The sequence below is a fragment of the Poecilia reticulata genome, chromosome 1, assembly GCF_904066995.2.
Source record: "Poecilia reticulata chromosome 1, P_reticulata-male-v2, whole genome shotgun sequence".
NCBI lineage: Eukaryota > Metazoa > Chordata > Actinopteri > Cyprinodontiformes > Poeciliidae > Poecilia > Poecilia reticulata.
This window is the reverse complement of record NC_088830.1, coordinates 12,467,062-12,748,958: the sequence shown is the minus strand read 5'-3', so window position 1 is coordinate 12,748,958 and position 281,897 is coordinate 12,467,062. Positions and strand designations below refer to the sequence as shown.

The 281,897-nt window shown below is 40.4% G+C and overlaps 21 protein-coding genes and 1 long non-coding RNA gene across 38 annotated transcripts; 9 read left to right on the top strand and 13 right to left on the bottom strand.

Moving 5' to 3' along the window:
• Positions 1–12,423: 12,423 nt before the first annotated feature.
• LOC103465191 (keratin, type I cytoskeletal 19-like) lies at positions 12,424–15,281 on the bottom strand. Its single transcript, XM_008409813.2, has 7 exons — positions 14,775–15,281; positions 14,426–14,508; positions 14,176–14,332; positions 13,931–14,092; positions 13,699–13,824; positions 12,845–13,075; positions 12,424–12,671 (listed from the first exon to the last, which is right to left on the bottom strand). Exons 1-6 carry the CDS (start codon positions 15,183–15,185, stop codon positions 12,851–12,853), a joined length of 1,164 nt encoding a protein of 387 aa, XP_008408035.1. The 5' UTR covers positions 15,186–15,281; the 3' UTR covers positions 12,424–12,671; positions 12,845–12,850.
• A 6,473-nt stretch (positions 15,282–21,754) lies between these two features.
• Positions 21,755–29,607, top strand: LOC145551482 (uncharacterized). Of its 2 annotated transcripts, XM_081606487.1 has the most exons (4): positions 21,778–28,145; positions 28,230–28,274; positions 28,374–28,490; positions 29,226–29,607. In XM_081606487.1, the coding sequence occupies exons 1-4, from the start codon at positions 28,118–28,120 to the stop codon at positions 29,336–29,338; spliced, it is 303 nt and encodes a 100-aa protein (XP_081462613.1). In that variant the 5' UTR covers positions 21,778–28,117; the 3' UTR covers positions 29,339–29,607. The 2 variants fall into 2 exon arrangements, with proteins under 2 accessions (XP_081462608.1, XP_081462613.1); XM_081606482.1 differs by having other exon boundaries at positions 21,755–28,274.
• A 2,464-nt stretch (positions 29,608–32,071) lies between these two features.
• Positions 32,072–34,440, bottom strand: LOC103465206 (keratin, type I cytoskeletal 50 kDa-like). 3 transcript variants are annotated; one of them, XM_008409844.3, is made up of 8 exons: positions 34,022–34,440; positions 33,808–33,890; positions 33,500–33,656; positions 32,986–33,147; positions 32,781–32,906; positions 32,426–32,667; positions 32,313–32,329; positions 32,072–32,212 (listed from the first exon to the last, which is right to left on the bottom strand). In XM_008409844.3, the coding sequence occupies exons 1-6, from the start codon at positions 34,370–34,372 to the stop codon at positions 32,443–32,445; spliced, it is 1,104 nt and encodes a 367-aa protein (XP_008408066.2). In that variant the 5' UTR covers positions 34,373–34,440; the 3' UTR covers positions 32,072–32,212; positions 32,313–32,329; positions 32,426–32,442. The 3 variants fall into 3 exon arrangements, with proteins under 3 accessions (XP_008408066.2, XP_008408074.2, XP_008408058.2); XM_008409852.3 differs by having other exon boundaries at positions 32,430–32,667; XM_008409836.3 differs by having other exon boundaries at positions 32,447–32,667.
• A 3,441-nt stretch (positions 34,441–37,881) lies between these two features.
• LOC103465225 (keratin, type I cytoskeletal 50 kDa-like) lies at positions 37,882–43,187 on the bottom strand. 2 transcript variants are annotated; one of them, XM_008409870.3, is made up of 9 exons: positions 42,966–43,187; positions 42,064–42,388; positions 41,851–41,933; positions 41,564–41,720; positions 40,835–40,996; positions 40,609–40,731; positions 39,756–39,976; positions 39,638–39,651; positions 37,882–39,548 (listed from the first exon to the last, which is right to left on the bottom strand). In XM_008409870.3, the coding sequence occupies exons 2-8, from the start codon at positions 42,373–42,375 to the stop codon at positions 39,639–39,641; spliced, it is 1,071 nt and encodes a 356-aa protein (XP_008408092.1). In that variant the 5' UTR covers positions 42,376–42,388; positions 42,966–43,187; the 3' UTR covers positions 37,882–39,548; position 39,638. The 2 variants fall into 2 exon arrangements, with proteins under 2 accessions (XP_008408092.1, XP_008408086.1); XM_008409864.2 differs by lacking the exon at positions 42,966–43,187 and having other exon boundaries at positions 42,064–42,840.
• Positions 43,188–48,717: 5,530 nt separating this feature from the next.
• Positions 48,718–51,359, top strand: LOC103465253 (keratin, type I cytoskeletal 50 kDa-like). Of its 2 annotated transcripts, none has more exons than XM_008409907.3 (8): positions 48,718–49,131; positions 49,585–49,667; positions 49,784–49,940; positions 50,335–50,496; positions 50,576–50,701; positions 50,814–51,034; positions 51,125–51,138; positions 51,230–51,359. In XM_008409907.3, the coding sequence occupies exons 1-8, from the start codon at positions 48,781–48,783 to the stop codon at positions 51,304–51,306; spliced, it is 1,191 nt and encodes a 396-aa protein (XP_008408129.2). In that variant the 5' UTR covers positions 48,718–48,780; the 3' UTR covers positions 51,307–51,359. The 2 variants fall into 2 exon arrangements, with proteins under 2 accessions (XP_008408129.2, XP_008408121.2); XM_008409899.3 differs by having other exon boundaries at positions 51,122–51,138.
• Positions 51,360–54,298: 2,939 nt separating this feature from the next.
• LOC103465267 (keratin, type I cytoskeletal 50 kDa) lies at positions 54,299–56,391 on the bottom strand. Its single transcript, XM_008409919.3, has 7 exons — positions 55,883–56,391; positions 55,702–55,784; positions 55,457–55,613; positions 55,203–55,364; positions 54,913–55,038; positions 54,604–54,821; positions 54,299–54,506 (listed from the first exon to the last, which is right to left on the bottom strand). The coding sequence occupies exons 1-7, from the start codon at positions 56,318–56,320 to the stop codon at positions 54,413–54,415; spliced, it is 1,278 nt and encodes a 425-aa protein (XP_008408141.1). The 5' UTR covers positions 56,321–56,391; the 3' UTR covers positions 54,299–54,412.
• Positions 56,392–64,287: 7,896 nt separating this feature from the next.
• On the bottom strand, positions 64,288–70,112 carry LOC103465276 (keratin, type I cytoskeletal 47 kDa-like). The gene is made up of 9 exons (XM_008409932.2): positions 69,861–70,112; positions 68,742–68,867; positions 67,216–67,298; positions 66,950–67,106; positions 66,704–66,865; positions 66,481–66,606; positions 64,879–65,105; positions 64,751–64,788; positions 64,288–64,643 (listed from the first exon to the last, which is right to left on the bottom strand). Exons 1-9 carry the CDS (start codon positions 70,110–70,112, stop codon positions 64,537–64,539), a joined length of 1,278 nt encoding a protein of 425 aa, XP_008408154.1. The 3' UTR covers positions 64,288–64,536.
• Positions 70,113–73,681: 3,569 nt separating this feature from the next.
• LOC103465279 (uncharacterized) lies at positions 73,682–74,478 on the top strand. The gene is made up of 3 exons (XM_008409945.3): positions 73,682–73,823; positions 73,928–74,167; positions 74,303–74,478. The coding sequence occupies exons 2-3, from the start codon at positions 73,930–73,932 to the stop codon at positions 74,380–74,382; spliced, it is 318 nt and encodes a 105-aa protein (XP_008408167.1). The 5' UTR covers positions 73,682–73,823; positions 73,928–73,929; the 3' UTR covers positions 74,383–74,478.
• Positions 74,479–74,524: 46 nt separating this feature from the next.
• Positions 74,525–89,727, bottom strand: hap1 (huntingtin associated protein 1). 2 transcript variants are annotated; one of them, XM_081606456.1, is made up of 15 exons: positions 89,301–89,727; positions 85,082–85,158; positions 84,820–84,936; positions 84,639–84,733; positions 83,038–83,146; positions 82,846–82,924; positions 82,627–82,757; positions 82,386–82,460; positions 81,650–81,861; positions 80,875–81,084; positions 80,453–80,790; positions 78,824–79,012; positions 78,590–78,692; positions 78,353–78,405; positions 75,706–75,831 (listed from the first exon to the last, which is right to left on the bottom strand). In XM_081606456.1, exons 1-14 carry the CDS (start codon positions 89,464–89,466, stop codon positions 78,372–78,374), a joined length of 1,935 nt encoding a protein of 644 aa, XP_081462582.1. In that variant the 5' UTR covers positions 89,467–89,727; the 3' UTR covers positions 75,706–75,831; positions 78,353–78,371. The 2 variants fall into 2 exon arrangements, with proteins under 2 accessions (XP_081462580.1, XP_081462582.1); XM_081606454.1 differs by lacking the exon at positions 78,353–78,405 and having other exon boundaries at positions 74,525–75,831.
• An 8,173-nt stretch (positions 89,728–97,900) lies between these two features.
• Positions 97,901–110,872, bottom strand: LOC145551479 (uncharacterized). The gene is made up of 3 exons (XR_014087324.1): positions 110,325–110,872; positions 105,935–106,076; positions 97,901–98,095 (listed from the first exon to the last, which is right to left on the bottom strand). It is a non-coding gene; the product is annotated as an uncharacterized LOC145551479 (long non-coding RNA).
• Positions 110,873–124,156: 13,284 nt separating this feature from the next.
• On the top strand, positions 124,157–147,770 carry jupa (junction plakoglobin a). The gene is given in 16 exon segments (XM_008410041.3): positions 124,157–124,249; positions 124,251–124,380; positions 136,960–137,127; positions 137,214–137,467; positions 137,624–137,862; positions 140,166–140,367; positions 140,683–140,827; positions 140,991–141,094; positions 141,821–142,159; positions 142,494–142,646; positions 142,745–142,864; positions 143,277–143,427; positions 144,666–144,787; positions 144,930–144,966; positions 145,102–145,222; positions 146,703–147,770. Coding segments are annotated over 15 exon segments (2,361 nt in total). The 5' UTR covers positions 124,157–124,171; the 3' UTR covers positions 145,221–145,222; positions 146,703–147,770.
• Positions 147,771–149,139: 1,369 nt separating this feature from the next.
• Positions 149,140–153,228, bottom strand: LOC103465336 (uncharacterized). The gene is made up of 2 exons (XM_081606432.1): positions 152,963–153,228; positions 149,140–151,035 (listed from the first exon to the last, which is right to left on the bottom strand). Exons 1-2 carry the CDS (start codon positions 153,039–153,041, stop codon positions 149,672–149,674), a joined length of 1,443 nt encoding a protein of 480 aa, XP_081462558.1. The 5' UTR covers positions 153,042–153,228; the 3' UTR covers positions 149,140–149,671.
• Positions 153,229–154,787: 1,559 nt separating this feature from the next.
• Positions 154,788–157,972, top strand: LOC103465355 (uncharacterized). Its single transcript, XM_008410106.3, has 2 exons — positions 154,788–155,013; positions 155,992–157,972. Exons 1-2 carry the CDS (start codon positions 154,971–154,973, stop codon positions 157,251–157,253), a joined length of 1,305 nt encoding a protein of 434 aa, XP_008408328.2. The 5' UTR covers positions 154,788–154,970; the 3' UTR covers positions 157,254–157,972.
• Positions 157,973–158,866: 894 nt separating this feature from the next.
• On the bottom strand, positions 158,867–172,896 carry LOC103465346 (A-type potassium channel modulatory protein KCNIP2). 2 transcript variants are annotated; one of them, XM_081606446.1, is made up of 9 exons: positions 172,069–172,896; positions 161,677–161,779; positions 161,430–161,550; positions 161,145–161,214; positions 160,596–160,666; positions 160,251–160,358; positions 160,067–160,171; positions 159,535–159,597; positions 158,867–159,450 (listed from the first exon to the last, which is right to left on the bottom strand). In XM_081606446.1, exons 1-9 carry the CDS (start codon positions 172,139–172,141, stop codon positions 159,403–159,405), a joined length of 762 nt encoding a protein of 253 aa, XP_081462572.1. In that variant the 5' UTR covers positions 172,142–172,896; the 3' UTR covers positions 158,867–159,402. The 2 variants fall into 2 exon arrangements, with proteins under 2 accessions (XP_081462572.1, XP_081462574.1); XM_081606448.1 differs by having other exon boundaries at positions 161,454–161,550.
• On the top strand, positions 162,400–166,360 carry LOC103465340 (uncharacterized). Its single transcript, XM_017306104.2, has 2 exons — positions 162,400–162,630; positions 164,994–166,360. The coding sequence occupies exons 1-2, from the start codon at positions 162,426–162,428 to the stop codon at positions 166,211–166,213; spliced, it is 1,425 nt and encodes a 474-aa protein (XP_017161593.1). The 5' UTR covers positions 162,400–162,425; the 3' UTR covers positions 166,214–166,360.
• A 3,175-nt stretch (positions 172,897–176,071) lies between the features above and the next one.
• Positions 176,072–197,197, bottom strand: armh3 (armadillo like helical domain containing 3). The gene is made up of 26 exons (XM_008410119.3): positions 196,946–197,197; positions 195,255–195,364; positions 195,100–195,156; positions 194,559–194,705; positions 193,563–193,670; positions 193,343–193,435; positions 193,129–193,203; positions 192,943–193,029; positions 192,023–192,079; positions 191,865–191,908; positions 191,347–191,407; positions 191,213–191,259; positions 190,675–190,750; positions 190,396–190,489; positions 189,128–189,229; positions 187,670–187,728; positions 187,511–187,576; positions 187,268–187,337; positions 186,853–186,913; positions 186,670–186,758; positions 185,653–185,735; positions 184,733–184,859; positions 184,463–184,538; positions 182,336–182,414; positions 178,113–178,229; positions 176,072–177,017 (listed from the first exon to the last, which is right to left on the bottom strand). The coding sequence occupies exons 2-26, from the start codon at positions 195,354–195,356 to the stop codon at positions 176,925–176,927; spliced, it is 2,070 nt and encodes a 689-aa protein (XP_008408341.1). The 5' UTR covers positions 195,357–195,364; positions 196,946–197,197; the 3' UTR covers positions 176,072–176,924.
• Positions 197,198–199,724: 2,527 nt separating this feature from the next.
• ldb1b (LIM-domain binding 1b) lies at positions 199,725–231,439 on the bottom strand. 4 transcript variants are annotated; one of them, XM_008410145.3, is made up of 11 exons: positions 219,744–219,862; positions 210,543–210,645; positions 209,587–209,631; positions 209,327–209,402; positions 209,123–209,225; positions 206,027–206,199; positions 205,822–205,944; positions 205,658–205,741; positions 202,918–203,041; positions 202,691–202,839; positions 199,725–201,898 (listed from the first exon to the last, which is right to left on the bottom strand). In XM_008410145.3, exons 1-11 carry the CDS (start codon positions 219,775–219,777, stop codon positions 201,668–201,670), a joined length of 1,245 nt encoding a protein of 414 aa, XP_008408367.1. In that variant the 5' UTR covers positions 219,778–219,862; the 3' UTR covers positions 199,725–201,667. The 4 variants fall into 4 exon arrangements, with proteins under 4 accessions (XP_008408367.1, XP_008408361.1, XP_008408353.1 ...); XM_008410139.3 differs by lacking the exon at positions 219,744–219,862 and adding an exon at positions 230,987–231,439 and having other exon boundaries at positions 202,691–203,041; XM_008410131.3 differs by having other exon boundaries at positions 202,691–203,041; positions 219,744–219,867.
• Positions 231,440–238,754: 7,315 nt separating this feature from the next.
• On the top strand, positions 238,755–247,611 carry LOC103465396 (uncharacterized). Of its 3 annotated transcripts, none has more exons than XM_008410175.3 (11): positions 238,755–239,073; positions 239,917–239,991; positions 240,654–240,827; positions 242,206–243,598; positions 243,812–243,865; positions 244,798–245,545; positions 245,627–245,803; positions 246,087–246,150; positions 246,229–246,350; positions 246,429–246,580; positions 247,171–247,611. In XM_008410175.3, exons 1-11 carry the CDS (start codon positions 238,978–238,980, stop codon positions 247,269–247,271), a joined length of 3,156 nt encoding a protein of 1,051 aa, XP_008408397.1. In that variant the 5' UTR covers positions 238,755–238,977; the 3' UTR covers positions 247,272–247,611. The 3 variants fall into 3 exon arrangements, with proteins under 3 accessions (XP_008408397.1, XP_017161106.1, XP_008408386.1); XM_017305617.2 differs by having other exon boundaries at positions 244,792–245,545; positions 246,090–246,150; XM_008410164.3 differs by having other exon boundaries at positions 238,756–239,073; positions 244,792–245,545.
• Positions 247,612–247,921: 310 nt separating this feature from the next.
• ogal (O-GlcNAcase like) lies at positions 247,922–256,484 on the top strand. Its single transcript, XM_008410189.3, has 17 exons — positions 247,922–248,301; positions 248,470–248,521; positions 248,994–249,091; positions 250,134–250,264; positions 251,222–251,393; positions 251,474–251,572; positions 251,667–251,806; positions 251,887–252,031; positions 252,739–252,816; positions 252,902–253,164; positions 253,260–253,425; positions 254,152–254,237; positions 254,358–254,450; positions 254,525–254,595; positions 255,165–255,285; positions 255,378–255,507; positions 256,202–256,484. The coding sequence occupies exons 1-17, from the start codon at positions 248,250–248,252 to the stop codon at positions 256,342–256,344; spliced, it is 2,040 nt and encodes a 679-aa protein (XP_008408411.1). The 5' UTR covers positions 247,922–248,249; the 3' UTR covers positions 256,345–256,484.
• Positions 256,485–256,543: 59 nt separating this feature from the next.
• cant1b (calcium activated nucleotidase 1b) lies at positions 256,544–264,526 on the bottom strand. 3 transcript variants are annotated; one of them, XM_008410201.3, is made up of 5 exons: positions 264,374–264,526; positions 261,404–261,952; positions 261,185–261,325; positions 260,034–260,237; positions 256,544–258,871 (listed from the first exon to the last, which is right to left on the bottom strand). In XM_008410201.3, the coding sequence occupies exons 2-5, from the start codon at positions 261,891–261,893 to the stop codon at positions 258,501–258,503; spliced, it is 1,206 nt and encodes a 401-aa protein (XP_008408423.1). In that variant the 5' UTR covers positions 261,894–261,952; positions 264,374–264,526; the 3' UTR covers positions 256,544–258,500. The 3 variants fall into 3 exon arrangements, with proteins under 3 accessions (XP_008408423.1, XP_008408433.1, XP_017162387.1); XM_008410211.3 differs by lacking the exon at positions 264,374–264,526 and adding an exon at positions 262,728–262,897; XM_017306898.2 differs by lacking the exon at positions 264,374–264,526 and adding an exon at positions 262,045–262,144.
• A 2,361-nt stretch (positions 264,527–266,887) lies between these two features.
• afmid (arylformamidase) lies at positions 266,888–274,651 on the bottom strand. 3 transcript variants are annotated; one of them, XM_008410231.3, is made up of 11 exons: positions 274,498–274,651; positions 272,259–272,349; positions 271,015–271,119; positions 270,888–270,936; positions 270,726–270,811; positions 270,563–270,635; positions 270,350–270,447; positions 270,164–270,242; positions 268,720–268,855; positions 268,409–268,513; positions 266,888–267,697 (listed from the first exon to the last, which is right to left on the bottom strand). In XM_008410231.3, the coding sequence occupies exons 1-11, from the start codon at positions 274,522–274,524 to the stop codon at positions 267,668–267,670; spliced, it is 879 nt and encodes a 292-aa protein (XP_008408453.1). In that variant the 5' UTR covers positions 274,525–274,651; the 3' UTR covers positions 266,888–267,667. The 3 variants fall into 3 exon arrangements, with proteins under 3 accessions (XP_008408453.1, XP_008408445.1, XP_017162903.1); XM_008410223.3 differs by lacking the exon at positions 274,498–274,651 and having other exon boundaries at positions 272,259–272,435; XM_017307414.2 differs by lacking the exons at positions 266,888–267,697; positions 274,498–274,651 and having other exon boundaries at positions 268,413–268,513; positions 268,674–268,855; positions 272,259–272,438.
• Positions 274,652–275,410: 759 nt separating this feature from the next.
• Positions 275,411–280,153, top strand: tk1 (thymidine kinase 1, soluble). Its single transcript, XM_008410243.3, has 7 exons — positions 275,411–275,624; positions 275,748–275,779; positions 276,304–276,417; positions 277,427–277,520; positions 278,558–278,647; positions 279,329–279,448; positions 279,563–280,153. The coding sequence occupies exons 1-7, from the start codon at positions 275,550–275,552 to the stop codon at positions 279,740–279,742; spliced, it is 705 nt and encodes a 234-aa protein (XP_008408465.1). The 5' UTR covers positions 275,411–275,549; the 3' UTR covers positions 279,743–280,153.
• The last annotated feature ends 1,744 nt before the right edge of the window (positions 280,154–281,897 follow it).

Below are 281,897 nucleotides of genomic sequence, written 5' to 3'. Positions count from 1 at the left end.
TTTGTTTGATCGGAAACATGTAAGTGTGTCAAAAAAAAAAAAAAAGATAAATGCTTTTTCACAGAGGTGTAACGTAAGACTTTGACACATAATTTCTTTAACTTAAGCCATGCGGTAAATGTTAGTTATAAGGTTATATATCAGGAATATACTTTAGAGTTATCAGACTCTGTCTTAGGCATACATGGATCAATTCTGTCTGTGAGGTTTCCAGCATCATCTACTAAACTCACCCTGAAGTCACTGCTTTACAGGAGCACTGTTTCACTGAAGAAATCTGCACTGGATTTAGCATCTCTCAGCGAAACTGTTTGGCATCGTCATCCGTCATAAGCGAAAGGATTTGAGACGCTTTGTGGGTTCTTCCGAATGCGTGGGATGCAGAACTTCTCATGTTATCCAAGGACTGAAAACTGAGCTAGAAGCATCTGAGGAGCAAAGATTACTTCATATGTTTCTCTATTTGGGGGGGGGAAGCGATGCTCTGCTGCAGTTAGGAAAAAAAGACGAAAAAAAATCATTGAATTTGTGTTTCTTAACTTTTCAGGGTATAGAATGTGGAAAGTAGGCTGCAGCTTTGTCTGATGAATCACTTCATTTGAATTACTCTTTGGACTCTTTTGTTGCTTAATATGGAACAGCCTTTTCACAATGTACACCGTTGGAAGAACCCAGGATGTTTTCATGTTTAAACATTGTTATGGTTGCGAAGCCAAATATACCCCAGCATAGAAACAGTATCCACTACAGGGAGGGAGCTTTTCCATGAAACAATGTGCCCTGTACCGATACAAAGATGGTTCAAGGAGACCAACAATGACTTTGACACGTTGGCAAACCCTGCAACTTCCCAGGTCAACCTACCGTCTGTGGGAAGTAACAGAGAAGTTCCTTTCCATCCCATCAATAACGTACACATGAAAAGTGTCTGGTACTGACTGTTTCTAACAATCTGCAACCGACTAATTTGGTAGCAGGATTCTTCAGATAACGGTTGGCTTGTGTAAAACTGATTTATTGTATCTTTTGGAGAGTCAACAGAAAAGATCAGTGTTCTCCAGAACATTTCCCATCTCTGGAATGAGGAGCTTTAGGACCTGATGGTATTTGTTTGAGGGGAAAAGGTCAGTGGGAAGAAAGCACATGACATGTTTATCCAGGAAATGATTCAGCCAAGATGTTTTTGTCTGTCAGAGATGTTGAACCCCCCGGCAGGCAGTACACGCTATCGACTTTGATGTCAAGCACTTAAAACTGCACAGTGATTTTAATTCACGGAAAAATCCTTTAATCCTTTTTCAGATTATCATTCTACATCATAGAGCTACAGTAAGTAACTTTTACAAAAAAATTTATTTTACATATTTGTTAAATAATGACTATCTTGTGACAGTAGAATAAGAGACGATCAAACATCTAACTCTTTTGCCTTCTTTATCTGAACAAATGCACCGCTCCGTTAGAAACAACCAATCAGAGTCATGGGGAGGGTCTTGGCGCAATTAATCACCCTTGTGTACCAGCCGCTCTGTGCTACGCTACAACTTCTCCCCTACCATGAATGCTCAGGCTAGTTAGCATGGTCCCCATTGACGGCGGATAGATGGTTATCCTGGAACGGTAAGCTCTTTCTCAGCCATTTGCATATTAAGCAGCGTGTACATGAAGTTGATTGACAGCACTAAGACCATACTCCTGACTCGGCTTGCTTTTCACTGGGAGGAGGAGGAGATGTTTTTTCTGTCTCTTATTGTCGGGACGTCGTGACATATGCAAACAAATCTCCTCACATAAACTGGAACGTTTGCATATTAAATTGAGCAATAATTTCTCCTCATTGACAAAATGTGCTTGCTCAAATTAATACTTTTCCGTTTTACTTGTGTTTGATTTAGTGAGCTTAGAATAAAGTGAAATGATGTCTGAGCAAGTTCAAAATGACGGACATTTCAGCTACTGGCCTCCAGATGGCAGTGTTGTGATGTCGGAAACATTCAGCTGGGTTTGTTCTGGAAATAGATCCAGACTGCAAACCCCACAGCGCTCAGTAAACAGTACAGATAATTATCATGCACACTGAATGTTTACACATTCAGTGTGCATTTTGTGTGTTGGGGATTTCCTGCTGCACACCATCCAGTTAAAATCCCAGATTGCGGTCACCTTACATTGGTTTCTTGGTCATTTAGCAGGACTTGCAGTGCCAAAACATTCTCAATTCATTACGTTGGTTTATCTTAAAGACTTTATTGTGAAAGTGACACATTGATCAAGTAAAAACTATTTTTAAAAATCCCCAGAAGCTGTGCTGACTATGCATGCTGCTCTTAGCAGGTCCACAGTTTCCAACAAGGAAAAAGATGACACCGGAAGCAACATCTGCCTCTTTGAGGGTTTGAATGTGGTTCAAATGTGGCTCCAGTCTTGCAAATGTGGATTTCTATCTCCTGCAAGAGTCAGCCTCTGCTCTGTGTTTACGCCAACTATCAGCTGGGGGCGCTGTTGTTGCCGTGGCGGGAAATAATTTCTCTGTTAGGCGTTGAGGTAAAACATCCAAAAAACTACGGAAACATACTTGGAGAACATGAAACTTGTTTTATGTAACTGCTGCAGTGAATGCCATTATGTCAACGTTTAGGCTACTCTCGGAAAATTAGGAAAAACAAAGTTATACCACGTGTTTACAGTCAGAGTCATTTCTGTGAGGGAAAGTTTGCCTCACCGGGCCTCACAGAGGGTTTTGATTATGTACTTAGACGGAGTAGTTAATACCACTCTGGGTTTTTTGAGGCTCAGGAGAGATTTAAGCAGATGCACTAAAAAAAAAAAAAAGAATAGAAAACACACAAGCAGTTTATGCTGTGCCCAGGTAAACATCAGCTCAGGTGATTGGTGAAGTTTTAGTGTCACTCTGCTGCACTATAATTTGCATTGTGCAAAGCTGCTGTCTCAGACTTGCGACAGCAGTAGGCGTTTACTGCAGTTAAGTGTAGTCTTATTAAGGGCGTGTTTCTTTAAACCAGCTCTACCAGTTAACCTCCTGTCTCTCTCTTTCTTACGCCCTGTGATGCCAACAACAACGACTGGCAATAAAGAGAACTGACCGTGGAAGACAATGCGCTGAATGAAAAGTGTATTTTTACGGTTTGAATACTCTGTTGGGAGGATCAGTGGGCATGAAAACGTATGAAAGGCCATAACTGTTTTATGCCTGGCATCGGCTGAAAAGCCCTGACTGTGGGTTTGCTCCAGTCTCTACCTCTCATTTGTTCCTACTCTTTGCTGCAGCGGGGAGTTTCGCATCGAGGTCTGATGCCATACGGTGCCGGACGCCTTTTAGCAAAGAGGCTAGGCATTCCTCCCAGCATGTGAGTTAACCTAACACTTCTCCAGAATAGAAACCCCCCCACTCTCCCTCACTCCCTCAACTCCAATCCAAGTGAATACTGCTTCTTCTTTTTTCCAGCTGTTTAATCTCCTTCTTGACCCGGTGACATCAACATTCCTGGGGATGAGCATGCTGTCAGCCGCCTGCTTAACTCTTGCAGACATGACTAGCTTAAGCAAACCATTTCACTGATACGACAGGTTAATGTGACCTGGTTATATTCCACGCTGACAAATAGGTTACCATGTCTGCTAAGGGAATATTTTCAAGAAAACTCCTTTCTTCTGTCTTCTGGTACTTTAAAGTTACTAACATTCATGTAAGTGACTGACTGACTAACTTAGAGGGTGTGAAATGTTTTTTTTTTTTTAAAGTCAGATACAGAAAGATATAAAAGTTCAAACATGATATTCAGTTAAAGCTCAACTCATGTTCGTGTTCCAGCTTTTTGTCCTGCTGTAGAGTCAAACCTTTGCTAAGCGGAGCAGCAATTAGCCTTAAGCTATGTATTATTATGGAGTCTATTTAATCTTATTTAGGCTGTTGCAGCATACAGAAACGTACTGTAGTCACAAAAGTACAAATCCTTATAATTAACTCCACCAACCGTAGATGTCTATCAATTCCTTTCCATTTGAAAACTTTGCGAAGTAGCTCAGTTGTTGCTAGCGCTAATTTGATTTAGCACCAGTTAGCTGATGGGTTCTGTTAAAGCAGCGTTAATTGTGTTGATAGGGAACAGAAGTGTAATGTTTGGGGCTGTAGCTCCAACAACAGTGGTGATTTTTGCATGAGTGTCTCTCTTAGTGAGCAGAGCACCTTCGTAGTTCCCTGATAATTCACAATATTAGGCTTAAAAGAAATTAAAAGAGGGTAGAAAAAGACCAGGAGAGATTGAGTCTCAATCATTTCAACTCATTGTCTCCATTTAAGATCGTCTTCATGAAAAAGAGGGGAAAGAACTTAGACAATGAACTATTTGGTGTAATTTTACAAACTGAACGAAGAGGCTTAGCAACAGCCACCTCCACCTTGTGACATTATGCAGTCTAGGACGATGAGTCATAATGCTCACATCAAAAACAAACCCTGTCATCTACATCAACGTTCATGATAATTAGCATTAAAGCTGTTTAGATTGGAAACGTAACTTCGCTATCGTCCTCAAATACTGCTGCTTCTGTTCTGAAGTTTGCTAAATCAAGTTTTTTAAGGGTTTGTTGAGCAACTCTTTTCCTTCCTGTGCCTTTGCAGACAAGATTTTTGTTTATTTAAATTCTCGGAGAACTGATTTATGGCAACGTGAAAGGGTAACACACAATACAACATTTTTCAACAGTAAACAGAAATTGCATGTAGGAACTGTGGCTGAACTTTGGTTATGTGTCAAATATTTCTCTTCATGATTTTATCTTGTGGCCCCGGGGCGAGCCGCAAAAAGCAGGAAGCTTCCCGGGGAGAAGATAGAGCTGCGAGTGTTCGAAACATGCCGGTGCTTTTTGTTGCACTGCCAAACTGGGCCATGTCCAACCGGTTATTTTACTATTCATCAGTCAATTGACATGACGGGTCATTAATCCAAATGAATGAACCACAAATTGAATTAAATCCCAGTACACGAGAGCTGTGGTTTTTGGCTTGTCGGAGGTTAAAGTAAATGTGGCCCCGAGTCGGAGGTTCAGGAATCGCTAGCTACGCAAAGGCATGAGGTCATTTAAGTGCAATATTAAAGTAATTTTAACTTGAGACACTTAGGGAAGAAGACATTTTATTTAAATTGTTGTTATTTTAAACCATAATACATAATTCCAGTTTGCATTACATTTTATTTTCTTCAGTCACAAACTGAAACAGAATTTTAGATAACTTGTATCATTTTAATAAATTTTTTGCCATCAATGTTGGCGCTCACAGGGATAAATGGAAGTGAATGCATCAGTGTATGTGCCATTTCCTGCGTGTTTTTAATGAATTCATTATCGAACTGTGTTCCATTAGCGTACCTAACCTGAAAAAAGTTTGGTGATTGATGCTGAATATTACGTGTGAAAGCTCAAACATACCTGTAGTGGCACGAGGCGTCCTGGTGAGAGACGTAATCGCATCGTGACAACCTGCATGTCAGCTGGGTTTTTAATTACTCAAAGTTTTCTTTTGGTTTGCCACATCTTTTATTAAACCGCTGCACAGTGTCCTTAACTCGCTGTAGATTTAGGTATTAACTATCCATTTTGTCCCTGGTCCTGGGTGAAGTTGGCTAAATGTTTGCAATTACCTTTTTTTTTTTTTCTTATGTGGCAGTTGAGAAAATCAATAAAACAAACAAAAAAATGAAATAAAAAAATAATTTGCATGCTCCCAGTGATTATTTCTCAAAATACAATAATAAGGGTCACTCCAGCTTGATCCTAAATACAAATAAACCAAAAATATTACCTGTCTATTGAACTGCACTCTGAAACGAGCATCATCTGGCTGCGTTTAAAGAGCCTTAAATCTTTTCTCTACTATTCAGGCAGCGACATGTGAATGTTGGAGTTACGTCCCTGCGGCACCGAGTACGACTTTAAAAGGCAGATAAAAGCATTAGTAATGGCTCCAAGTGGTTTTGTGGTTCATTTTAGTGGCTCTTCAGAAATGAACCTTTGCACTCCTCTCATCTGCACCTTCAAGCTTTTCTACTTAAGTCAATGATCTGAGTGATGCAACATCAAATGACAGTACAGATAAACAAAAAAAAAAAGTTGCAGCTCATAACTATTCGGTGTATTCATAACAACATTGTTGCCAAGTGTGAAACTGAAGTTTGGCATTCCTTGGTGAAACTGAATGTCCTAAAAGGCAGCAGAAACTGTCGTTTACATACCCGGCATACTTACCAGCAGATGTCAAAAATAGTTACTCATTACAATAGTCAATCGCAGTGTTTACGCCTCTCAAACTTTTTCACATTTCATCGCAGTGCGAGCGCAGACTTTTAATGTGTTTTATCAGGACAGACCAACACAATGCAGCGCCATGGTGGTTAAGTGGGAGGAACACTGATGTTGTCAGAGGGTTGTTAGAGAAAATTCATGAACACAGCAGACAGGACAAGGACGAAGACGCGGAACCGTCCAGTCCATCATCTGAAAATGCAGAGCATGGCGCACCAAAACACGACTGTCCACCTAAACAGGCAGGACAAAATTAATAAGGGACGTCAAGAGGCTTGTGGTTAATCTGGAGGAGTTGCAGAGATCCATGGGTTATGTGTATGGGAAAATATTTTGACTGAATAACTATACGGAACAAAAGTATAAACATCTCACGTCAAATATTGTTGCCATGTGGAGTTAGCAACATTTTCTGATGTTTTATTGTACAAAAGTAATATTTCTCTTCATTTGTGTATAATTTTTAATCCCACTTGCTGTCAGTGAGCTCTACTCAGTGAGTTGTTTTTCTACTCAGTGCATGGGTGGGGCATGTCCAGTGGGTGATCAGACTCAGACAAAATGAGCAACAATCGTTGGACTGGGGAGAATAAAAGGTCATCCCAAAATGTCAAATTTTGTCACAAGTCATAAAGCCTCAGATGTAGCAAGTTATGCAGGAGTGTATGGAGGGATGTCCACCAGAGCAGTAGCTGCACGGCTCAGGGTCCGTTATCGGACTACAGGCTGTTTAAGAGTTCGTTTCCAACAGACTGGCACCACTGCAAATCGACTCCATCCTCGTCGGCCACGTGTGACCACTCCAGCACAAGATCCCCACATCCGGCTCGTCTATCTGCGGGATCGGCTAAGACCAGCGACACACACAGCTGATGAGACTGTTGGTCTGCACACACACCTCAGACTGTCTGTAACCGCCTACGAGAAGCCAACTTGTCAATCCGCTATAATGGCCATGACCACAATGTTACCAATGCTGTAATTACTGAAAATATATTTAGTGTTTCTCTATATATTGCATAACCCAAATGTTCATAAAACTCTTACATTTGACATGGGGCGTTTATACTTTTGTTCAGTGTATTATCTTTGCATTCCTTAGCATTTGCAAGTTTTTCATGAATACGCGATCAGAATCAGTTGGAGAGGAGATGTGGAAAAATAAACTTAGAACAACAGCACAAAATACAACAAACGAGATTTTCTTTTAGTTGAGAGTAGCATCATGAGACTGGACATAAAAATTAATTTATTTCAAGGACTTGAATAATCTTTCTTTGCTCCTCCTCTGGAATGCTCAACATTAAAGCCTGAGATGTGCAGAAACTGTTGAAGACATTATTGATTACCGTCACTTTCCATAAAGGCTCAATAATACTTTATCATTTCACTTCTGTCATGTCTGAATGTCTGTTTCTATGGTTACCTGTTAAGCACTTTGAAGTACCCTGTAAATGAATTATGTTGGACAAACAAACTTGCCAAGCCTTGCCCAGCCTTAGAAAATAATTACTTTATTACAAATTTAGAGATAATATGTAGTAATGTTGAGAATGGGAAGGAATGCAAGATGAGTAAAGCTTGACCCACACGCCTTGTTCTGGTTTACTAAAGCACTGCCTCGTCATCGGGCCGCACGGTAACCCGCCCTGACTTGTTAAATGACTGAGTCAATCTCTGGTCAATGAAAATAACCAAATCCTTAAGATAATATTCTTCAGGACGTGACAGGGGGCTGAACGAGACGCATGTACGCCTTACGAAATGTTCACCTTCACAAACTAAAAGGATAGACTTTTTCAAACTTTCAGCAGCTCAGATAGATCACTCAGGAAGGAGAAGTGGGTGTGATCTGTATTACGCCACCACTCAGCCTCTGTGGATTAGACCACACCTGCCCTCCTGTGAACACCTGGCGCTCAAAGCTGCCTTTGTTCCTGACACGTTGGGTGTTTCCGTTTCCTACTTTCCCTCGATGACACATGAAAACTTGCGACATAAATGTAGTCACAACAGCATTATTGTGTTATATGGTGGAAAAATGACAATTACATTTAATTTTTTTATTCTTTTGATTAAACCCGTTTGAATATTTGATTCCCATTACTTGTTAAATGCCTCTGAACTCCAATCACAGCTTCCGTAGGCATGCTTTGACTAAATCAGATAATTTGAAGTTAGCTGATTTCAAAAATTATGCTAAACTGATTGCAACCAAGAGCTTTCTGAATACCAGGACCATGCACCTAAAACAGTGAAAGTTTTGTATAAACCAATAGATTGAAAAGCTGTGGCCAAACGTTATCCACATAAAGAAAGTAAAGAGCAGAAGAAGAAAGGCGTGTAATGATGCCCAGTTAAAGAAATACAGCATCAGAGATGTTTTTGTGACATTATTCTAAGTAACACCCATGTTCTTTTTTCAGTACTTTTCCATTTTCCTGTTCAATAGACCTTACAGACATCTGAGTCTACAGTGAAAGCTGTATCTGCAGAACACCACCCTCTTCCAAAAAGGATGCATCATAGTCCTTAGAGTGTACATTAAACTTTGTCAGAATATTAAATTAAATATCTCTGTCTTCAGGACGGGAGCGTCAAAGAATCTGCAACTCAGATGAATTTTGGTCCGTGGCTGGCAGGAGGTGTTTGTCGCTTCCTGTTGAGGATTGTGGTGTGAAGTTCTTGAAATATTTTGAAGATTTCACACTTGTCAATAATGTGGCCCAGATGTTGAAGAGGTTCGGTTCTAGCACATACATAACAATGTTGAGTACAAATTATTTCTCTTTATATATGTATTCTTAGTAGAAACAATCACATACCGCTTCATGGTTAACCAGTGTTGTCTAGTAACTCTTTGCATAGTGGAGCTCACATGTTTGAGTGTTTTTAAATAAATATCCTGATGACATTAATGAATGATTCACTAAGGAGCTTCAGGTGCAAAATGTGTATATTTCACCCCGAGGTGGGTTCTGAGTGACTGCTGGGTGTGAACAGCTTTTACCGTCTTTTATGAACCAATTCTGGTAATGCAGGCTACGTCTGTCCTTACTTTAAACCTGACTCTGCCTTTGACTCTGTTTTACATAAAAACATTGTAACTGTAAACTCCAGCCAAAACCTTTAATGGAAACAAATTAAACTGAGTTTCTTTTGCACTCAGAGTGTCAGGAGGAGCTGTTACGATGCTAAGTTTTGCCTTTCCGTTTATGTGATTAAAGATGAGAAATAAATTAACTCGTGTCACATTCTATCTTCCACCAACTTGATGGTAAACAGAGGGTTAAAAGTGATGGCAGATTCAGAAATAGACTAAAAGGAAGGATTTCCAGATGTGTTTTGCTTTCTGACAACGAAAGCTTGAGAATTTATCAATGAGAGCAACTGCTTTGGGAATGCAGCCTTTATAAAATAAAGTTTTTGTGATTAAAGACACAAGGAGGGTGTAAAATGGATGTTAGGAAATTTGGTTATGGTTCCACCAACCTTCACCCACTTGGCAATCCTCGCACCATAAATTCCAGGAAAAGAATACAACCCACCTAAAGACTTCAACCCCGTCGCCCAATCAGTCAAATCACAGATTTACTGTTTGCTGGCACATGCAAAAAGCCCCAAGCGCAACACCAGACAACCCCTCCACCAAACGCACCCGTCGTGCCGCCAAGCGGAGCCACAAGATGGCGCCCCACAGAATGTGCTATTGGTTTTTGGGGACATGCTGTCCCCAAAAATGTTGTATTACCAGCATTCAAACCTTCACTGTTTGAATGTTGCTAATACAACGGAGTGGGTTTAGCGTTAAACTAATGTAAAAAGGAAACACGGCACATTTCAGCAAGCGGCTTGGCCTGATGAACAGCATTTCAGGAAAAATGGACTCATCTGGATTTACCTACAAAATTAGAAAGATAAGCTAAAGTACTTTGCATTTAGCGTGAAAGAGGCTCTGATCTGCTCCAAACACGACGACATGAAGCACCTCTTAGAGAGTTAGAAACTGAAGTGAGATCTTCTGTTATTGTCTATTATTACTCCATCAGCTGAGAATTTCAAACCCCTCAAAGGATTTCTCTGTAATTTCAGGCAAGGCTTGCACAAGGGAAACATAGTCCATCAGCGTCAGACCAGGCTGTCCGCCCAGAACGGTTCTCTGGTGTTTTGGCATCAATCTAAGTTAATAAAAGAGGTCCGAATCCTGCATTGATAACACCTGTTTCCACAATGACTCTCTTGTTTAGTTAGTCACTGTTTGCATTGTTTCATCCTGCGGGTTTCTGACCTCAGCTGTGTGTGTGTGTGTGTGTGTGTTTGTGTGCATGTGTGTGTGTGTTCTTGTTTCTAGGTGACAGGAGTTACAAAGACTCGATGTTACGGTGCTGAGAAGCTGCTGGGGCAAAGATTAGTCAACCATTTGGGTGTGTCTTTCTTTAAAAAAAAAAAAAACACTCAGGGCAAACTGTGTGGTCATTTTTTATTTTATTTTAGCCATCTACAGTGTCTTGCAAAAGTTCTCAGCTCCCTAAAGATTTCCACAGGTTAAAACATTACAACTACAGATGTAACTAAATTTGAAGGGATTTTACAGACTGGTATATAAAGTTTGTGTCCCCTACAAATGTATCAGATCATCTGGCCTTCATGGAAGAAGGCCTGAGGAAAACATTCAGAACAAAGTTAAAAGCAGTTTATAAAGAAGTTTCCCAAATCAACCTAACCAACATCAAAAACTAACTACCCCTAAGCCTGTTACCCCTTGTCGACCAGGGCAGTTCTTTGATTACTGGTTATCAATCTGCATCACTGTGGAGAAATTCTGACTTGCTCTTCTTTGTAGGATTGTAAAGTGGACGTGTTAGAGCCTTTATTCTGCCTAGCAGAGTTTGTGGGTACATTAAGTCCTCTGGACCCTGAAGCAGCAAAGCTGGGCCAGACCGTCACACCACTACCATGTTTGACTGCGACCTTGATGTCTCTTTTTCTGAAATGCTGCAATGGTTTTATTCAGCAGGTTATGAGACACACATCCTAAAAATCTCCACCTTCGTCAGCCCACAAAATATTGCTCCAAAAGTATGAAAGAGGATCATTAAGATGTGGTTTTTGGCAAATACGACACAAGGTTTTGTTCTGTTTTTGTTCAGTAGTGGCTTTAGCCTTGAAGCTCTTCCATGAAGGCCAGTCTTTTTCTTTTTGTTAACACATGAACTCTGACCTCAGCTAAAGCATGTGAGGCCAGCAGTGCTTCAGATCTGGCTCTGGGTTGTTTTGTGACCCTCCGGATGAGTCATGGATGCATTCTTGGACTGAGATTCACCACTTTTCCATGTGTTCGCCCTTTGTGGATAATGACTCTAACTGTGGTTTACTGATTTGGGACATCATAAGAAATGTCCTAATAGATCTTTTTCATAGAGACAGACATCAATGATTTTGTTTCTTATCTGCTCTTTGGATTGGTGAATGATAAACTGCTTTTTGAGATCCTTTATGAGAATTCCTGTTATCAGAAAGGTTTTAATTAAGAGATAAATAAATTCTACTGTTCATGATTGCATGTTGCTGGTAACACTTTGCCTAACTTTTCAATAAATGCAATTAATGACATTTAAATGATCATTTATCTTGGTAGTATTACTTCACCACATGGGGTGAAGTTGTTGTGGATAGTTTTTTCTAACTTAAAAAATGAAACAGTGGCTTTACAAGACATTATGACCAAGTTTCCATTTGTCTACAGCATAAAAATCCAAAACAACATGTTGAAATATCTTGTTCTAATATGATTACATATGACATAATTTGGAGAGAGTGAATATTTGTAAAGCCATGTAACTTTTTTTACTAAAACTTGAAGCAGCTGAGTGGCCTTTCCTCCAGATCCTAATACTTTCCAGACTCCAACTCTTGACTATTGTTCACCCTTTTCCTGACAGCAGCCTGATTACGTAAGGCAGATTTCCTCAAAAAAAAGAAAAAACCCCACATCCCACCTCCCAAAAAGCACAGCTGCTGCCATGGAGACTGCATAAACACAAAACTGTGTCATGGAAAAACAACGTCGAAGCAAAGTCAAAGAAAATAAACCAACTCTTATCTCAACCAGCAGATTTTATTTGGCGAACAAGAATTACATGATATACACACACACAGCACTGTACACCGAGTCTTCTTCACCAAGGTTTTCTTTTCGGGAATCTTTTGTACAGTTTCTTCATCTCATTGTAACAGCTTTTACTAAACGGATAGTGTGTGTTTGTGTGTGTGTGTGAGTCTGAGAATAGCTTGTCCTGCCAGTCGGGCCATCTAACGCACAGCTGTAGTTGTGGACACTGAGCCTCCTGCAACAAAGAAAGAGAGAAGAGTTACTACAGAATTTGTTCAAGGCTTTCGTCAAGGCCAATTGGTCTGAAATGATGACAAGACGAGAGAGAAGTTTAAGAAAACATCCAATGAGGATACATTAAACGTTTCTTTATCTGTTGTAAAATGGCAGAAAAAAAAGTCAATGCACCTTGGTTTACTTGTGCTCCTCTGAATCCAGCAGGCTCCTGTAGGTGGCGATCTCCTGCTCCAGCCTGCTCTTGATGTCCAGCAGCATCCTGTAGTCCTGGCCCTGCTGTTCGATGCTAGCGCGCACGTTGGAGAGCTCTGCCTCCAGCATGTTGATGGTGTTCTGGAAGCCGCAGAGCATGGCGCTGTAGCGGGCCTCTGTTTCTGCTACCGTGCTTTCCAGAGCCCCTTTCTGTTGCAAGACGGAAGAAAAAAAAGGAAAAGAAGAGAAGAAAGGTATTCGTTATTGTTTCTTCTTGCGATGAAGTCTCGGGGTATTAAAGTCTTTTCATTGGGGATTCTGGCTGTTTGGAGTTATCTTCTGCTGTAGCCACACCCTGGATGCAGCAGGTTCCTGCACAAAAGCACGGCTGTTTGCTTTGCAGCTCCTCTGTCTTTATGAGAGGATAAAGAGCAGCTGGGTTTAAATGGGATTCTGCATGTATTTATGTGTTTGCAGCAGCGAGGTTTGTTTCAGGGAGTGGCGAGTTGACTAACACCATCTGGGCACAGATAACCCACAGGATTACAATTTTTTTCAGCATTCCTTTGGCTTTCCTCAAACTTTCTTTTTTTTTTCTTCTTTAACGACTTTCAAAATTTGAACAGATGTCTGTAAAATGTCTTCCTGTGCAGGAACTCCTCCCTTCCCGACTGCTAGCTTCATTCCTCCAGGAAAGCCTCCGCTCTAGCTTATCCTCACTTCATTATCTTCTGTCTCTTCCCTCATTTTGCCCTGACCAGGCTTGGATCTGAGAATTTTTTGCTTAGATAAGGCTGTGGTTTGGGGGCCTTTGGGGGCTGGTTTTTGCTCACCATGCTGAGTTGGGACTGTAGCTCGATCTCCAGACCCTGGAGTGTGCGCCGCAGGTCACTGATCTCTGTCTTGGACGTCTGGATGGTTTCTGTGCTTATGGCCACCTCCTTGTTCAGGGCTGCCGACTGAATAAAAAAAGAACACACACATTGTTAAGTCTCTATGATTGCAGAGGGAACTGGCCTCCGAACATTTGCGTTAACTCGTTTGTTTGTGGGAACTTCTCCTCACCTTCTCATTAAACCAGGCCTCCTGGTCGCGACGGTGTTTCTCTGTGATGGCTTCATACTGGGCGCGGATCTCCTCCATGACTTTGTTCAGGTCTTGCTGAGGTGCGGCGTCCACCTCTACGTTGACTGTGCCGGTGAGCTGAGAGCGCATTGCTGCGAGTTCCTGAAAGAGTTGGGGAAGGCACGAATTAGATCTGTTCTGCTTCCCCGTGTAGGGCTGAGGAAGGGATGTTCGGTGTTAGCCACCTCTGCGTGGTTCTTCTTCAGGTAGGCGAGCTCGTCCTGCAGGCCTTCGATCTGCATCTCCAGGTCGGCCTTGGTCAGGGTGGTCTGGTCCAGCAGGCGGCGGAGGTTGGCGATGTCAGCCTCGACGGACTGGCGCATCATCAGCTCGTGTTCGAATCTAATCAGGTCGTAGAAATCCAGATCATCAACATGGAGCAGTTGGTACCAGTAAAGAGTGCTTGTTGGACCTCATTTGAAAGCTTTGTCTTACTTGGTTTTGAAGTCATCTGCTGCCAGTTTGGAGTTATCAATCTGAAGCAGGATGTTGGCATTGTCAATGGTGGCAGCGTGGATCTGAAGAGAAACCAGCAGATGAAGGCTTAGGATTCTTTGAGCTGTTCATTAAAAGTCACATGCCTTAGATTGGTTTTGATTTTGATCTGCAGGTGAAACTGCAGAGTTAAACAGATATTTCATCAACTCTGACTTCTTATGTACTGCAAGAACCTTTGAAGACCCAGAAAATGTATATCATGTCTTTAAGGCTCCTAAAACCTCCACCTCATAATCATTAACAACCATGCAAATATTTGACTTGCAAAGGCTGCAACACTCCATACCTTGTCTTTCAGCTGGTTGATGATGGCCCAGTAGTTGCTGTAGTCCTTCACCGCTGCTGGGCCCTTCTTCTCGTAGTATTCTCTGATCTGCTTCTCCAGCTTGGCGTTGGCCGCCTCCAGGGAGCGCACCTTCTCCAGGTAGTTGGCCAGACGGTCGTTCAGGTTCTGCATGGTGGCCTTCTCATTCAGGTGGATGGTGCTCTGGTCCAGGGCATTGGACAGGTCGAAGCCCCCTCCCTTGCTGCCGAACCCAGAGGAGACGAACCGGGCGCTGGAGGAGGAGATGCGGGGGCCGCTCCTGAAGCTGAGGCCGGACACGCTGTGGGCCTTCTGGGGGGCAGCGCTGGATGTGTAGCTGCGGGTCTGTTTGGTGACGACCGAGGGGCTGCCATAGCTCTGCTGGTAAAACATGATGGCTGGGTATCTGCTGGTCAGGAGACGACGCGAGGAGAGAGGACCGTTAGGCAGCTGTGGACTGAGCGGCTCTGTGGAGTCTGATAGTGGGAGGCAGGCTGTTGATATAGTGCAGGCTGGAGGCGGGACCGGACTGGAGCAGGGAGGTGGGAAGGGAGGGGAGGAGGGAGGTTTCCTCACTACTTTATCCCTGGGCTTGGCAGAACCACCATTTGTTTTCTTTTAAAGGCCAGGGTTTGGTTTCTTTCCACTCCTGTGAGGAAACCGTTGTGGAATGTGTGAGAGGGTTCTGCCGGTTTGGATCTCAGCTAGGACTTCTGCATGTGCTGCTGTCGCTGTGCATGTATGAGGCGTTCCTAAATACCTGCAGGCTTCGACTTGATCATGCCAGCCATTTGGCATCTCTGTGCAAATAGAGGAGGTGTAGATTTACTGTCTTAGTGGCCCGCCGTTAGTCAACATTAACGCTAAGCAGAATGCGAAATGTCTCTTTGGCTGTTAGGAAGCCAATCATGATGATGATGATGAACTCCAGAGGCAGCTCAGGAAATCTAAAGTTAAACATCGAGTCTCACTGCAAGACATAAAATTTTGATGAATCTCTTGTGTGCGTCTATGATTTATGAAAGCGATACAAACATGCCAGCAATATACTGTAAAGTTTCTGTCACCCAGAGACGAAAGACATGTGAACGGGCGTGGAGCATAGCGTTACGAACCATTGATGTTTGATTAGTTGCTTGTTTTATCTTAGTCCGACCACAGTGTGTCTGATAAAGGGAGCAGGAAGTTAATGAGCTTTTGATTGATTGTGGCCTGAATGAAGTTTTTCCAGCCTTGAACCACTGGCCTACATTGTTTTTTTTGTGTGCCTTCAGTCAGGGCAGCTCTTCAGCTCCTCATTGTTCGCTGTATGATACACAACATCCACCTCTCAGCCCAGTTCGTTCTATGAGCAGATTTTCATAAAGTCACCTTCCATTTTCAATGGTTTTGGCTTGAGTTGTGAGCCTCTGCAGTTCTGTTTGTGTTTGTGTGTGTGAGAAAGAAAGAGAAAGAGAGAGAGAGATATCTTTATCTCCATGTTGGGCTCCGGCCAGTTTCTGTTGCGGAGAAACATCTGGCGTCAGGCGGGGGGGTGATGCAGGCAAACAGGGGTCAACCCGGAGTCATGAGGAGAACCGACATTATTTTTCTCCTCTACAGTCAGCAAAGTCTCATCGATCTTTGTTAACTTGCTTTATCTAGTCCACCTAAAGACCCGCTGATAGTTTGGGACAAAGGTTTGTTTCTGGAATGTGTTGGAAGTAACTTTTTAAGACAGAGTTCACGCTTTAAAAAAATGATCTGCTGTGCTTTAGAGAGCAGCAGCTTTTGCATGTGGGTTTTAAAGCTAAGCTCCTGTAATGATAATGTTTGCATTTACACCAAATAAATGAGACATTTAGCTCTAAACTGTACAGAGCCCTGTACAGGATTCATAACCCTCAAACCTTTTGTCATTTCCCTGTACCCACCTTCTCATCTCCTCTGACCTGCTTGCTCGTCTCTGCAAAAGAAAGAAATCCCTTCAGTACAACGCTGCCACAGCCATGTTTTGTGATGTGGACGGTGCGTTCAGAGTGATTGGCGCTGTTAGTTTTTTGACACGTGCCACGCTCAAGTCAAAAGTTTTGATTTGTTCACATCTGATAAGCACATATTCTTCTTTGTTTCCTTCATACCTTATGGCAGACTTCATACCAAACCTTTTTTTAAATAATAAATATTTTTCTTCCCTTTCTCTGAAAAATGTCAGATTTGTGTTGTGCAAAGCTGATAGTTGTCTTGTAAACAGAGTTTTCCACTTGCGTTGTAGATCTCTGCACTGGATTTGATTTAGGAGTATGAAAGCAAATTGAACAAGACATGTTTCCAGTTGTATTTTTTACATCAATTAGAAAACTGTCAATTTCCCATCCACTTTACAATTATGAACCACTTTCTGCTGGCCTATTGCACAAAGTCCAAGTAAATGACAGTAATGTCTGTGTTTGCTATGTGACAAATTCAGCAAAACGTTTGGTGGGTGTGAATCCTTTCACCAAGCACTTAAGCCACTTAAGCCTTAAGCAGGTCCACCCAATTTTACGGGTGATGTGGCCAACACACCTGCTTGCTCCACTTTCTTCCAACACTTTATGGGAACAGCTTTATCATCCATAAAAAATCATTTGATTTGTTGATTTATCCATAATTTTATGGTTGTCGGTTGTATCAGGTTAACCTAACAAAACAAGCAGGTGTCTATTTGCTGTGCTGCAGACCTAATATCTGAATTATTTACGGTTCGCTGACTGATCAATAGTAAGGACAACTAAAAAGCATAAACTTACTCTCCATATGATGGATGACAAACTAGAAAGGTGGCTTGCTGTTTCCACAGTAGCAATGAAAGTTGACTTTAGTAGAAAAACCGAACTAAACAGCAGCTTGTTGCCGCAGTGACGCTCACTAAACTGTGTGGCCAGATAACAAGTCAGCAGAGTCAGAGGTGACTGTGGCAGAGAGGGCAGACAGTTCTCACATGCAGCTCTGTCTGATTATGTTAGTCAAATTTTGAGGCTGCATGGAAATGCAAAGTGTGGCACATGCTGCAGATCATTGAGCTTTAGGTGATATGAACGGTGCAGTTCATTCTGCATTGCTTAATGCTAAATGAGTAAACAATTCTCCTACTGTAGGATCTACATTTTAGATGCATACAAAGGTTGTTTAACTCACATGAGGCCAATAAAATCTCTTTTTTAATGGGATGTTTACGTGTCAGGAGCAAACTGAGCCAAAAACTACACTTTAAATTAGAGAAGAAACTAAAAACCAAACATTAAAAAAAAAAAAAAGATATGCATCTTTCTGTGCAAAAATATCAAATCCATTGATCTTTTTGCTCTATGAAATTATTGTCTTTTCAATTTTGTCATCTACATCAATTTACTTAGACTCTGTTACAGGATTTAGTGGTAAAGCAGAGTTGGGCTTTCTCTTTTTAAAAAGGTCGTACTTCAGGTCACAGTCATGATTTTAACTCTTAACATTTCAGCAAGCATCAAACAGAGAGAAGAGCTTCACAGCTGAAAGTTGCTGCTGCTTTGTTGAAGGTCGCACTGATGGATAGGCTCAAAGTATTTGGATCCTTCTTTACATTGTTTACCTAGCTGGCTCTAATCGAGCTCATCTAGTTATCAGTTCACCCGTCCATCCATTTTCTGTTTTCATTTTCAGGGTCAGGACAGGCGTCAGTCGCGTACATTGGGTGACCTGCCAGTTTAATGCAGGGAAGCCCAGAAACACAGAGGACAGACAACCATGAACATTATATTTCTAAAGGTTCAAAGAGAACAATGCAAGAAAAAATGTCCATCAGATCACAGGAACCTGCTTTTAAGTAAAAAAGTGAGCAAACTCTGAGGATTAAGTCTGAGATCACGACTCTGCTACTTCTTATGCACATATGTATGAAGGGGTTTGTCAAAATGTCATTATTTAATCTTATAAATGCTGCAAAATCATGAAGAGTTCTAACTCAAGCGGTTCCAGAAACATCAGCACTGCCAAAAAATTTAGAGTTTAAAATTCTTCAGGTCATCAGAACATACTGGGCCGGTATCCTCTGCACTGGCATCCTGCCACGTTTAGATTTAATGTTAAAATCTTTTTTCTTACACTGAAAGCTTTGGTCTAAGACTAACTCGGATCACTTTCTCTTTCTTTCTTTCCCAGGTCATCCAGATACTTCACTGTCAAAAACCTTCTGTTTGATGATGATGAAATATGAAATATGAACAATGATGTTAATGATATCGTGCTGTGTTTTTGTAACTAACTGTTTTAACTGTATGGCTGTCAGTATACTCTTGTAAAAATGACCTTTGACCTGATGGAGTTTTATCCTAGTTTTATAAAGGTCAAAGTGTTTTTTAAGTTAATCTAGAAACGTCTTGCTGCCAGTAGTGGTTCTTCTGGAGGATTCTGCAACAGATTTTTTTTTTGTGAAAACTCTGTAAAGATGGCAGGATTTCCAAGACTTACTGAAAGTCAGACCAATATTCAGGTACGTAAACTCCACCATCAATGTGTTCTGTGTTTCTGAAGAGCATTTTTCTTGAACCACTTTCACTGACACTGGATTTCATGTTTAACTCTATGAAGACTGAGCCTCAACCATTACTTTACTGTTGCTAGGATGATTGTATCTCTGTGAACACTCACTGGATGTACAAAGAACGCTGCTCTGAAATGAATCCCATTTTGTTTATAAACATTTTACAGCCATAATCAGACCTTTGTTTCGGCTCTGATGTCCTTGATCTTTGTGCTTTTAACCGCACTCTGCAGCAAACACACTGGACTTTAATTACACAATTTCTTTTCTGCAGTGTCATCGACTGGGTGCAGACGTTTTGGGTAAAAAAAAACCCCCAAAAAAACTCCTTGAATTTTTTCACAATTTCTCAATTCAGTGGGATTTTATTGGGATTCAATCCTAAGTAATGCCTGAATGTGACGTAAGAGAAAAAGGACACATGTTTTTTTTAAAGAACAGCCCTCCTGTGTTGAACAATCGCATGCTGAGGTTTTCTGTGATTGTTCAACCTGCTTTGAACTTTTGGGATTTATATTATTCTTCTTTGCCAAAAGGATTTAGTGCAGTCAGATTGGATTGATTGCACTTATGAACAGCCTGGTCACAGATTCTCAATTGTACTTAGGACTGAACTTTGACTGGACCATTGTAGCAGCTCTGGTTGCATGTTGGGTCATTTTCCTTCTGCCTTTCTGGCTGATTATTTGATTAATGCTATAGTAATGTAAGAAGTGAGAAAGATATACTCTCAGGCAGCTGCGTCATTTTGTGTTGTATAAAAGGGATTGAAAACTATTCCATTTCAGTAAGAGCCACACGTCTCATCATGTCTTATTATTCCAAGCCGTTCCTTTCAGTGTTTCGTTTCCTTTGTTTAAGCCCCTCTCTTTAAACAAAGTGAAATATTGTTGTTTGTGGTTTGAGGAGTTGAAACCTTTCATAATTTACAAACCAAAATGTTCAGTATGAAAGTCTCTGGACGCCCTTGACTAGACAAGAGAGAGAGAGAAAAAAAAAACGGTTTATTTGCGTAGCTCTTAATCACCGTTGATACATATAATCTCGACTGGCCTGTCAGAACTCACATTATGGAAAGCAGGACTCGTCTAAGATCCCTGCGAAGCACAAAAGACATTCCCACCTCAGAGGTAAACAGAAATACACAAACGAAGGGAGGTGCAGTTGTGTCTACTGGGTGTTGTTGAGGCAGAGAAGACTTTTTCTGGCTTCGTCAGAGTCTGCAGATAATGTTCTGTCTATTACACCAAAGCTGTAACTGAGTCACTGTGAGAACCGGCGTTGACACCAGTGATGAGAAACCGGCAGGTAGAGGCACAGTCCTCTAATGTAAAAAAAAAAACAAACAAAAAAAAAACACATGACGACTGATCTTAATGAAGTGGAGAAGCTCATGGCCAGTCGGTGTAGATGGGCGTTTTCACCTGAAACAACCTCATGAGTCACTGTGGAGTCAAATCTCAGCCACAGAAGACACCCACACCGACTCTCCACTATCACTGCAAACATTTTCAGAGATTTGGACTCTTTCCTTGTCTATCTCAGCAGAAATGCCTGTGGATTATGGCTCTGACTTTAAATAAGCAGTGGTGACAGTTTAATAAATCATATTAAGCTTTTGCTCCATCCTGAATAAAATCTTATTCAGGATGTTGAATAAAATGTTGTCATGTTTCAACATTTGCCCTCTGTAAGATTGATGTCCTGCTCTAGAGATGCAACAGATGAGATGTATTTTATAAAAGATTATTTAATCTGAAAAGATGGAGAAAGTTAAACCAGGAGGACCTATTTTCAGTGCAAGGTTTATCATGTGAATGACATAATGGTGTAAATTAACCTTAATTGCTGTTCACGGTGCTGTAATTATTATTGTGTGGAGAAAGAAAAACTTTCTTTTATGCACGAACAGTTGAAAAGGAAGTAAATTGTGATTAATGACTGAGTGCAGGAGGGTGATACTATGAAGCAGACTTTTGATTGTATTACAGAGATTACTGAGGACAATGAGCGTTAACTCTTCCATTCACGCTGTCCAGGTCTGAATCTCCTGCTCTCAGCTTTAAGGTGTGTAGGGAACATTTCTGTTAACTTGTAAGACTCAGGAGGACTTGTTCAGGAGTCTAAAACTTTTCCAGTTAAAAGAGCCATTTTATGCCTTTTGTTCTAAATAAAACTCGTTTAGAGTCTGATCAATTTACGTAAACGTTTGAGAAAAAACAACTTATATTTCTGATAACTAAGGAACTACCACTTTACTTCTGTTTTGAGATTTTAAATAATTAAAAAAGAAAAGCAAAAAACCTTTGCAAAAAGATGGATGCACTTTTTGTTAAGGATGTTAATATTGTGAGGAAAAATGTCTGTAGTTTCCAGATTCAAAAAAAGAAATTAACATCTGAAAAAAAAGTTAATGGTTTTTTAGCATCATTGTGAAAATTCAACCCAGTTATTCAATGTACAAAAAGCAATCTATAAATAAACTGGCATTTGTTTAATTACTTATGTTTAAAAGCATTAATTTCATCAACACTTTAATTCAAAGTTAACAAGAACCATTGTAGAAGGTCCAAAGAGCCACTGGCGGCTCCAGAGCCACATATTGCATATCCCTTTGCAAGTTAACCTCCTTAAACTAAAGTAATCTACGCTTCCTGGGCAGCTTATTTGGTCCATCTTGCAATTACCGTCCCTGGTCAAACTCCCTTCAGCCTTCAGAGCTACATTAAATTATTGTGGCATAGTTTCAACACTGTTCTGGTGACTGTGGAGACCAGTAGCTGCCAGTGGGAACCAGTGAACTCATTGTCATGTTCAGGAAACCAGTTGAAGATGAATTCAGCTTTGTGGCCTGGTTCTTTGTCCTGCAGGAAGTAGACATAGGAAAACAGCCATACTGTAGACATATCAGCTCATACGGTGCAGAGACCCCCCTCCCTGACCCCAACCTCCACATCCCAGAACAACATCTAAAGTTCTGCAGGCCTCACTTCCCACGGCTTCAGCCATGTCTCTGGCTTCAGTGGTAAGCTGTACATTGAAACAGGATGTGAGAGGGATTTCTATTTATAAAATAAATAAGGGTGAAAATACCCTCAGGTTAAATCATTAAGGAATACAAATCAAAGCAGAACAGTCAACTGACGACATCTCATAGGAAAAAATAAATAAATACAGGCAATCAGACTAGAGTTAGACTTTAAAAGAGTAAATTAGAGCATCTAAACTGGCTTCACTGGGATTTAACAATGACTCCATCCCAGTCTGTAGTGGTACAGTGGTCTCCAGGCTACAAAAATCAATAGTTCCCATGGATACATCACAATATTCCTGTATTTGTTTACAGTACTGAGTAGTATTACATGTGTCACTACTTCTGAATGAATCTCTTCTATTGTCTTTGACTTCCTGACAGTCTGGATTCTTGCACCTGAGCATAAACGTAGCCCAAATGCACATGGTGTCAAACTGCCATCAGTTTCATCCTCTTGCGGTGGGAAAAAAAAAAGTGGACTGTCTTTCACAATCGAGTTGTTGTGTCAGAGCTCTTTGTTCTGGCTTTGATGTCTGTCACGGCTTCTTGCACACATGTTGCCAACTAAAAACAGCTGTAGGTCTCATTGTTGGTGGCACGATTCCCATTAGTTTTGTTATCATAGATCAACTAACATTTACATTTTTTTTTGTTCTCTTCATTGGTTATGGCTACTTGCTATTTTATCCATGTTGAGTGAATGTTAAACAGTTACTGCCCCGTTTTCCTGACCTAGCTCTTTTTCTGCAGTTAGCTTTGATTTCACTAACTTTCCAGGTAAACTCAATCCAAAGGGCTCAAATTTCTCAAATCTTATATTAAATATAACTAATAGCTTGTCATAAAAGCAAAAGAAAAGAAGCTTAAATGAACATCGACCCAGTTTTGAACTGATTTTCCACAGTCAGCTGCCACTTGTGCTGGTTTACAGTCAGAACAACTTAACCACATAGTTAGTTTACACGAGGAGCAGCAGATTTTTGTTCATTAGCCATTTTAATAACTAATTGTCTTCTGTTAACCATTAGATATAAAATATTTCAACTGAAGTCTGGTTTACACTTCTTTTTGACTGGTTTTTGTTCAAGCTAGTGTTAGCACTGCAGTATAGCTAGCTGAAGGAAAGCTAAAAACTTATGACCTGCTGCTTCAAAGTTGTGGGGTTGATTGGGTTTATATTTACCATTTGGCAAACATTTAGGGAGATAAACATTGTTGTGTGTGGATTTAATAGGTTTCAAAACTGGCTTTGCTGAATATGTTGCTTTAATAGTAGCGGTCGTAGCCACCTTAATAAAGTTCCTCTAGCTAATGATTTATATTGCTCATCCAGTGTTTGAAAATATATTTCTGAAGGAACTGTCTGAATTGGAGATACATCAAAAGAGTCAAAGGGAGTCAAGAACAACCAGACAGTCAAAACAGTGAGTGAAGGTCACCATGCACAGAGAAAATATCTTAGAAGAATTTACATTCAGATAAGAAGGAACATTTGTTGCTTTTATCGGACAGATGAGAAGATTATGAGTAGAGTGCACAAAGTCAGACTAATGATGAGTCTTTGGGACACTTCTGAAACAACCAGGAGACACCAGGCTTTTATTGAGGAACTGTTTAATGGAGCAGCCAAACTCCAACAAGTTAAAGTTTCAGCTGCCTTATAGCGACTGACCTTGCACACAGTGAAGAATATGTGTGTACCTGTGTGTGTTGACCAATGTGTAGTCACTGACAAACAGCTAAAGAATGCCAAAAACTTGAGACTCTATAGTTTATTAAGGGTAGTATTACTTTTTAAGCTTCTTAAGCTAACTGCTTCCAGATCTCACCTCTTTTGTTTAAATCACAACATGGGTTTAATCTTGTGCCCAAAGCTCTAGCTACTGGCATTGCTAGCTTCTCATCTGTTGGTCTTTGTGGGTTCCCACTGGGTTGTTTCTGACACCACAAACCATGCACCCAACTCATAATCATAATTTTTAATTGAGCTCAACATGTTTGATGGGGCAAATCAAACCCAACGGCTTGACCTGCAGATGTTGGAAGTTGCAGTGGCCTCATGTTGGAAATGTGGGTATTTCTGGGCAGATCTAGTTATTCTGTGAGTCAGGCATTACAAAACCCCAAGAAATCTCTGGCTGCCATAAAGATCTTACTTTACACATTTTAATCAAGGTGTCTTAACAACCAACTACAGCTGGATTACCTGTTCACTGTAACAATGCAGACTGTCAATAACAAAGGAGGAAGTGTGTTTGTAGTGATGCAGTAACTTGAAAGCATTGAAGAGGCATCACTGGAAGATAAATCCTACCAATGTTTTGATCAGTCAGAGCATATAATTTTAGATGCTGCTGGCTGTTTTGTGTCCAGGTCATTAACTGCCTCTGTCTCTTTTAGGTCAAGTTTCTTTAAGGAGATGCATGCAGATATTCACATCATTCCCCCAATTAAATCTAGAGATAGGAAGTCAAATCCGATCAAGTGGTGGTCAGCTTGCTGTCATTTACGAAAGATCTGAGCTGCACAAAAAGATACAATGACCATACGAGTCGGACGAGGAATCTCTGCCTGTGGATGCCACACCCTACTCACATCCTCAGTGAACTCATTCTGCCAACTCAGTGCAGTTTTATGCTAAACTTTACTGTAAAATGTTCTCGTGAATCTGGATAGATTGTCTTTGTATTTTATCAGTTAACGGGATGTTATCAGAATGCAGCTACAGATACAATCACATTTAGTTTTGCCCTCAACACACCAGGTAAGTAAAATTAGTTTAATGTTTTTTACGTCTTGCATTTCTAGTTTTTGAGTCGTATTTACTGAACAGCTCTTTGTAACTTGTGCTTTGAGCATTTTTTGAGGAACCCTCTTGCATCACCTTCAGTAAGAAGCAGCAAACCAGGCCTGTCCTCTGTCACCTTGGGTATTTGACCCCACCTGCGGTGTGGAAGGAGTTTCCTGTCAATCAGTTTCAGTGTTTGACTTTTAGCTAAGCACCATATTCATCCTGTGGGGCCATTTGAGCAGATTTCTGTTTAATGGCCTTCCTTCATGAAAAAAAAAGCACCAAAAATCATGCCAACGGATGGACAAACACACCAAAGTAGAAACTCTGACTCACAGATGTGAACCTATTTGTAGCAACACGATCCTTTAGAGCCTCCTGTGAATGCACCACACCCCTCCACAGACATTATCACGTCCTGCTCAACTCTGCGCTGAGCGGCACTTTCCCAGTGTGCAACATTTCAAACAAATATCCTGCACTGAATTACCTACTCGACACACACACTAAAATGTGCTGCGACCTGGGAGGGTAAGAGGTTATTATGAGCTTGAAGGATAGTTTGATCCCACTTGTGTGCTCCCTCCATGCGGAGCCAATTTCGGTAAAGTTAAACATTCACTCTCAACGAATTACCGCCTTTGCATATTGACTCAGTTTATATTCTTTCACGCACGAGTAAATAAAACCATGTTGACATATGTCGGTCCATTCCCAAACTTCAGTTGGTCAAGACAGATTGCAAAAGAAATCTTTATGCCTCTGAGGCTTTTTACCAAATTGTCTCTTTTTGGGTAGTCTGACCATAGCATCCACAGAAAGGCTGCCTTCTGTGTTTAAATATTTTCATTTCTTCAAGAATCGCGTTTGTTGGAGCTCAGCATCTATTGCACAAGTTTGTCTTAGATGTACAAATAACTTGTGTGCAAAACTAAAAAAGGGCGTTTATAGAACTACGGCATTAAAAGTGCTCAGATCTCTACAAATGCAGCAGGCTCTCATATAGCCTCAACCCTACTTACAGAGTCCTGGAGGGTTTTTTTAGCTAAAGTACGCCATCTAGTGATAGATTAGCTGATCACGATAATTCACAATGTTGATCAGTATGTATTCGAGTTTCTACCTGCTGCCCTTGTCTCCATGGTTACGATCAGGCCGACTTTGACCCTCCGCATACAGCCTGTAAAAACTCTTCTTCCCCTCATAACTTTGGCGAGCAACCGTTTCCAAATCCTCAGTGGTTATGTGTGATAGCATGTTTGAGCCACCAAAAATTAGCAACTAGAAATTTATTTTATCCAGTAATAATCTGTCATTAACAGTAGAACAGTATTTCCTAAAAGCCTTCACTCTAATCTTTTCAGGAAGTCTAATCGAGCCCGGTTATCAGCCAGCTTTCCTCTTCTTATATTAGCAATGAAAAATTATGAATACACACAATGTGTTTGAAAACTGTCTTTGGTTACTGTCTCCTTAAGTAACAGAAGTAGGAAAAAGACAGATTTTCTTATTCATTATAAACAACACAAAACAGTGTAAGAAGACCTCCACACAAGACCTTGTTTGTTTATTTATTTTACAATTCTGTTCTTGCTTAAAAAAAAAAAAAACAAAAAAAACAGGCCATTAATTGAAATGGGAGAAATGGGAGAAGCCATTTCTCCCATTTCTGGTCAAGTATTAGCTAAATCAAACGCAGTCCAAAGGAGTTTTGGTGGAAAGGAGAAGAAAACATCTTCTCTGAAAAACCCATAAGGAAAACACTTGATCAGAAACTTTCATTATCAGTTCATTCTTTCCAGTAAATAAGCCAAAGCTTTATTTTCCAAGACAGTAATCTGAATTGTTGTCCGACGCATAAGCACAGTCAGAACCCAAGTGAACATGTTTAGCTTTTTATTCTTCTCTGCAATCTGTACCATCCCCAAAGGGTAGTCTAATCAGTTTCAGTCTGTTTACCTTTGACTGCCAGCAGTCACACATAAACATGGTTATGTAAGCTCCAGCTTGTGCGTGTAAGCAGATAAAAGAGGCTAAAAGAGAAGGAGGAAAACATAGAATCCATAACAACCCCAACTCAAAGGCACCAAGATGGGGGGGAGCAAGTATGGCCACTCCTGCCCGGCGCCTTTCACCATGAGCAACTCCAGAGTGGAAAAACGGCCAACCCCTCACAAAGAGACGGGTTTCAGAACCAGAGCTACGCGTCGAGGTGAGACCGACTATTTGTAGCTGAAACCTCTCAACCTCACACCACCAGAGAGGTGACATTCCACGTCCCCATAGGCAGTTTCTGCAACCCCTTCTGCCCCTCCCGCAGTTGGTGAGCCCATGGGAAGGGGGACCCATGTCGCCTCTTCGGGCTGAGCCCAGCCATGCTCCATGGGTAAAAGCCTGGCCACCAGGTCCTTGCCAACGTGCCCCACCTCCAGGCCTGGCTCCAGAGTGGGCCCCCGGTGACCCATGTCTGGGCGAGGGAATACTGAATCCAACAATCTTGCTCATCATAAGAGGTCTTTGGGATGTGATTTCTCTGGTTCCTCACCTAGGATACCAGGCAGACCTTACCATGCCCCTGATAAGGTCTGCATTGGGTGACCTTACCAGGGGCATGAAGCCCCCGACAGCATAGCTCCTAGGATTACTGGGACAGCCAAACCCCTCCACCACGATAAGGTGGCAGGCCATGGAGAGGATTATTATCACAGATCAAGTCATTAACTAGAGAAGTGTTTGAGAGATCTGATGATGAATAAACCACTTTTCGTGTTTTATTTTTTTGTTCAATTAGTCACATTTATGTTTATGAGAACTGAAGACGTTTGAACAGACAATAAAATGTCTGAATGATTATAAAAAACTTTGTTTTCACACCTTCATATAAGCAACTTCCTGCTGCAGTCTGATTCTGGTTCTGGTCAAGGGGAAGTGGTGAAGCTCAGACTGATCTGGGTTCAGATATGATGAAGCTCGACTCTGTGCTGCTCAGTGAGTCCTGCACTCCTCCAACGTTTTACGATCTGCTGGTTCTGGTTCTACCTGATGTAACAACCCTACCTCCTCCTGTTTCAGGTCTGGGAGTTCTGCTGATTCTGATCCTTGGACTTGGGTTCACAGGTCAGTCTTTGGAGGTAAAGCTTCCTCTGGTTCTTCAGCGACTCGGCTGAAACCTTCACTTGTTCTGATCTAGTTTGTCACTGTTTGTTTCTGATCCAGTGGGTCACTGCGTCACTCCGTTTTCTCTGAGCCGGACTCTGGTCCAGCTGCTGATCCTCATCCCGTTCTTCCTTTCCACCATCAGGATGTTGGTTCTCCTCGAAAACATGATGCCAGGTGAGAAGGGGACTGAACTCAGGTTAGCAGTAGAACCTCAACATGCAGGCAGGGAGCAGCCCAAAACATGATCCAGTTCTGATCCAATAGCTTCAGCTCAGGCAGTTAAAATCTCGTCTCATTCAGAGATAAATCAGCTGCCAGCAGCAGCTAACGTCGGCTCTGTCAGGATCCTGGGTTTTTCTGGGTTTGTTGTTCTGTTCACTTGTTATGAGTTCGAGTTATTTTGATTCAAACTGCTTTTTTTGATCCGAGTTGGTCTAGGTCCATTATGTCCATTATGTATTCCTCCTGTCATTCTCTATTTGTTAGATTTATTGTCCCAGTTGCTCGTTTGCTCTCCCTCGCCCCCGGTGCCATTCTCTCTCACTCTCTCTCCTCACATGTGGATTTAGGAGGGTGTAGGCTGGGCTTGAGCCAAGGTGCGGGCCCTACTTAATCTTGGTTATACAGTTGCACATTAACATGCACGCACACACACACACACACACATATAAAAAAAAATTCCCTTCTCACCCTCCGCGGGTGGTCTGTTTCATCCTCTGAGCTCGAGTCTTCTACCAGAGGCCTGGGAGCTTGAGGGTTCTGCGCAGATATATATATATATATATATATATATAAGTCCATCAGGCTTTCCAAAAGCTTGATGGACTGCTTAGCTTAGTTTTGAGCTAAGCTAAGCTAAGCTAAGACAAGCTAAGCTAAACTAATTCTAAGGTAAACTGATACCTGCAGGTTTTTATCTGACCGGCGCCGTGACCGCCTCCCTGCCTGCTGACCCAGATCAGAGATCTGATGAGGACTATGAGAACATCATTGATGATGTCACCACAGTGCATAACCTCTGACCTTTATGGGCCGATGACCCCTCCAGATCGCAGGAGCAGCACTGCTGATGTCTTCACATCCTGGCATTTTATTACCCAGAATCCCTCAGCAGTGACAGAACAAGTTTCTGCTGCTTTATTCTGTAACGACGGTCCAGGTTCTGTAACGGCTCGGTCCATTGGATCGGAACCAGAACTCCAAATTAACCCGTCAATAACTCACTGTCTCATCGCCACAATAAAGTACTTCCTGTTGAACCAGAACTGTTTCCTGTCTTAATTTCCAGCAGGTTTGAAATGACGATGATGATGATGATGATGATGATGATGATGATGATGATGATGATGAGACTTCTGGTCAAAGTGAGAAACAGGAAGTGAGGCGGTCTGATATGGATTCTCCTCTCAGACTGAAGCAGAACCAGCAGATTCTGATGCTGCTTCAGTTTTTCTTTTTTTAAAGGAAACAAGACAAACCAAAAGCGTCCCCAATGTGAGAGTCAGTCACAGACACTGTCCATGTTAACTTTGGGAGATGTCAATGTTAGGATTTCACCTAAGTCCTGAAACAGCAGAACCTGCTGGAACAGAATCAGGACTGGACCCAGCTGGGTTCTTTTGAGGTTCTAACCCACAGGAAGTAGGCGGTACACTGACAGCAGCGGGTGTGAAGCGTTCTGCTCAACAGAGAGTGGTGAGGCTAAAGCTGTCGCTCTGAAACCATGAGGCCAGATTGAAACCATGAGGTCGCCGTCTGACTCAGCGCTGCTCGGTGAGCCCAGAACCTGCAGAACCTCCTCCCTTTATGATGACCTGCAGCCAGAACATCAAACCTGAGCACTTTCTGTAGGGTGACCCAACAGGAAGTGCTCAGAGTTATCTGTGGACCTAAAGAGGAACGATCTAAAGTTATAGATCTAGATTTTTAGATCTAGAGTTATAGATCTATAGTCAGCTTCCACTTAGAGTCAGCTTCAGTTCTTCCAGTTGTAAACCAGAGATCATACTGACCTCTGACCTGAACCTCCAGAGCCACATAAAGACGGTTCCAAAGTCGGCCTTCTATCAGCTGACGAATATCTCCAGGATCAGAGGTTTATCTTTAGTGGCATTGTTTACTGCAGCAGCATCTTCACAGGTCTGACTAATAAATCAATGATCCGGCTGCTGCTCACATTCTGACTAAAACCAGTAAAGTAATCCCTCTCTCTGCAGCTTGTCCATCAGGACACTTTAAGGTGGGGCCAGGAAGTGGAGGCTGCTCTTCCTGTCCAGATAACAGCAACACCAGGATCCCAGACTCCACCTACTTCTACTACTACTACTATAATAATAATAATAATAATAATAATTAATGATGTTTATATCAGCATCATAACAACAGATCAGTATTAAAGTTAGGGTTGAATTTTAAAGCAGAGTTGAGGTACAAAGCAATATCCCAAAATGTAAATTTCTTACAGTACAGCATCCCTAAGGTGAAACCTGGTGCTGGTAGGATCATACTTAAGGGGTGCACCTATCTCAGGAGGAAAGGGGAAGCTGGTTGGAACTGACAAGGAGATAGATGGAGCTAAAAAGAGCACAAAAAAAAAACTTGCTAGAGGTTCCAAATGTCTTGAGGCGGAGGCAGCAGTTCACCCTCCAGCAGGATAGCAACCGTAAACATGCAGGTGTTAAATCCATGCTGGAATGGCCGAGTCAAGGTCTAGAGCTAAACCAAACTGAGAATGTGCTGCAAGACATACATGTAAAAAATATGCAGCTGAGAAAGCTTGCATTGACAGCTGGTTCTGCAAGGCTGGATGTGAACGTTTCTCAAAACTCTGTAAATACGTGACTGTTTTAGAGTTTTAGGGGAAGTCAAAGAGGTTGGGTTGCTTCAGTATCCTGCTGATTGAGGGTGAAGTCAGTCAAACTACGTAAGATCATATTTCAGAGAGAAGCATTGTGGGATCTTGTTACAGCCGTATAAAAGCCTTCATGTGCAATAAGCAAAAGTTCATCTGGAGGCAACATGTCTCATTTTACAAGCAACATCCCATCATATGGCTGAAGAATGATGTCACTTTAACAAACCATGATATGATGAAAGAGCTTGTGAGATCTTATGGATGGATATGCAAATGTAACAGTAGACTCAAAACTCAACTGACTGTCATAGTTTTGTTTCATCGGATGCTGAGAAAAAGGGATGTAAGAAACAACTTCAAGTTTTGCTGGTGACCATGCAGGAGTTAAAAATTCTTGTTTGAACCACATCTGTGGGCGGTGGCGGTTTGACCTCACAGAACTACCCACTAAGTGTGTGGCTGAGTTTTGACGATGAGAGGGTCGTCTTTTGAACAGAGCTCTGATGCTTGCTGTAAGTTAGAGCAACTCACAATCCATGATAACTGAGCTTAAAAAAGCAACATTTAGAAAACGTGTTAAATCAACTTGATGAACTTTAATTTATGGGTTAAAGCAAAAACTAGTTTCTGGTTGACTTTACTTCTACTCTCAAGGCAGCAGATGAGTTTCCTTTTTCAAGTTTAAATGTTTTGCAGAGTTGGGCACAATTGGATCAAAACACTAAGGGAAGTCATGGGGTTTTTCTCAGTTGCTTTGGTGCATTTCTCTAAGAGTTCGTAAAATTCTTATAACTGTGGGCACCACACAACACCCCTGAAATTCTGCAGGGAATACAGAGTACAAGGGGGTACAGAGGACGGATGCATATATAGGTAGATAACAAATGACAGAAAACTTCAGTTTCACTGCTGAATCTTTATTTTATTTTTGCTGATTTGTTTCTTTGAATTCAATTCTTTTGATTCCTTTTTACTTTTTACTTGGTCTCAAACTTGACTCCATTCACATATGTCTCCTCCACAACGGTGGTCTTTGTAATCACTGAAAAAAAATGGAGAAATAAGATTAGTTTTTACTTTTTTTTTTTTTTTACAAAACCCTCATATTTTATTTATGTTGAAATATAATAGATGTTTCTCACCTTTTCTTGAGCTTGAACTGGAGATGAAAAAAAATGGAAAGACAACAATTAATAATTAAAATTTACATTTACTCACTCTTTTTATTTTATTATTATCTGTAATATTTGTGTACATGCATCTTCCTAGCTCTCACGTGCAGCCTTCCCCATCAAGCAGCCTCCTGTACTCTGAAATCTCCATCTCCAGACGGGTCTTGATGTCCAGAAGAGTGCCGTACTTCTGTTCGTTTTCTTTGATGTTTTCGGTCAGACTTAACAACTGGGCCTCCAGGCCTGTGACAACTTCCTGGAGACCTGATAGCTGGTTAGCGTAGCGTTGCTGAGTCTCCAGCAGAGATGCCTCCAGAGATGATTTCTGTTGTGGAGGAAGAAAAGGTTTTTGTTTTGTTTTTTTCATAGTTTGGTTCAACTGCATGGGAAGGAAAACTGAATGGAGTGAAAATGTGAAAAGGAAAAGGTGAGGCCTACCATACTCAGAAGTGACTGCAGTTCAATCTGATATTTCTGCAGGATGTTCTTCTGCTCTTTAATTTCATTGCGGGATGTCTGAAGATTGGTTGTTTGTTCTACTACATTCTTCTCCACCACTAAAGTCTGAACAGAAACAAATCAAATGTTGTTGGAGTCCAGTGAAGCTCTGTTGGACTGTAAGGACTGCAGCTTTGTGTCTCACCTTGTTCTGGTACCACAGCTCAAGATCCTTGCGGTTCTTGCCGATAAGAGCCTCGTAGTGCTCCCTGATCTCCGTCATGATCTGGTTCAGGTCAACTTGAGAACCAGCGTCCACCTCCACGTTAACCTGGCCGCTCATCTGCTTCCTCAGCTGAGCCAAGTCCTGCAGGGGGATAAGCATGGTGTTTATCACCTACACTGTTGGACAAATAGCAGACATTTGCTAATAGGAGACGACAGCAATGCACAGAAATTTAAAGAGAGAAGGATGCAGCAGTGGAAAAACCAAAGGGTTACTTAGCTGTTGATTTACTACCAAAGATAAGATTTCTTCATTTGTTAGATGCAACTAGAGAAGGGATTACACTTCATCTATCTCTTGTAAATTTCTGCTACTAATAGTTGATGTGAAACAGTTTTATCAATCACAGAAGAGTAGCTTATTGTTCTGTGTAGAATTGGTAAAGACAATTTTGGTTTTTTCCTACAGCTCTCGGTTTCCTCTCCAGCTTTACCTCCTCGTGGTTCTTCTTCAGCATAATGAGCTCCTCCTTCAGAGTCTCCAGCTGAGTCTCCAGATCCATTTTGCACAAAGTGAGATCATCCATGACTCTCTTCAGTCCAGCGATGTCGGCCTCTACAGCCTGCTTCATGCTCAGCTCGTTCTCATATCTGAGAAAAGTTCAGAAGGAAGGACAGAACAGGTCAGAGAGGCTTCACGGAATAGATACGACTTTTATGTAAGGCCTGAGTTCACGTTATGATGCATGAGTGAAATATTACAAGAGTTGCTAGGGAGCAAACACTCAAAAAAAACACTCACTTTACTTTAAAGTCGTCAGTGGCCAGTTTTGAATTGTCAATCTCCAAGTAGATCCTTGCGTTGACCATGACGGCTTCTCGGATCTGAGAATGAAAAGGAGAAACATCAGGGTAAAATACACCTTTCTTTTAGTTTTTACAATTTGACATTGAGTTTTACTCCAAAACTTGTAAACTTCTAAAAGCAATCACACTTCTGGGTGTTTTCTTCTTACCTTGTTCTGCAGATCTTCGATGGTGGCCATGTAGGCACTGTAATCATGGCTGATCACAGTTTTGCTTGAGTACCACTCTGCGATCTGCTTTTCCAGCCGTTCGTTCTCCTTCTCCAGCTTGTGCACCTTCTCCAGGTAGGAGGCCAGACGGTCGTTCAGGTTCTGAAGCGTGGCCTTCTCGTTGGCATCAACGTGCAGATCGAGATCCTTCATGTTGATGGCTCCTAAACGGGACAAGTAGTCAATCTGGCCTATTGAGATGCGGGTGCCAGAACCCCCTGCTCCGCCGTAGACGCTCATGGTCTTCTGACCGACGGATTTCTGGCCGAAGGATCTGTTGGAGAGAGACATCTTGGAGAGTTTGGATCTGAACCAGCAAAAACAACTGGAGATGATCTGCAGTGCAAAACACCACTGGGACGCCCGGTTATATAGCAAAGTGGGAAGGGCCTGGAGCTTCAGGTGAAAGGAGGAATGCTGCTCACAGACACCGTACACTTTGCTATGCAAAGTTTTCATCACCTTGGGTGTGGAGACTATTGCTTAGGGGACTGATTCTTATCTTTTTGAGTCAAACTTGTGAATCCACATTGTTGTCTTTATCACCAAAGGACTGTCATTAGATGAAACCCTTTATCATTTCCATGTGTGCATATGACAATAGATAAAGATTGGATTAATTTATGCAACACTGCAGGAGCCACTTATCATAATGTTGAAAATGCCTGTAATTTGGTGACTTATTGCCATAAAACAGATGCCAGTCGCTCCTCTGACCGCCACCACCAAGCAAGGTTTGGTGACTTATTGCACCAAATTGAATGGACAGAAGGTAGGTATAGCCATGTATAATTTTAACATAAAGAAAGTTGCTCAAGAGAAGTTTTGCTCAGAGCTGAGGAGGTACTTTTTGTGATGTCAACATGCTGCTGTTCACTGAACACCATGGATATTGTCAGATGTGGAACACGATCACTTTGGAGTAAATCAGGGCAAGGCTGGGTAGAATAGACCTGACCCGCCAAAATATAGTCAGAGGAAACGGGGCAATGCTCACATGCTGAAGATGGTAAGCTACATTGTAGCCACATCTGTCCTGGGGCAGACAGATAGAAGGGAGGTTGCCATAAAACAGATGCCAGTCGCTCCTCTGACCACCACCACCAGGTAAGCTGGGTGAAGTGCTTTGCCCATGGACACAATAACTGAGATGGACAGAGAGGGGGTTCGAACCATCAAATCACTGTTTTACAGGACAAACTCGTACCTCCTTGAGTCCCTGAGCCACCAAGTAGGTGTGCAGAGGCTGTCCAAGCAGATGTTGAGGTAGAAACCTCAACAACAGGTTTCTACCTCAACCCCCTGAATGTTGGGGTTCACCTCAGTGAACAAGAGGGTAGTCTCTCTCCGCCTATGTGTGGAGAGGACAGGTTCTGACTGTTGTCTGTGCTTATGAGCCCAATGGTAGGTCAGAGTATTCACCCTTTTTGGAGTCAGTAGAGTTTCTGCTGGAGGGGGCTCCACCTGGGGACGTTCTTGTCCTGTTGGGGGATTTCAACGGTCAAGTGGGCAACGAAAAGATGAGATCTGGATGGGTGTGGTTACCCTCACTCTGAACCCGCGGGGAGTTTTGTTATTCCAAACGTTTGTGGCAAGAAGGGTTCACATGTGCATTTTCTTTAACTCGGTTCACAATGCACTTTGTTTGAGGTTATTATAATAATGCATGATTGCTATAGATATTTATCAATGTAGACTAAGTCCTTTGGAAGAACCAATCATATTTGTGTTGAGGCACAACCAGAGGCAGACCAGGGAGGAAAAGTTGGCCCAGCAGTTCTTGACAAACTGTCCCACCTTCAACTGCTCAGCATGAATTTATTATACACATAGAAATACATATTTACATTGAACGTTTAAACCAAGCAGTCTGTAAGGAACTCCTGGGCCAACTTTTCTCCCCAGTTTGGCGCTACCCCTGAACACAACATGTCAAGGATGCTTTGCTGTTTTTTTTTTTTCTGTAATCGTTTCAGATTGAACAAGTGGCTGAGGAGAGAGAAGTCTGGGCCTCCTTTCTTCAGCTGCTACCCCCGTGACCCAACCCCGGATAAGCGGAAGAAAATGGATCAATCATTTCACAACTTCAGACCGCTGTCAAACTGATGAACAGGGTGAGGCCAAAAACAGCAGCTCCAAGAATGCGTCTTTTCATTCCAGAAATGTTCAGCTCCTTCCACTCAGCAGAGGACACCTGTCATCGCAGCTTGTCAACAGTTTCTAGTGAGTTAATACAACGAGCCGAGCATTTTGATTAAATTAAGATAATACTGAAATAAAAGGCAGTTAGTCCCTCCAAACCAGCCTTTTTATGCTAAATTTACACCATTTAGATTTTATTTACATTTCAATTAAAGCTGAGTTTCACAAACACACTCGCCTTGAGGCCCCTTCAATCATCAAATTTTATTACCAGGACAAGCTTGCAACACAACTATCTACCATTCATTTTTTTGTTGATCTCTTTTTGTAACTGTGTGATGTCATAAAATGTTGCTCAACCTGAATCCTCCAAAGTAAAAAAACAAAAATACCGTCAGGGATCACTGCAGCTCCTCTAGGGGGCATATAAACACATCTTATGCGTTCCAGTGAGGCTTGTTGTTTCACATAAAAGGAACCTTTAGAGAACAACAATCTTTATTGCCCCTGGGCACATCAACGTGCCCCTGGGCAAGGCACTTAAACCCAACTTCTCTATCAATCTATCTACCAGTATATAAACATGTATGCATTTTTGAGTGCTGCATAAGTTCAGTCCATTTACCGTTTTAAAGTAATTCATGAAAACACAAAAAGCATTGATTGAATTTAGAAAGGTATCAGCTTGTAAAGTCATATCACATAGTCTGTACAAATGTGCAATTATATCATCAGAGAGAACTATTATTAGTAAAGGGCTGATTTTATCTTTTGCTTTGCCGACTGCACTTGATTGCAACATTCACCTTTCTTCTCCCTGCTTTACAAACCATTGACACTCCTCTCACCTTTAGTGCTACACTCTAGAGAGGCAGAGATTCCTCAGTGTGCCTCACCCACATTGTGCAATGAGAATGCATTTTTTTACTCTATTAGCTTCTGCATGTTAAACAACTTGTGTTGGAACAGTCTGCAGTCTAAATTTTAAAAATCACATTCATTTATTGAAAGTCAGTCGCGAGAATATCCAGCTTCTCAAACATCATATTTTTCTAACACAACCTGCATGACAGAAGATGTATCTATGACTACAGTTGTCTGTGGTTATATGAACCTACAATAAAAAAATACTGGTTGATCCAAGGAATCTGTGCTTCTCGTTTCATTTTTACCCAGGAAGCACATTTGCTAATCCGTTAGTGAAACAGTCACTGATACTGACTACTATATATTCCATTAAGGAACAGTCATTTTAACATTACATACACCTTTCTGAACAGGCGAGGGCGCACTTTCTCCGTCTATAATCAGACATTAAAGCGACTTGAAACCATTCCTCCCTCCCTGGCAACCCCAGACCCGGGCCCCCATCCAACACGGGCCCCATAGCTCCGCACCTGGACCCAAGAGAGGAGAACCGTGGAGTCCATGTAGCTGGTTAGCCATCTGGAGACAAGCTGGGGACTGATCATCATTGCTGGCTGGGTCACCAAGGAGAGAGTGTGATGCTGAAAGATCCGAAACACCCAATGACTCCAGGAACATCACTGTCGATTTGTCCAGATGTATCAGTGGATGGAATTACACATATATCTAGGCCTGTCACGATAATCAATAAATCAATTTATCACACAATAAATTAAAACCAACTATCTCAACTATCCCTTTTTTGAAAAACAATTTTGTTTACAAAGAGTTCAAAATTATTTTTTTGTTTTGTTTATTTATTTTGGATATTTAAAGTGTCTTCCAGTTCCAGTGTTAAATGTTCATTAGAATTTAAAGTTTATTGGTCTAAGAATGTTTTCTTGTATTATTATGCAATTACCATTATATTTTTTAAAAATGTTCTCAAAAAACAATGTTATTGTTTATCGCAATAACTTTTTGAACAATTTATCATCCAGCAGAATTTGTTATCATGGCAGGCCAACATATATCACTTTATTAGGACACTAAGATGACATCAGTCATTCCCATTCACACACTGATTCACACACTGCTGGAAAACTACTGGACTGTAGCCAAAGCTGCCCTGGGCCTGTCTGACGGAAGCGAGGCTGCTGTACCGCGCCCTCGGCCTCTGAGCACCACCGGCAGGCGTCTTGTTCAAGAACACAACAACAGAGACGGACGGTGCACGGTTGAAAACTAAAGAATATTGCAGAAGAAAACTTCCAGCAGGGCCCAAGTCCTCCAAGAACCTTTCAGGAATTGTAACGTCACAAGAGAGCTGACAGACTGGTGGAGCTCTGGGACCCTCTGCTGGAAGAGAATGGGTTTGGTTGGCCTGGAGGATTTGCTATCTGAGGCGAGTCACACTGACGATTGACCATGTGTCAGATGGAGATGGAAATCACCTGTGGTCTGGGTCAGAGCTGGAAACATGGAAGAGTGGACCGGTCACACACCGGCAATATGACAGAGGAGAGTGGTCGCTGTCATCGGGTGAAATAAGTGCAGCTCAATCTGACAGAGATTATGTGGCGAAACCTGAAAAGGGCTGTTCACAGCCGATCCCCAAGAAACCTGACAGAGTTTGAAGAGTTTTGGAAGGAAGCCCGACTGAGACCTGTCCACACAGACCACAGTGACTTGAAGGAGGTAAGTATTCATGCAGTTACTTTTATTGAACATTTTAATTTGTAGAAAAATCAGTTTTCAGTTTGACAGTTTTTTTTTTGTTTGTTTTAGTCGAAAACATTCAATTTTGTTGATTATGATTGATTTGTAGAAGCAACAGAGGGATAAAACGCCCAAGAGAGAGAATATTTTTTACAGACACTGTAGATGAAGGCAGAGGAGCAAATACTTTTGTCATGAATGCATGAATTCGTAAACTAATGAATATGATGAAATGTCTGCCTGACTGCAGGTTACATTGAGAAACCTGCATCTTTTTATTTGATGTAGACGGCATCAAATAAAAAGATGTGAATACATATTTCAACAGAACTCTGCAGACTATAATTATATTTTATATACATTTAAATGATCCCTCTCTACTTATTCCATCCTTAATGTTTGAGTCCATTAATTTCAATGAGTGCATATTAATATGAACAAACAATACTGGACTGGTTCACCGCGCTCAGTCTGGTTCAGATTAGTTGTGGTACTGTGAGATAGATTTTTATTTGTAAAGACAGAGACGTGAATGAGCATAATAGGGGAAACAATCCTGTTTTGTGTTTGACAAATACACATGAATTTGTGAGCTGCAGCATCTTTGTTGCATTTTGCGGTTTTTCCATTTCTTTTTACTTTATCTGATCCGCATCAGCGCTCTTGGAGGAGTCAACCTCTTTTCTATCCACCGTTTTCACTGCAAAAAAGTGACGAAACGAGATTTATTGATACTTTATATTCTGCAAAACGATCATTTAAAAATAGTGAAAGGAAAAAATCTCTTACCTTATTTAGAGCCGCTGTTGGAGAATAAAAAGAAAACATTAGCTTACGTTTTGTAAAATGTTTTACTTTATGTTCATTATTTGTAATATTAGTGTACATGCATCTTCCTAGCTCTCACCTGTCGTCCTCCCCATCGAGTAGCCTCCTGTACTCTACAATCTCTGCCTCCAGACGGGTTGTGAGGTCCAGAAGAGTGTCGTACATCTGTCTCTTCTCCTCTATCGCAGCATTAACTTCTGAAATTTGAGCTTCCAGGTCCGTGACCACAACCTGCAAACCTGCCAGCTGGGCAGCGTAGCCTTGCTGAGTCTCTTGCAGAGATTCTTCCAGAGATAATTTCTGATGGAAAGGATGGATAATGAACAGATACGTTAAGTTGTGTCTTGGTAAATGATTTATCATCTTCTGGTAACAGTGAAACACAACATTCCCTCACAAAAACTTGCATCAGCTTGGTTTGTCAAAAGAACTGTGCAAGTTTTATTTATTGTGTAAAGATGTTGGATTCTGTATGTCCTGTTTAGAATGAGTTGACATTACTGCATGCAAACGTTTCCAAATGTAGCTGCTAAAAACAACATCAAACAGCATGTACCAGCCAACAACTGCATCACTATGTGGCAAAATGTACAATTCTCAAACTGTACTGATTAGGTTTTTGTAAAATAAAAAAAATAGTAAATAAAATAAATAGAGCAAATGTATCTATTACATTTTTCAGCTGAAAAGCAGATTATCTCTACTTTGTATTCAAAGTTAAATCTCCTAGTAGGATTTTAGAACAAAAAGTTGGCATTTTTCTTGGAAAATTAAATGCATTAACTTCAGTTACATGTAAAAGTAATTTGTGACGTAAAGGGGACAAACTTGGTCATATAAAGGAAACCATAAAATGATGCTGGATGTCAGTTTTTCTACCTCCATGGACCAATATGGGACACGTAAATGTCTCGGTTAGCAGTAGGACGTACCACACGGAAACTGGACTGCAGGTCAATCTGAAGCCTCTGCACGATGGCCTTCAGGTCTTTCATCTCCAAGCGGAATCCCTCCAGGCTGGTTGGTTGTTCTACAACCTTCCCCTCCAATGTCATCTGGGCAGAAAGACAACATTAACTATTATTACCACTCCAGACGCCTCTCGATTAGTTCTTGCTGTGTTGAATATGTGATTTTTTTTTTTTTTTTATGTCTCGCCTTGTTCTGGTACCACATCTCAACGTCTTTGCTGTTCTTGGCGATGAGAGCCTCGTAGTGCTCCCTGAGCTCCGTCATGGTCTGGCTCAGATCTGCTGGAGAAGGAACGTCGACCTCCACGTTAACCTGGTCGCCTATCTGCTCCCCCAGCAGAGAGATTTCCTGCAGGTGTTCAACAAATAACGGGGTTGAGTAAATGGAAGAAGACAAGAATTAAATGTGAGGAGAGGGGTGAAGCCAAATGCAGCAGAGCGGCTGATTTAAACTGAAATCTAAGAAAATGTTTCCTCTCTTTTATCAGGGGTATAAATTATGTACGATTGGGTTGGCACACCATGAAGAGAGAACTTAGAGTGAAACAACATTTTCCTTCAGTAAATAGCTGCTGCTGAGATGATGGATAATTGAGAACTCAAGTAATTTAACACAAATGAACTAAAATACTTCTCAGTTTTTTTTTTCTGTTGTCTTTAAACATGGTGTAGACCAGAAGTCCAAAACTCTCCTTCAGAGTCTAAATCATGTAACTTCTAGATGAAGAACACCCAAATCAAAAGGTTCAATGACCTCATCAATAAATCAAGCCATCGGGTTTCGCAGAGGCCTGGAAATGAGCCATCCTACTGATTTTATGGGTGTCGGACACAAACATGGACACAATGACACGCTGACACATCAGTAAACCTTAAAGCTGCTCTGCAAGGGATGTCATTTTCACTGCAGCCTTACCTCCTCATGGTCCCTCTTCAACATGATGAGCTCCTCCTTCAGAGACTCGCACAGAGTCTCCAGATGCAATTTCTCCAGAGTGAGATCATCCATGACTCTCTTCAGTCCAGTGATGTCGCCCTCTACAGCCTGCCTCATGCTCAGCTCGGTCTCAGATCTGATAAGGAAGGGCAGAACAGGTCAGAGAGGTTTCGGGACATACTTACGAGCAGAGGTTTTCTGATTGTGATGCATGAGCAAAATGTTACAACAGAAGATGAAAGTAAACACTTAGAGAAAACACTCACTTCATTTTAAAGTTGTCAGCAGCCAGTTTTGAATTATTAATTTCCAAGTCGATCTCAGTGCTGAGTGTGGTGGCATCTCGGATCTGAGGATGAAAAAGAAACATCAGGGTAAAATACACCTCTTTTTCTTTTACAATTTGACAGAGTTATACTCCGAAGCTTGTAAATTTCAGACTAACAGGGGTTGCAACGTTCTGGGTGTTTTCTTCTTACCTTGTTCTGCAGATCTTCGATGGTGGCCATGTAGGCACTGTAATCATGGCTGATCACAGTGTTGCTTGAGTACCACTCTGCGATCTGCTTTTCCAGCCGTTCGTTCTCCTTCTCCAGCTTGTGCACCTTCTCCAGGTAGGAGGCCAGACGATCGTTCAGGTTCTGAAGCGTGGCCTTCTCGTTGGCATCAACGTGGGGATCGAGATTATTGGCTCCTGAACCGGTCAAGTAGTCAATCTGGCCTACGGAGATGCGGGTGCCAGAACCCCCTGCTCCGCCGTAGACGCTCATGGTCTTCCGACCAGTGGACATCTGGCCAAAGGATCTGGAGGAGAGAGACATCTTGGAGAGTTTGGATCTGAACCAGCAAAAACAACTGGAGATGATCTGCAGTGCAAAACACCACCGGGACGCCCTGGTTATATGGCAAAGTGGGAAGGGCCTGGACATTCAGGTGAAACGAGGAATGCTGCTCACAGATCATACTGTACACTTTGCTATGCAAAGTTTTCATCAACAATAGTAGGGGAGCTGATTCCTATCTTTTCAAGTCAAACTTGTGGATCCACATTTTGTCTGGTTTCTTAATGAAAAGGTGGAAAGACATCATGCTTTGTGTATTTGGCTCGGCTCTATTTCGAAGTGACCTCGTTTCCACCGGCTCGACTCGGCTCTGTAGCACGGTGCCGCCACCTGGCGGTGGGCGGTGGGTATATGCTCAGCCTCCAGGCGCCATGTGCTTCATCACTTATGCTGCCTAACTAGCTGCTGTTTTTCTGAGACAAAAGATTCAGAGAGAGCTGAGCTATTGTATTGTTTTATAGCCTGTGATTGTAATTCAGGCATTTTAGGCAACCTTAAATATAGTAAAAAGGAGACAGATATATCTCCAAACTGCTCACCTGGCTGGAGAGAAGCAGCGGGATAGCTGTGTCTGAGTCGGTGTTCACCGTGGGGCTGCGTCGGGCTAACGAGGCTTTCCATTCTGTCCGCTAGGTTGACAAAAATTACTCATTCCTCACGGCTCCATCGAGCTGCCGCTGAATATCGAAATCGGAAGCAAAGAAAAGCCGGCATCTTTTAGTTCACCGCTTGTTTGTATCTTCCATCACTTCCATATTGCAGCGAGTTTGAAGCCTGTTTTTCTTGGTGCTGCTTCTGACCACGCCCACAGCCAATCAGTCACCTGTTCTTATTATCAGTGCTACCATAGCTGCTCCGAAGCAGGGTACTAAGCAGGGCCAGTCCCGAAAAACAGCCGGTGGAAAAGCTGGTAAAGCGAGTCGAGTAGAGCCGAGCCGAGTCGGTGGAAAAGGGGAGACTTGGGTCAAATCTGAGATGACCATTAATTTTATGTCTGTCAAACCATTTCTGTGTGGAATTGACCATCTTTAGGCTCACTGTCCTGCTGAATTATCGCAAATTTTCATATTTTTGTCCAAGTTTGTTTTCAATCTAAAATGTCATAGCATTCCAAAAAATCATGACTTTTCACCAAAGTTTCACAGGAGGAAGAAATGGCCCACATGTAGCTACACAACTCCTACACTATGCTTAGAGTAACAGTGCATATTCACTTTCTGCTACACACCAGACGCACCAGGGGAGTTTGTTGATGAAAATCAAATTATCGTTCTCATCTGACCGAAGTAAATGGTTCTACAGTTGTAGTAGCATTTTTTGATGGGAGAACAGAATGAGGCTGATCACTTTTAAGCCCCACAAACAGGTTATTGGGTTGATTTCATGTACTGATTTTTACAGATTTTTACAGTGGCTCTTTGCTGCACCGCATGTGAGCTTTGGAGATTTTTTTTTTACTTGTTTCCTGTTCACTGTTTGCAGTGAGAAGACAAATTCAACATCCTTCTGACTGTTCAAATCAGCTAATTTAAGCAGAGCTATTTCCTGACGTGTGAAGATCGCACAATAATCCACAAAGAAACAACTTTGTTAGGTTTTAAAAATTAATGTTTAACAAGGATATTGAAGACTAAGGACGTTAAATTGGCCAGTCACACTTCAGATCTGCATTTCAAACTGTTGACCACATTGCTCTTTTACACACGGTAGGTATCAAATGGGCATTTTAGGCTGTTTTAGATTATTTTATTTCAGGTCGTTCATGTTAATAATAAATCTTTAATGTAAATCAAGTAGGGTGTACCGCAGGGCTCAGCGCTGGGTCCATTGCTATTAACTTTTCATAAATGTAAATGTAAAATAATGTGAAAATACTCTACACCAAAAGATAGGGTTTGATTTTTTTTAATTATTATTATGATTGGCTATACCAACTCACAGATTGTGAAAAATAATTTATTGCTGTAGGTCACAAGTTCATCCTAGCTGCTCAGGAGGAGAGCGGCAGATGTCATGGTCAGACAGTGGAGCAGCGGGGGGTGGGTTGTGTCGTCAGACCGTCAGTTCCTGAAACTGCACAAAAAACCTTCTTGTAAAAGCGCATGCAGGGTCATTGTCCTTGTCCCCATGAATTTCTTCAGCTAACCAAATGCTGCAGCATTTGTTTCTCTCCCCAGCTTCCTTTTAACTACTGAATTGAAATTCTTCTTCACACAAAATAAATTACAAAGGGGCCACTTTGCTCTGAAGCCGGAGATTTACTTGTGGTTTTTCCGTTTCTAAAACTGCTTTTCCACAGCATAGCCAGGATATTTGGCTGTGTTGCTTTTGCCAGCAACCAAACTGAACAGGCTGAAGCCACAAATAACAGCTTGAAGAATGTTTGATCTCCACTTATAAATTGGTGTCTGATCATTAGAGACTGTTTAAGCTATTTTCATTGTGGCTACATTTTTTCTTTTCCAAATGTCACATAATTCATCTGATTTTTTTTATTTTTTATAAATATGGGTTTTATAATCTGTTTCGCCCACCAGCTCCCAAAAATGATGGAACATCACGTTGCTGAAGTTCTCGTTTCAGCAATATGGTAAAGGAATATTCATTAGAAAAAAAAACTTGATTAAAAATTTTAACTGGATTATCCAAGTTGTGATCACCGATACTGGGTCCAGTTTTAAAAACAAAAGTGAGAAGATTAAAAGACCAAAACCTGTAAAATTGTCCTTTATGATTTTTTAAGAGTTTATATATCTGATAGTAACTAAAAAACCAGAAGGAGTTAGATAAAAACACGTGTTAGGCTGCCAACGAGTAAAAGTTGTCATGCAAATATGCTCAGGCTTTTGTCTTTTATATAACAGAATACTGGCAAGGAAACTTAGATTTTCTACATTTTTAACTTTAATTGTCCCACGATTATCCAGATATGGAAAATGATGAAATCAGTTTTCACATTCATAGGTTTTACAGAGATACGCTGTTACACGATGAAAATCTAAACCTAGGAATGATATCAGAAATCCTTATTTGTGAACAAAGATTTGTGAGAATCTGTTGGAGAAACAAACGTGATCCCTTTCCTCTCTGACTCAAATTGGTTTGGATTTGTCTTATATTTCTCCATTCATTCTCTAAGAGTTTATTGAACCTAAATGAATAATAAATAAGAAAATATCAACATTATCTAACAGCCAGCAAAGAGTTTTCCTGACTGATGTTGAAAGCACCTCAGAAACTCGTTCTCTTTAGTAAACATTGGCACTGAAACCGGGTTTTGCAGTCACTCCCTCCTCTTTCTAAAGTCTCGGGGTCACTTCAGTTAGTTGACCTGATCACCTTGACAAGCTCGTCTCATAGCAACCGTATTTTCTTTCAACTTGTTTGTTTAAAAAATTCTCCTGGCTTCTAAGTTACAAAATGCTGCGGCACTTAAATGCTCAAAAAAATACCAACAGCCTCGGGAGCCACAGAGGATTGTGCTGCAAATATGCAACATATAAAACCTGTTTACAGGTGGAGTTATCAGATACCTCTCCTTGATGTTATGAATGAATTATGCTATTCTCCCTCTAGAGACTGGTAGAATGAGGAAAAACAGTTTATTGCATGGATTGTGTTGACTTTTTTTTATCTTATTTATGGCATATTTATAAAATAAAGATTAAAGCAACTCAAGCCTATTTTTCTTTAATTGTGCTTCTAAATCACAAATACAGTTAAAAATAAAAAGTAAAAAAATCTGATTTTTTTTCAGAGCAATGTGTATTCAGATAAATCCAAAAGGATGAAATTGATGTCTTTCTGTTGCCCTTTTGGCCTTTTTCTGCTTGGAGAGATCATCTCATTGTTTTGGATTCTGCCATCGCCACTAATGCCCCTTTTCCACCGGCTCTACTTCAACAACCCAGCCCGGCCCGGCCCGGCTCTGTTTCAGAGTAGTCACTATAGAGAGAAGTGCTTACATGAAAGGTTTGTGCAACACCTAACAAGTCCCTTAGTGCAAATATGAATTTTACTTATCTGGTGGGGAATCTGCAGTAGCACTCCAGGGTGTCAGGGTACTTTAACGAACTACATTCTTACTTATCTGTGCAAAAATAACAGCCTTAGCTAAGTTGAGCGTGGAATACAATACGTTTAAAATAACGGATAAAAAGGAGAAAGTTGTGCTACGAGTCCCTCCTGCTGATCAAATTTCCACATCACTTGGATTATTGAGAAGCGCTCATGGAGAGGTGAGTGTGAGAATGCATACCTTATCAGTTCAAAAACAAAACCAAACATGAATTCATAGGTTGTAAGGTGTTATCAGTTTAAATCCATATTTAGATGGTATAATTCAATCATGAGGAATCAGCTCCACTTATAACAACAGTCATTTGGGAGATTAATGGCACATCTCCTGTTTTGATCATCATCTTTTTATGTAAAAGGAAAGTCAAAGAAAATTTGCAATCCTTTAATTTAAACTTAATCCCAGATCTTAAAAACTACAGAAACACAGAAGGTAATTATTATTATTTTTTTATGTTTTGAGTTTGATACATTTTGTATCACAGTTACACAAGAAGAAACTACCTGACCAGCATTCCTTAAGCCCAAATAAAGCCTTCACTCATCACCGTATCTGGCCTCACCCTGCTTATCAGTTTGACGGCTGAACAAACAGCTTCTGACATGTGTACAGTGAAAGGCAACTAAGCATTGTAACGATATGCTGAGCAAAAAAAGAAAAAAAAACATCACAGGCATCGCAAAAATAGCAGCTACAATGAGAATAAGCTCATAAAAACATATAAATAAAATACACTGTTGGTTTAGAGGCTTTTTAAATCTGGTGGTGAAAAGTTGAATACTGTAGATACAGAGAGGAAACGACAATAAAACCGAGCGATTCATGGATCTGGATCGTTTTATGTCAGCACGTGAATGCGGAGATGGATTTCCTGACTGTTTCGACGACTTCACTAAGTTCTTACAATTTAAAAATGTTCAGAACTCAAATGATTTACCAAGAGAGTTTAAAGCCTCTTCTCCTAATGATTACATCTTTAAATGATTAACGGAATAAATAATAACTTCACCTCATCAAGGAGTTTTTGTAAGCGCCCATTGGCTGTGTGGATTGACCTACAGCTTTAAATTAATCTAAATCGTACATTTATCCCAACTAAAAACAGATTGTTATTTTGATAAGTGAAAATACTTTCACAAACCCTTTTACCGTTTGCGAACACAAACAGGACGTACTGACGAAAATACTTTCACACAAAGAGGATGCGCTGAGAGAAATACCTCCACTTTGCTTATGAAGAAATATTTTGCAGCCAACAATAATTACTGCAAAGATCACAGGCACATATTGCCCTGAAGAAAACTTTTTGAAATTCTTGAGCAAATGTCACTTAACAACAGCAAACTAACACACTGACGATAGCGAGTGCAGCAGTTGTTGCAGTGAAAACTGGTTTTCAGCCAGGTGTAGGTGAGTAAGAGCTGCTGGATATTTGTACTTCTTTTTCAAAAACCAGTATTTTTTATCAGTATTAAAAGATTTCCATTTTCGAAAGGTTTCATTTCGTCCGTTTAGTCAAAAATGTTGCTATACTTTAAGTCTATAACTGTGTCACCTCAAAATGTGTTAATAGTCTCTACAATCACCTTTCATATAAATGTGAACATCTGCAGTCTAAGCTGTTCACACACACACAATGAAATTTATGTTGAACTTTTTTATTGCTAAAGCTTGTGTGTTATCTTTCGATAACAAGTAGTGGAAGCAAAAAGTGGTGGCTGGTGAGAATATTACTGCTGATGAGCAACTTGAAAGCGGCGTTTTATTCTGTTGTCACCAGATTAGATTTTGGTTTAGTTCTAAACATTTTCTTAAAGATGTTTCTCAAAGCCTGTGTGTCCAAAATAACCGCAGCTGCCACGTCCTCCACCTCTGGGTCCACTTTGCACAGAGGTGAAACTGTCGCTGGCATCTGTCAATTCTGTCACTATCCGAGCAGCTGTACGACCGAAATAAGTTTAATATATTTATTGTAAAGCAGTGACTCGAGTTTGCCATTGATGCAAAAAGCAAACATGCCCTTAGGAACAAGAACAAGTGGATTTACGAGTTTGACTTGATGGCGGACAAATGAACCCCTACCCTGTGATCGCCACACCCATGGCAAAGAAGGGATTAGACAGAAGAGTGTGGGGTAATCTGCCAAATGCATTCCTCCTTTCATCTGAAGCTCCAGGCCCTTCCCACTTTGCTATATAACCAGGGCGTCCCGGTGGTGTTTTGCACTGCAGATCATCTCCAGTTGTTCTTGCTGGTTCAGATCCAAACTTTCCAAGATGGCTCTCTCCACCAGATCCTTCGGCCAGATGTCCACCGGTCAGAAGACCATGAGCGTCTACGGCGGAGCAGGGGGTTCTGGCACCCGCATCTCCGTAGGCCAGATTGACTACTTGTCCCGTTCAGGAGCCATCAACATGAAGGATCTCGATCTCCACGTTGATGCCAACGAGAAGGCCACGCTTCAGAACCTGAACGACCGTCTGGCCTCCTACCTGGAGAAGGTGCACAAGCTGGAGAAGGAGAACGAACGGCTGGAAAAGCAGATCGCAGAGTGGTACTCAAGCAAAACTGTGATCAGCCATGATTACAGTGCCTACATGGCCACCATCGAAGATCTGCAGAACAAGGTAAGAAGAAAACACCCAGAAGGCTGCAACCCTTTTTGGTCCGACGTAACCAACGTAATGTTATGTGTCTGATGAGGAATCTTTCCACATGCTGTGTCTGTGAAGGCGCCATATTTTGACATTGTTAGATGTTTTTCAAAGTGTTCGGTTGAGAAATTTTAACTACTATCGTAACAAATTCAGGCCTCACTGGAGGATTGATTTTCACAGTGACTCATTTGTCAATCCTTGTTTAACGGCTAATTTTAATCATTAATTAAGTCCTAAAATTTAATGAACTTCATTTTAAAAGTTAAGTCAATATAATCAAACTATATTTGTGGATGAAGCATAGTATTCTTTCTACTCTTTGTCATCAGGTAACACTAACAAAAAAATAAAATAAAATGAGATACGCTCACTTTTATTGAACAGCAGGCCTGATTTATTTTTTTATTTTTTTTTCATCCTCAGATCCGAGAAGCCACCATGGTCAACGCAAGGATCTACTTGGAGATCGACAATTCAAAACTGGCTACTGACGACTTTAAAATGAAGTGAGTGTTTTCTCTAAGCGTTTACTCTCATCTGCTGCTGTGACATTTCACTCATGCCCTACAGAGAACCTCTACTGCCCGAAGCCTCTCTGACCTGTTCTGCCCTTCCTTATCAGATATGAGACCGAGCTGAGCATGAGGCAGGCTGTAGAGGGCGACATCACTGGACTGAAGAGAGTCATGGATGATCTCACTTTGTGCAAAACGGACCTGGAATCTCAGCTAGAGTGTATGAAGGAGGAGCTCATCATGCTGAAGAGGAACCACGAGGAGGTAAAGCTGCAGAGAAAACCGACAGCCTGTGACAAGGAAACAAGTTCGACAACTTTGGGGGGCCTGATAAGTCAACATGTCTGTCCACACCAGGCCTGAACAGAAGCTGGACTGATCCGACTTTGATTAATTAACGCTGGTTGTAAATCATCTATCCGCAGCTATTTGCTTTACTAGTAACCTTACTTTGACTCATATTTCTGTTGTGTGCTAAAGATAAAACACATTACTTTTTCCTCGCCCCAGATAAAACAAATGAAATATTACTTTAGGTTGCATTTAAAGGAAAGACCTGGCGGCATTTTTACTTTTCCTGCGTCTGCCCTTTGCTCTCTTCACATTCCCATATGTTGTTCTTTTCCTGTAAGATTATTTAACTCGTAATATCCTGCAGGACTTGGCTCAGCTGAGGAAGCAGATGAGCGGCCAGGTTAACGTGGAGGTGGACGCTGGTTCTCAAGTTGACCTGAACCAGATCATGACGGAGATCAGGGAGCACTATGAGGCTCTTATCGGCAAGAACCGCAAGGATCTTGAGCTGTGGTACCAGAACAAGGTGAGACACAAAGCTGCAGTCCTTACAGTCCAACAGAGCTTCACTGGACTCCAACAACATTTGATTTGTTTCTGTTCAGACTTTAGTGGTGGAGAAGGATGTAGTAGAACAAACAACCAATCTTCAGACATCCCGCAATGAAATTAAAGAGCAGAAGAACATCCTGCAGAAATATCAGATTGAACTGCAGTCACTTCTGAGTATGGTAGGCCTCACCTTTTCCTTTTCACATTTTCACTCCATTCAGTTTTCCTTCCCATGCAGTTGAACCAAACTATGAAAAAGTAAAACAAAAACTTTTTCTTCCTCCACAACAGAAATCATCTCTGGAGGCATCTCTGCTGGAGACTCAGCGACGCTACGCTAACCAGCTATCAGGTCTCCAGGAAGTTGTCACAGGCCTGGAGGCCCAGTTGTTAAGTCTGACCGAAAACATCAAAGAAAACGAACAGAAGTACGGCACTCTTCTGGACATCAAGACCCGTCTGGAGATGGAGATTTCAGAGTACAGGAGGCTGCTTGATGGGGAGGACATCAGGTGAGAGCCGGGCAAGATAAAGAGAACTTTATGAGTGAGATTAGATAAACATGAAGTAATCATTTCATTTTTTTTCCCCTTTTCAAGTAGCAGCTCCAGACGAGGTAAGATGAATTTCCTTCTACACTTGCCTTTTAAGAATTCTAATCTTTAAGAATGTCAATTTGTTCATAAATCCTGCTTGTCTTTTTGCAGTGGTCACAAAGACCATCGTTGTGGAGGAGACACTTGTGGATGGAAAGGTGGTCTCTTCTTCTAAAACTATGGAATAAAAATACGAAAAAGCACAAGCAAAATTCAATAAAGATCTTGCAGTCAAATTACATTTTTCTTGTGTGTTTTCGTGATATATATTTATGTGCAATTTAAACAGCAGTTAAGTTTTCTTTTTATACAAAATGGGACAAAATATCAGAGTTATTTTAGAAAAGGCTATTTAGATCTGGTTCCTTTTCCACACCTACCCAGTGAGCTTGCCTTGGTATTTAGCTTTTCATGATCAAAACCATAAACATTCAGTAAAGACACATGCTACTACAGACAGTAGTTTTTTTTTCTTGAACATTATTATTGTTATATTACAATGTTTTATGATCGCTAAACCACTCAAATTAAAACTGTCCCACATTTAGTAAAACCTAACAGCTAATTAGCAAAACAACAGCCCACACTTGCACAAATATTACCACATTAAAAACTTCACATTTCTATAGTAAAACCCCCAAAACACGTCAACAACTTTTAAATTAAAATTGATCATTTGAATGTATTTATTTATTATAGGGACAGTGGATATTAATAACATTTCTGTCAAAATGCCAGTTAACTTAAAGGCAATTTTTCACCTGCAGTTCTCAGACACCCTAAACAATTAGAAGTAGAACTATAAATTTACAATATTCTTTCCATTTTATTTTATTCATTTAATTATGGACAATTATACACTAGTTGCAATGTTTTTTGTGTTATAGCGGCCTTGCTAATTTTCAACACCTGACTATAGGAGGTTTCTGAAGAATAAGAAAAGAGAGGGGGATAAAATAAAGACAATAAAAGAAGAATTGCCAGTGCTAAAAGGACATTCATTACGTTTTCCCGTGAAAGCAGCTTTGCCCAGACTTAACCTTTTGCTTTTGGGCGCTAATACAGATGCTAATGTGTGTCTTTAGCTTTAGCTCAGTGGCAAAAGAGTTAGAGAGTTTGGGAGCCTAACAGACTGCATCTGTTAGCCAAACATCAGACAGAAACAATTAGCACAACCTGGCGACAGCAGAGGGCAGCAAAAGCAAGTCTAATAATAATAGGTTAGGTTGACAACTGGGATTATCAATTAGAAATTTCTTTAAGAGAATCTTTACAGCGTTATGTTTGTTTAAATCTGATAATCATGGGACTGGGACTCCACAGCGGCTCGAACAAGAAAAGCAGTTTTACGAAAAGCACTTTTTCTAGAAGGAATAAAACCATCGCGTGCGTGCGAGCGTGCGCGCGCGCGCGGTCGCGCATGTCTTATAGAAATGTTTTGGCTGCTGAGTGTTTCTGGCAGCTCGGCGATGCGCCAAAAGCTGATCGGGACAAATCGGACGCAATCCCAAGGAGTGAACCCAGCGTGCTTGTGTCTTGATGAATTGTCTCAAATGTCGTTTTTGGCTGTTTAGTTCTTGTAGATAAACTATACAGCAATAAAACACAGCTGGTTACATGGCCACGGTTACAACAAAGGTTTGTCTCGTTTACCATTTTCTCTCCTATTGGATATTCTCCGCGGGAGAGTGTCAGATTTACGTGTTTTGTCATTTGTCATAAATATCTCCTTCCTAACGAGAATATAGCAGTTAAAGTTGTATTGTATTTTTTTGTCTATAGGCTAAATTAGATTTAGAGCAACTGTGATTCTGTGTGTGACTTAAATAATTAAAAAAATATATTTTAGAATTTTTTTCTTCAGCTTTCGCTGTGGGGTTCTATTAATTTGATTAAATTCAGAAAAGTCATGTTTGAAAAACTAAAGCACAGGTAGCCTTATGCACTATGTCTGAATGCCAAAAGCTACAGTATGTAACTTATTTTAAAAAATATATGGTTTTATTGTTAGAACTGTCACTGTTACAGTATTATATGAGTCAAATAATCTGTGAAAAGATTGAGCTCTTCTGACCTCCCCTGAGAAATACACCGTCACTGTCAAAAACAACCAAGCAGAGCCAGGAGGAATCAATACGACTCTTTTATGAGATGCTCATTCTGTTAATAGTGGAGAAACAACATTTTATCTGCTATCTTTGGTGGCTATGTAAACTAGCTTCAGCGTTCACAGCAGGCTTCATTGTAGAGTAGCAGAGAGCAAGGAGGAGGTTGGGAGCAGCGCATACACATGGATGATCTGAGCAGGAGCGGTGTATTTCTGCAGATGGCAGCATATCCACAGAGAGAAGGCATGTCTCATGTTATAGAGTCATGACAGTGACAGTTTCAATAAAAATGTGAAAAACATTTTTCATAAAAATCTCATACTGCAGCTTTAAAGCACAAGTACTGCCTACAATCAATCTACAGCTGGGCGGCTAACATTCCTGCATCCTCTGCAGAAGGTCAGAACATTACAAGCAAATTAATTGGTACCGAATCTTAGCAAGAACAAAGAGAGAGACTGAACTCAATATGTATCGACAGAAATTGACAGAGACATATTTTCCTATAATTTTCTGTCAGTTTTAAAATATTCAAAGGATAAAGTCGCTGACAAAGCAACAAAGAAAACTGGTGTTTTCTATCACCTTGTTGATTTTAAACTCATCCCTGACTGGTGTTTTTATACAGATTCCTCATCATCTTGAGAAGAGGGATAAATGTGTTTAAAGACCCAATAACTTTCTTTTTAAATGTGTTAATATTTTAGGATTATAGGCTTTATTTTTCTTCCAACATACGATTCAATTGAGCCTGGAAGCTTTGCGGTGAGCCATTGTGATTATGCTGGTGTACTGCAAAAAAACAAATATTTCACTTCAGGGCACAGAACAGATCAACTCATAATAAATTGGTACTCAAGAAGGAGGTTTTTGTAAACTAACACCTTTGTTTTCAAGCAGATAAATTTCAAGTTGATCTACTTTTTTTGCATTAGAGGCTGATCCTTTAAACCTGAAGATGTGACAAAATACAAGGCACAATTTCCTTTTTAAAGTACTAGCGGTCTGTTGATATGTTCATGAAAACATATTTTCGTTGGCATTATCAAGAATTACAAAGACACAGAGAGAATAGAGTGATAGAGGCTTTTATTGCATTGGTGTTATATGAAGGAAGCAGTTCTGATCCAGATGGTGTCGCGTCCTTCAGCTGCAGCTCCTCGTGTTTTCTGCGTGTCTCAGGTCATCAGGAGGTGGTTGAGGAAACCACCTTGCCATTCTTAATCTCCTCTGTGACCACGATGACCTTCTTCATGGTGCTGGTTTCTGTACTGCCAATGCTACAAGGACACAGAGACAATCAGGTCAATGTGAGGCTTTTGTTTGATTTTTGATTAAACATCAAATTGTCTGTTTGTTTGTTTTTTTTCTACTAACCTGCCCTCTCCATCCAGCAGCCTTCTGTATTCTGCGATCTCCATCTCCAGTCTCGTCTTCACGTCGAGCAGCATCTTGTACTCCTGGCTTTGTCGTTCAATGTCGGCACGCAGCTGCGTCAGCTGTGCCTCCAGAGATGTCACCTGCATCTGGAGCCCTTGGAGCTTCATAGAGTACCGGGTCTCTGTTTCAGCTAACGTGCCCTCCAGACCCGCTTTCTGATGAGGAGAGCAGAAGATACATACATTTAATGAAAGCAGAACATTTGCTTCATGGGAACAGAAGCAAAGCCAGGTCAGGGTAACTTACCATGCTGTATTGTGACTGTAGCTCAATTTCCAGGCCTTGTAATGTGCGCCTGAGCTCAGAGATCTCCGTCTTGCTCGTCTGCAGAGTTTCTGTGCTCACCACCATCTCTTTGTTGAGCGTCTCTGTCTGCAGATATGGGAAAATATCAGTCACGAATCAAATCAAACTTACAAACTTCTGTTGACCATTGGGTTCAGTGACCATCACCACCTTGAAGTCAAGAATCTGCACATACCGAACCGCAAATAGACTGGTGTCTGCTGAACTTCTCACAGAGAGCCAAGTCTCACCTTTGAGTCGAACCAGGACTGGAGTTCCCTCTGGTTCTTGGCGGCCACACCTTCATACTGCTCACGGATGTCAGCCATGATCTTGGTCAGGTCTACCTGCGGCTTTGCATCCACCTCCACATTGATCTGGCCACTCATCTGCTTCCTCAGAGCCTCCATTTCCTGTATAATCACAAAGCACGTTCTGTTGAGTCGGGTTTCTGTGGATTTTGACACAGCATGCGGATGCAGACTTGCTCATGTTCTGGACGCACCTCCAAATGGTTCTTTTTGAGGAAGACCAGTTCTTCCCTGAGACTCTCTATCTGCATCTCCAGGTCGGATCTGGCTAATGTGAGCTGATCCAGCACTCTCTTCAACTCAGCAATGTCTGCCTCCACTGATGTACGCATGCTTAGCTCGTTTTCATACCTGTGGGGCAGTAAAAAAAACACACATCATCTTCCAGAGACTTCTTCCAATTGTACGAACACACCAAGGCTTAAGCTTCTGTTCTTACTTGGTTCTGAAGTCGTCTGCTGCCAACTTTGCATTCTCGTGGGCCAAGAAGACGCTTCCATTGTCACGAATAGCATTCTGGATCTGCAGGATGAAGAAGCAACTCTCAGTATTGACTGCCAATGATCTATTCAGGATGGAAAATTGGGTTTTAATTAGATCTAGAAAGTCATGCATCGTACCTTTCCCTGCAGCTCAGCGATGGTGGCCTCGTAAGCAGAGTAGTCCCGGGAAGCGGGGCCGGTCTTGTTGTCCATGTACTGTCGGATCTTCAGCTCCAGCTCGGCGTTGGCGCTCTCTAGTTTGCGCACCTTCTCCAGGTAAGAGGCCAGACGGTCATTCAGGTTCTGCATGGTGGCTTTCTCGTTGGCTCCAACGTTGACGTCCATTCCTCCGCCGGCCCCGAAGCCCGCACCACCGCCGAAGCCTGAACTCCCTCCCATCCCATAGTTTCCACCCCCGAACCCGCCAGAGGAGATGGAGATCTTCGCTCCACTTCCACCTGCGCCACCATAAACACTGGAAGCATACTGCCTCTGCATCTGGGCTCCACCCAAGCTTCCACCAAAGTTGCGTCCGGAGTAACCGCTGGACATGCTGATTCTTGATAGGTTGCTCATTGTTGAAGCTGCTCAGGAGGTCTGCCTGCTTGAGAGGGAAGGAGATGGCTGAGATGCACAACTCTACTGCTGCCCCCTTTTTATGCTGTACGGCCCTACTGCGAACATGGGCGGAGCCCACAGGATGACTGATGGCAAGAACATGATCTAAAATGGGTGTAGAGTCCCACCCTTCACGCACCAACTTCAGACTTTTTTTTTTTTTTTTTTTATATACACCACCATACAAAACTGGATATTTTTAAAGAATATTTACAAGCTGAACATTAGTTTTATAAACTAATTCAAGACACACTAATTTCATAAGACTGTGTTTGATTTTATTAAAACAATGCTTATATGTTAACCTTTTTGTGTCTGCAACAGGCTGAGTAAAAGAGCCACACCCTTTATTGTGTGTTTGCTCTCAGCTCGGACAGGCTGGAAGCCCTGCTAAGACCCTGTCAGGTAAAAGCAATTTCCTTTGATTTTCTGCAATAGCTAACACGCAGGACAAACACACATAGCGCTGCCCAAACCAGTTTTGTTGCCAAGACGGTGATTAGAACAAACACAAGAAAATGGATGAGCTTGACTTATGTCAGATACATTTTCACGTTGCATTCAGAAAAACTTTCTTTTGAAATCGTCTAAGATAAGGTGCACATCTTACATTTCAGTCTCCTTTTGTTCTGCAGCAGCCTGAAGGGTTTTCTCCTCCTGCAACTCTCTCTGGCTTTATTCAATGCTTGGCTCACCATGGATTTAACTGCTTGTTATTTTCTTGGACTGAAGTCCTGGCATGCCTGTCATAACCCGAACGAGAACAAGCTCTCGCTTGTTTGCTTCTTTACATCCTGAAGGCTTTCATAATATCCCCCCAACGATTTAGCCAAACTGTGTCACAGAAAACCTTTGGAAATAATTACATAGTTGTAACTGTTTGAATCCAGATCTGGAGTCATGTTGGTAACACAAACAGTTTTAGCAACAGCGCATTTTTTTCTGTGTGCGTCTGTGATTTATGGTTTTTATTACCTCCAGCCGATGGATGCCTGTTGCTGACGGTGCATGCACACAGCACAGGAAAACACAAACCAGAGCTTTCCTCAAGCTGCAACTTATCACTTTGAGGGTCCAAACTCGACTCCTCAGAGCTAAACAAGAAACAGATGTCAGGGACTCTGGGCAGTTTCAGACTGAAGTTATACAGTTAGTGAAGACAAAACAGCATAATAAGTTGCTCTTCGTCACATTATATCTTGATTACTACGCCACTTAACAAAAGGACATTTTCATCCCTGGGAAGGATTGGCAGAACTAGATGTAAAAGGAGCTTGAACAGACACCAGAGGGGAAAACTAGTGACATCACCACATGTGCTTCAAAGACCAACTAAACAGCATGTTCCAGAACTTCACAGAGTTCACTGATGTATGTTCACGCCTAAGGTCCAGTTTAATTGCCTGTGGGAGAGGTAAATGTCAGAGAGACCTGAATCTGGAAGCAGTGGGTTGATGATCGGAATATTCCTTCTGGGGAAAGTTTGGTCAGAGTGTTTGGTTGATTGGTTTACTACCTTTAAAACAGAAATGACGTGATAGATTCAAAAGCATCAAGTCTGCATGTACTCCCTATGCATTCACGGAGGGCTCAGCTTTCCCACACAGTCCAAAAACACACGTTAATTAGTCTCTCTGAATTGTTCTGAGGCATGAGTGTGTGCATTGCACGCATGACTCCTGTGTTAGCCTGTGATGGACTGACAATCTGTCCCTCTACCCCTCTTAACATGTACAGACTAGAGATGAATATTTCCTGATAAGGTCCTGACTTCAATCTGATTGTGATGTCGAATTTGCAATTAAATAAATAAAAAAACTGCAAAAGTGCTGATGTCACACATATCCGACAACTTTGCGACCAAATCTTCAGCAGTTGTGTCGATCTTGGAGCAGAGAAGCATTAGGATTTAAATTTGTTTCCATGGCGACAGCTTTCCTCAACATGTCTCCGTATTTCCATCGGCTGCATGACTTCACAGCACAGCGCACATCGATGTGGCACAGAGGTGGAAGAGAAGCAGAACGAGCTGCTGCTGCGCGCTCATTATATTGAACATATCTCAGAGCTCTGTGCAGCAGGTTCTGGGTCCGATGAGGGGGAAACCAAACTGGTCCTGATCACATGAATACAGTCAAAGCTCCTGTAACCTGTAACAGGTTGATGGATTTCAGCTATGGAGATTATTCAGGGCAGAACAATAGAGAGACAAAAAGAAACAGGAACTCCTCTAAGAAAGCTTAGATTAATAATAATATATATATTAATGTGCACTAATTTGTGTTACCCTCTCACTTTAACCCTTCAGTGAATCTTAATTTAGTTGGTCACATTCAAAATATTTAGAGGTTATCAGTGATTATTAACATTTACATCTATATTAAATGCTTCCTTCAGACTGCTGAGCAGAGGCATATCCAACAAGTTTTTAAAGAGGAATGAAGGGGGGCACAGTTGAGGTGGGGCATCACCAAAATAACCCCCCCAGCAGCATTGGGGGGGCATTGCCCAAACACAGAGTCAGCCATGCTGCCCTGGACTGGTTTTGTTTTGTTTTTCTGTTTGTTACTTTTACCTCAGAATGGCCAACTTTCTATCATTCCTATGTTGATTTGATACAGTAGGGGATCCCGCAGTGCCCCTTTTTCAGCTGTTACACTTATTCAATCCGATAACATGTCATAACGGGTATTTCTATACGCATCATGAGCGTTAAGATGCCGGTTTTACACCTGCGACAGAGAGCTGCTGCTGTGCAGAGCGACACGCCCAGGTGTGCAGGAATCATGGAAGCGAGACAGCAAAAGGCCAAGAACTTTGCACAGATTTTTTCAAACAAGCTGAATACGCTGAGTGACGCTAATAATGTAAGCTAGTTAATCTACGTCCAGATATCTTGTTCATAACAAGAGGCAACTGATTTTGTCGTTAGGTTCAGAGGTTTGGCCTCCTTTCTACATTTACTTCAGAAACGTTTTGGTAACAAAAGTACTTGTGGGAGTTTTACTGCACTGCACTTTTTCCTTTTACTTGACTAATATTATGAACTATTGCTGCTCTTATTTGAGTAGATCGATTTTGCATTTAAAGAAACAGACTTCATAGATTGGAGACATTAGATTCTTTCCGCAATGTCTGAGCAAATGTTCATGTGAATCTGAACGTAATTACTCAGCATTTTCTGTGTGTCACTGTTTGCATCATTGTTTATTGTGTATTAATAAACATGGTTTATTGTGCATACGTGCAACATGGTTATTTCATTTGAAAGATCACATAAGTGCTTGTATTTGTATTTATGTTACATTAAAAGCCTGCTTGCTGTTGCCCTAGCAGATGGAGGGGCAATCAGTTCCACAACTTGAAGATCAAAATTGACATGAATATAATTTTAATTAAAGCTATTTATCTTCTTTTTTTTGTGTATTATTCATCAAAACATAGTATCCAGGTAAGACTTTGCCATCAGGGGATTCAGTAGCTCAGACCTAATCTGAGCTGGTTTAGTATATTTGTCTAATCAGAGTGACTGTCCAAACAGAAAATGCTTAGCAATAAAAAAAATGTAAAAAAAAAACCCACATTGATGTCTTTTATTTCCTTCAAATAATTCCAACAAATCATTTGTAGTGATACTTATCAGCCATATCACTGTTTTCTTCAAAAGCCATAATCACAACATCAGCAGCTGCGATTTATTGTATGTATGAAATTCTTATCTACCATTTCAAGTTCACTGAAAACACATGCTAGATGTCACCAACACCCTCAATCAAACAGATTCGAATCGGAGACATGCAGGTGAATAGTTTTATGAGTTTCAAAAATGTCCGATGTGAGACTCTTCCTTGTCTAACATCTTGGCAGACTCAGCTCAAACACTTTTCAGACTCTGGTTGCTTTGTTTTACCATCAAAAGATTAACTGGTGAGCCGTCACAATTGGAAAAATGATCAATTTGTCAAAGATTGACTGCATTTAGCTTCCACGATCTCTCACATTCTGAGACAAAAAAGCTTATGTCTAAGGACAATAAGTTTGCATGTTGTCTCCATATTTTGCTGGTAACATTGTGAGTGTAGATCAGGCAGAGGAATTGTAAATGTGTTGCTACAGGACAGCTCTGTCTGAGAAAGCGCTGGCATTTTGGCATGATGTGACCTGCACAAACTATCCAAACAGAACAGCTCACATCACTGCCGCGGGGCAAAACGACGATCCGGAAATGTTTGCAGCTTGTGGTTGCGTTGTTGCCCTGGGTAAGTAATCATAACAAGGTAACGTGAGAGGATCTCTGTGTCCCGTAATTAAACATGAGCATCAGCAGCCAGAAGGAAAGACAAAGCACTAAAGAGAACATTCGGGACGCCGTGTACAGAAATTAGTTTCTGTGCTTTCATTGGCCAGAGATCAACAGAGCTGCGACCAACCTGGATGTGTTTCACTTTGCACCCAATGACAGCTCAAGACAGATACCCGCTCCCCCTGCAAGCATGTGCCTGTGTAGACAATGGATGACCAAACCTGAATTGTTGGCAAGGATATTTATAACGGGGACAAATTATGATTTACATGCTTTGTTTATATCAATAGCATTGTATTGCATTCCTATGTCGTATTTTCTCAAGTTACAACCACAAACCGCAATGTTTTCACTAAAATTTTAAATCCAAAAGCATAACAAAAACTTTGTAGAGCCACCTTTTGCTGCAACCTCTGCCAAAGACGAAAAGCAAAAACATTAAAACCAACTCAAGAAACAAGAATGCATGCCGTTTTTATTAAATTTGTTGTATTGTATTTCTTCTGCACGAACAAAACAACCTCCCAAGTCCCAGAAGTACAGACCTTTCCCACCGCGCAACGTGAACCCTTTAAGGTCTGGATAATCCCTGAGATTTATGGAGCTACACGCCAGCAAACAGAGGAAAATGCACGTGTAAATAAGGATTAATAACACCGTATTCACCTGCTCTCTGTTTGTCTTGTTCTTTGTTTTATCTTAAAACGTCCAACTCATTTTTAACGCTGTTCATTCCTGCACACGCTCACCTTTCGTCCAGTCACAGTGAAGCCATTGTTTCGACTCTCGCCGAGTGATTGATGGCGTCGGTATGTGCGGGGATAAGCCAAGGTGTGGTTGTGGTTTTTGTGTGAACAGTTTGGAAGCTTTGTATTTGCTCGCTCCGTTTTGCTGAATGAAGCAATCAGCTTTTCGCTTGCTGGAACAATCCAAACCTCACCGCAGATTCAACCTAATTTATGGCTCCTTAAGTGGGTTATTATTGCGCATAAGTTGGAGATCAGTTTGCGGTTGAGGCAAGAAGATCATGCGTAATTCCTTGTCACACATTTGCCTTGCGCTGCACGCTCCGGTGACTTCTCATGATGCAAAAAAGCAGATTCAAGTCTGAGTAGAAAGTGCGGATAGAGCCTTCCCCCCTGCTTGTCATGAAACTTTGTTTAACATAATGTTATGTTGTGTGTAATGTGCAGAAGCATGATAGATAAGCCCACCGGCCTTTACCTGGGCGTGGATCCCTTCTGTGTGGGCCAATATAAAACAGTATCTCTCTACTTATTGTGAAGGTGAGAGTCAGTGCCAAGATGACTCACAGCCCAGTCAGGTATTTTTTTTGGCAGTAATCTGGTGTCTTTGTGTTTTGTTGCACGCTCTGCTTCCTGCATGAGTGTCTTCTGGTGCCCTGCAGGGAGTGACCACACCTCCCTTTAAGTTTTCATGCGAAGGCTGCAGAGATTTCACAATCTGGAAAGTTACAGCTCCCATCTTTGAAAATTAAAGTTGATTATTTCCAATTAAAAAAAAAAAAAAAAAGAATAATTGTAAAAGCCATAAAAAGCGGGCTTGTGCGGTGTCGTGGTAATGATAGAGGTAGCTGCGGGTAAACTGACGTGACGGAGAGATTTTATTTCCTGAGGACCTGAACACAAATGTGAAATACCTCGTTCTGGTTAGCTTGATTGTAAATCCTCTATAGCAAAAAAAAAAAAAAAAAAAAAACATGTCTTCAGGCAGCCAGTTGTTTTTACAGTTTTCACACCAGGAGGAAACACTTTGAAATTAGAGATGCTCCAACCATAGTTTTGTGTTTGAGGGTGTTTTTTATTTTATTTTTTGCATCAGTTTTGTGTGGCTTGCTTGTGTCGATGAGAAGCAGCAAACAACTAAAATGGAGACCAGAGTAACGGTGCAGAGGCTGTCCGGAGGAGGTAGTCTCAGATGGATTCAATGTGGTAAAAAAATAAATAAAAAATCAAAGAGGACATCAAAAATATCCCAATTAGTTTCAGCGAATTTAAGCTGCTTTTTGCTGCTTGTATACGTTAAAGAAGCTTGAGAGGCAGATTGTTGAGCTGAGGGATCTAGAGATTTAATGTAGCATGCAGGTTTGCTTTAGATGTTTTTCACTGACCTGCACATTTATAATTAGTAAGTGGATTAAACAGGACTGCATGCAATTATACAGGATTTAAATCTGACTGCACTTGAATTGAATAAATCTGGATTTATTCAATTCAAGTGCAAGTCTGAGTAGACTTGCACTTGAATTGTGCAAGTGCACAATTCAAAACCACATGTGGTTTTAAAACATGTGTGTTAAAACCACATGTTTTAACACATGCGGTAAAAACAGCAAAGGAAGTACACCCCGTTTGAATACTTTTAGGGTTTGGTGTCTACTTAGTATTTCTCTACTTTTTCCCAGTTTTCATGACATGGTGAAGTGGGCACGTGTGCACAATTCTTGCACACGTGAAGTTGAATCACTTTAGAAACAGAGAACATCTTATCATGCAGGGTGTTCTTTCTGATTGCATACTTGAAATGGTGTTTATTCTGGATTTGCCCTTAACAAATAAAGGTGAAGTGCTGTTCAAACTTCTCATGCTACTAACTCTGGGTTGTGGTTAATTTAAACAAGTTACAATGTGGGTTCTGCAATCTTCCTGCAACTTAATTGATTTGATGGTATCTGTTTTCTTAAATAATGTTATGTTTTGTGTAAAGTGCTTAGTAGTTTAGCTCCCCTAAAGGGCTCCAGCACCACCAGCCCACCCCTACTTGCGCCAGTGACCGCCGTAGTCAACCTAACGCTTTAAAACATCTTTTTTTTTCTTTTTTTTTTTTTTTTTGCAGGTAAAATAAGGATGAGTTCCTCTGCTTCAGCACAGGTTGGTTAACAACTAACTGAACAATCGATGTGAACGAGTTTCACCTTTATTGTTACGTAAACTTGACGTTTTGACAGAGGATTATGGATGACAGCGCTGATTCCAAACAGATTCAGCAAAGAAAGCAGCCGCACAAAAGCAGCGAAGGGGAGGCGGACCTCAAACCACTGAGTCACTTTTACCAGTGAATTACTGCACTAATCCCAGCGCTCTGCCTCATTCAACTCCACTCTGACAAGAAATCTTTGATGTCTCCAGAATGACCCATAATTTCAGCTCTTAGAGTACTGTAAGCTTCTTTGTATGATCCATTTACTAAAGCAAAAAAAAAAAAAAAATGTTCCCCCTGCGTGATTCTGTCAAATCATTTCCAGCGTTGGCTTCGTTTCCTCCGGGACTTTTGAAATGCCACCGGTAATAAAGCTTCAGTTTTACGAATCCAACAGATAATTAACTTACTGCCAGTAAATCAAGCTAATCATATTTGGGAAGAGAAAAAAAAAAATCTGTTTCCATTTTAGCAAATTCAGGTTATGCAACGTGAAGCTGTGCCAGACCGTCTTCTCGGAGACAACAGAGACACCTGGTGGTCATAACTTGCATTACATCAAAGCGAAATTTATGTTCTCTGAAGATATCATCTACTTTGGGTTTATAAAACTTTTGCAGTATTATTATATGTTTTATCTTTAGTTACTATGATTAACTGACAGAGGGGCATGAGTCTGAACTATGATCAAAATGATGGACATTTATTTGATCCCAGATTCACATTCTGTTTGTTCACAACTGGATTTTTGAAGTCGCTTATTATTTTTAGGTTCCCATTTTTCCAAAAGCAGAGCATAAAGACCAGCACATACATCAAGTTTGCTGCATATATCATGACAAATCCAAAACACCAAAAAGAACCTGTGGCCAGCAAAAAATCACAGGTAAATCACTAAGTCAGCAGGTTTTAGAGGAGGCAGGCAGGCGTACTACTCAACATCATGCACTTGAATGTCAACAGAGGAGGACACAACTTGGCCATCAACAAGTTCCTCCACGATGATCTTCACTCTCTTCTCGATGTGGGGTTTTTGCTCTGCAAAAGGGAGTAAAAAGTCAATCAGATGTAAGAAGATGAGAAAATGTCAGCCATTTCAATACAAAAGCATCAGGACTAAAAGGGTGAAGGGTTGAGATTCTTACCTGCAACTTCCTCTGTCACTTGCTTGATGACCAGAGCCCTGTGAAAGAAGTTAAATAAGTTATGATAAAGCATATAAATACTCCTGTGAACAGGTTCTCTGATCAAGTTTTGGGTAAACATGTCTCACTTATGTTCACATCCCTCTCCTTCCAGCAGCCTCCTGTACTCGGCGATCTCGCCCTCCAGCCTGGTCTTTAGCTCCAGCACCGTGTCGTGCTTGATCCGGTGCTCGGTTATACACGCCTTCATCTGCTGCAGCTTCGTCTCCAGAGCGGTGATGACCGACTGATGGCAGCTGAGCTGAGCAGAAGTCTGCTTGTTCACCGCACAGATGTTCTGCTGCCAGCACTCAATCTGCAGGACCAGGCAGGAGGGGATGTGAGAAAGGGTTTCGATCCAGGCTGGAGACTTGTGATGCTTTCTGGATTTTAACAGACTGTTATTTTCCTTTTTGGCTGATTATTGTTGCTGAAACACTGGAGATAAATCTGATGGAGTATTTGCCTCAGGCTAGTTCTTCCCAAGCCAAAGCAACTTTTAGTACACGTGTAGTTTTAGTCAACATGCTGTTTGGTAGTTTGCAAAATACTCTTGCCATCACAATTTGGTTTAGATCTTTGACCAAAACTGAAGTTGACATCGACCCATCGTGAGCAAGACTGTTGTGTAGATTTGAGGCTTTTTTTTTTTTTTTAACTGTATTTCTTCCAGTGTGGAATAATTTCACACCATGACCATTAAAAACAAGAATAAGGAGCACATGTTTGAACATATATTGATCCACACGCAGTCAAAATGACACAAACAAGCTCCCAAACCCAAAGGTTATTCTCTTGGTAAAACCCCAGCTGGATTTATGGCAGCAGAAACAGATCTCCTTTAAACTGTTTGATGTTTTTGGCACAGATTTTGCTTTACATCACAACAGATGATGGGGGTTTTAGGAGGATTACTCCAGAAGCTTAATGATGGTTTGTTTTGTTTGTTGCAAACCAGTTTTGGTGGTTTTGGGATCATTGTCCTGTTGGGACATGCGGTTCTCCTCTGGTACCCAAACCTTCACTCTCAGGTAAAATGAAATCGTTTGGGATCAACACGGGAACCACCGGGCTGAAGTCTACCAGTGAAGCAATTCATTACCTGAAATAAGCGAGTGCTGAGGAAGAAAGAAGCCCGCGCTCCAAATCAGACCCCTTTACGGTCAATCTTAACCTCACATGTCGAAAAGTGTTTTAGTCAGAGGAAACTAAGATTGAACTGTTTGGTCAAAACAACTAAATGAAGCTTTTAAACTGAACTATACTGAAACAATACTAGCCAAAGTAATTTTACTGGAGGTGTGCGTCTGCGTGCGTAATTTTACAGTTTTGAGGGTAAGAGAAAATACACAGTTATCCTAAGCAATCAGATTCTTGTTGCTAGCTGTTGGCTCATGAAGGCTTCAACATTATTAAAAGCATAAAAATGCATATTATCAGCTCATTATGACTTTGACTGTAAATTTAATTGAGATGTTTGTGGCTCCTGACTAACATGACATGTTTTAAACGGAAAGTTTCATGCGGTTAATCTTTAATATCGAGAGAAATTATCACCATGAGTTTTAACTTTGTCACATTTTCCATCAGGGTGTGTTTCTGTTGCTTTGAGATGAAACAAAACAAAGCAAAGGTTTTATCTTTTAAAGCGGGGCGTGTTTGTCTAATCGGTTCCACCATCTGCGGCTCACCTCGGTGCACAGAGACTGGCGGGTTATCTCCAGAGACTGGTAGCTCCTCTTCAGCACCGAGATCTCAGAGCGGTGCGTCTCCACCTCCGTCGTGAAGATGCGGATTTTTTCTTCAAGAGCTTTTATCTTTTTTTAAATAAGCAAATAATAGCAAAAAAAAAAAACACTGTGTTTCATTCTGTTTTATGCATCTGAAGTTGTCTGGTATTCCCCACCGACTCACGTTCTTCTGGTACCACTTCTCGATCTCCTTCTTGTTGTTCTTTATCATGATTTCGTACTGCTCCCTCATCTCCGCCAGGACCTTCTCCAGGTCGCAGGAGCCAGAGTCGTCCACCTCCACCTTCACTTCCCCGGCGCCCCGCCGTCGCCGTTCCTCCATCTCCTGCAGCAGGAGAAAGAATGCTTTGTCGATTCTCCACGTCCTCCTTTCCAGACGCTCTTTGGGTTGACGGCCTGTGGATCTCACCTCGTCGTGTTCTCTGTCCATGGGGATCCGCTCCTCATTCAGCCCCTCCAGGGTCAACTCCAGGGAGCTCATGGTGAGGGTCAGCCCATCTCGGAACCTCCGCACATCAAGCAAGTCGGCCTCCACCGTCGTCCTCATGTTTATCTCCATCTCAGACCTACGCGCCACATAAACACCCTCTTGTCAGACCTTCTGGCATCCCAGAGTCTCACTCATCTGAACTTTAATAAATTTGCTGAACTAATATTCTTTAAGCTCCAACTTACTTCATTTTGAAGTCTTCAGCTGCCAGTCTGGAGCTTTCAATCTGCAGTAGCAAGTTCTGGTTCTCTGAACAGCTCCTTGTAATCTGAAAGGAAGGAAAATAAAACCTTTAAGCCCCGGGATCAGCCCATGATTGAGCCGATCCTCTTCACTCAGCATGATCAGCTGGCAAAGTTTTTGACAGGAAGAAAATTTCACAGCCACATCGTTTGGATGTGGTCAAATCAGCCCCATAGACGCCTTATTAAACAAAGCTGAAGCTAAAACATGAAATCTGTCATCTTTGCACTAAAACTGGAAGTCTGAATCTGGGCTGGAAACAAATGGTAAATTGCCTGGTGTTATAATATAACACGAATAGAGGATAATATCAGTGGAAAGATGCTCTCAGCTGTAATTTATTATAAAAACTCTGTGCTGAAAACGTCGCAGTCAGAAATATTTTAACAAGAGTCAAACTGCAAATGAACGTCTTGGCTCCTGAAAAGCTCCCGACTGGATATCATGGCATGAGGTCTTGCAGTATTGCAACTTCACAGTAATTCTTGTCAATTCTTGAAGTTGGTGTTATTTAGTGCTGTCCAGAAGACGAGAGCTTTACAGTCACGGACCACCTAACCTAAAACTGCCCCGCGATAATAACACATCGTGGTATATAATGCTACCTGAAATTAAAATATTAGTCTCTTAGCTCACTTATTGGTGGTTTTTTTGTTCATCCTAGTGAGAAGAGAGCTGCTGTTTGGTGAGTGTGACTGACCACGACAAAGCCATGACCATGACCCCATCTACTTGGGCATTTTGAGTTATTTACAGTTTCTGAAACCAATGATGTCAAACACATGGAGATTTTAAAAAAGAAGTTATTTACTATTCAGTGTTACATTAATAACATATAAGAGTTATTTGTGATTTAGAAGTACAATTAAAGAAAAATAGCCTTGAGTTGCTTTAACAGAAAAAAAATCATTTTCTGTAATTAACCTATTTATATCAATTGTATTTATTTATTGTATTTATTTATTGTATTTATTTAACTTCATATTTTTAAATAAAAGCAGAGCATCATTTATTACCAAGGAAAGTCGTAAAAAACAAAGAACAGTTCTTACTAACTGACCGATTCCTACCGCTAATCGATCAAAGGAATCCAATCGATAGTGAACGACACATCAACTCTCATCAGCAGCTATCAGCTTCCTCTGATCATATAATATAACTGGAGCTGTTTTATTTCTATCGGTATCTGCAGCTTTTCTTTTGAGTGACCCGGTTTTAAGCCAGTTTTCCATCATTATTTTTAACGCAATCCTTTGGTAAGCTAGCTGGAGCATCGCACTTTGAGCTGACGTCACGACAAAACGGTCGTTCAGATGTAGTACCTCGCGGACCACCAGAGGGAGCCCGCGGACCACCAGTGGTCTGCTTACCCCAGTTTGAGAGAGATTGATAGACTAACATTATGTGCTGTGATTCTTCTACATTTAAATCCATGATGCAAGAGGAGGAAGTGAAGTGAGAGCAGTACCTTTTTTTTCAGGTCACTGATGATGGAAAAGTAGTTTGCATAGTCTTTGGTGATGTATGTGGTCTTCACACGAAACTCATCAATGTTAAGCTGCAGCTCCCTGTTCTTGTTCTCCAGAGAGCGCACCTATAACACACACACACACGCACCCCCCCCACACACACGCACACACACACACACACACACGAACCGGATCAGTCAGTTCATCAAGAAACACAGAGTCCAATCATTTAATTAGTCTGTTCAATACAAAATATACAAAATCGATGACAGTATTTAACACAATTTGATCTGTTCCTTAGTGAAGACCTTCTCTGATTTCTGTTTGTGATGAAAGACATGTTTAGGCAAAAGGGCAACTTTCAAATCTTACAAAAAAACCCAGCAATTTTCTTCTGAAATGTCAATATAAAATGATGATTTTCGAGGTTTTCTTTAATCGTTGAGATTAAGATTTGTCCCTTTGAAAGTCGATTTATGCTGTTTAACAGCTTGTGTCTGTGCAGGCTGTGCTCATCAGAAATGGCTAAAAGAAAAAGTAGACTTTTTTTCTGTGAATTACTCTCTTTTTGCTGGTAAAAATTGGATAAGCAGAAATGTTTTCCTGTGACCTTCATAACAGCAGGAGGCGCCGATTCTTTTTGACAGTGATGTGAGATTTGACTTTAGAGAAAACGAAGGCACTAAAATCACGAGGACAACTAATGGAAGTGATAAATGTTTTGTTGCATTAAATTTGGCAAAGAAAAATAAACAAATCATCTTTTTTGCATTTTCAATTACATTGAGAGCTAGAATTGGAACCCTCTTTTTTAGATTAAAAAAATAATGAACAAAAAAACGACATGTGGATCAATGAAACTTTTATGTTTTAAAACCAAATTTAAAAGTCTATGCAATTTTCTGATTACATTACTGATGAGAGCTTCTGCTGGAGGAAAGCATGAACAGATGATCCAACATCAACAGAAACCGTTGGTTGCCATGTTTCAAACTTGAAGCTGAAATAAAGGAAATTTCTCAGACCCCGGGATTTAAAGAACCATCTCAAATGTATGAATGAGCTTCAGCTACGCTGTTAAATGTTGCATCTCAAGCTTCGGAGCGAATGGGTCTCACCTTCTCCAGGTAGCAGGCCAGACGGTCGTTGAGGTTCTGCATGGTGAACTTGCCTCCATTAGACGCGGGCCAGTCGCCGCCTGCAGAGCACGAGGAGTTGAAGTATAACCCCTGGGAGATGCGCGTCCTGAAGCAGCCGGCTCCTCCATACATGCTGTGTGAGTATCTCTGAGGAACAATGCAGGGGGAGTCCAGCATCCAGCCTCCCAGGGAGCTGGAGCTGAAGCCCTGTTGGGTGAAAGGCACAGACATTATGCTGCTGAACTGGAGGAGGTGGAGGAGGCTCTGGAGGAGCTGGAGGAGGTGCAGGCCTGCATGAAGGACTGGACTGACTCTGCTGTGGACAGCTGGGGCCTTTATAGAGACGCGATAGCATCAGGGCCCACAGCATGACAACGTGAGGTATGCACATAGCATAATAGAGATTTACAAGTAAATGGGCGTGAGGGGTGGGGAGGGCACGTTTGTGTCAAACAGGTTAAATCGTCTTGTTCTGCGGCTCAAATCCGATATCCAGCTATATGCTAGTGCATAGGACATACATGAAGGGCTCTGGGTGGTTCAGATGCTGCTACTCCTGAAATGTAGCAGGAGATAATATCAGATGAGGAAGCAAAACACCCAGTGCTGTCGTCATGAATAATTTTTCTCTGCATATCAGTACGATTTACTTCTTAATATAAGAACAAACTCCAGGGCATTTAAATGCAATTTTATGTGAAAATTTGATGTGAAAGACTGAAAGTGGAAGGATGAATTGCACTGAGACTCCTTCACTTTGACATGACTATTAAATAAAATCCAGTGCAACCAGCTCACCTCAGCAGAGTCCAGTGTGTGTGATTTCATCTCAGTATAAATCCAAATGTTGCGTGGAGGACTCGGATGTTTGTTGGTGAACATTAGAGAACGAGCAGCATCATGAAGATCAAGACACGCAGCAAAAAGGTCAGGGAGAAAACTGCAGAAAAGTTTAGTCAGGATATAAAACAAGATCCTGAGCTTTGGACATGATCAATGTTCACAAAGGTTGATCGAATGGCTTCACAGTTACACCACCAGCAGCAACTAGTTTAAAACTGTGGAAAAATAAATGAATAAAAACAATTTTTAAAAAAGTGAGGACTTCTAAATATAAAGCATCTCATACTCAGTCCGTCAACAACCGGGGAAGAGTTGAGTCTTTAACGGACATTAAAGTGAAATCTCGAGACATGGCAGCTAATGAGAGATAAAAACATTTCAGTCTGTAAATCTGATGTAGAGCGATTCAATCCAAAAGAGCTGCATCTTTAATTGCAGCAATAGACAGTTCTACAAATTACTGAATACAAATGCGCGCCACACTAATCAGAATTTGACTCGTAGTTATAAACAACCTTGTGTTGGTTCATCATATAGTCTATAGTTGCTGTATGACAAAGTGTATAAAGTTTTATGAGTGCAGGTGCTAAACTCTTGCTGTCTTTTACCTGAGATCTCAATGGAGAGTTCTCAGATGATCTGTGCTTGTGAACGGCTGAATGTTTGGACCTGAGGGGACAGCTGGACACTTTTACCACAGCTGGACTCTTTTACCACAGCTGGACTCTTTTTCAGGATGAAATCTCTTCAGGTGTGACCCTGAAGCAGCTCTCCTTTAGGGAGAAATGCAGCCCGCCAGGAGCAAACTGAAGGACGAGCTGCTCAGCTGACAAGAGGGCAAAAAGCATCCAGATCCGGAACCGGCTAGTTTTAGTGGGATTGTAGCTAAAATAGAAATAAAAGTCAGAATTTATTAACGAATATAATGAAATTAAATGGGGAAAATTAAATGAATGAAAAATTTAATGTTTCATTCGTCCCTGCAGTAAGTCCAGCTTGCACCAAAATAAGGCCAGTCAGATGTTTTTTTTTTTCTTAGGTTTCTTTTGGTTTTGCTCCTGGCGGGAACTGAAAAGTGAGCAGGTGGACGTGAGCGCGATGCAGCACCTGCTCGTCCGCACAGTTTGCCACGTCGAGGTCACGGATCCGCTTTTGGCCAGACATACGGCTGGCTGACATATTTCTGAGACGACCGTCCGGATATTTTATCTAACAATCTAAAAGCAACAGTGAAAACTTCCTGTCTGTTGCTTTTAGACACGCCCTTTTTTTTACGGATAAAAAAAGGGCGTGTGAGCATTTTCTGAATGTACAAGTCTGATCTGGAAAATCTGGTCCTGCGGGAAAGCTGACTCCGTGACCAGATTAGATTGATGCTGCACGAATAGATGCATCGATTATTTCTGCAATTTAAAAATGGAAACTTTTGTTTGGTCTTGGTGTAGTTTGTACAGGCAAATAAACTAAAGGAATCTGACTTGCAGAGGGGGGGCAAACGCACGGGGCAGTTCTGCAGCTTCACCGTGGGACAGGCGGCAGGCCGGAGCCCGTTCACGTCTGAAGGCCCCGAGTTTCTGCTGCTTTACTATGAACTAAATCACACTGACCCATGGAGGAAACGAGCCACTCAAGAAAGAAAATCTATACCGAGCGCAAACATCATTAACGCCTTCTAATCTCCAACGTGGACTCACTAAAAGGGTAGCAATTCGTCACGCAGGAAGTCCAGCCACAGCTCACTTCCTGCTTAGGCTCGCCTCGGTCCTCCTGGGTGAAGATAACGAAAAACTTTCCCCACAGAGAGGAAGGAAAAACACACCGGAGTTGTTAAACTTGAACTGTGAATATTTAGAGGGAGCCGCGGAGGCCTGCTGATCATTTTCCACACATTGAGTTTTTGCCTCAATGTCACAGAAGGTCAAAATCACAAAGTGGGTCGTCTCCTGGTCATTACCATTTTGATCAATTACTTTGTCTACTCTTAGACAAAGCTCAAAATCCCACAAATTATATTTCTCCCATATGTCTTGCGTTGCAATATCTCCATTTCCGATCCCCGTTTGGACCAGTTGATCCTCATGAACCAGGAACTCTGATGAAACCAAAATCACCTTCCTCCCAAAGGTAAATATTAGAGTTACATAACTAACTCCCTGTACAATGAGAGTCTATAAGAATCACCTTAAATTGCCAATTTAGAGAGACTATTCCAAAGAACATGGGCGGTAAGAAATGCCCATCTGCAGGTTTTTTTCTATTAATAGGATCAGAAAGACTCAGGTGAAAACAACCCAAACTGCAAAAGCACTGTGAAACCCAGAAAGATTCATAGTGGAATCAGATTTACAGAAACTTTCTCCCAATCTAGATGTTTGTCTCTGATTGGAAACAGATAAAAGACACCAACGTAAGTAAAAGGAAACCAATGTTTAAAAAAAAAAAAAAGATCCACTCTACTCATTTTAACAAAACTTGAGAACAATTCATGCAGCTTTTATAAATCATCTTAAAATGTATATTTGTTATTGTCACAATAATCAAACTCTTGTAGCTGCTGAGCAGCTTTTTGCACAATTCAGCTGGAAATCTGATGATTTATCTTTGGTGCATTTATACTGCAATGATAAAAACCAAAATAATAAATGTGTTTCTGTTTTTATCAGGGTCTTCCTCTATAAAAATTAAAATTTCAAATGTTGACAGCTTTTTTTTTTTTTTTTTAAGCTTTTGGTTTTTAATTTATTGCTTTGGTTGACATTTCTGCATTTATGACCCGCTTCTGCGGCTCCCTTGAGGCTGATCCATTATATTTGCATTGGATACAAGCAGCTCTGAAACATTATTGAATTTCTTCTTTAAACTCATCGAGTTGTTTTATTGTTATTGCAGTGCGAAAAGCATAATTATGGGTTTTAAGGCGCGTTGTTTCCTTTACGCACTTCCTTCCCGAGCATCTGTCTCCCAATCCATCAAACCTCCCCCCTTGAAGGTTCTTATCGGTCTTTGATTTTAGGCAGTATAAAAAAGCCGACCGGCTCTCAGGTCTGCAGCCGAGGCATCATCTTTCTTCAGAGTGAACATCTCATCCCATCCTCACAGGTACTTTTTATTTTTGCTGTGCACGAGGAACATCTCGCATACATTTCTAACAGATTTGTCTCTCCCCCGACCCCCCCCCACCCCCCCCGCACATCTTGTTGCAGAAATGTCCAGAAAAGTTATGTTGGTCTTTGTGCTGTTGGTGGCGTTGATCATCTCCAACTCTGCGGCCTCACCTCAGAGGGCCGCGGCCGGGCAGGCGAAGGGAGCGGACGTCCTGCAGCGGCTCCTGGCCAAGAGGGAGGAAGCGAGGGAGGCGTCGGCGACCCGGGCGGAGAGACGGGCGCACCTGTCCGAAGACGAGCGGGAGATAATGACCAAGCAGGTCATGCAAGCCATCGCAGGTACGCCCGGGGTGGCGGCCGAGAATGTTCCCGTCTGATTATCTGATCAGATGGGTGAATCTGCGGAAAGCGATCAGATCTGTGCACTGAGGTGTTGTGTGTGTGTGGTTCAACGTAGGAATGGTTTGTTCACAGAGGTGATGAACTCTGACTGCATGCTGGGCCGCGACTACCAGGGCTGGGTGGACTTTGGACGCAGGGACGCAGCGGAGTGAGGAGGGACGGCGTCCGTCCTGGTTTTTGTTCACGATGTGCAGAAAAGTTGAGGCTTGAAAATGCATAAATAAAGATCTTTGCAGAACGATCTCTGCAGTCTGGACTGATTCCATCTTCGCTGAAAGACATTCGGACCCGAAATGGATGAAAATGTATGTTTGTTTCTTTAATTCTCAGGTGGTAAAACACACTGACACAGAGCTGGCAGACTACAGCGGAAAGCAGTGCAGAGAAACAGGAATTTTGGCATATTTAGGTCAAAAACTAATCACAATGTTGTGTTTATGATTTCTTCCCTTTTAAATCCACAGTCTCCTATGCCGTTTTTTTTTTTTTTGCTACATTTGATTGTTCTGAATGTTCAAACATTAAAAGATTGAGAAATCACTCTTAATGCCCAGAAAGATGATCCCGATCAGACAGAAATCCCAGCGGTTTAACAGACTCCTGACGGTGTGAAATACAGCAGAATCGACATGATCCGTTTCTCTGTGCGCTGGAAATCCAAGATGGAGATGAGAAGATATGTAAAGGACGCCATCGCAGCGCTCCTGTATCAGTTTCTTTCAGTGTAGCAGCTCTAAGGTACAGGAAAACCAGTGCTTTGGTGCATCTGAATGTTCTTCAGTGCCACAACGTCAGTTTTTATACTGCATGTAGTCTTTTCTTTTTCCTTAAATAACAAACAAGAATACTATTATTTACACTTTGGAAACTAAAAAAAACAAACAAAAAAAAAACAAAAAACAAGTGATTACATTATTTAAAACCAGCGATGGAGACAACAGTAAAATGATGTTCACAAACACAATATAAAAAGATTCTTTTTGCCGTTTTGTGTGTGTGTGATGTAATCGGCTCCTGACGTGAACACTGGCTGAGTTCATCGCTCTACACGGGTAACGTCTCGAGCCCGGCTCCGACACATTCGGTGGCGTTCTGTTTTTCAAGACACGGGGTGCTGCGGTGGGCTGTGAATTGCACGGTGGGGGAATCTCATGGCTTAATGTGAAGTCACGGTGGTGAAGTCGGGGTGAGCGTGTCACAGTTTTGTGGGGCGATTGTGTCCGTCGGTCCCACGCCGGCCCATCATTCCCCAGGCCGCCACCCGGTGCAGCCCGAGGCTCTGGAGCTTCTCCACCAGGTTCAGGCTGAAGAGGCTCGACCCGCGGCTTTGGTCCAAGGATGAGCTGCGTCCTTCCGTCTGTTTCGCGGCGGAGGCCTGAGGAGGCGGCTGCGGCTGCACGGTGGGGGCGTAGTGCAGGTTGCTGTAGGGGTCGGTGGAGGCGGAGATGCCGTGTTGCTGCAGCAGCTGCAGCAGTCCCAGGGATGCGGTGGTGCCGGCGGTGGAGGCGAGGCTGCTCTGGTGAAAGTGCTGGAGGACGGAGGAGGACGAGGCGCTCACGTGCTCACCGTCCCGATGAGGTGGCAGGCTGAAAGAGCGAAGGCTGCAAACCCAAACATAAAAAAAAATCATAAATGCAACATTAAATAAAGGTTTTGTGTTCATGCATGCATGTATCCATTCTCAAACAGCAGCGTGCAAAAGTTTCGTTCATATTCTCAATATCTTACTTCCAAGGAGCCAGACTTTTAACTTTCTTACATTTTAATCTATAGCTAATTATAATTTCAGAAAATACATGAAAGAAATTACAGCTAAATGTGTTTTGTTTGTGGATGCTAGTATTAATGCGATCAGTTCTAATTAAAACTGATCGTCCTACATATCAACAGTTAATTATTAAATTAAGATTTAAAAAAATTGTAATTTCATATAAAAATATATATAATAAACTTGGAATAAATTAACAAAAATAGAAAATATGAAAAATATATGTTTGAAGTAACAAAAACTAATGATTTATTGGAAATATAAATCATTAGTTTTATAATGATTTATATTTCATTATAAATATAAATGAAATATTTATATTTCATTTATATTATGTTATAAATAACACAAATAACATAAATAATAAATTATTCAGTAATTGTTGATAATAAATATGTAACGGAAAAATCACTTATTTCATATTCTATTTCATTTTAGAAAACATCGTTTCTGTTAAAAACAATGTTCAAGATAAAAAATAAATAAATCTTTAAAAATATTTGTAAGAATATTGATATGATTCTATCAAAGATATGTTGCATATTATGAAAAATAGCAATTTAACAATAACATATAAATTAATCAACATAAAAAATAATTACAGTCAAGATAAAAATAATACATTTGAGGGCTAAAATCAAAGTCTTGCTCCTTCAAAGGAAAACAAGAGTTGCAAAACAAACTTTTGTCCAGCAGTGAAAAACTGGTAAAAAAAAACAAGTTTTAGTTAATTTGGTGATTCATCTCTAAAAGATGGAGAAGCGTGTTAGTTTGTTAAGTGTAATAAGGCAGCATCTGTTTGTTTAATGAAAACTTAAAGAAAGAAACAGCTGATTAATGCAGAATGACAGCCGAGACTTCAGTCAGCTTAGAGCAGCTTTAACATCAGCAGAAAATGAAAAAAACATTAGTACAGTGTGTTCAACACAGAGGCAGAGGAAAAATGCTGAACTACAGCTGAACATTGTTGTTTTTAATGGGTAAAATGTGATCTATTGTTTTTATGTTATTTAGTGAAGAGACAAATCTGAGAACAGGCTGATTAATAAGTCACAGATTAATAACTCAGATTTCTCCACTAAATCTATGCACATTAATTGTAAATATGTAATGGAGTAAACATCTGATCAGGGGTTTTAAACATTTACTTCAAGTTATGGATTTAGATTTAATCTTCAGTCCTTCACATTATCAAGCCTTCACACTACTAGGCCTGTCACAGTAACATATTTTGCTATACAATAAATTGTCCCAGAAATTAATATTGTTGTTTTGAGACCCTCTTCAGGTAATATATTAAACACGGCTTAATAAGATAAAAATGCAGCCCTTTCAAATGCTTTTAAACTTTAATTTTCTAACGAACCAATGGAACTGGAAGATATTTTCCAAAATAAAAGGCAACAAACAAAAACAATGAATAAAAGGGAAATAAAAATGACACACAACAGAAACCGTGAATAAAATGAATAATGAAGTCTACAAGCTAAATTTCCCCTAAAAAAAATTTATTCATTCACATTTTAATTTATCACGTGATGAACTGGTTAATTGCAAAAACAAAGCTTACAAGGAAGAAACCATCTTTGTCTCATTGGTTTTTCTTTGCATTTGAGACGTGGGCGTCTGTCAAACAAACATATATGAACAATTTATACTCAAATGCAGCGAACTGTTAGTTTTTCTGCAGCTGCAAATTCACAATAAGCTGCAGTTTAGCCACATAAACATGCGACTCTGCCTCCGTGGTTAATAGTTAGGATGCCAGCAAACATTTAGGACAGTGGTCCCCAAGCTACGGCCCGCGGGCCGGATCCGGCCCACCGCAACATTTGGTCCGGCCCCCTGAACAAGACCAGAGAGCATTCAGATTTTTTTTCATATATTGTATTTTCCCGGTTTATGTGTGGATTTTTCTTCAACCACCAGGGGGCTCTTTAGCAGGAGGTGTGTCCCGTAAGCTGTGGGTGTTTGCATGGCGCATTGCTGCCATCTGTTGGACTTTTAGGGAACTGCTTGACTTTTATGTTATTTAATCAGTACGGTAGAGCAGATGAACACACGTGTTTGTTATGAACACCGCATTCCAGGTTTCCCTCAATGAAATATATACTAGTCAGTCCCAGTGACCGTTTCACTAACGGTTTTTGCCCAGGTGCTTTCTGGGTAAAAATCAATCGAGAAATGATTCTGGCAATTTCCGTCAGCTCAGGTGATAAACGTGTAACACTTTTTCTGACTCCGGCCCCCCACCAGAGAAGGGAAAAGTTATGTGGCCCTCACAGGAAAAAGTTTGGGGACCACTGATTTAGGACACAAGTCAGTTAATATGCAGGCGTCCGCTGGGCTCTTACTTTTCCCTGCAGGCTGCTTCTAAAGTTTCAGAATGACCCTCGACAGACGTTTTCTGCCAGGGGAGGGGCAAAGAGGACAACGTCAGGAGGGGGAAAGGAAACAAGACAGGAAAGCTGGAGATTTTGATTTGACATCAGGTGGCTTGAAATCGTTTAACTTTCTCGAATGTGAAAGTGAATTCAGTCAGAGGTGTGGAAATCAACAGACAGCAGCAGCGTAACCTGCAGAGCTCTTACCGATTGGAGAAGGAGGGGACGAGAGGGGGGGTTTGGAGGACTTTGCAGGTGGTTTTGGGACGTGTGGGGAAGGTCTGAGGGAGGGTGGGACCCGATGAGGACGCTGTCCGGTTGAGGGAGGAGACACAAATATTAAACCTCACATGGAGGGAAAACCCACACATATTTTAGGCTTTTAATAAGCTAAAGAGGATTGAGGAATCAGAAGATATTTTAAATAATCATACGTCTTACCGAAACCATGAGCTGCAGAAAACTGCGAGAGGTCAGGCTCGTCCTCCTCCAGGTCGTTCAGGCTGTAGACGTGCTGCACGTCCACCTCCAGCTCCTTGAAGTCCTTGGTCAGGACTCCAGGACGAGGGTGGAGGATGCCCCCCAGGTTTGGTTTGGCCAGCTGCTGCCAGTGGTGCAGAGTCACTGAGCCTGATGGGGAGACAGACAAACAGAGGACTGTCTCTGGACCATCTTAAATAATAACACAGATTACTGAGCAGATCCTCGCTTGGCTGAAACATTTTGCTATGGTTTTGTTTCCTGGATTTGTCACTTTTTGGGTGGTTTTGTAGTAAAATAGCATCACGATAGTTCTTCACCAATTGAAGTTCGTGTTGAGAAGCACAAGCTAGTTGCTGTTAGCATGAGACTTTTTCTGGTTTAGCATGAGCAAGCGGCTATCACAGGCTCTAATAATAAGGTGATATATCTAAATTTGAGGCTCTTATTCTGAAGCAATGCAGTAATTTATCTGGCAGTGTTTTGTTTAGCCAAACAGAAATGTTGGCAGCTTGACAGGAAACTTATGATTTGTAAACAGAGAATCCCGCGACTGGCTAAGTGTTAGCAGAAACTGTAGCAACTGCAGGCGTGAACGTTGACATAGTTGGTAATTTTTCACCAGCACTGAATTTAAAAGAGATATTTCACCGTTTTAATGATAATTCAGGACTACAAGTGATTATCGCAAATTTGTACTTATTGATTCTATACTGAACTGAGATTCATTAAAAACACAAACTTTCACAGAACTTGTGATGACAAAAAATATGTAATGTTTTCATTGATTTTTTCTTCTTTTGGACGACCTTAGGATTAAATCCAAACTTAGCAGAAGCTAAGAGTCACGTTTGCAACAGTGGCAGGTGTTGCATGAACTAAAGTCTTGGGCAACTTTTCTTTTCAACGACAACACTGTAGCATAGTTTGCATTCTCAGACAAAACTGTCTCTAAGAATTTAAAACATGCGGGTCGTGAGATGATAACACATATTGTCTGCTTCCTTTTTTCAGCATACGTTCCTGATTGAGGTTAAGAAGGTAAAGGAATCATTTTAAACATCTTTCAGTCCAAATATTTTAAATGCAGACATCCAAAGTGCTTATTTTATTTTTTCTAAAGATTAAAGCGTTATTAATTTGTGTCCCCTCACGTTTAAAGTGAACTCTGGTGTGGTTTGAATGGACATGTGGATGCCAACCGAATTGAAGACTTCTCTAAAAGCGGAAGCAAGCTACAGTGCAGGGCATTCTGGGTAAATACAACCTAAACAAACATGAGTGTCCAGTGGTAGCAAGAAAAATGGTCCTTTATCAAAAACAAAAGAGAAATCCTACAAATCCTAAAATCTGATGCCACTTCACTTTTGTTTACACTTTGTGAAGAAGGAAATGGAGCTCATGTCTTCATCTGAGATTTTCATGTCATTTAGTTGAGTAGTTCTTGGTGCAGCGTCACCACAGGCGTGGAGGAGGTAAAGCAGGTTTTTCAATAAATTTGGATCTTTTGACAGTACCAAACCGCACCAAATGTTGCAACTTTAGTCGCCAATCAAACTGAGTCTTGAAAGTTCAACCTTCTTTTTCTACCTTCTAGAGGTTTAACGATCTGCAGGCGGTCTGGCAGGTAGGACCTGGACCCTCCTGAGGAGCCGCAGGAGTGCCGGGAGCTCCCGTTGGAGTAGTTGGTGCCGGTCGACGCAGTTGAGCTGGAGGCCAGGCTGTCGTTTGGCGTCAGGAAGCCACTGGAGCCGTCGCCCTCCTCGCAGTTTGCCGCCAAGGCGCGGAGTTTCCGTTCCCTCTCCACGTCAAAGAAAGGCCGGTCAGAGGCGTGGCTCTGCTGGCGAGCTGACAAGTTGCGCAGAGCGGTTTCCAGGTCCTGACCTCCGGGTGTGCCTGGCTGGCCCAGGCGTTTCGGCCCACTAACGCTGTGGCGGAGAAAAACAACGACGACTTAACATGAAGTAAAGCAAAGAGAGTTTCAGCCACTTCCTGACGCTCTGGAAGCTCACTTGCTGTCCTCTCTCTGAGCGGAGCTGGAGCCGGGCTTGTCCTCCAGGATGAAGCTGGCGTTGTCGGAGCCGTAGTAGCTGGTCCGAGGGGTGCTGGTGCAACTGGACACGGGGCTGGAGCCCGGTAGTCCTGGTGAGTGACACTGGGACCGCATCCTCCCTGCTTTGTTCGCCACCTTCACTGTTTCGAACACGCGATATGGGTGGTTCCTGCCAGGAGAGACCAACAACGTCACGCATAACCTGCAGCCAACAAACGCTTATCACTGGATTCTGCAATCCATGTTGTGGAAAATTAGGAATAAAACTAAATAATACAATCATTATTTCAACACAAAAAAATATCTTTCATTTACATGATTCTCTGGGCTTCCCTTCATCCCCCACTTGGGGGCGCCACTGCTGCTAAATGCAACTTCTTGTGCTTTTCTATCAGAAATTGCCTTTTTCTTCCTCATTCTCTGCAATCGTCAGTAAGTCGTCCCGTCATTTCTTTGCAGAACTTTCCTCTTTCAAGGTCAAATGGCAAATCCCTTGCCATTAAAAGACACTTTACAAAATAATTTGTGTCATTTTGTGACTTTTGCACTTTTATTAGGCCAACAAAAAGTTTTAAAGAAGTGAATCAAGGGAAAATGTTGTTACCCAAATGAATCAATAAAAAATAATCAAATTCAGATCTATCGTCTTTACCAATATTCACCCCACTCTGATTTTGTATTCTTGGACAATCGCAGACGGTGAGAGTGGTTGTTATTTCTGTTGACAGACTCACTTGTACTCTGATGGAGCGGGAGAGTCCAGGCCTTTCCGGAAGGTGCCCTCTATCTCTGCAGCCAGAGAGTCCATGGGGAGGACGGAGGTCAGCGCAGTGTACCGCTGCACCGTGCTGTTGGGCAGACTCTTGTTTCGCAGGTTCTTTATGTCCTTCTGTGCCTCGTGCAGCATGTCCTCACACTCAGAGTACTTGTCCTGCAAGTCCTTGAGCTGCAAAAGACAAACATAAAGTCACACATTAGATAACTAGGAGGAGTTGTTAAACAGACATCGCACTAACTGCAAAGCTAATGAGAAATAAAAAGCTAAAATGTGCATTTCATTTCATTTTAATCCAACTCTGAATATGATGCAAACTTTTCCATGCATTAGGCTCTGGACAGAGACCCCCTTTTCAAACTGAACATGCTACAAAAAATGGAAAACATCAACTATTTGAATGCTTTCTCACATTTATTCACTATTCAATAATTACTACATCCATTTAGCATAAACTCTGTCTTGTACCTTCTGATTTTATGTTATGAGCAAAGCAGAGTGATAAATTTGACTGCATGGCAAATAACTTTAAATAAATTATTTTAGCCCATATTTTATAACAATGATTGAAAAACAGATCAAATTAAAAACTATGATTAAAAATAAAATGTATTATCTTCCCTCCAGCAGTCTGAGGGTGCTCTAGCGCCCCCTGGTGGTCAAACATTTTTAAAAACACTGCTGTGATCAGTTACCTCAGACTTGAGCTTTGCCTCCTTCTCTCTGGAGAAACTCAGCTGGTGGTTCAGATCTTCGTTCTCATGACCAAGCTAAGGAACAGAAGCAGGATTCAAAAAGTTTACCATCACAGAACAGAAAGTTACTTCACTTTTCGGAACCAAAATAAGAAAATAAAAGAGTAGGAAAGCTTCGGAGCTGCCAGGAAACAATAATCTCACAGAAGTGGGACTGTGAGTTTGTGTTTGTGCGCCTCACCCCTTTGCAGCGGGCCTGCAGGTCGACGATCTGAGCGAGCAGAGAGCTGATCTCCTCCTGCTGTCGGACGGTGTCCTCCATCTTTCTAGCCAGCTCCTCCGACAGGTCAACCACCTGTTTATTTGCAGATGCTGAAACACACCAGCTTCGTAAATACAACTGGAGAGTGAGAGAATGACTGCTCCATTGTTTATCAGTGAATCCGGGAGAAAGACTTACAGAGCTCCTCCACACACACCATCATCAGCTCCTGCTCCTGCTCCTCATAGTTGGTCGTTTCTGTGGAGAGCTCAGTGGCCTGAGCAAACAACATCCTCATATCATTAAAAACAACCCAGTGGTGGAAAATAGAAAACCTATATTTTCTTCTTTTTTTTATCTTATATTGAGTTGGGATTTCATTATGCATACCTCTAATCTCAGTTTTCTGTTGTCTTCCTCCAAACTCTTCAGTTTCTGATGCAGAAAGTCATAATGGACAAAGTTGCTGAGAGAACTGCTGGATTCATTTCTTTTGATTCTGCAGAAAACAAAAAGAAAAAATATTTTAACTTTCGAGAACATCACTTTACACTTTTACGTGTTGCTTTACATAGCATGAAAGATGATATTCAAGTGGGAAACAGATGCTGATGTGTGAAAAATAAAGATGTTGGTTTGGTTTGATGGTAAATAATCAGCTTCAAGTTCTTACAGCCTAAAGTTATTCATTTACTGCTTCCTCTGGGCTCCAAAAATCAAAATAATATTAGAAGTTGACTCGCTCAGATTATGAAACCCCCTGTAGTAACTCTGATAATCAATCAACATCACTTGCTATAACACATATGCATTTCTCAAAGAAAAAAACCCAGCTTGGATTAACTGGAGATAGGAAGGAAGTTTCCAGAAAGCTAATCTGGAATCATTAAGAGGATCAGAAGAGCTGCTCTGACGTGTGTTTACTCACAAACAAGTTTGATATGTGGAGCAATTCAATTAATTTTAATAAAGCAGGAGGGTTGTGCTACTTTCTATGTCATGTCTTGTATGAAACACTCAAGCATAAACCTGCATAAATCTAAACTTGCACTAAACTACTGGTTTAGCTAGTAAAACCATCTAAAAATGTTCTAGAAATTAAATATTAGATGCATGTTTTGTTCTTGTTCTGCAGCTAGGTCTGAGCCAGCTTGAGACTCTGACAGTATGTTTTCAAAATAAAGATATTAAAATATCTTTATTTTAATATCATTAGTGCCACTCCTTATAGTGGCACTAATGACATTTACAATGTCGATTTTAACAAAAAATACTAAAATTTGTTGTATGTATCGAGGGATTTTTGTGCAGAACTTCAAATCTTATTACTTTACAAAGTAGCGCAGCTCTAATCACAGCTGTGAGCTAATTAGTCCTACTATCTGCACCGGTAGCCAGCCTGGAGCCGACTACTTAACCTACATGTCACTCGTACATCATTAACTGTAGTTTTTAAACTGTGTCACCTTAATAAGACGGATCGGTGGTAAACCCTCAGTTTCCACACCTGACTGTCAGCGTTTTTCTGCAACCACAAATACTTCCTAACAGAAAAATTTGTTATTTTTCTAAATGAGGTAAAAGTGTAGCAGCCTCCTTTCAGCCAGCTGATGGGCAGCAACAAGTCGGGGAGGGGCAACACTTTGCTACCCAGTACTTTAATTTATAGCCAGAGGAAACGCTGCAACACTTTGGCATCTCATTAAATCTGCAGCAACAAAATGACTAAGATGCTGTTTTGAAAGGCAACTTTTTGAAGTCTTTGGCCTGTTTTTGCTTGACTCGAGAAAGATGCTAAAATACTCTGTTCTTTTTAGTAAAATATTGCATGTTTGGATTATTGCTGATCTGTTCAAATGAAAATCCCAATAAAATTATTTTTGGATAAAAAAAAGAAGAAAACATTTTTGGCTGCTCCTGGGTACCTTTAAGGTATTTCAGACTAATCATCAGCGTGTGTGTAGAGTGGATGTGTGTGTTCCTGTACTCACGGTGAGAGGCCCTGAGCGTTCTCCGTCTCCTCTGTGCTGGCGTAGAACTGCAGCAGGTCGTCTCGCATCGTCAGCTCGTGGCGAAGTTGAGCGATCTGAAGAAATTTAAAGAAGTGTTGCTGATCGCTGAATCTCAGCAGGATGGGAGCTTTTCTGTCTGTGCACGAGGAGGATCAACTACCTCTTCCTTTGCGATTTCCACCTGTTCGTCCAGCGTCTCGTTGCGAGACGTTAGCTCTTGGTTCTGCTTCAGGAGGGACTGACCGATTCGAGCCGCTAACTCCAGATCCCGCTCTTTCTGCACAGGGATTCACAAACGTGTATATTTTGTACGAGATTGATTGGGACATGTGAGCCAAAAAATTGTGTAAAACAGAGCTGGGCAGAGAGGACCATATGTCTAATCCTCTGTTAATCCAGTTCATCTGCTGTGTGTCTCTTACCTCCTCCAGCAGGTGGGTCACCGCCTTGATGTCATGATACGTCTTGGTGACCTGGCCCACTCTGTCTGAGCACAGCACTGAGGAATGAAGGAAAGGAGGGGAATTTAACGAACGGAGGCAGAAAATGATGCATTTCTGACTGAGGAAATAGAAATAATAAAAATAAACATTATGAACATTTTATAGCTAAAGAGCATTTAATTTGTCCTGTCCCACTGAAGTTTTAGGAGCCACACCAAAACATGTCCATGAGGCCCATCATCGACTGATCCTCTTAGCCTGATCCCTCTGAGCCCAGTTAAGAGGCCAGTAGAGACGCCGCGCCCCTGGACACCAGAATAGCTTCATTCAGCCGACCGCAGGGGAAACCTGATGGTGTCCATTTCAGCCGGAGACGCAGGGAAAGAAGGTAACTGGCTGCTGACGTGAAAATCTGTTTACATCCTGAACAATGGTTTGTCTTTATTCACTTTAAAGGCATTACAGCGGAACAAGAACAAAAGGATTAATCAATTACTTGGTAGGGATTTAGCACTGACGTGGACAGAGTTTGGAGTAAAGCCATTCAGGTCCCCATTATAATTATTCACACTTAATTTACATATTGATTACATTTTATTGGTGTCGAACGTCCTGCAACCCACTTAATTCCAAGGAAGTGCAGCTCATTTTCCAATTAAAAATGTAAGGTATTTCTTCGATTTTAATATTTCTGGTTATTGAACAAGAACAATTTAAACCCACTGAACATTTTTAAAGTCACATCCATTTTTACAAAGAGGGAAATTACCATTTAAAACTTTAAAACTAAAGTATTGAGCAAATGAGTTCATTACAATAATAATTTAATAAGCCTTATGAGGCAGATATATACGTTTTTGAGTAAAGGATTTAGTTATTTTTCATTGAGAAATGATAAAAATAATAAACATACAGTTTGGATGTTTGATTATTGTTCTTTTTGTTTGCTTGATGTTTTTCCTGATGACTCTACAGAAAATGAGTCTCTTCCCCCCTTAAACTTCACCACTATTATGCAGATTGATTGGAAATCAAGCTCAGGTTTGTTTAAATGTTTGCTTTAAACATGAGAAACCAGGAAACAAAGCGTCCAAATTTTCATCAATTTAAATATGAAACTGGACTTTAAGTGAGAACAGGGAGCTTACTCTTCTCAGGTGCTGTTCTGTTGTTTATGGTAGTTTCTGAAATACTCAATAAACGTATATTTTTCCACTATAATCAGACTGTTGAACCTAAGCATGTAAAAAACATGTTATTTATTAAAACAGATGGACATGTGAAACATCTTGCTATAACTGGTTTGTAAAAAAAATGAAAGACACATTGTTAAAAAAAAAAAAAACCCAAAGCAAAACCATTAAGTGGCATCAACAACAATCCTCTGACGCCGGAAATAAAGCAGAAAGCACACAGAACTTGAACAACATTTAAACATCGAGTTTCTGACTTTGTGTTTACCAGAGAAGAGACCTGATGGCTCCTTTACTTAAATCAGAAACATTTTCCTTTATTCACGAAGCTCAGATGAACCAACAGGTTTTCTACAAGGTGAAGTGATTAGATTGAGGTTTGATTTGGCCTGGAAACAGTGATTTGATACTGCAGCCATATTTAATCAGCCTAATGGAGAGCGTCCCGGCTACGGCTGCACTAAGTGCACCGTCAATGATTAAAATACAGCCAAGATGATTCAGTGTCAGTTTTAGATTATCGTTTTCAGTCAGCAACAATAGGGTACGTAGAAAAGAAAATCATTAAAATGTGACCAAAACATTGAAGGACAGTTGGACAAATCAGACTGTAAGCCTCCTTAAAATTGTTCTGCTAAGTGGACAAGATGGTTCCTTCTGATGCTGCAGCAGCAAGGAAAAATGTACAAAAACGCTCAATATCCAAAATGATTGATCTATCTGGCACTGATCGATTCCTCTTTTGCTTAGTCTGTTCACACTTGCTGTTTGACTTATACACTAAAAAACTTAAATATCACAAGAAGAAAACCCCTAAAAATAAAACATTGAGAATTTCATGATAAATATTCAAAAGACTACTGATTAAAGTATCTCCATCTCATCCCACTAAAAAAGAAAGAGGGTAGACATGTTTATCGTTCTCAGGGGCGCACCAGCAAAAACAACTCTAATGTATTATAAAGGTAGATCCTAAATTTTGCAGGATTAGGATCACACACACACACACACACACACACACACACACACACACACACACACACACGCACACACACACACACACACACACACACACACACACACACACACACACACAAGTCTTCCTGAGCTCCAAACTCTGCACCGAGACAGAGTCTATAAATTAAGAAAAGCCTAATGAGATAACTGTTCCACTAATCCTATTGTTCTCAAAGTGGATCCTAGCATTTCCTGTGCTAACAAGGCAGCCTGCAGTGGGACACTTGGCTGGCATACACATCTATTCACACACACCCAAAATTAAGACCCATTATCTTACAGGAAATCCACTCAAATTTCCTACCAAAGCCACCAACAAATAAATAAATGTTTATATTCATCACATGTATATCATCACACACTGGGTTGCATTTTTACAAGTAAAAATTCAACAGTACGCATTTGTTTAGTTTAGGTTTGATGCAGACTAAACACCCCTTCAGGTTCCACCGGGTGAAATCCTTGACCTCTGACCTGCTGACCAGGCTGCCATGCAGCAGAGATAAAGCTACAGGTTTTACAGTGTGGGTGAAGCTAAATCCAAGCAGGTGGTTTGAACTGTTACCCTAATACTGTCCCTGCAGATAAACCTCGTTGACTTAGGTGTGCTTATGACGTCTGTTATATTGAGGGGATCAGACAGGCAAGGATGAGCGTCGTTGCAAGAAGATCACTGGGGCGAAACCGATCCATTTCTCTAACAATAAAACGTTAAAAATGATTTTAAAAAACCTCTCATATAAATACGAGCACCAAGACAAATTATGAAATTATTTACGCTCCTCTAATATGGAACAAACTTTCAAACAAAAAACTCTATTTCAAGGCTAAACGCCCATTTGTTTAGAGCTGCCTTTGGTTAGAAGTTAATGGGGCATTTATAATGTTTATTTGCTTTATTCTGATGATGGCATTTTACAAAATGTAATGTCTACTGCTTGTTTCATAACTGGTGACTGTATGATGTTTTTAAATCACTTTGAACTGCTTTGTTGCTGAAATGTGCTTTACAAATAAAGCCAACAGCTGTCATGACAGAAGGATGTTCATCGCGTCTTGATTTCTGGAGAGCTGCCAGCAGGTTGCAGTATTTTTACCCTCCACATGTCCATGCAGACAAAGGACGCCACAGAGGAGAATCGACTATATTACACTTAAATAATGATGAGAGCCCATTTTAAACCAAAAACAAGTGCATTAGCTACCTCAGTTGAGGCGGTCAACACCAACTGCTCAAGATCACACAAGAAGTTCAATAAATATATTTAGATATAAAATTTAAATAAAGCAAAAATCTACTTTGGTTTTAAAAAGAAAGCTCTATAAAATAACCTTCGCTCCTCGTCTGTCAAAACTGTAATTACTGAAGCACAACTGTTAAAACACCGAGCAGGTTTTAGTTTTTCCTTTATTCTGAACTACGTTGGGATTTCTGAATGAAAGCTGCAACAGTCAAAAGACGATGTGCCAAATTTACAAACAGCATTTGCTGAGAACAGCTTTACAGCAATGATAATAACTGCTGACACACAGACAGCTTAGGACTTCCCTGTGCAGCAGCAGACTGTACACACACGCACACACGCATATTTATCTCAGTGACCTTCAACAGACTACATGGAAGCATTTTAAAGCTGTATTTATTTTCACAGCTACCAATAAGTTTTTGTGCTCATATATTTAAAGCATTCCCAGCTTATTTTGAGCTTTTATGCCGTTATGAATGATGCGCTCTCAGTGACGTCTCCACATGCTGAACTACATGCACCGTTAAGCATTAAAGCCCTTAGATAACAGACCTGAAAGCTGCAGCTCACTGTGAACCTTAAGGTACATAATTTTCCCCCCAGTGCCGTTTAAACATATTGAACTGCTTTTTATAATCCTGCATGTTCTGAGCCTCCTGTCCTGCAGTGACCTGATCTCTGCACATCTCTCCTCGGTCTCCTCTGCAAGCCGTTGTCACGTCGCCCACTGCGGCATCTCACCTTGCGTTACCTCCTTGCAAAGGCTCTCGTTGTTATTGTTGTTGTTGTTATTGCTGTTATTGCTGTTGTGACTGATTTTATCCTCTTCGAGAATTTCCTCCACGCAGCTGGACGTGCTCTTGTCGTCCTCCTCCTCCTCGGACGCCGAGGAGCTCCACACCTCCATGGTGACTGCAGGAAAACTCCCCTCTGTCACTTTGTCCACAAGTTAAATCCTCTGCTTTTTCCCCCGTTTTACTGCGCGCTGGCGGCGCTGCGACACGCTGGCTGCGTCTGCTGCATGAGGATTCTGCTGGGTTCTGTGCGAGTCTGTGTGAGGCGTTTTGTGTGTGAGAGAATCTGAGCTGCTGGGAGTTAATATATAATCCCTGGGAGCGTGCGTGCCATCTGTCGTCATGCCTGCCTCCATTCACCTGGCCACGTTGGACTACCGGGTGGGGAAGGGGAGGGGGAAGCTGAGGAGGGAGCGAAGGACCAATTGAACTCTGGACCTTTGGACACAAAGGAGGATTTTAATCGTTCTGACCTGGAGCAGCCACAGGAAGACGAGGGAGATGCATATGCGGGTGAAGGAATAATTCGGAAGATGGTGCATTTGAAAAAGGATGCTGCACAAATCCTGCTCCACCCCATGGTTTGAGGAAGATGGTATGCTCCCAGAATCCCTGCAGCTGCTCTCCTCTCATACGTAACAGAAAAGAAGAGGCTCTGCGTAACTCTGCTGCAGACAGAGACACACCCACAGCGTTCTGCTGGAGGCAGCAGCCTGCACAGAGATTTCACTGATATTTACCTACAATCCCAATTTAACATTTTACATACAATTTAAGTATCTGATCTGCCGACTTGAATGAGAGTTCACAAATAAAGACAAAGCAGCTCAGAAACACACAATGGAGCAGAGGTATTAGAAATACTACATATGAATATAAGAATTTACTAAGAATATATCTAAATAAATGTACCACGTTATTAATGAAAATGGTTCTTATGTGAGCGAGAGCTTCAAGATAACGGAGGCCTGTTTTTTTATATACATTTGCAGAAATGTTCACATTTTCCGTCCTGACTTTCTTTTCTTGTCAGGATTTACAAGCATTTTTGGTGAATGTCAGAATTGCTTCCAGCAAACACATTTGCCAGTCTGCCAAAATAAAAATAAAAAAACCCTAAACCAGACACAGGAGTTTCTAACAATCAAATATTAACCCCCTCATAAACATTTCAGTGGCCATGCAGGATATCAACCTGCAGCCTGCACGGTCACAGACACCACTTTCACCGTCACTGGTGGGACGCCGCGCCGCGTCTTTGACACAACACGCTTGTTTATTCCAGATTACACGTTCCTGATACCTTGCAGCTATGAACCTGATTACTAAAGCAAGATAATTGAAATTACAGAGGAACGAATGGTTATAAGAAAGTAATGGACCGAGGACTCTGATCTCAATATCAAAACAACAAGCATCACATGCTTCATAAAAAAACAACTAAAAACTACAGTTCCTTCCAAAAGTATTCATTCCTCTTAAGCTTTTTTATATGTTTTACGTTACAACCGCAAACTTTAATGTTTCTTTTTCACAAACACTTGTGAAAAAGATGGAAAATGACAGAATTATATATTTTCATTCAAATGAAAATTAGAAGAATGCCATGCATTTGTGTTCAGTCTTTGCTCAAATACCCTTAAAGAAAAGCCAATGCAGTAAATTGTCTCTAAAAGTCACTTAAGAATCCACCTGTGTGTAACTTATTCTCAGCATGAACCCAGCTATGAAGGAACAGAAAGTCAAGACAGGAAGAAACTCTTTTCTATTCTTAAGGTGCAATGGATTTTGTTTTTACAGTCTTCTTGTTTACATACTTGTAAACATGACTCTGACAGCCATGTGGCGGATGCTTTGTCCCTTGATCTTCGGGAGGGTCATCACATTGAGCCCTTTGATCAAACCTCTCCTTCCCTAGATGTTAATCTTAAAAGTAATTTCTCTAGGTACTGGGGATTGCAAGCATATCTGTTTTAAAATATAGCAAGTTTGTAGAGTTCATTGGCTTATTAGTTGAACCAGTTTCTCTAAGAGGGTGTTTGTGTGACGAACCCACCACTAGGGAGTCTCTGTCTTTTAGCTTTTTAGGGGAACCTGCCATTAGTGATAAGAGATGCTCATGGACTTGTTGTGCTCCTGCCTCCTCAGAGTGGACTTGACTCTGGTCACCTCTAATATTTGGTTTTGGTTATTTTTGCATCTCCACACATCCAGGTTTTCAAACATTACTGAAAAGTGACACACGTTACTTTTGTACTGCAAAAACAAAATCTTACCAAGTTGTTTTTTGGGTTTAGTTTCTAGTGCAAATATCTTAGTACACTTCAAATAAGACTAAATTAACTTGGAACAAGACCGTACAACCTTAAACATGGGAAAAAATTTTGTAAATGCTATTTAACTTATAACTAAGCTCAAATTGTGTGCTTGAACGTCACACTTGAAATAAGACTAAAGATATTTGCACTAGAAACCAAACATGACTGATAAGATTTTGTGTTTTGCAGTTTGGGTTTATATAAGTAAATTATTTCCTTACAATATTGTCACCTTGTGTTGTCCCCCATCTGTTTGTTGCAGCAATCAAGCCAAACTTTACGAATCATTTAGCGATTTATCAATGAATTTCATCTGCTTTACTCTTCAAACATCCACACTGATATCAACAAGGTTTCTTTGTAAGAGGGAAAGTAGGAATGTGCTTTACTTCCTTGTTCAAGGCATCCGTAAACAACCACCATGAGCAGATTACGTGCCTTTAATAAACTTAATATAACCAGTGAAAACCTGTGAGAAGGACTGGAGGTTCACCTTAAAGGAGGACAACAACCCTGAAGTCTGACCAGAGCCACAATAGACCGATTTATACAGAAGTATGACTTGAGTTAAAACGATTCACAAACAGAAAACCACAAACCTTTTGGATAATTATCTACAAAACATTTTGAAACACATGTGACAGTTTCCTTCTACTTCATTTGTTTGATACTTTTTTATGTAGGCGTATGGTTGCAAAGTCAGAAGTGAAATACTTCAGCAAAGTTTATTCCTCTGCTTTCTGTTAAACTTTCTTCAGAAATCAAATTATTAAGAAGTGGAGCTATATCCTCATAATGACGTTACCATTAAACATTCACAACACATTCTTACAAATCACTTAGTGATTTATTAATATTTACTTTAATCTGCTTCACTGCTGCAAGTTCAAGCAACAGCGCTGAAATCAATGAGATTCTTTGTGAGTCGAAACCAGGAAGGTGCTTTTATTCACAGCATCCAAATAAAAACTCCCTCTACGTGCCTTTAATAAACTTAATGCATAACCAGGGACATGCATAACCAATGCTCTTTGACAAGAGCATTGAGTGCTCTTGTTTGACAATATGTCTAAAAATCTAATTAAATTATCTAAAATGTTAAATTTGATCACAAATGACTGGCTTTTGCTCATTTCTCATAGGTTTATATCAAAGTTGTGTTGCTGCAATAAAAAGTTTCCAGTTGCTTATTGCAGGTGTAAAATATGCTATGAACTAAAAAACTAAGTCGTCCTGCAGAGCTGAGCTCCATCTATAACACTACACTTTAAAAACTTTGCACATTAATTGTGATAAATTCAATTTTACTTTAAACAGTAAAATTATTAGTACAATTATTCCAACCTTAAGATGTTGCTGAATTCCAGTTGCCAACTAAATTAGCTCTAACAAAACTAATGCACAAGTTCATTTAGGTAACACTTTATTTGAAGGGGGGGTGAATAAGACTGTCATGACACTTTCATAAACATGACATAACACCTATATTCAAAATGTCTTTGTTATGACAACTTGACATTAACCAAGAAATCATTACTGTTAAAACTAGAGATGTGCCAATCAGGTTTTTTCCTGCCGATACCGATACCGATCACCCATGAGGACTGATCGCCGATACCGATCACCGATGCCGATCACATAATTATTTTATTTATTTTTTTATCATAAACACTACCAGTTACATTATGTGGAAAAAATAACCATGAATTCACCTTAATTTAGACAAAAACTTGTTTTTAATAACTTTTTCCAAGAAGAAAACTAAACAAAACAGGCATTGTGCAAATTGTACTGCTATCGGTAATACTATCTTTAACAGACTGATAACATATGAAGGCTCTGAAGAGGCTAAATAATGCAAAGAGCCAAAATAAAATCTCTCAACATTGCCAAAAAAATTCAAGTATAAAACTTAGCATTCAAAGGCAAATGCAGGTTCCATTACGATAAACAATCCTGAGTTACTGAATGAAAACATCCTGATAGCATGGCGGCTAGCTGATAACTGCTAGTTCTGAGTGGCTGTTTCTGACTGGGAGTAATTATGCAGAGCAGGGAGGAGATCGATTATTTTTTTAGAGATTATCTGTCTCATGTTAGGACAGCGAAAGTTTTAATACGTTTGTAAAATGTAATGTTTTAAGTTAGATGCTGCAGCTTTAAACAGAGGTTCGGTGTGAGAGTCATTACCAGGTGGAGCAGAAGTGGCGCTCCGTCTGTGAAATATTACTACCTGTAACGCGTAGCAGCGGTTCAACAGCGAGAACAGAAGCAGCGTCTTACATCGCAGCTCGAAGACTTAAATAATTTTGCGGATTATTTGTTTAGCTTTCTGACGGTCATGCTAATCCGGTTGAGTGTTTGTAGCTGTGCGCTGCTTTACCTGCTATCTGATCCTCCATGTGTCTTTTTTACTGCAGTGAGCCTCGATGTAGCCAAACTCCGTCAAGTATGCCATTGTTTTTATGTCGTATTAGCTTCGTTGTGTTGATGCATTTTGACCTGCTTCAATTTTCCACCACAACACGCAAACGTCCCCATTCACTCAGTGCGTTATAGTTCCACATCGCTTAGGATTTGTTGCTGCGCGTTTTGCGCAGTGTAAAGGAAAGAGGAGACCAGCTGCACAGGCAGGCTGCGAAATGAGATGCAGGTGATCGGTGTCGGCAACAAGAGCCAATGATCGTCGATCACCGATCATGCACTTTTTCACGAAAATCGGCCCGATTATGATCGGTGACCGATCGATCGGCACACCTCTAGTTTAAACTTTACCTTTAATAACATAAAGTTACCTAATTTTTAAAGTGCAATCAATGATATTTTTATATAAAATTTATATATACAGTTAGCACAGCTGCAGTAAACCAGGAATCTTGAGCATATACAGCCACATGTGTCACAAAGGTAAATTACCTTCTTTAAAGATGAAGGGCAAATACAATTTATTCTTAAATCTATTGAGCATAATTCAAAATGTGCATTTCCAAATTATAAAAACTGAAAAGCAATTAAAAAAACACACAAAAAACCCCTTTAACGCCATGTCATTCTACAAAGGAGATCCACTACCATAAATTGATAACACATTGCCCTCTTGAACAACAAGGTGTGACTGTCCACTGTTGTGCAACAGCTACCATTACGAAACAAATCTCATTGTTTGTTTCACAAAAAGGGCTTTTCTAATTTTAATATAACAAATGTTCTGCATTAAAGAAAGCTTGGACAGAGAGTGCGTTACTTTTCCCAAAAGATCCACTTTTAGTATAAGTTGTAAAATTTAAGACACGCGCTTTAAGTTTTTACAGAAAACATTTTTTTAATAAAAAAGTTGTTAAATTGAGACATGTAAATCCGAATGCATTAGTCTCTTCTTCTTTTAACACATATTTTCCTGTAAAACTTTTTAAAATACTTATTTTATCGTAGTTTTAGTTACTAATCTAGAAGTTTGTTCTCATGAAAAATATTAAAAATTGTGGAAAGTTTGTCATACATGGATTGATGAGGACACCTCAAGTCCTCAGTAAACCGTCAGTTGCACAAAACAAGTGTGACAAGACTCATTTCGGTGCCTAGTGATAAAAATAAAATGCAGAGCAGAAACAACAACAGGGAAACAGGATACCAGAAGATTCAGTAGCACTGACAAACACCACCATATGTCCCTTGGCTAAATAATTCAAACAGAAGCACAGTGTGGCACAATGTGCATCAATCAGATTAGTCTGTCCTGGTTCTGGTAGCAACATGTGGTTGCCATCATTCTGGGACAGTCTACTGGGTGTTAGAAGGACATACCCTACAATCTCACTAAATCCTCACTATAAGCCAATTTCCTTAGTGGACTATTTTCCACAAAAACAAGCGAATATTGGTCTGTTCAGATTTCCTGAAGGCCTAGATAAAACCTGGTTTAACCAAATGTGAAAAGCTCAACAAAGAAGGGTCAGGTCACTGAGAATGGTCTTAAAAGTTATGGATTAATCATGTAAAAAACAACAAATGAGTTGCTGTATTTGTACATGTATGAATCAAGCCTCTTTATTTTAAAGAAAAGTCTTTTACTAAAACATTTTTTACACAATAGACATCGGATTGCTAAAATGTACACAGAGAGCATCTGACCTTTTGTCACACATCCGTCCATCACCCTACAAAGTCTAGACAACCTATGAATCTAAAAATAAACCATCTCAGGGTGGCTGCAGCAGTCATCGTGCCAACCCTGTCATCGTGATGTCAGAGCGGCCATCGGGATCTGCAGTCTGCTCGTCTTCAGCGTAAACTGCTTAGAGCGGCAAGGAACAGTAGGGTAATTGGCTTGATGGCATTTGACATCAATGACTTCAAAAATGAAGCACTTATCCTGGAAGTGTGAGATCGGAAAATAGCCCAAAAGGAAACATGGGAGTTTGTTTTTATTTCAAACTAAATCAGCTAAGACTTAATTAAGAAATGTGAGGGAAACTTTTTTTAGTAAGCAGTTTTAGAGCAAATCTTTCTAAAAAAAATAAAAAAAATTTAAATCCATTTCGTCATGTGAGATGTTCATTAATGTATGTTATTCAATGATCCAACATGATAAACTTAAATTAAATCATTATTTAGTGTAAAGACGCTGATCAGATATTTGTGATCCGTGTGTTGACGCAAAGCTTCATCCTGTAGTTAATCAGTTAGTTATTAGTTTCAATTAATTAAGCCACACAGTAGATCTTTTAAGCAAAAATTGTGTGCTTAAAGTTCATTAAGTAGGATCTCAGTTTCATTTAAGGTCAGACTTTGACTAGGACATTCCAAAATCTTTCATTAATCAGCTCATTGTCCTACTGCAGCTGAAGATTGAACCGGACCCTGTGCAAAAGTTTTTAATGTATTAAATAGGAGAGATTTATCCAGCTCTACAGTAAAACGCTTTGAGAGAAAATACTATCCGAAAATAAAAATATGATCTGAATGTTTGACATTACATCTTAAAAAGATTGTTTTATTAATCTTGAGACCTCACATCACACACATACATCATGTAGAAAAGGAGCAGTACTCACAGAAATATTTGAAGGTCTCTTCGATCTGTTCATAAGTGAGTCCCAGTACGACCTCTGGTGGCACCAGAGGGGTGTGCAGCCAGTCATCACTGTCATATCCAAACACGGTGTCGGCTCTTAGGGTGTACTTGGGCTGACCTTCTGACAGCAGACTCACTATCTCCAGCTCCGGCAGGTTGGAGCAAAGGTCTGAGCGCGCCCAGGATTTGATGGATTTATGAATGTGTGGGTTCAGGAATGAGGGAAGAAGAAAAAGAAAGCAACAATAAAATTAACAACAGAGTTGAAGTGTCAGCCATGCAGCTACACTGCCCTCTTGTGGTTAAGGTATAGATTTATTGCGCTCCATTTTTATTGTTTGTGAAGTCATGGTTTGAGGTTTGGAAATGATGTTCTGTTTTGCAAGTGTTGCATCTTTTTGTGCTGGCAGTCATATTGTTCTTAGCTTTCTGTGCAGAATGAGAAAGTTGTTTTGTCACTTCATTTCAGTATCATCAGCAGAAAAGAGTGAAAGATTAGCAATGAATCGGTGTCAACATTAAAAATGGCCTTATATGTAAAGTTTAGGTTACCTTACCGGAGAACCAAGTTTTAATACATTGTTTACCCAGAATTGATGGACTGGAGAAAAATCCCAACATTCTGGAATAAAATAATCTCACTCTCACTCAGATTATGAGAATGACCACATCCATGAGTTACTTCTCATAAAAGACACTTGACTTACAGTAAAACCAGGAAAACGTAACAATCAATTAAGTCAAGAAAGAGTGGATGAACTTCAAGAACCGAGACAAGAATCAATCAATATCAGTGATATTTTTGTTCATCTCCAGAATGTCAGAGTGAACTGAAGAAGCTATGAAGGATTACGCTGTAAATATTGACTTTTGGCATAAATGTGACATATATTCACCAATTGTAGCCATTAAATTTATTAATTTCTTCTTAGGAATCCCATAAAGACAAGCACAAAAAACCTAAACATACAAATGTTTGGCCATAACTGCCTTTTAAAATAAAACGGCGTACCTGTTATAGTGGACGCGTCATGGCGGGACCGCTGAGCCGAGTCACAGACGTTCCTGGGTGTAGAATGCTGCAGAGGCTGGGGGTCACCATCCAGGGCACCCGGTGCCTCCCTCTGCCCCTCATTGGGGTAGAGGGCTGACTGGGAGTCCAGATGGGCCTGTGGATGCCAGGAGGGAAGAGAAAGACGAGCCGGAGGAGGCAAGGAAGGAGAGGACGCAGGGTGGGACAGCTTGCCTCGGGGCGGAGGGTTCAGGGTGAACAGGAGCTCAAAGCCGGGCGCCCTGTTGGTGGCTTAGGGGCCAAACAGAGACATGAAGGTCATTGGAGCCTCTGTGAACCTGCAGGTGAAGCCCAAGCAGGAAAACGAGAGAAGAAAGAGACAAAACAAAGACGAGTGATTAGAATGATGCATGAATGTAGACACTGGACTCTTCCACTTTTGAGAAAAACTTTCTAGTTTCAATTCTGCATAACGTCGAACAAAAGGAAAAAAAAATTCAGACACTCGTTAAACATGAAGACCCAAGACACTGTATTGCAGAAAATAGACAGCTGGCTCTTACACATTAAATCTGCAGAAGTATATATTCTCTTTTATTTGCCTTCAATTTAAAACATTTCATAAACTAAGGGAGAAAAAGCAAAGTATGATACACGTCTGCAGTCACAACAGTTGAGTTGATAAAGTGCTTTTTTATCCTTTCTTATAGCTCATTCTAACATCTCGTATTTAAATAATCAAGAGCATAAACAGTGATTATGTTAAAAAATATACAGTTCCACAAATGCTTGAAGTTGCACATCACAGTTTTAAACGGTATTATGTATTTTTCTCTCGTGTGTTAGCCTCGATTATTAGTATATTTTATATTACAAGCCAACAAATTAAAATGCACTGACAGGTTAGACTAAAAGTCAAATTACAGTGCAGATCAGTCTCTGATTCATCTGGAGAGAAATGACTGTATTTTAGTTCTTCAATTCTGGATACCTGATTATAACTTGTTCTTTATTTCTGTTATTTTTTCTATTATATTTCTCACGAAACATGCACTGGTTCTCATGAGACAATCTTAATTTCCCTATGGGATTAATAAAGTTTTTACCTTGCCTTTCCTGTAACCAGCTATAACTTACTCAACCTGCACCAGGCATTAAAAACATGTTCTTATCGTGATTCTGATCCAAGCCACTCCTGATATTTATGCAACTTTGATTAATACTAGGCATCGTTTTAATAATAAAACAAGTGTTTTCACTTTGTTTGAGTGAATACAAAATGTTTTGTTTTCACTCCAGTGTTTCCTTGCGGTGCCCTTTACTGTTAAAAGGTCTGAGTTTTAGGGTCACAAAGATAGAGTTACAACAGCCTGGAGCCGCAGAGATCAGGTTCTTCAGCAGAACATTTCACCACTATAAACACAATGCAAAGCCTGAGGAACAAGCTGCTGCTGTATGAATTATACACAAAACATTTACTGCCTGGAGCTACAGCCATTTTTACAAGAGTCGAGATCTCCTCTGAGGGTACAAAACTGAAGCTAAAGCTTTTGCAAACAAGCATTTAAAGATATGAATTAGATTTTGTATTTTTTTTATAAAGGCTTTGAAAATGTTTTTGTTGTCGTTTTTCTAAACCGTGGTGTTTTCACTCAAATTTTTTCTCCCACCGGCGCATGAAGAAACTGTACCCACCTTTCTGACGTCTCTGTTCTCACCTGGTTTAAACAGCTGAGAGCTCAGCCGTGTTTTATTATTAAAACGATGCCTCATATTAACCAAAGTTACATAAAGTCTTGACGCTTTGCCCATGCTGGTAACAAAAGGACACTTGATAGCTCGACCCAGTTATTGCAGTCAATAAAACATGCTGACCAGAGGGTAAAGGCCTAATTACAGCAGCTGCCACAGGGCTATCAGGGTACATACAGACACATGCAATAGGCACATGACAACTGAAACACAGCTGTCCTGATTCAATTTAACTGGATTTAATTCCCCGCTATCTCTACATATCAGTATCAGTCGTGCAGAGGTTCTTTTTGCTTCGTCACTCCTGGCCTCCGTCTTAAATACTTTCAATCAGCTGAGTGTTCCTGCTTGTGGCCAACACGTCCCCGTTAATCCTGTCTCCCCCAAGCGAGGTCTGACAACCGACACCACACAGATTTAGGCTCTTACATCAGCCTGATCTTTCTGTATGGAAGTTTGAGATGACTGCGGGTAAATAATTTCAAAATTCATATTGTGCGATTAACCCCAAAAGTTCAAAAGTGGAAAACGCCTAATCCTTTCACATCAGCAGCACAAAGTCAGCTTTGATTTAGTGGTTGGTAACCATTGAAGATGATTCAATAAAAACGCAGTCAAATGGGAAGTTAAACTATCGGTCCCTTAAGGGTGAGAAGAAGGGATGTGCTACAAAAAAACACTAAATCTCACCAAGTATTTTTGGTCACGTTTCTAGATCAAGTATCTTAATGCACCTGAAGTATGACAAAACTAACAAGTTCAGCACGACGTAGGAGCTTGTTTTAGGTCAATAATTCCTTAATATTGATTAAAAAAAATACTAGATGGAAGTGAAATGGTACCATTTGAATGAATATCATCAATATTAAGCCCCTATTTCTTCCTGAAAAGTTACTTGTAAGCTAATATGCTTGAAATGAGACAAAACTAAGATATTTATACTAGAAGCAAGGCATAAAATACACAAATTTTACGTGTTTGCAAAATATAAGTTATTAGACATTTAGCAATTCTTTGCAATCCTGCTTTTTTTACCCTTTTGGACACCAGAAGAAAATGCCAGTGGAGTAATCATCTAGGACGTTTCTCCAGCAGAAAATAAAAGAGCTCCAGAGAAAGATTAGTGCAGCGACCTCAAAAGGTGGAAACTTAAAATGCCAACAGGGAATTTCAAAAGCATATCCTACAACTAGGCTTTTCATTGTTACATAATATTAATTAGTGAATCAGTTGTAGGATGGAGTCATATCAGAGCTGAACCTGTGAAACACAAGCAGCAAATGCCTGCCGCTTGACCTTGGGAGTGTGGACGGGAGCAGCGGCGCTGCAGAGCTCTGCACTGGTTCTCTGAGCAAACAATGCCCTTTCAAGGAGGGTGTGTACGTGAGCCCAGGCACGCAGGACACAGAGAGGGACGCAACCAGGGGGAGTGGAGGGAGGCCAGGACGCACGCATTCAAGAACTATCAGGTGCTTTTAAGGACTTTTTAATTCACCGTTCTCACTGGAAATTTACAAAGTCTGAGAAATCAATTTACTTCAAACTCTGAAGAGACAAAAAGCTCATTAAACTCTGACCCCAACAAACGATGATTCATCTTAAAGCTAAATCCAAATTATCTTCAGTTTGTGGAAAATTGAGGTGGGTTATATTAACCTTCAGAGTACTAAAAACTATAAATGTTAATTTTATTACTGTATTTCAACATTTAACTTCATATAAATAAGTAAATTAGCAAACTCATTTATCTCATCTACCCTGCAGCTGATAACCTTTGAACATGTTCGCACTCTCTTGACCTTCCCTTGACTACCGTGGACATGTTACTCCAGTGAGTCAAATCTTGCAGCCCAGTGTCCTGGACAAGTCTTTCTTTAAGTTAATTATGAATTTAATTTAATTTAATAAATCTTGCCACTCTTCCAAAATGACGGAGTGAATGGGAACATGTCCCATCTAAAGACTCTGCCACCTGTGCTTTGTTTGCTGAGGGTCACAAGCCAAAAAGGTTGAGAACCATTGACTTAATGTTTAACAAAGTAACAAGAAACACTTGGCAAAGATGTTACACTCATCCTCCAACCAAGACTAACACTTGTCAAACAAGTCTGTTTAGCGCATAATTAGCACTGTTACACTTTAATAATAAAATCACAATTTAAGACAGACATAGCATCTGAACAACAGATTTAAACCAATCAGCAGCTGCAGTAAGAAGGCTTGGGCTGGTTTTAAAGCTACAGTTTCCATCTGAACAACAAGGTTCTATTGAAAAAGTCGCTTTAGGTTGACGTTGTGGGATTTAAACAACTTGTAGTTTCCCAATACATTCACCACTTTACCGCCTTTTCACCTTTCCAAAACATTTTTATGCTGATTTAAACAAAATGTATTTCAGGGACGGATGTCTTGAATCAATGCTACCTGAATAATTCGTTAATTGCAATCTAAGCAGTTTGTCAGAGATGTTGAGATGTACTATGCAGCTAAAGATATTATATTCATATAGAACAGATTTTAAGCTATTTAGGATTTCTAAAACAAAGAGGATACTTTTTTTCACCAGTGATACTAGATTAACATGCAGAATCTCACTTCACTCTGAGAAAAATTGTGATTCTCCATTTTGCAAGATTAAAACAAACTTTTAAACAGTGATGCATGGTATACTGGCATCAACAGTTTGGTCACTTTTTAACATATCCATAACAACCCGACAAGTAAAGCTGGGCCGATATAAATAACTGATGTTTATCTCCATCCTATTATCAGTTGTATGTGGTTCGGTAGTAGGTTGGCCAGGTGGCGTTTTTTTGTGCATGTGACGCCGATAGTTCAAAAGTGGAGGATTATGGGCCTTTTACCTAAAGCCATAACAGCAACATTGATATCTGATCTTGATACCGGCCCTGATTTTTATACCAGTTTGCCTGCTTTTAAAATGCCATCAATGTCAGAAAAATTAAAATGCAGTAAAGGCAACAGGTGATCTTCCTCCACACATTAAAAAGACTTCAGACCAAACTGAAAAATACAAGAAATAAAGTTAGTAAAGAACTGATATAAATAAACTCTCCTCCTTGGTGAGGAGACCAGATTTTTTTAATATATCTAGTATTTTATTGTCAAATCTTGATCTCAACTTCTGCAGCAGTGAGGCCTGAAGCACCTGAGGTGTTCTTGGTTCTTTACATTCCTCCTTTACATTGTAGGACCATGTTGGTTTTTAACTCAATATATTAGTTATTTGAAAACTGCTTTTTGTGTTTTTCAACTATTAAAATGTGTTTTATGATTCGAGTCATTTAATTGATGATAACGCCTGAAGGCAGCAAATGCTTTTTCACTGTATTCAAACTAAACAAAATGGGGCAGAAAAAAATCCTGATCAGGATTAACAGTAGCAGCAGTTACAGTTTTTCTGCTTTAAATCCTTTGGAATCCAAACAAACTCCAGCAGAAACTCTGCGGCTGAACCTGTACGCCTCGAAACTACAACAAACATGTTCAGTGAAAATGAGCAGCTTCATTACTACTAAAGTCTGAAAGGTGAAATAAGAAAAAAGAAACTTTTAACCATAGTTAGATTGGAAAATCAGTAATTTGACGTCAACAGTAACAGTGTATCTTAGGTTGCCCATTACACCCACCCATTTAAGGAAGGTTGGTGTAAAATCAACTTTTTTGAGCTTTATAGCATGTTATAATGTAATTCTCTCATCATAATTATACATGGAGAGTCGCTTTGATTCTTTCAAGCATGTTTGAGGACTCCTTTAGTCTCCCCTGGGAATCATTCAGGGGTGCCTAAACGCTTTGCTCCCACAAAACCTCACCTATTTCCACCTGCTTCACAGAGCACCTTCCCTTACTCAGTCCCTTCAGACTAGTTGCAGCAGCAATTAGCAAATACCTGGTAAAACTGACAGTCTGCTGAGCTTATCATACAAATTACTTCTGAGTCCAACTCTCATAAGATTGATGTTAAAGGCATAATGGAGGAACATTGTTGTGATGACATGAAGGCAGAGTGACAGAAAGAGCAGGAGCTTCTTAAAGAGACAGGTTCAATTTCAAGGCGTCAAATTGCAAAGTCAAATTTCTTTTAAGTCGTGTTTGATATATACAGAATTTGTATAACTACTTAAGGTAACTCCATTACTTGAATGTGCTATAAAATGACTTTATGTGCCTGTGAAATACATAATACCACCGATAAATAAATATACATACACACACAATATATACGCTTGAATATATCTACGTTTATTTGATCTTATAAGCTTAAATTGTGAAAGAGACAAAATCACTTTAATGCAATTTATTCTAAACTTTCAGATTTTTAAAATCACCCTTATTTTACCAACCTTTAAAAATCATCCAATATCAAATGATCCTGAAACAAATATTTGTTCTTTATCAGTCAGTAGCAATGATCCAACAGTTCGTCTGCAATAAGCTTTAGTGAGCAGATAAGACGTGCATCAGCTCATGATTGCAGTGCACTACAAAAAATCCCCACCTGGCAGCCTGATTAGACACAGATCACAAGACATTTATAATGCAATTGAAGTGCAGAATATTGTTTGACAAGAGTTGAAGCCGTATCTGTGTTGCCAAGAAACCCAGACGCTTCATTGCTCCAATTATGAACACGAACACGGAAGGACATCTCAGTGTTTAACTGCATCTCAACCATATAATGAGGCATAAATAAAAAATAAAGTTAACAGGAGCAAGTCAAACTACAACATTTTAGACTTCAGTTAAATGTTCATATATGATACTTTTATCCAAAATGTTCATATGTGATGTTTTTATCCAAAACATAATAAATAAATAGAAGCATAGGTCAAATATGTCAAAATGAAACTGGCGTATTCAAGCTGACATCATCATGTAGGAAGCAGACGTTATCTGATGAACCAATCTCCTCTGTGGCCACATTTAAATTACAAGAACCGTTTGGTTAATCATTTGTTACCTACTCTTCCTACAAGGTTTCCAGAAGGAAGCCGTTACATTGATATCCCTCCTGACAATACTCCAAAGGTTTGGTGGCGTTTTCGAACTGGCAGGAAGAGGAAATAGAGGCTGAATCATCTCATCACGTGGCCAAAGATCAATGTCGCACAACGCAGGCGAGTTGTAAAATGATATTCACAACAATCTGTTGTATTATTAATAATGTATCTGTTTAAAAATGAAACTTGTCAAACAAAAAAACACAATGAAAAATGAGCCTAAATACAATACAGCAAGGTTTAAGTAATTAAGAAATAATGAAATTCTGTGTATTCTAATGCAATAAAGCAATTGTCAATGTTTATTCTTTAGTTTATCTGAAATTAACAGAAAAACAGAAAGATTAAACAGGGATAAAATGGCAAAAAGAGCATGGGAAACAACAGAAGAGTTTACTAGGAGCAGGAATGTCACCCTGACAACTGGCAGAGCTAAATCTGGACAGCGACTCCACATGAAAGGAAAGTGGTCTGAAAAACCTAAATACCAAGACGTTCACCCTTCTAAAGAGAAATACACTCAACCTGCAGGGAGTAAATCCTATTTATAGTTTAAAAAACAAAACCTACAGGTTCACCATGCTGATCCATGAGATCTGGCCAAAGAAAATGTACTCCTCTTAACCGAGTTACTGACCTTTAAACCACAAATGAAACTGCCAGCTCAAATGATGTAGCTTAAATAATAAATTTTTATCTTAAGTTGAATTTTTGTCTAAGCTGTTCAAAGTCCAGGCTCAAAGGGTAAGCAGGATTCACAGTTTCAATGTCAATTCGGGCACTTCATTGGCAAAGTACAGAGGTCTCTGAACTGTGACTAAATGACAGTTTACCAAACAACGACTAACATATAGTATATAAATTTAGTATATAACATTTAATCTCTAGAACACAATTTTTACACTGAGAAAGCAAAACGAGACTTCAAAGAAGCCTGCAATAAAGTCAACTTAAAACAACTCTTGGGAACAACTGAACATACTGGAAAAATGTGACACTTTTATCGCCTGGTTTTAATATTTTCTCACGCGCATTTACACATTTACAGTTATGGACAAACATTTATTCAAAGAACCAATCATACAACTCATGAAGTGCCTTTTGAAATTGTAAACATTGGATAAAACACAAATGTAATCGTTTATTTTTTCATAAATCAAATTACTTTTGAACAACCAGCTAACCTTGAGCAACAGTTTAGTAGAACCACAACAGTTTCAATAGTTTTATTATTGTGTTGACAACTGCAAGAGTGAGAAAACCAGCAGGTAAATGATTCGGTGCTAACTGCAATAAATTGACACGGATCATAGCAGCGGCACGAGAGCAGAAAAGTGCAAACACTGCACCAGCTTGTGCCGATAATGTAAAAGACAAAACAAACAAAAAAAAATGACTTACGCTGCTGCCAAAGTAGTTTCTTTGCATTTGTTGTTCTGTGTAGGAGTGGTGCAGCTTCCTTCAGCGTATTCCCATCAAAACAAAAGCTCTCTACAGCTGGTGTTGCTTTACCGGCCGGCTTCTTCCCTGCACCGACTGTGTCCTGCCAGAAAGAGAGGAAGCAACAGTGAGGCAGGGTGGAGGTGGGGCCGGCATGGGAACGAGACAAGAGGAGGAGGAGGAGGAGGAGGAGGCTGGGGTGGGAAAAGGCGAGCTGCTTTATCTTGCTGGGGGGTGGAGACACAATGGACAAAGTGAAGCTACTTAAAACCAGAAGAAGTTGGAAGTCCACGATGGTCAGAAACTGTGATAAAAGTCACAACTTCCCGCTTCCTCACGTGCACGTTTTATTTGCATCCATCCGAAAGCCGAGCTTTGCTCCCAGCTGTTATTATTCAAATCAGATATTATCCTGTTGTTCAACCTTTATCACCGAGCCAAAGCCCGAGTCCGTTTCTCAGCACTGCTGGTCACTGATTTACAGAGTCCTATCTGTGATTAATTACACACGTCCTAAAGCAGACCAATAGTATTCTGCAGATGAATCAGTCTGGCAGCTGCTGGGAGTTTTATTTGCCCAAATATAGTAATAGACTATATTAAAAAGGGGACAGAAATCTACTATTGCTACGCTGGACCTTGACGTAATGTTGAAATGCTTAAAAAGCACACAAACAGTCCTGGTTTCCTTTGTGGTATTTTTATAGGTTATTCCAGCCTGACTGAAGTTTTAAATCAGTTGTGTACAACACAAAAGTGCACAGTACTTACTTCCCATTTTTTTATTTAGACACAAAAGAGCATTTGGACTGACACAGTCATGGTGCTGCAGGAGAAAGCTAGGCTGTTCAGTAAACAAACAAATATGCTGTTAAACAATGAGACACATAAAATACATTTTTACTGATTCAACTCCAGGTTCAGCTCAATAGACTGATCAAAATATCTTTTTTTTTCACTAATTCAATTCAAATAAATATTTGATTTTTTTTTTTCCCCATTACACACAATGATTTGTATCGAGCCTGGTTATTGCCCACGGATGTTCAAAAACCCACTATATAACGAGTCAGAAATATTGTTAAAAACTATAAAAAACACGTTGTGGAAAAGCTAAAATATGTCAGTGCAGTTCACAGAGTGCTGTAAGCAAGCATATTCATAGAAAGTTGAGTGGAAGGAAAGGGTTCAGTAGAAAAACACAAACACATAATCGACAGTGGATTGGTCCAGTCACGATAACTAATTTTGCTGGACAATAAATTGTCCACATAAGTTATAGCGATAAAGGATAATGATGTTTTTCTGAGACCGTTTTCAAGTTATATAATGCAACGGCATCATAATAATAATGTAAGAACACATTCTAAAAGATTAACTTTAAATTCTGATCAACTTTTATCGCTGGAGCTGGAAGGTATTTTAAATATCCAAAATAAACAAACAAAACAACATCATGCGATTAATTGATTTATTGCTTATTGTGACAGGCCCAGAGTGGATGACTGTAATCTGGAAGAATCACTACAGAAAGATGTATGCAGGAGATGAGCTGCAAGCATTGGGTTAGACTACACCAGAACCAAAGAAACAGCTGAACGCAGCCTTTTCCAGGCTAATATGAAAAAGGACTGGATTCTCACTCATTATGCTTCATATGAAAATAAACAGTGTTTTATCAAGTCCAAAGTTCCTGCTACTGACCAGCTTTAAGATGATAGTGATTATATTTTTATCTGGACTTAGCACCCCGCCAACACTGCCAAAGGTCTCATTTTTACTCAAATGACCACGGTTTCTCCTGATCTGAATCCCACTGAGAAACGAGGAAGTATTTTAAAAAAGGAAGACAAGCGACAGCAGAGCCAATGCTGCACAATGAAGGTTGCTATTAAAGCAATCTGGCTTCCTCAGCAGAGACGCATGCTGATTTATTTCGTGCCGCGCTGCATCGATGCAGTAATTCATGCCAAAAGAGCCTAAACTAAGTACCGAGTGCAGATACAGTACTGTAAGTGAACTTACTTTTCAACATTTTTTTTTATTAAATACAGTTTTATTTGTCTGGTGTAACTTTCAATCTTTTTAGGGACTTGAATTTTGTCTCCATAAGCTGTGAGTCAATCATAAAGTTGACAGAAATAAATGTTTACATTTCATTACTGTGTGTTTAATAAATCGAGAAAATGCAAAGAATTAGTTTCATTGTTTGGGTTGACTTCTTGACGACTGGTTTCTTGGGATGCAACACTAGATCTGGTTTTAACTAGGAAAAAGCACAAAGAAAAGAACTAATGCCAATGAAAAATTAGTGATAGTCAAGCTTTACGTTGTTTTGACAGTTTAACTAGTTATCTTCCTATATTGTTTGCAATTAATAGTAACCAAATGCAAGTTCAGCATCAGAATAGCCCAAAATGAAAGCAGTGTTTTCAGCTGACAGAGAGCAAATAAATGACATCATCATGTAGGAGTGCTTGTTCCCTGAGCCCTCAGCCTCCTCTTTGACCTGGTATTAAAGACAGGATGTGTTAGCTTAATCATTAGCTGCACATAATTACTCCAAACTTTCCACAAGAAATATTTTATATTGTGTAAAGTCACTCTGTATAAAATGAGCTATGAAGTTACAATGCATGTTGCATTTTCAACTCCTCCACACTTCTTCTTCTTCTGGTCTGTGTTTTTCCAAACTGATAACTGATGAAGAGCTGGAGGAGGATTTTAACCAAACAAACAAAGAACTAAAAGAGACTGAAAGTGATTAGCGGTTCTTTCTGAACACTGCCCTGTTTAACCTTGAGCGTTACTTCATAAACCACGCCTTGACACGGGTGTTTCATTCCATTCTGCCTCTGGATAATACCTCCATTTGACAGCTCATTCAACACTGTTGAATACACAGGGAATTAAAAAGCGTCTAACACACAAAGGTGCTATTCATATTCCACCAGGTTGTGTATTTGAAACCCTTCATGAGTCACAGCGGTTAGACCAAGCAGCAAACCTTGCATGTGTTCACAATGTCTAGTTAAAGTAAAAATGGCTTCCGTAAAGCCAAACTAAATCATTTTTTTAGCAAGATATTGAAGTAGAAAAGAAATAAATTACAAAATTAACATGACTATAAATGGAAAAAAAATTAAGCATCCAAGATCTTTTGCAAACAGAAACATTTTAAGTACAAAATCTAAATATTTCTGGTCCTCATATAGTGCAAACTCTTGTTCTAGAACAGGTTCGGTTCGTGTCCCTACGAACGTTGTTTTGTTTTCCGAACAAAGCAAAGGTGTTGTGAATGCTACACAACACAGAAGAAGAGTGTAGTGGCAAGATGGCGGACATAATGCACGCTTCTGCAGCCCTTGTTCACCACCATGATGTTTCCTCGTTTTCAGATTGGCCCGTCCACAAGGTGACATCACGGTTTGTTCTGAGAACCGTATTCCACGGTTCTCGACTGGAACCAGATTTAACGCCCGGGAACAACAGTAATGAAATGCCATTTCATTATTGTGAGTTTGAGATCTTGGGTTAAAGTCCCTGTCGTTTTGCTTGGTTATTCACATTCAAATTTGAATGCAAATGCCATCTGACCTCAGTGTACACCTCTGAACCGACTTACACGTAAAGAATGATGTATATTTACAGATGGGATGCTACACATCTCAGTGTGTGTCATGATTTATGAGGTGAGAAAGAAAATTCAAAGCAGAGCAAAAAGAACTGGAGAGTTAAAAAAGGGTAGAGCGTTAATAGACGCAGGTAAAAAAAAAAACACACAAAAAAAACATGTTTATGTTTATTTTAATGACCAAAGATGACTTGTACCATTTTGTGGATATAGTTAACATTTTTTAAAGCCTACAATTTGAATTGTTTATTGCTATGCTTTCCAATATCGTGCGATCTTTAATGTTTTTAGCAGCTGCCACAGTCTTGCTGATAAAGTTAATCGATAAAGGTTTAAATAAATTAAAAGATTAGGAAACCAAGAAAAGCTGAGCCCCAAAGGTTAGCAAACCAGACCATACCCAATATACCTAAAACATAAAGTTATTAATTTAGTGTTTAATCTAATGTTCAAAGACATAATGACTAAAGTTAAGATAGGTTTCTACACACACTGTTAGAAAGATGTTTATAAGATGACAGCATCCACTCATCCTCCCACAGAGTAATGTTGTTATCATCACACCACCTTCTCCTTCCTGGGGCTCTGTGGACGCTCCCCTCTCGCTAATTTTGGACGGTTTATCTACGAACAAACCTCAAAGCGACAGAACAAACACCAGAGCGGCCGGTGAGGGGCGAGGTGCGCATAAACAACAGAGAGAAACTCCAAACTCACATGTTAACTTGGTTCTCTGCAGTTCAAGGTCGTGTTCTCCTCTGAAGTTTCCACCGTGAACTTGCTGGAGCTCAACTGTCACACACGGCTGGTCCGCTCTGCGTTCCATCTGGTCAGCTAGGAAGCGAGGGGTCATGGGTAATGTAGTCCTTTTGCCCAAAACATCGCATATTAACGCTAAAAGGCTTTGAAGACGGTAAAAGACACACAATTAAAGGTTTTTCTGTTGGTGATTTTTCTAAGATGTCGAATCTAACACTGTTGTTTCTAAGTTTACAAACAAATCTGTTTGTGGCGTGGTGAACTTCAGATGAAAATAAAATAAAATAAAAAATCACCTCAGACTGAATCTCTTCGAATGGCCTTTCATTGGATGTGCCTTTAAAAACATCTGGAGTGGATGTTAATTTTAGCTGCCTCTTTGACATAATCAGCACCAAGCTAATAAGGGTTCCCACGTGTGACTGTAGCAAATGCTGCTGAACTATTTTAACCCGTTTGAAAGCCAACACCCAGGATATGAACACAAAACACAGGATTAGGCTCTGTCTCCCTCTAGTGGAAAACCACCGACGGAAACAAAATAATGTTTTACAGAAGAAAAAAAAACAGAGCTGTGATCCTGTTGCATATCATTGAATGCAGTTGGCTGTTTCATCAGTTTTATATTCACACTAACAACAAGATTAGAAAATGAATAGTTTCATAGTGAGTAGTAAATAATAAAAAGCGTCAGAAATATCTCCCAGCACAATTATATTAGCCCCCCCAACTTATACAGAAGCTGTATAAGTTGTAAAACATTATTCAGAGGTGGAAAAGTACTACATAAATGAATAATTGTTTTGTTGGGGTTTTTTTTAAAACAAAATCACCAAGGTCACAGGAAAACATGCTATTCATGTTGTATTTTGATCTTAATAAGATCCCAAAGATGACAGAAATTTGTCTTCAACACCACTCCTTCTGGGCGATAAATAAAAAGTTTAAAGCAGTTAAACTTTGGCAAACAAGGCCAGACAAGAGTCACATACAAAAATGGGGAAAGTAATTGAGGTAAAAAAAAAAATTATATATATATATATATATATATCCAAAGCTAAAACCACTGTGGCAATATTTATCATGTAAAATGCAGCAACCCCATATTTTATTTTTCATTTTAAAGCTTTAGAAATATCTTTACCAGACGTCTTGAAGAGTTTTAAAGAGAGCTTCAGTACATAACAAGCACTCTGAACTCATCCTTCGCTACTTATTTTGTGTTTAAATATAACTGTTGAATTAAGCAGAGTCTTTGTTACTGTCACTTTGTTACTGTGCCGCACATACAGCTTAATGCTGATATTCTTGCTTCTTATTCTCAGAGTCTTTCTCTACTCAAACAGGTGTCCGGCTGCAGTTCTGCTGTTCATTGTTCTTGAAATGTTCCAGTGTCGACATCCACCGTCAAGCTGCATGTGTGTGTCTTCTCTTTGTCAGGGATGATGAATAATTTACCGCAGTCTCCCTCCGGTGAGCGGCCGGTCTGCTGCAGGCCACTTCCTCTCCCAGGGACAATGGGCCCATTTCCTGTGGGGCACGAAACCAAGTACCAGAGAGACCAGCAGAAACAGACGAGTATTGTCAAGCAAAGGCATCGGATCACTGTATCTAGTTGGAGAGTAAAAAGGCAGACTGAGATTCACGATCATTTTACCAGGCAGGAATGGAGACAACAGAAGCCACAACATTCATGTGTCTATGTAGCGAGCATTAAGGTGGTTTACAACACACACGCTGATTGTGCCTCGCCAAAATAGCTTTTTCACATTTTTGTGTCTCTCCAGCGACCTTCGCCTCCCAAAGAGCCATTTTTACCCTCAGTCTCTTTTAAAAATCTAATTTGTCTGAAGCCTAAAAAACCTACATGGCTCTTCAAAAAGAATTAACCTTTAAATATTTGCACAAAAATACATTCTTAGGTTTTTAAGAGCTTGAAAGAGTTACATGCGGCTCTAGAGCTGCAGGTACAAACCCCTATGAAGGGAATGCAGCAAAGCTAAATTTGTAATTGTGAAATGGAACCAAAATGATCCATCCATTGTTTATACCTGCTTGTTTCCTTGTCAGAGTCCAGCTGTCATTGGTTGATAGATGGGTGCAACTTGAACGGGTGATGAGTCCAATGGGGGACAGAATATTTGACCTTTTTAAAATAAAAATCTGAAGAGTAAACAAACTGAAGCTACATAGAGGTGTCTGGCATAAAGCCCTGACAACTCAAAGAGCTTTATGCCAAATTCACATTCAATTCTACTTTCCCCTAACACACACATATTTATTACACCGATACACAGATTCCTAGGAAATTTGGAAGTGCCTTGCCGAGGGACACATTAACATGCGACAGGAAGAACCTGGAAGTGAACCCACAGCTTTCAGACAGAAAGACAACTACACACTGAGCCACAGAGACCCATGCAGGGAATGCCCTCCAAACCTGGACTCCATGTTTAGTTTGGTGTCCAGATATTTATGGTCTAGCCTTTGTGCAACACTCTTTCCACTTTCTGATGACTAATTGGATTGGACAGCGCTCTGTGAGGTGTTTTAAGCTTGAGACATGAAGTTATAAACTTAGTATCCAAAGCTGTACCCGTCTGCTGTATCCCTTTGTTTCTCTTTGAGGCCTTCACACAACAGCTTGACTTCTGCTGAGGTCACTTTAAACGCTTTGGATGTCACTAATTAAGTGACATTTGATTTTTGAAAATCGTGAGCAATTCTGTTTCCACTTCAAAATTATGCACTACCGTAAGAAATCACAATAAACAACATCAAAGCTTGTGACTGTGATGTGGTAAACTGTGGTAAAAAGTCTGAACGGTGTTAATACTTTTGTAAAGCGCTGCATTCACACAGCCTCTTTATTGTCTAATAAATGTCCAAAATATCCAGACGCTTCAGCTGTAAACCCTAAATAGAGCTTATAACAAGAGTAATCATGAGCTACAAGTCCATTCTTTTAATTCCTGGCAGAAAGAAGCAGCTGTGTTCAAACAATGGCTCCATTCAAGCCCGCGCTGACCCTGTGTCCACCACTCAGGGATATCTGATGAAGCAAAAGTCAAAGCCAGCAAATTTTAGATTCAAACGGTCCGCTTTGGCAACATGAAGCCACTGTTCCGTTCAGTGAACAGCCTAATAATCATTGGGCCTCCCCTTCGGCCCCTTCGCCCCCCTCTCCGCCCCTCAAAGCATCACGATAAAACCCAAGTGTCAATTAGACCCGGAGCTATTTTTAAAAGTCCACACATTCGCTCTGACAAATATAATGGCCTAAATAACCAGCGGTGACCTGGCCTGGCCCGTCCCTGCTCTGCCTCTGTCCCTTTCATTTGGCGAGCCACAGATGATGACTGTCACAATGGCTGCACAGGAGAGAGCCGGGACGACACCGCCCGAGGCGGGACACAGAGAACAGCCTGACCTATCTGCGTCTATCATCTAGCATGAGTGTATCATACAGGCAGTTAGAGAGGCTCCTCTGCACACTGATGCATTTTACCTCCTCGGAGTTCAATATAAATCTCCTCTCTCTCTCTGTGCGGTTATTGCTTTTTTTTAATTTTATTTTTTAAATATGTATGACGAGAAAGTCTTCATCTGAATAATGCATTTTTATGCATGCATTACAGGCCAATAAAGGGCCGCTACTCTGCAAGTCAGTGGGTAATTAGGGCATTAATCTTTTCCTGACCTTTGCTGTTTGACGTCGAGCGTACGGACGCAATGCAACAGAGAGCAAAAACAGCAGGCCTGACTTTTGTTCAAATGCACGTGACGTGGGTACAACACGGGCTCTTTAACCTTTGCCACAGAGGCTGCTGGAGAGAAATCAGGACTGAAATAAACAGTTCTTCCTATTTTTCACGCATCACTACACTTCTAGTTATAACAATACAGCTGATCAGCGCACAAAGCCAGCGGAGAAGTGGAAGAGACACAAAACGTCCTCCATGAAAAGTGAAACAGCAAACCTAACAGCAGCTAAATTTAGGGTTTGATCCCGCTAATGTGCTTTTACATAATGCATCGCTATATTATTAATGCTGAAGCATCAGTGGGCTGTTACAGTCTGCCGGCGGTGCGGCTGCTGCTTTAAGACACGCTGACAGGAACACGACAGGAAAAAGGCAAAGCTCTGATTAATCATTTCACGTTGTCTCTTCTTAAGTTAGCTATGACTAAAAGATTCAAACACTTTCAATTAAAACTGCTAATAAATGACTCACCTGTTAGATATAACAACACAACATTCGTAAGCTACAGGGAGTCAAAAAATGAGTCATGAGGGTTGGGAAAATACTTAGTATGTAGTGGAGAAAAACCACCAAATAAATGCGAGGTTAACAGTAACGTGCCATCAGATATATATTGTTTTGGTGCTTGGATTACTTAATATTTTTGATCTGGTATTTTAATAATAATAGTAATAAAAATGATGTTTTGTATTGTCATTATAGAAACCATGCAATAAAAATTACTCCACATATTTAATTTCTCTCACTTAAATGTTTCAGATCTTAAAATAAATCTGAATATCAAAATAAATTTGAGAATCATTTGCTCAAGTTAGCTTGAGTAAACGCAAAAGGTTCTTTCTAATGATGAGATCATTCATTGAAAGAACCAAACCATCCACACCAACCAGGTCTTACTGCACGTGAAAAAAAGCAATTGTCCACTTAAGCTCGTCATTGACTGAGTCAACCTTGGCAGCAATAGTTGCCATTAAGCTTTTTCAATTACTGGCGCTGAGTCTTTTGCAGTGGAGGATTGCTGCTTCATTCTTCTTTGCATCATTTTCATTATTCGGTCACGTTGGTGGATTTTTGAGAGTGAACCGCCTTGCTTAGGTCATGCAACGACACTTTTTTATCTGAGTTCAAGTCCAGACTTTAATCAGGCCAATCAGGACATTTGTTTTATTACTTTTGAGCCGTTCAGATGTGGACTTGCTGTGGTGATTTTAAGCATAACCCAGTTGCACTTCAGCTTAAAGTCACACTGATGGCATTCTCCTTCAGGATTTTTAGCTACAGAGAAGAATTTATTGACTAATCAATTTTGGCAAGCTGTCCACATCCTGAAGCAGCTAATCAGTCCTAGATCCTCCATGTTTCACCATTGATAATATGCTGTTCTTTTTCTGAGATGCCATTATAGCTAAAAAGTTACAAAGAGTTCCCTCTTTGTCTAAAAACTGCTGCTCACGTTTTTCCTGAAATGTTAGGGAGCATTAAGACGTTTTTAGTAAACACGAAGGATTTTGCTCAGCAGTAGTTTTGGTCTTAAAACTCAAAAATTTTGCATGTCTCTTTGTTATTGTTGAATCATGACATTTGACCTTAACTGAGCCAGGTAAGGCCTGAAGCACTTTAGATGTCACTCCGAGTAATTTTGGAAGGTCAGGGACTCCTGGGAACGCTCACCTCCGTTTCATGCTTTCTTAATCTGTGGTTTTACTTTCCCGACAGACAGAAGTCCAGAACTTTGTTTCTAATATATTCTTGAATTTCTTAAGATCAGGACATGATGGGTGGCTTTTAAGATCTTTTAGCTCACACCAGACAGCTTCTATTCAATATCTTGATTCCCCAGGTAATCAGACGTGGGTGCGGCTCTGAATCTGAACTCCGTTCTCCAAACTAAACAAAACGTTAATCACAGTCAATTTCTGCTTAAGCAGGGACAACATTCCCACACTTAACATCCACGTATTCCTGGATAGTGTTTTTCATTGTAAATGACATAATTTATGTATTTATTTTTTACTTTGTTTGGGTATCTTTGCCTGACATTAACATTTGTTTGATCTTATCATTTGATCTTAAAGACATGCTGCGTCAAAACAATAGCTGAAAAGCTCAAAACTGTAAAATAAAAAGGCAGCTTTGAAGGCGAAAAAGATTATACAGGAGGTTATATGTAAATCAATCCTTCTGTGAGATTATGCTAGTGAAATTAAAAAAAATATTATTTTAAGATACATATTGATAGAGATTTTTTGGTATTATCATTTTGTTGTTACTTTCAGGTTAAAGTGTTCTCTTGTTTAAACTGTATGTGTGAACTGACCTGGAAGTCACAGCTGCCTGTTATCTTCATGTGAAACAGTTTGACCGAGATTTGAACCGGGCTCAGATCAGGGGCCAGATGTTAAATTGGTTTACGACCTTTGCTTTGTTTAGGTAAAATGTTTTACGACCTTTGCTGTTTTTCCTCTGCTGTCTATCTTGCCTATCCTCCCTCTTTGAAGTTTGAGAATAAAAGACAAGCTGTATCCAAAGAGAAGCAGAACGCTCTGTGAACAGCTCTGAGAAGCAGTTGACAGAGTCTTCTCCTTTTGCTTGCAGAAGTTTAGTCATAAATTCATATACGTTGTCTGTGGTTCTTTTATGTAGGTTCTAGGAAAATACCTATCATTTTGGTGCCGAAACCCGGGATCTCTCATACCGACCGCTGTCAGGCAGAGGAAGACGCGCTGAATCCATGCATGGCCAGAAGTCATTTGGACCTGGAAAGAAAGACCCAGGAAGTAGAATTCTTCGCTGGGCCAGCGCCGTAGGTCCGACTTTGTCTGCCAACGGCGGAGTGACGAGATCCGACTGGACAACCCGAAAACTACAGAAACGTAGGTGAATTTTAAAATGGCTATTTTAGTGGTTTGAGTTCCCTTGTATGATGTCGCTCTGCTAAAACTCTGTGGTTTGAGAATCCTTGTATGATGTCGCTCTGCTAAAACTCTGTGGTTTGAGAATCCTTGTATGATGTCGCTCTGCTAAAACTCTGAGGTCTGAGAATCCTTGTATGATGTCGCTCTGCTAAAACTCTGTTCGAGGAGACCCCATAAGGGCAAGTCCTCAGGCGGATAGGAAGCTTGTCATTGCTGTGTGGTTTTGATTTTTTGATGGGTAAAACATGACTGGTGCTGAGTTTTCTGACAAGGCAAAAACAGATAATGTTGCGCTAAATCATAGAGTCATTACTGTGCTTATATTGCTGGTTTGCTACTGCTGCTTTGTGTGTGTGAGAGTGATTGGAGGTTTAAATACCGCTCTGTGTTTTACCTCATATAAAACAGTGGATTTAAGCAGCAAACCTCTTGTGGATGCAATAGGCAAGATTCTCCCACTCGAAAGAGTCGAAGCGGGGAATACCACAACAAGGTATTTTAATTGCTGGTCCACTGAAAAGAGCTCCAGTTCATAGGACTCCCTAGGAGTCAACGAACCTGGACCAAATTTAAATAAATTCAAATAAATAATATTTTTAAGCTGAAATTGCAAGTGTTTTAAATATGGGAAATAAACATTCTTGTAATTCATCACTCGGTAAGGGCGCCGATGGAGATGAAAAGTACATGCTGTCCAGGTTTCCTGGTAGCACTGTACACATGAAAAAATGGAGAAAGAAATACAAAATAGATGGAAAGCTAAAAATTGATCAATGGCAAACAATTGTGGGAATTTTGGAGAGTAGTGTAGAAAGAAAAATGGGAATAAAAAAAAAAAATCTAAAAAGGAGAATGAGCTGAGGTGTGCTAAATTATGGTTAAATGAATCTAAAAACTTAATTATAGAGAAGGAAGAAAATAAAGTAATTCCAAGCACACGGAATTCTGCAGCGGTGCAGGGAGAGCAAGCTCCTGCAGCCACCTCTCCCCTGGCTGCTTCAGCAGCTCCGTCTGCCCCAGTATCAGCCGCTGCTGTTCCAGCAACACAACTGTATCCTTCCCTAGAGGAAGGGACACAAAACTTATATATCTTTAGACCCTGTACCTTAGAAGAGGTCAGGAAAGCTGTGAAAGGATCAGATGTTTTTCACCTGGAGAAATTTGGAGGTTTATATACCTCTGCCTTTTCCAACGACCGGACAAAAGGCCGTGGAAGAGACAGAGGCAGAGGAGGTCACGATAGGCGAGGACCCCAAAATAACACCCCACAAAATCTACGGTATTCAAAAGGCTGCTGGATTTGTGGCAATATTGGTCACTGGGCAAGAAACTGCCCTTCAAAGAATGTTGCACGGGGCGACAAGAGGGGTGGTGGAGTGAGGAGACCACAAATAGGAGAAATCCTCAGCATAATCAGACTCTACCACACCCCAAAAACACAAACCCCCAGTCCAAATTGATGAAATGCTAGAGACATGTGCATGCAGTTTAAGACGTTAAGTAAAACCATAAAAGAAATTGAATTCCTGCAAGAAATCAGTGTATGCAAAATAATTTTTCTTTCCTGAAAGAGGACAAGTCGAAAGCTAAAACTAAATAATAAAATTCTCCTCAGAGAACAATGTTTAAAGATTATAAAACAAACTTGGTGAAACGATCCTTGGCTTCTAGCTGGAGGGGTCAGCGGTCAGAGTAAGGTACCGACCTGGACATTGTCCAGCCTCGTAACTCTTAGGCCTTGAGAGGAGGGCTGCCCGCTGACTTCACAGTCTGCAGCACTGAGATCAACAAATTTAGAGAAATCCATTGTTCTCTGGTGAGACGTGTCTTAGATGAAGTTAACTTAAACTTACATTCTACATTTTACAAGTTAATGGTGAACATGATGAAAGAGACTACAGCTTTTAACATGTTTCATGTTTATATGTGTTTGAATAAGGAAATGGTTTATGACTTCTTAAAAAGTTGGATAATAAGTGGCTAAAAGCTATACGATGAAAAGAAAAGAAAGTTATAATTGACTCTTATTTGCTTCTTTCCTTTTCCTCTGTCTGAGCCTCGCTGCGCTGCGTCTGACCTCTGACCTCAGCTCAGATCTGTCCTGCCAATCAGATGACTCCCTCCTTTATCACCAGCTAGTTGATAAAGAAGCGAAAAAAGGACAGGACGATTTCTACCAACTGGACACTGAAGGCAATAAAGTGTCCACTGGTCCTAATTCCTTGACATCTGGGAACTGCCATGCAGCAAAACTACTGTATGGAGTCTTGCTAGATGTTTGGAAAAAGAAAGCAAACTGAACTGTTTGCCGCTTGTTTCATTGGTGGACAAAGGGACGGTCTGGACAACTTATAAATAATCCAACACCAGAGCCAGTTGGACTGACAGGGAGCTGGAGAAGAGACAGAGGGAGGACCAGCTGCAGTGACGCTAGCAGCAGGAGGGGGAAGCGAGAAGCAAGACAGAAAGGAGAAATGCAGATAAGTTATACACACACACTGCTGTGATACACACACTGCTACTGTAATGAGGACTTGTTTGTTTACTTACTAGCAGGAAAGAATTATCTAGCTAGAAAAGGACATATTGAAGGTTTTTAGGTACAATGTTAAACAAAATCATCCATTTTGTACCCATTAACTCAGTCCTTAACAGAAGGACCAGTGATCCTCTTAGGGCCCACGAGCCATAGATTGGGAAACTGTGAAGGAAAAAACTGTAATGGTTACAAGTTAAGAAAGGAAAAAAAAACTGAGTGTGATACGGCTAAATTACACCAACTAAAATTATTAGATTCAAAACTAATAATGATTTGCAAATGTTTTATTTTCTTTGAAATAAATATACAAGTTTGGAACTAAATTAAACATATCTAAGTGTTGAACTTAATTGATATTGCAGTGTTGAAATACTATGGAGTATTTCTTTGCATTTAACTGAAACGCTTAACTTAGAGTTTAATTATATAAAGAATCTATAAATTGATTGGGATTGTGTTTGTGTGTTTTATATTGGGATGAATGACAATTGTTTTGAGAAGAGAGAAATTTTACTGCTAAATTGAGTAACGGATAAAATTAGAGGATTTGAGGTTTTGGTTTAATTTCAGGATGGTCATTTTTATTTAGGAAGAGTTATGCTTTGATGAATTTGATAACATCTACAGGGAAACCAGTCACCCATGCATCCTTGCTTAAGAATCTTTTGCAGGCCATACATTTACCAGCTGAACTAGCAGTTTGTAAGTGTGCAGCGCACACCACGGAACAGGATGAGGTTTCAAATGGCAATAGATTAGCTGATAAAGTAGCAAAGGAAGCTGCAACTGGGAAGCATGGGGGAGACAATTTCTCAATACAGATAGAAGATCCTCAAGTAATAGACAAAGCTGTGTTAAAAGACATGCAAGATAATGCTCCAAACGCAGAAAAACAAAGTGGATAACTAAAAGGGCGACACTGAATGATGATAACATTTTTTCAGTAAATAGAAGTCGGTCCTTCCAAACTCTCTATTTAGAGCGGCAGCGATTTTGACACATGGACATTGTCATGTGTCAACAGGGGGATGATCTCTATGCTACAACAGCATTTTACCACATATGGATTAAATTCTTACTTAAAAAATTTTTGTACTGCATGTCCAGTTTGTGTCAGAAACAATCCTCAAGGAAACATTAGACCAAGAAGAGGAAGTTTCCCAAAACCCTCATCCATTTCAAACAACGCATATGGACTTTATTGAACTCACACAAAGTGGACCACATAAATATTGTTTGGTGATGATTGATGCTTTTTCTAAAAGAGTTGAAGTAGTTCCAGCAAAGCCTGCTTTTGACATAATTTATGGGAGAGCCTACATATTGCCTCTGTTTGCTCCAGACTTACAGAAAGCTGATGAAGAACAAACATTGGTAGATTATATGATCAGGATCCTGAAACAGAAAGAGGTGTTAAATGCAAATTTACTGCCGTCTGACTGTTCTCCTCTACAGGAATTAAATAAAACCACCCCCATCCAGCCAGGAAACTGGGTCTACATAAAGGTCATAAAAGAACCCTTCCAGGTGCTGATGACCACACCAACAGTCGTAAAGACCCAGCTGGATACATCTAAGTCACTGCAAGCTGCAGAGAGTGTTTGAACCCCTAAGTAGGCGGAGGGAGGAAGGCCGGACTTCAAAGGGGGGCTATTTTTTAGGGTAGCTCGTCTCAAACCCGGTGAAGAAACGCTTAAGATTCCCCCGTCTTTAGTATGGGGGTTCTGACATCTCTGTGCGCCGAGCAGCAATGGGGACTCCATATGCCAGATGGATCTTCTACTGCGCTGTGACTGCAGCATCAACCTGTGGTGGAAACTAATGAATAGAACCGCGTACGAGGGACATGCTGTGAACTGCTATGTGTGTGCGCAGCTGCCAATCGCCACACACAACTCAGGTCTGCGTGTAGGACACATCACGGATGACAAACAGATGTGTCTCTATGGCCTGAGCACACAACCACGACTCAGCGTCCCCATGCCAAAGGGATGCAAACGGTGAAAAAATGACTATTCTGTTCTACTTCAGATAGGAGATGCCGTGAAGGAACTTTTTGGATCTATGAACTGTTCCTTTAATGCTGACGTATTTCCATTTCCACTAACCGCATGGAAAATACCAGAGACCATTTCTTTAGCAGAAGCTAAACCCGGGTCTCTGAGGAGCTGCGTGTTCAACAACGGACACGTTTCTCTTGGGATGTTACCTTGAAACTTGTGTAACAAGGTTTACACCCACTGTGAACCGACACAGGATTTCATCGACTGCACAGCCTGCAGGGGTCAAAGGATGACTCCACACTGCAAAGTCTGGAAGGACAACCCAGACTGTGACAACATGCTTCAGGAGAGGAGTTTCAACATCACAGATCGGACATTGGACGACAGGAGACAACGCTGTGCAGTACCATAGTGCCAGGAGACTATGGTTCACGGGTGATTGCAGACTGGTACTTCCTGTACCTGATTGTACTCATCAGGAAAGGACGACACATTCTGGCTGTCTGCTCCAAGCGTGATGCCTGAGGTCAAACGCTGGGGAGGCCTCACAACAGACACTGGAGTTCCATGGGAAATCAGGATTTGGACCGGAGGTGAAAAGTTCATGCAGAGCATGTTCCCAGGAGTTGGATTAGGAGAAGTTCAGGACCACGTTGAAATCAACAGATATGGATTACTGCAACTCATCAACAGCACACACCGGCTGGCAAACGGCTCCATGAGAGGGCTGACTGAACTGAGAAACATGGTTTTGCAAAATCGTATTGTGCTGGACCTGCTCACAGCCTCTCAGGGAGGTGTTTGTAAAATCATTGGCCCAGCGTGTTCCTGACGAAACAGGAACTGGTGGAACTATTTCTGATGCTCTACATGGCCTGGAGGAACTTAAACATTGTGTAGACGGTGCTACGCGAGGATCACATTTTTCCTTTTTGATTTGTTTTCATGGTTCATGTCTGGTCCATGGTGGACTTTACTGTTAAAGCTCGTGACACCTATTCTGATTGTTTCGGTTCTGTTCTGTCCTTTTAAGGTTTGCATTATTCCATACCTACGAAGTATGATGTTTAAGACAAGTAACACAACTGTTGTCAGTTATCAGCTAGCAAAGGCATCCTATGAGACGAATGAAGATGACTTGTTTTGAGATTCTGACGATTTTCTGAACAATGATGGTGTTCTGTAATCAATAAACAGATTAATTCATTTGCTGAATGATTCCTACACCAAAAATGTGAAAACAAGTGGTGTTAGGGATGAGAAAACTGCGTTTGATTTTTTGCTGTTTCTTTCTTTTGTTTTTGTTTATTTCATTTATTCATTATGATCATTGTGTAATTTTTATGTTTAGACTAGGACAAAAGATGTATATATTTTGCATTTCTTGGTTCTATTTTATTTCTTTTCTTTTCTATGCTTGGCTTTTGAATAAGGTTTACACACATGGTGAAATGATAAAAAGGGGGAATGATAGAGATTTTTTGGTATTATCATTTTGTTGTTACTTTCAGGTTAAAGTGTTCTCTTGTTTAAACTGTATGTGTGAACTGACCTGGAAGTCACAGCTGCCTGTTATCTTCATGTGAAACAGTTTGACCGAGATTTGAACCGGGCTCAGATCAGGGGCCAGATGTTAAATTGGTTTACGACCTTTGCTTTGTTTAGGTAAAATGTTTTACGACCTTTGCTGTTTTTCCTCTGCTGTCTATCTTGCCTATCCTCCCTCTTTGAAGTTTGAGAATAAAAGACAAGCTGTATCCAAAGAGAAGCAGAACGCTCTGTGAACAGCTCTGAGAAGCAGTTGACAGAGTCTTCTCCTTTTGCTTGCAGAAGTTTAGTCATAAATTCATATACGTTGTCTGTGGTTCTTTTATGTAGGTTCTAGGAAAATACCTATCACATATCCAGGCGTTCCTACATTAATTAGAATCACCAGCCATTTATTTTTAGGACAAAGTTGGTGCATTTGTGGACCTTTGGTGGTCTTTTACTTTAATTTAGTTGTTTTATTTTTTTAAAAAAAAGCTCCCCATGTGAAGAGAGACGTGAAGAACCAGCACACATTTTCTCTAAACGTTTCTGTCTTTTCTTTATTAAAGGGCTAGAACCTTAAATGAGTTCCTGAGAAATACAAATGAGAGGCGAAGATAATGGAGGGAATGTTTGTGAGATTTGGTGCTCTTCACTTCCCGGTGGCAGCAGTGACTCATTCAGCTGTCTGGTTTCGCTGTTATCAAGGTGTGGCCGAGCGTCACGCAGGTGGGAGGAAAATAAACCCAACAGAGGGAGAAAAACAGTGTAGACGGCCTCTGAACGTAAGAAATAAACTCATCTAGAACACTTTAAGTGGTGTTGTCGGTAAAGTATCGCTACTTTAACACCTATCAGCCCCTAGTGAACATAAATGTGAGTAAAACCTAAAACCATTTTGTACTTTTGTGGAGGTTTTTGTATGGAAAGCAATACATACGCTAACAGTTAAACAAACATACAACAAAAGACACATCTGCTTGCGACTGAAACGTAAAATACAAGCTTGTCTTTATCAGTAAAACGACCAAGCGGTGTCTGGGGTGGTGGGGACATGGAGCAGATCCCTGCCGGGTGGGGTCGCGCCATGAAGGGGCGGAGCCTGGCCGAGGTGACGCTCCTTTCACTACGTTTTTTTGTTCAGACCGCTGACGACGAGCGACATTTGCAGGGGGAGAGAAGTCTATAGAAAGACGGACAAGTGTCCCCCAGAAAAGACCCCGGCCTGGGATTATCTGAGCATCTGTTGTGTGATTTCTAAAGGTAAGATTCACTCACATTCCCACTGGTTTTGCTGCTCCACAGACGGCTCCCAATGTGTTTCCCCCCAATATCTCCGCCTTTGTTTGCGCGTGAGCTTATTTAAAATAGCTTGCGTTTAGTTTTTTACGTGTAAAAATGCGTTTGTGTTATTTTAGGGTCGTGTTATCACAACTCACTTTCTGTTGGTTACAAATCCATGTTGGAGTTCATTTCCGCATACCTTAAACTCCTACGATCTTGTTCTGTCTGCTGCGGCCACAGGTTATTTAGTGGCGTTTAAAGTTGATTTTACTCAACAAAACATCAGCTTGTTCTCGAGAGCTATGAAATATTTTAATTGTCTAAATTTCTGTGTCGTTTGGTTTTATGCGCTTTTACTGTATGTTCGCGTCCGAAAGTGGCAGGTGAGGTTGAGTCAGTCCTACCTGTCAGGAAATGTAGAAAATGTTCAGTCAGGACATCCACAGAGGCTTCCGTTTTTTGTTTTAGGTCTTTAATTCTTCAATAATATGGTAAGTACATTTTACGGAGTATTTTTGACAACCACCTGATAACTATTTTGAAGAAACTTGGAGACATTAGATATAGTGGGTGAAAAAAAAAAAAAGTTTAGTTTCCAGTAAAGTGCTTTAAAAACTTTTGTATGTTAACTTATTTGTTTTTTTTTCCCGATGCCAAACATGAATAAGTGTAGTTTGGATGTGTAGAGCATTATTGTGTAATGTTGGCTCTCTCGCTGAAAGCTCATTGGATCAGACATTTGAAAGAAGACACCACACTAAAACCCACCCCTTCATTTGCGTTGCAAGCCTTTATCTCTTCTTTTTTTCCTGTAACTATTTCCAACGAATCAGGCATATTATGCTCTTTTAAAATGGTCTTGATCAGCGTTTTTGTCATCTTCTCTGAAATAATTTTTTCTTTAAATATCACCTCTACATTTTTAAAATCGTTTTACTTATCAAGATAACTTTAAACATTTATGAGAAAATCTGTTTTCTAAAAAAAAAACTGTGTTTTAGACTAGCGTATATCTCAATAATATTATCTACTTTACCACTGCAGATCAATTTATTTGCCTCTATAGTTTCATTATTTGATAAATTTAGGCTTAAGTTGTAAATGTTCCTGTAAATTTGGATGAATCCCAGATGACTCTCATGAAGTGTGACAGGTTAAGATTAAATTAAGTACCAGTGATCTCTTGTTGATAAATAGCACTCATAAGCAGACTTTTAGGAAAGTATAGAAAATTTCTCTTAACCATTAATTGCCAGAGTAGCTACCAAACGCCCCCAAAACTGGTGCAAATTGAAGGTTGTTCAGTAAAATGTCTCCAAACAGGTCAATATAGGCCCACTAAACCATCGCCAGGGCATAAGTTGATACTTATGCAGCATCTCCCTGGTTGGTATAGTTAATTGTAAGGTCACCATACAACATTCCCAAGGGAGTCACGAATTGACGCTTCATCAGTAAGAAACATTGGCCTCTTTTTGTCCTAAATATAGGTAGGTACTTTATGACCAAAGCTGCAAAATTACCAGCACATTGTAAAATGAAATCAGAGGTACTTTAGCTGTTGCTCTCCTGATTTCTTTTTAAAGACAAGGCATTTTGTCGTCAGCTGGAGTAACAAACAATTTGGTCTGCATGGTATCAAGAAAATGCAAATTATCTTATAATTGCTGGGAAGTGCAGTAACGTTATAGATTTATTAGTCCACATTCCTGATACTTTTATCATCCATGCCACTATCAAAGTGCTTCATCATCTAAAGATACACATCCAGTGTCGGCATTAAGAGCCATTAACTTCCTCCCACATTGTCTGAAGCATTACTAGTATTACAGCACGAAGGCTCAGCGTAGAGAGTATAATTCAAAATACCACATCCAGACAGGCCTTTGCACTTCACACTGATCCTGTGATGACTACTGTTTTGTGCAACTTTAATGTCATCCTGAGGTGCCCTGCACCTTCGATGACTGTTTGAGAAGTCCTTAAAACTTGTGCCGGCACATCTTTAATTTGCAACCGTGTTTGCCGTGTTGACATTTGGATCATTAACTGTAATTGTATCATTTATTATTCTTGAGTGTGAATCATCACCAGTCATTACAATGCATGTGGATCAGAGCCAACTTGCGCTGTGTGATATCCTGCTGGGTTTGAACGAATATTTCCTGCTGGAGCCGCTTAGTGTGCCAAGGATGGAACAGGACTTGATTCTCTTGGTTGATGCCAATCTGGCTTGTAGTTCGGCACCAGACTGGGGCAAGTTTGGAAAGCTGTTCCTGTCTGCCCTCGGGGGGGAAAGGGCGGGATGGTGGTCGGATGTCCCCAGGGGGGTGACTTACAGTAGATTTTGCGGTTACATCTGTGGATACATGGTGCTAATCCCCACCCCCTTCGTCTAATACCCTGATACTGTCCTACATTAGCGGACATTGCACTTTTTAAAGGGGATTAGTGAAAGTCTTATATCCTGACCTCTTGGTTTATGTTTTTGTCTCTCCTGGATCTGGACCTGCTTCCGTCTGGGTCCAGTGACGCCCAACAGTGAACTTTCCACAGGCTCAGTTACAGCTTTTCACCGCACTCATTGTCTTTGAATGCATCGTGTTAAGCATTCTAGCATCTCCATAGAGAGGGAACTACAAAGGGTTTTCCACTGAGGTTGGTGCAGTAAAAGTCCAATACGATGTGTATAGATTTGCTTTTCACCGGTATTTATTTAGCAACAAAGTTTTCAGTCCAAATATTTAAAACTATTATGGTTTTCTTTGCTGTTCTTTATTGCTGAAGCAGGGCCAGCAAGTAATCAAAATGTTTTTTATTGATTTAAAATGACAAAAGAATAAATGGACTGTAAGCTACCTAAAGTTTCTGTTATCATTATCAATAACCTAACCGTTTTCCATAAAAATAATCCATTCATTGGACAGATTTCTGCTGTTTCTAACAAGTCATTCTCTTCCTACAGTTGTATATTGTTTACCAAGTACAGTTGGAAATGGCCAACAAAAGCCATTAAGGCTTTTACCATCAGCAGTTTGTTGAATCAAAAGTCACTCGCTCAAATGTCTTAACCAATAACATTATTGTTTTTTTCTCTTATACATGGCCGTTTTAAAAACCACACTGAGTACTACCAGGCTCAGGTCAGGTCTTTAAAAAGATGCCTGAGTTAACTATGCATGAGTCCTGCAGCTTCCCAATGGTATCGGTTCTGCTGCTGTTCCTCTGAAAACATTACTGCTGATAATTTTTTCATTGCTGTGGTGAGGAGGGAGGAATCTGCATTCCAAGTCTGATTGAAGAGAAATTTTTTCACTGTTGGATGATCTGGGTTGTGGCTGTTTTTGTACGCCTCTTCCCTGTCCCTTAATTACACTTCTTTGAGATATTGAGGAAAGTGAAGACGGCTAGGGTGTGGCTGAAACAGACTGGGAAGCTTTACTTGGTAGATAGGCGTCACAAAAAAAGACTGCATTTCTTTCCCATCTGTTTTGTCACCTTTTGGAAGGGAAAAAAAGTGTGAAGCATTAGGTCTTATTCTCTTTGTTCATTGCCTTTTAAGTCTCCCAGGAAGTCATGGGTTGTGAAAATTGTGCAACTTGACATTCGAGTAATCCAGAAACTGTGATGAATGTACAACAAAAAATACAGGGGAGGTTACGTGGGGGTCTCTGAGTCAGGGTTTAATTCATTAAAGTAAATGACATCATTTTAACATTTGCATGCGCTTAGTTGTAATTTATGACAACTGCAATTGTTCATCCTCTACATAGTCTACTGCAGATTTATAACAACACAAGAAACGTAACGTACAGAGATGGTTAATTATATTGATTCAAAACGACTGTACAGCGCTGTCAAGTATGTTTAGTTTGATAATGGTACATTAAATGTTTAAAACTTGGCTTTGATTTCAGAGACACTCTACATAAATTAATGATGCGGTACATTCATAAAAGTAGTACAGAGGTTTTTCATAACATTGGTCAAAGGAGCTGTGTGACCTACAGCTAGTTTGCGTTAGCTAAAGCATGCTAACGCTAATGTTTATTAGATCTTTTAGCTATAATTTCATGTTCACTTGAGAATGTAGACTAAATTCATTATGTGGCACATGCTTAAGTAGTACCAGTGTTTTTCACACAGTCCAAATGGACTTTGTGACATTGGCTTAGCAAGCTAATAACCTTAGCATGCTAGTGCTAGCATCCATAAAATGTTGCTTTGTTTTAATGGCTATCATTTTTTCATCATGTGGTTTCTCACATTATCAGTCAGAAAAGACCGTCATTCCTGAGCTGATTTGGGTTAACATTAACTTTATTAATAGTAGTGTTGACAGATTTAAAATTAAAAATAAATATTTTAAACTAACTTACTGACCTTAAAGAGGATTTTCATGATTGTTCTTTTTTCCTCGGTTGCAGGCAGTAAAGCCATTAAAAACAGGCCACACCTCTCAAACTGTTACTGAATGAGTATTTGTTGGATATTTCTGAATAATATAGGAAGTAATTTCTAAATGTCATACGGACTGAGGTTCATGATTTGTTAGTGGATTTGTCAATAAAAAATGTAATTTCCCTTTGAGATCATTAAAGTATTTTAAGCGGTCCTTGTTACTTGATTACGTGCTGTTTTATGTTTACTAAATAATTATTTATTTTGAACACTTTCTTCCAGTTATTTGACAAACTTTCTGTGTACTTCTGATCTCTTCGTTCCCTTGCCCTGGGAACCTAAGCAGCACATTCCTGCTCCTACCTGAAAAATTATTTATCTTTTGCATTTCCTCAGAGTTCAGGCAGACTCTCACTCATAGCATTGACAGTTCAAAATGAAAATTTCCTCACAGACCTTCAGACTGGGCTCTGGGTGCAGATTTGTGCACTAAACTTGGCTTGTGAACACACAGAGCCATCACGATGTGCTTCAGTCCTCTTTTTGTTTGCACCCAGTGGGGAACTCTTGAGTAGTTTCCTTTTCAGTATAGCAGAAGTCAGTGGGACAATGTGGCTACTCTTTTCCCCTCAGTCTCAAACAAAGCAACACAGGGCTCTCTGTGTTGTCAGTTCATCTTCTTCCTTCCTAACATCAGCCAAACACCATGGATGGGGGGGGGATGTCTCTTCTTTTAAATCCAAAAAGGGGCCTGGAAAAACCTGAATCTCCCAGCAACGTTGGCTACTATGAATTCAATATTCTGGCGTTTTCGTTGTATCGGTTCTGATACAGATTGCGGTCGGTGGACATGCATCCCCTCCTTGTTTTGTGAACTTTATTCCAGTGCAGGCTGTGCAAATGAGCTCTCACTGCGGCTTTTCACTCCTTCCGTCTTGTTATCAGGTCGGTGTAATGTGAATCTGGTCTGCGCTCGGGCACCTCCTCCGAGACCTCTCACATTTCCTTTGATTCACAGTCAGATCCCACAGGGAGTAAACAGCTACGCTCCAGTTTACAGCCACCGTACTATATCCACTGGCCTAATTTGACTCATTAAAGTAGCGGCAGTGAATCAACTGACAGAACAAGGACTATCAGCCATTCGGCTGCTGCCCATTTCGTTTCCCGTCAGTGGTCGACAGTTGTTTGGTTTACTTCCAGATAAACTAAGCAGGCGCAGCTTGGATTAATTCAGTTTAATGTTGCCGAAGGAAATGGCTGTAATATGTTGGCTGGGTTTTGAGGATACGAAGGGTTAAACCTGGCACTGCTGTGGACTGGGCTTTATCGCCCGACATTACGGTCACTTCAAAACGCTCTAAAAATGTGCCCTTCAAGCTCAGTTCCTCTTTATCTGCGCTTGTGGCGCTCAGACAAATGTCTCAGCGACTTTGAGCCTGTTTCATAGAAATTAGCAGCAGCTTAACTTCTCTAAACAAACTTCCTCTGTCTGATCACACTAACAGCTTTAGTGAGTCAGATAAGGTTGACCATCACTTCCTGTCACCCACCACATTAAATCCATTAGCTGTTCTCACATCCTCACTTATTGATTCATAGCAAACTGTTCACCCTTACAGCCCTTACAGCCTGATCAGTTACTGTTGTCCAAGCAGAAGATGAGAAACCTGTTGGCGTCCAGGTGGACTTGGTACATAAAGTGTTGGGATTTATTCTACTGGGATTGACGACTTTAAAATCTGTGGGAAAATGATGAAGAGTTGTGTAAATTACTAAAAATAGTTCCCACTGGATGGATTAGTAACAATACAGCTTTGTGACCTAAGAAAACCAGCTAACTTTTTACTTTTAGCATCCATAAAGGATTTTAATTTGTAGGCATGTATATATATATATTTTTTTTTTCACCCACTGATCATGTGATGTACTGAAATACTGCACAGAAGTTGAATGGTTAATCTGAACTATGTTTGTTGTTATTGTTAGCTTGTTTGTCAAGCCAAACAAGCTAATAGGCTACGATCAATAGCATTCTAACGTTTCAGGTTTCAACTGTACTTTTTTAGGATTTACTACATGGTGCACAAGATTCATGACATGACAGTAAAATGCAGCTTCAAAGTTTGAACATAATATCAAACTATGCAGCTTTGCAGCTTAAGCTGACACATATCTAATACCAGCTTTAGTATTGTAATTCCAGTAAAAATAACATTTAATAAGCTATATTGTGCACAAGAGATTAATTTTGTTGTAAAACTAGCAGCTCAGATAGCACATCAGTAACTATCACCAAAACAGACGGTAAACTTTGCTAAAAATGCTTCAGCGAAATATGAAAATTTCTACTGTAAATCCACTTTAAAGTTTATTCAAAATGTATCCTAATAATAGGCCTAAGTTAAAGTATTTTGGTCGAAATAAACCTTTTCTGCATTGAACAACATGGAGGATGGGACTCAGAGTGGCCGAACGTTTGTTAAAGTCCTGGGTGTTGTTTATTAGTGTGGGGTGTTCATTAAGTGGGGGGTGGTCTATATGTCGCATAGTTCTCTGATCCAGATGGTGCAAGAAGCTTTACAGATGTGTGCTTCAATAATCTGCTTTATTTGCTTGTCAGCCCAAACATAAAACCAGCAAGTCTGTGAGAAATCAGATTTATACCAGATGGGGTAAAAGCTTTTTTTTGTTGTTGTTTTCTAAACAACAAAGACACAAGATTCTCTTACTTGAATGTGTATTAGATGACAACATGCGCACATTTTTTTTTTTTGTGCAAATATTTTTAGCATGCTGCTGAGTAAAAATGACCTGTTTTTAAGAAGCTTTCACTTTTTTTTCCTGACATGTTGATCTCTGGTAGCCTAGTTGGCTGCTGGCCTGCAAGCGAGTCCAAATAGGGATAAGTTTTCTCATGTAGTTGTTGGCAAAAAGACAAATGAGCGTATTTCCTAAAACTTATTTTTGCTTTATTAGATTTGTGTGGGCCTAATGCTCTTAAGCAAGTGAATAAAGTCTACCAGAGAGACAAGCAACATCTCAGATGTTTTTCTTGCCACCCTGCCTGCCAGAAAGGATTAAACCTAAATAAGAGATCAGCACAAACTCCTTGAAGCTTGTTAGGAATACGACTGGAATATGAGCAGAGTTCATCCCAGGGGCCCTGGAACCTGATTTATTCCTGCTGCGACACAAAGAAGAGCTTAGGACAGCAAAGTTTAGATCTGCCGGAATGGTTTTTGTTACCACCCCCTCTCCCCGTTTAGCAACCTGCAAACTTCAACGAATGGAAGATGTTAGGAAATGTTGATATTCCCTGAAGGTGTATTCACCTTCACCCACGCAATCCTCCGCCACACCTTTATCGGGAACCTGTTGTTGCTCCGGAGACACTCCCTGCTCGACTCGCCTGAGGGACGGGGGCAGGACTGCGTGTTCTCACCACTGACAGCAGCCTTACTCATCCCTTTTGTCACAGCAGATACGTCCCCATATCTGATCATTTCAGCAGTTTTGACATGACGGCTGAGTCGGAGGAGTCTAAAATAAAAGTGGTGAAACTGTGAGAGATGTTTTTGGTTTTCGCAGCAGAAGCGTCGCTCTCGGATGGATCGAATATGCAGCGTTAGCGTGGAATGTCACACCAGTGTTTCAGCAGTAAAAGCTGGAACGTATCCACGTCTGCTTTGTCTGTCGCAACTTGCTCTCTGGCAGCTTTTCACTGATGCGCATTCCTGGTTTTACTGTGAAGGCAGTTTTTTTTTTTTTTTTTTGGAAGAAGCCTCCTGAAGTCATTCTGTTGCCTAACAAGACTGGTGGGAGGCACCGAGTGTGAAATGCGGGTTTCTCCCAGAGCTCGGCCCCTGTGTTACTGTTGTAGTGCTGGTGGTAAAGAAGTGCGAGTGAAAAGAAGGCATCACTTATTAACTAGAAGAGAGCAAAGTCCAGTGTGAAGTTCACAATCTGACCAAGCATTTAACTATAACCCGGCTGATAAGACTCGAAACTCAGCAGGACGGATAGAAAATAAAATTTACGCCCAGATCAACTCTTAGATTTACTTTTGCTGTAATCTTCTGTTTTAAATCTTTTTATCATAGAGAGATTTTAAGGTTGTTTCCATAAGAGTTTGGCAATCTTATCAAAAGCAAAACAAAATGTCTGCAGCGTCAGACATGAGCTGGGCCGGGAGATAAAACCTTCAACAAAACAGAGCCGCGTATGTTACCAAGGCGATCGGCAGGGCGTGTCATCAGACTGCAATAGTTGACTGAACCCGCTGCCTCGCCTACGAGTAACAAAGCAGCACCAAATACTTTCCCTGATTTCCAGAGAATGGCAGCATGCTCTGTGTGTGTGGGGGGACAATGTTTTAAACCGCCTTTCAAAACTTTAACCAGAACCATTTATAGCATCAATCAATTTATTTCCATTAGCGGCTGGTGAATGTTAAGGATGGTTTTTCAGTAAATTGAAGCTGCTGCCTGTTTACTTGGAAAGGTGAGCGCGAATGTTGACTGTAAGAGCAGTTGTCAGCAGACGCTTGATGAGTCAGTGCATCATGTAGCTGCAAGTACAGACAATCCTCTGGGGCCTGGTCCTGTGGAGATGTCATGCCAGAGTCACTGCAGCTGAAACTCTGAGTGGCTGATCTCTGTGGAGGTGAACAGAGATAAAGAAACAAGTTGAAACATTACAAAACTATCACATATTTTCTAAATTAAATATGGAGGTTGGGGAGGGGAAGGTCAACAGTGCATGTGTTGAAGCATTTTAGAGGGTTACAACTACAAACATCAGTGGTTTTTATTAGAATTTTATGTGATTTGACCAACACGCACATTCGAAGTAAAAAGAAAATAGCACACGGTTCTTTTTTGCAAATAAAAATTAGAAACCTTCATTTTGTTTTCAGTTCCCTCTCCTTTTTTGACTGCCAAGAAAAGCCCAGGATGTGCTTGTGTTTCAGGATAAACTCTGCGGGTTGGGGAAGATCTTTCATTTTGAGAGAACATTAGTGAATAAACGACATCATAAAGAACAAGAAGACAGGTCAGGGAGGGAGTTATAGAGAGGTTTAAAGCAGGATCAGGTTTAAAAATATCCCAAATTCTGAACGCATCACGGAACGACTTTCAGTACAAAAAAAAAGAACTGAAACTTTGTACAAGCGTTTGTCTCGGTCCTCTTTAATTCCTGCACTTTGATTACTCTTGTCACCCAGACTTTGTTTTTATAGCTCACCTTCTGCCAGCGCAGCAGCTAGACATTATGTACCTTTGCTTTGCCAGAGCTTGTTTTATTGGTTGTAATAACGGAAGATTCTGCCGTGCTAAAACCAGATGTCTCGCAGCAGCTTCGGGGATGGCCTTTTTTTTTTTCTTCTTTTTTTTTAATTAATCATCTTGTTCTTTGAAATCTTTGTATACCTTGAGTCCATCATGAAACGCACACAATGCGGCCCAGCAATTTGCCTAACAAAGCAGTCTGTGACAGCCAAAACATCTGAAAGCACTTGAAAGCAGCACAGTGTACGCATTGTGCTGGTTAGTCATGTGTCACTGGCAGTGGCAGGCAGCTATTATAAATGCAGATTTTCAAGGGAGTTTCTGTGGTGAATGTCATCTGAGCTGCAGAAATGTGGCGACCATTTCCATGCGTGTCCCGACAGCGGTTGTTTACTCCGGAAAATAAAGACATTGCACAAAGAATCTCGGCGCACGAAGAGAAAACGCTTGCGTTGACTAGGAGACCATACGCACAGGTCCAGGTCCTGCTGCTCTGTTTTTTGGTTTTATGGCGACATGCACACAAATTCAACAATTTACTAGAGGGAAGCTGTGTCTGGTTTGAGTCACTAATGTAGCATGAAGCGTGGTTACATGATGTCAAGATGTGTAGAATGAGCGTGTGCTGGCAAGTAACAGTGTAAATATGCAACCTGAAGAGAGGTTGGTGTGTAATTACACAACTGTATCTGTTTGAAACTGTGTTTTGATTACTATAAGGACATATCTTGAAGCACGTAAACGTGAAGTATATTTAGTGTTTTCTTGTGTTTTGTTTTGTGGACGATTAGGTGTCTGCTCACTGTACAAACACACACACACGCATAGAGACGCACTCGGGCTTACCAGAATCTAAACCTGACAGGCGAGTTGATCGTCATACGTCAGCAGGAGGCTGCTTCAAGCTGCTTGGGTGGGGACCTGGGGGTTAAAGGTCGGTGCTGAGAATTTCTGACATGCTGCTGTCTCTCCACCCACTTTGCCCTCCCTCCTCCTGGAACCACAACGCCACTGCTGCTGCCGCTGCTGCTGCTGCCGCTGCTGCTGCTGCTGCTTTGTGTTGTCGTTTTCAGGTCAGAGTGCCTGGCTGCAGGGTAGGAGGGTCCGGCTCGGGATCTGTCACGGTGGCAGACAAGAAAGCAAAACGACAGCGCTTGTGCAAGGAGGCAGAGAGCGTGCCAGAATGCTTAGCAATTCATGAAAGGATGGGCGTGTAGTCAGATGCGTCTTGATCATTTGGAGTGAAGGAAATCTGGGGGAATCATTATTTTATTTCTCTGCATATTTCAGGTTGGCTCCGTCGTTGCTCCTTTGATAACAGACAAGGATGGAGATGCACAGTAAGTCGGTTTTTAAAAAAATAATTTCTCTGCATTTCTTTTCTTCGCTGCCTGTTTTAGTGATGTTGTCGTTTTTATCCACTGCATTCCTTTCACAGTCGCGTCATATTACAGTTATTTGGTTTCCCCCTTTTGTCTGGCTCGTGCAATGACTTAAAATGGCCTGAATTTTATGTCGAATTTAATAATTTCTCTGGCATAATAGAGATGCGTCCTGCAGCTCTTGGAGGTTTGTCGCTTAAACCAAACTGCAATGAAGGGAAAAGCTAATCGACTCTTATGTTGGTATCTGATGTTTTCAGGTCACGAGTGATTAAATGGAATGCTATAAATGCTATAAATAATTTAAACCAACACAGAACAAAATCTGATGTTGAAATAATCAATTAGTAGAATTAAGCTAATTAACTTGCCAGATAAACTACTGATTATCTACTAAATTAATTGTAAAATATTTTTTTCTGAAACATTAAAAAATCAAGCTTTCCTCTGTAGGAAGGTTTGCAAAAGCTGAATAAAATGTTTCAGTCAATACAATGAACTATTTCTTTTAAAACTTGCAGGGCAACATTCAAGTTTTGTTCTTTTGTTTTGTGTGTGTGTGTTGTTTTTTTTATTTGTAAATATCTTGCTGCTTTTTGTGCATTTGCAGTTATACCCTAGAATAAAATTGTATCATACTAGCCAGATTGAGCTCTGTATGACAACCGATTGAGATGTTTTAATATATATTTGGCGTTTTTAATGGAAATCCGCCGCTTAATTTCCAACTCAAACTTTTTCAGCATTTGTGTGACATTCCGTCTCTAAAACTGACATTGAAAATTATTGCAGTTATTATCTCTAGATTTATATTTCTGAGGAATAAAGTTAAAATCAGACAAAATAATTCTTTAAATTTTATCAAAACTTTTTTTATTTAATATCTTAAAGGTTAGGATCACTTTAATGGCTTTATTTATGAGATAGGTTTTTATTTATAGCCTGTCAAAAGTTCAATTATTGTTTTCTTGTGCTAAGCGAAAGTTTAATCTTTTTGGAACAACTTCGTGTTCAAAAATGGTCGATGACCAACAGATCAAATTTAAGTAAAATATAAATTTTTCTTTAATCAGAGTAGGCTCTGATAATGTGGAGGTTGAAATACTGTCAGTAATCTCTTTGAAAATAAATGTTCTTATCCTGAATAATTTAGTTTTTAGTGTTCTCACTTCAGCTTGGCATCAGAAACAAAGATTTCTGAAATCTAGTAACTAAATTGCAGCATGTAACTTTTATAAAAATAGTTTTTTACACATTAAAGCATTTCATTTATAAAACGTAAAACTGACAGTATAACTAGTCAGATAATCAGTGAAAACCTCGAGCTCCTCTGCCTCTTCCGTGTGGTCCTACTGCCATCGGCAGAAATAAACCTCTCCTGGTCTGAATCAACCAATCGGATCCAGTGGGAGGGATCTGATCTCATGAATTTAAATGCACGTGCACCGTTTCTGATCTCCTCTTCCTATTTTTGTGTTTTCCAGTGAGTGAAATGGACAGTGGCATGGTAAAGGTCAACGAGTGGAGTCAGTCGTATTACGGTCACGACTCGGGCATCCAGTCTGGAGCCACCACCATTAGAGACGATGACGGCGACTACACAACCACCAAGCGCTACGTCACAACCACCACCGTCACCAAAGAGCAGCCCGGTGAGACAAAGCAATTGTAAAATGGACCAGTTTTGTGCAAATTTCTCTTTCGATGTCAGTTTGACCACTGCTTTTCTGTATTCCAGACGTGGACACCCAGTACACACTGAGCAGAGCTCAGCGTGTTCGGGCTGCGATGTTCCCCGAGTCGTTGGAAGAAGGCACCACCATCCTGTCGACCCAGACAGACCCGTCCCAGATGACCAACGTCCAGCGGCTGGCCGAGCCCTCCCAGATGCTCAAACAGGCCATCGTCCATCTGATCAACTACCAGGACGACGCCGAGCTGGCCACCAGGGCCATCCCAGAGCTCACCAAGCTGCTCAACGACGAAGATCAGGTGACGAACACGGGGACGTTCAGCCAGGCTAAATCTGGCTCGGCTGAAATGTTGTCGGTTCATTATGTTTATTATCAAAAAAAATATTAGCCAGCACTACAACAGTCGAATAAAAAAAAAAACACTCCCTTCCCTAAATATTTAATCTTTAAACAGGTGGTGGTCAGCAAGGCGGCACAGATTGTGAACCAGCTGACCAATAAGGAGGCGTCCCGCCGGGCCCTCATGCAGTCCCCTCAGATGGTGGCGGCGGTGGTCCGGGCCTTGCAGAACTCGAACAACATGGACACCACCAAGGCCGCAGCCAGCATCCTCCACAACTTGTCCCACCAGAGGGAGGGCCTGCTCGCCATCTTCAAGTCGGGAGGCATCCCCGCTCTTGTCCGCATGCTCAGGTACTGCTGGGAAACGGACGTCACGCCCCGCTCCTCATTTACTATACACACCACAAGAGTTTGTCTCCTCTGCAAAATTTAAGGTTAAGAAGAACTGCCTCCCACCTCGCCTCGTTCACCAATCGCTGGGTTCTGTTACCGTATTTTCTCGACTGTAGCTGATATTTTGTCCCAGTTGGAGGTTTTACAAGCTGCTCCAACGTGGTTTGAATTGCTATAAAATCCTGACTTCACATCACATAAACCACTCATAGCTACATCATTTGGATCAGGATGTATCCCACTCAGCACTTGAGATTAGATCTATGGCCTGAGCCCGACCCAAAAGTTTGGGCCACAATTATTTGCTTTATGTACAGCAAAGGAAAGGAAAACCAAACATGAATGCACCACATAAAGTTCTACTTATCTACTTATTAGTGTAAACAGCGGAGCAAATAGTTTAGCTTGTTGAGGAAACAAACAGGGTGGAGAAGTTAATCAGGCTGTAACAAACACAGCTATGTCCCACTGGAGCAGCTGCAGAGATGGGCTCCTTTCAATCACACGCCCCAGATGATTTACGCTTAACTCACCCTGTGGTTACAACAACTGACAAGATGGAGCCGGAAGATGTTAAAGCTAAAAACAGGAGAAGTTGCTCTGCTTTTAAATGAAACGGAAAGCAGCAAAATCTTAATTAAAATATGTCAGGTTTACCTATTTATTTGGACACAATGCCTATGGGCTCGAGCCAGATCGGGTTGGATTTTTCTTTTTTTTAAAGCCTGATCTAAACTCTGCTCTACACAAACAGCTGCAACCTTTAAGAATAATAATAAATGTAATTTGTACCGCACTTTTCATTAGAAAAATCTCAAAGTGCTACACAGTGCAACTAAAATTGTAGATGAAATCAACATCATAAAAAATTATTTGGAGGCAGAGTAGGCTTGCTTAAATAAAAAAGTCTTTAAGCGTCTTTTGAACGGACAAGAAACCTGCATCTTACTAACGATGGTGTGTTTCCACACAGTTTCAATTCACACCTTTGAGAATTTGGCTCATAACACATAAAACATACAGAAGATATGTTCTGCTCCTCCATAAATGCAGTTCTTTGAATGTCATAAAACGTAAAGACTACTGGTTTAACTTCGTTCTTTGCGAGGCTCGATCAGGCCAAGGACATTTGGGAATGACGGGCAGAGCCGAGACACCATCGCAGACACAAAGCTGACGCATCCAACGCAGTCTAGCTCAGCGCTATTGTAAGGGCTTAAAAACTCATATTGGTGGTTAAAACCCAAATTTGTTAATTCTACAAAATGTCTTGCAAGTCTTTCATGCAAAAACCAACAATTTATTTATTCTTCATGCCTTTTTTAAAAAGCTGCTCGCTGGCTATCGATACAGGCGGCACAGCAATATGAGTTGTTGAGTTCATTCTGAGATTAATTTAAAACTTAAATGTCGCACCCATCTACAGTTTGAAATCGTGTCAAGACTTCCCATGAATTTCCCCTGCATAGAAACATTGTTTGTAAAACATTTAGCCACTGCCTCAGTTCCATCTTCAGTAACCAGGACAAGAAACAAAATGCAAAAAAAACCTAATTTAATTGCAGGGTTGGGAGTGCAGTGAACTGGTCACATCCAGCTTTCTTCATTCAGACAGACAACTTGTTGGTCTGAATGAAGAAAGCTGGAAGTGATTCTCTCAGTGTTGCTGCTTCTGACTCGGCTTATGTCCTCCGTCATTTCACAGATATTAAAATGAATCTACTTTTTCATTACGTACGTCACTCTTATTCATTGCCACTTTTTGTTTTTTTTAGTTTTTCTCAGACAGCTTAGGTCTGCACATTTTATCCGTATCCTTGAAAATCTCAGAAGTTGCACTGTAACATATTGGAACATAATGTTTCTGATGCATTAAAGAGCCTTGTGAAATGTTGTTGTTGTTGACTGAAACTGAAAGTCTAAAAGTAATGAAAATTGGATCAAAGATAAACTTCATAAAAAGTCAGTCATGAAGATGATTATCACTTTTATGCACTAATAAATATCTGAAGATGAGAACTCAATCAGATATAATTGTAGCCATGTAAAAAGAGAGAGAGAAAAAAAGGTAGTACTGACTATTTAATAATCAGCTCCATTCTTCGATTAATTTCTTCTTTCTTTAATAAACGGTTTTCCTTTAAGTTGTACGTCAACCTAAAGAGGTTTTTCTCTGATTTCCTTTTTTCATATTAAGGAAACTCTGTTGACTCGGTAGGATTTTTTTTTTTTTTTAATAATGTGAGTTTTCTTGTCTTCAGCTCTCCGGTGGAGTCTGTGCTGTTCTACGCCATCACCACACTTCACAACCTGCTGCTGCACCAGGAGGGAGCCAAGATGGCCGTGCGTCTGGCCGACGGACTGCAAAGGATGGTCCCGCTGCTGAAGAAGACCAACACCAAGTTCCTGGCCATCACCACGGACTGTCTGCAGCTGCTGTCCTACGGCAACCAGGAGAGCAAGGTCTGCTTTTATTACGTTTTGTGCTCTTGAAGCCAGGACACATACTTGGAGAGCTGCCAAGACCAGCAGCAGGAAGGTGTTTAGTGTCGGGTGTGGCATGAGAACCGAGCCATTCAGGTGACGGCATGGGTGCGGTTAAGTTTTTTATGATTGAAATAATAAGAAAGGGTTTAAGTGGGGTTAATCTGCCTGGACAAGCTGCGGTTTTGCTGATTTGAGCTAATTTTTTATTTTTTTGCTTTCTAATGGAGAGATTAAGACGATTTTGAACTGTGTAAAAGCCGTACACTTTAACGCTGCGTCTCTGTGCAACAGCTGATCATTCTCGCCAGCGGAGGTCCTGAAGGTCTTGTTCACATCATGAAGACCTACAACTACGAGAAGTTGCTTTGGACCACGAGCCGCGTCCTCAAAGTCCTCTCTGTGTGCCCCAGCAACAAGCCAGCCATCGTGGAGGCTGGTATGTAACGTGTCCAGCATGTGAGAGAAAACACCTGTGTGTGTGCGCGCAGGGGAGTCGGGCCGTGCTTTTTGAGCAGCAGCGACGCCCCTAATGCACTGAATCTGCTTTTATGAGACGTTGTCGAGAGCTGAGTGGGGTTTTTTGTTTCTCCTTTCTTCAGGTGGGATGCAGGCCCTTGGTAAACACCTGCAAGGCTCCAGCCAGCGTTTGCTGCAGAACTGCCTGTGGACCCTCAGAAACCTGTCCGATGCTGCAACAAAGCAGGTCCTAATTCACTTCTTAAGCACATCCTCGTTCCTCATTTGCCTAAAGATACCAACATCGCACTTGATCCGAAGCCGAACGGTCGACACGCAGTCAAGTGGTTTTGAACTGTTTGTATTTGTGCATACTCATCATATAACGGCGAAGACCACATGGGGGACACCGCTCCCGCTTCAGATTACGTCACTCCCCTGCCTGCCGGGGTTCCCCTTCCCTCCTCTCTTCCTCTGTTCTGTTTTTGGAGACTGTCAGAGAGCAACACACTTTCCTGCAGGCGGCCTCCTTTGTGAACGAAAACGTTACAATTTCCATCCAGGAAAATTAACCATTTGCCCAATCATGTAGGAGTTATTTCATGAAGAATCGAACAAATGTACGACAAGTTCGTCAAAAACTTATCGTCAAAAGTTTTTGACGCACTTTTGACAATAAGAGTTCATCAAAAGTGTTCATGTCTCCTGCAGTTACAAAACCCAGATGGTTTAAGAGAAATATCAACAGTGCTGTCAGAGCGCATTTCCTCATGAAACACAGCGACGAACTTCATACCGGTCACACAACACTTCGCACAGAGCTCTGTCGAAATACTTCAACCCGGGGCCTCTCTGCTAACAACACGACGCAATTTTTTTATCACACGTCAACGACAACCGATTCCAGCGCTTCGGATGGAGTGTGTCCATCCAGCACACGACTGATCCGAACCGCCTCATTCTTCCCATTCAGGAAGGAGTCGAACCCCTCCTGCAGACTCTGGTGGGGCTCCTCAGCGCAGACGACGTCAACATGCTCACCTGCGCCACCGGCATCCTGTCCAACCTCACATGCAACAACAGCAACAACAAATCTCTGGTCACCCAACACAACGGCGTCGAGTCGCTGATCCATGCCATACTGCGTGCCGGGGAGAAGGAAGACGTGACCGAGCCGGCGGTCTGTGCCCTGCGACATCTGACCTCGCGCCACCAGGACGCCGAGTTGGCGCAGCACGCCGTGAGGAACCACTACGGCATCCCAGCTATCGTCAAGCTGCTCAACGTGCCCTACCATTGGCCGGTCATCAAGGTAGACGAATGAATGTAAAGGAGAGAAATGTGTGCTTCTGCTGAAGTGTTGGTGTGGAAAATTGCCAGAGAGGTAGACAATAGGCTAGTGTTATGTTTTTTTTTAAAGTTTTTAAATGGATTTTAAAAGAAATCATCATCAAGGAACTCCAAGGTAAATGCAGGGACAGATGGTTAATGACGGTGTCCAAGTGGACTAAGCAGCTTGAAGGAACATGGCAGACGGAAATGTTTCAGTTAAAATCAAAAGCCCTTTTTTTTTTTTACTCTTAGTTACAAATCAATTATGGAGAGAGTGCATTAACAGTGTCTTCCTGCCTCTTTCCCCTCTGCAGGCTGCTGTTGGGCTGCTCCGTAACCTGGCCTTGTGCCCAGAAAACCAGGTTCCCCTCAGGGATGCAAACACCGTCCCACGTCTGGTCAACCTGCTGATCAAGGCCCACCAGGACAATCAGAAATCTGGTTCATCCCCTCAGCAGGCTTACCAGGTACCTGACGGATTCTGGCTTGTTTTATTACGATAGACATAAAAAAATAAAACAGTCTTGCCTTTCCAAGAATAATCTCCGATATCTTTCAATCTCAGGATGGAGTGAGGATGGAGGAGATTGTGGAGGGTTGCACAGGAGCCTTGCACATCCTGGCAAGAGATCCCCAGAATAGAACTCAAATTGCCAACTTGGATATAATTCCACTCTTTGTCCAGGTACCAAACTCAGAACTAGGCCATAGTGGGTCAGTCGTCTTCTCACAGCGTTAACTCAAGTTAAAATATCAATTTATCACGTTGCTTTCAGAAGAATCCTATGAGAAATGTAACATCGTATCCAATTATTTTCATAAAGTCAATTTGTTCCACCGTAAAAATAATTGTTCATATGTAGACTTGAAGCCAAAAATGTGGAAATAAGAAAAAAAGTTTAGTACCCTTAATTTCAGCCAGCTAACTGGCAGTGTACAGCAAAGCTACAACATTACTCTTCACCTCTGGCATCTTAAGACACCACTTGACGACATGTTCAGAAAACATTTTTAAACCCTGACATTGTAACCAGCCCGTGACTTCTGTGTAAGGAATAATTTTTCCCCCTCTAACACTTATTCTCTCGTCCCTGCAGCTCCTCTACTCCCCGGTGGACAACGTGAAGCGCGTGGGGGCAGGCGTGCTGTGTGAGCTGGCCCTGGACAGACAGAGCGCTGAACTTATCGACGGAGAGGGAGCTTCAGCTCCACTGATGGAGCTGCTGCACTCCAGCAATGAGGGCATCGGTACGCTGCCTGTACATCACAGCTCAATTAGCTTCTTGCAATGTTGCTCTGAGTCACTGTTGGAGAGAAAGACAGTCGATTTCTGGACGAGCTGAACTTGCTGTACGAGCAATCTCCAGAAATTTTCCTCAACTTATCATTTCCAGTATTACTTCTGCCTAACATTGTGTTGACCGACGCAAACAAAGATTTTAAATATTGCCTTATTATTTTAGATGTTGACTTTAAATTATTTTGCATAACTGCTTCTGCTTAGTAGCTTCTTAATTATTAACAAACAACTAAATATATATGCCAAGAAGTGAATCTACAAGGTATATCCTATACAGAACGTTGTTCTGCCGTCTAATATAAGGTTCAATTAAACTTTTGATGTTCCTCGACAGCCTCTTATATTTACTTGTCCAGCTGCAGGCAAGCTATTGGCCTCATCCAAAAGTGAACAAATTTCTCTCATACTACAGTTGGAGTAGAAACTCTGTTAATGACTCATGTCCAAATTATGTCCCCCTGCTGCACCACAGCGGCTGCTCTAATTACATCCACAACCCTCAAAAACATTCAGGGCCATCTGGGGTTCCCCCACCCACCCAAAATCTGCTTCAGACTCCATGAAGCAAAACTTGGTTACAAAAAGAAGCTACAAAAATATGAGGGTTTTTTTTTATTATTATTATTATTATTATTATTATTATTATTCCAGATAGATTTTTGATTTTTAGTGTTTTGTAGCAAAAACGTTGACTGAGTTGCAGTTTGGTATCTTTTGGTGTGGGAAGTGGAGACCGAAAGGGCTTGATTTAACTTCAAAGATTGTTAATTTGACAAAACCAACACTTCCTTACATTTCGAGAGGCAAACTTGTTACATTTGTAACAACAAGTGCAAACTTGTTACATTTGTAACAAGTTTGCACAAAAGGAGCATTTGCTTAGACTAGAGGCCAGTACTGAATCTCTAACACCCAATAAGTTGTGAAAGCTCCAGGCCAAACCAAACAACATACAGAAATCAGTGCAAAAAAAATAAAAAATCCTCACAACTTTAATCTTTAGATACTTATATTTTATATTCGATGCAGTAAATTGAGTTGGGATTCCAACATGAGTTGACGCCTACAACTGCGTGTACATTTCAAGCCCTTTAAAGACTTAGATGCACTCTGAAGTCTGTTTCTGTTTCGACTTTTATTTTTGTTTACTTGTGGATCACTGATAGTTTTGATTCTTTCTCTCCAGCTACCTACGCTGCTGCTGTACTCTACCGCATTTCCGAAGATAAGAACGCCGACTACAAGAAGCGCGTCTCCGTGGAGCTCACGCACTCTCTGTTCAAACACGACCCTGCAGCCTGGGAGTCGGTGAGTGTGTGGCGCCCTCTGCTGTCTAAATGCTGCATTCTACCTCCAACACATTAGTACTAAAATAGACAGTTGTATCTTTTTATGTTAATCTAGTCTTGAACAATTGAATAAATGTAAATCTGTGGCCTTCTTGTGTCAGGCTCACAACACTATCCTGGAAGGAGGCTTTCAAGATGGTGAGTAACTGACTCATTTCTCTTTTTCCTTTTATGGTCTTTTTATTTTTTGTCAGATTTCTAAAAATGTGGAGTGAAATCCATGGTTGTTGTAAATACAGCAGGGAGCTAATAAAAACATGTAACTCCTTACAGAAACAGACGGTTACGCACCCTATCCATACCATGGTGAGATGCCAATGGACGGCTATGACGGACAAATGATGGGAGACGACTTTCAAGGAATGAACTACAACAGACCCTACGAATATTAACGGTTAGTATGTGACGACATTAGCAGCTAACACATTCGCATTTTAACTTCAGTGCATTTCTACTGGGATTTGTGATAAACAAAGTGGACAGAGTTGCTAAAATCTGTTAGCTGTGTGCGTCCAAAATCTGTCTCTTATGGAAAACTGTGGAGTTGTTGAGAGATTTTCTGACGTATGAAGTTCATGAAGACAGAAGAAGCTGCTGTGGTCGAATAAAACCAAAGTTACGTTTTTTTTTTTTTGGCTTGAATACAAAAAGCTTTGTGTACTGTAGCACCTAGAGTGGCACTGGCAGCATAATGCTGTGTGGATGCTTTTCTTAATCAGGTCAGGGAAGACGGAGCTTCGTTCGAGAGCTGCTGAGAGTTTCTAAAAATACAGGAAGGTGAAGGTTGACCTTCACGGAACGAAGTCTGACTGGACCGTCACAACACAACAGTGTTATTTGGTTCAGACCATTTTATCGCAGCTTTAAGTCTAAATCTACAGTTCAGTTCAATTCAAGACTTGAAAATCGATGCCAATTTGAACCGTTTTGCAAATGAAGGCCAAGGAATTACCTCGTTTTGTCAATATTTATAATCTTACACCAGATGGTATCTGGAAAACAACTTGAGATGCCTTGTTCTCTTAATTTTATTTAATAGTTTTACTAACAGACAAAAACAATTGATTCTAAAAAAAAAGAAAACTATATAAATATTGATGGCAATATTATGTTGTTTTTAGCTGCCAGGTTTCTCACACATTTCTCTGCAGCTTCAGTAGGTTTGCTTTGTGTGAACAGTGAAAATAATTTGGTCTGACTGCTACATTACTGTGATGTTATAAAGTTGGACATGAACAAAGTTTCACTCCAAATATTTAACCAAATATTTTCAGATGTGAAAAGTGGAATAGAAACTATTTTAAATACTTTGTGCTTAGATGGTCCATTTCTTCCCATGTAGGATTCATTGGGGCTACACAATGTTGGTAAAACATGTCATTGTGATCTTGTGGAAAAAAAAAAAGGCAATGCTATTATTTAATATTCTTACAATTGATTGTCGTCTTCCACTTTCCTATCCTACGACACGTACACATTTATTAATCTTCATCTGATTAAAACTGAAATTTGATATATTGTGCAGCAGCTCTATTATTTGTGGGGGAAAATTATCAACTCACTGATCACTTTACCAGTTTGCGTTCCCAGTTGTATTTCAGTCCACCTTAATTCTTCAAATCTCAGGGATTAGCATCATGGCGTCACAGTTGCTGCAGGTTTATGGCTCTGGAGTGCGGAGAACTTTTTGTCAAGTAAAAAAAAAAACAATAAGAAAAACGGTTTCAGATTGATGTGACAGTACACGTCCAAAATGATTCTGATTGTGAATTTGCATGAACAGATGTCATGGACAACACACAGTGACTGAGCTTAACCAACTGAGACGTTGTAGAAAAACCTTCATCAGATCATTTTCTCCTTCCTGCTCACAGGTTGCTGGACGAGACGAGAGGCTGAAGACCTGAAGTGGGATTCTGTGGTCGAGAGAAGAGAAAACATTCACTCCCTCTGCTCTCCACCTGCTGTAAAATATGCAATTATTGTCAAATATGGGACTCATAATCTTAACAGGGCTCAACTTTGTGTTTTTTTTATATATAGAAAGAATAATTGATTTTTAATAATGACAGCTTTTAAGTTTTTTGGTTTAAAAAAATAAATAAAACGTTTAGGTGTGTGTGTGTGTGTGTGTGTGTGTGTGTGTGTGTGTGTGTGTGTGTGTGTGTGTGTGTGTGTGTGTGTGTGTGTGTGTGTGTGTGTGTGTGTGTGTGTGTGTGTGTGTGTGTGTGTGTGTGTGTGTGTGTGTGTTTAGGCTTTTGGGTGGGTGGTCTATGCCAAAGAGATTTTTGTTTTGTGATGATAATCATGTAGCCTCCCTTTTTTTAATTATTATTTTAACAATCAAGAAATAATATTTGAGAACACTGCCAGAGGTGGCTCAATGTGCACAGTGCACCTATTCACTTCTCTGTTTTAGGCCTTTTGTTTTTTCTAACATCACTGCTTTGACTGTAGCTTTGACACTTTGTACTGTCGTCGTTCTCCCGCTGTGAGCCAGAAATCGATTCACTAACTTGTTCTTCAGGTGATAATTCAACAGAAGGGAACAAAGATGCTTAAAGCGACCCGAGCTGAGCTGAGCTGTTGGCTACTCTTGCGTAATCAGTTGTTTTACTAAAAGTGGAGATGTTTTTCTTTTCTGATTTACTGTTTTTATAAGTTGTTCACTTGAAGAACTTCAGTGTATATCTTCCATAAATTTAGCAGAGATGTTTTTTTTATTTTATTATTTTCTGTTTGTTTTGAAGTGAATTTAAAAAAAGAAACTGATCTATAGCTGTGGTTGAAATCACAACGAGGATTGTTGGAGATGAAATGATGGAGTCCGGATGGCCCCGCAGCTGCCAGCGAACTACTGACAGGGAAATCTTGCTTTCTATTTCATAAAGAGTTTTTACTGAGATTTTGTTTAATAAAATAAAGGATATATTAAAAATGCATCTCTGTCCATACTTTTTACAGTTTAAAAAAGCCCAACATGATTCTTTAAGATGTTATTTCACCAGTATTGGCGTATGTGGTAATGCAAAAATCACATTTATCTTAATAGTTCTTTAAAGTGTCAATTTACAATAAATGCAACATGAATACAAGCAATAATAATAAATCCATGATGTAGATTTTTTTTTTCTATTTCAATCGTCTATTTCAATCTATTCTGGGCAATGGAGATCCACCTGTCCCCATTTCCTCCTAACAGTTTTCCTACTGGCTGTTTTCCCGATCAGGTACTTGACACTCATCTTTTATTTATATATATATATGTATATATATATATATACAGTATATATATGTATATATATATGTGTGTATATATATATATAATTAGAAAGTTATATTTCCATGTATCTAATATATCTTGCTGTGCAGTTTAAATTAGTGTGAATTGTCTTAAGTTTTAAAAAGAATGAAGTTACTGGATGGCTGGTACCCTCACCGTTTACCTGAACAACAGGCCAACTCTGGCTATCCAGGGTTTCCCTCCATGTATTATAAGCCTGGCGGGCCACCAGGCTTAGGTTAATTTATCTTAGTTTCTTTTTTTAATTATTTCTTTTTTTAAGACTTTATAGTTTGTGTTTAGGTATTAATTTTACAGTCTTCCAAGTAATATTTTTAAATTTCCTGTCAACTTTAAACACTTTAACTCAAAAACATGGCGGCTGGCTGGAAGGCCTCCCTAAAGCCCAGAGTGTCGCAAGCTTTCTGTGGGAAAACCTATCTGTAGATGAACGCGCCTTTGTAAATGGAAAGCCTTTCCATTCTGTAAATATGCAACCTATATGTGCCTAACAAATGTACTGGTTCTCACTGGTGTGGTTCAACACAACTCCCTCCTAAATTGATGTCACCACTCACTCCAAATGTCTCTCTTGGACTGTGTCCCTTTAAATCCCAGCTGAAAACCCATCTATTCAAACAAGCATTTTGACTGATCATTTCACTCTACATTCGTTTTCTTTTAATCTTTTTAAGGTGATCTTTATGCCACAAAGGGGGCCTTTCAAATAAAATGTATCGTTAGAAGACTGAGAATGTCTGCTGCCTTAAGACGCCATTTGATGTACTCTGCTTTATTTTTACTACAATATTAAAAGTGTCTTTTTACACTGAGCTTTGACTGCCACTGAATCCCTATTGAAATAAATATGGACACACTTAAACTGCAATACAAAACTGACATCTAGACGCAACTTCATTGTATTGGTTTCAACGTAATCAAGATGATGGTTTATGTTACTCAATTAGAAAAGCTCAAGTATATTCAATTGAATTTCCCTCTTTCTCACCCAAATGAACAAGTCAAGCTTCTGTCCACACATTTAATCAAATCAACACAACGTACAGACTTAGTTCATAGACATGAAACATATCAAATGTAACTGCATCACAATCAAGCTGAACTCGGGATAAAACAGTAACTAGAAATGGTTTTCTTTTTCAGAAAGCCACGGTTTGGTGCGGGTTTTAACTAGGCCATAGCCGTACCTTGATCTTTCTGGATTTCCTGCTGTGTTTGGGATCATCGTCCTGGTGGTGATTCACTTTAGCTCAAGGATTAGCAGACATTCTCTTGACTCAAGGTCACCGTGAACTCACCTTTCTTAACGACGGACAGGTGATCCGATTCACTTAAAATTATTTACATGCAATGAAAATACACATGTGCTGCAGTTCAATTTGGACTGTAGATGAAAAACACAGGCTATTAATTTAATGTTATTTAAATTAACCACTAGAAAAATACTGAAACCAAGTGAATACAGTTTGTCTTTAATGACACATTTCACAGCCAACAGCAGCGGTGCAGTTTTAATAATCCCAGCTGAGCCATTTCCCCTCAGTTGTGGATTCTCATGTGTCTTTTTAACTTTCCTTTTTCACTAAACTTTCTACCGCATAAATCACAACAGAAAGGTTTCTGTCCTGTGTGGATTCTCGCGTGTGCACTTAAATGTGGTTTGTGGGCAAATCTTTTTCCGCATACATCACAACAGAAAGGCTTCAGTCCTGTGTGGATCCTCTTGTGCGAGTTCAAATGCGACGTATTGACAAATCTCTGTCCACAGAGATCACAACAGAAGGGTCTCTGTCCGGCGTGAATACTCATGTGTATGCTCAGACTTGATTTATAGCGAAGTCTCTGTCCACATATATCACAACAGAAAGGTTGCTGTCTTGTGTGGCTTCTCACGTGCGTACTTAAATTTGATTTGTGGCGAAAGCTTTGTCCACAGAGATCACAACAGAAGGGTTTGTGTCCTGTGTGGATTCTCATGTGTGTGTTTAGACTTGATTTGCGGTTGAATCTTTGCTCGCAGAGATCACAACTGAAAGGTTTCTGCTTCGTGTGGATTCTCATGTGCGCGTTTAAGCTGCGCTTGTGCCTCAAACCTTGTCCACAAAGATCACAACAGAAAGGTTTGTACTCTGTGTGAATTCTCATGTGCAAATTTAAACTTGATTTACGGTTAAATCTTTCTTCACAAAGCTCACAACAGAAGGATTTCTGCTCTGTGTGGATTCGCTTATGTCTGTTAAAATTGTATTTTCTAATGAAGGTTTTACCGCAGTCTTCACAGCTAAACGTCTCTCCTGCCTGGACTTTCCTTTCCGAGTCCACATTTTTCTTCTCTGTAAAACATTTGCTGTCATCCATAGAGGCTGCAGACCTTATTTCTGGATGTGGCGTGCGTTTCTGAATAGAGTGACGGTGAAGAAATTCTTCAGCAAACTCAGAAAAGATGTTTCCATCCGACTCGGTGGCTCTACTCTCCGTCCAGTCAATATCCTCGTCCTTCGTTTCCAGTCCAGCGTCGGGCAAACGATTCAGGTCAGAGACGGGATATTTTACGTCATCGTCCTCTTCATCCTTTACAATGACTTCAATCTTTGAGAAAATGGAGCCATCTTCATGACTTTCTATCTCAACGGATTCTCCCTCATCGTTCTCTTCTGGAAGATCTCTGTCTTTAATTTTATCTTGATAAAGATTCTGTGAGAGCAGAATGGACTGCATTTCATCCTCGCTCTTTATAGGAGTAACATCAGTCTCCTCCTTCCCGTTGAGCTGCTCTGTCCCCAGAATGATGCAGACTTCCTCCTCTTCCTCCTTTATCTGCTGCGCCTTTGGGTCATGCAGCTCAGCAACAGATCTGTGGTCTTCGGGAGTTTCTTCTTTAACCATCAGCATCTGCTTAACATCTGCAGAAAAACATGGAAACACATAATGCATATTAGAAAGTACTTGGGCTGCAGCCTGGACTGACTCCCAGAATGCACTGCATCACCCATCTTTATTCACAATCCCCAGGAAAAAGGAGTTTCGCAGAGTGATCAAGGACTGAGTTGATGTTTTCTGATCGTTGACGTTATTCTTAAAATATCCTCTTAATAGATCATATATAACATTCTAATTTAGCATTTTTATCATATGTAACGTGATAAACCTTAGTGATCCAAATTACAGACAACAAAGGATTAAAATATTTCTATTTTTTGATCAAGTGTAGCTTTTTTGTCCCAGTCTCTGGATGGAGCAATGGGTCGGTGGCACCAACAAGACGAGTCGATTCTTCATCACATCGATTATTGATCATCATCATTGATTTGTTCACAATCAAGTGACAAAACTCATCTTTCCAAGCAGATCAAAGATGAGGAACTAGGCGAGTTTGTCACATAGTTTATCCCATTTTCTAGCATTTGAATTGTATAAAAATACAGATTATATCTGAAATATGCATTTAATATATACATTAAATTATGGCTAGTCATAAAGTAAATCTGAGACATCTCGCTTTTTGTTCTGCTTAGCTATAGTTCCAATTAAATGCATCTTCAACGACGTGTATTTTTAGTTAAGATATACAAAACTTGACTAGCGCAATTTAAATTGGAGATAACTTGAAAGCAAATGACGCTACATAAAACTAAGTTAGAGATATCTAGAGCTGTGATTCTGAATAGTCAAAATTCCTTTTAAGAAGTCTCCAAATGAATTAGAGACGTCTTGAACATAGACAACTTTTCTATGAATGACATCTAGAATTAACATTCTGACCAGTCAGAAATGATATGACTGATATCTTGAATATTCATTCTGTTCCCAAATTCAGCCTTTTGAAATTTTAATCAAAACATTAAAAATGAAAAAAAAAAAAAAAAAAAAAATATATATATATATATATATATATATATATATATATATATATATATATATATATATATATATAATTTTTTTATTTATTTATTTTTTGCAATGCTTTATTTCAGGTTCAAGGTTAGTTTTAAGTAGATGGTGAGCGAAGAGAATAAGAAATTCTTTGCAGATTTTTCAAGTTCAATAAGTTTAGGTCTCCGCATGCTGAGCTGCTTATACATTGTGACATTTTATGACAATTTTGTGCAGGACATTAAACGTTCTGTAGCCGACTGTTAGGACAGCTCAGTGGTATCACAGGGTCGGCCTGTCAGCAACATTTAAAAGATGTGAAGCATAAAGTGCAAGAGTGTCATAAACATAAAGTGTTTCCCCCTGGTAAGGATCTAAGAGTATTTGACAGCCAGTATCACAAGCTTTTTACCCCTTACCAATTGTACTATCATTTTCTTCACAGGACTATGTCCAGCTGTACAAATATCACTCATAGTTTAAGATAAATGTTATGAATCTTCTTTTACAGAGGAACACTTTCACAAGAGAGCTTTGCATTTTTGAAAAACTGATGAAGACGCGTTTAGTAATAATTTCCGTCTTTGATGTTTTTATTAAACAGTCATGGAAAAATTCATCATTTTGACAGATTTTCCTGTAATGACAATTTGTTTCTCTGCCATTAGCACATATGAAAGTGAGTGAATGAGATTGATTGACAACACTAAGACCCTCCTCCTCGTTCTGATAGGTTACTTTTGATGGGAATTATGCATTACTCTAGTTTTAGACAGCAGTCGCAGCTCAGGTCAATGTTTGTCCCGGGTCCCAAGATTCCTGGCGGCGCCCCTGGCTGCGACTGCCACGATTTGAGCTCAGACTTCCTGGTCTACCGGCTGCATTTGAGCTTAAAAATGTAATTATTATACACCTTGAAATGTTCCTTAACAGCCGCTGAAATGAAAACACACTCACCTAATTCGCCCAGCAGAACCTTGGTGTAGTGACCATCTTCCATGACGTGTCGCAGCTTATTTTCTTTGTCCTCTTTCATAGCTTTTTCAGGAATCTCTCCCTCTGTTGCCCCCCGCCGCTGCTCAAGCTGGTCCACGTCTCTGTTGTTTGCTTCTCTTCAGATTTTCCTTCAGCAGATTCTGGGCAGCTGAGCTCGGTTTTCATCCAAACTAAAGGAAGCTCAGTTGCATTACTTGGTTCTACCGCAGACGAAGAAGCATCTTTTTTTTTTTTTTGGCAGGTATTCTTCTTCTTGTCTTGATTAGTGGTTGGCAAAGGCATTACTGCCACCAACTGGTCATATGTGTGGTTCCCTTCTTTGTCCCATTGTTCCTGCGTTTTCCTTTTTAATCTCATCTTTACTTCATATTTATATCTACGTGTACATACATAGCAAATATTCAAAAGTGCATTACTAGAATCAGAAAAAAATCAAATATATCTCTGTTTGTGTCTTCTATACAATTACTTAAATAGATACTAGTTTAGATGTAGTGTATATACTTTGTCATGCTCTGAATATTCTTCCTTTATATGATCATGTACCTGTTTTTTATTATTTAACCATTTGCCTTTTATAACAAATAAGAAGTTAATTGATGAAGTAATTGTGAGTGGTATAATTAAAAATTGTATAACTGGACCAATCTTTATGGACATTATCTTTATAACATCATTCACTATTCGACCATTCCTTCAAACAGCATGCCCATATCTTTGACACCTATAGGCATGCTTACAAAAGAAGAAAAAGTCAAAAATCACAAGTTTCAAGAATGTGACAATAATGTTCAGGAAAAGTATTGCAAGCTATGCAGAGCCAGTAAAGAAGGGTGGTTGCAAGAAGTGAAGAAAATGTTGCAGGACTGAATGTTGCAGGACAAATATTCCTGCACATGTTATATTCCTGCACATGTGATCGATTGCACTGATTAGATTTAACATAAGACTGAGGAAAAAGTAAAAATTCTGAGAGGAACAGAGAAATTATTGTAAATGAAAGAGCTGAAAAAGCCGAAAAGTCAGGAAAACCAAATGATACGACAAACTCAATATTTTAAAATAAAATGCAAGAAGTCATATAGCAGATGGGTAGGAGTATCAATCATTTTAATATTTAAAACATTTCTTAAGAAACCAAATGTTTTTTGTGTTAATTTAGACAAGAATATGCGGAATAATTCAAAGCTTGTGGGTATATTATGCTCACCTCAGAATTAGATATTCTGATAGAAATGCAACAATTATTGTACCAAATTCAAATGATGGCTGTTTCTGCTAAGTTTTTATGGGTGTACCTATGGGGTTAAAAGGAAATTAAATTGCAGATAAGGTTGCAAGAAATAGCTCCATTGTCATGATGGTTGACTGAGGTCAAAGAGGATTTTAAAATATTCAAAAAGACTGAAGGAATGGTGCAAAGGCAATGGGAAGAAGAAAGGAAAGTTGGAGAAACGAAGATTGCAGAAAGAAACAGGAAAGAGGACGTTGTTATTTCATTCAGATTTTTACATAGTGGATAAAATGAAACATTATTCATAATCATAAACATATTTCAGGTAGATGTAATTATTGTGGACAAAGAGAATCAGTGGAGCGTGATGTGGCGCAAGAAGAAATAACGAAAGTTATTGGTTGAAATTCTTGTAAAAGTGAAAGACATTTTATTTAGAAAACTCGAGGAATTAATGTTGTCAGCATTTATTTGAATATCTAACAAAAAATGTCTAATTAAAAATAATATTAGGGGCTTTTTTTAAGCAAAGTTAATAAAATTGTCACTCGGACACACACTATTCACCAGTTGGTGGCGGTAATGCACTTTGTTTGCCAGCCGCCAGTAAACACCAGAAGAAGAAGCAGAAGAACAAGAAGAAAAGAACACGAATAAGATGAAAATAGAGGCAGTTCAGACGGTGACAAGAGATTTGGAAACAGCTTTAAAAACAAGGACAAAGCAAACAACATCATGGAGGCTGGTTTCTACCATAAGGATCTGTTGAACGGATTAGGTTAGTATGTTTTTGTGTCTGTTGCAGTTGATAGACATTTTAAGGCGACGAATGGACTAATTACCTTCTTAAAGCTCAAATGCAGCCAGTAGACAGTAAATATGAAATACTAAGTTAGGCGGTAGAAACGACCAGGAAACCGATACATGTTATTTTAGAAACGAGGGTTCCCGTGTTAAAGAAAAGCTAAAAGCTGTTTTCAATTCGACAGTGGTTCCGACAAGGGATGTAGAATAACGCTTGATTTATGGTTGATGAATGCACTGTGTGAGGATAACAGGCCAACTTACTCCAGCATTTATACTCCAGCAACCTTTTTTACCCTGTATCCACATCCCTTACTGTCCCCAATCAAATCATTTTGATTTCACTGCTGTTATGATTATTGTTGTTTCTATAATCATAATCAAAAATATTTTATAACTGAGCATCCCACTTAATGTCATATGCAGTAGTTTAACAGAGAAGAAAATGCCACAAGAATAAAAAATATATTTGTTTTCAATTTTATATATATATATATAAAGTAATAATTTTTTTATTATTACTTTATTTTTTTTATTACACTTATATAAGTCAGTCCTGAGGGTAAAAAGTGTCAGGTTTTGCTTCTTTTTTTTTTCCCTGTAAAAATAATTATCCATAAAAATTTAAGTTATTAATTTTCGACTTGTTCAAAGCTGAGACATACAGATAAAAAAATATTCCATTTTGCGGTTCATTTCTGGAAACTTTGCGTATCTAGGGGCTTTCTCATTTTATAAGTCAAGCGTTTTTGGACAAAACAGACATATAATTATGGGAAAACTTTTTTTAAATTATGAAAAACTTTATACCTATGGATAGGTTTGAAGCTGTTGAAAAGATTTATTGCAGTGAAAATGTAAATTTAAACAAAAATGTTAGGCTTCAGATAAATCAGCTCAGCCAACGTTGCAGTCTACATATTTTCTAATGTGTTCCCATGTTTTTCTGCAGATGTTAAGCAGATGCTGATGGTTAAAGAAGAAACTCCTGAAGACCACAGACCTGTGGCTGAGCTGCATGACCCAAAGCCGCAGCAGATAAAAGAGGAAGAGGAGGAAGTCTGCATCATTCTGGGGACAGAGCAGCAGGAGACTGATGTTACTCCTATAAAGAGTGAGGATGATAAAGAGTCCATTCTGCTCTCACAGAATCTTTATCAAGACCACATTAAAAGCAGAGAGCTTTCAGAAGAGGCAGGAGATTGTGAAGATGATTTCATTTCTGTAGTCATTAAGGATGACGAAGAGGACAGTGATGTAAATCGCTCAGTGTCTGAGTTTGAACACTTGTCAGACTCTGGACAGAAAACTGAGGACGAGGACAGTGACTGGAAGGAGAGAGGAGCTCCTGAGTCAGACGGAAACATTAACAACCCTTGTAGCTCCTCTGAGTTTCCTGAAGAATCTGTTTGCTGTGGCCGGGTTCAGGAAGAAGTTACACATTCAGAAATGGGATCTTCGAGCTCCCTGCATAAGGAATGTTTTACAGAGAAGAAAAGCGTGGAGTCGGGAAGGAAAGTCCAGACAGGAATGAATTTTAGTTGTGAAGACTGTGGTAAAACGCTCAGCGGAAAATACACTTTAAACACACATAAGACAATCCATACAGGACAGAAAGCTTTCTGCTGTGATGTTTGTGGACGAAGATTTGGTGATAAATCGGGTTTAAAAAGACACAAGATAATCCATACAGGAGACAAACCTTTCTGTTGTGACGTTTGCGGACAGAGATTTGGTTATAAATCAAGCATAAACACACACATGATAACCCACACGGGGCAGAAACCGTTCAGTTGTGATATTTGTGGACAGAGATTTAGCCAAAAAGGAAGCTTAAACACACACGTGAGCAGCCACACCGGACAGAAGCATTTCTGCTGCGATCTCTGCGGGCAAAGATTTAACCGTAAGTCAAGTTTAAACACGCACATGAGAACCCACACAGGCCAGAAACCATTTTGTTGTGATATTTGCGGACAAAGATTTAGCCAAAAATCCACTCTGACTACACACTCGAGAATCCACACGGGACAGAAACCTTTCTGTTGTGACGTCTGCGGACGAAGATTCGGCGACAAGTCAAGTTTAAACAGACACAAGATAATCCACACCGGACAGCAACCTTTCTGTTGTGTTATCTGTGGACGAAGATTTGGTAACAAATCAAGTTTAAACAGACACATGAGAATCCACTCTGGAGGGGAAATTATTTAACACTGAATATTTGAACAACACCGCAGTAGACGACTGTGAAATAGCTGCACGTTGTCATTAGCAACAACAATCTTCTCTCTTTTCTCTTGTGGTGACATTTGTATTTCAACCTTAAAGCCGTTTATATAAGTTACTGATTTGCTTCCTTGTATTAATTGATCGTTTGTTTGCCAGGCACGTTTTATTCAAACTGATTTTATCTATTGTTCAGGTTGTGCTCTCGGTGCATGTGAATAGGTTTACTGTTTGAGAAAGAGAATCAAAGCACTAAGTTGACCTCTGTATGCCACAGTTTGCTCGAGTCAAGATAAAGTCGGCCAATCCTTGGACTAAAGTGAATCATGAGGAAAATGACCCCCAACGCAGCAGCAGATATAGATCATATCATTCATCCCTACTTAAAAAGAGAACCGCTTCTAATTATGACTTTTACATCCTCGGCTTGTTTGTGTTGCAACTTGAGATGTTTTTCGTCCAAGTCTGTATATTTGTTTGTCGTATTGATTTTGATTAAATATTTCAGAGTTGAATCTTGAGTGGCTTAATTTGTAGCGTGCATTCAGAACATGAAAAACACAGGAGAGGTCTTTGGTATTAGACACAAGTTGTTTTTGGGTCTTTGTGTCTCTTGTACCTGGAATATATCACCATCAAAGCTCTGCTACTAAAAGCTCTAGACTGAGAGAATCAGCGACAAGCACATAAACAAAATTCATGCTTTTAAATAGAATCTGTTTTTTTAATTATTCCACAACACACCACTGGAGCAACCACCTCCGTTTATAAAGCATCTGAACAGTTTAGTGAACACCAGAGATGTACATTATCAATTAATGAATTAATCTAAAGTTGATTGATCTTATCGATCGGCTAACGATTAATTGATAAGCGGCCATTTTCTTAAAAACCTGAGTTTTCTCATATCAAGAGGGCCGAGCGTCTTTCCATAACATAAAGGACTACTGTTAAAGTTTTAAAACCTTAACATTATCTTGTCAGCCTTATTATAAACTGACTGAGTAAAAAGAACTTTGTGGTTTTCTAACATTATCAAACCTAGACGTGTTTATAAAATATAACACAAGAACCTCTTACAGTCCTGAATAGAAAAAGAAAAGATTAAAATAGTGAAATATGTGAAACACCTTATCCACAATGAACAGAGAGATATTCATGTATAAGTACTGTGTGTGGTTGCTCTTGAAATAAAGCTAAAACTTCGCTCCAACAACCTTCAGAATCAACCTTCCTCATTTTCACAATGCTTCTTTCCATCATGTTACAATTTTTCATCCCTGTTAACGCGACAACTCGACAAGAGTTTATATTTCACTACAGAATCGCATAAAATGTGTTTTGCATCCCATTACAGACTCTGTTTGGACCGTTTCTCTTTCTCGTTCTGGCACGTCCCTGCCATCTTTGATTCTGCAACGACCAAACTATAACGCTAGAAACAGATCAAAGTCAACATTACTAATCGATTAGAACCAATTTTTATCTAATAAGCCATTAATTGTAAGCTGATTAATTGTTTGCATCCCCAGTGAACATTTCAATGGGTGGTAAAAAAAAAAAAAAAGATACGTACATCATGCAGACACAATCAACAGTTGATGTTAATGTGTTAGGATTTTACTAGGACACAGAGGTTGTTGGAAGATTATGGCTTCATTTCATGCTTTTATCTCATCTCTGGTTCCAGGACTGGACAGTGATTTCAGAAAGTTTGCAAACTTCACATTTTGAGCACAACTTCATTGTTTGATAGTGTTTCTGTGAACATTCAGGTTTTGTCTCTAATGTACAGCAGATTAATATCCAAACTGAAAAGCGCTCTCATCTTTTCCATTCATTAAAATATAGCAACTATGGCTGCGTCTGGATTATATCTGGGATTTTCTTTATGTTACTTTAGCAGAGGTATTTACAGGTTCCACGTCATCCCCCTTCATACAGCCAAACACATTGGAGACATAACATTTGGCTCATTCTGCTCAGTGTCCTTAGTTTCTAGGAGGTGGAGTGGATTTCCTCCTCTTATTGTTGCAGGAACAGAAACCTCACCACCACTCAGGCGGGGAGCTTTTTAAAGGCAGCAGAGCTCCAAACAGCGGTGGGGATTTTCTCATCTTCCATCCGTCAGCATTCAGATGACGTTCTCAAACAAGTGCATGGAGTGCATGATGTTTTCATCCTGGATTGGAGCAGATAAGAGACCAAAATTAAAATAATAATTTTATTAGCCGCATGCGTGTCCGGAAGGGAGTAAACTTCCAACCTTTTGGCATGTCTCCAAGAATTCCTCAATGGTGACCACTCCATCTTTATTCTTGTCCATTTTCTGGGAAAACATGAGACGCAAGTGGTTCCGAGTGGAAATCTGAAGGTCTTTGTTTTACATTTTTGCAGTGTGAGTCTAAAATATGTACTTCTACACATGCATTGAGGTGTGAATTGAAACATAAAAAAAATTTATAAAAATAGATCAAATAAATGCATCATCCACCACTGCACTACTAGTTCAAACATGCACAGAGACATTGTAATCTTGTGTTAAATGCTAACGTTTGCGTGGGGTACTTATTATAAGCAAATCAAAAAGAATCACCACTGAATGCGGGTTGCCGGTGATTCGACAAGTTTCACGGTTTGAACCTATGAGAACAGCAGCGCCTTTGCAGTAAATCCAGATAGAAAATATCAACGACCATTTTGAATCACTTTCTTCTTAATGGCGGAAGTAAACACCATTCAGGCCAGTTCCAGTGTCTCTTTATTTAACTGTGGGTTTAATCGTGTCAGCGTTTTACCTGGAAGAAGCTGTCAACGTGTTCCTTTGGATCGCTGTCCCTCATGCTGGGGTAAGTGTGCTTCCCCATCATGTTGTAGATAGAGTGCATTATGTCTGTCATCTCCTGAACCCAAAAAAGAGAGGAAGCAATAATAAGAAATGTTGAAGCAGACGAGGGCAGCTTACACAAAGAGTAAGCGCACTTCTCTGGTGATGCAGCCGTCCTTGTTCAGGTCATACAGATTGAAGGCCCAGTTCAGTTTGTCGGTGATGGATCCTCTTAAAATGATGGACAGACTTACCGCAAAGTCCTAAAGCACGGGAGCAGGGGAAAAAACAACTAAGCTCGAATCAAATCAGGACAAAATGTTGATGAGTTTATACATCTTTAGTTTATTTTTAAGGCTGTTATAGTAAAACTGCTTCAGAAGTAATGACTGATTAAATGGTTGAGTACATACACCTTTTAAAACCTATTATTATTGTTATTATTCAAGAGTCTGAGGACAGACAAAAGTATGAGAAGGAAGAGAAATATAATATCTCACTTCAAAGCTAACCAGTCCATTGTTGTGGGTGTCAAAGGCTTCAAACAGGAAATGTGCGTACATACTTGAATCTAAGAAAAAAAAGAAACAATGAATATACATTTTTTAAATGTACTAATATGACATTCTAAGCTTTAAGCATTGAGTTCCTAGTCGAAAGGAAACTTTAAAATTAACAGCAGACGCAATCATTTTCTTCATTTGAGATACACTAATTCTTTTAGATTGTCGTCCCATCATCCTCCTGTCATCTTCTTAGTCTTTTTCAACAGTAGTAACTTCCGATTGTTAACACGACTCGTGTGATGCAAGAGAAAAGTGTTTCCATTGCACTTTTGCAAAATACACGAATTTCAATTTGCAATTTTATGGTCAATGGAAACGTAGTTTATGACAGGTGGAAGGTCTTTACTGTCTAGTTTGACATCCGAATGTGAAAAAGTAGATTTAAAGTTTCACTTCCCCGACCTATACACACAACACATACTGAAGGCAGAGAGTTCACGACAAAAATAAAAACATTGACAAAGGCAACAGACACTGGCTGACCTCCCTGTGGGAAGAAGTGGGCGTAGATACTTTTAAACGTATCCTCGTTCACAACGCCACTGGGGCACTCCTGCAGATACCAGAAAAAACACATCATCAGCAGGATCCGTCACCAGTCTGCTCACACACACATAAAGAATATAACAATTACAAATATTCTCAATATTAAAACCTCCTAACTGTCATGAGAAACCGTTTTCTGACATGTAGGCGTTTTGCAGGTGACAGTTAAGGAGTTAATGAATGTAAGAGAGTCGCTCATTCCCAGCAGTTCTTCAAACTGACATTTTTGAATCCCCGGTAAAGAACCTGCAGCTCCTTTTTGCTGAAATTCGTCTGCTGAACCAGACTGTCAAGTCCCTCAGGTCTGTAGCGCACTGTGGTCAGCTCCCCCTCTTCAGTTATACTTCCTGTTTAGAGAAACAGAGAAACAGTGACGTTTTACCAAGAGAGATCCACACTGAAGCATCAAAGGGCGTGGGGAAAAAAGATAATTTTATGAAAATGTGTGTATGTGTGTGTGTAATACCACTTGCTTTGAGTAATTGAAGAGCTGGAGCCTGAGTGATAGCAGGGCAGCAGTTTGAGGAAGCGCTGCTTAATTGTCTTTTTGTTGGGTTTGGTAAGAGGGTTACCTGAAAGCAGCAAAGCAGAGCACATGAAAAATAAACCATGGTGACAGAGCACAATCCAAATACTATAAGTGGTTCTTATTGAAATTTAAGACAGACTAATGTGTGAACTATTTTCTGTGTAAGACTGAACTTGAAATTGTGACACACCTGTTCTGCCACTTTCTGAGAAAGAGAAGTATACTATCCAATATATCCAACAAAAAACAAAAAAAAAGATTTACTGGCTTCTGTTTTTGTATCAATATACGGTTGATAATCCATGATATCAAATGCAAAAAACTTAAATATCATGAATCTAATAATACTCTAAGGGATATTCTATATACCTAAATTCAAAGTTAGTCATTTTCCTGGTGTTTCAGAGCAGTATGAACATCTCTGTTTCTAATAAAAAGAAAAGGAGAATAAATACAATTTATTTACAATCCCGCTGGCTTCTATTCATTTGTATAAATGTCTACTAACAACTGTCTTGTGTTAATAATATTATTTCAATGAAGTTTTAACTTAAAAATAAATAAAACGTGAAGCTGACACGCAGGCTCACTCTCCAGCACGGTAGAGGGCGATAATGCGTCTTAACGTTGGATACCACCTGCAAAAAAAATCGAGGAAGAAGAAGAACGAACGTTTGCAGACATAGACTATGTCTATGTGTTTGCAGAGGCAGATTCTTCCGTTTGAGGCAGAACAAAGCAAGCTCTCTTTAGTTTGGATGAAAGCTGAGCTCCAACTACCCAGAAACTGTTTAAGGAACATCAGAAGAGAAGCTAAAAATGGAGACGGCAGCTCGGACTGTGGCGGAGAGCATCAGAGGGAGAGATTCCTGAAGCAGCCAAGACGAAAACAAGGTGCGACACATCATGGAGGCTGGTTTCAACCCCACGGTTCTGCTGGACGGCTTAGGTTAGTATGTTTCCGTTTCAGCTATAGCTTAGGAACATTTAAAGGTGACTAATGGATAGCTTCGTGAGCTCAAATGTAGCCAGTAGGTGTAAAACATTATGTTTTATTTTCTCGGTAGAAATGTTCCGCGTCCTTCGTGTTGTTGGTGATCACTCGGGCTTGGAAACCGATTCTGCTAAGAAACGGGATTGTGTGTTAGAGCAGAGACAACGACTTTTAGTTAATAAGGATGCATATATATATATATATATATATATATATATATATATATATATATATATATAGTTGTATTTTGAAAGATGTTATCAAAAGAAGTTATTGCTCGTTTGTCACAATATGATATGATGTTCCATTAGTACCAAAAATAGGTCTTTGTGTATGACATCTTTATTAATGCCGCAATAGAAAGAGCAAAGAGTCAGGGAAGAGACAGTGGACCAGAGGCCAGGAGTAGATCTTCTCAGGTAAGAAGGGATTATAGCTTGGTGAGGAAAAAGAGGAGGAAACTGATGTTTATGTGCAGCAATTTCACAATTTTTTGGAAGACCATGTTATGGCACACAATAAAGCCACTTTGACCGCAACATTTTGAGAAACGTGCCACAAAATCAGTCATTTTAGGCTGCAGCAATCACAGAAAAAAACATTACACCATCCTGGAAGGAATGTCTTTTTGAGTGTCCTTTGCAAATACTGCAGTCACTTGGATAAATAACAGCCAGCAAATCAAAACATTGCACCAAGCCACAGACACTACTAAGCTAAGAAAACCTAATAGAAGAACTACTTAAATTTTGTACCCTAGGAATATTTAGTTGAGCCTCCAAATACTTATCGTTCATTTTAGGTCGTTTTTCTTTTAATTGTTTTTACATTTAAACGTGACTTGGTATTATGTTGCCTTATGCAAAATATGATTTAGGGGCCCCGTGGTAAGCTTAATAGCAATCAGTGATAATTTGTTACTTGCTGAGGTATATTTGTGAACAAACCAAGCTCAGACACAAAGATTAAACTCATAGCATCAGGTTGGAGCTACAACTACAATCAAACTATGAATTTTATTCTTTGCGCTTTTACATAATTAACTAGCTGAAATTTAAATGTGAAATCATTTAAAGCTTCTAGTTTGTATATGTTTAAACATTTAAACAGGATTTTATTGTGTTGTACTTCTCACTAAGCACATATTGAAATTCTGGATCCATTACTCTGAATTTGACCAGCTTGTTTGAAGACCAAGCCAATAGCTAATTACTTATTTAGGATTTAAATGGAAAGCAAAAATATATAGAAATATATATTACTTATAGGTTTTATTAGCTTTTTTTTTTTTTTAAAGAATATAGTTATGTGTTTTTAAGTACTAATGCCTTCCCATAACATTATTGCCTAATCATATTGAATTTCTGTCAACTTTTATCTTCTGTTGACACTAAAACATGGCATACTGTTGGTGGACTGCGCTAGCACCCCTACCACTATCAGGTGACCTTTCACCTTGGCGGCAGGCTGTGCACATGTACAGGAATAAACACAGACAACTTTTCTTCAAAATATAACAGTCTCTTAACTAAAACAATTTGCTGAATTGGGGATTAACATCCTTTTGGACAATTAACAAGACGGCACTTGGTCAAACTTTTTAGTTTGAAGTTTGGTCAAACTAAGAAGTTTGTGGTATGGTACATTTCAGTACCATATTTAACTGGTACTTTGCGGTCATCATAAACAAACTGATGTCATCATTAATGTCTGCTCAGGATGACGAAATGACTCGCGTTGTAAACACAGCAAAATCAAGAACTGCTCCTTAGTCTAAGCAATACAGAGCATTTAATTGCAGCTGAAATAAATGATACAGTTTGGCAGCTTTTCAGGGTTTCTCCCAGTGTGTTATAAGCTTGGTGGGCTTGTTACCAGTTAATCACCTTACAAAACAGATGTTTATACCCAAGGCTCAGTGGTTTGTTTACACTCGAGCCGTTTAGCCTCAGACAGAGCACAAATACACAATCAAAAGAACAATATTTGAAGAGTCTTTTTTCTAAGCTAATTTTCTCTGACCTCACTGGAACAATTTTTAGGAATGGGGAGATTTCCGGTGGTTAGTGAGTTGACGTTCCAATGTACAAATGGATGTGGCGGCAGCAGTGATAAACAAGCAGCAAACAGATCAATTTGGTTCTAGAGTTCCTTCCTTCAGAGTTTTAACAAGCCATGATGTCTCTTGATCACTCTGTGAAACTCCTTTTTCCTGGGAATAAAAATGGGTGATGAGCATAATGCGTTTCCATGTTTGCTGCAGATGTTAAGCAGATGCTGATGGTTAAAGAAGAAACTCCTGAAGGCCACAGATCTGTTGCTGAGCTGCATGACCCAAAGCCGCAGCAGATAAAAGAGGAAGAGGAGGAAGTCTGCATCAGTTTTGGGGGAGAGCAGCTCAACAAAGAGGAGGAGATTGATGCCATCAGGTTTCCAGTCTCTACTACTCCTATAAAGAGTGAGGATGAAATACAGTCCATTCTTCTCTCACAGAATCTTTATCAAGACCAGATTAAAGGCAGATATCATTCAGAAGAGAGCGATGAAGGAGAATCTATCAAGATTGAAGAAATCGAAACTTCTCCACAATCTTCTGAGACGGAAGATTCTGAGAATGACGAAGAGGACGACGACGTAAACCATGTCTCTGAGTTGAAACACTTGTCAGATTCTGGACTGAAAACAAATGACAAGAGCAATGCCTGGAAGTCAAACGGAGACATTCTTAACAAGTCGTTTAGCTCGTTTGAGTTTGATGTTCACAGTTATTCTCTTCAGACCGGCGGGACACATTCACAAATAGGGTCTTCAAGCTCAGTTGATAGTAATAAATGTTTTACAGAGGAGAAAGATGCAGATACACAAAGTAAAGTACAGACAGAAGGGAAGTTTAGCTGCGACGACTGTGGTAAAACATTTGCTAGAAAAAATACTTTAAACAGACATAAGAGAACCCACACAGGACAGAAACCTTTCTGTTGTGATGTTTGCGGACAAAGATTTAACCTAAAACAAACTTTAAACATACACATGAGAATCCACACGGGACAGAAACCTTTCTGCTGTGATCTTTGTGGACAAAGTTTTAGCCACAAATCAACTTTAATCAGACACAGGAGAGTCCACACAGGAGAGAAACCTTTCTGTTGTGATTTTTGTGGACAAAGATTTACCGATAAAGGAAGTTTAAACACGCACAGGAGAATCCACACAGGACAGAAACCTTACTGTTGTGATCTTTGTGGACAAAGATTTAGACAGAAATTACATGTAAACATACACATGACAGTCCATACGGGACAGAAGCCTTACTGTTGTGATATCTGCGGAAAAAGACTTGGCCATAAAGTAAGTTTAAGCACACACATGAGAATTCACACAGGACAGAAACCTTTCTGTTGTGATATTTGTGGACAAAGATTTAGTCAGAAATCAAATTTAAATACACACATGAGAATCCACATAGCAGAAACCTTTCTGTAGTGATATTTACGGACTAAGATTTAGCCGTAAATCACTTGTAAACATACACTGTGTCCACACAGAACAGAAATCTTTCTTTTATGCTTTTTGTGGTCAAAGATTTGGTGAAAAACAAAGTTTAAACACACATATGAGAACCCACAAAAGACAGAAATCTTTCTGTTGTAGACGAAGATTTAGACAAATCACATATAAACACACACACACATGAAAACTCACCCTGGAAGAGAAACACTTGAACTGCATTGTTGCAGTTGGCTGTAAAATATTTGCGCGTCATTAAAGGCAACAGTCTTCACTGGTTGGTTTCAGCAGTTAATTCTGGTAATTTTTGTATCTGGGGCTGGGCAATATGGCTGAAATACGTATCGCAATATAACCATTTCATATCACAGTAATTACTGATTAGTATGGCTGTAGAAATAAATCGATTCGGCGATTATCGATATTTTCCGCCCTTGGAAAGTATCGATTTAAATTGTGTTAATAGGCCAAGTATAACTGAGTTGTGCTAAAATTAGTAAACCATATTTTTCCGAATGTCAGAGAAATGTCAAAAGCGCCGCCATTCCCCGGCTTTTTCGATTATGTGAGAGGGAATGAGATTCCAAACGTACAAAACGAAACGAAACATTAGATTCCTGTGTTTTTGGACACGTAAAATCTTCAATAAATAACGATGGGTTGTATTTTGTTGCGGAGAAACGAAGTAAAGTTGCGCAAGTAACCGTGAAAGAAGCGGAAAGGAGTAGCGGCGCGAACGGAGCAGCTGCAAAAGCAGTGAGATCGCGAAATTAAGGCAAATTTCGACTGGTAGCATTCACTTTGTAATTAGTTTTTATCTTAGCGGTTTCTCTTTTGTATATAAAGAATTACCAGAAGAATGAACATGGGTTGATAACATCCGAAGCGGGCGCGCAGCGGCGCTCTGTTTTGAGCAGGAAGACGAAGAGGAAAAACCCCCAGCCGGAATCCGCGGCGCAGTGAGGATTTCCATGATAACAATGGCTGATCGATCATTCATATTAGCAACAGACAAAGAGTATCAGAGACTGAGAGAACGATGAGATCCTGGCAGTATGAGAGGCAGCTACTCAGAGATCCAAGCAGGGGAATAGCGTTGCGTAGCTGCTGGAAGTCGATCACTACGGGGTGAGGCAGAGCCACTACTTTAGCAGTTAGAAGAAAGCAGCTTACAGCCACGGCTAACTCCGGGAGCCAAGGTAGAAAAGCCTTCTTCCCCCTAGTCCAAAAGACTGCATTTATGGCTGCATTTTTACTCCAAAATGCAGCCACAGTGTCCAAAAGAAAAAACATAAGTGCAATCATTTGCATATTGAGAGTCTACAGAGGCTCATAATCTCCCCACTCTGCTCCTGGATTACCGTTTAAACTTTTGAGTTTTATGTCAAATCCACATGAATTAAATGACAGAAACTAATTCTCTCACTGCATCTTTGATTCATTTTGTCCAGCTGCAGACTGTCCAATCATAGTCAGGTATTGTGTAGTTGGTGCTTTTAATCAGTTTTCAGTTAACTAAATTCAAGTCTATGGAACACAAAATGTCACTAAAATTACTCTGTCCTTCTAAAATCTTTCAGAAAATCATAAAAATGCACTGAATTGTAGCAAATTGTATCGCTCAACAAATATCGTGATACATATCGTATCGTGACCAGAATATCGTATATCGTGTAGTATCGTGAAATTATTGTATCGCTACACCCCTGCTTATTAGTTGGTTGGTTTAAATATTCATAATACTGCCAAACTGGTGACCTTTCCTCTTGAGCGGTTGTTCTCTTTTCTTTTCACTCCGTGTTGTGCTTTTCTACTTTTAAGGACTTATGGGAAACGGTGACAAAACTTGAAAGTGCTCCCACATACTGAAACATTATGTGAACTGTCCACGGACGGCTGAGATTTTGTTGCCGAGCGCAGCAATTGCCTGCATTTCTTGTGACAAATGAATTAATTTGCCACAACATGAATGAATAATATCACGTTTAGTAAGCTAGATGGACAAGTAGGCCTCTGTCTTCTCCACCAGAGCATCCATCGCACAACTGTCAGTGGCAGCCACGGCACTGCGACTTGCGTCTATCGGACGTATTTTTTCTATTGATATTGATCATGTGTCTATCAAAATAGACGTTGTTTCATTGCCCAGCCCTATTCAATCTTAAAACATTTTATATAAATCACTGATTTGCTCAGTTGTGTAACCGGTGGTTTCTTTGGCATGCATGTTTTATTAATTGTGTTTTATCTATTGATCAGATTGAGCTGTGGTACGGGTGTGTTATCGGTTTATGTAAATAGTGTGGTTGTTTCAAGAAAGAGAATTGGAGCACCTCTTGGTGATTGAGTTGACTATGACCTTCTCTGTACTGCAGAGTATTCTTGAATCAAGATAGCCGAAGCTCTGGCCAAAGTAAAGCATCAACAGGACAAAGATCCTCAACACAGTGGCAAATCTAAAAAGAATTTGATTTAAAAAATGTTGTCGTCCTGGAATTACTATAATCTCATCAGAGCTGTGTTGAGATGCAGACCTCAAGGAAATGAATTGGAGGGGGGAAAAAAGCCCAAGATTTTATTTTTGTATCTGCATTTAGTCGTCTGAACCCGCAGATTGGTGTTCATGCCGAAACTTCCAGGTTCTGCTGGAAGTTTCCTCCTTTTGAGACTTTTTTTCCTTTTCATTGTCACTGTTGAACATCCAGCAATGAGGGTCTGAAACTGACGTAGAAGTGGCGTCAGGACTATCAATCCCACAATCCCCACTTTCAGTTACAGCAGGAAAATTAGTAGTTTTGGGTACGAAACTGATCATGCTGCATTCCAGTTATCTTGTAACTGGGATCTTTCAGTCGGGTTTGACGTCAGACCTGAGCTAACAGCGTTCTAGTTACAGCTGGGTCGTCTTGTTTCTTTTTTTTGTTTTATTTAGTTTTATTTTATAGTCTGTATTTTTGCTCTTTTTACCAGAACAACCTCATCTTCTGTCAACCACAGCTTCTTCTGTTCCTGGTTTGTGAAGTAGTTTTCAGATGCGTATCTCTGTGGCATGCTGTGAAGTGCAACTCCCAAGAAAATAAAAAAATGCAGCAACCTCCTCCTGAAAATTGCTGTTGTGTTTTAAGCTTTTGATCGTGATTGGGACGCAGCTCCTTGTGGAAGGCGAAACAATATCCAGAAAGCAGTTGGAAAACCGTCACTGGCCGCCTTTAGGTACTACGTTTGGTGGAGTTTGTTGCCAGCATTTGGTCAGATGTGCAATCTCCTCCTATGAGTTTGTTGTACTCCCCCACAGCTGCTGGTTTGGGGACAGACACCGTCAGATGTTTCCAATCTTCTGCAAGAGGAGCACTGTCTCCCCTTTGTACACAGAACAGACATTTGTACAAGTGGAAACCTCTCTTGTATCCATCCATATTGCAAATGGAAGGTCGTGATCCCTTTGAATGGAACGTCTCGGTGACCTTTCAACCAACTCTCCCTAGCCGGAAACCCCCAAGGCCCGAATCAGAAACTGTTGGAGTCGGTATCTGAGAGTACTTGCTTGTGATTGGTCAACCAAGTACCAATCACATAAGCACCACTGGGGGCTGCTGTAATGCATCATGTACATTTTTTCTATGTATGTGTACATAGACAAAACAATGTTAACTGGTTTCTCAAATTGGTGACTGTGGTGTTTTTATGATGTTTTATTTTGGGGTTTTATGATGTGAAGCACTTTGAACTGCTTTGTTGCTGAAATGTGTGATGCAAATAAACTTGATTCATTAATATATGCCCTCAATTGAAGTTTCTCAACATGTTGGCACTTTTTAAAATTTCTCTATGTTGAACAGTTCAGGAATTACAATAATGTTTTTTTATTTAAAGTAGAATATTATTGAAGTTTTTATTCTGCTCTTGAAGCAATAGTCCTTGTTTTCCATGAAAACAACTCAATAAAAAGTAGCTTTCCATGACGTCACGTTGACCTCGGGGTCACTGTGACGTGGGGCGAGATGCAAACCAATATTTACTGCATCAAGAATACATCACATGAACACACGAGGTTTTCAGGATAGCTGAAAAATACCCTTTCTAAAAGAGCTGCTGGACTTTAGTTTTTAGTAAGAACAGCTTTTATCCCTCAGGCTTTCTTTGTTTAAAAAACGGTTTGTTTGCATTTCCTCACAGCTGTTCAGTGTTTGGTTCACCTGGAGCTGAATCCATGTACCGCCCTGCCTCCGATGAGCAACGTCTTCTGTCACTGAAGTAGTTTACAAAGATTCTGAAATCGTGACGGAAACGGCAACAAAAGTGGCTTCTTGGTTATTTTTATATGCTACTTCAGCTTGTTTCACTATATTTGGGAGCTGTCAGAAGAAGGACTGAGAGACTCAAAGAACAGAGAAATGTGTGTGTGTGATCTCCACAGAGGAGAGAAAAAACAAAGATAAATACACTGATCTCAGCCTACATAGGCTCCCACTGACAGGTATAACTTTAGCCTTTTTTCACAAAAAAAAAGTATTTTATTTCAATGCAGATTCATAAACTACGGTTTACTTTAAGGTATACATTTAAATACCTGGTGGCAAATAATAAATATTTGACACTATTCTGAGTGGAAGTTTGATCCGTCTTCATGTTAGGAATAGTAAAATTAAGAGATGTGTGCTGTGCATACTGGTCTGTGATCAGTATCGGTTTACAACTTCATCGTTAACATGTAACACACAAAGAAATACAAGCAAGTTTTCTTTTTTTTTTTCAACCACAGCCACAGACATCAAGGTTAGGGTTATTAGAATCTGTAGAGCGAGTACGTCTTACACACACACACACACACACACCACAAATCTGGCCTTTCCTAAGTGCCCAGATGACAGAAAGCTGCGTTTGTAGTTTATTACGAGAACAAGGCTGTGGCAGCATCATGCTGAGAGCTTGTTTTTCTTGAACATGGTTAGAGATTATATAGTTGCAGCAAAGAAGCAATTCCACAAGTTTTGACTCAACGTGTGTCACAATTTTATGATTTGCCATTTCTGTTCTGTTGCACTTATATCCTACTTAATTATATAAAACACTATGAAGTTTGTGGAAGTGACGTGAAGGCTTTTGCACTCTTTACTCCAAAGATGTTAAAGGTGAAACAACCGCATTAAGAAAAAAAATTATCTGAAGAATTCAGAGCAGCTACTATTACTATAAATAGATCATACATTTTTCTATCCATAAAATGCCTCATGATTTTGAGCAACAGTGGGTCTTTTTTTTTTTTTACTTCAAACTTCCCATCCTTCATCATCCCAGTGGCGCAAAAAAAAAAGTGGTTATTCGATAAATGCGACCCATAGGGGCGCTGCGCTAGAGGGGGCGCCAAAGTGATGGCGGAAAAATTCATTCACGTCTAGCATTTTCTGGATTTAACGGCTGCCTGTGGGCTTGTAAATAATGTAGTCAATACTAGAGGCATGACCCTGATTAGGCGGCACCAATGAAGGGGCGCCGGATGTACACTTCATGAAGTAGTTGTGCTCCTGCTTTCTCCTCTGGTTTCATCACGATCATGGCTCTATACTTTCTGCCATAAAACAGCATCAAGATCAAATCCACCCATCTCCCCCCTCCCCCCCCCCCCCCCCCCCCCCCCTCGGCGCTGGTAAAACTGATTGAAAGTTAATTCCTGTGCGTGATGCCGCTCTTTGAAACATGCGCTGATGTTTACCGTCATTCAGTAAGAGGAAATCAATCAAAGGCTATTAGTCCAGGGCAGCAAACAGCATTAAATAAACAATGCTGCTGCTGTCAATGATGATGATGATGATGATGATGAGTAACCTTACCTGTGAGCGGATCGAAGGATCTGTCCAGCTCTCTGGAGTCAGACAGACTCTGATCCTGACTCCTGGATTTCATCCTTTTCTCTTTATTTTTCACCAAACCGCCGCGCTGGCGCCGCGCTTCATTCACGTCTTTACTCCCGCTGACATGTCAGTCTGTGCGCGCTGCTCAAACAAAAACAAAAAAAAAAAAAAATGATAATAATAATAAATAAAAATAGATCAACAAGGGAGGAAAACTGTCTCTGCGGTCCCTTCTTTCCCCAAACCGGAACGTGTTTTCTTCCTCCGACTCTCATCCACGGTTCGGATGGATCCTGTGGAGGGTTTTAGATTCAAGTGTCACTTTCCTGATAGTTGGCGCACAACAACTGGATCCGTGCTGAGTCTGTCCCGCTGGTGCGCCTCACATTTGTTGGGAGAGAGGAAGGGAGGGGAGGCGCACAGCGTCACAGAGCAGCGGAGAGATCTGCGCTTATCTGCGAAACGCTGGAAGGAGAAGGATAGGTGGTTTATTATTATTATTATTATTATTATTATTATTATTATTATTATTATTAACATTTTTAAAAAGCAGGCGTCCAGCATTTTCTTTTCTAGACTCCTGAGTCTGAGCTTTAACTGGGCCATTCATTAGTATATTTTAAGCAAAATAATTTATATTTTTGGATCCACCCTGGTCTATGGTCCTCTGCAGTCAGTACGATTTCTTTCAGCATCCCCCGCATCCTGATGCTGCCACTACCAAGTATTACATTGAGGATGATGATTTGGAGTATTACACTTTCACACAGGGTTCTGCTTATTGGCCAAACAATTTAATCCCTTACACAAACTAAATGGGCTTTCTTGTGACCATTTCTCGCGACTCTACCTGCGCTGTAGATCCATGCAGTTACCCTTTAATTATCATGTGCTTCTCTCTCTTCTCTGATTAATGTCTAGCTGAATGCTCTCAAATGACCAGATCCGCGGGTCGTTGGTTTTGCGTGTCATTTTGTTTCAAAAGATCATTCGTGAGTTTGACATTTTTTGTGATTGTTCAGTCATCTTTCCGTTTCTCAGTGATAACTCTGGTCACTTATCCCCTCTGTTATCCCCGGACTCAGCTGCAGTGCATTCTGTTGATTAAACCGGATCCAGTAATCACCGCCCCACAATTTAAACCTCTCTGTTTCAAGTCGCTACTTTCCAGATCCTTCCATTAGGTCCTGTTCGGTGTTGACACTTTAAAACTGCAAGTTGTGATTTCTCCTTTGAGTTTTTTCTGATGATTGTTTTTTTATTTTTTATTTTTTTTATTATTTCTTTCTATAAATATCCTCAAGTTATCCAGCCTCTGACAGAGACTCTATAGATAACTTTTATATGGGATTTTATTTATCTGTACTAGCGTAAGAGGGGGTTAAATACAAATGCCAACCACACGGTTTAGATTTTTCCTTGTAAAAAATGTTGGAAGCCAAGTACGGTTTTCATTGCATGTTACAATTGCACAAAATCCCAATGAACTCAATTAGCTTGTCATTTAAATGTGATGAAATATGAAGGGAAAAAAAAATTGGGGGTGTAAATACTTTTTCAATGAATTGCATACTGAGAGTTGTTTGAAAAAAAGAAAAAGAAAATTGACCAGCTTTTTGTTTAACAGCGGCCCTTTGTTAATCCTCTTATGTGATTAGCCTCTGGACGGCTCTGGCTTATTTATTTACCTGATTATATTTTTGCAATCACCAACATGTTCCTGTTTTTTTTGTTTTTTTGTGGGGGTGGGAGGGTCCGCCGCTAAATTCACTGAAAACCTTGAGTAGAAAATCCTCCCCCATAGAAAGCAGGATGAATCGGATTCACATCTCTGGGAAAACTCACACAGCGACCGCTTCCTTGTTCCCAGAACCACCAAATGTGTCCCGTTAAATATAAACCTTTTATCAGACGAACACTGATTTTTTTTTTTAAAGCGTCACTAATGGCTGCCACCTAAGAAGCGCAGTACGAGTTACAGATATGAACTATTTATCAGCATTTCTGATGTTTTATTTTATTTATTTTTTTATTTGTTTCACCAATTCAGTGGTACACCCTCTGTGAGCATGTATCCTCGGTGTTTGAATCAATGGGAAGGAGAGAAACCCATTGAGGTTTTGGACGGGTAGCAGCAGTTAGCGCCGCCATCATTAGCTCCCACTGGTTTCGCTTACAATCATGCTGCGTTCAATTTGTCTCGGAAGTCGGAGCTCGGATGCTGGAACTGGTTGCGTTAAACCAGAGGGGCTCTGCTAACCGAGGTGAAGCTCACAGCTGCTAGCAGAACAAAACCAGGGACGGGGAAGCTCAAAAGTATTCATACCCCTGAAAGATATATGTTCAAAGAAATTCTTTAATTTAATGAACATGCTGTGTGTGTTCAAACTCATCGCAATTATGCGATGAGTTTGATTTGATTATTTGAAAAGGGTGTATAAATAATTTTCAACACGGATGGGTTTTTTTTTTAAATAAAATGTATTCCCCCCCCCCCTCTTTTACATTGTTTTATCTGTATGTTATCTAAAAAAAACACACACATCTGTCGTCACTCTGTCATTTAGCAAATGAAAAATAATCATGGGATTCCCAAGTGAAGCAACAGAAAAAGGCCTCACTTCCTGTCAGCGAGGTGTTATACAGCGCATGTAAATATCTGAAGGTTGTCGTCTTTCTGACTCATTTCCAGTGAGTTGAACAGATGAGTTCCGCTGTTTTTGTAGGTAATCCTTCCCTGACGTGAGAGTCGGGATGTTAGTTCACGCGTTTGGCGGACAGAGCCAAGCCTCAGCCTGTGTGTTATACCGTGTGACTCCACATTAACGCCGCTGCGTGTTCATGATGTTTCATTGGAGCATATCAGCCTCCTCATCAAATATTCATCTGGGTGGAGATGGCATCCTTTGTCTCCTCCAAACACCCACGTCACGCTTTATTTAAAATAACTTTTCTCTCTGGGCTGCAGCCTGGAAACAAACTTAGCTCCTTTTTCAAAGACGCTGGTTTATGACGTTTACTACGACAGCTCAGATGTGGAGTGAATTTGTCTGTCAGAGGATTATTTTTCAGAGTGCGTTACAACCCTCTGTGCATCAATCAGAGCTTGTTATTGGTTATCTGTCAGCTCCGCTTTCCACTGGCGCTGAACTTCTCCGTAAAGGAGGTGAACAAACATCAATGCTGGATTTACTAGTCCCAAGGCACAGAGTGCATTTAAATACCTCTCTGGAACAGCTTTGCTTTCTGCCTCTCTTTGATTCTTTCTATCTCACTGGGCCTCATTTTTCTCTCTTCTTTCTCCATATTTCTCCTTTGTCCCCGGTCTTTCTCCTGCAGCTCGTGGATTATTTCTCTCGGTCTTCCTGGACGTAATAATCCTTCACTCGCCTGTCTGTCTGTCTTTTTTTTTTTTTTTAAGCACTCTGTTCATCACCAACAAGCATTAGTTTTATTTATTTTTTCCTGGAAAAAAGGATTTCTCTTTTTCTGATGTTTCATAATTTTATTTGAGGGATATTTTCCAAGTACTTCCAGAGACAAACAGCTTCTTTCCCAGGAGATGGAGATGGGATTTTGAAAATACATTTCCTTATATTTTTATGGCTTTGTTTGAAGAAAAAAATATGTTTTGCACCTGTTTATTTTCTATTAAAATACTTTTTATTTTACCAGGTCCCAGGAGATCCCATCCAAGGTTTTGATGTCTTATTTCTTGCTCCTTAACTCTTTAGTCAAAATAGATTAAACATTTTCAGCAGGACTGACTGCTGAAAAAATAAAAAACCAAAGAAAAACTTTTTCACAAAGTAATTAATAGGAAAGCCGGTAGCTTGTGCACCCCGCTTCCTAATAGAGCCCTGGGCAAACACCCGTATCACCAGTCGCCACCATTTTGTTGACTGTGGCTCCTCAATGGTCTGATGAAAGGCTATGAAAGAAACTTGATGTGGCGATGTATCCATCATCTGAGAAAAAAAAATTAAGTTGGAAAATAATGTTTATTAAAAAAAAAAAAAAACATAAATACACCTACAGGATTTAGAGATGACAGACAGGCCATACACTGGATAAAATTGCATAATTAACGTTGAGTTTAAACTAAAAATCATTTCAGAGAGTTTTATATCAAGGTTGTTTTTCCCGCTATAAACAGTCGTAATTAGTGCCAAAATGCACACAGGCGTGTGTGTGTGTGTGTGTGTGTGTGTGCACCTCAACACTTCCAGGTTAGTTTGTTAGAGAGAAATGACGGTAACAGCAGCAGGGATTTCTCATTTAGCTGTCATTAGTTTTTAATCACTTTGCGGCGTCTTCAACTCAATCACCTTATTGTTCTACGCTTCATCAGAAATAAAAGTAGAAAACTTCCGAGGACCAGAGGTTTTGTTTCTTTTTACATTCACTCCACTCCAGATTTTCAAGAGCAAAAAAACCCCCCAAAAAAACAAAAAAAAACTAAACATCAACAATAGTCACTCGGGTCAAATCGGCTCAAAACCACCATCACCTCAGCTTAGGGAACACGGAAAACCTAAAATGTCATAAACTGGGATTATTTGAACAGCAGGAGAAATACTTTTTGTTTCCCTGTCAGTAACAGTCCAGCTGATTGCATTCAGACACGTCCAGAACCACAGAAGAAGAGAGCGTGGACAGGGACCGGACTGCTGCGTCTGGGTCGGCCGGCGCGGCGTCCGTCGGTTTTCCACCCCTTGGTTCACTTGGACGAAGAATGGAAAGAACCGTTGAGGACTTGTCTGGTCTGTGTGCGAGTGTGTGTGTGTGTGAGTGTGTGTACGGGTCCACATGCACACGAAGGCCAACCCAAATGCTCAGGAGATGGTGGAGAACTCTTTGAGCAGCACGTCCTGACTCAGCGTGTTCAGAGAGACGTTCTTCCTCACGTTCAGACTGATGGAGCGCACCTGCAGACAGAAACGGTCGTCACCGGAGAGAAAACACACTCCCACCGAGCCGAGGACACACACACACGCACGCACGCACGCACGCGGCCTTCTAAAAGCTCCAAAAGCTAAATTATTCCAAGAATAGGCCATGGGCGGCAACAGGCGGCTTGCTTTTTTCTTGAACACACTTCCGACTTGGTAGTTTGAAAAATATTTGAAATAAATATGTTAATTCTATATTTCGATAGACAAAATATTAAAAGAATTCAGTAACACTTTATTTGAAGGGTTGTGCATAAGACTGACATGACACTATCAAACATGACATAACATAATGGTCACAAAACGAACGAGTCTTCATGAACTGGTGTCATGAAGTGTCGTTTGGTAAATAATGACACTTTTGATGTAAAGTTGGACTAAAAGTTGCATTAAAAGTGTAAATTTTGCATTATTTTGTCAATAATGACCCTTTTAAAGCAAAGTTCTATTAAAAGTCCATTAAAAGTGTCATTATTTACCAAATGACACTTCATGACAGCAGTTCATAAAGACTCCTTCATGTTCATAACAGGTGTTATGTCATGTTTATGACAGTATCATGTCAGTCGTATGCACACCCCTTCAAATAAGGCGTTACCAAAAATTCTTACATCTTAAATGTAAATGAAAGTTAATCTGACCTTATTAGTTTAAAAAGTGGTAAAAAAAAAAAAGAAACAAAAAAAAACAATATTCCCCCTTGGTGTGTTATTAATCTCTTGAATTAGTTGGATGGTCTCAGAGTGACCAAAGTAACTAAATGTGATATTAATCACAGAGTGGGGTTTCAAACTGACTGCCTAAAGAAAAAACTACATAGATGGAACCTAAGATTTACAAAAATTCAACACAACACTTCCATTAGAGACGCTGTAAAAACAACAGACCGACAGGCTGCGGACGGATAGAGTGGTGATGAAAGGAGAGGATGGACAGACGGAACAGCAGACAAACGGATGGTTAGAAAGACAGATGGAGAGATTAACAAACGACAGGACGGACGGGGAGAAGTGAAGCGCGACGGACAGCGGGGCTGGACGAGGAGAGAGACGAACACATCGGGTCTCTCACCAGCTCCTTGAAGAACGCAGCTTCCTTTGGCTGCTCTGAATATCTCTCAAACTGGTCCAGACCGTCCTGCAGCTTCAGGGTCAGAGTGTCGTAATTGGAGCGGACCACCTCCAAAACCTAAACAGGTGAAAAACAAAATAATAATAAGAGAAATACGGGTCATGAAATCAAACCGCTACGCCATATGACTAAAATAAGTTCCCGTGTCTCAGGGTGACACGGTGAGAGAGGAAACGTAAATTATTGATGAGTTTTTAAATACTTTACTGCATTATTTTATTCATGAAGGATCATGTGGAGAGACGCGATGCTCTGTGGTGCAGGCCACCAACCGGGCAACTAAGTGTCATTAACAGACAGCAATCCTGCCCAGATTAATCTCTCTGCATCTCATAGCTTCTATTAATCCTCAATTTTTAACCTAAATTATTATTTTGGTGCTTTTTTTTTTTTTTTTTTACCACCAAAGATCGACATCAGGATCAGAATCAAATCCTTTACATGAGGAAAACTTCGCTGCGGTATAACAACCAAATGAATGGACTGGTTAATCCTCCACTAACCAGCAATCCTAATTACTGAGAGGCTGAAAATAATCTGGCTGCTGTTGGAGGTCAAAGGGCAGTGCAGCTTTAAATCTATTATTATGCAGGTGAAAGTTGTATTTTAGGAATACAATGTCTACTAAATATGCTTCTAGTATCTTTTTATCCTTCCACGGTATAAATAATGTTTTTTTTTTCTTTGCATAAAGGCGACTTGCGTAGATGGTTGAGTTGGTAAAACACTTTGGATCCCGTGTAAATCCCTCACTTCGCTCGTCTGAAGAGGTTTTGATGAGAACAGGTGACTCGACTCTTCAAAAATATATTTTGTTGATTCATTTTTTTTTTATGCACTTGCATGAATAATTAATCCAAAGAGACGTTCAAACTAGTCCCTCCTGCTTGTTCCCGTGTTTCGGCCCCAGCGGACTCGGAGCTGCACAGCTCAAAGCTTTTCTAACGTCGATCCTGTCGGATTCAGTGTCGTTTCAACAGAAGTGAACCTAACAACGTTAACAAACATTTGTCAACTATTTATTCAATTTAAAAGCCAATTAATTTTTTTTTTTAATTCACAGCAAGTGCCCAATAGTTTCCGTTCTGCTTGGTGTTTCTCTTTCAGTCTCTCTGGAAGTACGCCGTTAAAATATTCATGGCCACACATCTCGTTCCTTAATCTGCCTGCTCTTTTGTCACAGCCCCGCTGCTACACGTGTGCAAAAAAAACCCAACACAACATAAACACTTGTACAGCAGAGTTTGACTTCCAACTTCTAATGGGAAAAACTGAAGAAAGCAAAATGGAAAACTAAGCAAGAAAAACAAAAAAGCTATAATCGTCAGTTTTTTTTCTATTTGAAGTCATGAATAAATAATAATTAACAGGAAACACACTGTGTGACGTGAATTGTAAGAACATGGAAATTCAAGGTTTGTTTCATTTTATAAAAAAAAACAACACTTTGGCTGAGGGATAGAACATGACAACAGAAAGGCAGAAGAGCTCTCATCTCTTCAGGTTAACGCCGCTGAGTTTGGACTATTTCGCTCAGTAAATCGTACGGCCAGTTAACTCTAGTTTTCCCTTCAGTGTTTCTAATTGCTTTACAAATGCCACGTGTTTCAAAGGAGCTGTTCTTTCATCACCTTACTGAGAAAAGGCGTGCAGAAGGTCGGCCTGCGTTTCATTCTGGGGAAAAACGAAATATCTGAGAAAGCTTTGTGGGAGCTGCTGCTGCTGCAGCTCCTGGCAACAAGAATGAGAACTGCAAAAGCCAAATCAGGAAAATATCCTCTAAAAATGAAATGACAGGAACTAGAGATGCAAAGATTGAAAAATTCTGGTTGATATTCTACTGCTATCAAAAATGAAGATTTACCGATATGTTGTGTAACTCCCTACCAGTTCAACAAAGTGTAAACGGGAGGAGGTCGTAAGAAATGCGTTTAGAAACCTTTATTCATGTCATTGTGTTGCACTTTCTGGCTTTAATCACTATTACTCTTTTATTTACTACTTTCCACATTTTCCACCTTGCAGCACTTCCTGATGTAGATATTTTTCGTCTTTTTAACTGACCGTCCTTTTACATGTGCAGTCAGGGACGCTGTGTGGCTTAAAGGATCAAACTGGGATCAAATTTTCCTTCGTGACCCTTTTTAAAATTATGCACCAGTGTTCGCCGTTGTTCAGTAAAACCTGCGTGCTGACAAAAGGGGTCAGCATAAAGCAAAAAGCTTAGTCAGGAGGTTTGGACAGGGTTTTAACCTCCTTTGGCCCCTCTTTGAGTTTCTAAATTCATCTACAGTGCAGCATGCTGTAACCGGCTGCTAAAAGCGCAACTGGGGTTTCGTTGGGTTTGAGGCTTTCATCAATGTTTCATTTGTTTTTCCTGGTTTTCTATTGGTTTTGTTACAGTAAATATGACATAAAATCCCCCCAAAAAATGAATTACATCTAATGCTACGATGTATTTCTCTTTTATATCTTCAGATAAAATTCTTTAAATCAAACAGTAAGCACATGTTGAATATATTCAGAAAACATTAGACCGCTACAACTGATCGTAGAAACAAGAGTCGTAGATGTTTAATGCGTTTCTGGTTGGATTCAGTGAAAACATGGAGATGGTGAGGAGCGTATTTGCATCCAGCGACGGTGAAAAAGTATTTACTCCGCTCACAGAATTCATGAAATGTTGCAGATCAAACTCATTTTAATCGCAGACAAGTTTGCATATCTGGTAATAAGTGCTTCCCATTGCCGTGGATTGAAATCTGCTCCACTTTTCTTTAGACAGAGCACCGTTTTGATTCGGCAGATTTAAGCCCAGACTTTGACTAGGCCACTCCAAAAGCTTACCTTTGTTTTGCCATCCAGTGACGCACTTGGTCACTGCAAAAACTACAAAATCTCACCATTCAGTACTTTTGATCTAGTATTAGTGCAAATAGCTTTGCACACTTGAAATAAGAGAAAAATGCATTACAAGAAAGTTTTCAGCAAGACACAGGAGCTTGTTTTAATTAGATAATTCTTTAAAATTGGTGAAAAAGTTGCAGTTCCACTGACAGATTATTTCACTTACAACATGGAAAAATGTCTTGTTATATATGAAATAATCTGGAAAATATTGATAAAAAAAAAAAATCAATATTAAGGAATTATTGACTTAAACAAAGCTTTTATATTTTGCTGAAAAGCTTCTTGTAAGTTACTTTTATCTTGCGTCAAGTGTGCAAAGATATTTTCACTAGAAACTAGACCAAAAATACTTGGTAATATTTAGTGTTCTTGATCAGTCTATTGGTCATGAACTCTGACCTTACCTGAGACAGGCGGGGCTTTAGGTGTGATGAACTTTTTCAAAAGTCTTTTTATGAAAATAATAAAAGTAAAAAAAATGCAATGCAATTCATAAATGATTTTTGCAACACCTCAAAATTGAACTAATATTAAAAAAAAAAAAAAAAAAAGCTGCCTATGGTTTGATAAGTTACGTATTAGCAGGGATGAATGTGATGTGGAGTAACACAAACGTTTGCAAAGCCCAGGACAAGTTCTGCTGTTCTCCCCGCTGTTGTGAATAAATCCAGCAGATAAAAGCACAGAGGTAATTAGAGCACATAATGACCAAATCCATTACTCTCCTATCAGGTGGGAATAAAAAAGGAACGAAGTCTCCAGGCAGCACTTTCCATCCTCACAGTTTTCACAAAAATGATAAATGTCTGCAGTCGGGCCCAAATAAAGCGCGCCGCCTTCTTATGCTCGTCAAACAGTAATTAAGAAACACATTAGTGGTTGAGAAGTTGTCCAGCTGCGTCTTTTTAATTACTTTTTTTTTTTTTTTACTTTTAGGGAATCTCAAAGCCAGAGGGACGATGTGAAATGTAACTATTACCAAGAAGTGTGGATAGTTGTCTCATCATCATAAACAGAGTTTGCATTTCTGGCACAAAACTGTTGCTAATTCTGAATCTATCGCCTTTACTTCTCAATAAAATGCAGATAATCTCCATTACATGCTATTATCAATGCTTCCTGTGGTTTCAGTTTATTTAATCTCATAGATTGGGGGTCACTTGGTCATATTTCAGACACGTCGAAACCCAAATAATCCCAGGATGTTGCCGAGCGAACTCGTGTTCAGAGTTGAAAGAACTTTTTTTGTTTACCTGTTCCTCTGACAGCTGGGAGATGTGGTTCACTGCGGCGTACGACTCAATCTTGGGATTAAAGTGGTTGATGATGGCACTGAAAGATAAAAAAAAAACATAAAGAGGTTTCTTAAAAGCTGCAGACAGAATATGTTGAACATCTCCTTTTTGGGAAGTTGCTGACAATTTTGTCGATGTTTTGAGCAGCGGGGAGACAAACGTTTTATTTGAGGTCTGACCTGCTGATACCAACATTCCTTTAAAACACTACACAATACATCTAGAACACTTAAAGTAAACAATGTAATAATTTGGCGTGACATTTCCAAATATATCAGGAAAATATTTCAATAACATTTATTTACAAATGTGACAAACTGGAAGCTTCAGTTTTCCTTGAGCATGAGGAATGTTAACATAAAGAGTCACTGATCTGGGCTAATTAATGGGAAATCATATCGGCAGGAACCCCAATAATCTGTTGGCATGGAAACCGATTTTAGAGCCAAGTAAAGCTGGCTCTAAAATCTGGGGAAAAAACGGCAGGTGAATAAGAAGAAGAAAAAAAAAACCAAACACACCTGCAAGAGATTAACGCAAACGGAAATCTGACTGGAATCCACCATGCCAGACTAAACAAGGTGCGACTTTATCACTTCACCTGAAGATGACTGCCGAAAGCAACCTTTCCAAAGTGTTAACGTAAGAGGATAAACTACATTACAAAGAACCCAATTCATCAGAGACTCTAGAGAATCTGCTCTAAACAGCAAATGTGTCCGTCAGAGAGAAAAGAGGACATGAAGTGAGGAGGCTAGAGGACGTCTCAAGGTCAAATATACACACATTAGGAAATTGGATTGCTTCATAATCACTGGCAGCTTTTGTAAAGACGTGTAAAAAGCCTAAAAATAATTACATTTTCTAGCACGGTAGCATAAAGTAACACAAAAATATTTTGAAAACAAAAACCGATCTTAATTTGAGAACATTTACAACGCTGTGAGCTTTTGCCCCCTTAAAGATTTTTACTTGTTTTTGTTCCTACTGAGCATATTTGTGTTAAGATTTTCGATTTTCCAAACTGACCTTTGCACATAAAGCCTATTAAACCAGTTCAGATGCAAACTGAGCCGGTGGAGCGGTAAAAACCAGCAGCAGTCAGTCATAACTCACTCCCAGCATTCCTTACCGTCTCTCTGAGCCAACAGAGAATCACACAAATGTAAATTCAGAGACATCGCTCTCCAGCATTAGCTCTCAGTCTGAAGAATAAACTGCTTGGTAGCTCAAATACAAGTTGACTCAATAAGCATAGCTGGGAGATTAAATGGCTTATCCTGTGTTAGTCTGGAGTGCGTAATATTTCAAATATATTAGTGTGACAGAACTGGAGAGATTTTTCTGTCACCGTAATTCTGAGATGACAGACGGAGAGAACTGATGGAGGCAAAATTGAATCAGTTCCTTCATTTGAGTTCATTTCGACGTCTAACTGAACTCTTTATAACCTCCTCCGCTTTCATTCTTTTATTTTCTCAAATTGTCTTTTCGGGTTCTGGGTCGAAGCATTTAAATCAACTCGTCGTTCTCTGAAAAAGTATTCATCCCAAGTCAACTTCCTACCATTCTGTCACGTCACAAGCTCAAGCTTACAGGTACTTTATTTAGATTTAAACCAATAAATGATCTCAAACTAGTGCATTGTTGGAGGAGGAAGGGAAAATGTGGAGGTGTAGTCACAGCTGCAAATGTTTGAGGGTTTGTCTCCTCAGCTCATCTTCACTCAAGTTGGGTCAACTTGGTTGGAGAGTTTCAGGGAGCTTCTGTTTTCCTGACAGATTATAAATTGGGTTTAGTTCTGGACTATCTAAAATATGAGATAAAAAAAAAAATACATTGAAGACATAGTCCGAATTTTGGGTCAGGTTCGGGTCGGCCTTGGATCATAAACCAAAATCTGTTGCAGGTTTGGTTCCAGGGCTGCAAAATACCAAACTCCATCGGTCGTTCCTTCAACCCTAACCAGCTTCCCTTTTCCTGCTGAAGAACAGCGTCCCTAACGCTCAATGCTGTCCGCTGTCCCGTGGGAGCGTTGTGTTCAGGGTGATCCGCAGTGTTCATCCACAGGGCGAGCGTCCTTACCGAATGTTGACAAGGGCATGCGTGACTTTGCTGGCTGCCTCCTTCCACTGTCCTGTGTTGGTGGATACTCTTAACACTAGAGGGAAGAGGGAAAAAAACATGGTCTGATAGTTTACTCCCTTTTTCTGTAAATTAGCCAATAATTCATTTTTCAGATTTTTAGAAAGAGACACTGAAGCCTGTTTTCAGGGCTAAACTGGAGCTAGGTAGCTACAGAGGTCCTGTGACTCTGCTCTGCTCCACGGTTTATGAAAAGGTTTCCAAGCGTACCCATGCAGTAGAGGTTGTCAAAGACCTGGTGCATTCGGACAATTTCGTAATACAATTCGTCGTAACTGTTGGATGTGGGCAGGAATGTGTCTCCGTAGGTTATGAACATGTTGAACAAGTTTACCACCTAGAAAAGGAGACAAGATTCAGGGAAATCACATACGAAACCCACGAAATTAGGATTTGTAAGAAAAACTAAACTTATATTGAAGAACCATCTTGTTCGTCAGATGTCACCGTAACAGCAGTGGGCACTCTGCCGCTAACGCACCAGCAGCAGAACAAATGATTTGTGTAGCGCTTTTGCTAACGTTTAGCACACTTAGCTTCTCCTGGATTCATCTTTCTGGACAAATTCTAAAGCGCCAACAGTTTGACATCGCTTTTGAGGTTTTTGGTTATCGACTTAAGAATTCATCAAGTAGTTGGACGTTTATATTCATGCTCTTATTTTGAAGTGTTTGAAGACTGTTTACATAGCAGTTCTGTTTCCTTTAGCCAAGTTCTTCCTCTTTTTTCCCCCCAGTAACTTTATTTAAAAAAAGAAACACGCAGGAATAAAATAAGACACAAACAAAAGAGAACAAGATATTGTCATAAACACAACATTTAAGGGAATTATGAAAGGTGTAAATTATGTCAAAATTAAACTGATCCTCAAGGGTTATAATATTTACATGGTTTGAATTGAAGTTTTTACCATCAGCTACTGTAAAAGACTGTGTTAGTGCAGAGCAACTAATGACTACATTAGCACAACTAATGATTATTATTATCGTTTTGGTGTTAGTGCAGCCAACTTTTCTAGCTAGCGTTGCTCTACACCAGCAAACAGCAAACCTCAACATTAACGCAACAAGCACTGGCTAGTCCAGAAATCTTCCATCTCCACTCGGCGTGTGTGTGTCACCATTTCTCACCAGCAAGGCCAGGTGAAAGATGTTGTACTTGGCCAGTAGTGTTGTTTCATTTGACAGCAGGAACTTCAGCAGGTTGATGAGAGCTGCATGGAGAAAAAGACATGCTAGCATTAAAGTCACAATGAGGAGTATTGTCTCCCAGCAGAGGCAGATAGCAGCAGCCTCTCAGTGGGCATCTTCATTAAGGAGGAAAATGAAACTCAGGAGGGGGGGTGAGGAACCTTTCAACACCAAATCAAGGATGTCTGCAAGCTTTTACCGAGGAAAACAAAACCCGTCACGGCACCTAAAACGAGCGCCTGCTCAGAACAATCGGCGACGTAGGAAGATAAAAGCATCGAGTGTTTTTAATTCGGCTGTTTTTCGTCTCCGGGTTTATTTTCTGTTAAGCCGTTATCGCCAGCGAGAGGGGGCGAGCCTGTGTTACTCGGGGATTTAATGTGATTATTGGTCCGATTAGAGAAATCTGTATTCCAATGAGACGCGATGAAGCCGTTACAAAGCTGAAATGTTACCCTGCTGTGTGTTGACCCAGCTAAAAGTAAGGCGTCCAGGATGGATGGATCTCTCTTCAGAGAGTCATTATCCAACCTCAACGACGCAATGCGTCTTCAAAACAACAATCGCATCGAGTTAAGGAGAAAATGGGCTTATTTTGCCAAAACAGAATTACTCGAAGTTCAGAGGCAGCATAATAAATACATCCATGTTGCGTTCCGTTGAAAAATGCAATATGATATAATATGATCGGCCAGTTTAGAGCCTGATCGGTCTCGTTGACCAGCCTGTCAAATTCTCACAAATCTTCTTTTTTTTTTTTTCTGGTCAGTTAATGCACCTCAACACTGTGCTAAGCAACAAGCCTGGCAACAACACTGTTCGGAGTGGACGCTGCTTCTGAAGGAAGAAAAATCACGGTGGCATAAAGTTCCATCTGCTGAAAGTACCAGCAGACGCAGCTTTATTTCATCAAACCAAAACAAAACACACAGCTAAATGTAAGAAAGGTAACGTTACCTGACCACAGCTCTCTCCATGTGTAGTGTAGTCTGATTCTGCATTTCTTCTGATAACATAGCAGTTTGTGAATGATTTGAATGCAGCGCCTTCAAAGGAAAATTGTGACTTTAAACTTGTTGTGGAGAAAACATAATAATAGACGAATCACAACGATATCCTTGTTTTTGAATGCCTGCTTACAAGTACAGATCCATGGGGAAATCCTTCATCATATGAGTGACGATAAACTCCACCATAAGATCTACATGCAAGGAGAGCAGGGGGGGAAAAAAAGAAATCAGGACTGTTAGAAAGCAACAAGTTTAAGTTTAGTTTAGTAAAGAGAGTAAAATAAAAACTGTTCTTTTAAAGGAAATTGTAGACCTGGATGAAAAAGGTAGACGGATGACGAGAAATAAAGCTAAACTATAATGACTGCGCTGTATAATGTGTGGCGTAAAACAAAAGCAAGGCATCAAAAATCATTGAGTTGGGGAAAAAAAATTATTTTCTTGAATCTGTAGCAATACATATATTAAAGGAGGATACATATATTTTAAATTATTAAAACTTTATTTTCAAATTAGATAGGAGATTACGGTGGAATAATGTTTACCTAGAACAGCACAAACCAGCGGACGTGAAGGGATGTTTTTACCCGGCGCTTTCTTCCGGTGTCTCATCGGCTGGAAACCATAAAATAAAATCACTTTAAATGCTTTACGTTTGCAGATTCACACGCTCTAACGTAAAACCCGCACGGCAGCACCGATCAAAGTTGATTTTAAATCTTAACGTTGCATAAAAACGACTCCAACGAGCAGAAGCGGCGGGAGGCGGCCGCGCGCCGCAGACTTACCATCCTGTGGAGGCTGACTCTGAAGTTTATGTTGTCGTCGTGGAGAAAGGCGTCGGCGTACTGGTCCTGTGGTGAAACCAGACAAACACAGAAGCGTTCGGACGTTTGTTTGGAGGACACGGACAGATGTAAAGCTCACATCAGGGGGGAGGCTCCCACCTCGGCGATGCACGTGAGGATGATCAGGCACAGTCTGGCGCTGTTGAGTCGATGCTCGTCTGTAAAACACACAAACGCCTCTGAGCGATAAAAACGATTCTGAGACGACTTTGATTCAGGCACTTCTGGTGTGACTTAAACCCTTCTGTCTTTCAGAACCGTAGGCTGACCGGTTTGAGCATTCTCAGGGATATTTTTGCCACACAATATTAAATATATCTGCCATTTTTTTAGTTTTTTTTATCTTTATTACGATACCGTGTGTTTGAGGATGATTTTGTCTTCGGCACATTCAAAAGAAAGTTAAAGCTGCCTGGTTTGATCATATTTGTCCAGATGTTTGCGGTTTGTCTGCTTCATGTCAGCTGCTTGCAGACTGACAGAAGGAATTTTATCTCTACTTCATTTTGTCAGAAAGGTACTGCACGCTGAGCCACATTAAGTGATGCAACCCCAGCTTTGACCCAACTGAAATGAAAACATACTTTATGGCAAGTTTGACATTTCAGTTTAAAAAAAAAAATTTCTTCCAGATTTTATGTAATATTCTAATATCTCAAAGTCTGAATGTGGGGTTTTCATTATCTGTAAGGCATACTCAGAGTGTTATAATATTTAAAGAGTTGAAATATTTCACTCTATTTGTTATGAAGCTATATAATATATAAGCATCATCTTTTGAAATAAGTGCCAGAATATACTGAAGTTATTCAGAATATTCTGATGTACCTGTACTACTACTACTGCAATATTATTATGTACATTATTAGTCCAAATATTTCTATTACTGCTGCTACTCCTGCTAATAACTATAACATTACTTACAGCAGATAAACATAAGGGAAACGTGAAATGTGACTTTCAACTTGTAATATCACTCTTGCAATTTTGTACAAAACTGTCAGTAGTAATGACTGATCTAAATTTGCATACAATCATTTTTTTAAATCTCTGAGCTCAGGTTGAAGTTCCTCCTACCTCTCTTGCAGGCCAGACTCTGTGCAGGGCTCGCTCCGTCTTAAATATGAACACGGTTATTGTTTAAACTGACCGGCTCGTCCTCAGTAATCGAGCCTTCAACACCTGATGTAAGCCCCTCTCAATTCTCAACCAATCAGAGGAGTCAATGCACTGGTTGTCTTTGACAAAAAGAGACTTAAACGCCACACTTTTTGATCTTTCGTGTGAACCCACATATCTTGTTCCTGCTGTTGCAACTGAATTTCGTCCCACTGTGGGACGATAAAGTCTATTTCTATTTCTAGTCTATAAAAGGAATGGATCTGAGATGGGTTCTGGCTCGAAACCAGAGCTGGAAGTGAATCACTCTGAAAGGCTTATTATCTGCCTCTCCTCTCCAGAACAATTAAACACAGTGTGACTATTTAAAAGAAAGAGACAGCGTAGATAAGCGGGCAGGAGAATGAAGAACGACTTGACGGCAGGTTCTCTGTTTACCTTTAGTATCCTGCATTACGATAGAGGCATACTTGAGGAAGGTAATGAGAAGGTTGCTGGTCTGCAGGTTGGGATCCAAGGGCAGCTCCGGGTTATTCATCACTGCACAAGAAGCAGAAAATTTAACTTCAAGTTTAACATAAACATGCAAAAAAGGAAACATGTGGAGCCAACAGAAGGGAGGTTTTTCTGAGAAAAGAACTAAACTTGTTTATCGAGTTACTGCAGCTTTATTACACCACTGGGTCCAGACAGGGATCTACTGTTCCCAACCAAACACTCGTTCTTAGCCCACTGCAGGTCCAGAAGTACAGCAAAGAAGTACAGGCTTTTTCAGGACACGTGATTACAAAACAAGCATGTGCCGGGCTGAGTCTGGTTTAACTGGAAGCTTCCATGAAACGGCATGAAGACGGTCTGCGTGCGGCGTACATATCTGTGTTTGAGGCTTGAACGTAAATATTTCATTCAGGGAAAAGCGGTAATGGAGGGAGAAGCTGGCAGAGAGAGGAGCAGCTTTTAGCAGTAAGAGGGCACGTGTGTCGGAAACAACCTGCTTTTGAACATGCTAGTTGCAAGAGACGGCTTCCACAAAACCTGGAGTGACAGCCGTGTATTACTTTTTTTGGGGGTTGAGGGGGAAATGAATTATACAATGTAATTATGTGGTGTTTACTTCACAATTTTTGTTGCATGATAAACTTCTACCAGTTGAGCATGTAGGCATTTTATTTTGACAGTGTGAGAGGCTTTGGGTGTACTTAGTGACTGAGTCTACTCATCAACTCTTTAAGATGTAATAAAAATGTTGAATGGAAGTGAACAGACAGGCGCTTCTGCACTTAGTTTATCATCTACACAGATTTCATCATTCCTTTTAAAGAAAACAAGCTTAAAGCTGCAGTAGGCAATATAAAAATGTATTTTTAACATATTTAACTGTCCCGACAGTATAAAATGAGACAAATAATGTATTAAAAATATTAGCTCCTCTGTGTCCTCCCTGTGCTCCTGCTGCCGAAACACAACACAATGTCAGCAACAACCAATCACAGCCAGGAGGCGGGTCTTCTTAGCGCTGTCAATCACTCTCATGTGCATGCTGCTGCAGTTTTAAGTAGGAAGAAAAACTTTTTAAGATCATTTTGGGGAACTTTTCACTATTTTATGCAGGATAAACACTTTCTGAATGCAGTGGTTCCAGCTCTCCAAACAGAAACATTGTCACAGCTCGTGTCGCCTTTTGTACGTAAAAGTGAGTCTCTTACCATCTAGGGAGGGCGGCGTCGTGCCGAGTGGTGTTGTTGGTGTGGTTGGAGTGGGAGTGCTGGGTGAGACTGGGATGTCGATCTCAGGATGGCTCTGTTGAGAGACCAGAAACACAAAGATTCCCTAATGTGAAAGGCGGCAACGGTTAAAGCCAGATTAGAAACAATGGAGAAAGAGAATTGCTGTGGCAAATAGGGAGCTGAAAACCTTTAAAATTATTTACTACTCATGTCCTCCATCCACTCGACAAAGTAGTAAGAATTAATGTGCTATTTTACCTGTGCCAGCACTGTGATGAAGTTCCTGTTCAAGTGGACCGCCTCGTAAAGTGCCAGCAGAATTGCCTCGTTTGTCCTGAAAGTTGGAAATGTTTCAAAATGAACACAATTAATTATGGAGAAAAAGAGGCTGCACAGATCCCTGCAGGTTCAATAAATGTTATCGATTAATCACATTTAATTATCTGGATATTTTTTCCCCATTAGTGAACTCCATAGGTCAGACTGAACCGCGCAAGAACTGCCATCTAGTTTGATGAGTGTTTTTTTTACAATTTTTATTTATTTTGACTTTGAATCAGGGTTAACTCACAGAAGGAATGAACAAAATGAAACCATTTTTTGCAAAGATATTTTCTGTCATTTGTAATTTCTTTAAGAAAAAAAATAAAAATAAAAAATAGACAAAAATCAATAAAAAAATCCATGTATTTCATAACTGCATATTTGTTTATTTCTATGGGTATTTTAAGCAGCAATAAGATTGACAATGAGAGCAAAAGTAAACATGGTGCCTCAAAGCAAACACTGAACTTACTGCACAGAGAGTTTCTCATCAACGTCTGCTATAAACATGCTGCCCACCTGTGGAGAAAAAGATAACGGCATAAGCAAACTAGGCATTTAAAAAAACGGTTTATTTTAAAACTATGAGATGAAAGTGGAACCTACCATACTAGTGAGGGTTGAGAAGAACCCGCCCTGGTTCTCTTCCTCTTTATCTTTGTACTGTCTAAAATATAAAACAATCCCAAAAACAGCCAATAGAAAATGGGAAATTATACATCTATAAACAAAGAGGAGAGAGCCACATGACAGCACAAACAGAGATCGATGTTTACAATCAGACACAGAAAATAATCCAACATGTTATCTATGGGCTGCAAAACAAGCGGCTCCATGAAGCCACCATCCATCACTCTGACGCGTCTGTCTTTGAATGCAGACGGACCAAACCTTCTTCACAAACAGCATCTTAATTCCCCTCATCTGGAAAAACATCACAGACCACCAGAGCAAACTGCCAGATATAAATAACTTGTATTGTTTTTGTCCTTCGTCAGAGCAGAAATAGAAACATTGATGACACCGGCAGCCTCATCACACACACACACACACGCACGCACGCACACACACACACAGCTATTACAAACCAGTCTGAGTCATGTGAAGAAATGTAAAGATCTCACCTGTTATATTCTGTCAGAGCTTGATGAAGGACCACGCCCATGCCCTGGGAACGACATCAAATGAGTCGTTCAGTCATTAACAATCTACCGGATGAAAAGGTCGCCTGCTTCTCACCATCGCTATTTAATGAGGAGACAGCGAGCAGCTGCATACTTACATCGAGCGTCGGCTCATCGTCCACAATGGAGAGTTTCACAATGTATGGATTCACAGACTGAAGAAAGAAAAGCAATCAGAGAAAAACACAGATCATTTAGGCCGATGCTACACTTGGGGTATCGAAAACAGCAGACCTGAAGATATAAGGAATATTTTAAAAAGTCATATCCTCTATATTAAGCATGTGTATTGTATGCTGCTATTTGCATTACCTTTCCATTGAGCAATGTGTTACAGTGTCAAAGTGAGTGCATCTTCATAAGTGCAGACAGAACCTCTGCATAGTGTAGCATGAGATTACATGTAACGGTCACTGCTATACCATTTGTGCAGTACTTAAACAAATTCAGTGGCCGTAAATTCAGTGGCCATAAATGGTTTGAATTGGCTAAATTGGCTGTTAGAGCCGGCAGCAAGGCAAATATTTGTTGTTCTTTTTTTAAATTAAAGCAATTAGATCATGTCAGAGAAAATTCCAATCACAAAACTGTTTCTGTTTGCATAGCAATTACTTTAAACCATAGAAGCTACAGGATCTTCTGTGGCTTAGAAATCACTATTTTTAAAACCGTGGTATGTCTTAACTAATTCAATTCAATTCAAATTAATAAATACTTTATTTTTCATAACGGGAATTTAAATGCTGTCCTAATTTGTATCATCTAATTATCTTCAAAGAGTCTTTGTGAATAATAATCCTCTGGGCAAAAAGGATTCATACATTTAATGACAAAGAACAATTTGCTTTTAGGATCTTTTGCAAAAAATGTTGGATACATTCGTCCATATGTATAATTTTCCATTAAATCTGTACTTATTCTATTTCATTTTTTTAGTTGGGTTTTCATGAGCACTGTGGGCATCAGATATTGTTCTGCATATTGAACACTTCAGCACACATATAAATGCTATGCTCACCTCGTATTTCCTGTAGTTGACCAGAAGGGCCAGCAGAACCACAGCGTCATACCCATGCTGCCCTCTGCTGGACGGATCCGACAGAATCTGAGACGACAGGAAGAAGTTACAGCATCGCTGAACCAAAGGGCACAAACTCTTTTAAAAACAACATATCAAATATCACTGTAAAAGAAAAACACTTACTTGTAGAATAGCTTCGAAAATGCTGTTGATCATCACATATTCCAGAATTGTGTTCTGGCTTATATTATCCGTTACCTGGAAATATAATTTTTCCACATTTATGAGTCAAGTTTAAACAGCATGAGAAGCAAATATTTAAGCAGATTACAGTAAAATATATGGTTTTTTTTTTTGTTGCTTTGTTTTTTTTTTACATTCTATCTATTCTTCTCACCGTCACCAAACACAGTAACAATTTTAGGCAAAGGCTCTTCAGGCTCTCTGAGCTGTCGCCACAAAGCAGGCTGTCCAATCTCTCCATCAGGTCCTGAAAGAGACGCAAACTACCTGAATCAACTCAAACAGATAAGCTTTTTTTATTTATTTTTTTTATCCCCATGTGCTTTGCTTATTGCACAGATGGCTTCTCTTCTTTAAGGTGATTTATCACACACCTTCATCCTCTGCTCCGCCTTGTCAAAGCCCATGAGCATGTTAATGATGTCGAAGCCGGATGCAGACTTGTTCTTCTGATGAACCCCTCGGAAAAGCGCACAGAGCGTCTGGCGAGACGAGCAGAGATCAGAGATTGCTGCGAGACGTGAAAAACCTTCCTGAATATAAACGCTGGGTAGGACACTGTGACTGGATTAAGTTGTTTTATCCGTTAAGGCAAAACATTTTTATAGTAATGGATGTTCTAGAAATAGGTTTCTTTTATATTTTATGGCACTTTTTATTTCTTTTGTTGCGTTTACGCTTTCTCTATGCAATGCAAGTGTTGGTATATTTAAAAAAAAAAAATACTTAAAGCAATTAATCTACTGCATAATCATCATTCAGATTTGATGATTGCAAGCAGAACCTGTGTGACTTCAGGGTATGTGCAGGTTTTGGAGAGTCAAATTTAAGATTTTTTAAGACCTTTTTAATGCCGCCCTGAATGACATTTAAGACAGAAAAAAAAGCTGTAAATAAAGGGAACGGTTTAGGGGATTCTGCTGTATTGCAGCCAAGCGTAGCAAAAACAATGACATTTCTGGCTCTTTTGTGTTTCTCACACTCTACGGCCCACAGACCAAACTTAAAAGTTTATTATCATTTTTTGTTGTTTTTTTTGCACAAAATGGGCTCGCCCACATATGGGTGGGGAACAGAAGTGAATCGATGACGAAAACAAACATCCTGCAGCCAACTGATGATAAAATTCCACTTATCCATGATAGACACAAAAAAGCCAGAAAGCGAGAACCTGTCAGCAGCTGCTTTTGCGTAACAGAAAAGTCCCACAAGATAGAACAGCAGTCCTGCCACCACAACATTCATGACCTCTGATTAATACAGTTACGGCCATTTTCTTTTTTTTAAAATGAATTCAAGACAGTTTAGGCCTTGATTTTAGATACGTGAATTCAAGACTTTTTAAGGATGCGCGGACATCCTGCGGTTACCTGCAGGGCGTTGACTACTTTGATTTGGTGCTCCTCTCCTAGAGCCTGGACGCAGTGGTGAAACAGGGAGTTGATGTTGTCTTGGATACGTTGCACTTCCTCCCCGTTTACGCTCTCCAATTTGGACTCCAGGTACTCCAAGTTCACCTGAACCCAAAGAATGTAGCACAGTGGGGCAAAAAAATTATTTCACAATAAAATCCTTAAAAAAAAATAAAAATAAAAAAAAAAGTAAATCCGTTTTAAATACAGTAAAACTGAGTATTTGGACAAATTATGCAAATGTCGCCACCTGGCAGACTGACGCACAGTCATGCTGCAGTTCAATCTGATTTGAGTGAATCGGCACTTCCTCTTTTAGCTTGAACACGAGAATAGATTTTTGCAAATGTCTGTCTGTGAGTCACTGCAGCTGCTTCTGACAGCAGCTTTCTCTCAAAACTACTATTTTCAGTGAACATCACGATCACGCTAACCAGCCCAGACGACAAATTTCCAATCATGTCTGCAGACATTTCCACCGGAGTGCGTTTTTCTCTACCTTCATGAGAAACAGCTCGTCCCAGAAGCGAGGGTTATTTTTAGCCGGGTCTTCTTTCTAAATGGGCATAGAAAGGACGCCGTTGTCAGCACTGGAACAAATTTACTCCTTTCTGAAAACATCCACCACTTCTTACCACCCGCCACAGCACTCACAGCAAAAATCTCGTCGTACATCAGAACCACCTTCTCTTTCAATGGCTTTTTAGAGGATGACGTCCTCCTCAGCAGCCCTGCCTTCTTCTCAACTTGAGACATGGCTAAGTCTGCAAAGAGAGCGGAAACGGAGTTAGCATGCAAACAGTGTTCAAAATCAGGAGGCACACAAAAACAAGACATGATTAACAAATGCTTAAAATGCGATATATAATTAAAACGTGCTAGCAGTAGCTTTTTTACATAGCAAAAATGGTTCTTCTGGCAGCAGGTAGAGGTTGTAGAGTATTTTGGATCTCTGAATCTTGATCAGGTCACTCAACCTCGTGAGCACTTAATGGTGTGCTCTACTTGTTTCTTATTAGTTCTCAATATACAGAAATTATTGCAGGAAACGTTTGGCATGGGATTTATGTCACTGACTATGCTGCCAACTGACAAATAGTGGCTGGCAGAAATCACCGTTTACAGTCATACCACACCCAATTTGCTCATCGCTTTTACTGGCCTCTCCCACAGAATCTGAAACATGGATGACCAAAGGCTTGAACAAAAGATTTATTTCATAACTCAACACAATAGCATCGCAACAGAGGAAACACTGTAAAAGTTACAAAGAATCCCTGAAACAAGTCTCTGCAAATGTGCAACATCTTGTTATTTTACACCTGATATTAACACCACTGACTGTTTCAATCCCCTTACACGTTTGTCATAATGTTTCTGAGATACACACAAGTTCAACAATAGCTAGCTAAAAATAATAATAAGAAGAAAATTGATGTAACACATCTGATTCTTTTCTGCACGTTTATGGCTTCCGGAAAATGTACCTAAAATAATACAGACAGAAATATTTTAGGAGCTGTATTGCTACTAATGGAATTAGTTGTTTTAGCAGCCTATTTCCTAAAATAATAAAGCTCATATTGGGGAGATTATACAAATGACTGCACAATATTAACAGGAATTAGTGTAATGTAAACAATGCAACGATTCAGCAACAGGTAAATCACCTGTCATTGGTTACATTCACAAAAAATATTTTCCCATTTGTCTCACTTCACTTGTTATGATCATAAATCAGTAAAGACGAATAATTTAACTCAGTACTGTAGCAAACCACAGTGACGACCTTCTCAGAACTTCCTTGCCAAAGGTAATATTTTACTGACTTTTAATAATTTACACCAACACAGGTGCACTTTCTCAATAGCCATGTTAGCGGAGCCCTACTTGACAGAAGTTAGAGACTGCACACTGAAACATTTTCGATCAGTTATCGGCTGAAACCGACTGCTATTGACGAAGATAATATTGATCAGTACTAGTTGGAATCAGCTGCTAGCTATCTTATCTTGCGTTAGCTTCATAAGCCAGTTCTACTGAACTAGTCCATCTTCTTGAAACTACAAAAAGCGGAATCATGACCGTCAGATACTTTCATCCTGCAGAAAAACCATTAAGCTCCGCCATGGAAGCCCGTTAAATTACCAACTGTAAACTCAATCGGGCCTTTTACATATAGATGTTTCGCAGCTTTGGCTAACGCTAAGCTAGCTGATGCCTATCATTATTTATGTTAGCTACCACTGATTTAACTGTTACGAGCTAAGTGACAAACGCCTGCGTAATTACTGGTTAACTGTCCGTGTATTATTGCTTATATATGTTAATTTCCACGTACGTACCTCAGTCAAACAGTCAAATACCAATGGTAATGTAGTTCATGAATTCTTGTGGCCTCAGTTAGCTGTTAGTGCGCTGTTAGCATCCTGCTGCTCTCCAGGGTCTTAACGTCCGACACGTTTGTTCATGTATTTCCTTCTAAATTCTCTGTAACAAAACGTTTTCTTTTAAATACCGTAATCAGAAATCCCCTTTTTTTCCCCTCTTGACTCTTTATCAAAAACGGGAGACCTTGGAACGCTTAAAACAATCGAAGAAAACAAAGCAATCAGACGTTTGTAAGAAAAAATATGCATAGGCCTTGGACCAAATCAGATTCACAGATGTACACTAAACAAAATGGAAAAGTGCTCACAAAATGAAACGTATTGCAAAATTATCTTTGCTCAGTTCAGAATTTCTTCTTAAACTGTAAAATAGAGACACATGTCATACATTACATTCCCTTGATATGCACGTATATCGTACTTCAAAAGTATCATTATATTCTAATTTATTGAATGTGACTGTACTTTTGTATGTGTTTATGAGGACTGCCAGCAGGTAGATTACTGTGAATGTTCTTGCTTTTTTGTTGCAAAAGTTGGATTTTAGGCAACAAATTAGGTCAAACCTGTAGTGCTTGACCAAATATAAAAGATGTGTAAAAAAAAAAAAAAATTAAAAAAAAAATTAACCTAAATCAATATTTTCTCATGGCAGCATAATTTTATTTAAATCTCATATTTATGAGAGTTTGGGGCAGCTCCTAATTAAGAATGGAAGACTTTCTGTTTTCGCTGTGTATCAGACACGACATAAAAACTCATTTCTTCAAGCCACACTGGCCAGCAGGCGCATAAAGCCGTGCTAAAGCTCCACTTTAAAGGAACAGCTGATGTGCAGGTTTTTCATCACACGCTGAAGATGTAATCACCATGACAAAGCCACTGTGATAATGATTCCCAGAGCCTAAACGTATTCACTTACTCTTCATCGGCTCAATTAGAGGCGTTTGTCACTCTTTGTTCCAAAATCAATGGTCGCCTCCTCGCTTTTATTGATGCTGACCAGCAGTTTATTCTCTGTGCACCACTCTGGCAAGATTGTTGACTTCCTCTCCCCATGAAACCTTATCATTGTTTTGCCGGGTGATCAATAACTGTGGTGTCATCTTTAGAGGACACCAGCGTCCCCTCGATGCCTGGCTATGGAGTTTAGGGAGAAAGGAACTAAAACACTTAGATAAAGAAAAACTATTTTGGATATACTGCAGGTGTAATGTTCAGGTTCTCTAGAGAAACGAAGTGGAGCTGCTGTTAGGAATGGTTGATGTGATTTTCCTTTCTGTTTATTTTGCCCTTCTGTTTGACTGATAGTTCTGGTTTTGGTTTTGCCCTTCCTTCTTTGCAGAATGCTCTGAATGATCTCCCTTTGTGGTCTGGTTGGTGACATTTGATCAGCAATTTTAAAGAGTTTCTGCTATCTTCGTCTCCAGGAGTTAACGCCATCCATCCATTGTGTTTTGCTTTTCGAAGACAGGGTTGTGGGAAAAACAGAACCAGGGAGGAAACTTAAGAGATTCTCCCCCTGTTGATTCTCTTCAGCTCCTTTTTCTGCTCCTCCTCCTCCAACCAGTTAAAATGCAGGACTTGATCTCAAATTCTGGAGTGGCACAAACTACAATCTCAATGTTCTCCGCAGCAAGCAGAGGGTGCCGACTCCCCATCGACTGCACTGGTGTGAAACTCTTTCAGGTTCTTTCACTTGTTTTATCTGTTGCCCTCTTTCTAATGCCACCCTGGGCAACTGTCCATATGGCCCATACCAAAAATTACTAATGCCCAGGGGGCATCATGATGAGGAGCCTGAACAACATCAGCTTTAATCTGCTGGTTGAGTCTTCTCAGCTTACCTTTTATTTGTTTGAGGACTGAAGGAGGCGTTGATTGACAGGTGCAACCTGAAGCTAACTGGATTGATGAGGAGCTTTGACAGCTAGCATTGGTACAGAATTGTTTAAAAAAACAAAAAAAACAAAAAAACAATAGTATGTTGTGTTGTTACTGTATATTAAATAGGGAGTGTGATCCTGCACAGCTACATTATACTTGGAACTGGGTTCATATTCATTCATGCTTGGAAAAATTCAAAACATTTTCAAAAAAATATCCTGAGTGCAGTAAAAAAAAAAAAACTTTTCTGTTGCACTTTTTTGTTTTAGATTGTCAGATAAATTGCAATTAAAGACAAAAAAATATATATTTTATTGAGAAAAATAAACCAATCTGGCCTCTACAGCTAGAACCTGGTTGTGCTACTCTCAGTAGCAAGAGTCAAAATCCTACTGTGACTGTTCAAATAAAATGCCCAGTTTCTTCCAATTTTATCGCCACCTTTGCTAAGGAAGTATACCAACGCAACAGAATAAATCACTATTAAGTCTTGCTATTTAATGCAGTTTTCTGACAATTTTTCTCTTTCGTCATCCATCTCACTTCGTTGTTTTAAAACACATCTGTTTATAGTGCGGTTATGTTAGGTGAGAAACCTTTTAGCTTCTGCCTCACTTATAAAAAAAATCAACATATCTGCCTTATCCGAATCATGTTTGCTTCCCTTTCCCATTTTTAAGGGTAGCAGTGACAAATGAGCTGCCCTCTTACCCCAATACTTAAACAGGAAACAAATTACTAATTAAAAGTTAGCATGACCGATAAAAGTCAAACCTCAAACAATATGATCCTTATGTTACTATGGGTCCAGCATCTATGTTGTTTATAAAAATCCCTCATCCACCAGTTTTAAAGTGAAAATGTATCTTTTTATTGGTACCATACATTAATTATTAAGGGCAGAAACTAAGCAAATCAAAAAAAATATATATCAAACAAAGATTTCTCTACAGGGTTTGGAGAAGGTACAAGTCACCATTCAAAATCAATCAGAAATGCAGCTGGAATCAATTCCCCCCCTAAAAACAAATGTACAAACCAGTAACAGAGCTGATCTCTATTGGACTTTACAGACTCAGCACTGTTACCAAAATATGCAGACTGTACTTAATGTTAAAATGGCTAGCGACACTGCTGGTTATAAACAAGACTGTACAAATAAGAGAATTTTAACATAAAACTCATTAAGAAAAAAAAAAAAAAAGATCAAAAACAAAAGATTGTTTCTTAGCCAGTGATGAAACAGGAAGGTTACAGGGAAACTAAAAGCCATTGAGCACATTCACGTCGACATCAAGATGAGATACAGAAAAGTTGTCAGGGATGCTGTGATTAATCAAAAATACAAGCGTGAATTTTTAAAAATAAATAGAAAAAAAAAAAACTAAGTAAAATCATCTTTCCATGGTGCCATTGTACCCCCAGGGGTTTGTAATTTAATTTACACAAGTTTTATTTTTAAAAAAAAGAGGAAGGAGGAAAGACAGCAGGGGGAGGAGGGAACAGGTTCATGAGAGTTTTTTCTCCTTTTTCCTATTTTTGTTTCTTTACATTAGATCGGGATGGCTTTAGGTAAATCTAAGTAAGAATACATTTTATTACAGTCAGACAGAACTTTGCTACTACCTTAAATATACAAGCACAAATACACAAAAGTCCCCAAAAAAAACAACAAAAAGACAAAATAAAAACATCCACACTAAATTATTTCTCTTTTATAAACATAAAAGATAAAAACAAAACAAAAAAAAACACAATATATTTTTGAGGGGGGCGAGGAGGATAAAAGTCCTGCGTTGCTCCTTGGTCTGTAGCTTTTCAGTATTGGTAGAAAATTAAAAATAAAAGTAATTGAAATGAAGGCGTTGAATACAAATAAAAAAAAAAAAAAAACATTCTAGGGAAATATATATACTGTATAAAAACTCTTAAAATGTGTAGCTGTGTGTGTGTTTGTGTGTGTTGTAAATGCTTTCCATTTGAAAGACTGCAGTCACTGTAGTCTAATCAGAGATGGTTGGGGCACTGGGGGCACTCAGAATCCTTCAATCATGACCTTTACTATTACGTGTGTTTGCATGGGTCAGAATATACATGTGTGTTATTGCCCTAGTGCCTCAAAATAGCCTTCATACTAGTGTGTTAGTTCTGAAAACCGACGCTCGGTTCTGACCCGTCTGCTTCAGCAAAGCCACAGATAAACACTTCAGGTTTTTTCTTCGCACACACTCACTTTCGCTCACACACACACACACGCAGGGTGGCTTATGCATCGGCAGAGCAGGCCACGATCCGGAGTCGTGTTTAGATGACGGGTAGCGACTCGCCACCGCCGTGAAGCCCCGCCCCCACTGGCCCCGCCCACCCACCCCTCCGTGCAAGCGAGCGTTCGGTCTGCGATAGGTTAGTGTACTTGGTTCTTGTGTGGAATTAATTCCTGCTACTTCTCGGTCGTGTCAACCCCTATCCCCATCCGGAAATGAAAACGAGCAACAGCAGACGGGGGCGTTTTGTGTAAAAAGTTGGAGGAGGAGAGAGAAAGAGATGGAGAGAGAGAAAGAGAGAGAGAAACAGTGCTGGGACACAGTGCCTAAACATTTCTCTGGCTCAGTCAGAGGACAGACGGAGCTCCTTCAGGCTACCTGCGGTGTGAATCTGAGCGCTACAGCTGTGTTTGGTTTGCAAATCAGACTATGGACCAATTTGGCTGCAGTCATGGCTATAGAGGTAGGGTGGGAGGGCTGACAGAGGGGTCTGTATAGAGGTTATGGGGGGTCCCGCCCCAGGGCTCTACTGGGATGCCTGCGAGGTGGGGTTGTCGCTCTTGCTCTCCTGGCTGGAAGGGGCCTTGTTGTTCCAGGGCGAGTTGGAGCCCAGCGCCGGAGAGTTGTTGAAGCTGTCCTCGTCGTCGATGCCATTGGCCGCGTCGAACTGCGTGTTCTCCAGCCTCGTGATCAGACGCTCGTCCTCGTCGCCGAACTCCCCGCCCATCAGGGTGGGCTCTCCCACCACCATCACGTCCTGCGGTCACGACACACAGGGCTTTGTTAGCGGCGAGATTTGAGCTTTCCTTTGTGCCCTTTTGAATTTTTGCAATTCAAATTGAAACTACAAACCCAGAATAAATTCAAGGTGGTGTTTGAATTTTTTTAAGAGCTCAACACATGCTATACACCAAAAAAGCTAGAAAAAAATATCTTAAAAAATCTTCTCACCAAGTTTCCTGACCGTTGGCAAAAATAAATAATTTGGGTAAATCTAAGTAAGTTTGGTCTGATTCAACTTCGGACAGAGAGAAAAAAATTTTATTGTCTTTTCAGTATCTATCTTGTTTCAACTATAGATAATGTTTAGACCTTTAATCAAACGTTAGATTGCACTTTATTCCTAAACTGTGCAGTTTGAATATTAATCACTTTCTAAACCTTGGGAACGGCTAGCTAAAATTCAAGCATTTTCAAGGATTTCAAGCACCGTCACCGTCTTAGGCTTTGCGTCCTAATAATACGTTTTTAGAGCTGAATGGGTTTAATACAGACCCATTCAGCATATAGATTTACAGACGCATATAGATTTTACCGTCCGAGACGTCAGACCTCACAGAGTGATGAGAACATTGTGATGATGGGGAAAATAACAAGAAGAGAGTAGAGGAAATAGGGCTTAAGTGCAAATCAATATCACCATTGCTGTATTCCACAATGATATTGTGCAGGCCTTGTCTGTTTTTTTCCCCCCCTCTCTCTAAATGAGTAAGTTTTTAAAAACCTGTAGTAACCAAGCGCCGACACTAGATGGCAACAATGTACTAACCGGAACTTGGCTGGACAGAGGGAAGCCGCTGCCGGGGCTCTTCTTTTTGTTGTTGTTGTTGTTGTTGGCCCCACCTCCGCCGCTGATGGTGCTGCCGCCTGACATCTTACGCTTCCGCCTCTTGTTGGGGGCCTGTCTCGACGGCTCGGCTGTCGAGACAGAGAGAGAGAGACGGTTACGCAGACGTCGGGCTGATTTTATGAATCTGCACGGTCCGTCCAGCTTACCAGGCGGCGCCACCATCCTCTGCCATTTCTGGAAGAGGCAGGTCTTGAGGCAGTCTCTGGGGCTGAGACTGTATGTCTTGTGTCTGGACATCAGCTCCTGCATGGGCTCCAGAATAACACACAGCTGCAGGGGGGAACAGAAAGCAACAGGTTGGCCAAGGGTGATGCAATGTTTAATACAAACAGACATGTTTCTTATTGAAACAGAGAGTTTAAACTTATTATTATTGAGCTGCAGAATAAATTAATCAAATTCATATTTTTAAACAATCCAATTTTTCAATAAGACTCCTGCAATGAAACTGCACCGTACAAAGAGAAACTCTGAAAATGCTTTAAATATTATCGTCAAAAACAATTATACAAAATCTGTGTGTCTGAATAAACAATTTACCTACAAAACAATTCCATGAGTTTGCTTCTTACCAGCTAAATTAGGCATTTCCTCTACGCCACGTATTCAGTTTAAACAACGACTTGATTCCCATTTGATTAGGGAAAAGATTATAAAGTGAAAGAATGAAAAACATGTTAACATGAAGCCCTCCTTATGCATTAAAAATAACTATATTCAGAAAATATCACATTTATAAGATTGAACCAATTAACAGAAGAAAGAGGTGATTTCATTCATTATTAAACATTCAAAATATAAGTTTAAAGGGTTTAAGATTTCCATGCCACAAATTATATGATTTGTATTTAAGTGTATTATTTATGATTTTGTCCGATGTATTTATTCTGTATGTTATTCATTAAGATACTGACATGATCTTTACATTTTAATAGGCTAAAAAAACATGGAAGCGGGAAGCATTAGCATATCATTAAATCCAACATGAAGCCCAGATTCTAGTCTGAAGGATTCATCAAACATTGATCTAAAGGAAAATGTAGCAGGAAGCTAAAGGAACTCATCATGTTGCTGCTTTAGTTGAAAGGTTCAGAACAAACTAAAGATATTGCTATAGCTAAAGTAATCTGACTTAAGACTAGTAGCAGCTTCAATATGCTCAAAAGTTTCTGCCAGGATTCTTCCTACATCAATGTCAAGCAGCACATCTTATTCAACTTTGCAGACCTCTAAAGGCCATTTTCCTCATCAAACTTCTCCTGCCACCATGTGTAGCACTTCAACTTTAATACCAATTCAGAACAGTTTTTTTTTTAGCTATTTAACTCTTTTGCTCTATATGTAGCTTTCCTGGTACACATAAGAGCTGTATTAATTTATTATCCACTAATGTTTTCATTATTTATATAAAAGCCAAAATGCAACTCTGCCATTTAGTTGCATACTGATGAGTCTTTGGTAATGGAAAACTACCTATTTATTTTGAAGGAAGTAATTCCATAATAGCTTTAAGGATTTTTCCATGATCCACAGCTTTATTTAATGCGCAGTGGTAATATTTTTTAAAACAACAATCCAGCTGAATGTCTGTATTTCTGCCGCTGCAGCCTCTCCTCACTGACAGCAGGACTCACACACAGTCGCAGTAACCCGACTTCACACACAGACTGAGCTTCTGTTCTTTAACAAAAAGCTGCAAGGTAAGCGTCAAGACAGCCTCACAAAGAAGCACCCAGCAGGAGTTCATCAGAACAACGTACACCTTCAGAAAACTACACTTAAAAACTTCCTGCTTCGCTCTGTGTGCTGCGGCTCTCTGAAACTGCTGAAACTTATAAACTCAGAATCACGTGCTGGTGAAGACGAAACTGTTGATCGTAAACCAAAAAAACTAAACTGAGCTTTACATCATCATTAAACCAGTAAGAACATCCCAACAGGAACAGGTTTGCTCTAGAAATCTGTCATTTCAAATCGAGAACGTAACAAAGATGCTCATTCTGAAGACACCAACAATCAACAGCCTGGAACGATTAATTGGACTAATGATTATTGAAATTATTGTTAACTAATTTAGTAACTGATGAATCATTTGAGCATACAGACTCAAAAAAGACCAACTGATGAAAGAACTTTCTGTAATTAAGCCAAAACTGTACAAATTTTTTTTTTACACATTTTGGTTTTTAAGGGGAAAAAATGTCTCAAATTTTAGCTTCGCCCAGCTCAAATTATTTTTTTCCCGTTCAATAATCAGTTGATCCAAAAAATAAACAGATTATCCCAATACTGTACTGATGCTAAATCAAGCAGAAATGGCTGACTTTGTCTTGCTAGAAGTATTATTTTAGTTGCAGATAAATGCTTTGCTACAAATGTCATTGCATTTATGCAATAAAATATTTTTCTAATTTAAAAAACAAGTTACTTGTTAATTTGCATATTTAAATGCATTTCTAATATTGTAAAAAAAAAAGAAAAGAAAAAAAAGCCTTAAATGAAAAATCTCCAATTTTTATCAGATTAATCGTCACAATAGTTGGTAGATAACTGAAATAAGCCCTACAATCAACACACAACACTGATTATTAAAAGAGCAAACTGTATAATGTATAATTTGGAATAAAAGAACGGCTGTATTTTGTTTTTTATAAGAGGACACACCAAAACAAATGGAGGTAAACACAAATACTTTGTTATCTTGCTACTTTGTGCTTTCTGGGGGAGAGCTGTTCCCAATTATTGAAGCTCTTTATTTTATAGAGTGCATCCAGAAAACACAGGATTTTGCAGCATTAACCTGCTGATATTTTCATCTATAAAAGTCAGCTTCGTGGTGTGAATTGAACGGAAAACAAACAAAAACAGTGCTCTGGCTCCCCTTACCCGGAGGTAGTTGAGGGTGGAGTTTGACAGGCCACATCTTGTTATGTTTTTGGACAGCTGGTCAAGCATCTGTGGGTCTTGGGCCTGGAACGAGATTAAAAAAAAAAACGACTTTAAACTATGCCCATTGTACGTATCCATGTATAACCCAGTCCCTCACTTACGTGCATGGCCAGTATACTGCGGGGGATGAGTTCACGGTGCTGTCTGATGCTGAAGTGCCATGTCTTTATCCGCATCATGTCGTCAAACATGAACTCCAGGTACAAGCGGCCCTCTACACACACCTGCAGAGGTTCAGAGGACGGATTCAGCCTGCGAGGCCGTGAAGGAGGAAGTCTCTCTCATGACAAAACGTTACCGACGTACCTGTGTGAACATGGGCTTTCCGTTTTGAGTGACCATAGTGCACTGATCACAGTCAAGGGAAACAAAGTTATTGTGGAAGGATTCCTTGGGATGTTTCAGCACATAGTAGAGCTCTGTGGCCCCGCCCTCAAATATACTACGGAAGTACCTTGGAATTAACGTCCGACCAATCGCTGGAGAGAGAAAACAAAACAAACAAACAAACAAAAAGAAACAGATGTGAAAAACATTCTTGGCTCATCTGTTGACCAGACAACAGCAAAAACTAATATTTGCAGGTCCAATTTGAGGCGCTGGTCTAAATGATGCTGTTATGCAACAGTTTGTTTAACGCTCTAATGCAATTAATTGACAAAGAGCAGAAAAGGCTCCTATGGCGTCTCCTCAAATAGACTGTATTAAACAAACAGAGCTGTAACAAACTGGAAAGTTCACACAAAAAATAAATGAATAAAAATAAATATTGGCCACTGGGGAATTATTCTAGAATGGCAGAAATTTAGTCCACAAACACAATAAAAAAAAAAATTGGTGAAATTTAAGTCAAGTTTGTTTGTGTCAATATGGGAACAACAAGGCAGTTCAAAGTACCTTACACCATAAAAACATCAAACAGTCAATTGTTAAGCAATAAACATTTTGTCAAATGCCATAATCAAAATCACCAAGCAAATATACATCAAATACATGATCAATGTTCCAGAATCAAAGCAACTCTGAACCGGTTTTTAACCTCGATTTAAATGGACTCGGTTTCAGCAGAATTGTAGTTTTCTGGAAGTTTGTTCCAGATTAGTGGAGAATAGATTATACAGTAATGAGGTCTTTCCAAAAAAAAAAAAAGAAAAAAAAAGATACAAATTAAAACTTCGCAAAATGAAAAAATGTTCGATAAAACTAAAAACTCCTCTTTCTTAAGTCTTTTTTTTCCTCTATATTGAACTACACACTACACACAGGCGACACGCCATGAGAATGACCAAAAAGATATATATATATATTACATATATATAGACCAAGAAAATATAAAAGCCTCCAAAAAGGTTAGAAAATTTGACAACTTTTGTTTGTTTTATTGAGATACTGCATAGCTTATTGTTGAACAGCTGAAGTTATAAAATTTCAGGACGTATTGCAAGATGACCAGAAATAAATCTGCGGCTCGTCGCGAGTACTTTGAACTCATTTAACAAAAAGTCTAGACACTCTTTTTGCTTTATTTTTACAGCAACATAAAAGGCGTCACACTTTGGAGATGAAAGGCAGTGCAGTGCTCACTCGGGCTAAAAACGATAAATCAGAAAACTGCAAGAAAAGAAATTAACCGAGTGGTGCTTTTTCAGAATTTCATAGAGATGCAGTTGATCCTGAGTCAAGGTAATGCGTTTCTCCTTAGTTGGTTCAATTGTTGTTGAATGGGTTATTTGCTTTGAAGAAGTTGAAAGGAAGGAAAACTGGGTTTAATAGGAGGATTTCAAGAAACTATTGATGACAAACACCATTAGAAAGGTTGTGCCATTTCTGACTGGAATCGTATCATCACTACCAACCACTGTGCCTCTAAAGAAAGACAGACACTCAAAACTCGGGATATGTTTAAGTATAGAAAATGAATTTCACACACAGCATTTCATTTTTGTTTGTTTTTGCTGTTTAAGTCTCATTTAAAACAGACTCCTTTCTAACACTAGACAGAGGGAACGAAGTAAATCAGGTAAGATCGTAGATCTCGAGGCGGTGCGTTATTTGCCATAGCAACTCAAAAAGGCAACATTCGCAGACATGCTGGTCAGTAACACGCTGCAGATAAATCTCTGCTCCAACACAACTGCTTGAAATGCTTGCATTATCTCTTCAGCGTGCAGGAGGCTGACCCACGAGGAGAGGAATTTAACGCCGCGCTGTTAAGATGTTCCAAAGAACCAGTGGCTGGTTTGGTGTGTTTGGCCTCTGAAGCCGGACTCGCACTGTGCGATTTATGGCCTTTATCCATAAAAAAAAAAGTTGCTGTGAAAGAACCACCAGAAAATATTTGAAATTTGTAACCAGTGACCTCTGGTTAGTCGGTCCAACAGAGCTGAAAGCAACTGAGCATCCAGATCTATCAAGGTTTTAAAACTACTGAATTGACGCTGCTGGTCAGCCGGACAAAAAAACGCCACTACATTTTTTTACCCTCAAGAAACAGTAATTTGGTTGTTTGGAAAAAGAAAATGGAATTAAACACAGAAAGCAATGGTGTGGAAACTAAGTACCACACACCTCCTATCAGAGTATCCGTTTTACCAGAAGACCACAAAAATCAAAGAAAAAGCATTCAGGTCTGCGTTTTCCTAGCAAATTTCCGGTAAGCTTCATAGCGTAGCTAGCGAGTTACATGCGTTACAGCCAAATGCTGGCGATTTGGTCAAATCAAATCACCAGCCTCCCAGATGTAATCGTTTCTCAAATAGCAAAGAGTCCAGATCTCTTTGTTCTGAACAAAGTGCAGAAGAAGGGGCTGTTTTTTGTTTTTAATCATGCTAGTGTTTTCTTAATTTTATAGAGGTGGTTGATTCTAGATCATGTGAACTAGTAGTCCCATTTTTATTCTAACAATTTTTTTTGTATACATATACTGGTATCGCAATATTCACGTTGTCATACTGTCAGAATCGCATAGCGGCTCACGCCTAATAACAGACAGAGGTCAAATATCAAGAAAAAAAATGTACAAATCTCAAAGAAATGTACATTGTGAATGCTACTGTGACAAACATCTTATTGTCTTTGCTCTGGACATTTCCCAGAACACCTCCTCCTGTAATAAGACGTACGTCAACAACGGTGGTTGCATTCTCTGCTGAGCTCTATGTCTGCTGTTATTAGTAGACTTGCAACTCTGTATTTTACACTCCACATTGTAGCAGAACAGAGGTTAATGCTCTCACGCAGTGTGACATGTACCATGATGATCTATAATTGCATAGATCATCATGAATATATAATTGAATCTGTAGTCATTGTGGATAACTAAAGGTTGTCGCTGAAAAATGTTAAGGGTCAACAATAGGGGCTCATTAGCAGACTAAAACTCAAGTAATGCTCGTTACTCACTGTAACGCTTGGGACCGTCTTCCAGACAGAAAGTAATGGTCAACATGGCATCATCTTCAAAGAATTCTGTAGTAAAAGCATCCCACCACAGGTTGTCGCACTCCTAGTGGATAATTTGAAGAAAAACACAGCACACGAGAATTACCACAACTGTTTTTGTGTCCATTTCCAGGCATGCGTTTGTGCATCCAGTTGGACACAAACCTCTGTCCAGTTCTGTAGCCGCTTGTTGAGCTCAAATATTCTGTAGTCTGTTTGGTTACCATATGGTGTGTGCCTCCTGAGTTACAGCACAAAAACACAAGATGAATAAGAAAGAAGGGATGAGAATACAGCACTTGTACGTTCAAGCGTTTCTCGGACTAAATCTTAATTTAAAGGGGAGGAGTTGACAGCTGCTGTAAAGCACATTAACACACCACATTAAGACTAGCTGAAGGGAAAAGGAAACAGTGTTGCCTTACCCTATTCCTGGCTCCATGTATGAGGGCGGATACATCGGAGTGGGACTGGAAAACAAGAAGATTGTTTCATTAAACTTTAGCTTCTTCTACATGCTTGTTCATCTTCACCAGAAAGTATACGAGCAGAATTCAAAGAAAATATAATGAACAGCACTTCTCAATTATCTTAACCTGTGTTTTATTAAAAAAGAAACATGAAGCAGAAAATGGGTTTCGACACGATACATCCACAATATTAAAGAAACGTTTTTCTTCATCCGGCAGAAAAACTGCTTTTACTTCAGGTTCATAGTCATTTCATTTTTCACCAAATTGAAGAAAAATAGCTGTTCTTTTATTACTATTTACATTAAATATCTTCTATACTCAGTTTCTACAGTTTTATAGCATCTATAACAACAACTGATATAAATGTCCCAAACAAATTAAAGTTTAGAAGCTTTTTTTCTGTCATTACAATGTGGATCATTTTTGATGGGTCATCATAAACACAACAAACGGCACAAATACTTTGAAAGCTTCCTTTTTAAATAAAGAAACGCCAGATATTATGTTCCACAGTCCAATAAATTTAGACTACTTTCTGAACACCATTTAATTTGCAGTTTGACTTAAGTTGTTGCTCCAGGTGTTGAGTGATCAGCCCACCAGCTAAATGACTAGAGCTGCACCAAGACTTCAGCTCTAGGTGTATAAAACAATTATACACCTGACCCACCTTTCTTTATCATTCTATATAAATATTAACACAAACCAGACATTTACACAAAAATGGTGATGATGAGAAAGGTCACAAAATTTCTAAACCAGAAACTACAGATTAATGTACATCAGACAAATACGAGTGCTACATGATTAAATCCCTGTTGTACTCTCTTTATAAATACAATACGGTTCACAAAGCTACAAACACCAGCACTAGATGTTTAAAACGCACAAAAGGGCAGGAAACTCACCCCACGTCTCTGTCCAGCATGGTGCCGGGGTGGAAAGGGGGGAAAGTGCTACCGTTGGGGGGCTCCTTGGGGGAGTACAGCTTGAATGACTTGGAGGAACAGCCTGGATGACATGGAGACACACAAGAGAGGAAAAACATAAATATCTGTGACAATAAAAAGGGAACTAGACAGACTACGGCAGAGAATACGTGGAACAGTAACGCCCAAAGCTCGGAGACAAAAGATAAATTGTTCCACAAGTCTTTGGTGCAACAATGTCTTCAGTACAAGTTGATTAATGGGGCTCATCTGGGGGAGCAACACATGTGGACGTCAGCCCGACGTGTCCGTTTTAGTGACACAAAGACGGCGAAGGAGCATCCTCCTTCCTCGCACATTAACCAATCCTCCGCCTCGCCACCATCTAATCTCCATGAAAACACCTCTAAATATAAAAATACCAGCAGACCACATGTCCTCGACACGAACACTCATAAAACAGACCGATGTCTCTCCCAGACACAAACAGTTCCCATCCTTTTTTTTCTTTTACAATAACTGCCCAGCTCCGTCATAAAGACCATCCAGGCATAGCGGCGTAGGTGTCATGACCCCACCGTCACCATGGTGAGGCCCCTCCTCCTTAATGTCCCCCTGTCCTGTTACTATTGAACAGACATACATCAATCAATTGAAATACAAAATGGCCAACTTTCCCCTCAATCAGTTCTGACCAGGATTTTTATTTATTTTTTTTTGGTATTCATAAAAACCAAGAACTCAACCAACAGGTGATGCACTTTTGAATCTACTTTAACAGCCCAGCTCGTATTTTTTCATCATGTTATAGAGTTGGAAGAAAAATGAAAACCTAATAAAAAAAGAAAAGGATTTTTTAATCACTACACAAACCTTATGGAAATAACCAACTACTGGTAGCAATACTCGGTTTAAATGTACATCTACAATACAAATAACTGAATAAATACCCCTTGAGAAAGGGGGGGAAAAAAACTGGCAGATTTTTCTGGCATCTGATCTGCTAAACACCAATCACATCCGATTATAGGAAATCTGACCGACTGATACTTTTTCTACAGCTGCACCAATGTAATTGTAAAAAAAAAAAATAAGATACTAATGTGAAATTCAAGTACATACAACAAATTAAACAAAAACAAAAAAACACTTCTTTCCTAGTTTACGTTAGCAGTAAAACTCTCAAGAGTTGTTTAAAAGGAGGTGTATCAGTTTTCCATTAAACTATTCATTCAGGTTTGTCACTTAAAGATAAAAATCCCATGAATCTAAAGAAGGAGTAATGACAGTCAAGTATGCCCGCTATGTGTGTTGTAGACTGCAGACAGCCTGTGGGAAAAGTTAGAAACCTAAAGGTAAACAAATAGGCCTTTTAAAACAGGTTTCCCCATCTTCAGCTGGGAAGAAAAGCAATAAAACACTCACTCATCTGAAGCTGTCTGCTCTTTAAGGAACAACAAGCAGTTTGGATTGCAACACCACGCTATAGGCTGGATGCACCGCCAGATAAAGAAATAAATAAATAATCAATGGTTATGTGTCCATTAGTTGTTGAAAGCTCCATTAGCTCCTCTCCTCTCCTGTTAGCGGTTAATGACAGTCAGTCACAATCGCATCAGCTGGACTCCACTTCCTCCACTGGGAATCATGCTCCTCTCTCTTTTACAAGCAAACAACACATTACATACGGTTTATGTACACATACTGTACATGTCCATGTGTTTTACATAAACTATGTAGTCAAACTTCAACCTAAACCCCATCCCGAAAGAGGCGTTGAAGCCTTAAACAGTTCGAATTTAATAGCATTGATCTCCTGTCACCAGAATAACTACAATCACTCACTTTTTATTTTTCTTGGATTGGTTTCGTCACAGACCGCCACTGTGGTTTCTATTAGCGCTATTTAGGAGAAACCAAGCAAACTACCCAAGTCATACACTTTTATATTTCTTTTTGTTACACTTTATGCATCTGTAATGCATGTTTCAACTTCACGCTGCTGAAATATTTCACTGTAAAGTTACAAGAATTGGTTACAAAGGCAATTATAAAGGCAGCCATCGCATTATGTTAGCACGTAGCCACCAGCTAAGCTACGCTACAAGACCTACATGCAAGAAAACTGGGAATGTCTGCAGTAAAACATGAAACCTATATATTTTCTACCAAATGTAAGGTTCGCTTAAACACCCAGGTATAGAAGAGAAATAACCCTGACACCTTTCACAACTACAACACTGCTTCGCAGGCCTTTGACGGGCAGGCTAGTTTAGCCGTTAGCAGATAGCCTTTTGGCTAACGCCTTGACGTTATATTCCTTCTCTACGGCAAATCTCCTATTAAATAGCGATACATTTCCAACGCGAGTGCTCGTTAATCATATTTAATTGCATTAGGAGTCGCGTTTCACAATAGAAAAACTGTCTTTCGGTGGAAAAGTGACCTTTTACCTGCGAAGAAGTCCAATCAGAAAATTGATGTTTACAGATCCGTGATGATAGACCGTGTGTACGCTCCGTGCGTAAAAACGGATAGGCCCGCAGGACGCAACGTACCCACACAACAATACGTCCTTTCCCAACAGGATCAATAAAAAAAAAATCTCCTCAAAACGAGAGACAACAGCGGAATAAGGCCGAAATTGCGGGAGTCGGTAGTTTTATGTTTTGTCCCGCATGAGGCCTTGTCCGTGGACTGGAGCCTGCTGTGGGTTTACATACGGACCCCGATGAGCCCTTTGTTCACGGGAGGACATGAACAATAGCTGTAGGCCCTCCTCCTTTCCGTCTGCAATGCATTTGCTCCTCTCTTCTCTGCCCAGCACAGTCAGCCACCCTCTCCCCCCGTTTTTTTTCCTTCCTCTTCTTCTTCTTCTTCTTCTCCTCCTTGTCCACCACCACCACCACCTCCCCCTTTAATGCACAACTGCACATAAAGGTTGTCTGGTAAGCATTTTTCCCCTTCCTCCTCCCTGCATCCCATCTCTTCCTCCTAACTGACACAGATGAGAATTGGCCTAATGCAGCTGACTGGAAATTTGCGTGGAAACAAAGATCATGTTGACTGCAAAGTGGTTTTCATGTTTGCCTAATTAGTGCACATCAGCATGCTCCTAACAGCCGAACTGGGACAGCTGGAGAGCCCTGGCCGTACACAGTGGGCTCATTCAGTGTGATGCAAGCACTGCTGATGCAGCAACACGATCACTCTGAAGAAGATTAAGATCTTCTAAACTTTCACGGAAGGTATGAGACCGAAGCGGTTTGAATTAATTGCGTTTTAAAGTTTGTACACTGAACTGTTTCCAAGGTGGACAAGCCAGATCCATCAACAGGGTAAGTTTTCTCTCTGCAAGTTTCTGCTCAGACTGCAGACACACACACACACACACACACACACACACACACACACACACACACACACACACACACACACACACACACACACACACACACACACACACACAAAGATGCTAAGCCAAAAGGAGAATCCCACAGGCTTCTAAATCGGCTTAAATCGCCTCAATTTATAATCAGATATTCAGATCACAGCCAGCGAGATCCCACCCATATGGCCAAGGTTGAAATATAAAAAGAACAAGTAGGGTCAGACTATAGCCAACAATTTTCGACATTTTTGTGCCCCCTAATCTTTACAGATTCAATGCATTGGATCAATGCATGTTGGATACATTTCTGTATCCAACAGGTTTGTAAAAGGACCTATAGAAGAAAACACGCAGCGTATTGGAAGGCCTTACGTTCGTTCATGCATTGTCTTCTGCTCACCTAGATCCATTCACAAGAGTGAGATTCCAGCAGGAAAGCCTGGACATCCCTCTCCTCAGCAACACTCTCCATCTCATTCTGGGTAATCCCTCTGCTTTTCCTGGTATAAAGTCCCTACAGTGAGCTCTGGGGCTGCCCTGGGGTCTGCTTCATGTTGGTGCACCAAGAAAACTTCCAGGTGGCATCCTGATCAGATATCTGGACTACTTCTACTCATTTCTTTGGATGCGCAAGAAGAGGCGCACAGAGTAACACCGTCAGCCACATATCCCAGTTTTGCCACCAGACAGAAAGAGCTTAAGGCTAGATGCTGAAATCACCTTCATATTTACAAGCATATGCATGGTTGAAGAGAGAGAGGGTGTAATAGTTGTGAAATGTTCTGTACACTTTAAAAAAAAAAGTAACAGATATGTGGCCAATGTATGTATTTAGTATTTTATATAGTAGGAGTACACTTCTGCTGTCTGCTACCAGTTGTTGAATACAGGATGATCTGTGAATGGTATAGAAATGAAAGGTAGATCTCTTAAGGCTGGGCCCTGCCACGCCACAGAGTTAACTCGTCCCTGCTGCTTCTCAGTCTTTCGGTCATGAACCATTTTAGGACTGGTAACTCAACAGCTTTGCCCTTTGCCTTAGCTCTCTCTTCACCGCTACAGAACAGAGAGCTGCAGTGTTACAACAGACGAGGTCTCGGTCCATCTATCCATTCCCAATTTCATCATGTGTCGCTCGTGAACAAATCGGCAAGATACTTGAGGCAGGATGAAGCAGCCCATAATTTATAAAGAACCACGGACTCCGATTTAGAGGAACTGACTCTCATTCCAGCCTCTGCTCTGTTAGCTAAGACACCTATACATTAAAAACTGAAGGACACATGGCCTGAGGAAGCCATCAGAACCAAAACATCTGCAATAAGCAAAGATGAGAACCTCAAGTTTGCAAACCAGACACTTTCCATGACTACAGCTTAAGATCCTGCCAGTGGATGCTCCAAACAGGACCAGTGATGAAGGGAAGCCACATAGAAAACAAGCTCAACTTTGTGCCGACACAGGTACTGCTTTGGTTACACTGTTAGCAGATAGCCTTTAAATATAATTTTTCAAAAAAGTAATTTTAATTTTTTTTTTTTTCTTTTTTACACAGATGGCTTTTTTCTGAAGGAGAACCCTGAATAATTTATTTTGTTTTGGGTCTATTTTTCCTGTCGGTGTGATCTACACTAGCCTGGTAAAAACCAGCCCCTTATTCTACTCTTCACTTTGTTCAGAGGGTCTGGACACTTGTCTGGTGATCAATGATTTTTTTTTGCTGGAGGTGTGGAGTCTGTTGAAGTTTTAAATTTTACCCGATTGCTAATATTAGTAAGTGACACATGTAAAACGTAATGAAAGCTGCTATGAAACCTGAGCTGTAAACAGCCATCTGTCACTGTCATCTGTCAAAGTTAATTCAATATTTAGAAACATGGTCAACAAGGACTGAATGGCTTTGTTCACTACTTCCTCCGTTGCCATTGCAAAAACTACAGGCAGAATTCAATTCTAAAGAAAATCAACGTTATTGTTCACAACTTCACCTTCTGTTCGCTGATCGGCCCGCTTGAAATTCTACCAGGGAAATCCAAGTCAATGGGAGAAAATTCAGACAGAGCAGTGAAGGCAGATGAAAATCAAGTGAATTTGCATAAAAAGGCAATAGCCAGGTTAGGTCCACACTGCTTCAAAAATGTTTAGCTCCAGCTTAAGATATTTAGTTTAATTTACCTTAGAAGTTGGGAGTTAGATCTAGGAATAACACCAACCATGTTCCTGATGAAACTCTGTAAACAAATGGGAATTTGCTAATTGTCGTATGAGCCTTTGGCCCCTTCATCTGCACTATTATAGGTTGTATAGCTTTAAGACTGACAAATACAAGCTACTAGTGGTATAAATAAACAGCCTTTTAATGCAGCTGTTTGTATGGGATTTTAAAGCTGGAGTTGGTGAGAGATTTCTGGCTTAAGGGAACTTTCCTCTTAGATTTTCTGAAGTAGAACTTAAAAGAAATGTTTGAATTCTTTGATTCCTTTGTAAAATGTCTTTCATCATTAAGATGTTTCAATATGCAGGATAAATAATCAAACATTTCTCTCTGCATTTATTTTCTATCGAAAAACGTGTAAGTCGTCCTTATACCACGACACATCCTCCACCATGTTTTATACACTGCTCACTATTTTATACACATTAACAATAATTAGAATCAGACTCGTGTTCTTCAGCCCATATGACAGGGTTGCTAAAGGTTTTACATCTAATTGTTGCATAATTAGGTCACTGTCCTCCTGAGACTCTTTCTGATGAGGTTCTGACAAATAATTGATGCATCAGTTTCCAGGTCAGGTGTCACATTTTTTCAGCAGCTTTTTTCCTTTCTGACTTCCATAGACGTAACATAACGTAACGCAACGTAACATAATACAGACCTTAGCAGAGCTTTTGGGCAACAGCTGCTCGAGAATCATCAAAACTACAATTAACGTAATTAATGTCTGTCTTCTGTTCCATCTTTGACATTCTTTGTGAATGCAAACAAAAAACAGAAAAAAAGACAGATTTTTGTTAAAATAAAAACATAAAAAGTGCTGAAAAAAAATTGTAAAACTGACTCATCAGTTGCGCTTTCGTAACATTCTTGCATAAATTAATAGACGAGAGCCAGGTGGCTTAATAAAGAAAATACTTAGCTATGGAGACCGGACTAAAAATAAAACTTAAGCAAAAGACAACAACTTTAAAAGATTATATTATAAAAGATTATATAGAGCCATGGTTTAAAACAGAAAACTGATGATGATTCATTTCATGTTTTAAAAGATCTCATTGCTTTTACTGACCAAATAATTTTCCTCTTTTGGCTGAATACTGGAAGAAGCTGCTGGAATCAGATTTTTATTTTTTTTTATCCATTTACTAATTCAATTAAATTCAGTTTATTTATAAAGCGCCAGTTCACAGCACGTCGTCTCAAGGCTCTTTTGCAGTAATGAAAAAGAAAATTAATTCCAACCTGACATATTCCAAGCCAAGCACCTTTTCCAATTGATCCTATCTATCAAACAATTGTTATAACCAATTGTTATTCAAATTGGTTAAAAAGTTGTTCTTTTCTCTAAAGGAAACCCTGTAGGCTGCACTGAGTCATTGACTTGCAGCTATCACTTCTCGTGGACGAGCATGCTGCGTTGACTGTCGCTCACACCGGCGACAGTCAGCGCAAGCGTTAAATTTGCTGCAATCATTCATACTGAGCATGCAATTAAATCTCTGTGGAGAGCGTCTCTGTGTGGTCTGGCTTTTACCACTTGTGTTGTCCAACTGAATAAGCGTGGTTATAAATAATGCTGAACAATCACTTTCAGGCGATGACACATCTAGGATGACCACTGCTTTAATCGACTAATGCAGCAATGAGTTACAGTTGCGTAAATCTGGTTCTTAAAAAGAAAATAAAAAATGTGGTTCAAGAATGAACAAACAAAAAGGCATTTGTTCTGCTCACAGATGTTTTTATAGCTGCTGGTTTAACTCATTTTTATAATTTTGCTCTCCAGATTTCTCTTTTGTTCTGTTTTAGTTTCGTTTATTTTAAGGAGTCGTTAGCAAAGACGCTAACATTGCCTGTGGATAAATCACATTGAAACCTGTTTTGCAGCATACACAGTACATTTTCACTAGTCGAAGAAACGGAAAACAATTTATCCTCAACCCTTTGGAGACCAGATGACTTAGTTTTGATAAGGGAATTGTGCCAGACCCTCTTTATTTTGGATCTAGTTGTTTGTCAAATCTATGAGACCCCTTCTTTTAAAAAAAAAAAAGTTCCATTAAATTTTAGCATGTTTTATTTTTAATTAATAAAACAAAGTAATAAAATGTTTGCCTTTTAATCAACACAAACATTTGACATTTTTTGGTGCACAAGTACCTTCCTCATGAAGATCTTGACCCACGTGGCAAAAGTTTTGACACTAGCAGTATATGATTGTAATTTTTGTAATGAGGACATAAATATTTTCAGCGTCAAATAAACTAATGTTAGAGCACGCCTGCAAACAAGATGCTGGTGTTTTAACTTATCAATATAAAATTTTTGGTAAAAACTGATCCATGTGCATTTTATATTAGAAAAAGGCAAAAGGCCCTAGTCTCTTGTTGTTTTTTTTCCAGAATAGCAGGTGCAAATTAAAAATCAAACCATGTATTAAACATTTAAAAATAACATGTACAGGTGTGGATGTGTGTACATTTTATTTTGTAGCGCTAAAATAATTGTTCTGTTCCAGTAGAGACAAGCAAACCTTACCTAACCTTAAAAAAACAGGTTATATTTGACCTGAGCACAGTATGCAATTCTACCTTTGCAGTCTCTCGTGTATGAAACGAATATATAATAAGTTTCGGTGTTACTCATTTACAGAGGATAATCTGCTCGAAGCCTCGTCTCTCACCCGACCAGCAGCAGCAGAAGCTCCAACTGACTTTATGTTTGTTGCTTCTGACCAAAGTAAGCCTGTTTCATGAGCGCTTCACAGCTCACAAGCCTCCTGTCAGTCCGTTGGCAGCATCTTTGTGAGTCTAGCACCAGGGGAGCTGTAGTCAATAGTAGCTCGGAGTGTCTGTTGCGGGTGACTTATGTGGATTTGCCTATCTTACATTCACTGGCCCCTGTCACCATGGAAACTCGAGCAGTCCACACCGACACAACCGGAGAGCGGCTAAGAAACCCATGGAAATGGACACACAAGAGTTAATCCTGTGTGAGTCTGTGCGAGTGTGTGTGTGTCTCCAAAAGCGTCCCCATTGAAATGGTACATGACGGGGTTAATCCCCGCTGCGTGTGGATGTGTGTGGACGTGTGTGCAGCGGAGTGATGGAGAGGAGGTGGGGGTGGGAGGTGTGCCGGGATAAGGCTTGAAGGGCTTACGCACACCGTCTCTTTCGCTCTCAGGCATAGGGTCGGCCTTATCTTCAGCCAGCACCCCAAGCAGCGAGGCACGCGCACACACACACACACACACACACACACGCACACGCTGACGCCTAACCTTCATTTCACCAGCTACACTTCCAGCTGCACAGTCACACCTAAAGCCATAAATCCATGTCTGTGAAGTGATTAAAGCTGGCACAAGTTGGTGCTGAATAACCAGGAATAATCAAATAACCGTGCTGGAATGGGCTGAACTTTCTTTTTTTTTTCCTCTACTGCTCTAGTTGATAAGACAAACTAAAGTTAAATCCATCTGATGTTTTTCTGGTGTTTTTTGCTTACAAATCAGGAACGAGAAGGACTACGAGAATAAGGAAGGGAAAAAAAACAAACAAAACCTTACCTCCTTCGGACTCGAGCTGCTCTGACATCGCCATTTTGTCACCTACAAATGCACTTTCACAGCTATACCCAGATCTGACTCAGACGCTGGGTTTTCATGCCTCTCCCACTCTCTGATATCTCCCATGTCCAGACTGTCAGGCTCAGGGGCACATCAAGGGGGGGGCGGGGGGTGCCTACAGTGTCTATGTGTGCGTGTGCCACTGGGTGTTGATGCGTGCGCGCGTGCAGCCACGTGCACATGTGCAAATGTGTGCAGCATGCCACTTCCACTTGCTCGTCAACAGGAAACTGAGCGCCACATGCATCTGCCCAACTTCTGATAACAACCCTCCCCGTCGCCCTCCCCTCAGCTGGGATCCGAGGACAGCCTCGTGTCAGTTCTGACTGCAGGAGACCGTCCTGATTAATCTGATCCGAGCCCACTTCTGCTAACTGCTGTTTTTTCCGTTTCTTCCTCCCAGAGACAGAAATGGAAAAACGAGCTGCTGGTGGTCAAACAGGATGTTTCTCCCCTCAAGTTCCCAGATTATCCCGCTGCTCCGCATGAGAGATATCTTCTCTGGGTAATCTTCTTTCGCTGGTCGGCGGGTGTCAGAAGTTAAACATTCGGCGGCTTAAGTTCTTCACTTTTACTAAATAGGATGGAGAAACAAAAGCACTCATGTGGAATTCGTCGCTGACGAATAAACACTTTCAGGGTAAAAGCAATCAAACTGTGATCAGACTGTGAAACGTAATACTCACTCTGGGCTTGCAGATTTCTTAATTTAGCATAATATTAGAAACATTCTATCAAAATTCAAAGCAAATGAAATTGTTGTAGCAACATCTTGATGAGTTTTAGTACTTATTACTTCGCTCTCCATTTGATTTATTTTTACTAAATGAGGCAAAATAAATTCTGAATATTTCTGAGATTATAATTTTTTTTACCATTTACCATTGTAAACATGCAATAAAGAATTATTTTATGAATAGTCATACTAAGATTTTTTTCATAATAGTTAAATTAAGTAAAGAAACACAAAACAAACAAAACCTCAAGAGCGCTGACAGGAGAGGAAACAGGGAATGTTAGATGTCAGAAAATCATTGTCCAAAATAATTAAACGCTTAGCTTTTATCCAAGCGTTACAGGCTTCAGGTGTTCAAGGAAAGAGATTTCTTGGCTCATAACTCTAAGTTCAGAAACCATTGAGCAGAGGAAACAAAAATGTTGTTATCAAAAGCCACTTTTTGATCAACTGGTCCAGAATCAGTCTCGCAGTGTTTCAGCTCAGCTGACGGTAAAATCTCTTCAAGATTTGTTCTAAAACCAGGTCAGAACTTTGTCTGATTAGAAAGTTCTGTTGCAGAGCAACGTCTGCTGATCGGTTTCAATCGGTTTGCTGGTCTTCCTGCAAACCGATTGGAGCGTCAGATGGCGGATAAAGACATGTCCAACTTTCTCATCATCTACCTCTGTGGAAAGCCACACTGGGCCAATGAGTTCACCAACATCACCCCAAAGCACCCGAGGTTCTGGTTCAGTTCGCTGCATGGCTTGATGATTTCCTCACTATGAATCAGGAGCAGAGCTGAACATAAAGACAGAACGCTCTCAAAGAAAATAGAGGAGGAAAATCAAAACTCTGAACTTCACTCAAAAATTAGACAAAAGTAAGAAAGCGTTTGAAGCAAGCAATAAAAAAAAAACAAACAAAAAAAAAGTATCGCAACAGAAACTCAAAAAGGCGATTAGACCTCAGCTCACCACGGCACCGTCTGGGGAAGGAGTCGTCACGAGGCCACATTGTGGTTTGTAGGCAATGAGAAAATTTAAATGTATTAACATTTCAGTGACATCTTTCAAGCTCGAATCTGAGTCTGTGATGTAATTCTTTGAAAGTAATAATTCTTTGAGAATGTAGAAATGAACTTTGAGATGTTTTATGATACTTAAGATTTATAAAAAATACTGATATTTTGAAGGCTTTGGATGCCATTGGATGAAACGTTGCTGTGACTAAATCTAAAAGTTCAACAAGATCTTTTTCAAAGGTCATGGTGGGAATAGTCAAAGTCAGCAAAGGGTCAAATCTTTTGTGCTTGAATAAGTGGCTGAAATATATTATAGGCTCATGTACAGATATTTTTGCAGTGCTGTTGTTTCTGTGGTTTTGCTCCTGTTAATGTCTGGCTGCTCTGTTCCATTAGCGTTAATGCACTGAACCAATAAGTCGACTCTCTTTACTCCATAACGAGCCTGAGTGAGCTGTGTAATTATATTTATTCAAAAAACCCAAAGGAGAAAAAAGAATTTTTTTTATTTTTTTAAAAAACCAAACACATCAGGATGTAAAGAAAACTGGTCATTATTTTAGTCTGAGGTTCAGAATCGCTCTACAAACGTTGTTTATTCATGGATTTTTTTAATGTTAGTCTCATATATTAAAAAAGGTTTTTACATACTTTCAAATTTAAAACCTTTCCCAGCTTAAAATTCCAGATTTTTTTTTGTCGCATATATTCAAATTTATAACAATTTGAATATCTGTGAGTAAAACATTCACATAGTTCAGGTTTATAGTTTGGATGTTCTTGAAAACAACCAGCACAGTGAAGAGGCTGACAGTCATTTGACCAAGGTGGTAAAGAACCATTTTACTCAACATTTTGACAATTTTTCGATACAGAAATTTTAAATTGGTTTAGCCAACAACAGTTTAGTCTTCAACCAGGAATTAATCCAAACTTTTCAAGAGAGTGAACAACTATGTGTTGTTATCAAAGTTCAAACATGGGAGTTTAAAGTTCAGAGCTTCGAATTGAAAAACTTTTTCCATCTAATGTAAACTCTGTAAAGGGTTTTAAAATGTACTGCTCCAACAGCAATAGTGGTTACCGTAAGTCCCAATAGATGCCAATAAAATGCTAGAAGAATCTATTTAGATAAACCAATTATCCTTAGATGCATATTTTTGGACAGTGGAGAAACTTGGAGTAGGCCATTTTCCATCCTGCCCCACCAAGAAGATGTTGATGCCTTACTTATGCTTTCAGCACATTCCTGCAGGTATTAGTCACTACTCCTATATACACTGATTATTGCAAACTTGCCAATTTTGTTACAATAGAAGTAAAAAAAAAACAAACCCGGAGAAGTTTTTTAAATGACACACCATTTGTGTTATCTCTTGGAAGATTTCCATTTCACTTCCTGTTATAAACAAACATCTTAATTGAATGAAAATAAATTATAAACATAAATCTGCCAGGGGAGTGAACCACTTTGGGCTTATCTGTAGCAACATTATTGATCAACAAAAAAGTATTTTATTTCTTACAAAGGAAACAAAGACAAAGGGTCATCTTGAATAACTAAAGCTATGAAAAATTATTCATATTTTTTGTCAACTAAAGAAAATGTGTGGAAAAGTGGGATGTGTTTGATAACGTGTATTCAGATGGAAAACGGTACCTGTTGGGACAGTGTTCATACTGCATATTTTGTTTTTAAAATTATAAAGGCCGAAATTATTATTCTGATCAATTGTGATGATGAATGTATTATTGAAATAATAGTCAACTAATTTTGTAATCCATTAATCGAGTGAACAGACTCAAAAAATGGTGACTGGCTGTTTTATCTTCACCCGGTTCAAGCTCACTAAAGATATACTACTATGTTTTTGCATTTCAGGTCATGAAATAGTAATTTTATTATTTAAAAAATTAATTGAATTATTTGTTTATTTTAATGTATTTCTAATATTGTATTAAAATCTGTAGAATGTGCAGATTGTTTCTCCGAATAATCGTCAGAAAATTCGACAGAATAATCAACTATTAAAATAATTGTTAGTTGCAGCCATAAAAATGACAAATGCTGGGAGTGTGGATTTGTGCACGGCCTGATAAAGCAACTCAATTTAAACAGAAATAATAAAAAGAGGCTCAACATCTCTGACGGCACATCCTCAGGAGGAAAAACTCCAGCTGACCTCCAACCTCATGCTGTCCTTTGACAGCAGCGCCCTCTTGTGGCCGCAGAGAGTCGGCGTGTTGTTATTTTCATCCTGCCCCACAGTATTTTATTTCTCTCACTGGGTGAATTCCCTGTCCAGGGTTTTCTTTGGCAGGCGAACAGAGAGGCTCTGCAGCAGGGGGAACTTCAGCTTCGAGTGCGTCACATGTTACAACAGGCCGCACCACCAAGGGGAGGGCGGAGGGGTTAAATTAGAACAAGGGTCAGCTGTGAGGCGGCGTGGCATTAAAGTGTGTGTTTTTTGTTTTTTTTTTATCTCTGTGATAATGAATGCTAACAATAATAAAACAATAAAAAGTGCTGCAGGAAGCCGGCGATCAGGATTACTCCCCATCATCTCAGCCTCTTTCCTGTGTCGGTGTGCCAGATGTGAGCGCGGCGTCAGCTGACAGCTGTGTGAGTGGAGATGACAGTGCCCTGATGCTGCCTTCTCTGTTCTCTGGGAGCCATTTTGTCTGTCTCTGATCTCAGAGTCAGGTCTGCTCTCTCTCCCCCTCCACACATTACCCCCCCCCTCCAACCACCCTCACCCCCCTTCAGCCAATCACGTCAGCGCTCAGCCTTGCAGAAAACATAGAAACACAGTCTGATCTCTTCCTCACTCCCCGTCTCACCCACTCCTCCCGCGCTCCTACAGTGCTCATCTCCCACTTGTCTCTTCCGCTCGCTGCCTTTCTCTCCCTCCTCCGTCACCTTTCCTCCCCCTCTCCCCTCCCCTCCTCTTCCTCTCTTAATCCACATCTTTTCCTCGGTGTCTGCTCCCTCCTGCTCTCCTCCCCTCTGTCACACCCTCCTCCTCCTCCTCCTCTTCAGGCTCTCTTGTTGTGCAACCCGTTTTTAAACAGCTCAGCCTTTGTGCGTTTTTGTCTGTTGCCATTTCAGCCAGAGCTGCAGTCTTTACTCATTTTCCTCCAATCAGGGACACCATGTGACTCTCTGCATGAGAGGGCACACACGGCCTCTTCCCTCCTCCCCCCATGCAGCCAGCCAGTCAGTCCATCTAGCCAACATACGCTAGCAATCAGGGAAGTCAAAGGAGTAAGAAAGAGGGAGCGAGTGGAAGGAAAGATGGAGGTGGACGCACACTGCAGAGGACAAGGTGGGCCTTGCTGGAAAGGTCTGGGGGGCGGGGGTGGAGGGAGGAGGGTCCTAGAAGGTCAACCAAGAGTCAGATTGACCTCATATTGACAAAACATCTGCAGCAATGTGGACTTGACTGTACAATCACACTATTCACTGGAGTTATTCCCACACTCTCGCCTCTGTTTATATCACCCACATGTTGGGGCACATGCCTCGTGTGCATACACACACACACACATGCAGACACACACACACAAACCCCTCTGAGCCCACACAAGAAGGGGGAGGATCCTTCTGTGTCGAACACCACTCAGGAATGTAAACAAGAGGAGGAACAAGAGCGACTCAAGACGGGTTTTATCATTTTGTACGCATTGTTCCCTGTCATATCCTGTCCTTCAGCGGCGCCCCGTAAAAGCAGTTATGTCTATTAATTTTTTCCACATTTTGTCACATTAAGCCACAAACAACGGTGGATTTTATTGGGATTTTATGGGGTAGTAGACCTACACAACATAGAGTATAATTGTTAGAGATGCATGGTTTGACCCCATCTTCCAAATAAAGATCTGAAAAATGGGGTGCACTTTTGTATCTGGACCACTTTATTCTGACACCACTACATGGATTCCAGCGTAACTAGTACACTGCACAGTGTCAAACGATCCAAACCCTTTTAAGAACCCGTTCACACCCTCACCTGTGGTGGCTCTGCACCAGGAACTACTGAAACGACACGAAAACCTCTGAAGACGACATGAGTGCAACGTCTTCCTTCAGAAAATGTGAACAAAAATAGAGTCGCATCAGAATTTAGCTCTTGTAGCATTTCTCTTTTGTTGTTGGTTAAAATACCATGAGACATTCCTCCTGCTAGCACTGGGTTAGCATGTTTGTTTTGGTTCTACTGACCCAGAATACCTTACGCTGTGATTCGCTTCCGGTTTTTGGAACGGTCTTCAGACTCTCTTTTGCATTCAAAACTGCGCCAGAGTTCACTGTTCTCGTTCGCATCAGAGTTAGATTGTGCATTTGATTAACGCGGACTAAACAGACTGTGAACAAACCCTTAAACTATGTGTTCTGTGAAGGCCTCGGAGGTTTGTTAGAAGACTTAATGAACAAACATCACCACAAAGACCAAGAAACACAGCAGACATTGTCATGGAGAAAGTTGCGGACAAGTTTAAAGTTGGGTTGGTTTAACTCTTTGTTAAGTGTTGTGTGACTGGTCAGAAGTTTGCGGACGTGATTTATGCAGAAATGCACTCGGACAGAAATTAATATTTTTCACTTCAGCTAGTCTGCTTCCAATTTCTCCCCTATCTGATTCTGCAGGAGACACAAATAGTTCTTATCCAATGCAATGGGGCATTACGAACATTCGTGCAATTCTTCACAAAACGCCTACAAAGATTGTCAAGTGTCTAAAAATTCCTTAATGGGTATTGCCAAGTCATTGTCCTTGGAAGAGGCTGTTTGCAGGAAGGTGTGGCGCTCTGTCCTTGACCGTTTCCCTACATGCTTTAGGGGCGTGACGTATACTGAAACAGGAGGGGTGTCACACAGCTGAAGGTGTGTGAATACGAACATCGACTGCTTGGCTTTGCATGAAGTTTGGGAGAGCCTCAACGCTGCACACACAAAACATGGTGGTGGCAGCACTGTACTGTGGGGATGCTTTTCTTCAGGTGGAACAGTTGATGGATGAAGCTAATTTGAATGCGATCCAGGAGAACCCAATCGAAGTCGAGACTGGTGTAAAAGTTCAACTTCCAGCAGGAAAACGACCCTAAACCTGCAGTCAGAGTTGTAATGGGACGGTTTAGATCGAAACATATTCATGCGTTGAAGTCAAAGACAGTCCAAGAAAAATGGGCAAAAACTTCAGTCTCTACATGTGCAAAGCAGGTAGAGACAAACCACAAAACACTTCAAGCTGAAAACTCAACAAGAAGTGGTCCTACAAAGTGCTGAATCAAACACATGGCACTCCTTTTAGAGTTTCATGTTACATGTGCATTTTCTTTCCCATACCAAATCTGAAGTGTGTTGCTCTACCACATCAGTCCCTATAAAATACTTTGAAGTTTGCAGTTGTAGAGTGACTGAATGTAGAAGCAGCTCCATAAATACTTTGATTTCTTTTTGGTGTCATAAAGGCAGAGAGGGAGCACTGACGTGGCTGTAAATGTGCAAATTAAACCAGTGCCTCCTTTGGGTCAAGCCGGGGGTTCATCTGGAGTTGACATGAATGAATGGAGATGATTGTTCCGTATTTGGAGGTCGTGTTTACATTGGTTTTCAGTTACCTCGGTGTGTGTGAGTGAGTTCAGGTGAGGGTTTATATATATATATCCAAACACCTTGTTTGCCAGCATGTCACTCCTGAAATGAAAACCCTACTTTTGTCTTCCAAATTAAAGTTCTTACTTGTATTTGCGAGTGAAAAACCCCCGCAAAAAACAACTCCTTTTCTTTCTGAAATTAAACCACAAACCTGGTGAAAAAGCAAAAGGAGAGAAGCTGAAGCAACAAAACAAAGAGGGAACACCAGACCGAACAATCGGAGTGCGAGAATTAGTGCAGTCATACGTCTTTTTTTGGAAATTTCCATGACCATGTTGATTAAGTATGCAATCCGACCGCAAGATAGCCGAGGAGGCTCGGTTCTAAACAAACGCTCCTGCCTCTGCTGCGCAGGCTCGTTTAACGGCTGAGGTGGCAGCGTTTGCCTTCGTAGCACGGGGCGCTGCACACAGATTGGAAACACACGTCTGCACGAAGGCTGCTGTGTGCATGCAGCTTACACTGATGCAAGGTCTACATTCCCCCTCTCCATGCAGCTGTGTGTGTGCATCACTGAAGAACGCATCCTTGTCTGTTTTGATCGCAGCGTCAACACTTCCCTGCATCGCCCAGCCTTTAACATCAGTCTCCCAGAAGAGGAATCTGGCCCTGCTTCTCAGCTTTGCTCCCTCTTAGCTTTCCATTTTGAAATAATCCGCCAGCTAAAGAGTTTCCAGAACCTCAAGAACATGGAACCGGTTTAGGGTTACGTCTTTTTTAAAGTCGGGAAACGTGATCCCAGATGAGCGGTCGGGTAAATTCCCTCATCCACAAGCCCGGCTGTTTGAGGTTTGACCGCTGCGGCTGCCGTGGTCCTGCATGGAGGGGGGAAAGAGACGAGGCCACCTCCACACAACTTCCACCGTGCTTTACTTTCTCCCCTCCCGCTGCTAAATATTACACCGTACTGCAGAAATGAAGGCACATCTGTCATGATTATGAATAGATTTTCAGCGTCAGGATTATATTTCAACATCCTGCACCTCCTATCAGGGGTGCTACATAAATCGCTGTAACACTTAATAATAGACTTGCCTCCGGCCCAGCAGCGGTGGGGTTTATTTCGAGACCTCAATTCTTCTCCTCAGACTGATTAAAGTTAATGCAATGAGAAGGATCATCTGTTTGCTGTCACCCAAACACAACTTTTGCTCCTCGGAAGTCATTCCTCTATCAGTTTGGTGAGATGTGATGGATAGGTTCCTCTCAGCTCCCTGTGGCAGCACTGGTTGGACTACAGATTTATCCTCTTGTAATTTGGGAACATAGAACCAACGAATGGTTCACAAGAAGGCAGAGACAAGAGCGACGTGGAACCCACGCAGCAGGTACCGAAAGGCGTAATTGTAACATGTATAATAGTTTGTGCTTTAAGAAATTTAAAGTGGACGGAAATTTTAAGCAGCGGTAGCTGCATTTCCATTACAAATGTGCACAAAACCTTTTTTTGATATCCCGCTGACGTTGAGGAAACACAATTTTGCAATTGTGGTGTTTCCGTTTAAAAAGAAATGCAATCAAAATCACACGCGAATGACAAAGCGTTTAAAAACACAGCGCCGTCATTCTCCTACCACTTCCTGTCGTCTTCTTCTTCTTTTCCGCCAGTAGTAACATCTGGTTGTTCGTCACGTGACTCGTGTGAAGTGAAAAAATGTTTCCATTGCACTTTTGCAAAATACACAAATTTCCATATTCAAAAACTATCAAAAAAACATATTTTTTTCTAAATTGATCTGTTTCCATTAAGAGAATTTATTTTCGTAATTCCAATTTGCGCAACTATACGGTCCGTGGAAATCCGTGGAAATATTACACTGTATTCATACAAATGTAACTTCTAAACATCTTTTTATAGCACAAACCCAAACTGAAGGGTGTTTTATTGGGAGTTTCTGTGACAAAATAGCGCATAGTTGTGAATTTGCTCTGGTTTCCCTAAATAAAATCCAGTATAAATATCAGCCTTTGTAAATCTGGGAGAAAATTGTAGAGAGGTTTGAAGCAGGGTTAGGCTCTAAATCAGGGGTGTCCAAAGTGGGTCCTCGAGGGCCGGCATCCTGCATGTTTTAGTTCTCTCCCTGGTTTAGCACAACTGGATCAAATGATGACTCATTAGAGAGAGGCATAACAGGAACACTGACATGCTGAAAAGATTGTTACTACCGCCAGGGAGAGAACTAAAATGTGTAGGATGCCGGCCTTCGAGGACCCACTTTAGACACCCCTGCTCTAAATCAATACCCCAAACTTTGAACATCTTTTAGAGCTCAGGGGAAGAACGTGACACAACGGCGAACCAACCAAAAAACCTAAAGTTAAAGTTAATCAGAGAGAGGCCTACTGCAACTCTGGGTAGTGAAGTCTGGTGACAGAGAAACCTTTAGATGCGCATTCCACAAACTTTGTCTTTATGGAAAGTGTCGAGAAGAACAGCATAGTAGAAAAAAACCCCATCCTGTTTAAAGTTTGCCACAAGTTCTGGTCAGATAAAACCAAAACCGAACTTCCTGACACACATGCAAAACTTCATGAATGACAGAAAACTGAAATACTGGTAAAATGTGAAATATTATTGTAGCACAATCATGCTGTGGGGCAGGGAAGATGATTCAAATGGATGAGAAAATGAGCAGAGCTAAAACAAAGACAATCAAAGAAAGAAATACAAATAACTGTCTTTAGACTGAGGTGGATGTTCAACTTCCAGCAGGAAGAAGCAGCGCTGCAGACGCGTAGGGCTTGGATCAGAGTCCAAAATTAAATCCAATTTAAAATTTGTGGGACAGTTTGAAAATGTACATTCTTTGATGCTCCTCTGATATTGGCCAATTATGTAAAAATAAATAAGTAAAAACTAGCAAACGAAGTTTCATTTACAATCTGAAACTCCACTTTCAGACAGCAAACAAAGTTAAACGTGGTTCTGAAAATAACTGGCCTCGAGGTTTTTATTGGTAAAACATCATTTTCCTTTCACTTTTCAGCTATACTGTACTTTCTGCCGGTCCGTCACATGAAGTAGCAGTGAAATGCATTGAAGTGTTTGGCTGTAAAAGGACAAAACGTGGGAAACCAAAGTTGTGTCAACGCATTTTAAAGTCACAGCAAATCCACCATCGTTACAGATGCTAAAGCTGTGACAATGACGGACACAAACAAATGCATCAGAGCTTCTCTCTTCTGCTTTTCCGACCTCTTCCGGCCTCTTTATGGAACCTAAATGACAAACTCCCATGTGAGTCGTGAGACATCAAACATTCATTAATAGCTCCTTGGTGGTTGGTGGTGGCGGTGGGGCGGGAAAGGTGCAACAATCAATCATGCACGCCTCTGATCCGTGCCACTGAGCTTTGCCCTGCAAATGTCACACTCTGATCTTTCTCTTCTGCCACAAACCGGAGGAGGAGTGCCAACTTTTTACCTGCCGAAGCAACGCGAACAAGTGGAAGAAGAAGTTGCATTTGTGGCTCCATAGCAACAGCAGCAACTTCACGCTCAGATGTGGGCAGGCCAACAAAGATCTCCATCTCCTTTCATTTTCACAACCAGACAACATGTTGCTCCTCCATCGATTCTACTTTTTAAGAGAGGTCAACCTCCCATGAGTCTTTGCAAGCAGGACCTCAGGGCCCCCCGGAGGGACACCCTTTTTCCTCATTTTTTTTCTTTTCTTTTTTTTTTTTTTTTTTTTTCTTCTTCTTCCCAGCTGCACTCGCTGACCAAAACCACAACAACAACAACAACAACCAAGCGGATAAAGTCAGCAGCGGTGTACTCACCGGGACACGCGCAGCCGCCCACGGACATCTTCTCACATGTCTGGTGTGAATCCGATCAGAATGATGGCGGTGGCTTCTGTTATCCCTTTCCTCTCCTTCCCTCTCTCTCGCCAGTCAGCCAGCCACTGAGGCTGCTCACATAAGCGTCTGTTATCCCCACGTTTCACACACACAAACACACACCGACACACCAACAGGGAGCACGGAGAGAGGAGGGGACGTGGAGAGAGAGAGAGAGAGAGAGAAGAGAGGGGGAAAGACGAGGTTAGGAAAGAGCAAACAGACACTCGCACAAAAGGATCAGATTCTCCCACAGTTTGTAGCTGTAAACGGCGCAGCTGCACAGCCGCCTGTCTGTGAGAGAGAGTGTGTGTGTGTGTGTTAGTGTGTCTGGCGAATTTTGCTCCTGCCTCTGCTCTGCCCTCACCCTCATCAGCCCTGCAAATTACAGCTCAGGTGGGAGGAGAGAGAGAGAGAGAGAAAGAGAGAGAGAGAGAGAGAGAGAGAGGACTGTCAAAGTGACCCGAAGGCTGATTTCAGAGAACAACCTTTTTTTTCTTTTACCTTTAAAATATGTAGAGAATGTTATTCAACACGCATGCATGACATAATCCTCAGGAAATCTCTTGTGTGTGTGTGTGTGTGTGTGTGTGTGTGTGTGTGTGTGTGTGTGTGTGTGTGTGTGTGTGTGTGTGCGTGCGTGCGTGCGTGTGCGTGTGTGTGTGCGTGTGTGTGAGAGAGAGAGAGAGAGAGAAAATATGTGTGTGTGTCCTGCAGCCGTCCGAGTGGCTTGTTACCATCCAGCAAAGGTCTGCTACACAGCGGGGGAGGCAGGGGGAGAAAATAGAGCGAGGGAGAGGGTGATGGGGGGGTCTGACGCGCCTCCTCTTCCTCACCCCTCCTCACCCCTCCGCTCCTCTCGCTCCGTTAGTCTTCCCGTCTGCAGTGTGTCACAGTGTTGCGCTCTGACTTCACTCATCTCACCGTCTCCTCAGCCATTTATCTCCGCTCCCACCTTCTCCTCCCCCTCTCCCTCCCTCCCTTCCTTCCTTCCCTTATTACTCTTTCTTCCGCTCCACCTTTGCCTCCTACCGTCTCCAACTCCCGTCTAATTTTTCCTCCATCACCGTCTCATTTGTCCCTCCCTGGTTAAATGTTGGAGTTTGTTCATGTGAAAAAGAGAGAGAGATAGTTGGTGAGATTTAAGGTGGCGAGGCCTTTTTATTGTTTAAAATAAGTCAAAAATGTTTCAACTATCTTTTTTTTATTTATTTGACAGATAGACACTAGGTGGTGCTAGAGCACATGCACTTTTTTCCTCTGGTGGAAAAAGGTGCCCTTTTGAATTTTTACTTACATTGTATTGCATGTGGCCCAGGGTGGCGTTTCTCCATCTAGAAGCCCTGATGTTTCTAGATTGTCATGACAACCGTTCAGCTTAAAGGAGGTTGTAAAGTCCATATTTTACCTTTTTATCAATCTGTAATAATTTTGTCATTTTGTGAATCCCAAGACTTTTATAATAATATGCACCTAAAATGAATCTTTGTTTTGAGTTGATTGTTTTTTCTTGGTGGTCATGTCCCTGCACCCCACTGGACAGGTTGCTTCATGTGTTCACTGACGGCACATATAGGTATGTGTCGGTATTTTTGTTTCAAATTCACCAAATTGTAATTTTTTAGAATAAGAATTGAACAGACCTCTGTGTGATTTTCCCAGATTGAGATGTTGTTTGATAACTTAACTCTTTAAACTTTGCTCATTTGTGTTCTCTAACAAACATCTGAGGTCATCATAGGCCAGCTGCATTCATACTGGGATTAAATTACACACAAGTGGACTCTAATGTAATCAGGTGACGTGTGAAGTCAGTTGGGTGCAATGGATTTTATTTAGTGGTTTCATAGCAAAGGGGTTGGAAATACAAAATGCGCAGTCCAATTTTAATTTGTAAAAAGTCCTTAATTTTCACTCAACTTCACAATTACTAACTACTTTATGTTTGTCTACCACTTAAGCTCTTAAAAAATACGTAACATTTTGTGGCTTTGACATAAAAAGCTGTGAAAAAAAGTTAGCGTGTCAACATTTGTGACTGATTCAGGTCCTTCGAATGGTCTGAGCTAAAAACCCTGAGAGTGTTGTTGAATAAATATCTGACATTGTGAAAGACTTTTGGAGGAAGTAAAGAAAAACTTACTTCACTCTTCCCATTCAGACGTTCAGAATCAAAAGTCCTGCACTAAGACAGAAAAAGGCTAAATATCCAAATGTAAAACCACACAAGAACAAGGCGTGCATCCATGTTCTCTTTTTACACCAAACAAGAAACACAAATTTGCATTAATCTCCTCCTCCAGAAATGTTCCCTTCCCTCTTTTTTTTATATGAAAAAAGAAAAAAACACTTGCTCTTTGTCACCCCCCTCCTTCCCTTCCTCACCCTCTGTCTCATTAAGCACTATCTCATTTTGAGGAGGAGAGTGTTAAGCCAATCACAGAGAGGAAGAAAGAGCAGAGGAAGGAAGAAAGGAGGGAGATGGAAAGACGGTGAGGCTGCAGGAGGAAGAGGGCAAAGGAAGATAGAGAGAGGTGGAAGAAAATGAAGAGAGAGAGAGAGGGCCACGGGTGGATGGAAAGAACGATGGAAGGAAAGAGGGAGAAAGAGAATAAATAGCTCTGGCGCACTCGTCCCCATTACCCCGGGAGGGCACTGTCACCATGGCAATGTGGCAGAAAAAGGATAGCACAAGCATGATGAGCTTCAACTCACACTCACATTTTTTTTGAACACATGAAAGCTGTGGTTCACACATACATGTGCCTACATTAGCAGTTTCATAGAAACAACTTCATACTTTCAGATTAATGTGTGTATACACTGCAAGCTGTCTAACACCTTACCATAATTATTGATTTACAAGCACACAGACACACACACACACACACACAGACACACACACACACACAGACACATCTGAGCAGTCAGTTAGCAGGAAATCAAAGCCTGTAAACACAGACAAAATGACTGAGTCAAAGAGGAAGCTTTCTGTTCACAAGCTAGCCTTAGCTACGTAGCACTACTAGCTGCTACAGAAAGTTTGCAGTATATAAATTTTAGACTCACATTAATTATGATTTTTTTTTTTAAGTCATGGCCATGTTTATGCTTTGCGTATTGATTCTTGCCATGTGGCGACCATTAAGGCAAATAATAAATGACTGTAGTCAGCAGTTTTCTGTCTTAGAGCTGTGGTGGATGTTGCTTTAGTCAATATGAAAAAGATCTTCTGGCCTTGTATATGTGGTCGTTGATAGGTAGAAAAAACTTGAGAGAGCTATTTTAACATTTTCCTCCCCCGTCCCCACTTGTTACCAATACCTGTCTGATAACTTGAATTATCTTGAAAAGCCCCAACCAAGAGAAAAGTACTGTCAGATTGACATCTGTCAGCCTATCAGGGTTCGTGACCCCAGCGAACCACACCGAGATGTTTAGTCCATAAACGGAGAAAACATGGAACAGTGTTGAACTTTCCCAGTGGTGACAGTCCTGCCAAAATGACCTCAACAACTCTTTCAGGAGGTCACACAATAATGGCATCAGTTTGATCATCTCATCCGTCTCACGCTTGGAGAGTCAAGTCTTTTGGTAATGTATTTGGTGGACTTATGAAATAAAGTAAAAATTTTGTACGTGTTTTTTTTTTGTTTTTTTTTTGTGGGGCCGTGTAGAAACTAACTGAACATTTTATAAACAGAACTTCACAGCCCAAAACGGCATGGTGGTTTGTGGCTGCTACGCTTGTCATGATCAAAAGAAACATGAACTTCCAGGTTCTACTTGAAAACATACAGCAGGAAAGTGATCCAAGAGGACCTCCGAGTGTTTGCCGTCTGCCAACCACAGCGTCTTGTCTGATGGTCTAAAAGACTTTCCTTCTCTACTAATGCAGTCTCCCAGATGCCTTTTATCAAACTCTAGTCCAGCATTGATGAGTTTTCTTCAACAGTGTTTTTCTCATTGCCTTTTGACAGATGAAGAATCTGGGCAGCAGTTGTTGTAGACAGTCTCTAAACGGGTGTGAATATTTGTGCAATTACCTATATTATGTAAATTATTTTTATTTGTCAATTTTAGAAAACAGTTTTTAATTTGGCACTAACATTTTTTGCAGTTTTTTTTTTCTAGCAAGTTTTTTAGTCCAAGTGTTTCTGTTTGGCTAATTAGCTTAAGAAATGCTCAGGCGTGCATCCGGCCTGTGGGCCGAACCCAGACTGACGGGCTCTTCACGGCCAGCCTGTTAACTCCTGTGTTCAGGCTGAATCTGCATCCTGTTTCTCTCAGCTACATTATTGATGTCGGTTTCTGTTACCACGCTGAGTGGCTGAGCGTGTGTGTGCAGGAGCGTCTGCACACCTGTAAGTCACTGCCTCCTACCATTTCATCTCTCTAGGCTCTGATCTCGACTGATTTTCTCTCTGCTCTGCATCCCCTCGTGACCCCTGACCCCGGAGTTTACAGACAAGAGATGGTGACCAGAACTCAGCACATCTAAGCACATGAAGGGTTCTCTGGTTTTGACTTCCTTCGTTAGTTTTTGTTGTTTGTTAACAAACTTAACGGTACCGTTTTGTTTTCTTTTAGTTAGTGATTGTTGCATTTATTTACTCTGTCAGTTGGTGTGTTAAGTTGATGACTTGTTGGGTTTCGTTTTTAAATTTTGTTTCTTTGACTTCTTTCATGAGCTCAGCGTATTTGCTTTTGTGTAACTCTTTTGAGTTTAATACTATCGCTACTACCAATAATAAAATTTTCTTATGATCCATCACATATTCATGTGTTAAAATGGCCCAGTCAAAGTACAGATCTATAGACCCCTTCAATAAATTAGAATGTCATTGAAAATTTAATTTTATTTGGGTAACTCCATCACCAAGTGAAAGACGTTATTTACTAATTAGACCAAGTCTGATGTTTTAATACCTTTATTTCTCTCCGTCGTGATGATTTTCTGCTGACAGCTGATGAAAATGTGACATTTAAAATTTGAATATTACAACAGGCCAATAAAAAAAAAAAAAACCAGAGTAAAGTGGGATAAATCGAAACATATTTATGTTACACTTTTCAGATTTTTGTGCACAAAAATGCTTCAGATGTTTTAAAACTATGATTAATTTTCCTTCCACTTCACTGTTACACATCAAGTTGACGTATCCCATTAAATCAAGACGATGTTTGTGGTTGTAACGTGACAAAACGTCCCTGTCCTCCTCCTCCTCCTCTTGTTTCGCTCTCAGGCTGTTACTTCTCGCTAACAGGTGTCCTCTCAGCCTTCTGGGAGGACATTCCTCCTCTTTGCCACCGACGAAGCAGACAGCCCACTTGAAGTAAAGAAAAATCAAACATCCACAAAGGCAGCTCACTTAGCTGACTTGAAGTAGTATAAGCCCCACGAGTTGTGGGTTTATTTCCCCTGGTGTGGAGTTAAAGATCAGAGTGCTTTTGCCTTTTTTTTCTTCTTTTTTTTTATTAAACACATGGCTCCCACAATATTAGAAAGGTCACATAAGTGCACACACAAAACATTGCATGACAGAGCAGCCAAGATGACTAGAAGGCACGGAGAAAAGGAAAAAAAAGACCCTCACAAATGCAGCCAAGTGTGAGTGAGACTGGGAGATGAAAACATAAACCTCACCCCTCAGAGCTCAAGGGTTCTTAAAAAATTCAGACGTGCCAAAAGAGCGCCGTAGGAGTCCTTCCACGGGTCAAGAGGGAGAAAAAGGGATGAGCCACACAGGAGAGAGGAGAGGAATGATTTAGCTTTGTTTTAAGCTTCCTCCTCCTCCTCCTCCCTCACCACAGACCAAGATGGCACTCTGCTTTCTGGAGCCTAATGGCACTGAGTGGGTGAATTTTTACATTTCCTGTGGAAAAAAAAAACACAGTGGAAAAATGGGACAGTGACTGCAGAGTCAGTTAAATGCATTTTGTGCATGCGGGGGGCCATGTACTGACATGGTAGTTGAGTGCTGGATGCTGCAGTAAGGTAACCTACTTACACTGATTCTCCCAACCCCCCCCACCCCCCCCCACACACACACACACGCATACATGTACACACACCACCCCCAGGTTTATGTACACACTCAGATGCTCACTCCTGAACACACCACAGCACCTCACCCGCTGGAGGATGTTTTGGCCCCGTTTCAGACAGTAATGTGCGCCAAAAGGCAGGAGGTGGTTTGTGGGATGAAGACTTATGTGGGAAGAAAACTCACACAGACTAATGCGTCATGGAGCGGGAATGCTCGAAACACCTCAAAACGCAGCGGCTCAAAATAAAAACCTTTTTAAAATATGAGCCTGTGGCTCATATTTCCTTCCCTGCTAGTCTAATGCAGCCATTGACCCCACCATGACTCTTAGCAAAAAAAGGTCAACTCCTCAGAGTATGCTCAAGAAGACAACAGGTTGGACACAATCACGGCTCTCAGCTGAGGCAGGAAGAAAACAAAATCACCAGCTGACTTAAACGGTGTGAACATGCGTTTGATTTAAAAACTGACCTTCATCAGGTGCAGCTGTGTAGCGTCAGGACGGACGTATCAATCACGGTTTCGTGATATTAAGTTATTTACAACTTGTGTGGTCAACGGAAAACATGCGACATTGTTGCGCAATGCCGCCATCTAGTGGTCAAAGTGAGCAGCAAGAGGTTTCACAAGTTTGGTGCGATTTTCTATTCAAATTCACTTCAATTCCCATTCAACTAAGCATTTGAGCTGTACCACCGATTCAGAACAAATGTTATTTCGAAAACAAACTAATCCTGTTAATATGAAAAGAAACCTAAAGCAGAACCTGAGCAACTCGACAGAATCTGTTTTGGTCAGATTTGAGCTCACAAACAAGGAATTTGACTTTGCTATCAATGTGCAAACACTTAAAACATAACATAGGGGGAATAAAAAAATAAAAAAATAAAAAGCTTTCTAGTATACATTGTATTTTTACAAAAGACATGTCCGAATTAGGTTTTTAAACATTTTTGATTATCACAGGTGGTTAATCCTGAAAAATAAAGACCCGTCATTTAACCTTGCAGACATTGTATGTACATGATAGTTGACACATACGAGGTCAGTATCTAAGCTTTCCCTCCAGATAAACTTTGGAACTAAATTATCTTTGGTTTTCATTTACATTTTTCTTGCAAAGATTTCTGAAAGGGTTATAACATTTTATGAGTACGAAGTGTAACTGGTAATGTTTTGTCCCTTTTTGTGTGAGCTGTATACTTGGCATGTTTCATTGTATTATTCCTTCAGTTAATCCATTTATCCATTGAACAGGATGGCGGATGGCTCATTGTCTTTAAGTATGTAAATACTTGTGTACTTGAAATACTTTCACTTTTTTAGACAATAAATAACGAACATTTGAATAAGGCCCCGTTTAAAACACAAGAAAAAAAAAAGCTAAAACAGGCCAAAAAATATAAATAATGCGTCATGTATTCAGATAAAATTAAAATGTAATTATCAAATGTAGTGTTAAAATAATTGTCATGACGATTTTGACACCAGAGGTCGCAATTTGTATACAATAAAAAAAACAAGCAAAACAATACTATCAGGTCTTTCTTGTATTTCTTTTTTCTTTTCTTTTTTTTTTTTTTCAAAAATCTTAAATACATTCGCCCCCTGACTACGATGAGTTTTGGTTGTTTTTAATGACCTCTTTAATGATCAGATGTTCCGTCTTTCGTCTAGGGGAGGGGATGCGTTTCAACTTCAGAAGATAAAACCGAATTAGTGCGGAAGAAGCCGGACAGCTGACCCAGAGTCAGACTCCGACACGCCGCCTCGCTCTTCACAATGAACGCTGTGGTTACAACCTGATCTGAGATCAGCTCTGGCTGCTCGCTTCCCGCCAGTGGGGACCACGTGTCTCTCCGTCCGGCCTGCCAGCGGACCATGTGGCGGAGCAACATGGCGGCGCGGAAGAGGGGCGAAGAGAGCGATTTAACTACCGGCAACAGCGAATTTCCGTCCCGCAACACCCTTAATGAGGTACCTGTTCCCCCGCCGAACATAACCCGGCATCAAATTAGTGGCACCAGGGCGTTTTTTGTCGCTGTCGTGAGGCGGTTTCCGCCGGTCCGCGAGGCCACATGCGCGCATAGCGACACGTGGCTGTAGTACTACTGAGGTAGAGCTCAGGAAGATGGCTGAAGTGGATCAATTAACCTGGCTTTAACACCCCAATAGTAGTTTATTTAACTCTGCCGACATTTATTTGGCCCCATGGCACCTTTGTGTTTTTGACTTGAGTGCGTATTAAAAGTGGCAGACACGTTTGAACGTCAGGAGGACAGGATGTTCCTGAGGAAAAGCTCAACTCTTCTCTGTAGCAGTCGGTGTTGTTTTAAATGTCTTTCCGGTTGATAGTCGTACTGACGGTTCACAAACGCCACAAAAAGAATGTGCAGATTTTTCTACTAAAAAGGAAAATACACGCTTCCTATGTTTATTTGCAAGTTTAAACCGTTTCCAGAAATACCCATTATCTTGTTGTATTTTATGTAATTGCAGTACTACTGAGCTCCTTCATTTACAGCTGACTACTACTCCTCCGCTTCATTAGGGGGTCCTCTCTACCATTATGAATACATTTCTTAGAAAATAGTCTATTGAACAGAAGCCTTCAGTAATTAACTGATTACTGCAAGACAAATTTCTGACTACAGGTGAAAAATACCCAGAAAATGTAGCCACATCAGGGAGTTTTGTCTTAAAACCTCCTGAGAAGAGGCAGTTTTTACTGTTGGGGCTTCCCTCAACACCTGAGGGGAAGGAGTGTGTTGTCTGCTGGCTGTGTAATTGTGGAGCTGTTCTTCCCTTCTGTGCCTCCAGCTGGTCCTGAGCAGAAATCAAGATGTGGACCACTCCATTTTGGCCATCTTTGAAGACTCAGCTGTTTCACCAGAGGTCAGTGTTGAAGTTTGTATTTGAAAGTATTTTGACCCGCTGCTAATTTTGTGAATTTTCAGTAAAATTCTTTATTTTATTTATTTATTTATTTTTACAATTTCCATTTTTTTGCAGTTTAATTAATTTCTTCTTTTCGTCTTTATTTATTAAATTTGACATGCAGTTTGACATATGGTTCAACAGATGCAAATGGTATAAAAAAATAAATAAATGTGCTAGTCAGTCCAATTCAAGCAATCAATTCAAACAGCTTATAACTAATCCCTACCCAAATAAGAATGGGACAAAACAAACAAAATGACAATATATGTAGTCTGATGTAAATGTCCTCAGGGAATTAAAGTAGTTCATAAAAGTTTGCCATGTCTGAAGAGATCCATGTCGATATTGTAGCCCACAATGTCTTTCCTTCATAACTTATTTTTATGGATCTTTTTAATGATGGACAGCAGGCAATCAGCAAAACAATTAATTTGTCATTATGTTATGGTAATATTACAATTGGCTCAGATGTTTCTGCCATTTTTCATGAGGTGAAACTTTACGTCGGCATGCAGAATCTGCACTCATGATCCTTGACGTTTATTATCCTACCGAGTAGTTCTCCCCATCACACTGACATGACTAGACGGGTAAATGTTGGGTTTTTTTTCTTTCAGAGTCATAACGATGCAGAGGAAGCAAATGAGAGCCTGCTGTGCGCCCTGACTGAGATGCTGGACCGAGTGGGGCAGGACGATGACGACGATGGGATCTTCTCACCCTTTGACGTCCTGCCAAACACTGAGCTGCTGCACCGAGCGGAGCAGCGCACAGACGAGCCGTGCCTTCAGGTGGGGAGAAGCTGAAGGACAGCTGGAGTAACCATGGGCGTCGATGTCATATTCAGTTTGGGCTTTTAATAACTAATATCAACATTTCTTTATTTGAGGGGAAATATTGACACAACAAACGGCTTCAATGAATTAATGAAGTGTGTTCAATTATACGTTTCTTCTCAAAGTTATTTTTAGCAACCCATTTAAAGTAAATTGTTTACAAGATTTCAATCCGGACCAGAGCAGAGTGCAGAGACTTGAACGTTTTTACACTGGCATCTTTGTAGTGACTTTATATAGGTCAGAAAGCGTTACTGCTGTGACAGCATGAGAAGCCAGAAGTTTGTCAAAAATCAGCTGAACAAGACTTAAGTCGACATTCCTGCAGCAGGAGGAAGCAGATGCTTATCGTCTGTAGATGTAACATGCAGAAACAGCAATGTTCCACTGTGGAAATTCACTCAGGAAAGGGCCGATGTAAAATAGGAAGTTGAGAGGAAAATATCAAAACACCCTTGCAGCTGTAAAGCTAAATCTGTCCCTGGAAACCCATCATTTTTAGACAAGCAATTCTGTGTCTAAGGATGTGCTTCATATCTGATTGTCTGGTAGATTCTGATTGGGGACCAAGGTTGCAACAATTGTTAGATTTTCAGCTGGTGCGGTTGACTTTCACAATGCATTGTGTCAAATTATCCAAACTATTTGAAAAACCTGTTCACGCCCTCGCCTGTGGTGGCGCTGCACTAAGAACCACTGAAGGAAAAGACACTAAAACCTCAGAAGAAGACATAAGTCCAATGTCCTTCTTCACAGACTGTAAACAAAAAAGGAGTGCTGTCAGACTTTACCAGTTGTATGATTTCTGTTATGTCTTTGGTAAAAGGCCACCATCCGTTCCTCTCCCCAAAGCTGGACACGCTTGTTTCCTTTCTTTGCTCATTTAGCACATTTCAGCACTAAGGCAGTTCAAAGTGCTTTACACCATAAATTTTTAATTTTTTTTATTTATATTTACCCAGAATGCCATGCACAGTAGTCCGCTTCCTGCTTTTGGAGCAGTCTCGGGTCAGCTGGGCTTTTAAAATGCACCAGAGTTCACTTCAACCAAACCACTACCTAGGTGTTGAGGCGGACCATAACTCCCTTATTTGGTCGGCATCAGAGTGTGATTGCGCTTTCATACCTTCCCAAACGAACCAGACTTTCTAAGCAAATGGATCAGACTTTGAGGAAAGCAGACTAACAAGCTGGCATAAATGCACATTTCTTTGACATTCTGCCAGGACCTTGTTGATTGCTGTTGATGGGGTGTTGTTTCTCTATGATCTTTTTTTTTTCTTGTCCGAGAAACTATTTCTGACCCTCAACCTCTTGTCTTCCTGCTCTTCAGGAACCCTCGCCTTCTTTCAGACTTCGACCGAGACCCAAGCCACCAAACGAAACCTCGAGAACCCGTTCAAACAGAGAGCAGAAAGTAGAGAGGAATGGTCGCTCCCAGATGTTAAAGAAACAAAACCAGAAGTTGTTCTCTTCCAAAAACAGGAGGGCGAAGGCGGAAGTGGAGGTTTTCACCTCAACGTCCCTCGTCAGTTTGGTGAAACTCATGCACCCCTATTGCTTGAAGCTGCATGTGGAGAAGGAGGACGATCTGAGGAAAAACAAGTCCCTGTTCTCTCAGGAAGAGGTGTTGCGGTACGAACGGCCCTCCGAAGACAGCAACGAAGAGATAAACGTCGTGTCTGAAGATGAGGCACCTTCAAAACAGACAGAGGAGGAGGAAGAGGGTGGAAGTAGAGGGGATGGCCCACTCCTGAAGAGTGTACTGCTAAATGGAAAGACCTCCAGAGAGAAGAAGAGGGTGAGCTTTGGTCCTGTTCACGTGGCGTCGTTTGATGAATCAGAGGAAGAAGAAATTGAGGAGAAAAGCAGGGAAACACTCGAACAGCCATCAGGTTCAGCACTTCAACCTTCAAACCAGCCCCCAGACGGAAACAACGGAGAACAAGAGAAGAAGAAAGGCGAGACAAGAAGCAAATCACTGAGCCTGCAAGAGTACAGGCAGCTCCGGCTGAATACACGACCCCCGGTGGAGGAACATAGGGACTACACCATCGGGTGGCCCTCTGTGTCTGAGCTGCCCAAAGAGCTGCCCCCCATCCTGCCCCAGCGTAGACCAAACACAGCAGCAGAGTTCAGCACTTTCACCCAACATGTTAAGTTAAAGGAGGCTAAACTTCACAACCATCTACATCACAGGAGGCTAAAGAGCTCAAAACCTGAACCCAGAACCTCCCCTGCCAGCCCACCGTCTGACCACTCAGCCACACCCAGCGGCAGGAAACCAGACAGCAGGAGAAGTCCAGCGAAGAAGCCAAAACTCATCAGTAGCGACCCTCCAAACCCGGTCCTCGTTAGACTGCACAGCAACAAGCATCCACAGCAGATCCAAAATGAATCCCCAGCACTTTATGAGAGATCTTCAGAACCAAAGCTCAGTACCTCCCTTCCCAACGAGGACAGTAAAGCCATGGACACCCCGCTGCTTCAGGAAGCATACGCCAAGCTGACCGACATGCCGCCACGTGTTGACTCTGAATCTCCTCAGGATCTGAGCCGAGCAGAGCAGCCGTCGAGTCCAGACGTTGGGTATACCGCCATCGCACCACGCCTCCATCATCCTCCCACAGAGGGTCACATGATGCCACAGGAGGAGTTTACAGACACTATGGAACCAGAACCGCCTCAGAACGACTGCAGAGAGAACAGTGCCGCTGATCAATCAGGTAAAGCCTCTTGAGGGCGGGTCGCTTCATCTGAGAAAGAGAAAACAAGACTAGGTCGAGTTTCTGGATTTATTCAATGAAAACAAAAGATTTTATTTTTTAGACTTCTCACAAGAGAATGTCCAATAACCTCACTGAAGCTAATCAAGGCAAACTACATCTTAAACTAAATGTAATGATGTTTTCAAGAAACATCTCGGTTTGTTCTTTCAGGTATTGAAGCTGCTGACTTGACCAGCCTGCTGGAGCAGTTTGAGGAAACACAAGGTGGGCTGAGAATGTAGTTACAGTTTTACGGCATTAAAATGTCTTAAATTTATTTACAAATGGAAGTTGTCCTTAAATATGCTAATCACGGGTCTTAAATTTTGTTGTGGCAGGACTATTTAATCTTGTATATTGTATGGAAATTTTTTTTCTTGAGACTTTTCTGTCAAGCAAAAGTTTTGAGTAGTGGGCAGACGTCTCCATTGTGTCCTCAGACTTGAGGCAATTGAGGCTACCGCTAACTAGCTGCTAATATATCCTGCTTGCTAGCTAGCTAGTTTTTTCCCCTCTTATCATGGGTTGGAGGACATTAATTTTAATTGGCTGGATGTCGTTTGTTTTTTCCATTGGCTGACTTCTGTTGCCAGAAATGTGACAGTTTTGATCTCTTGTCGTGGCAAAAAGTCCCATCGTACAGAAATACTTACTGGTATAAAAGGTAACAAGCTTTTGCTTTTCTTTAAGATTTTAACATCTGTGTCAAATGTAAACGTGACTTCTTATGGCCTTTTCCTGTAAGAGAGTCACTGGGCATTTTTCTGCCAGGAGATTCTTCCACCTGAGCTGTTGATTTCTGTTGCTCCTCCAGAGTTAGCCTTGGGACTCATGGCTGCTTCTCCCAGAGCTACAGACATTGTTTTTATAATTCAACCCTGCTATAAATCCTTACCAGTTAGAAGCTCAAACCAATTAGATTAATTGTACAGCATTATAACTCTCTATTTAGTGTTTATAGTGTTTTCCATTAAATGTCGTCTTGTGTTTTATGTTAAAATGCAATAAAAAAATACTTTATTGATCCCAAAGGGAAATGTGGTAACTCAAATTGTTCAAGATTCTTCAAGGATTTGAATATTTGTTTGCTTTGATAGTGTTAAACCATCTTCTCACTTTCTCGTTTTTCTTTTTTTTTTTCTTTCTTTAAGCTATAGACGACGGCATTTGTAGCAACGGGCCCAAACCAGTTCCTGCTCCTTCGTCCTCGTCCATCAAAGCAAAGTGTCAGGTGGGCCTGGACAGACCTGAGCCAGCAGGACCAGAGCTGACCTCTGCATCACCACTGAAGCCCCCTGTGGGGCCACTGGGACCTCCGAGCCCTGGAGACGGTCTGAAAGACGTCCGATCGTTGGACGTCCCCGAGCCTCTGCACACCGAGGTCGTCCTGAGCACCCAGAGGAACCCGCCCACTAGATGCAGAAGTCTGTCTCTGAAGCTCGTTCAGATCATCGAACCGCGCCCGCTTCCAACCAGGAAGGTTCGGACGAGCCAATCGGAGCCGCCCGCCGTTCACAGTTCGGCTCAGATCTACGCATACTTGTGCTGCGATCATGATTACTGCGGTTCTGCTGAGCGTTGTCCTCCACAAGCCCAGCAGCCGGCTGAAGCTGCCACAGAACCGGAGCGGACGGCGGATCACGTTTCAGAGAACCCTCGATCGAATCAAACCAGGACGGGTTCAGAGACGGACAAGAGTACAGACGAAGCTCTGCGGTTTTCACCCAGAAAGGAAGCAGACAGGGGTGGCCGAGACGACAGCAGGGTGACGCTGTGCGGCCTCCCTACGCCTCCACCCACTCCTCCTGGGAGAGGACGGAGCAGGAGGAGGTATCGGGTAAGATCTCCTCGCTCGGACTCCGGCTCCAGCTCCTCGTTCTGCTCCTGCTCACCAAAACGACCCAGGTGCTCCTCGTCTCTCGTCGTCCTCAGGTGTAACCACTGCCGCCGCCGCCTTCTCTGACTTCACGTTGTTGCTCCTCACAGGATCCGGCGCTGGCGCTCAGAGAGCAGCTCCTGCTCGTCCTCCCCTTCCTACTGCGCCTCGCCTCCTCGGCGTCACCGCGCAGCCCTATCAAGGTCCAGATCCAGGTCCTGGTCCCGGTCCAGATCCCGATCGTCTTCTCCTCAAATATACCACAGGCGCTGGAGGGATGTGTCTGCGTGAGTTACTTTTCTTGATGAGTCCTCGTCACACAGTAACATGTAAAAGTCTCAGGCTGTCCTCAACGCAGGCAGACTTGATGTAAAAAATTCTCTAAGTTTTATTTTAGTGATCTCCAAGGTTACACTCCTATTTTGAAATGTTCAAGGAAGCATGGTTGCTTTGAAGTGAGATGTTAAACAGTGTGTGGATGAAAACCTTTACGCCGTTCTAGCTGGATGTTAAAAACAATCACAATGAATTTCATGTTTGAAGTTTTGGTTTGTTCTCCTTTCGCTGCAGCAGCAGGGAGTCCAGGCGGCGCAGCAGAGAGCGGGAGATGAGGATTCAGAAACTTAAAGCCATAGTGGGTACATTTTCTTCCATATCATACCGTTATGTTTTTGTGCAGTGGGCTGAAAGCATGTTAACTTGTGTGACCCAGGACGAACGCAGGGTGGTGTACGTCGGCCGGATCCGCAGAACGATGACGCATGACGAGCTGAGGGAGCGCTTCTCTCAGTTCGGAGAGGTCGAGTGCGTGTCGCTTCACTTCAGAGACGGCAGGTCAGTTCTCAGTCACTCTGCCCCGTTTCTTTCTCTCGTTGAACCGCATTAACGTGAAACCGTCACTGGTCCCCACAGCGACCACTACGGCTTCGTGACATTCTACAACACAGAGAATGCATTCGCAGCCATCGATAACGGCGGGAAGCTGAGACAACCCGATGAGCTGCCCTTTGACCTCTGCTTCGGTGGTCGGAGGCAGTTTTGTAATTCTGACTACGCTGATCTGGGTGAGAAGTGTTTCCTCCTGGAAAAAAACACTCACTGTCATTTCTTTTAGCTTAATTCCAAGCATTAAAGCTGGTGTATGTAACTTTAAAAGAAAATGTTTTTACATTTTTGTTAAAATGTTATGTTGTGACATTGTAGCATGAGACAGATAAACTGAAGAAATCGAGTTCCTCCACCTGAGCTCTTATTACAGTCTGAAGAAATGCTCCACTCAGAAAATCAGTCGGCGTCAGGGGGAGGGTCTTAGTGCTGTCAATCATCCTTGTGTACAGTCTGCTCAATGTGTTAATGGAGGAACTACTTAGCATTACAGGAAAACAATTTATCCACTGTTGTCAGTGGCTGTCGCAGAGAAAATAGGGGATGGGTGAGCAGCACATGCACAGGCATGATTGATATCTCCAAGACCCTCCGCCTGGTTCTGACTGCTTCACAACATGGTGACAGTTTTAACAAATATGTGAAAATGTATATATATATATTTTTAAGTTACATACTGCAGCTTAAAAGACAAAACAAACATATTTTGTATTTTTGGGATCAAATGGTAATTTTAAATGACTTTAACCTGAATTGACCTTTTGTTCAGACGCTAACAGAGAGGCAGAGCCGCTGCCCCCCAGGAGTCGATTTGAAGACCTGGACTTTGACTCGCTGCTGAAACAGGCCCAGAGAGGACTGAAGAGGTAGCAGAGCCGAGTGCAGCACCAGGACGAAGATCACCCAGAGACTTTCTGGACCCCAGAGCATCAATCTCACAATAATGTAGCAAAGTCTTTTTTTGTTTGTTTGTTTTATTACTTTTATTTTGGGTGTTTTCAGGTTTGAAAGAATAAGCTGAACACGTTTGCATTTATTGATTTGTATATGACAGTACAGCACTGATTGTACAGTTTTTCAGGTGGAATGTTGAACAGCATCATTATGTAGCGCTCTGACAGTGAATATGTTTTATTGCATGTTTGTTACATTCCAACACAGTTACATGTTTAAAGTTTTCTATATCAAAATAAAGATGCTTTATTGTTTCTATTGTGGGTTTTTATTTAAAGTTTGTTTTAATCCTCCCTCTTCCTGCTGTCTTTATTTTTCCCCATCCCTGCTTGACTCCTTTCATTTTACCTCAGAAGTCAGTGTAGACATTGATTTTATTTTTTTACTAGGATGGAGTCAGAAAACTGAAAATGGGAACATATTAACTTTTAAAACTGTTATTATGGTTCCACTATCTAAAGATGCATGAAAGTTTGATCTCTCCTAAACCATCAAGTTGTAGCCCTGATTGCTAGCGTGCTGCTCCAACGACTCCAAGCTAGTCTCAACAAACTCCTTCCCACTCTCGTTTCGTCATCATTAATGGCCGACTCACCTATCGGCTGTTTGTGATGGAACGCTGTCTTGAAGACGCGCACCTGCTGCCATGAGTCAAGGAAGGAAGAGCGGAAGAGTTTATCGTTCAGACCGGATGTTGACGGGTTTAGACTTTTAGAGTGAGAAGTTGCACAGCAACCGTACAGCTGGGTGAAGCAGGTCCGTTTACTCATGCTGCGATAAGACGGTGTCATAAACCAGTGTATGAAAGCAAAGGTTAGGGAGCAGAGCCATGCCATTTCCGTCTTGAGCTCCGTCTGAACAAGAGGCGAGAAGGCTGTGTGTTACACCGAGGACATGTCCACACCTGGCAGGGACGAGAGACCCTTCATCAGTGGGGTGGTGGAAGGTGAGATAATTGATCAAGCCTGGTATTTATTAGACTCCTCGTGGATTTATCGGACTATAAAGTCAACGTAGATTTACCTCCTGGTCCGTCTGCTGGTTATTTATAGTAGGCTGTTATTGTTTGTTTGTGGCAGTAATGTGAATTAAAGCTTACATTTGCTGGATGCAGGGTTTTATGGGCGGCCATGGACTATGGAGCAGAGAACAGAGCTCTTTAAAAGGTGAGTGTACTAAAACAGAACTGCTGGGGGAGGGAGAGTTTTCATACTGAGGGACAGGGCCGGATTTACGAGGATGTGGGCCTTGGGCTGGAGCTGTTTGGTCCCCGATTCACTCAGGAAAACTTCTTTTCCAGATTAAATTGCAGTACATTAAGAGCTAGTACTACACATGTCCAGCCAATAACTTTATGTTTCCAAGGAAATTGACTATACTTTTATGATTTTCAGATTAAATTGAAAAACTCATTGTTTGTTGTCTCCTTAGATATTGTGGCCCTGGGCTGTTCCCCCTATAAGCCATTTTCTAATGTCTGACCCAGCTGAGGGATAGTGAGGCATTGTTCTATCACATAATGAAATTTAAAACTGCATTTAATGCAAGATGTAATGATTTTGTGTCACTGAGGCAGCCATGCATACCTCATCATATCTGCAGAGCAATCTGTAATTTAATCATGTTTGTTTTCCAAAGGGAGCACCAGTGGGGTCTGAACACCTACCTGTACGCTCCCAAAGACGACTACAAACACCGGATGTATTGGAGAGAACTATACTCTCCGGAGGAGGCAGGTCAGTCTCATGCATTCATCCACTGTCTGTACCCACTTACCATTGAGGTGTGGTGGTGTGCACCCTGGACTGGTCACCAGTATGACACAGACACACGCCCTCATAGCTAAGGGAAATTTAGAGAAACTGGTAAAAGTGTGAAAACCCCTAAACAAAGCTGTTATTGCAGTAGAATAGCTGACGATTCTGAAAAATCCCATCTTGACACATTTTTTATTTTTCTATAAATTTCTCAATTCCCTCATGCTACACTTAGCATCTTTATTGCAGGCTTTTATATCAAGAAACTCAAAATTATAAATCCACATCTTTCTCTTATGGAAGATGCATAATTTCTCTTCAAAATGAGAAAGACAAGACAAGAAAAAAGTTTATTAGTGTGTTGGTCTTCATAAGAATGGGAAAGTGTACAAGAAAATGGTTGCTCCCTAAACTTTTATTATATTTGAAGCTTTAAATCTTTACACCAAGAGGCTAAGATTAAACTTTCTCACTATGAATACTTCAGGTGGGCTGCAGCTGCCTAAAGGCTCAGCTTTGATCTTCAAGAATGAGGTTGTGAAAAACACCTCATACCCAGTGTAATGTACTAGGGAGGATCTGTGATGCTGCGGGCCTATTTCTCTTTTACTGATAGTTATCTGTAAATGGAGCACCAACTTGATCTTTCAGCAGGATAGTGACCCTAAATGTTTGGCCACATCAACACAGAAATGATTTACCAGACTCAGAAAGCAGCCATCTTCAAGGGTCAGCTGCAATTCAAAGTCCCTTTATCTCTGTGGAGACGATGTTAAAACGCTAAAATTAGTGAATCTCTGCTTGTTATCAGGGATGTTTCAGACTAAAGTTTAATGTTTAACCCTCCGAATCTATCATCTAATCTCACGATAATCCTTCAGGTTTTTACTGCCTCGTTATGCTTACAAAAATGCCTCTTGTCGCCTTTGGACATTATCAGGAAGTGTGTTAAAGTTAATCTGTGTTGGAAACTGTCAAGACAAATCGGTGACCCCGCCTCCGCCTTTTCCCTTTCTCCTAGAGCAACTGGTGGCCCTGATTTCAGCAGCCGAAAAGAATCGGGTTGAGTTCATCTACGCCATCTCTCCGGGTCTGGACATCACCTTCTCCAACCCCAGGGAGGTGGCAGCTCTGAAGAGGAAGCTGGACCAGGTAGGACTTTGACAGCCGGGGCGGAGCAGGGTGGAGCAGGCTAGATGAATCCGCTGACTCTATCTAGCTTTATGGTTCCCAGAGGATTTACTTTACGAGTGGGTGTAAAACCCTTTAGCTGTTATACCTTTTGGGTTGCAGTGCCTAAACTTCTTTCCAGCTCAAAGTTGTTGTTTTTTTTCTCATATTGCAACCACAAACGTGGAGGACGGAGCTGAAAACAGGTCGGCAACGGAAGAAAACCCAGTTGGAGTTTTTAGCTTCGCCTCCAGCAGGACGACAACCCTGAAGGCAGAGAACTGAGCTGGTTCAGATCGAAGCATATTTGTGTTAAATTGTCCCAAAATCTCAAGGTGTAACGCTTGAGAATATAAATAAAAATAAAAAAGCGATGGTTGCAGGGAGTCTGCACAGCCCAAGGTATTTGTAATGAAAAGCAAGCAAAAACCTCAATCTCTAGATGTGCAAAGCTTCCAAAGACAAACCTCAAAAATACACTGTAGCTGAGGCCAAAGGCAGACCTACAGAATACTGACGGTGGATTTACAATGAATAATCATTTTGTAGGGAAACAAAACTACTTTTATTCCTTGATTTTAGTTTGTGTTTTTTTTTTTCTTATCAGCCCACAGCTACTTTTGACTCTACAATTATGGCTCATGTGACAAAAAACATTTGGACACCCCTGATCTACTTGTTGAAGTTGTTTAGTTTTACAAATTTGCAGACTAAATAGCTAATTATGTTCATAATCCTGTGGCTGTAGGCAGATCAACAACGTATTTCTGCAACCGTCTTCTTAAAAGCAAAAAGGAGTTTTTATTTAATCAAATTGCAAACAAGTGCAGTCGGTAAATTCACAGTGCAGCAGTTTCTGTTTTTGTGACGGCAACAGGTCGTTCAGATTTGGTGAGTTCATCCTGCTGGTTGTGTTTAAACCGTCATGTTGCGTTTCAGGTGAAGGAGTTCGGCTGCAGGTCCTTCTCTTTGCTCTTTGACGACATCGAGACCGAGATGTGTCCGGCGGACAAGCAGGCCTTCAGCTCCTTCGCCCACGCCCAGGTGGCCATCACCAACGAGGTGTACCAGCACTTGAGAGACGCCAAGACCTTCCTCTTCTGCCCAACAGGTCAGGTTCCTCTAAAGCAGCAAGCGATGCTTAAATGTGATGTTTTTATCCCCTTCTACTGACTCGTTGTGGCTCTCCAGACTACTGCGCTGCTTTCTGCAACCCCAACGTGCCTCAGTCCTCTTATCTGCAGACGGTGGGGGAAAAACTCCTGCCTGGGATTGATATACTTTGGACTGGTGAGGCTCTAGTCAGTTTGTTTCCGTGTTTTCAGAGATCAGGTCCATCTATTCAGTTTTTTTTGTTGTTGTTGTTTTTGCTGCCATTTCTCAGGTCCGAAAGTGGTGTCCAACAAGATCTCAGTTGAATCCATTGAGGAGGTGACGGCGGTCCTGAAGAGGCCACCGGTCATCTGGGACAACATTCACGCCAATGACTATGATCCTCAGCGGCTCTTCCTGGGACCGTATAAGGTGTTCATCAGCAGAATCAGCTCTGCTGTAAGTGTATGAGCTCGTTAATTAATGATCGGCTTTACTCCGTCTTCATGAAGGATCGACCCACTGAGCTGATTCCTAAACTGAGAGGCGTGCTCACAAACCCCAACTGTGAGTTTTACCTAAACTTCGTGGCCATCCACACTTTGGCAACATGGTGCAGATCTTCAGCTGCCGGAGGAGGAAGTGGTGTGGAGATGGGTGAGTTCTGCTGTTTGTCTCGTATTTGGGTGAGATGTAGGGGTACGGGGCTGCATCTAAAGGTAAAACTGGATATTGGTATTGAAAGGAGGGGGGATGTTTCTGGTTACCCTAAAAAGTAATCAGCTTTTTCTTCATTAAAACCACTAAGGAGTAGAAAAATTATTGGGAAAAAAATGAACATTTTGCACTATATGTTGTAGTGTCCAAATACTAAACTAGAGGCGAGTCTTCAGGTATGACTGAAGCACCTTTTTTGAAGGCAGATTGGATACTAAGGTATTCATAAAATGTGCTTTTTGGGGGGGAGAAGAAAGCCTCAGGCTTTCATTAGATTCTCCTACAGCCTAATAAGAGTACAGAAACGGAGAGTGTCTTGCTGTCTGGGCTAAATGTCTAACTTTAAAGCTGCTTTTTTTTTTAATAAACATTTATTTAACCAGATAAAAGCCAAATGAGCTCAAGACATCTTTTGCAAAAACGACCTGGCCAACAAATGTCATGGTGGACAAGACGAGTAGTCAAAAATAGACATTAAAAATACATAAAAGGTGAACAATTTCACAATAAAGAGCAGTAGTTGTGACAACAATAATTTAAAAGTAGAGGCAATTCAAGATTTGAAACACACTGGACACTGTTGACACTCGTTAAATAACAGAGCGTAGTTTGACCCTGAGAGCGACCTCGTCCGTTTTTGCCTCCAGGCTACAGCCCTCAGGGAGCCCTGACTCTGGCCCTCTCAGACTGGCTGCAGGAGTTGATGAGCGCCGATCAGCCGGGAGGTAGAGCACAGCCGGAGTTGACCTCCGTTAACTCAAAGTTCAGAAAAACCAACGAGATGGGAATCCGATCAACTCATGCCTGCAGGTGCTTGTCGGTCGGCTCGCCTCAGGAAAGCGCCTCAGCCGGACGAGGAGTCCATGCAGACGGACGCGGCCGAGAGCCTCTACATTCCTGGGCCGGGAGAGAACCCGCTGTACACGGCTGAGCCGCTGACTCCGGACGACCTGAACCTGCTGTCGGACCTCTTCTACCTGCCGTATGAGCACGGGGCCACGGCCAGGACCATGCTGGAGGAGCTGGACTGGCTCAGGACCCACCGCGAGGCTGCCGCAGCGCAGACGGAAGAGGTAGGGTAGGGTTTTGTTTGTTTTTTTGTTGTTTTTTTAAACACTTCTTGGAGCATCCTAGTTCTCTTCATGAAATAATTGCTGTTTGATTTCAGTGGCGCGACCGGGCAGGAAAGTTCGACGGCATGTGCGACGCGGTGGTGCAGATGTTCAACCGTCTGTCCAACGCCCCGAACCGCAGCGTTTTGTACGACCTCTACAACTACATCTGCGACATCAAGAGCGGCGTCGGACTGGCTCGAGCCTACGTCAAGACGCTCGGTGGGAAAACTTTATCTGCCGGAAGGACAGTTAGCAGGCAGGATGCATAATGAGAATGATCAAAATTTATAAAAGTTTCACGTCATTAGAAATTTATTTTATTATTGTTTTTTGAAAAACCTCACTCGTATATTTCATTTTTTTTAATTACATTATTATATATCAAGTTTTTGTGTTGATTAAAAATACAAAATGTTGTCTCTCTAAAAATGATTATTTTGCTTAAATTGGGCAGGGCATTTATCGTATCGTTTATCATTTATTCTGATAAATCACGATAAGAATTTAGAGTTATCCAATTATGCTTAAAACCGCCTAAAACTGTCCATATTGCCAGGATTGTTAGTTTCACTATTTGATCCTCCGTTTGTTCAATAAGAGTATCAGTAAATTTGAAAATATGATTAAATGCAGGTACTGGGTGTTTGTTACCAAATGTTTTCCTTTCACTAAACTTTTTTTCATTACTTTCCTTGAAAACCAAACTGTGAAATGGCAGCCTGTTTTAGCAACGACTGTTTATGGCTCTCTCTTCAAGTTCCCCCATGGTAATTATAGGCTTTAGCATAAAACCTGTTTTAAGGACGCTGTTTTATTTTCAATAACTGTGAGTCACTGTCATCAAAATTAACCAAAATTATAAAAAAACCGTACCACATGTTAGCTGGCGTGTTGCTGTTTGTTAAAGAGAAGCGTGTTGTTCATATTGTGTGCTTATTTCCACAGGAGGTCAGGATCAGCCCTCCGCTCAGACGCTGACCGACGATCCGGAGCCGTGGGGCTTCAGAGGAGGCCTCTCCGGAGAGTTCCAGGTAACCAAACCAGGGTAGCGACTTCTTCCAGAGTAATATTTGGTAATGACTCGACACCTGCAGGAAATGAGGGGAACTGACGTTGGAGAAAGTTAAAATGTTCCGAGTTTGAATTTGCAGAGGATGCTCCCAGGACATGGAAACAGGGATCTGTTTAAACGCCCTCCCATGACTGCGGTCTACTGCGTGCGTCCTTACTGCAGCGGCGACAAGGTGAGGTCCGTCACTGAGGCACCGGTTGGGTTTTGTTTAAAATATGACCCAACATAGAAACTGTTCTGTGTTAGGTTGAGGTGCAGAAGATTTTTAAGGAGATGCAGAGAAGAGAAGAACAAAGCCATAAACTCATCAGTGACAGGTAAGACCAAAAAAGGATACAAATATTTGTTTTTTGTTTCCTCTGTTGGAAACTTCCTGTGGGAAAAGAGGTTGGTAAGATAAATGAGAAGGGTTTTGGGGAAATAGGACCAAAAAGAGTGGCTAAATATTCTCAAACTAGGTATATAGTTCAGTTTAAGATTTGATCGTTCCAAGAAACTAGAAAAAAAAAAGGCCAACCTAGATATTTTTTTATTGGAGTTTTATATTTTTTTTTCTAAATCTGTACCAGCTTTACTTTGACGGATGTGAATTTGGGACGAAATAATTTCTCTTCGTTTTATGAAGAAGTGCTCATGTTTGAGAAGATAATGGAGGAATTAATAACACTCCTTTTCTTCGTACAGTTTTATTGTTATTTTTTCATTTTTAACTTTTCATTTCAGGCTGATATCTTGATAGTTATTCATCCCCAGGTCTGAAATCATAAAATATCCACAAACAAAGCAGCGGGGAGTTGCCATCTAGCCGTCAGTGATGAGTGTTTGTGCTGTAAATGTCTCTCGTCCTGCGACCTGTGTCTCAATGTGCTCTGCTGGCCGTCCGCAGCCTATCCTCGGGGGACGTCGCCCCCTCTCCGCAGTGCGCTCTTGTTGTGGAGGACGACATCGGGGTCTGTGGATATGCGCTGGCACTCACCGATGCCAAACAAGCTGCAGCCACAGAGCAGGTGGTCAAAACCTAAGATCCCAGTTTTAGTTTCTACAAAAGTTGGTTAATAAACGAAGTGTGACTTGACCGAGTGTTGCGTTGTGGTTCCAGAGGCCAGGAAGTGACACCTTGTTAAAGGATTACCCCTCCCTGGTTGTGGTCCAAGTGCTGCCTCGGGTCACTGATCCATCCCCGGCCAGGCGTATGGTCACTCAGCTGCTGTCCTCAGTCAGGAGCAGCGGTAAGTCGCCCCGACTCAAAGCTCTGATCAGCAAGACTCAAAACACAAGGTTTACTGCCCAGCTCTGTTCCTGCAGCTTTACTTTACATCAGTCATGATCAGAGTGGGGTAGTAACTAGTTGCGTTCGCTTGAGTAACTTTCTGGAAAAAATGTACTTGTAGGAGTATTATTACTCTGTATTTTTACTTTTACTTGAGTAATTTCAGTATGAAGAATCACTACTCTTACCCGTGTCACTGTGGGTAACTTCACTGAATGGAGAATTAGCTTGTTTTAACTTTAAAAGTCACCAGATATACACCTGCAGTTTTTGTTAAACTTTTATATTGAATAACATCTTTTTGGATTTTCTTGTTTTAGATTTTCATTTTGGTCCTATAAAACACTAGAATTTCAACATACCATTATATTTTGGTTCATTTTAGGTAATTTTTTTAATATTAAATGATTGATGTTTTGATCAGTTACTCAGTACTTGAATCTTTTTTTACCAAATACTGTTTTACTCTCGAGTAATTTCTTGGATGGCTGCTTTTGACTTTTACTTCAGTAAAAGCATGTTGTCGTTCTGCTACTGCCTCTGATCCTGATCGTCTTCACCTTAATTTGAATGTGTACTCTTGAATTGAAAGTATTTAATTTACCCCCGGTGTATTTGATCAAAGACAAACTATAATTCTGTTTGACCTTCAGGCTCCAGAGGAGTTTTCTGCGAGCTGAGGCAGAGCGACCGGAGGATGCTCGACTTCTACTCTAAACTCGGCTCCTTCGAACACTTTCCCGTGGACAGGAGTCTGGCTCAGGATGCCGTCGTCATGGCAACAAAGTTCCAGTAACGCCAAAGCATTTAGGATGTCGGTAAATGACGCTCGTCGGTTTGAATCAAGTCTTTCGCCTCGTCTTTTAACATTTTGTCAACGTCATCTCTGTAAGGATATTTTTTCAATAAATTGGAAACATCCAGAGTAAATCGTTAGTTTCTAAGTTTAGAGGGACATTTATGAAGGCAACACATTCACACACACACCAAGACAATTAAACAGGGAATGCATTTTATTTGTCATTTAGACAATACAATTACTCTTCATATATTAAGAATTAATCTTTGATTAAATAGCTTTTTTTATTATTGGTTCTTTCGCTTTAGAAGCATAAAAAAGTATAACTTTTGACAAGAAAATAAAAATGCACAAAGATCAGCAGCGACAAACGTCCTGCCTCAATGTAACCAAGCTTCATGGTGCCAAAACGTCTGCTCTACACATAACATGATGAAGCGCAACGTTTCTCGGCAGTAAAACACAAACTGGATTTAAGGTTAAGGACACTTACTTTTCTTCTTTTGTTGAACCCTGAGGGACCAGCTGAGAGACGCTGCACAGAGACGTGCTTCTACTGCGTATGAACATGAAAACCCAGTTTTAAAAAGAGCTACACTGCTGTAGATATTTTGAGTGAAACAAGTGTCATATGCTCATAATGTGTGATTTAAAGGCAAATTTATACATATCAAACACTGAAAATGGAATGTAAAAAATACAATTCCTGTCAAAAGCTTGTATAAGTAGGAATGCTGTACAAACAAATTATTCAGTTGAGCTGTTTGTTCAGTGTGGAGCGATTCTACAAACATATTTGAATTTTTTTTTTTAAAGGTGTGAATGTCTGAAATCACTCTGGATTACATTTAATCCATACAGGATGGTCATACAGGCTCAAACAGGTTCTGGACGAGGCTTTGTGCAAACCAAAACACCGTAGCAACAGTCAGGTATGGTGGTGGCAGCAGCATGCTGTGTGGCCATTTTGTTGCACTGCACACAATAACAGAAGACTGCCACCCAATTCTTTATCTTGACCTCAAATCTACAACTAAACAGTTGAAACTTGGACACAGTTGGGTTCCAACAGGAGATGAATCCACGCACACATCAGAACAAGATTTAGAGCGAAAGGAGACGAACTTCTGGAACGGTTCTGACCTTGACCCAATCAAGTCTATAATCGGCGCAAAGACATCACTTTGAATGAACTAAAGTTCACATCCAGCATAAAATGCCCCAATTTTATGACATTTCTGCTCAAGATAAGTGTATGTAAACTTCTGATAAGAACTACATGTGGCCATAAAAAGTAATGAAAAGATACATTTGTGAAATGACCGACAGTGGAATGATACGACTAAGCCTTACTTTGTGTGGAGAGTGTCACGACTCTGGTGAATATCAAACCTTTAAAAAGAACAAATCTCTGCTCATGCGGTTCACATTTTTTATGTAGTGTATTTAAGTTAAATACTTAAACTTAAACCCTACATGAGATCAAAAACATTTCCTGAAACCTTCTCGGTATAAGTCCAGTTCGATGATGAAAGCTAAAGATATTATAAAACAAGCAAAAATAAACGCCGACAGCCGTCTCTTTAAATGTGCACTGATATGAAGCAGAAACGCTTGTGGTAATAAGTTAGATTTTCTTTTTTAAAATATTAAATCGCCCACGGTGAAGAGGACTGTTGTGCTTGTCATGATCAGTAATGAAGAATGCCACCATCAGAAAATATTTAGCACCTGATGAAAAGGGGAAAAACACATTTTGCCTTACTGGCCCACCATTTCCCGTGGTTTAAATAATACTAGAAAATTGGCCATGTCACCAACTGTTACCCGCTTACATATAAATATATGCACATCTTCAAAAACCAATTTAATATGTTCCTTTAATGTTTGGTGTGAGTCCTAATTATTGTTTTAAAAGCATTTTACTTTTACGGGTCTCTTCTCAAAATTAAATAAAGAAAAGAAAAAACGTCTAGCAGCACTGCTGTGATGTAGGTTTGACTCTGGTGTTTGCTGATGGGAGACATCAGCAGATGTACATTTTTCACAGTTGTTCGGTTGACCTTTCACCTGTGCTTTCACAAAAAGTTTTACCCTTGTTATCCCGATGCTCTCTAGCATAATGCGATATGAAACTCTCACCCCGCCACCTTTCAAATGAACTCCAGCCCTTCGTACTTCACATCTCCCATCTTGGTCTCGGGCATCAGCAGCCGCCCGTCCAGCGTAAAAGCAATGATGTAAGTGGCGATCCTGCCTGCGTCCTCCTCCGACTTCAGAGCCAGGACGACCTGGTCGTCTGTGTCTGGAACGAATTTGAATGAGGAGAAGCCGTGGGTGGGGTTAAAAGGTCCGACGCGCTGCGTGGTCACGTGTCTGAAGTCCGCAGGGCAGGACAGGAGGAGGTTGGTGGCTCGACGCTCGTCAGCCGCCTCCTCATAGTGCTCGTGGCTGGCACGGCGAGGTAGGAAGAACCACCGCTGGAGGCGCTCGCTCCAAGCTGCCGATTCATGGATGAGGTAACCTGCAAAGAGCAAGAGGATTTCATTTACACTTCATCCCAATGCAAGTGCTGACCGAACTCTGTCCACGTTATATGTCGAGTGGGACTATCGTTTCCAGTCACAAAACTGAATTACCGTATTTTTCGGACTACAAGCCGCTGCTTTTTTCCCCACGCTTTGAACCATGCGCCTGGTGCGGCTTTTCTGTAGATTTTTCTTCAACCACCAGGGGGCTCTTTAGCAGGAAGTGAATCATTGGAAAGAAAGTGCTAATTTTCATTTAGAACAAGCACATGCTAGCAGCAGGCACGACGGAGAAATTTCTTCAAACTCATATGATGCAGCTTTTAGGTTGAAAGTTATCAATCTAGTACCTTCTACACTACAGGCTCTACGGGAGGAAAATAATGACGCTGCATGTAAATGCGGCGTGAACGAAACCACGGTTTGGCGTTGGAGACGGAGGGCTGCGTCCTTATATATATATATATATATACATATACATATATATGTATATCCAGCAGATTTATTGGAAAACCGAGAGCGGCGGAGATACCAGCGGCTTATAGCCCCGTCCAGGTTTTTTTATTTGTAGGTGCTGCTTATAGTGAGGTGCACTCTATAGTCCGGAAAATAACTTGATTCAGATCCTTGAGACAGCAACATTTCAGTCATTATGTTGAATGCAGCGGGACAGATCCTTACATGTTTTCACTTTGTGTCAGACAAAGTCAATGGAAGCGTCCAAAAAAAAAAAAACTTTATACATTCCGTTTCCTGTAATGAACATTTTTAGTAAAATATTTAATTTACACAAACTGGCTGAACTTTGATCAGAAAGTTGTTCCTAATGTTTAACAGCTTTGATCCTGGTGACCCCCTGGCCAGCATACTTCAAATGTTTTCCTGCTGCGGCACACCTAAATCCAATGAATGGACCATTGTTAAGCTTCTTCCAGGGTGGACGAGGAGGAACTGACCCATTTATATCAACCAGCAGTACTAAAGTAGTAAAACATAAAACACAAGACTTAAGGAAAAAACCTGAATTCCAACAAGAACTTCTGTTTGTCAATGAAGGTAATGCTTCATCAAAGCGGTATGATTTAAACTGGTGCTCCACAAAGCTCGGGTTTAGTCTTTACGCGCAACCATCGGATGGTATCGACGGCAGACGTGCACCTGGTGGTTTGATCCCTGCAGCTCTCCGCAGGGTGGCGTAGTAAGGCAACCAGTTTTCATGCTCCACGCCGCCCTTGTAGTCGATCACTTTCACCCACTCGGGGTTGTTGTTGACGAATTCCCCGGATGTCGTCGTCCACTCTTTCCCCAGACCTCCGACGTACAGGTGCTCATCCTTCACTGCCAGCCACTCCGCCTTGAATCCTGGGCAGAAAATGAAAGCATTAACTACAATCACAAACAATTCCTCGGGAAGGTACTCCTCGCTCTTCAACTCGTCGCTTCAAGAACAGACTTGAATCTACTGCTTTGGGGCTTTGTGTGACAGACCAACCCAAACTATAGAACCAAAGTCAAAAGCGAAGGAGGACAATTCTTGATTTTCAAGTTTTAAACGGACAATAATCTGTGATGTTTTGTGGATTTGTAGTCAGCTTCCTGTACTCTGGTACCTCTAAATAAAACATCCAAATGGCTCTATGTACGGAAACCAATACATCACCCTGTGTGGGAGCTTGAAGCTACTGAGGTGGGCAACGGGGGGAGTTGACCCGATGCCACTGTTATGAATGTGAACTTATGAAAGTCCAATAACATCAGCAGTGTTTGTTTTGTAAGCTTAAAAATGTATTTCTCACCACTGACTGCATTTGCTGTTCCACAGGCCGTCTTAATATCCAACATTATCAAACCTGAGTCGCAATAGCACAGCAATCACCAACAACTCTTTTGACCACCAACATCTGGCTGACCCTAATCAAATGTTTCTACCTTACACACAATCATTTACAAACAGAAAAAATAACACATAATAATGTGAGGGTACTTTTCTTTTGACAGATCAGGCAGAGCTCAGAGTTAAAGGGAAGAAGGACGGAGCTAAATACATGACAATCCTGGGAAAAAATCTGTTAGAAGATCTAAAAGACTTGAGAATAGATCAGAGGTTTGCCTTCAAAACAGGACAACCCTAAACTGTGGGACGGTTTAGATCGAGGCATATTCATGTGTACAGCGGTCCATAAGAAGTTCAGGAGTTATGAATACAGTTGGAAGGTACTAAAGTTCTCGACTAAACATTCAGTTCAGTTTTTGTTTTTCTTAAAAGGATTTGTCGTCAATCTTTGGCGTTCCTCAGCCTTGGCACTGACCTTTAGACACGGACCCGTCGCCATCAGGAAGTATCACCCAGGGAACGGCTCTGCTCCCCTCAATCCTGTACACCACACCTGTGCGGTCATCCACACTGTAAAGATGACCGTTGAAGGCCACCAGCTCCGACAGCTCCATACCTGCAGGCACGGCGTTGCACCACGTATTGATATGAACATGCACATCCGTATGCAGAAACAGGATTTTTAGCCACGTACCTCGTCCTTTCTCAGCCAGACTGCTCTCCAAGGTGACGGTGTCTGCATCCCACTCCACCTCCAGTTTGTCCGCGCTCTCCGAAACGGTCACGTAGCCTCTTTTCATGTAGCTGAACCACGTCTGACCCTTGGAGCTTTGGGACGCCGTGTCCAGGTCGGCAATCGCTCCTATACGGTAGCGAACGCCGTGCGGCGTCCTCTCTGGTGGACTCAACGGGTATGTGTCATTGTAGGGCTTTTTCCTCTTTAGACACCAAGAGAGTCTTTGTGATCTCACATCCTCCTCTCTGCGAGTTTGAAAACTACTTCTGGTCGGTGTGTCTGTGTTCCCTATGGTCCGGTGCAAGTACAGCATGAGCACTAAGGCCAGCAGGGTGGTCACGATTATTGCTCTCCATCTGGGATGGAAGCGCAGGTCGGAGACAGTGGCCTGCGTCATGGACGCCAAGGCCAGGGGGAGGCCTCGAACCGCGAAACCGAAGGAGTTCATGGAAGTGTCGGGTTCATCCCTGGAGCCAGCTGTGGGTTGGAGATGAAAACTTCCACCGCCTGGAGAAGAAGAACAAGGAGGAACATCAGCAGGGTTGCACAAAATTTAAAACCTAGTTGAAAAGTTTGAGGTTTTTGAAGTATGTGTCTACTTTCATAGCAGCTGGAGAAGAATAGGCACTGGTAGGAGGGCAAGCTGCTAAAACGGGCTCTTGTTCCCATTGTTCCTTATTCACAACAGGGCTTTGTTGGGCTGAGCAGACCACATACCGAATAGGAACAGAGCTCCACGAACGTACCGAACCATCAGGAAGAGAACCAGCACACCCTCACCCTGCTGTCTGCCTTAATTTCTCAACATGTTGAATTGCTGTCAAGATTACACCCATATTTTTATCTATTTTATATTTTTTCACACTGATCTGTGGTACAAAATTCCATCTCCCTGACTCTCTGATTTAACTTTGTTTCTCCTGTGAAGTACTATAAGACAACTTAAAAAGTTTAGCAGACTTTTATTCTCATTCTGTTTCACCTCCGTCAGAAATTAAATAAATAGATAAAGAGACGTGGTACCTGCTGAAATAAGAGATCTGTTATCGTTCTGGGCCCAGGTGACCCTTCATGTTACTCTAAACAGCGACAAATAGAGCGAATCTTTACCCATCCATTTTGAATCTTTTAAACAAGATTTGACTATTTAAATATCTGCACTCTAAGCAGAATATTAATCTTAAAAAAAGTTATACTTATATGTATTTACTGACTAAATTCTACAAGATTTTAAACATGAATATTTGTCAAGATGTCATCTGGGTGGAACAGATAATCTTACATCACATAATTCCCCCGGTGCATCCGCTGCTTCTCTCTGAACGTGTTCACGCTTGTCGACTCTTTAAACTGAACACGCAAGGCTTGACAGAACAAAAAAAATTATAAAAAAAAGCTTTTTGTCGTTGCTGAATACATAACCGATATTTTCCACCTCCCTGCACCACAGACCAACACACGACATTGTTGTAGGGCGTATAAAGAATTAAACTATTCACCCTTCCTCCTCCTCCTCTCCCCTGAACAGGCTGATACTATCATGTCGTTCTGCTCCGCACACATCCCTCAGAGAAACTCGCTCATCCAGCCCTCGGACTCACATGAATAATTGATTTCAGCAGGTCTCTTCCTTTACCCTGTGGTGGACCATCTCAAGTTTCACAGCCAAAAACTAACTTGGATTTCTTAGTAATGAATTGCGAACTGTATTTGTAATGTTAATAAGAGAAATCTGTCAAAAATAAGAGAAAGTCTACCGCATACAGCTTAAAGACGAATTTGATGCAAAAGTTAATAAAAAAAATTTATGTGAAATTAATTTTTCTCACAAAATGGAGTAAAAGTTGCACTTTAAATCCTCTCAAGTTTATTTTTAGGGACATGAAAAATAAAAGCAGACTCTTTCTCAGGAAGTAAATACAACATGGCAAACCCCAACAACTCCACAGAAAGGAAAGTGATTAAAATAGCAGTATTTCAAGACAGCAAAATCTCACCTTTTCTGTAAACTGCTTTTCTGTTTGATGTTAATATTTCCTTTTTGTTTCTATTTCTTTACATTTGTTATATTGGAAAGCATTTTCTTTCCAATATTTCTGTACTATAAACAAAGAAAAATAATGTATATTTTATTCTTTGTTTGGTTTTATTGCATTTTGAACGGTAAAAGTTCTGTGCTCTAGAATAATCAAGATTGAAGATGATACAAATAAAACAATGGATTTTTTTAAGAAGAGATAGTCATACACTTAAATAGTATTTAAGTATATCTTTAATATTTTGTTAACTACTTACATACTGGGGATTTTCAAAAACCTAAATATCGTCCATATTTAAGTAGTTAAGTAGTGTCAACCATAGACATAATAGACGTATCCTTGTATTATGTCTTTGGTGTCAACTGCCGTTTTAACTCCTTTACGCTGGTAGGACGTTACGTTACGCAACGGGGCAGAAAGTCACGACATCTAAGCGTTCACAACAGTTAATGTCGCAAATCAGCTGTGCCGCGAACTATGTTAGACTATTTCAACTGTCAATCGTTTTTTTCTTCATTATTTCCCTTATTTGCCGTATTTAAATGATGACAGAATTAACTGGAACAATTCCACTTTAAGCTATTGTTTGAGGTTTACAAGAGCCGGTTAAATGTTCATCAACTTTGGCAGTACAGGCTGAATTAGCCGGTTTAAATTAATACAGATAAGCTCCTAAAACCGTAAGCCGAAATGTCCGAACATGTCCAAGTGTTTCACACGGACGGAAATAAAACGTCACCTCCAGACGTTTTATTAGCCACACGGCTAACATCAGCTAGCAACAGTAGATTGTAAACGTTTGCATTTCGCCCCAACTCACTAAAGACGCTGCTCGTCAACTTGCAGAGTTTACCCGAACCATGTCCCCATTTTTGCCCCAACAGCTCACCTGATGTGGAGGCTTCTCACGACGCCCTGTTGGCCTGTGGCAGTCTCCTCCTACACGGAGGAACTGCAGGGACTACATTAAGAGTAAGGGCACCTCACGGCTCTTTAACGTCATGAACAAAACATGGTGTCCACAGGGTTTCTACGCAGCCACATCGATGAATTATATACAAAGACAGCTAACAGACATTTAAAAGTCATTCTTGTCTAAATCTAAATGAATAGATAAAAATGTAATTGTTTATTTTAGTACTTAAAGTACAAATTAAATCAACAAATTCACAAAATCTCAATTGAGAACACTTTTTTTTATTCAGTGATTCTTGAGAATAGGGACAAAACAGGTCCTATGGATAAAGCACAAAATTTGAATAAAATATACACAAAATATAATTTTTTCAAGTATCTGACTAAACTAACCTGGGTCATCTGAGCACAACAATATATATTTTCCAGGTGTTTGCTGAATATTTTTTTTATTTTAAACATTGTAGTCGGTGGACGATGCCTGTAAAAGCCCTTGTCCAGGAGCAGAACTCAATACATTATAATAGTTGAAAATAATTAAAGAAATACTAAAATTATATATTATGACAATTAAGTATATGTAGTCACATAAATAATTATAAAGGTATCAATAATTTGAATTAAAAAGCATTTATATATATTTTCCAACTCCATTGAAATTTGTCCCTAGTTTTTGTCAACACCGTCAGAAATGAAAAGAATGTGAAAAAAATCAGGCATTATTGGGGGCATCAGAACTTCTGAGGACCCCATGACCTTTTCCTTTCTCGTCCTTTGCTAGGAGGGCTAGTTAGCTCAGGTTAGCTTAAGTTATTCTTTAGTTTTTTCTTCTTTTTATTCCTAAGTTGCTCATCACAACCATGATGTGTTAACACTATAACTGACAATTTACAAAACTTTGATGAAATTTTGTGAAATAAAAGCTTAATTTTGGTATAATATAAAGATTTCATAGACTTGATGAGCTACAAAATGGCCTTCAGAATAACATCATATAAATTGAGGTAGTTTGGCTTTGTCAACTCCGTCAGATGTCAACTCCATCAGAGTTTTTATGACTCTTTCAGTGAAATTGTTGTCAAATCTCACTTAAATGTGCAATTAATTCATTTTAATGTATTTTACATAAATTGCATTACTTCGCATGTACCAAGTTTTTTATTTTACTCACTAGTTTGTCACCACCTTCAGTTCTGTGTCAACTCCGTCATGCAGTGTCAACTCCGTCAGATGGCCTTTTGTTGTTTTTTTGTTTTAAATAATATTTATTTTGTTTCTTGAGAAGCATTTGTCTGTAAAATTAGTAAAAATATCACTATTAGGGTCATTAAAAAAAATTTTAAATTTATTTTTTGTCAGATGATGATGACAACGTTCTAGGTCAGGTCGATTAAAAATGTAATTAAAAAAAAAAATGTTGCAACTGGGAGCCTGTACCTTAGCATCTTTACATTTCCAAAACATTATTTGTCATATTTGCATACATAAGGTTGAGAAATAACAAAAAAAAAAAATTATGGGAAAATTAAAACCCATATTGTCCCTATTCTCAAGAATCACAGTATTAATGTACAGACGAATTTTTAACTTGATACAGTAGATTATTGAGGAAAGCATCAACGTTGTTAAAGATGTTTGAAAGTGTGTATTTTAATGTTGGTTAGCATCACAACGATTGCTATGTTGTGTTTGTACTCAAGATAGTTATTTATTGTTATATTCCCAGTCAGAAATATAACATAGTCCACTGAAGTAGGAATGCCAGCTTGGAAAGTCAGAGGTCAGAAAAACCTTGATTTCTATATCAAATATTCTCTATACACATATAAAACAACGTAAACATTGCTAGTATAAAGCATTTATCACATGTAACAGTGGCACACATCATACTGTACAATTTTAATTTGTAAAGATATTTTTGTAACGTTTGCATAACCAAAGAAAGATAAATACATTGTTTTAAATTGTTAGCCTAACTGCCAAGTTCCACTTAAATATGGCTTCCATGCACATAAAACATCTAAAAAGTTGAATACAGCATGTATTTTTCTACTTCCGATGTTTTCCTCTACAACACAAAATGCGACGATATCCCATGCGTAGTTAGGTGGATGGTTAGAGAGAATAGGGTCATCAACAGATTGTAAACAGCACAGTAACAAATCCCATTGGATTTGGAACTACCACCTACAATGACCTCATTTTGTCCAACATCGTTCTCAGACAAATCAAACACACAGTAATATTTCAAGTAGTTTGGTAAATTACTGTTTCATTAGATTTGTTATAAGAAGTCTGAAATTAACAATTATAAACACTGAAAGTCTCTCGAAAAAAGGACATACAGCATCCACAATGCAACGATTCTTAGTCAACCAATAACAAACCAACTACTTTTTGGGTCTCCTGGATTAAAAGGTAATGAGCACTCTGAAATTATTATGAAATGATGAGTCATTGAATTCAAACAGAAACAACTGACCACATGTTATCTTAAATATAAATATTTATTATATTCTTCAGTAATGATAAGCAGAACATGGTGTAAATATTGTTAATGTGCGATGCTACAATGTGCAGTGCAAATCAAAGTGTCACTGTTACAGGTTCATTTTAATCTTTTCAAAACCTCATAATTGGAAATCAAAATTCTGCAATGGTATATCAGGATCAGGAGCAGCTGCAGATCATCATCATCATCATCATCATCATCATCATCATCATCATCATCATCATCATCATGTGTTACATCAGGATTCCCCCCCAGGGTCAGATCTCAGTGGAGAGCTGGAGAATCAGGAAAAACACTACCTTCATGTTATATGATACACAATTACTCTTTACTGAAGATTGTCAAAAACAAGAAAAACACCAATAATCAGTCAGACTCACCCAGTCGGAAATAAGTCAAAAGTAACAGTCAACTCAAAAATATTTAATATGCAGTAGCAACATGCTTCATCACAACAACGTTCACAGTAGTCCAGCAAATCTGTTTGCAGCTGAGCCTGAGAAGTGAATTCTGCCACGACGCAGTGCAGTGAAGCCACGGAGTTCCAAACATCCAAAGCTTAGTTAGGACTTCTTGAACATTCGTAAATAATGTAAACTAACCCATCAGAAGAACTGATGTCACCTGGATTGATCTCAAAATGACAAAAAAACAAAACAAAAGAAAAAAAAAACATTTACCACAGTGAAACCCTGAAGAAATACTTATTTTCTCATTGTGGGTGACCTGGGACTGATCAGAGGTTTGTTGAACACTTCAGCTCTTCCCCATCATCTTCAGGAGGAGCTACAGAGAAAGGAAAGCATTCAAGTAAAGAGTTACAACTCTGGCGTTTCAAAGTTACAAGCTAGGAAGCTAACATGTTCAGATTTCTCAACAGGTTGAACCACAGATGATGACAGTAGTTTGTCATGAAAGATATTTGCGTTCTGTTTCAGGTCCAACACAATTTCAATACTATCAATAGTTCTCTGGTCTTTTTAAAGTCTTTTCTTTCTGACAAAATACGACAACTTGCAAAAGGGTTTAAGATTTTTTACATCTCGTCAGGTTACAACTACAAACTGTATTTTATTTACCGTTTATATTATTAGTTCAAAGTATTTTTGATGATAAAAAAATAAAAATAAATAAATAAATAAAAAATAGGGCAATCCTGAAAAATTTTTTTAGTGGCAACAAAAGACTGGGATGAAAGTTCACTTAACATTCAGTCAAAGCACGAGATCAAAAGATAATCATGTGCTAAAAAGGCCTAGTCAAAGCCTAGTCGTGAATAAAATTGAGATCTGCGTCACTGTTACTATATTAACACTGGTCACAACGGATCAGGATGAAATCCCCCCACCCCCAGTTCTGTGATGCAACATAAAGCTAGCTGCCTTTTTTCACAACAGGAGAGAGTAGAGAAATAAAGTTTACTCATGTTCAGATCCAGCTGATGAATCCACCATATTGACAAAATCCAACGTAAAAGGATGTGAGAGGAGCGTGTACCTTGGTCAGGTGATAGTCTCCATCCACCAGCTGCTCAACGACACTGAAATGGTCTGTGTTCGCCACATCCTCCATGATCACCGTCAGTCCTGCTGCTTCCAGAGTCTTAAAGACACACAAAAGTAAGAGAAGTTGGTGACAAGAGCAGTTATGTCTGGCGTAATTTCAGAGTGCCAGCTTGATGTTTTCAAAACAGAATGAGGTAGAAATATGTGTTTCTATTATACATGAAAATCCAAACAACAGAGAAAACGTTCCAACTGACTCTGCGCCGTTTACAGCAGTATTTATTCTCCTCTGTGGCCACTAACTTTGTAGTATTCCTCCGACTGCTTGCGAAACTCCGACGAGTCGTTCTGGGCGACGGCCACGACGATCTGACAGCCTGACGAGGATCGTTTGAGATGAGGGACCAGCTGGCTGGGGCTGTTTCTCACCGCCACCTCCCTGCAGACAGACACAAAGGAATGAGGCTCCGACTGGCACCAGCACTTACACAGACGCCAACAATGACATTTACCACCACAGCTTCCCGCACGACGCTCTCCACGACCCACTCAATACCATTTAAAGGAGGATCAGGACATAAAAACCACAGCAGGAGTTCAAAATGTCTAAAATCAGATCTGCGGGGGTTTATTTTTCTAAGTCTTAAACTAACCCTTTCAGCATCTACAGTAAAGTCATTGATGAACTGGGATTAGCCACTTTCGTTTTTTTTAATTTTTTTGGTTTTGGTTTAGTTTCCATTTAATCTCCCTCTTTTGATTCAGAACTAACCAATTAGTTAAGCAGAACCAGTCAGTCGACTGAAAGATCTCACAAAGCAACCAATCGAGCCCGGATTTAAGCTTGTGATTAATTAATTTATTTTTTTATTATTATTATCCCAATTAAGCCTGAGTAACTGGAAGGCCTTATACACTTTAATTGGCTAATTCAACAACCATAAACTCTTATCATTCCTTACTATTACAAACTCTAAACTCTCAGAATGCATTGACTCAATCTGAAATCCATATATTAAAACTATGTGGACAATACAAAGAGGTGAAAGTGATCAATAATTACCTACCTGTTTTAAAGGGCCTTTGGTTTATGATTCCCCTAGCTGGTAAATTTGCATTTTAAGCTTTTGAACTACTTTTCTGACTGTACCAGAAATTATTGCGGTAAATTTTAATATTGTTTTTAATGTAATATATTGATAATGGCATAACAACGGAAGTTCGCCCTCTCAAAGATTAACAAACTTTAATTTTATACAGAACCATCCGCTGTGGAACCGGAAGACATTTCAAATATCCAAAATTAAAAAAACAAAACAAAACAAAGAAAAACCACATGCAACTGAAACCGTAAATAAAGTGGATTATGAAGTCGCTGTAAATAAAATTGTCCTTCAAAAAATATTGATCATAACAAAGAAACCATCAAGCTCATTTTAATCAATGGTACAATTAGCTGATTATCGTGACAGGCTTACCAATTTAAAAAAAAAAGGTTTTCTGAGAAATAAAATGTAGATTTTTAGGAATAAATGTTTCTTCTTAACAGACTGAAAGTTTTTCTAGAAGATAAATTAGAATATATTTAAATTATCAGCCTTCTTACCTACAAAAATCAATCTTTGTCTGCAGTTTCAAAGTTAACAATGCGCAACAAGGATTCTGTGTTCGTAGAAAAGTTTCTCTTTCTTTCCCCCAATGTGTGATTACTCCAGGAAATCAGAACAGACCAGCACATGGAACCTACTCTGTCATCTTCAGAGGCTCGTTGATGTACGTGGACAGGATGGGCAGCAGGTCATATATGCCGCTCACAAGGAAAGCGCCTTGGAGGAAAATCAGAGCGACGGTGAACAAATAAAACCACCCGGACATTTCTGAGTCTCTGTGCTTGAAGGCGCCAGTAAGCCCAGCCTGATCCTCTGTAACTCACCTTTGATGTTTGGTGTGGCGCCGTACTGGGACCAGTCGGTGGAGAGCACCATAGCGGCCAGGTGAGCCCCTGCAGAGTGGCCACACAGGTACAGACCACTGAGTGAGGAACCACAGAAAGCTTATTCAACACACTGGAGCTGATTCTAGTGAAAATAACGTCCTTCAAACTTTACTATTAATATATCTTTTTTTTTATTTTTATTTTTTTTACCTGATATGAGAGTACTGCTGAACGACAGAAACGACGCTCCTGCGAACCTGGGACACCATCAGGTCCATGTTACCTTAAAGGGAAGCGCAGCACACAGCTGACATTTCCAGCTTATCTCCTCAGATTATCTTTTTATCTCCAGATCAGAAATGACCGACTCTACCTTTGGGGGCAATGTCGTAGCCAACGGCAACCACAACAACGTCCTTATCAACGAGTGGGACAGCCATGAATCCAGACTCCTCTTTGCTGCAAAGATTTTTTTGTTTTAAACCTAATATCTTAATTTACATGAAAAAATAAAGCATTCAGTAAGAAGCAGTACCTGAGAAACTGCCAGTAGCCTCCGTGGATGTAAATAACAAGGTTGACGTCTGCGAGAGAAAACATGCAGCCGGTTATTATTAGTTATCCGGGTGTAGATTCAGGACGTCTGAAGCGCAGCTCCATACCCAAAGAGGCGGTCTTGGGGATGTACACGTCCAGTTTCTCTCCATCTCCCTCTCCGTATGGAACGTTGATTAAAGTTTCAGCCAGACTGCGGGCTCGCTCTGTACCTGAGGAGAAAACGCGATTCAAAAATTTTAAAGAAAAAGAGAAGGATGGGAAATCCGTCTTTAAATCAATATGGGAAATATGTAAAACATAAATCATTTCAAATGTTTTGTATTTATTAGACTTTTAACAAACGACCATGATATGACCACATTTGGTGAACATGTTGCTACAGTGTTTGACTGCACAAGTAACAGAGAAATACCCTGTTATTAGCCTGCACTGCTAACAGCAGTTATCCTGGTCATTGAACACATTATTCGACCTATTCCGCCAGGTTTAAAACTTCAGACTGGTTACCCTGGGGACGAGGTCACTCCTTCAGAGGGAGCACCATCAATGGCATCATTTTGCTTTCATTTGTCCAGCAAATTTATCCTGAATACCACTAAAGTCAACCCAAGCGCTATAGTTGAGCACCATGGCACTAAAGAGTCAATATATCCATCATGGACTGAGAAGAACTTGTAAGGAAACTGGAAAGAGAGAGGTGTGGGTTTTAATCCTAAACCTGTCAACTTCAAGAGAACTACCATGGAGTGTAGCATCTCCTTGTAAATGAATGTACCAATCAATAGAGCTGTGCTTTTCTCACTGCGACAGGTTGGGAAGAAAATCCGTGCAATTACATTTTACAATTTGCTGGACAAGTCTTTTCCTATTAGTCTGTCCTGAGAATCTTACTACGTTAGATCTTCAATAAAAACATATTTTTAATCTCTACAAATAAAAACAAAAGATAACAGTCGTATTTTAATGGTACGTCTCTTAGTAATATATGAAACAGCATGTGCGTAGCATATGTGTGTGGTAAACCTTTAAACCCAACTGTGGACATAAAATTTACTGTTAATTCCAAACTATGTGATTTATGAACAATAAAAACCTAGACATGTGTAGCTAAACATGCCATGTTTTAGCTTAACAGCGTGTTTTAAGCTAATAAAATCACATTCATGGCCTTTAAAAAACCCACACACACATAGCTTCAAACTTCCAAACTCATTCATAACTATCCGAATGGGGATTTCAGATTTACGGATATACAAGATTGAGCACAACACCGGTGCTCCGATCGATAGCTCCGTCGGTCTGCCAGACTAATAAAAAAAGTTACCGTGTCGCCGGTACACAAACACACCTTCCTTCAGAGCCTTGACGTGGGCCTTGATCACGTCGTCTGCCGCCATCCTGTGGGACCACCTGCTGGGTGAGTACTGCTTCTCTAGCTCCTGTTGACAGAAAGACACTGCTGTGAGCTGCTCCGCCGCCATGCGAGCTGGCACACCACTAGGCAGGGAGGAATATATACAACAAACAGCGCCCTCTTCCGACGACACGGCCGAACTGCATGGATCGATTTTTATGAGATTGTTGTTAAAAATAATAATAATAATAATAATAATAATAATAATAATAATAATAATAATAATAATAATAATAATAATAATAATAATAATATTCAAAAACAGAGATAAAAATGTTGCCGTATTTGTCTATTCTTTGTTCTTTCTTTTTGTTTGCAGTGTGGAATGGGTCTATATTGTTAAAATGCTCCATCTGATAAAGTTGATAAATTATTAGCAAAGTTAATTAGCATTTTCTCTAATCACAGAAGCTTCATTTGCAGGTTCCTTTTGTTCTGCTACTAAATGAGCTGCAATCATTTCTATAATCCTGTCATTGAAGGGAGACAATAAGGTTGTTTTGTCTCCATCTTACTCACTGATTTAGAAGAGCAGAATGATTGAATCTGAAGGGAGTGGTGCTTGAAGAAAAATTTTTTCTTTGTGATAGCAGAGGAAACTTGCTTTCATCATTTCTCTGCACCAAAAAAACGTTCACAGGAAAGACTATTGCTGCAACTGAAACTGCTCCCAAATCAACCACTTATCAAATCATCACAAACTTCAACAGGAAGCTTCGGCGCAATTCAGAAAGACCAGCAACTGGACTAAGGAGAAGTTATTTTCTTTAATGAAGCCCCTCCTCAGACTGTTTGAGACATTTTGAAAATACGGCTGTCCATAGAAGAAAAAAGAAATCATAAGTCCAGCTTTATACCCACAGTGAAGCAAATACTTTGTCCCACGATCTAGGTGCAGTTTGTTGATTCATAAAGTTTTTTCAGTATGATGGAGCTCCATGTCACAAAGCAACAGTGCAAACTAAGTGACTCGGGGTTCAAATATTGAACTTTTGGTTTCTTGGCCAAATACTTTTTTTTAATTACCCAACATACCATAGAAACCTCTGACTTAAAGATATAACACTGCAGTATAGCTTGTCAGAAACACAATTCCTGTTAAAGTTAAAACTTCTGACCCTTACGTTTGTTGGAACATTTCAAAATGTTTACTTAAACTTTTCTTTTTTTCTCCCCCCAAAGGTCCCTGGAAGATGTTGTGTGCACTTTAGCTGCTTGTCTCTCATCATAATTAAAGATTACCTCAGTGCAAGTTATTGATTTATTTATTTATTTTTGGTAAGCCATTTATCTTCAATCTATAAGTTACTCAAGGAGAAAAGCTGTTAAACTCAAAAGATGAATTTTGTGTTGACACATATCAGAATAACGTAACGTAACATGACAGAATACTCAGCAAAGAGACAACTGTAACTCAGAACTTCAGGCATTTTTGACTAGCAGTCTGTCACATTTTGTTACATTTTTTTCTATTTTATTTGGGAAAAAAATGATAATATATGGCATGGATCAATATTTTTGTTTAGTCCCAACAAGGTGATTCTCAACCAACTAAAATAATCCATTCTCATTTATTGAGAAGAATTCAAACTGTTTTAAAAATTATTTTTAATATTTTCTTTATTTATTTTCCTGTAGAAATGTATTTATATTCCTTTTTTTTAAAAAATTTCTTGCTTTTTTGGGATAAAAGTGGTTCCATCTGTTTACTGTTCTTTACTTTACAAAGCATATACAAAGCATACTTTGAACTCTGCAGAGTCACCTGGCTGTCTAATCTGAATACTTTGCACAACCAATAAAAACACAGAGCAAATCACCGGTCTGATCACTGGGAATGATCAGACCGGTGATTAGATCACCTGAATGATCTGACTTGAATGATCAGATTAGATCAGATTAGATATGAATGATTAGATTAAACCGGATCTGAATGATCAAATCAAAGCTGATTTCGACGGAAATCAGTTTTGATTTCCGTCGAAGCTGATAATTTGCAATCATAAAACTTTCCCTTTGTTTTGTAAATCAAATGAGATCAAAAACCTTATTTGTTTCTAATAACTCTAAACAGTCAAATCACACATAGTGATCTGAACTCCTCCAGCTTCACATTATCTTATATCTCCTGTCAGCAACCAAAGCACAAAACAGATAAAGTGAAAACTCTTACGTCTTTCTTCATTTCCATCCAGTGCATCGTTAACGTCGTCAGAATACCTCAGATTGCTGCGAAGGAATAAATCTGACCACCATCTGCTGAAGATCTGAACTTTAGACTGCAGAGTCTCACTGTGTAAACACATTGCTCACGGCTGAATCAGCTGCACAACACCTTTTGCTTAGTGCTTTATCAGGCTGGAGTTTGAACAACAGGGGAACAGAAAACTAAAGAGGAACAGATGATTGTGGCAGTTTCTGTTCTCATCTCAACTTGCAGCTGCATTTCAGGAACGGAGAATGAAACGTAATCCAATATCCAACCTAAGGACAATTTAGAGAGGCCAACTAACCTAACAGTATTGTTGCATGCACAGGGAGAACATGCCAAATCCATTCAGAGAGACCCCTGGCTGCGATTTGAACCCATGACCTTCTTGCTACAAGGCAACTGCAAGCTTTTGTAAATTATATGTTGGTTATATAGATTTTCTACAAAGCCTTAAATTATGAGAACAGATATATCACTCTCTATTGTTGCATTATTTGTGTGCTATTTTAGCTGCTATGCCCGTTTAAGATATTTCTGTCTCGTTTAAGTGATTTTTCTTTGTGAGGATGACTGGGAGTTCCTATAAAGGGATTAGACTAACACACTAAAATCCATTCATCTATCTGAGACTAGCACTGTCACAAGACTTCGTTCGAGAGCGGAAAAGATTCAGTTGTTTCGAGTGAAGTGGGCCAAGTGAATAGGAACTACAATTCCCATCACGAAAAACGTCATACTGTACTGGGGGAAAAAAAGCAGGAGTTAAAACTCTGTAATTTGATTGGTCAGTAGTGGCGGGAGTCTGCCCAGCTGCAGCTGGTTGCTGAAGCCAATTGGTTCGTAGTGGCACGTGACAATAAGGCTATTGGTGGAGATGTAGTATAAATAGCTGACATTAGCGCGCCGCATTCAAAATTTTCTGTACACCCTTAGTTTCTAACAAGGAGTATAGCATATTTTTATTTTAACTTATATTTATTGTAATATATTATTAAGTGTGTATTTAAATCAAAATGGACTTCCTCGATTCGCCAGTTTGTCCAATCAGGCTACAAAACTCACCGAAGAAATCCCGTGGACAGATTCAGGTTCGTATCAGCTGGAGAAAACCTAAAATGTATCAAAAGCTGAGTAAAATTATGCTGTAGATGTAAAAAGGAAACTAAGCCTCTTCCTCAGTTTAACAGTTGCACAATTTTTCTCGTTTGTAGATTATATTTGGGCCGATGTTTTCAGGCAAAAGGTGAGTTAATCTTTTATAACTTTTACCACAAACTTGCTTTAATTGATGTACTTGTTTAGTTTTACCCATCGGTTGTGTTCAAAATGATTATGAAACATGATCTTTGCTTTGATTTCCGCTTAAACATCACCGTCCCGCCAATTATGCTTTGTTTACTCCCATTCATTCACATCCTTCTTGTGCAAAGCGCACAATTATGCTATAAGTTTTCAGGCTTTTACATTCAAATTAGCAAGTTTTTTGGGACTTAGAAAAATCTGTATATTTCGGGGTTTTTTTTTTATTGCACCACAGATGAAATCTCCAGACACTTCAGCCCAAATTCAGTACATTTTTAAACTAGTACAATCATATAATCGCATTCACATCCTGTTGCTCACAGCACAGTTCTGTTATTATTATATAGTTGAAGCAAAGATAATCTAATAAATGTTTGTGCTGCACAATTATGTAAATATGTCTTTGTTGACCAGTGTCTTGGTCACAGTATTAATTATTTTTGCTTTTAATTAATAATTTTGCAGCACCGAACTGATGAGAAGAGTGCGCCGTTTCCAGGTGGCCCAGTACAAATGTTTGGTCATCAAATATGCCAAAGACATCCGGTATTCAGACTCGGGTATGGCCACACATGACAAGTAAGCTTCCGTTTTTATTTTTTATTTTATAAATATTTTTTTATCTATGAGTGTAAAACTTGATGCGATGAAGAAAATGAGATTTATTCTGATCACAGCTAAAGGGGTGGGGGGAGGGAAAGAGGAAAAAATGCATCAAATTATAACGCAGTCGAGATTCAGCATGTTGGGTACCTTCAGTAACATACAACAGTGCATGTATTATTATGATTATCATGAAAAATGATAGCTTTATGCATGCACCTTAAAGTTCAGAAATCAGTGGCTGCTGTTGAAAATAGTTTGGCAGGAATAACTGAGCCTGAGCTGACCCCTGCTGGTGATGTTCTGCAATCACAGCAGCTTTTCCTGTCACACGACACTGACCAGTGACCACTAGATTAAAAAGAATATGCTTAACAACAAATATTAGACAGTTATTAATACGCCATTATCACCGAACCGCTTGCCAAATTAAAAAAAAAGTGGAGAGAAACTGACCCGGCTTTTCCTGGCCAAAGTTGGTATCTGGTTTTCTTTCTGGTCTGACCTCAGCGATCCAGTTGTAACTACAACCACCGTCTCCCCTAAGATGTAGTAGTTTTTCATTAAAATGAAAATGTTCTAACTATTATATACAAACATGTATGTTCATGACCTTCAATTGATTTCAACCCCTGTCGCATTTTTAGTAAGAGATGAAAAAATAAACGGAATAAACTGCATCAAATCATCCTTGTGTTGTATGAATTTCACTGTGAAGCTGTTAAAAAACGATCTTTTTATTAAGATAAAACCACACATCTTCATATTTTTTCCATATGTACTGTTTGACCACATGTTAATTTTCTTTTGTAAATTTAATTTGTTTTAATAAAATGAGTTGGTTTTTTTGCCATGTCATAGCCGTAGTTACTGAAATGCATTTAAAAAAATCAAATGCCACTGCTTTGTTTCAGAACGTTAAAGGCAGAAAATCCTCGAGTTTCCGTCTTATAATAAAACCTTTTGAATCTTGCTGACGTTTCAGAAACACCATGGAGGCCGTGCCTGCCACCTGCCTGGGGGACGTTCGCTCCGCCGCGCTGAATGCCTGCGTCATCGGGATCGACGAAGGACAGTTTGTAAGTTTGTTTGTAAATGATCTCCTTTAGCCTTCAATCACCTTAACAAAAATCAACACCTTTGGGGAAGAAAGACGTCTTTGTGTTTTGACAGACGACGCAAAAGTGTAACTCTTTTTTCGAAACTAATCTACGTAAAACTGAAACGGCATTTCAGACAAAGAACAGCACGCCAACAGTCAAACACAGTGATGGTAGCGTGACGATCTGTGGCTCCGTTGCTGTTTCGGGAACTGGGCAACATTTTTATTTATTTATTTTTTAATCTCATTCATCAGCAACCTTAATCTCTCCAATGGCACTTGGGTAACGCCACCACTGAATTGCGTGAAAACAAGCAAAGGGTTAGGACTGGCCTAGTTAAAGTACACCTCCAGATCCAACTGAGATGCCGTGGCACGACGTCAGATGGTTCAAAAAAACCTCCAGTGCTGCTGAAATAAACAAACCGTGCAAACCAGAGCGTGCCAGTTCTCCTGCAGAAAGTTGTGAAATCAACCGTCGAGAAGCGAGTTAGTCATTGTCTGGTGAATTGTGACATAAAGCCACAAGGCGGAGACGAGCAAACAGATGGGAGGAGAATTCGAAGACAAAATGATGGAGAACATGTTGAAAGTGTTAAAGGTGGTACACTGTAAAGGTATCCAAATCATGTTGCATCAACTTTGTCTTTAGTTGTTTTGAAACTGAAATCAAATCGTAACTTTTATCTACCCTGCCTCTTTCCTGGCTTTGGTCAGATATTTGTAATATAGGTTAGTTCGTTTTTATTTATAATGCACCAAGTGAGGGAAAGTATAATGTCAAGACAAACGGTTGAAATCCGTTCACTGGAATGATCAACCATCTGCCGCTTCCATCTTCATCCAGAAAAGAAAACATGGTAGAGTTAAAAAGCGCCGATCCAAATGGTCAAACTGGCTTGTTTGGCTGCGTTGCTGTCATAACGGCGACGTTTGTCACGCAGTTTAAAAATGTTGAGAGATTCCACGTGAGTGAGACAAACGTATCTAATCTGCTCCGTTTCCTGGCCGTAGTTTCCAGATACCGTGGAGTTTTGTGAGGAGATGGCCAATTTGGGGAAGACGGTCATCGTGGCTGCGTTGGATGGGACCTTCCAGAGGAAGGTGGGTGCTGTCGCATGCTGGGCAGATGTCACAAAACGTCCCACACAAAGAACTCGCTTTTTTTTTTTTTTTTTTTTTTTTAAGGAAGAATCCAATCAGCTGCAACAGCAGATAAACGAGTGTGCTCATTTCTCCGCACACAATAGTACCTTTCTTGTGATTTTAATGCGGTTAAGTCGCCATTCTTTTAGCGCTAGGTAATGTTTCTGTGCTGTCTTTTGCGGTTTGTTTCTTCCTGCCTCTCTTTTTCTTGTTTGTATTAACAAAATAGCAATTATACGTAAAGAAAACTCTGATATACTCCCACCTCTTCGGATGTCCAGATGTTTTTGGTTTTTACAACCTTGTGGTCATATTTCCTGTTCTTCCGGAGGTGGCATATTGACCACATTTTATTTCTTTGAAAATGCTACCAAGACTCCATCGCATTATATCCCAAAAACATTTAAAACTTTGAATAAATAGTTACAGACATCAGTATCTCTTATCTAAGGCTCAGTCCAGGAAAAGGACACAGTTAAACACAGAACCACTGAGTGATGATGCGTTCTGCTTAGTGAGAAAACTAGCTTGCACCATTTCTTTCTTAAATTTAGGATGATGCTAATTATGACCCGTTAGATGCTCTGCGTCTTCCTTTGCGATTTTTCTCTCTCAAACTGAACTTTTGTTTTTGTCCAGCCTTTTGGAAACATCCTGAACCTGGTTCCTCTTGCAGAAAGTGTGGTGAAGCTCCACGCCGTCTGCATGCAGTGTTACAAAGAAGCCGCCTACACCAAGAGGCTCGGAGCAGAGCAGGAGGTGAGGAGAGCAGACAAACGGACCAGATCCTTTCAATGGGCTTTGGTCTAAAACTGGAGCAAATTGTATTACATTTCATCATCAAACCCAGCTGGATTTACTCCTCCTCTGCAGGTGGAAGTGATCGGCGGTGCTGACAAGTACCAGGCGGTGTGCAGAAAGTGCTACGGCGGTCTGGTGGTGGACAAAGAGAACAGCTCCTCTATCAGGAACGAGACGCCGCTTCAGGTCCCGCTGGGAAAACTCGCCGACCCCAACGTTCCCCGGAAACTGTTCTCCCCTCTGCACCTCTGAGCAGGAAACATAAGACTTTATGCATCAATTTTGAACAATCTGCTGTGTGAGAAGTGTGTACAATTGTCCTTTTTGTTTTTCTCCTTTTGTTTTTGTGATGAATTAAAGTAGCGACTTGATATTCTAAATGTTTTTGTCTCACGTGACGTTTCGGATACTTGAAGGGCATTAAGCACTTGATATCTTTGCATGACTTGTAACGGCTTACTGTTTGATGATGGGGTAACATCTGTACCTTTTTGTTTAATTCTGATATTTTTACTGTGGTATTGCCTCGTCGGATATAAAATCTTAACTTATCTTTAAGCAAAACGTACATTTTGCACTCAAATCCAGAATACATCTGTTTTATTCTATGTTTAAAGTCAGAAATTATATAATAAACTCAGAACTGACACTTTTATTGCTTTATATCAGAGCATTTTTGACAGTAGCTGTAGGAAACTCAAAGATGTTTTACTTTCATTTGACCTCTTCACCCCGAGATGTGTAATCTGAAACTACCCACCGCAGCAAAGTGAGGATAAAAATAACCGGTTTAAATCTTAGCGACCCACCACGCTGCAGTGAGCCTCTGGTTTGCAGTGAGCAGGGTCGAAAATTTAATGTCTGAAATGGAAACAGATTTTGACTTCCTAATTACTCTTAAGTTGCTTTCATCCTCCTTTACAGGATGTGGTTTTCATCGGTTCTGCGTTTAAAGTGACCACTGTGGAAGTACATTACACAAAATTGGACATTTTGAGCTTTATCTTAAAAATAATAAAATACAGAATGCTAAACGTGATATTCAAAATATAATTGGCTGGTACTTGCTGGTTAGCTTGTGTAGCTAGCCTGCAGCTAGCTGAATAAAGTAGTGATATGTGGCTTGACTTCAGTCTTCACACTAACGTAGGTTTAGTTTGAGTTTTTAAAATCAGACATTGAGACAAAGCATAGTGACATTCTTTCAGTCAGCAGCAGTGCTTGGCAACATGTGAAATCTGCTACAACACAACTGGAGAAAACTGTTACTTCCTCCGACATCCTGACCATTGCGTTCCTACGCAGTTCTGCTCTATTTTAAAGTACAAAATATTTCATTTAACCTCTCTCCAGTGCTCTGTCTGGGCTTTCTCCCATTGAAGTGGATTTCTCCGTAGAATTTCTATCAGGCTAATAAGTCGCGAGCGATGACGTTGCGTTTCTACGCTGTTTTATAATTGTCTGCCTGTAGTTTTAGCAATGGCAGCGGAGGAAGTGAACTAATCCATTAAGTCCGTGTTTTTCACTCTTCCAAATATTGAATTAGCATCAGCAGCCATCTTGTTCAGTTCGACACTTCCCTGAAGGATGGTTGTTTATCATCATCAGCAAAATTATTGAAAAAGCTGTTTTTAAGCAATTAAATAACTTCCTAACAATAACAAACTGCTTTGACTCCTTCCAGTCTGGTTTTCGTGCTCACCACAGCACGGAGTCGGCCCTTGTAAAAGTGTTCAATGACATCCATATAAATACAGACTGTGGGAGAACCACAGTGCTGGTTCTGTTGGACCTCAGTGCAGCTTTCGACACTGTTGACCACGACATTTTACTGAATCGACTGGAGAGTTGGGTCGGACTCTCCGGTCCAGTGCTCAACTGGTTTGAATCTTACATAAAGAACAGGGATTTCTTTGTTTCAATTGGAAACTTCTCATCAGAGAGGTCAAAGGTCACATGTGGGGTACCCCAAGGTTCAATCCTAGGACCCCTTCTTTTCAATATTTATATGCTCCCACTGGCAAAGATTATAACAGGACATAGGATTAGCTACCACAATTATGCGGATGATACACAGCTCTACATCACGATGTCACCAGGTGACTCTGAACCCATCCAATCACTGAATAGATGCTTAGAACAGATAAATGTGTGGATGTGCCAAAACTTTCTCCAGCTAAACAGAAACAAAACTGAAGTTATTATCTTTGGACCTAAAGAGGAACGAACTAGAATCAATGCACAGCTTCAGTTATTACAACTAAAAACCAGCGATCAGGCCCGAAACCTGGGAGTAGTGATGGACTCTGACCTGAACCTTCAGAGCCACATTAAGACAGTCACAAAGTCGGCCTTCTATCACCTGAAGAACATCTCTAGGATTAGAGGACTTATGTCTCAGCACGAT

Bases quoted from the DNA above. Each gene is read 5' to 3' on its own strand.
- LOC103465191 (XM_008409813.2), bottom strand. From the start codon at position 15,185: ATGTTTTACCAGCAGAGCTATGGCAGCCCCTCGGTCGTCACCAAACAG. The intron at 14,093-14,175 runs GTGGCTAACACC...CAACTCTTTCAG, and splicing joins TGAAGAAGAACCACGCAGAG to GAACTCGCAGCAATGCGCTC. The intron at 13,076-13,698 runs GTGAGCAAAAAC...GTCTTGCAACAG, and splicing joins TACAGTCCCAACTCAGCATG to AAAGGGGCTCTGGAAAGCAC.
- LOC145551482 (XM_081606482.1), top strand. From the start codon at position 28,118: ATGATGAAGCTCGACTCTGTGCTGCTCAGTGAGTCCTGCACTCCTCCA. The intron at 28,275-28,373 runs GTCAGTCTTTGG...TTTCTGATCCAG, and splicing joins CCTTGGACTTGGGTTCACAG to TGGGTCACTGCGTCACTCCG. The intron at 28,491-29,225 runs GTGAGAAGGGGA...TGATACCTGCAG, and splicing joins CCTCGAAAACATGATGCCAG to GTTTTTATCTGACCGGCGCC.
- LOC103465206 (XM_008409836.3), bottom strand. From the start codon at position 34,372: ATGTCTCTCTCCAACAGATCCTTCGGCCAGAAATCCGTCGGTCAGAAG. The intron at 33,148-33,499 runs GTAAAGCTGGAG...ATCCCCCTGCAG, and splicing joins TGAAGAAGAACCACGAGGAG to GACTTGGCTCAGCTGAGGAA. The intron at 32,668-32,780 runs GTAGGCCTCACC...CCTCCACAACAG, and splicing joins TGCAGTCACTTCTGAGTATG to AAATCATCTCTGGAGGCATC.
- LOC103465225 (XM_008409864.2), bottom strand. From the start codon at position 42,513: ATGTCCAGGCCCTTCCCACTTTGCCATATAACCAGGGCGTCCCGGTGG. The intron at 41,721-41,850 runs GTGAGTGTTTTC...CTTCCTTATCAG, and splicing joins GCTGACAACTTTAAAATGAA to ATCTGAGACCGAGCTGAGCA. The intron at 39,977-40,608 runs GTACGTCCTACT...CCTTTCCATCAG, and splicing joins TGCAGTCCAGTTTCCGTGTG to AAATTATCTCTGGAAGAATC.
- LOC103465253 (XM_008409899.3), top strand. From the start codon at position 48,781: ATGGCTCTCTCCACCAGATCCTTCGGCCAGATGTCCACCGGTCAGAAG. The intron at 49,668-49,783 runs GTGAGTGTTTTC...CTTCCTTATCAG, and splicing joins ACTGACGACTTTAAAATGAA to ATATGAGACCGAGCTGAGCA. The intron at 49,941-50,334 runs GTAAAGCTGCAG...AATATCCTGCAG, and splicing joins TGAAGAGGAACCACGAGGAG to GACTTGGCTCAGCTGAGGAA.
- LOC103465267 (XM_008409919.3), bottom strand. From the start codon at position 56,320: ATGAGCAACCTATCAAGAATCAGCATGTCCAGCGGTTACTCCGGACGC. The intron at 55,614-55,701 runs GTAAGAACAGAA...ACTGCCCCACAG, and splicing joins GCAGACGACTTCAGAACCAA to GTATGAAAACGAGCTAAGCA. The intron at 55,365-55,456 runs GTGCGTCCAGAA...GTGATTATACAG, and splicing joins TCAAAAAGAACCATTTGGAG to GAAATGGAGGCTCTGAGGAA.
- LOC103465276 (XM_008409932.2), bottom strand. From the start codon at position 70,112: ATGTCTGTGCCTTTCACCCAACAGGGCTTCAGCTCCAGCTCCCTGGGA. The intron at 67,299-68,741 runs GTACTGCTCTCA...CCTTCCTTTCAG, and splicing joins TCAGTGACCTGAAAAAAAAG to ATTACAAGGAGCTGTTCAGA. The intron at 64,644-64,750 runs GTAAGAATCTCA...TCCCTTTTGCAG, and splicing joins AGTGACAGAGGAAGTTGCAG to AGCAAAAACCCCACATCGAG.
- LOC103465279 (XM_008409945.3), top strand. From the start codon at position 73,930: ATGTCCAGAAAAGTTATGTTGGTCTTTGTGCTGTTGGTGGCGTTGATC. The intron at 74,168-74,302 runs GTACGCCCGGGG...GTTTGTTCACAG, and splicing joins GGTCATGCAAGCCATCGCAG to AGGTGATGAACTCTGACTGC.
- hap1 (XM_081606454.1), bottom strand. From the start codon at position 89,466: ATGGAGGTGTGGAGCTCCTCGGCGTCCGAGGAGGAGGAGGACGACAAG. The intron at 84,937-85,081 runs GTAAGAGACACA...ATCCCTGTGCAG, and splicing joins TGACCCACCTGCTGGAGGAG to AAAGAGCGGGATCTGGAGTT. The intron at 82,758-82,845 runs GTAAGTCTTTCT...GGTGTGTTTCAG, and splicing joins GGTGTGTGTGGAGGAGCTCT to CATCTGCAAATAAACAGGTG.
- LOC103465336 (XM_081606432.1), bottom strand. From the start codon at position 153,041: ATGAAAGAGGACAAAGAAAATAAGCTGCGACACGTCATGGAAGATGGT. The intron at 151,036-152,962 runs GTGAGTGTGTTT...GTTTTTCTGCAG, and splicing joins GGTTCTGCTGGGCGAATTAG to ATGTTAAGCAGATGCTGATG.
- LOC103465355 (XM_008410106.3), top strand. From the start codon at position 154,971: ATGGAGGCTGGTTTCTACCATAAGGATCTGTTGAACGGATTAG. The intron at 155,014-155,991 runs GTTAGTATGTTT...GTTTTTCTGCAG, and splicing joins GGATCTGTTGAACGGATTAG to ATGTTAAGCAGATGCTGATG.
- LOC103465340 (XM_017306104.2), top strand. From the start codon at position 162,426: ATGTCTATGTGTTTGCAGAGGCAGATTCTTCCGTTTGAGGCAGAACAA. The intron at 162,631-164,993 runs GTGCGACACATC...TGTTTGCTGCAG, and splicing joins GCAGCCAAGACGAAAACAAG to ATGTTAAGCAGATGCTGATG.
- LOC103465346 (XM_081606446.1), bottom strand. From the start codon at position 172,141: ATGAAATCCAGGAGTCAGGATCAGAGTCTGTCTGACTCCAGAGAGCTG. The intron at 161,215-161,429 runs GTCAGTTTGAAG...TGGTATCTGCAG, and splicing joins TTTACCGGGGATTCAAAAAT to GAGTGCCCCAGTGGCGTTGT. The intron at 159,598-160,066 runs GTAAAACGCTGA...ATGTTTTCCCAG, and splicing joins ACGTTGACAGCTTCTTCCAG to AAAATGGACAAGAATAAAGA.
- armh3 (XM_008410119.3), bottom strand. From the start codon at position 195,356: ATGTCTCAAGTTGAGAAGAAGGCAGGGCTGCTGAGGAGGACGTCATCC. The intron at 191,260-191,346 runs GTAGGTTCCACT...TTTTCTCCACAG, and splicing joins TCTCAACCCTCACTAGTATG to GTGGGCAGCATGTTTATAGC. The intron at 187,338-187,510 runs GTAAGTCTGCGG...TATGGTTTCCAG, and splicing joins GAGTCAGCCTCCACAGGATG to CCGATGAGACACCGGAAGAA.
- ldb1b (XM_008410131.3), bottom strand. From the start codon at position 219,777: ATGGCGATGTCAGAGCAGCTCGAGTCCGAAGGAG. The intron at 209,226-209,326 runs GTTTGTGTCCAA...ATTATCCACTAG, and splicing joins GGCTACAGAACTGGACAGAG to GAGTGCGACAACCTGTGGTG. The intron at 203,042-205,657 runs GTAAGGGGAGCC...TCCCCCCTGCAG, and splicing joins CCACCCTCAACTACCTCCGG to CTGTGTGTTATTCTGGAGCC.
- LOC103465396 (XM_008410164.3), top strand. From the start codon at position 238,978: ATGTGGCGGAGCAACATGGCGGCGCGGAAGAGGGGCGAAGAGAGCGAT. The intron at 245,546-245,626 runs GTGCTCCTCGTC...TGCTCCTCACAG, and splicing joins TGCTCACCAAAACGACCCAG to GATCCGGCGCTGGCGCTCAG. The intron at 246,351-246,428 runs GTCAGTTCTCAG...TGGTCCCCACAG, and splicing joins CTTCACTTCAGAGACGGCAG to CGACCACTACGGCTTCGTGA.
- ogal (XM_008410189.3), top strand. From the start codon at position 248,250: ATGTCCACACCTGGCAGGGACGAGAGACCCTTCATCAGTGGGGTGGTG. The intron at 251,807-251,886 runs GTGTTCATCAGC...GTCTTCATGAAG, and splicing joins TCTTCCTGGGACCGTATAAG to GATCGACCCACTGAGCTGAT. The intron at 252,817-252,901 runs GTAGAGCACAGC...TCATGCCTGCAG, and splicing joins GAGCGCCGATCAGCCGGGAG to GTGCTTGTCGGTCGGCTCGC.
- cant1b (XM_017306898.2), bottom strand. From the start codon at position 262,114: ATGGGAACAAGAGCCCGTTTTAGCAGCTTGCCCTCCTACCAGTGCCTA. The intron at 261,953-262,044 runs GTAGACACATAC...CTTCTTCTCCAG, and splicing joins CTTCTCCAGCTGCTATGAAA to GCGGTGGAAGTTTTCATCTC. The intron at 258,872-260,033 runs GTGCACGTCTGC...TGCTCTTTGCAG, and splicing joins TGCAGGGATCAAACCACCAG to GTTACCTCATCCATGAATCG.
- afmid (XM_008410223.3), bottom strand. From the start codon at position 272,391: ATGGCGGCGGAGCAGCTCACAGCAGTGTCTTTCTGTCAACAGGAGCTA. The intron at 270,636-270,725 runs GTAGAGTCGGTC...CTTCCCTTTAAG, and splicing joins CTACGACATTGCCCCCAAAG to GTAACATGGACCTGATGGTG. The intron at 267,698-268,408 runs GTACACGCTCCT...CTTTCTCTGTAG, and splicing joins GAGACTATCACCTGACCAAG to CTCCTCCTGAAGATGATGGG.
- tk1 (XM_008410243.3), top strand. From the start codon at position 275,550: ATGGACTTCCTCGATTCGCCAGTTTGTCCAATCAGGCTACAAAACTCA. The intron at 275,625-275,747 runs GTTCGTATCAGC...TCTCGTTTGTAG, and splicing joins AATCCCGTGGACAGATTCAG to ATTATATTTGGGCCGATGTT. The intron at 275,780-276,303 runs GTGAGTTAATCT...ATAATTTTGCAG, and splicing joins CCGATGTTTTCAGGCAAAAG to CACCGAACTGATGAGAAGAG.